The 288,358-nt window shown below is 38.8% G+C and overlaps 1 protein-coding gene across 9 annotated transcripts; it reads left to right on the top strand.

Moving 5' to 3' along the window:
• Positions 1-19,507: 19,507 nt before the first annotated feature.
• Positions 19,508-228,812, top strand: TUSC3 (tumor suppressor candidate 3). Of its 9 annotated transcripts, none has more exons than XM_055416507.2 (11): positions 19,509-19,872; positions 103,058-103,227; positions 122,779-122,896; positions 125,443-125,583; positions 128,464-128,604; positions 142,529-142,618; positions 196,011-196,074; positions 207,480-207,578; positions 211,830-211,920; positions 222,853-222,915; positions 227,260-228,812. In XM_055416507.2, exons 1-10 carry the CDS (start codon positions 19,735-19,737, stop codon positions 222,869-222,871), a joined length of 1,071 nt encoding a protein of 356 aa, XP_055272482.1. In that variant the 5' UTR covers positions 19,509-19,734; the 3' UTR covers positions 222,872-222,915; positions 227,260-228,812. The 9 variants fall into 9 exon arrangements, 7 of the variants coding, with proteins under 7 accessions (XP_055272489.1, XP_055272482.1, XP_055272485.1 ...); XM_055416510.2 differs by having other exon boundaries at positions 207,480-207,566; XM_055416512.2 differs by having other exon boundaries at positions 207,480-207,554.
• Positions 228,813-288,358: the final 59,546 nt, after the last annotated feature.

Consider the following 288,358-nt stretch of genomic DNA (forward strand, 5'->3'; position numbering starts at 1 on the left):
GAAATGATTTCAGGTACCAGGAGAGAGAGGCAGTGGGAGTGAAAAGGGAAAGAGAAAAAAACAATACAGAGATGTGTCCCCCGAGGAGACTGGTGCTCAATCCTCAATCCTTATGAATTTTATGATTCAGAACTATGTGCCAGGATGATGAAATAGGGAAACCATTTCTCTATTGGTTCTCATCTCCAAGTTGTCGAGGGTTACTCCATAGTATTAAGCCCCTGCATCTGTGGGTATCTCTACTGCAGTATCAGGCAGATGCTGAGGCAGGAAGTGCGAAGTATGTGAGACAGGATGAGTTGAGGCATTGCCCAATGCATCCGTGTAAAGCCTGGGGGAAGTAGTCACTGCACGTGTGGCTGAAGTGGGGGAGAATGTGAAGAGTGGAGTGGCACGCCGAGATGTCTGTCTCGTAATAAAGGTGTGGGTTCATACTGACCATTTCCCTCTACATGATATATATTTGGCAGTATCACTTGTATTATTACTTACTCCTTATGTAACTTTCACGAGTGCTTCTTTCATCTTCCAAAACACCTGTAAACTCTTTGAGACCCAAGACTTATTTAAAATTTTAAGATCAGCCATCAATGTGCCACGTTTCCTAGAGCTACATGCTAAATAATTATTGATTACATAGTAAATGTACTTCCAACTTCTCTAATATTGTTCTTCCCAGATAATTGACTTTTAAAAGCTGTGTTTTTAAAGTATACTTCTTAACAGAGGAGTAAACTAACCCATAAGCCTAACACTTCAATAAAAATACTCTTTTCTTTGCCTATGTTAACTACGGTGATCATACCACAATACTTAGTTTTATACTCTTGAAAGTAGAAACAATTAAATAGTGGTTGATTTGCATTTTTAAAAATATTAAGCCTATTTACTATAAATGATCCCTTTTAATAAATCTACAACCATTCAGCCTTAATAATAGTGAACAGTTTGGGGTAATAGACTTAAATCTCAGTGACCATATCTAACAGAAAGGAATAAGTTGTGACTTAATTCTTAAGATGTACGTTTGAATTTAAATTATACTGTGGACTTATAACAAAAATAATGTCTTACATTCAGGTAAACTCAGTGGTGTTTGTTTAACCCAATATTAAAATATTTTTTTCCTTAAATTAAGAATAGACTTTGTGGAAGTGATATCCAGCATTAGTATTGGGAGGAAGTTTACTTGAGATTTAAAGTCACAGAGCAGGTAATCTGTGTTTAAATAATTGTGAGCATATATGACTCTCTCTTGAGAGACCCTTGGACTGCAAGGAGATCAAACTGTCAATCCTTAAGGAAATCAGTCCTGAATATTCACTGGAAGGACTGATGCTGAAGCTGAAACTCCAATACTTTGGCTACCTGATGCAAAGAGCAGACTCATTAGAAAAGCCCCTGATGCTGGGAAAGACTGAAGGCAGAAGGAGAAGGGGAATGACAGAGGATGAGATGGTTGGATGGCATCACCGACTTGATGGACGTGAGTTTGAGCAAACTCCAGGAGCTGGTGACAGACATTGAAGCAGGCGTGCTGCAGTTCTTGGGGTCGGAAAGAGTTGGACATGGCTGAGTGACTGAACTGAACTGATGACTTTTCTGTTTCTTTTAATTTTTTGAAAGTAGATATAGATATGAAATGATTAGAGAACATCACTGCATCAATGGACATGAGTTTGAGCAAACTCCGGGAGATAGTGAAAGATAGGGAAGCTTGGCATGCTACAGTTCATGGGGTCACAGTTCATCAGACACGACTTAGCAACTGAACAATAGATATTGACAGGCCTAAGGAAGGGCTCATTTTTGGATACCCAGATCTACGGCTAATTCTGAAACTGATAGAATGTGTCTTTGGACTTAGTAGAGTGTAGGTTCTTCTGTTTGAGCACGAAAAGAATTCAGGGAAAGGCAGAGTGACAGATAAGAAGAGAGTTTATTACAATATGATGTTTGTGAGAGATACAAGCAAGGGTAGACAAGGGTGGAATGCCGCCCCAAGAACTTAGTGGGTAACAGTTTTATAATCAGAGGAGAAGTGTAGGGGAGGAGAAGACCCCTTCTTCCTCATCCTAGCATAGATGTCAAACTTGCATCATCAGTTCTTCCTCCACATCAAGAGAAATTTCCTTGTCCTACATGGCCAAGCTGGGACTCACGGCACAGTGGAAATGAACAAAAACGTGGTATCATATACTAAGGTATGGTAAATCAACTCAGGTTTGGGCGCAATGTCACCTTTTGTTGTATTTTTGTTTTTCGCGTGCACAGTGGAATATCCTGGGAATCACTGGGCAGGACATGGGTCTCATGCCATCACTGTTTTATTGTTTGGGACATGTCTCATATTTCTGTTGCGTGGTTTTGCTGCTAAGCGAGCCTGCTTGGTTTTATGGTTAAGCAAACATACTTCCTTAAGTGATCTCTAACTTACAGAGTCTTCAGTACTTTTTTCTCTACTGATAATCCCCTAGTAGGATTAACTATTTAATCACCTATTCTCTCCCTTTCCTCTGTCCCTATCTTTCCAAAGTGAAACTCTTTTCTCTATCATTCTCTCATGAGTGTACAGTGAAGTTTTCCAGAAGTTATAAATCACATCATATATGTGATACCATGACAGATTAAATGAAGAAACAATATGGGAATATAGTTATCATTTATAAAGCCAGACGGCAATATTGGCAAAACTGTAATAAAAGAGTTATTCTTTTCACTGCTATTTTTTAAAATAAAAATGTTATTTATGTTAAGCAATTCACTTACTATTATTTTTAAATAAATTAATTTTTTTCTCAGTTTTAATTTAGAACATGGCAAAGATTGATCAATACAGCCCACATAAGCAAAAGCTCTTTGAGCTTGCAGTAGTTTTTGAGAAGTTTACCCTTTATGGTATTCTGAGTTCAAAATGTTTGGGAACTGTTACTATGTATTAATAATTGTCCAAAGATGGGACTAGGCAAAGAATTCAGAAAAAGAGTTCAAGGTGAACTAGAAGAGTCTGTGAAGATTTTAGGTGGAAATACGTACTTGAATTAAGTCTTAAATGATAAAGGGGGATTCGAGCTTTGTAGAATATAAAGCGCCTTAAAGTCAGGGAACCAAAGGCAGAGGTGCAAACCATGGAATGGGTGGGGGTGGAGAGACTGGATGTGTTTTGCCAACAGGTGAAAGCAAGTAGTAGCAAAACAAAGAGAAAGTAACAAGAGATAAGAAGAAAGGACTAAGGGTGGAACACAGGACATGGGGAATTTAAATTTAATCATATTGGCTTTAGGGAGTCAGTGAAGGTTTTCAAGCACATTGTTTGTTGTTCAGTTGCCAAGTCCTGTTCTACTCTTTGAGACCCTAAGGACTGCAGCACACCAGGCCTCCCTGTCCCTCTCCATTTCTCGGAGTTTGCCCAAGTTCATGTCCATCAAATTGGTGATGCCATCCAACCATCTCAGCCTCTGCTACTGTCTTCTTTTGCCGTCAGTCTTTCCCAGTATCAGTGACTTTTTCAAGCATGAGGGTGACATAAATGTTATTTTGCTTGGGGGAGATTCATTTTCAAAGTGGATTAGATTCTACATGGAGGGAAACGAGTTGAAATGCTATCTTAAGAGTAGATGTATAAAATGATAAGGACCAGTGATGGAGTTTCAGGGCTTGAAGCCTGAGTCATGAGTGAGAATGGAGTAGCATTAAGGAAAACAGAGCACACTGCAGGGATTAGAAGAAAAAAAGGAAACATGATAATGACGATAAATCACCATTGAAGAGGTTGCTGGATTTTTTGGATCATAACTACTAAATGGTGTTTGATATAATTTAAATATTGTATATTTTTATCATTAGAATTTTTAACTGTGCAAATTCATAAACAAAGCATATGAAACATTTAAAAACTACTTTGAATAACTGATGAATTTGTTTCAATCATGCCAGGTCACTAAAAGTTTGCTATAATTTGCACAGTGATATCAACTGTTGATCTGTTTTACTTCATAATCAAGAAAATACATTTCTTGTTGATTTAAAATGGTTTGTTCATGCATTATTACCCCCTTTTGTAGGTGAAGCTTGAATATTCCTGAAGTTTCCTTTATTCTCAGTCAGAAAGGCACTATATGCCGTTACTAATTTACCTCCCTTCAGCAACATCTTCAATATCACTGGACAAAATAAATCCCGATTTAAAATGCCTTTGGTCTCATTCTTTAAAAGCGCCAAGTGCGTTCCCCTCATTCTACTCTATGTTTTGTTGTTCAGTCACTAAGTCCTGTGGGACTCTTTGAGACCCCCTTAGGACTCTTTGAGACCCCCTGGACTGTAGCCCTCCAGGTTTCTCTGTCCATGGGATTTCCCAGGCAAGAATAATGGAGTGGGTTGCTATTTCCTTTTCCAGGAGATCTTTCTGGATCAGTACTGAACTCGAGTCTCTTGCATTGGCAGGTGGATTCTTTACCACTAAGCCACCAAGGAAGCCCCCATCCTACCCTATACTCATTTATATATAATTTTAATGAATAAAATGATTTTTAGTAATAGTCAATGTGGATTAAACCTTGTTAACTAATCAATTGAGGTACTTACATTTTGAGCTTCTTGGTTAGTCCTGGTTTTAGTCCAAAAAATATCGTTGGACATATTGCTTAATTACTAATTTAGTCCCTAGAATATGACGAACTCTTGCAGGCAATCAACTGAATCTGCCATAATATTCTACCAATAAAACTTAATGACTGATTATAATTTAGTTAAATACTTGATTTTGTTAATATGAAGAAAATTAAACTTAGCATATGCGGTGTTTAAAAAAAAAGCAAACTATTCCTTATTTCTTTCCTTGAAAATGATAGGTTAAAATGAACATTTATTCAGTGAAATAAAATTATTGGCATGTGGATATTAGCATGTGGATATAAGGCACCTTATTTGGTGAGTTTAGGAAATAAATTAGGAAGAAAGCCATGTATTAATATCTGAAGATTCAGCGTATAGTATACTTATTACATTTTGAACTTCAATTTAACCTTTTACATATAATTAAAAAGAGGAGATAATTGAAGTAAAAATAAGCTAAATTGGCCACTTGTATACTAACAAATTACAGCATTTTTAAACCCTGAGAACTACAAATCAGAATAACCCTGTTAAGTATTCTGCAGCAAACTCTCTTCTGTCCAGGCTCAGGCGATTTGTTTGGCATAATAAGGAGAGTGAAATTATCTCTTCTGCTCACCTGGCTTCATAGTTTCCTTTCCAATGTTTTCTTGGCTCTGCGGAATAGTTCTTCAATTATTTCAGAATCTCTAAGATACTCTCTATGCACTCCTGTGAACCTCTTGGATTCGTTGCTTCTTTAAATGAATTGCTACCGATTGCATGAATTAAAGAGCTTCAATCATTGGTCCATATCTCTATCTTCCTTCTATAAAATTTCATTAAGATGAACTGCATTCTTTTAGTGAGTCTGGAATATTCTGGAAGCATTCTGCCAAAAAGCAGAAAGATTCTGGACTTGGACTTCAGGGCATCTGGTATACAAGAATTCAAGAAAATAACACCCTTCCTGTTGGTCCCCACAGCGGACCCACCAGTGACTAACCAAAGCACAGCTCTTCAAATGATATTTCTTGACCCCATCTTATGCTCCACTGGCTGCTCCAGATACATAAAACATGCTGAACAAATAAGTGAAATGCTATTTGAGATAACCAAACATTCTCCATTATCAATTCATTTGCTGGAGGATATTTCTAAAACATCCCAAAGACAAACATTAGATTCTCAAATATAATTATACAAGTGCTTCCCTGGTGGCTCAGTGGTAAAGAATCCGCCTGCCAATGCAGGAGACGCAGGAGACATGGGTTCGATCCCTGGGTTGAGGAGATCCCCTGGAGGAGGAAATGGCAACCCACTCTGGTAGTCTTGCCTGTAAAATTCCCTGGACAGAGGTGTCTGGTGGGCTACAGTCCAAAGGGTCAAAAAGAGCTGGACACAACTTAGCGTCTGAGCATGTGCGCACATGCTCTTTAATACTGTAACTCCATTTGGTGGATCTTTTACTAGACTATTTAATATTTGTGTCTTAAATATGAATTTATATTGAGTTTGATGGATATTCTAGGGCAGATATTTGACAATAAGGAAAAGATCATATGTAAAGGATTTTTATAAATGTTACTGAATTACATGAATAAAAGGGAATGTTTTAATGCTACGGGAAGTATCACTAAGTTGAAGTTTAATAATACTTATAGAAATAATCTAATTCCTGTGATTACATGGAAACAGTACTTCAAATAAAATTTTCAGTTACTAAGATACACTTTAAAAATAACTTGAGTATAATTTATGATCACATAAAAATCATTTTTACTCTAGAATACTTCTAAGAAACACTTATCATAGAAAACTTGTTTTAAATGGCCAAGTGTTTGAAAAATACTAAAATGACTTAGATATACTATCTGAAGTGAATATGTTTAGGAAAATGAGAAAAAGCTGCTAGAATTAAATACTGATACTTAATGTTTCCAGTCATTGGTTTTCAAACTGTTTCCTACAGTTCTGTGTTTTCTCTTTACACTTTCCTCAATGTCAGGAATCCCCAACCTCTGGGATCTAATGGTTGATGATTCAAGGTGGAACTGATGTAATAATATAAAAATAAAATGCACAATAAATGTAATGCACGGGAGTCATCCTGAAACCATTTCCCACTCTCCGTCCATGGAAAAATGGTCTTCCATTAATCGGTCCCCGGTATCAAAAAAGTTAGGGACCACTGTCTAACACAGAGGGGCATCTGTGTAACACTTCTGGGGAAACAACTTTCTAGTCCCCTGTATTGCAGCATGGACAGTATTAGGAACGTGGGCCTGAAGTCTCTGTTCATAGCCTTGTTCCCTGGTAATCTGTTCTCCACCTAGCAGCTAGAAGGATGTTTTTTCGCAGCACTGATCGGCTCCTCTCTCCAGTGGAAACATGCTGGATATCTACCATGTTTCTTAGGCAAGGGTGATGCCTGTCAGTGTCTGTAGATACTAAATATCTGGATTCTATTAAATATTTATTGAGCAACTACGACCACAGTGGGAGATAAGATACGGGATTTACAATGTTTTCAAGTACCCTTCTAAATTCTTGGCATGCAGTCACTTCTTTCATCTCCATTGTACCATTCTTATCCTCCTTTTACAAATGAAGAAACAGCGGCACAGAGAAGTGGTATAATCTACCTAAAGTCACACAGCTAACTAAGAAGTACAGGAAGTACTGTACTAGCTCCAGCACCCATGTGCCCAAACACTCCACTGTATTTGGAGGTGGGAGTACAAAGATAAATTAAACACAGTCTGAGTGTTTGCTCTTCAGCAGAGGGCAACGTATTTTCAATGTAATGGTAAAAGATAATCATAGAGCTTAATAATCATTTATTAAGAATTTATAAATTCTGAGCTTTGTAATAATTCACTTATATGCATTGTTTGGGCTTCTCCAGTGGCTCAGCAGTAAAGAATCTGTCTGCAATGCAGGAGATGCAGGAAATGTGGGTTTGATTCTTGGGCCTGAAATATCCTCTGGAATGGGAAATGGCAACACACTTCAGTATTCTGGTCTAGAGAATCCCATGGATAGAGGAGCCTGGTGGGCTATAGTCCATGGGGTTGCAAAGACTCAGACATGGCTGAGCAGGCATACACATGCATTGTTTAACTTCATAAGAATCCTAGACTTTTTCAATTAGAAAATTAAGATAATTTTGCTCAAGATGAGAAAGAACAAATTAGATCCTGATTCCAGTTAGCTTGGATTCCTCTGGCTTTAACAGGCCTTAGTTTTCCTCTGTTGAATATTAGAAAACTTCTTAGACTACACCGACCTTGGACAAGGTCGCTTTGTGACTTGACTGAACAAGACAAAAATGAGTCCCTTTCATAATCTTGTCAGAACACAGACAAAAAAAAAAAAAGAACACAGTTCAAACCGCAAAAATGACCAAACATTCCCCATCTAAGCTAACTGCAGTGACTGCCCCCTTTGCTGATCAATTTTATCTTGAGCTCTACTTTGTTCCTGTAACATTCTAGACAAAATTTTTCAGACACGATCTTTTCCCTGTTATCTGCTCCTAATCCAGAGCAAAATCATTGTTTTAAAAATCCTTCAAAAAAATTAAAAACAAGCCTAAATCCTAGAGCAAGTTTTTTCTAACACCCTCCTGCTGACATCCCCCCAGTTCCTCATGGTAATCTATCTTCTCTGTTTGCAATGAGCCAATAAACTCAACTTGGTTCCACTTCAGGTGTGTTCTTTAGCTGGAGGATATTATCAGTTAGGTCCCACTGAGATTGGGCTGAGACCCTCACCCAGGACAGGACACTAGATTCAGTAATAAGATGTACATTGGGGTCACTTTGAAATCTCTTCCCGCTCAAGTGTTTAAGGTGTCACCCTGGCCACATATGAGAAGCTAATTTCACTCTGAACTAAGCTGTGAATATTATTTCACTGTGATTCTTTGGCATTGGATTTTCGAATGTTTTTTGACTTAGGAATAAGTTCCCTGGTGGCTCAGACAGTAAAGAACCTGCCTGCAATGCAGGAGACAAAAGGTCCCTGGGTCGAGAAGATCCCCTGGAGAAGGGAATGGGAACCCACTCCAATATTCTTGCCTGGAAAATGCCATGGACAGAGAAACCTGGTGGGCTACAGTCTATGGGGTCACAAAGAGTCTGAGTGATTAACACTTCTTTCATTCTCTTGGGACTTATTGGTTATATGAGCAGATTTATGTTGTTTCTTAGTGAATTGTTTTCTGGCCTTGTTGCATTCATTTTTATGGTCTGCTTGTTTATTCTCTAAGAAGAGAAGTCTATAAGGAGGGGATGGACATAGACCTGATAAGTCTATCTTTCACCCAGTGCTGGGGAAGGAGTTCAGAAAGTGTCATCAGACTAGCGTTCTTTGAGTAAAAATGCTGTAGGTCAGCATTTCAAAAACTTATAAGAAGTTTCCCCTCAATCTTGTGAGAAATAATTTATTTAGTTTCATCTGTCCCAGGTTGTTTGGTTCCTGATCAGGGCAAGTTTCAGAGGTACAGGTTGCACAAACACCAATGTTACTGACCACTGGAATTCTCATGGGGCCATCTCCTGATCTAAACCTGCAACTCTTTCAAGCCAAACCCCATTTTCTTTATGTTTTCTAAATATAAAGTAAAATATCTATATATATGTCTGTATATAGATATAAATATGAATATATAAATATAAATATGTAATGTAGATATACCCTCTGACTGGTGAAAATTACTAGAGGCAGTGTGAAACCATGATGACAGCTGGGAGAATTGTGACATCAGCAAGATATTCATTTGATAGTTTCCTTAGAACAAAAGAGTAAGAAACATTCATAGGGAGATTGTCTTGTCTACAACAAAGAGATTATTTTATTCAATGTAGAAGTCTCCTTTTTCATTTCTTCAGGGTTAAATAATCCCTGGCTTTTAAAATGAGTTGCATGATAAAATTGTCAACCACTCTTTCTTTCTTTTGTATGTAAATATGTCAAAATGGGTTTTCTTGCATCTAAACTTTGTCACCTCTCCTCACAAGAAACAGGTTTTTATAATGATATTAATTTGATATTTGTTGGAAATTGGCCCCTTTTTTCTTATGCTTGGGAAATCTTAAAGAGAAACAGATTACAAAAATAATTTTGCTGGTACAAATGCACTCTGGGGATATCTAGTGTAGACAAACACTAAAAGTTGTTTTATAATAATTATTGTGTTATATTTGCTTTAAAAATTGTAGAGTTTGAAAACGTGCATTTACTTAACAGCCTTCAGTACTACAATTATGAGATAAAAATATATTAGTTCTAATATATGAAATAGCTTTTGGCATCATTTAAAGAAGTCTGTTAAATTTAGTTTATCATATAAAAATATTAGCACAATATTTAGATTTATGTAAACCAGATTTTAATTTCATAGCTTAAATTCCCTAAAATGACCTATGGTTTAAGAATATTATTACTGTTTTCTTAAAAAATTAGACATATAAAAACATATATGTGATATGTGTGCATTTATTTATATTCCTTTTTGATTGTTTTCCATTCTAAGTTAGTACAAGATGTTGAATATAGTTTCCTGTGCTATGCAGTATGACCTTGTTTATCTATTTTATAGTGTGTATACGTTAATCCCAAACTCCAAATTTATCCCTCCCTCAATTGTTCCCCCCTGGTAACCATACACGTGTGTTCTCTGGTCTGAGTCTGTTTCTATTTTGTAAGTAAATTCATTCGTACCTTTAAAAAAAATAATAAATAAATAAAATAAAAACATGTATGTGTGTGTATATACATATATGTGTATAATATGTACTGATAATAGTGGATATCTTTTTAAATGTTTAATTTTATGAAATTTTTACAATGTTGCAATCATGAGGATTTAATATATTGACTAAGATTACAGTCCAGCTTTTCTTAAACTTTAAGATCTTGGACTATTCAAGACAGTAGTGACTATTATAATAGCCACTGTACCTATTGAAATTTAAATTCTTTAAAATTAAATAAATATTCAGTTCCTTAGTTGCACTAACCACAAGTCAAGTGCTCAGTAGTCACATATAGCCAGTGGCTACCATACTGGACAGTACACATATAGGACATTTCCATAATTAGAGTTCCATTATAGCACTGCCTTAGACACGATTAAGCTAATAAGAAAATAATCTTTGGGTGCTGGGTAGTTTTTAAGTAAGAAAGATAAAGAAATACTGATTACTGAAAATGTTCTGCACTCAAGTCTGATGTGTGGCAGGATTTCCCACAACACCAAGTAATTCTCAAATACTAGCTGGGTGTCCTACAGTTGAACTAAAAATAAAAGTTCTGGCACTATTAACCACATAGATAGGAGATGGCCTCAGATCCCACAGGTTAAGTCCTCATCCCTGCATGACTACACACCTCCCTTCCTCTGTCCTTACCCCTCCCCCCATACCTTCCCAGACTCCAGACACAAACCCAGGTTAACATCTGTGTTTCTAAGTGAGTGAAAGTCACTCAGTCGTGTCTGACTCTTTGCGACCCCATGGACTATACAGTCATGGAATTCTCCAGGCCAGAATACTGGAGTGGGTAGCCTTTCCCTTCTCCAGAGGATCTTCCCAATCCAGGGATCTAACCCATGTTTCCCACATTGCAGGCAGATTCTTTACCAGCTGAGCCACAGGGGAAGCCCAAGAGTACTGGAGTGGGTAGCCTATCCCTTCTCCAGTGGATCTTCCCAACCCAGGAATTGAACCGGGTGTTCTGCATTGCAGGTGGATTCTTTACTAAGTGATAGTCCATAAATTGTAAGTTCCAATGATCTGAATTCTGTTGATTTGCTAGAGTGTCTCATAGAATCAGGGAAGCATTTTACTTATTAGTCTATTAAGCATTACTTACTACTTATTAAGCATTTTACTTATTAGATTTATTAGAAAAGGATGTAACTTGGGAACAGTCACATGGAGGAGATGCATAGGGATAGGAATGAGCTAACGTGAGTAGAGCTCCCATGTCATCTCCAAGTGCATCCTTCTGCCCAAATCTCCACGTGTTCACCAACCCAGAAGCTCGTTGAACTCTGGCTTTTATTAGGTAGGCATGGTTGTTTAAATTACTGTCCTCCAGGATTGATTTAACCTCCAGTCCCTTTCTCCCCTCCCCCACCAGGGGTCAGATGGAGAGACTGAAAGTTTCAACGAAGTTCAACAAAGTTTCTTCAATCACCTGGTGGGTTCTCCTGGCAACTAGCCCCATTCTTAGGTGCTTTCCAGGTCTCACCTTATCAATGTAATTAACAAAAAGGACACTTCTCCCACTCTCATCACTTAGGAAGTTCCCAGGGTCTTAGGAACCCTGTGCCATTTACAGGAGGAAGGCCTAATATATATTTCTTATAAATCATAATATCACAATCAGTAAACATAATTCTAATTTACCCTTACTTCTTAGAATAGCTGAGATAGGCCAAATATGCAAATATCTGTGAATTATATAAATGCATGTGTGCATGTATTCAGAGCGGTTTTTGCTGCTTTACTATAAAACTAGTGCCTTAAGAAATAAGTGCTTTTGAAGAAAAGATACCTAAACACTTCTTACTTTTCCATCTTCTAGTTTTCTCTTGTGTCTGGAGGAAAGAAAAGTAGCTACTTTAGTTGAAGAGGTATTTAATATAAATGGTCGACTATTCCAGGCACTCTGATTATAGAGATAGACAAATATGTATACCAAAATAATGCATGCAATTTTCTGTTTATTAGGAAAGTTATCATAGTTTTTCAATATAGTACATTTATATGATATATACATTGTTTTATTTAATATACTGATAGGTTATATTTTAAACCTACAGTTAAAAGGTTGAATTTACAGATTTATGCATTTTATACCTTAAGTACATGTGTAGAAAGATATGTTAGTAAATCATTTAGCATATACATATTTCTTCCAGAATAATGTACAGAAGGGTTAAATTATAACTTTAAACTCTTTTGTAAAATCACCTGTTATTTTATGCCTAGATTAACAGTTCATTTTCATCACACTTTTTGCTTGTCTTTTCAAATCATTTTTTAAAAGATTTCTTATTTTGAAAGAACCGTTAAGATCCCAGTAATCATAATTGTTTATTTTAGTGTATTTTGACAAGACTATAATCTTTTTATCCGTAGTTAATTATGACATGATTAATATTAATGTATATCTTGTATTTTCTGACAACTATATCAAATGCTAAATATGTGTTTTTATATAAGCAACTTACAAATATCTATGGAAGCAAAAGGAGACATTGACTATTGCTGGCTAGGAATCAGGTATCACAAAGAGGTGATATCTGAGTTGTTCACTGAAAGATGGGCAAGATTTTGAAGGGCAAGGAATACAGACAAGGTTATTATTGTAAAAGGATGCAACAGTGACAGAGGCAGGAATGTCCAGAATTTAGTCTTCAAAAATACTTTGATAACATCTCTCTAAATATGGAAGACCAGCTATCCTTTTGTGCATTTTAAAGCAAATATCTAAACATTATCATCCTAAGTTTAAATAGTTGCAAAGAAACCATTTAACAAGTTTTAAGTACTGACATCTAAAAAATAAAAGTCACAGCATTCTTTTAAATATTTTAAAGTACAGATGGAGAAGACTCTTGAGAGTCCCTTATACTGCAAGGAGATCCAACCAGTCCATTCTAAAGGAGATCAATCCTGGATGTTCATTGGAGGGACTGATGCTAAAGCTGAAACTCCAATACTTTGGCCACCTCATGAGACGAGTTGACTCACTGGAAAAGACTCTGATGCTGGGAAAGGTTGGGGGCGGGAGGAGAAGGGGACGACGGAGAATGAGATGGCTGGATGGCATCACCGATTCTGTGGACATGAGTTTGAGTGAACTCCGGGAGTTGGTGATGGACAGGGAGGCCTGGCGTGCTGTGATTCATGGGGTCGCGGAGAGTCGGACACGACTGAGCGACTGAACTGAACTGAACTGAACTGAACTGAAAGTACAGACATGATGGTCATCATTATCCATTTAAAATTAACAAACAAAAAGGAGCTCTTCTTTTTAATAGTTGAATACTTTATATTACATTTTTATCATTCTGCACTTGTATTTTCAGCCTGTTGCCTCCAAGGTATTTTAAATATAAGCTTTTCATAAAATTCTTCATTAAAAAGTAACTTTTGTATTGAGATATAATACACATAAATATATCATAAGTTTCTGGCTCAATAGATTTTTATGAAGAGCATGCATTCATGTAATAACCGCATTCAGATCAAGAAATAGGTCATAGAATATTTTTAGCATTGCAGAGTTTTCTCTTGAGCCCTCTTTCACTGTCCTGACTTCTAATCTGGGATAATAAATATAATAACCAACAACAGCCAGATCATATATAAAAATAGAGGTTGGATCCACAACCTGAAGCAGCTTGCTCAGGAAACCAACGTCTTATCTATCATAACCCAATAAAGCAGGTTGCTTTAAGTTGGACTAGACTGCTTAGTTCTAATAACTATTGTGTTGTCTATTTAACAGTTGCTAAATGTTAGATCTTTCAGTGTCATATCTTTTTTTGCCTTATCATACTGTTCATGGGGTTCTCATGGCAAGAATACTGAAGTGGTTTGCCATTCCCTTCTCCAGTGGACCACATTTGTCAGAATTCTCCGCAATGACCCATCCATCTTGGGTGGCCCTACATGGCATGGCTCATAGTTTCATTGAGTTAGACAAGGCTGTGGTCCATGTGATCAGTTTGATTAGTTTTCTGTGATTGTGGTTTTCATTCTGTCTACCCTCTGATGCTAAAGCTGAAACTGCAATACTTTGGCCACCTCATGCGACAAGTTGACTCACTGGAAAAGACTCTGATGCTGGGAAAGGTTGGGGGCGGGAGGAGAAAGGGACGACCGAGAATGAGATGGCTGGATGGCATCACCAACTCTGTGGACATTGAGTGAACTCCGGGAGTTGGTGATGGACAGGGAGGCCTGGCGTGCTGTGATTCATGGGGTCACAAAGAGTCGGACATGACTGAGTGACTGAACTGAACTGAACTGAACTGACCCTCTGAGGGATAAGGATAAGAGGCTTATGGAAGCTTATCACAGTATTCCAAATCTATGCCCCAACCAGTAATGCTGAAGAAACTCAAGTTGAATGATTCTATGAATCTACAAGACCTTCTAGAACACACACCCCAAAAGATGTCCTTTTCATTATAGGGGACTGGATGCAAAAGTAGGAAGATAAGAGATATCTGGAGTAACAGGCAAAATTGGCTTTGGAGTACAAAACGAAGCAGGGCAAAGGCTAACAGAGTTTTGCCAAGAGAACGCACTGGTCATAGCAAACACCCTCTTCCAACAACACAAGAGAAGACTCTACACATGGACATCACCAGATGGTGAATACTGAAATCAGATTGATTATATTCTTTGCAGCCAAAGATGGAGAAGCTCTATACATTCAGAAAAAACAAGACTGGGAGCTGACTGTGGCTAAGATCATGAACTCAGACTTAAATTGAAGAAAGTAGGGAAAACCATGAGACCATTCAGGTATGACTTAAATGAAATCCCTTACACGTTTACAGTAGAAGTGACATATAGATTCAAGGGATTAGATCTGATAGAGTGCCTGAAGAACTATGGATGGAGGTTCATGACATTGTATAGGAGGCAGTGATCAAGACCATGACTAAGAAAAAGAAATGCAAAAAAGGCAAAATGGTTGTCTGAGGAGGCCTTATAAATAGCTGAGAGAACAGAAGCAAAAGGCAAAGAAGGAAAGGAAAGCTATATCCATTTGAATGCAGAGTTCCAAAGAATAGCATGTAGAAATAAGAAAGCCTTCCTCACAGTACAAAGGATTAGAGAAAAACAATAGAATGGGAAAGACTAGAGATCTCTTCAAGAAAATTAGTGATACCAAGGGAACTTTTCATGCAAAGATGGGCACAAAAAGGTCAGAAATGGTATGGACCTAATGGAGCAGAAGATATTAAGAAGAGGTGGCAACAAAACACAGAAGAACTATACAAAAGAAATCTTAATGACCCAGACAACCACAATGGTGTGATCACTCACCAAAGTCAGACATCCTGGAATGTGAAGTCAAGTGGGTCTTAGGAAGCATCATTAGGAGCAAAGCTAGTGGAGGTGATGGAATTCCATTTGAGCTATTTGAAATCCGAAAAGATGATGCTGTGAAAGTGCTGCACTCAATATGCCAGCAAATTTGGAAGACTAGCAGTGGCCACAGGACTGAAAAGGTCAGTTTTCATTCCAATCCCAAAGAAAGGCAACACCAAAGAATGTTCGAACTACCACACAGTTCCACTCTCTCACATGCTAGCAAAGTAGTGCTCAAAATTCTCCAAGCCAGTCTTCAACAGTACATGAACCATGAACTTCCAGCTGTTCAAGCTGGATTTAGAAACAGCGGAGGAACCAGAGATCAAATTGCCAACATCCACTGGATCATCAAAAAAGCAAGAGAGTTCCAGGGAAACAATTACTCCTGCTTTATTGACTACACCAAAGTCTTTGACTGTGTGGATCACAACAAACTGGAAAATTCTTCAAGAGATGGGAATACCAGACCACCTGACCTGCTTCCTGAGAAATCTGTATGCAGGTCAGGAAGCAACAATTAGAACTGGGCATGAAATAACAGACTGGTTCAAAATTGGGAAAGGAGTATGTCAAGGCTGTATATTGTCACCCTGCTTATTTGACTTACATGCAGAGTGTATCATGTGAAATGCCAGGCTGGTTGAAGCACAAGCTGGAATCAAGATTACCTGAAGAAATATCAATAACGTAAGATAAGCAGATGACACCACCCTTATGGCAGAAAGCTAAGAGGAACTAAAGAGCCTCTTGATGGAAGTGAAAGAGGAGAGTGAAAAAGCTGGCTTAAAACTCCACATTCAAAAAATGAAGATCATCGCATCTGGTCCCATCACTTCATGGCAAATAGGTGGAAAAACAATGGAAACAGTGAAAGACTATTTTCTTGGGCTCCAAAATCACTGCAGATGGTTGACTGCAGCCATGAAATTAAAAGACGCTTGCTTCTTGGAAGAAAAGGTATGACCAATCTAGACAGCATGTTAAAAAGCAGAGACACTACTTTGCCAACAAAGGACCGTCTAGTGAAAGCTATGGTTTTTCCAGTAGTTGTGTATGCGTTTGGAAGTTGGATCATAAAGAAAGCTGAGCACTGAAGAATTTATGCTTTTGAATTGTGGTGTTGGAGAATAGTCTTGAGAGTCCCTTGGATTGCAAGGAGATCCAACCAGTCAATCCTAAAGGAAATCAGTCCTGAATAGTCATTGGAAGGACTGATGCTGAAGCTGAAACTCCAATCCTTTGGCCACCTGATGCGAAGAACTGACTCATTGGAAAAGACCCTGATGCTGGGAAAGATTGAAGGCATAAGGAGAAGGGGATTACAGAGGATGAGCTGATTGGATGGCATCACCAACTCTATGGACATGAGTTTGAGCAAGCTTCAGGAGTTGGTGAGGACAAGGAAGCCTGGTGTGCTCCATTCCATCGGGTCGCAAAGAGTCGCACATGACTGAATAACTGAACTGAACTATTAGGTCTTTTTTTAAAATATATATTTATTTATTTTCTGTCCAGGTTTTACTGGCAGCATCCAGGATCTTAGTTGCAGCATGTGGGATCTAGTTCCCTGACCAGTGATCAACCCGAAGCTTGAAACCCCCTGCATTCAGAGCATAGAGTCTTAGCCTCTGGACCACCTCTTTTTAAAATGTATATTTATTTATTTGGCTGTCCAGGTTTTAGTTGCAGCATGTGGGATCTTGTTCCTTGCCCAGGGATCAAACCCAAGCCCCAAGCCCCCTGCGTTGGGAGCACAGAGTGTTAGCCTCTGGACCACCAGGAAAGTTAACACTTTATTATTTGTTAATGGCCTTCCCTTCTGGCTCAGCTGGTAAAGAATTCACCTGCACTGCGGGAGACCTGAGTTAGATCCCTGGGTTGGGAAGATTCCCTGGAGAAAGGAAAGGCTACCCACTCCAGTATTCTGGCCTGGAGAATTCCATGGACTGTATAGTCCATGGCATCACAAAGAGTTGGACATGACTGAGCGACTTTCACTTTTCAAGAACAAACCATAACTTCTCTAACAATTGATCCCAAATGGCCAGTACTTGATTAATAACTGACAGTCTCCCTAATTTTTGTCCATGTCTCCAACTTAAGACTAACTACAGAAAGCCAAATATGCATCCCTAAGCAGTCACATAAGGAGTTCCCCTTTCTAGTTAGCCCACCTACAGCTTTTGTTATGTCTACAGCCTCCAGTCATAGCACACCTGAAGCCTTCCTCTCTTTCCATTGCTGTTTCCTACTTTTCTGCCTGCCTTTGAGTCTGTGCAGAAGCTCAAGTGATGTCAGCTAAGTCACTTGATGTTGCAAGCACTGAATAAGCAGCCTTTGCCTATTCTCATTTGGTTGATCTTGATCTTTACTTCTACAAACCCTAATATATTACTTTTGTGTGTGGATCTTTATGTTGTAAAATTAATACCATATATTAAAATGCAAAAATGTCATTAGTTTGTTTACTGTTATATGGTGTTCAGTTCAGTTCAGTTCAGTCGCTCAGTCGTGACCAATTCTTTGCGACCCCATGAATCACAGCACACCAGGCCTCCCTGTCCATCACCAAATCCCGGAGTTCACTCAAACTCATGTCCATCCAGTCGGTGATGCCATGCAGCCATCTCATTCTCTGTCGTCCCCTTCTCCTCCCGCCCCCAATCCTTCCCAGCATCAGACTCTTTTCTAGTGAGTCAACTTGTCGCATGAGGTGGCCAAAGTATTGGAGTTTCAGGTTTAGCATCAGTCCTTCCTACTGTAGCACAAATTATTTCTCTATTTTACTGTTGATGGATATTTGGTCTCTTTGCAGCGTGGGCCTTTTTCTGAATAAAGCAGCTGTCCAAATTTGTACATGTCACTCAGTGAATACATGCTCATGTGGAACTTTGGGATCTCGGTTAGGTGTATTTAGCTTTAGCAGATGCTACCAAACAGTTCTTCAAGGTGGTTGAATCCACTCTCCCACAGGCAGCATAAACTGATAGAATTTTATCCTAATAATACCCTTTATGCTTGGAAGTCTTTTATTGATTTTTTTTTATTCTGGAAAGTCATTCTTCCCTGCAAAAAGAGTTGTATAAATTGAAATTTGATTTACAAACTTCTGTGACCATAAGGCTATATTAAAATTTATGTTTTGTACTGAGTTATTATTAGTAATACCCAATTTATCAAAATAACATGATGAATTTGAGAAAACTAATAAACATGAAAAGCAAAATTGTATCGAGAAACTATTACCTGTAGAGATAATGCATTTAAAAATTAGTTTATGTAACTGTGGATAAATAATAATTTTTAGAAGGAGATAATATGCAGCATCATTTTATTCTTACTTTAAATTTTTGTTCATGCTACGTGCTAAGAAACTATGTTCACAACAATTAGGAATAGATACTGTTATAGGATACTCTGATCACAATATCATTCAATTCTCTGAACTGCTGTTGAGTAAAAACGTCCCAAGGAGATCAGAGGGTTGCCATGAGCTAGAAGGACCAGATCCTTACTAAATCCTCAGAGATCTTCTCCATCACCGAGGAAGGCAATTTTTTTATGTGTGTCTCTGGTTCCAGGTGGAGCGCTGGATACACAGGACCCTTGCATACCCCGGGGAGCGGCTGCGGGTTTCCGCAGCAGGGCAGCCAGGGTTGGGGTCGGCGGGCCGCATAGAGGGCCACGCCCTCCGCCGCCGCGCGGGTCTCGCGCACATCGCGCGCTGCATGCGCCGCTCAGCCCGGCTCGCCGCGGCCCCGCCCCGCCCCCTGGCCACGCCCACTTCCTGCTGCTTCCCGGGGCTTTCCCGGTCTCCTCTCCCGCTGAAGCGGATGCGCCGGCGGTTTCCTCCTGGGCGTCCTCCGCAGGTTCCCCGCACACCGGCGAGGCCGCAGGCGTCCGCGGGGGCACGGGCAGCGCGCTCCCGGAGGCTGGCCTGGCAGGTGTGAGGCGCCGGTAGGAGCTGGGCGCGCACGGTTACCGCGCGTGGAGGAGACACTGCCCTGCGGCGATGGGTGCCAGGGCCGCTCCTTCACGCCGGAGGCAGGCGGGCCGGCGGCCGCGCTATCTCCCCACCGGGAGCTTCCCCTTCCTCCTCCTCCTGCTGCTACTGTGCATCCAGCTCGGCGGAGGGCAGAAGAAAAAGGAGGTAGGACGAGCCCCGTGGGCATCCGGGAGGGCCGGGGCGGGCCGCGGTGCTCGGCAGGTGGGCCGCCGGGCGCGGGCGATGGCTGCTTTTGGGGGCGCTGGCGGAGCCTGCGGGCGGGCCTCGGCGCGTGTCCGTTGAGCCCCACAGTTTCAAAAGTGGGGTTGCCACGTCCTCTCTCAGAAAACAACGCCAAGCCCCTCGGTCTTAGCTCACGCCGCGCTGTTGACCCTTAGTTGATGGCTGAGCTTCGGGGCCCCTGAGTCGGTAAAAAGGGGTGTGAACGGTTTGTTCCTTGTGTTCATTTTCCTGCGCCCTTCGTTATCCGTTTAGGAGGCAACAGAGCATATTGAGACTGTGTTTAAAGTTATTCTGTGTTTTATTAAACCTTTGTAAAGCTGTGTATTTTTCCTTAAGGTAAATTCACGGTATAATTGTGCCAGTAACCTCACGTTATTTGGGTTGCACACATTTGTTCGTGAAATTCAGCTCACCTGACCTCAGTCTTAGCCCTCTAATAACTTTGATGAGGGGCTTCTCTGGTGGCTCAGTGGTAAAGCATTCGCCTGTCAGTGCAGGAGCCAGAGGAGGCTCGGTTCGATCCCTGGGTCGGGAAGATTCTCTGGAGGAGGAAATGGCAATTCACTCCCGAATCTTGCTTGGGAAATCTCAGGGACGGAGGAGCCTGGTGGGCTTCAGTCGTGGGGTGGCGACCAGACTGATGAACACAGCACACACGCAGATCTTTGATGAGGGCGAGGATTGAAGTTACTGACCGTATTTAAAGTAACTGTCGAGTTATTTGTGAATTTCAGTTGTCCTTGGATAACTTTTACCTTGGATGCTCCATCTGTAAGGATTAGAAAAAAAATTATTCGGAAATGTAACATTTCTAATTGTACGTCATTTTAGTGAGAGCCATCTCCTCGTATTAATGAGGTTTTTTTCGAAATGGTTTTTCCCGGTGAAGTTTTATTTACATACACCTGGCTCTAATTCAGGTTTCAAATGTTTCCGCAACTTTCTTGATAACTGGGTTGACAGCGTGAAAAAACATCCTAACACACAAAATAATTCTGGTTCTCTTTACTCTCTGCTTGAAACAACTTTGGATTAAAATATTTTCTTCCCTTTAACTTTTAAATTTTAACATGAAAATAGGCCTTAGCGAAATTCTTGGTGGAGTTCTGGTAAGATTTTTGGTGAAGAACCACTGTTAAGACTTTACTTACAAATTTAATGATTTTTTTTCTCCCTGCCGCTTGGTATTTATATACATTCCTAGAGTTTTAGATTTCATAGTTTTTCTTGAGAAAAGGAGGAGATTTGAAAAGTAGTTTTTGTGTGGGATTACAAGAGCAGAGGGCAATTAAAACGATGAGGAACTCCAGGAAAATTCTTATGATTTGTCTCCTAGAAAGAGTTCTGTGACTATGGTTACTTTCAATTGAAAGAAAAAAAAAACCCCAAAAGAAGTCTGAAAAGTGTACATCTTCAAAGCGTCTTAGCATCTCTAAATATGACTACTTTAACATGTGATAACATGCTTTAATTTAGTCCAAATGGTTACCCTGGTGGCTCAGTCGGTAAAGAGTCTGCCTGCAATGTGGGAGACCTGGGTTCGATCCCTGGGTTGGGAAGATCCCCTGGAGAAGGAAACGGGCAACTCACTCTGGTATTCTTGTGGGGAGAATTCCATGGACAGAAGAGCCTGGTGGCCTACAGTCCATGGGGGTCACAAAGAGTTGGACACGGCTGAGTGACTAACTTTCATAAATTATGATAATGTCTGTTTCCATTAAATTCTTTTTATAAAAGGTATTTTAAAAATGCAATATTTTGGAGAAACTTAAGCATTATAAAAGGATGTCTTCCAAAACTTTTTCTTTCTCTTAAATAGGAGAGTCTAATACCGCTACATGGTGATATTGTAGAATATACATATTTAAGGAAAAGAGCAAAATAGCAAATAGCTGAAATTTTAATGCTTTACCAGATGAGCATGCATATTTCTGAAACGTAGTCTAGTTCTCTTTCTGATGCTCAGTTACAAAACTATGGTCCTAAACAGACATTTCTCCAAAGAAGACATACAGATGGCTAACAAATACATGAAAAGATGCTTAATATTGCTCATTAGAGAAATGCAAGTCAAAACTACAATGACATATCACCTCACACCGGTCAGAATGTCCACCATCAAAGTCTACAAACAATAAATGCTGGAGAGGGTGTGGAGAGAAGGGAACCCTTTTGCACTGTTGGTGGGAATGTAAATTGATACAGCCACTCGGGAAGACAGTATGGAGAATTCTTAAAAAACTAGGAATAGAACCACCATATGACCAACCAGTCCCACGCCTAGGCATGCATATACCCTGACGAAACCGAAGTTGAAAAAGACACATGAACCCCAATGTTCATTGCAGCACTATTTACAAAGCTACAACATGGAAGCAACCTAGATGTCCATTGACAGATGAATGGATAAAGAAGTTGTGGTACATATACACAGTGGAGTATTCAGTTCAGTTCAGTGGCTCAGTCGTGTCTGACTCTTTGCGACCCCATGAATCACAGCACGCCAGGCCTCCCTGTCCATCACCAACTCCTGGAGTTCACGCAGACTCATGTCCATCGAGTCGGTGATGCCATCCAGCCATCTCATTCTCTGTCGTCCCTTCTCCTCCTGCCCCTAATCCCTCCCAGCATCAGAGTCTTTTCCAATGAGTCAACTCGTTGCATACTCAGCCATAAAAAGGAACAACTTTGAGTCGGTTCTAGTGAGGTGGATTAACCTAGAGCCTGTCTACAGAGTGAAGTAAGTCAGAAAGAGAAAGATAAATATTATATACTAATGCATATATATGGAATCTAGAAAGATGGTACCGAAGAATTTATTTGCAGGGCAGCAATGGAGAAACAGCCATAGAGAACGGACTTATGGACACAGGGAGAGGGGAGGAGAGGGTGAGGTGTATGGAAAGAGTAACAGGGAAACTTACATTACCGTATATAAAACAGATAGCCAACAGGAATTTGCTGTATGGCTCAGGAAACTCAAAGAGGGGCTCTGTATCAACCTAGAGGGGTGGGATGGGGAGGGAGATGCGAGGGAGGTTCAAGAGGGAAGGGCCATATGTATACCTATGGCTGATCATGTTCAGGTTTGAGAGAAAACAAAATTCTGTAAAGCAATTATCCTTCAATTAAAAAAAAAAACAACACACCAAACTATGGTCTCCTCAAATACTGAGAGAAAAACATTCTTTATTGGAATTACTGGAAAGTGATTAGTCTCAAGTGTTTTATTTTTCTAGGACTATTACAGTGTTGTTTTGACCATATGTGGTTGGTTGGTTGGTTTTTTGCCTAGATTCGAACCTGATGCCCAGTATGAGATTTGACACCATTGAACCAGAAAAATATAACAGTTGGAACTTAATTTACTACAATAAATACTACTAACATAAGTGCTAGAATATCTGACTTGGCATGGATGGTATTTTCTTTTGTGCTGGGGAATCCAAATGGAAACCTACAGTTGAACCTAGAATCAGAAACTGGACACTGGGTGCTTTTAAGGAAGTTACATTTATGACAGTAATAGTTACCATTATATGTTTTTTAATAGAACCGATGGTGTGGTTACAATTTATACCCTGTCTAATTATTTGACATTAAATCACTTAACTTCCTGAATTTCAGTTATGTTTCTTAAAAATACAGACATAATACCTACATTTCAGAGTTGTTGGGATTAAATAAGACTATATTTAAAGTGTTTAGTACAATGCACATAGCAAATGATCAGTAATTTGGGTGCTATAATTGTGTGTCCTGATTTAAATGAAAGAGGATAGACATAATGAAATCCTAAAATATGTAATTTTTTTTTGCTAAGTTAACTGACTTTGTAATAACTAAATTATGGTTTATGGAATAAACTGTTGCTGCTGTTACTTATTTTGAAACACTGGGAATTCCAAACTCTTACGTTGTTTGAGAACTTCCCAAAAGGAGGTTTTTATATCATGGAACAGTTGGTGATATTCATGGCTATGTGTGTGTCTGTCTATATTTGTATGTACGTATTTCTTCATGAAGACATTTTCACTCACTAAATATAGTTAGCTTTCCTGTATTCTTTATTTAAGAACATAGTCATGAGATAAGTGAATAGGGAAAGAAAATCAACTAGAGATTTTTATAGTTCACTTCCTTAGTTACATTGAATACAGTCTTGTTAATTGATTTTTAAATCCTTATGTTAAGTGGTATGGATTTGCTGGAGACTTTATAGTTTCTTAGTAGTATATCATTTGCATTTCTGGTGTCTCATGGGTTTCCATTATTTTGACAGTTTCTCTGTTGATTACGTTGTTTAATCAGCTTCATTTAGAATTGTTTCAATCTGTAAAGACTTCTTCTAATAGTATAAAAAGAGCTCAAATTCTGTAATGATTTCCAGTGGACTTAGTGACTTTGCCACCATCAAAAGTAGCTGCTGTCAGCCCTCCATATCAGTGGATCCTGCATCTGCAGACACAGGGCCAGCTGTTCCCCCACCATTTGGTAGGATAAAGAGCTTGAGTAGTTTCAGATTTTGTTATCTGCTGGATCCTGGAACTAATTTCCATCAGATCAGTTCAGTCGCTCAGTCGTTTCTGACTCTTTGCGACCCCTTGGACTGCCACACGCCAGGCTTCCTTGTCCATCACCAACTCCCAGAGTTTGCTCAAACTCATGTCCATCGAGTCGGTGATGCCATCCAACCATCTCATGCTCTGTCGTTCCCTTCTCCTGCCCTCAATCTTTCCCAGAATCAGGGTCTTTCCATCAGATACTGAAGGACAACTATAATATATATTATACTTTCTGCAAAGAAAATGGTTAGCTAACAGGCTAGAACATGTAGATAACAATGAACATGCAGTATGAAATATTGGGTGTCTCATACTTTTTAAGAGAAGTAACATTATTAGTTGCCTCTGAGATAACTTCTGTAAGCACATTTTAAACTAAGATGTATGTATCCAGTATCCAGTTACTTTTTAGTGGTACAGCCCTGAAATACTTGACTGTCTCAGCAGATGGTAAGAAAAGAATGAAACTAAGCAGTGGATTTCGATTTTACCTTTAAGCAGAGAACTTAGGTGGAAGAAATAGCTTGTAAACATATGAGCACAACTTTAAGAAACGCATAGTAATTATACATTGATATGTATCCACATGTCCAGCAGTCATGGTGATGTCAGATTGTTGTGTCATGTAGATTAGATTTTGTGTACGGTAACTCCTTGAAGAGTAATTGGAAATGACAGGTCTTACTTAGTATGGCCAAAACTGCTTGTCAGTAACTGAGTGTTTAGCCTGCTGCAGTTTCATGGGTAATGGCAGAAGGCACAGGACTCCTGGGACACAGCTGGACAGTTTATTGCAGCAGTAGAATTGCCAGAATATCAGCGTTTGTGCGGGTGACACAGGCCAGCTGACACCAGGAATGTAGATTTTGGAGCAGAAGAGAACCTTGAGCTTGTGGAACCAGGTCTTTCACAATGGGCAGTAAACTTATTTGGCTTCAGCTCTAGAGGAAGACACCATCTTTATTAAATTAGAAAGTGAACAAACCTGCTGTTTGTTCTGGAAGGGACCCTGTGTCACAGTTGTGTGCTGTACAGACATCCTTGAAAAAATTCTGTAGAACAAAGTCAGTCGGAACCTGTGCTTGCAAGTTATGTAGAAACCTGTGAAGAACTGTCTGCTGACATAAAGGACCGTTAACTTTGTCAGCATGAGCATTTCAGGATAGTTTGCTGTACATAGACACAGCACCTGCATGTTCAGTCCCTGTAGGTGTTCTCTTCACATGGAAGACATGGAGACAGAATGGACAGCAGCGTGAAACTTGACTCACAGATTAATCAGTTGTTTGTTGGTACTGCTACTGCTAAGTCACTTCAGTCGTGTCCGACTCTGTGTGACCCCATAGACGGCAGTCCACCAGGCTCCCCCGTCCCTGGGATTCTCCAGGCAAGAACACTGGAATGGGTTGCCATTTCCTTTTCCAATGTGTGAAAGTGAAAAGTGAAAGTGAAGTTGCTCAGTCGTGTCTGACTCCTAGCGACCCCATGGACTGCAGCCTACCAGTACCAACATGATTTGACTCAACTTTTGGAAAAATTGTGTCCTCTCTGCCCAGAAAGAAGGCACACCATTGGAAAGTTAGTTCATAGGATTTTTGTGGTAAAACTTTAAGAACAAAATTGATTACAAATTGTGAACTCTGCTTACTCCTCATATTAAATATTAAATTGAATGAAAAGCTTTCCTGTAATTTAGTAAATTTAACAAACTTGGGAGTTAGAATTAAGGTTTAAATTGTATCAGGAAATGAAAAAATCGTCAGTGTAGATAGAAGATGTAATGCCAGGCATTTCACCTAAATTGTTTGTAATCTTCACAATATCTTGGTGGCTGTGACAGTTTTGTTTGCCTTACCTTTGTCTTTGTTAACAGTATTCCTTGTTTTGATTTAAGTAATGGGAGAAATTGGGACTATCCCAAGCCCCAAGCAGTCATTTTCATTCGTCGAAAATTATCACGATTATCCAGTACCTTTCTAATTATTGGTGTCAGTTCAGTCGCTCAGTCGTGTCCGACTCTCCGTGACCCCATAAATCACGTCATGCCAGGCCTCCCTGTCCATCTCCCGGAGTTCACTCAAACTCATGTCCATCGAGTCGGTGATGCCATCCAGCCATCTCATTTTTGGTCATCCCCTTCTCCTCCTGCCCCCAACCTTTCCTAGCATCAGAGTCTTTTCCAATGAGTCAACTCGTCGCATGAGGTGGCCAAAGTATTGCAGTTTCAGCTTTAGCATCAGTCCTTCCAATGAACACCCAGGAGTGATCTCCTTTAGAATGGACTGGTTGGATCTCCTTGCAGTCCAAGGGACTCTCAAGGAGTGAGCATATGATACAATTATGTAGGGTTTTTGGAAGTTTCCTCCTCCTTCTTTATAAAGGACCCAAGATCGGGGTGGGGTTAATTCTCTTTTCCCGTCTTTGAATGTGTGTATCAGGATGTGATGCTTGAGTTGCTGAACTCATCTTGAACCACGAAAATACAAGCCTGCGGTCAAAACCAGTAAGTTCATGATGGCAGTAGGAAAGAGGGAAGAGTCGGGGTACTTGATGGCATGACTTAACTAGCCTTGGAATTGCTCTAACTGTGGACTCCTTGTTGAGTTAACAAGCTTTCTTATTTGTGCTAAGTCACTTCAGTTGTGTCTGACTCTTTGCAACCCTATGGACTGTAGCCTGCCAGGCTCTTCTGTCCATGGGATTCTTCAGGCAAAAGTACTGGAGTGGGTTGCCATGCCCTCCTCCAGGGGATCTTTTCTGGAGGGATTGAAGCAGCTTCTCTTATGTCTCCTGCATTGACAGGTAGGTTCTTTACCACTGGCGTGCCTGGGAAGCCCTTCTTATTGTTTACATTTCAAATTGAATTTTCTGATTTTTTGTATTTGAAAGCATTCTACCGAGGAAGGTCATCTTGCATTAAGAAATTTATAAGTGACTGTACAACTTGTAAGTTTACAGCCTTGCTCCAAAGAACTCTTTCTTCACTATGTTTTAGTCACCTAACAATTACTTAGCTATATGAGTTAGTTATTAAATATTAGTGGAGGACCATTAAGTATATACAGTCATTGCCAATCTTTGAATATCAGTGGTCAGTATTAAAGTTTGTGTTTGTCTTTGAAGTGAATATTCATGTGTTCCTTTTATTGAAATAATTTCATTTTTATTGTATGAAATGAAATTCTCTTTCCAAAAATTACGTCCAAAAGATGGTAGGAAAGAAATTAGGCATAAATTCGTTATGTGCCTTTAAAGCTATTAGCCCAAGAAGAGTAGAAGAGGGTAAGTATACCTGAGATACATTTGCTGTATGCTGCTATCTGTGTGAATATTTAAAAAAAATTACTTATCCCTTTTGCTTTTGCATATGTAATAGGTTGATATGTAACTTAAACATATGTGAAATAAAATTCAGGAAGTTATTTTAAAAAAGATCTTATTTTAATAAACTTTCAGTTAACGTTTGAGTTAAGATTAAGCGGAAAAACAGGGACCTTTCTCAAAGAGCTGGTTTTGTGCAGTGTTGATTGTTTCATTTTTTTATTTTAACAGTGAAATCTTTCAAAGGGAATAAAAGATTTTTCTCATACTCATGAAAGTGGAGTGGCTTTGCTGTGTTCTGCTCTTATTTCCTGTACATTTTTTTCCCCCTTTTTGAGCCTTTATGGGGAGAAAGAGTGACAGAGTCAAGGTGTAACAGAATCATAATGGCCCTGTCATTCAGCTTGGCTTCCTACTGAGAGCTGCCCGAGTCATGGGCTTTGATGCCCAGTGGGCTCCACATCATCCCGAGGATAGTAACTGGATGTGTGTGGGGGAGCGCGGGGGCGAGGAGGGTATAAACACTGCGCTGTAGAATGATAACGCAGGAACAGCCGATTCCAGGCTCAATAACAAAGCTGGGACTGGAAAGGAGTTTTCCTGCCCCCAGGGTTGGATTTCCCTATCCCCATGCTCAGTTGTTCTGCCTTGTTTCTGCCTCTCCCCTCTTTCTTATTTTGATTACACTATTATCTCTTCTGTCTTTTCCTAACTGATCTTTTATGAACTTTAATAATACTTAGAGTTGACCCCTTTGAACACATAATTTATAAACTTAGGCCATCATTTTCTTTAACAAGTTGTTTTAAATAATTGCACTTAGGCTGAGGGGAGCCTAAAGACACAAAAGACAGAACTCTGTAACCTACATGAATTCAGAAAGTATGAAAGTTTCTATTCCATCTTTCTTTCCCAAGTGGTGCCTCCTACAATCTCTAACAGTAAGTAAAGCATTTTCACACATCTGTTTGCCAGAGTCCGAAATCAGGTCACATTTTACTCGGTTTCAAACCTTTACTCCTGATTTTTTTTGCCACCTCTTCCTTCACCCCAGCCAAAGATGTCCCCTGGACTTTTCTAACCGATGCTGTCTTGGAGGAGTACTGTTTTAAATGCCAGTAAAATGGACTCAATGTTCTTTTCATGCTTTTGAGTGCTTTTCCTAAGTGAGACTTTGTCTAACTCTCCTGTTTTAGATCTCGCCACTGGTACATGCTTCTCTCTAGGGTTAACTTAAACAGGTTATTCCTTCGTCTCCATTTAGAATCAGGACTTCCTACCCTGTGCTCCCAGGTGGCTCAGCGGATAAAGAATCTGCCTGCAACGCAGGAGACACGGGCTTGATCTCTGGGGCGGAAAGATTCCCTGCAGAAGGGCATGGCAACCCATTACAATGTTCTTGCCTGGAGAATCCCATGGACAGAGGAGCCTGGCGGGCTGCAGTCCATGGGGTTGTATAGTGTCTCAGAGTTGGACACGACTTAAGTGACTGAGCACGCATGCACCCTGTGCTCACATCAGTGGTCTGTGTGCTGCTTCTGTATGGCTCTTGGGTGAATTATTGCCTGTTGTCCTTTTATTCTACAAGCCCTTTGAGAAGAAGGGTTGTCGGTTTATTTTTATATTTCTATCTTCCATATTCAGGCATAGTGCCTTGTACTTGGTAAATGCTTAGTAAGGCTGCTGCTGCTAAGTCACTTCAGTCGTGTCCGACTCTGTGTGACCCCATAGACGGAAGCCCACCAGGCTCCCCCGTCCCTGGGATTCTCCAGGCAAGAACACTGGAGTGGGTTGCCATTTCCTTCTCCAATGTGTGAAAGTGAAAAGTGAAAGTGAAGTCGCTCAGTCGTGTCCGACCGCTAGCGACCCCAAGGACTGCAGCCTACCAGGCTCCTCCATCCATGGGATTTTCTAGGCAAGAGTACTGGAGTGGCTTGCCATTGCCTTCTCCAAGGCTACTTTGGTCAAATGACTTAATCTCTCTAAGCTTCAACTTCTTTATGTGAAAAGTAGAGATAGTCTGTTAGTCCCTGCTATACAGTTGTGACCCTTCATGCGATAATCCTCTAAAGTGTTTAGCATAGTGCCTGGAACGTAAGTGCTTAATGAATTGCTAGCTTTGGTGCCTATGTTAGTGAATGAATTCCCGGGATGTTCTGTGGTTGGTTTTATGTTTCCAAAGTGAATTTTCATGAGTAGCATAAATTGATTTGGCATTTCAAAAGAAACTTTTAAAGACATTTGATGTGCATAATTTTTCATGAATGTTTTCTTATGTGACAGATTCTGCTACTAAATTGGGTGTTGAGAATGTCATCATTACTTTCTTCAAGTGATTAAAGATATGGCAGTAACCATTTTATCATGGTTACTTTTCCTGTTTGACTTGTTACAGCATTTGGTAAGTGTCTCAGTGTAGCCCTGTGTAAGTGTGTCTGTGTACACACTCCGTTGTGTACAACTCTTGGCAAACCTATGGGCTGTAGCCTGCCAGGCTCCTCTGTCCATGAAATTGTCTAGGCAAGAGTACTGAATGAGTTGCCATTTCCTACATCAGGGGATCTTCCTGACCCAGGGATCGAACTTGCATCTCCTGCCTTGGCAATTGGATTCTTTACTACTGCGCCACTTGGGAAGCCCTGTTTGGGTGTAACATATTTAGCGTGCTTTGTACGTCTTAGAATTGGAGGTCTGTTTCCCTTTACAGGTTTTCTTCTGTTGTTGCATTAAATATACTTTCTGTCCCCTTTTCTTTCTCTTCTTCTGGAATTCCTATAATGCAAGCATTGTTCCTTTGATTGTATCCCATAATTCCTGTAGGCTTTCTTCAATCTTTTGTTTCTCTGACTGGATGATTTCAGTTGTCCTGATTCTTTCTTTTCTGTGGTTGAGTCTGGTTTTGAACCTCTGTTGAATTCTTCTGATCAGGTATTGTATTTTTGTACTCTGGGATTTCTGTTTTTTTTATTTCTATTTTTTTTTTTTGTTGTTGATCTTCTTGTTTTGTTGAAGCATTGTGTTCCTAATTTCATTTGTCTGCATGTGCTTGTAGGTCAATAAAATTCTTTAAGAAATTTGTCTGACAGTTCTTAGATCTGCACGTTTTTAGTATCTGTTACCAAAGCATCATTAGTCTTCTTTGGTGGTGTCACATTTACCTGAATTTTTGTGATCCTTGGTTCCTTACATTGATATCTGCACATGTGAGTAAGTGCTCTCCTTTTCCAGACTTTGAATTGCTCTGGCAGAGATAGTGCTCCACCAGTCAGCTCAGTTTGGGTTTCTGGATTCCGCAGCTCTTACAGAGGTACTTTTATTTTTCAGTGGATGCTGAATTTTTGTTGTTGAGGGGAGGGAAGGATAAAAACGAAGGTCGTCTCAGTGCTGACATGATGCTGATGTCACTCTTCTTTCCTTCTTTTTTGAATGTTCCTCAGCCTTGACTTGTGCGACTTGAGTTTACACATGGCTTTGTAGCAGAATGATGGATAGCAGAGATTATTTGAATGCCACTATCACCTCTTTTTTTTTTGCTATTGATTTTAATTGTCATCTTTCTTTGGCCTTTAATTGAAAATCTGTGACACCGTGTATAATTTGGTTTGGTCATTTCCTTTTGCACTGTCTTCTTATTTTACTGTTTGGTAGTCTTATAGAGAGGAATGAAAATGTGAAAAGCCCGTAATGTGAATTCTAGCCACATTGTTTATCTTTGCAAATTATTTAGACCACAGTTTCCTTCTTTATAAATTAGAGATAATTCCCAACTTGAAGTTGATTTGAAGAGGAAATGAAATGTGAACTTTACGAAAGGTTAAGGGTTTAATAAAAGTTAGTTCTAGAAAATGAATTGTGGGTTCCAGTTTCTTTGATATAAACTCTGTGCTCTTGGGCAAGGCACTTAACCTTTTGAAACATCAGTTCAGTTGTAAAATGAGAACTTTGAAAAAGATCAGGATGTCTGAATATAGATTAAATAGGAAAAGCTTCCCATTGGCCCTCTGAAATTATAAACATTTTTCATTTATATCATAAATGGATTTTTCTGGCATGAGCATCTGTCCTGTTTATTAGATTTTTAAAAAGTTAAAAGCTATTGGATTAAACATTTGCTTAGATCCATTTTAGATGGTAAAATTATATGAAATATGATATTTGAATGGTTTATGGTAGTTTTGCTAAATATCAAAGGTAATTTTGTCTTAGAGGTTGAATCTTAGTAATAGTTCTGCACTGATTTGAATACAATGTCCTTATCATAAAGAACCTTTACTAATACTAGTTTTTAACAGTTTGAGTTATGTAATCCATAGAGGATAATTAAAACTAATGGTGGCAGAGCTATGTAAGTTCTTTTTATTTGACTGTCAAATAGCAATTAGATTTACACTTGCCTTATCTTTTCCCATTTCAAATATATAATCTAGAAAGCCACAAATTAAAATAATAAGCTGTTTCTGTACAGCGCTCTAGTTTTCAATATGGCATACTTACTCTTTCTGTAGTAACTCATGATAGATAAGAAACCTTAAAGAAGTAGTCAGTTTTCTGAGTACCGTCATTAGCACCAGTCTCTAGGGTTCGAGATATATATTAGCAGAACAGAAAGAACATACTTCATTATCTAAAAAGGAATTGGTGAGGGAAACAGTGGTGTATTCCTTTGTAAAGTTAGGTTAGCTAACTGGACATTTTTACATAGATTACAGCCCGTTTTTTTTTTGTTTTTGCATTTTCACAGGATTCCTTCATGTCATAGTAGATGATCCCAGGGAGCCTTTCTGTATTATTTTACTCATATCTTACCAAAATCTAAACTTCTTTATTGTAGGGAGTTGCTAGTCTTACTTTTCTGTAAGTAATCATAATCATAACAGAAGTCCTAAGTAGAGGAGTCTTTTAAATTTTGTGATTGTTCTTCTGGCTATTGATTTCTTAAATAATGTAATCTTTTTTCACATTATGTTCCTTTGGATTATTTTAAATAAATATAATTGAAGTAAGTGATAGAAAATAAAAGATGGTACACATTACTGAGTAAAGGGCCATGTCACTGACATTTCTCTAAAATGCAGCCTATTGTTCCTTTTTTTCCAACAATCATCTGTTGATGAATACTGCATGTCAGATATCATGTCTTTTGGAGGTAAAGTAGCAAATAAGACAGCCACTGTTCTGACATATTCTATTGCTCCTAGCCTAGAAGGAGATTCAGAAAGGAAAACAGTTGTTTATAATGTGGTGTGAGAAATGAATAAACTGGAAATTGATGGGTGCCATGGTGTTAGGTTAGCACTTTGGGGTCAGCTGAAAACTGAAGGTACATATTTGTTGTTGTTCAGTCACTGAGTCACATCCAAGTCTTTGTGACCCCATGGACTGCGGCACACCAGGCTCTTCTCTCCTCCACAGTCTCCCCGAGTTTGCTCAAAGTCATATGCATTGAGTCGGTAATGCTATCCAACCTCCTCATCCTCTGCTGCTCCCTTCTCCTTTTGCCCTCATTCTGTCCCAGCATCACGGTCTTTTACAGTAAATTGGCACTTTGCATCAGGTGGCCAAAGTACTGAAGCTTCAACTTCAGTCTTTCCAATGGATATTCAGGGTTGATTTCCTTTAGGATGGAAGGTACACATAGGAAATGATTTAATGAAGGAAGGAGTGTTCTAAGAAGAAGAACTAGTACTGTGAAGGTCCAGAAGAATGAAAAGGCACAACAAATTCAGGGAACTCAAAGTAGGTCAACATGGCTTGGCTTAGAATGCACACAGTGGATGGGGTGACAGGGCTTGAGGCTGGAATGGAAGCTGGAATGGAAGTTACAAGCTGGAAGTGACCCTCACAGTCCCAAGGGTCACTGTGAGCCTTGACCTTGAAGTCAGTGGGAGGAATTGAAAGGTTTTATCCTGGAGGTGAGGATGAGGCTCCCATTTAGGAGTATTGCTCTGGCAATGCTGTGGCAATCAGCTTAGGTGGGAATGTGAAATTGGAGGAACAGCTGCAGTCTGCCCAAGAGGCTCTGGGAGGAATGGACATGAGAGTTGATGATGACTCTTCCAGGTTGTGGCAGTGAGAATACAGAATGGTTACTGGATTTTTGAACTCTGTGAGCCAGACTTGGCAGCTGTTGGTGATCGATTGTGTATGGGATGAAGAAAAAGGAGGCAAGAATAAGGACTCCATTTCTTGGTAAAACAGAAATTCTATTTACTGAAATGGGAAACAAGAGAAAGAAGAGATTTTGGAAGGAATATAGTGTTCCCTTCTAAGACTGTGTGCGATCCATGGGCGAAATCTGAGGTGTTTGAGAGGTGGTAGAATGGATGAATACATTTTGATTTGGGCTGAAGATGAAATGGCTTTGGAAATCATTAACATCAGTGGGAATTGAATTTTTGGTGGTGGTTAAAAATCACCCTGCCAGAGTACATAGTGTGAAAACAGCAAAGGCAGACCCTCAGGGATACCGGTGTGTCACTGTCCTCCAGAAGTCAGGCTTGCAGAAGAGACCAAGGCTGCGCCACCGGAGAGCTGGGAAGAAACCCAACAGAGGGGATGGCACAGAAGAAGAATGTTCCAGCAAGAGAGAGGTCAGCGGAGACGAATGGTGACAGGCTGAACAGAAACTCGGAAGAGCCCTTTGGATTTAGCCAGAGCCATTTGGCTGCAGTGCTGGGCCGGCAAATGGAAGGGAGTGAGTGAGTGCCTGAGTGGGCCGAGGGGAAGGGGGGACAGCCAGCAGCTCTTCTCAGGCACTTCCTCCTATCACTCATCAGGAAGGATGGAGAGTTGAGTGGGTGGGAGCTGGAGAAGAGGGTGACGGGGAAGAGAGAAGGTAACCCAAGCAGAGCTTGGTGGTGAGATGGCAGGAGCGGGGAGTGGGAGCTGGAGACAGACATCGGGTGGGGTTAGCTTCATACAGCACTCTGGTAGCTCTCAGAGCTACAGATAGTGTTGGGTTTTCTTCCATGCCCATGGTAGGATTGCAGTTTCCCACTCCTGTGAACTTGGGCTTGGTCCCGTGACTGACTCCGGCTCATGAGATGTGAGCAGAGATGTCGTGTGTCCGTGACAGGCAGAGGCTCCGAGAGTCACTACATTGTCCACCACTGTCTTTCCTTCTGGCAGGGGACTGGGGATCTTTGACGAGGTGGATACTCTTATCATCTGGGTCCTCATGTGAGGAGGGTGAGCACAGTCTCCCTGCCAGCCCATGAGCTGGCGAAATCCACCTTTATTTTTTAAATGCTGAGATTGGAGCTGGTCGTGCTCTGTAGTACAAGCTGTTTGGATTGTTACAAGGAGTACTGACCTCTCTTACCTTTTGGTGAAAGAAGGGGTACAGTTGCAGGCACACTTGTTTCTTTGGTGGCCGAGGCTGTTTCCTCTCTGAAATGGAAGGTGAGCTGAAAAGGAGGAATAAGTCGTCCAGGACAGAGACTAGTCTTAAGTAGCTAGAATAGGCATCAGGTAATTTGCCTAGAATTACCCACTTTACAGAATAGGAAAACAAGGAAGCACTGTTAAAACACTGGAAGGGTCAGATAATTTGAGAAATCATGAGTTTTGTATAATCCTTATTTGATTTTCTTTTCCTCTAGCTGACCCAGAAGGGAAACTGCAGGGGCAAGAAGTGTAGGCAGTTGAATTGCTTCAGGGTTGGAGGTTTCAGGTGGGAGATGGAAAGAGTGGCAAGGGGAGTTAACAGACATGCTGTGGGGTGAGTGACTTGGAAGATAAAAGACTGTCCGTGCTGAGAGGGGAAAGAAGCAAGGCCCCAGTGATAGTGGAGGGTCAGAATGTCATAGGGGAAACCAGAGTGAGGGAACTGGGAGAGCTGGCTTTTGTCATTACTGGGTTACTTCAGTTTATCATTGCAGAGGTGAAACAGTACCAGATAAGACCCTGCTCGTAAGGGCTGGAGTTGACGTTATTTATTTGAAGTTATGAGGATAAGGAGCTGAAAGGCTAGGAGGTAAGATTGTTTATGTGGGCTTTACTCAATACTCAGAGTAAAAGAAAGATGAAGGATAGTGACTAAGAGTTTCGTAGATGATAGTGACTGAACAAGATTGAGGACTTAGGTTCTGAAGGTCTGATTCATACAAGAGCAGAGGTTTTTATGTGAGCCCACTGCTTCCTTGGTGGCTCAGACAGTAAGGAATCTGCCTGCAATAAGGTTTGAGTCATGGGTGGGAAGATCATTCTCCCCCCTGGAGGAGGGCATGGCAACCCATATCAGTATTCTTGCAGGGAGAATCCCCAAGGACAGAAGAGCCTGGCAGGCTACAGTCCATGGGGTCGTAAAGTCAAGGACAGTGAAAAGTTTCCATTTTAGTAGCTCTAGAGGATCTAGCTAAGAGATTAGGGGAATACTCACTGTAGATACAAAAACTGTAAGGAATCAGTTGTGATCCTGAAAATTTTATATAAGCTTTCTCTTTGATTAGGCGGCAGTATTGCAGTTTTAAAATGAGAAATTGTTAGGCAGTTAACAGTAACCTTCATTTCCTCCATATCGTACTTCTAAGGTCTCAAACCAATTTCCTGATGTTAGAGCATTTTTATGTAGCAGATAAATTTTTTCATGTCTGCAGTATTTCATGGATGTATGGAATATTGCTTCTGCTTAAATGATCTTATAGAAATTTGGCAACATCTGATCTTTTACAAATTGCAGCCTTTTGTGTAACAGTATTAAATCTAGCTAAATTTCTTACAGACTGTTTCAGCTCTGGATCATTTTATGAGATATAAGCCAATATGAATTCATAATCATTCATTGGTCTCTGATTTAAAGTGCATCAATAATAATTGATTTCTGGATATAGATGATCAAAATGATTAATAAAAACAGGAAAGAATTGATTTTAAGTCAGCTTTCAGACCTAAGAAAGAAATGGAAAAACAGCTGCAATGACAACTAAGCAGGAGTCTCTGTCTTCAGAGATTTTGGAGATAAAAACCATCCCCAGCATTTTGTTACAACCAGTGTGTTGTTACAGAATTATCACAGGGGGTTGAGTCGTGTGATGATACAGCAGTCACTGTTTTCTCATGGTTTTCTTCTGAGACGTTATCATTTGTGGTTTGTATATAATGTGTCTTGTTCTATTACTGAAATAACCTTAGGAAGTGTGCTGTAATAATAGAGCTGCTTTGCAGTGTATCTTTCCATCACACTTATCTCCTCCTCTTAAGATGAATAGTCCCTAGGAGCATTCAGAAATAGGCTATAAATACAAAGGTGGTTTGTGACTGTATTAGTTTTCTATTGATGCATAGCAGATGACCACAGATTTTGTGACTAAAAAATGATACCTTTTTTTTTTTTTAATCTCCCTCACAGTTTCTATAAGTAAGAGATCTGGATTCTCTGCTGAGAGGCTGCCAGGCTGATGTTCAGGTGTGGCCAGGCTGTGTTCTCATCAGGAGCTCTAGAGCCTCTTAACTCGCTCAAGTTGTTGGTAGATTTCAGTTCCTGGAGTTGTAGAACCTGGTTGTGTATTTTCTTGCTGGCTGTGTTCTCTCCACTGCTGGAGGCCACCCTCTGGTTCTTAGCCACGTGGCTCTCTCCGTGGGCACTTTAAAACATGGCCAATTGCTTCTTCCAGGCCAGTAGGCTCGCCTCTCTGACGCTTCACCTTCTTCAACAGTGCTCATCTAATTTGGTCAGGACCACTCAGTATAATCCCTCTTGTGATAACTCAAAATTAACTGACTTTACATCAGCACATGTTTGCTGTATGCTGCTGCTGCTAAGTCGCTTCAGTCGTGTCCGACTCTGTGTGACCCCATAGATGGCAGCCCACCAGGCTCGTCCGTCCATGGGATTTTCTAGGCAAGAGCACTGGAGTGGGGTGCCATTGCCTCCTCCGGTTTGCTGTATAAGGTAACACAATTACAGAAGTACTAGTCCATCACAGTCACAAGTCTTGTCCATACCCATGGGGAGGGAATTATATAAGGTTGTGGGTCTCTGGGGATCATTTTAGAATTCTGCCTACTAAACTAGGTGAGCTTGCACTTTTAGATTTTTCTGTACTTAAAGCAGTGGCTTACAAAATCAACATAGACAGTTATGATAGTCAGTGTGTAGAACAACATTATTTAATAAAAGATTTTTAGTAAGGCTATATAGTTGAAGTGATAAAATTGAAATGATAGTAAAATTGAAGTATCAGTTCAGTCAGATGAGCAGGAGTGCAAGAAGGTGAACATGCATGTGTGCGTGTGTGCACGTATCCGTCCTTGTTAGGGGATTTGACCTCGTGCAGTGGTGGGGGCTGTTTGGTGGGAAGAACAGTAACGGCTGAAGCCTCTGAGGAAGGGGTGAAACCATCCCCCTAGTGATTTTACAACTTGGTTCTGAAGTTGCACTGTGTGGAGGGCGCAGTTATTCCCGGAAACAGTATTTGGAGATGATGAGAATCATTTTCAGCAGATCATGTATCTTGCAACCTCAGGATGCCAGTTAAACTGGAAAATAAGTTTAAAGAGTAGTAGACATTTTATTTTCTTTTTCACTTGGGAAACTTCCAATTAAAATTAAACATTAAAATTCAAAAGAAATTTTAAATCTGTCTGACATAATTGTTGAGTGGAGTGTATTTTAAAATAAAATTTCTTCCCATTTAGTGTTGTATAGAAATGTTTCCCTCCCACCCACCCTGTTATAGGATAATCACCATTCCTCTACTTACTTGCGATCTCAAAATAGAAAAATTAAGTTCATATTTTTTTCAGTTTTTATGACTGATTCTTTATGTATCTTGGCAAGCCTCATAGCAAGGGACCCTGCATTTCTAAATTGCACTTATTAATATTATAGAGAACTTTGGGGTAATAACCTGAGTTAGGATAGCCATGTTGTTTTTTGAATTAACATTTCTCTATCAGCTAAAATAAAAAATAAAAAAGTGATTTCTCATCTTGTTTGAAATATTCATACTAGCTGCTAACTGGTATTATCAAAAAGTAAACTATGGAATAATCCATGTCTACTTTATTATTACTAAGTCTGACGAGTGTAGAATTTCAAGATAATGCCTTAATAAAGTTGACAGTTTATATGGTATTATCTTATACTGTAAAGATATGTGTGTCTCTGTGATAGCAGCTCTTATTTTTGCATGTATCTGAGCATTGTTGTCAACAGCTTTTAGAGAACTACTTCTCCTCTTGGTTTCCTGCCTGTGGCTTTCATATTTTTATCATATTTTATTACATTAAAAAAATTCTTTGGTATGCCAGAGCTGTTTACCATATCAGTTTTTTCTTCTTCATAGACAAAAGCTGGACTGCATTTCCCAGCCTCCTCTACATTTATTTAGGGCCATGTGACCAAGTCATGATTAATGGAAAGTGAATGGAAGTGATATTTGCCATCTCTAGCCTGCCCATAAAGATGGCCCTTCAGCTTGTGCTGATCATCCTCTACCCTGTTTGGAAGACTCATCAGGATTGTATCACAAGCTTCTTTTGAGAGTCTGTGTTAGTTTTCCTCTCTGATTTGGAAGGTAGAAAGGGGGCAAGACCACTGTTCTTCAGAAGTTATTGAGGCAGGTTCGGGGACAAATGTAAGGTTTGAAGTATTGTCCAGCAAAGTCCAGGATGACTGTGTGTGTTCATTTCCTATTTTACTGTATCAAATTATCACAAACTTACTGGCTTATTTTATTATCTTAGAGTTCTGGAGGTCAGAAATCCAAAATCAGTCTCATTGGACTCAAGTCACGGTGTGGTAAGAATTGTGTTCCTTTGGGAAGCTGAGGGGAGAATCAGTTTCCTTGTGTTTTTCACCTTATGAAGGCGATTTGAATACTTTATGATTCTTTAGTTGCATCACTCCAACCTCATTCATGCTTGCATCTTCACATCTTATACTGAGTGATCCTCTTGCCTCCTTCTCATAAAACCCTAATGATTATATTGGACCCACTCAGCTAATGTAGGATATCTCTGCATTTCAAGATTTTTTTTTTTTGAATAATTGAAGTGTAGTTGATTTACAATGTTGTGTTAATTTCTGCTGTAGAACAGTGATTCTGTTAAATATATACATATATATAATATACGCATTATTATATTATTTTCCATTATGATTTATCTCAGGAAATTGAATATAGTTCCCAGTGCTATACAGTGGGACCTTATTTATTTCAAGATTCTAAATCACATCTGCTCAGTTCCATTTACTACATGCGTCAAGTTTCTGGGACTTAGGGTGTGAGCATCTTGCAGGGGTGGGAGGGGAGCACATTGTTTAGCCTGTCACTGGTCACTTAGCTCTTACAGAACAAGATATTTGGTGGAAGCCTCCAAGAAGTTTAAGAGCTTCCAGGTGAGCTCTTGAGAATCCCATGCTCTGAATTTATTGGTGGCTGCTTTTCTTAACCTTAATTTCTTATGTACTTCTCAGTGACATTCTAAGCTGCTTTTAATTCCTGTGTTAAATACCTTTATATTTGGAGGACATGGAGTGATTTTTTTTTTTTCCCCTGACTGAACCCTGACTGATCCAAAGTTCTTTCTGTGTTACTGGCTATGTAAAGAGTGATCTGGAAAACACAATGTAAAATGTGTTGATAGGGCAGAGCAGCCATCAGCCTACATGGTCATGACTGTGTGGAGGAGAGGCCCCCTGCTGCCCTGAATTATGCATTGTTATATGGATGTGAGTCACTCAAACCTGGGCTCTATTTGACACTATAGTCTACAGCCTAGTTTACTCTTAATAATAGAGGTGTTTGTTGTTGTTGTTGAAAACTAAGTATAAAACGTGTCCCATCTCTTTCTTTGTGTTTAAACACACTTGATTTACAGTAGAACATTTTTCCATATAAGAATGAATCATACAAGGACAACAGACTTAAAACATTTGTGTCTGTCATTTATTAAAACGTTACTGTCTCAGCATCTGAAGTAACTCACAGTCAGTTTCTTCTCTTCATTTTTGGGTGAGGGGGCTACTTGCATATTTGGATGGGGCTACTTGCATATTTGGGCAGTGTCCTCATGTAATATACTTCTTTAATGTCTAGACTAAAGCATAGGACTCAATAGCTGTTCTTTGATAATATACTCTCACGTGGAATGCAGCAGTTTCATCATCAGGTTTAAAGTGTGCTTTGGGAGCTCAGAAGCAAATCTCAGTGGCTGTTTTTTTTTTTTTTTGAGGAACACAGCTTTGAAGGCATATCATTTATTCTTCGTAGTATTATTTTGAACAGGTGGTATTGTTACACTGTAAGATGAGAGAACATATGTTAGTTCAGGAATTTTGGTACCAAGGTAACAAAGCTGGCAAGGGAAAGTCATGGGCCTCAAACATGATCTTCCTGCTGTCAGTTCATGACTTTTCCCCAAGCTTCCCTGGTGGCTCAGTCGGTAAAGAATCTGCCTGCAATGTGGGAGATCTGAGTTCAAAGCCTGGGTTGGGAAGATCCCCTGGAGGAGGGCATGGCAACCCATTCCAGTATCTTTGCCTGGAGAATCACCATGGACCGAGGAGTCTGGTGGGCTACAGTCCATGGGGTCACAAAGAGTTGGACACGACTGAGTGACTAAGCACTGGCCTCACAGCAGGCATGTGTACTATTTACCTCTCCTCCCAGAAAACACATAGTCAAGAAGTATAGTTGGATTACAATATTGTGTTGGTTTCAGATGTACAGCATAGTGATTCAGTTAAAAAGTACATTTTTTTCAGAATGTTTTCCATTAGAGGTATTCAGTTCAGTTCAGTCGCTCAGTCGTGTCCGACTCTTCGCGACCCCATGAATCACAGCACACCAGGCCTCCCTGTCCATCACCAACTCCCGGAGTACACTCAAACTCATGTCCATCGAGTCGGTGATGCCATCCAGCCATCTCATTCTCCGTCGTCCCCTTCTCCTCCCGCCTCCAACCTTTCCCAGCATCAGAGTCTTTTCCAGTGAGTCAACTCGTCGCATGAGGTGGCCAAAGTATTGCAGTTTCAGCTTTAGCATCAGTCCTTCCAGTGAACACCCAGGATTGATCTCCTTTAGAATGGACTGGTTGGACCTCCTTGCAGTATAAGGGACTCTCAAGAGTCTTCTCCAACACCACAGTTCAAAAGCATCGATTCTTTGGCGATCAGCTTTCTTCACAGTCCAACTCTCACATCCATACATGACCACGGGAAAAACCATAGCCTTGACTAGACGGACCTTGGTTGGCAAAGTAATGTCTCTGCTTTTTAATATACTATCAAGGTTGGTCATAACTTTCCTTCCAAGGAGCAAGCGTCTTTTAATTTCATGGCTGCAATCACCATCTGCAGTGATTTTGGAGCCCCAAAAAATAAAGTCTGACACTGTTTCCACTGTTTTTCCATCTATTTCCCATGAAGTGATGGGACCAGATGCCATGATCTTAGTTTTCTGAATGTTGAGCTTCAAGCCAACCTTTTCACTCTCCTCTTTCACTTTCATCAAGAGGCTTTTGAGTTCCTCTTCACTTTCTGCCATAAGGGTAGTGTCATCTGCATATCTGAGGTTATTGATATTTCTCCCAGCACAGGATACTAAATATTGTTCTGGGTGTCATCCAGTAAATTCTTGTTGCTTATCTGTTTTGTATTTTTGTTGTTGTTCGGTAAGTCTCTAAGTCATGTCCAACTCTTTGTGACCCGTGGACTGCAGCACTCCAGGTTTCCCTGTCCTTCACTGCCTCCTGGAGTTTGCTCAGACTTACGTCCGTTGAGTCGGTGATGCCACCCAGTCACCTCATCCTCTGCCACCCACCTCTCCGCAGGTCCTCAGTCTTTCCCAGCATCAGAGTCTTTCCCAGTGGGTGGCTGTTCACATCAAGTGGCCAAAGTATTGGAACTTCAGCTTCAGCATTAGTCTTTCCATTGAATATTCAGAGTTGATTTCCTTTAGGATTCACTGGTTTGATCTCTGGGCTGTGCAAGGGCCTCTAAAGAGTCTTCGCCAACACAGTTCAAAAGCATCAATTCTTCAGCGCTCAGCCTTCTTTATGGTCCAGCTCTTATATCCGTAGATGATTCCTGGAAAAACCATAGTTGTGACTCTACAGACCTTTGTTGGCAAAGTGATGTCTCTGTTTTTAATGTGCTGTCTAGGTTTGTCATGACTTTTCTGCCAAGGAGCAGGCATCTTTTAATTTCATGGCTGCAGTCACCATCCACAGTGATTTTGGAGCCCCAAAAAATAAAGTCTGACACTGCTTTCACTGTTTTTCCATCTATTTCCCAAGAAGTGATGGGACCAGATGCCGTGATCTTTGTTTTCTGAGTGTTGAGCTTCAAGCCAACCTTTTCACTCTCCTCTTTCACTTTCCTCAAGAGGCTTTTGAGTTCCTCTTCACTTTCTGCCATAAGGGTGTTCTCATCTGCATATCTGAGGTTATTAATATTTCTCCCAGCAATCTTGATTCCAACTTGTGCTTCATAGAGCCTGGCATTTCTCATAATGTATTCTGCATAGAAGTTAAATAAACACGGTGACAATATACAGCCTTGATGTACTCTTTACCCAGTTTTGAACCAGTCTGTTATTCCATGTTCTGTTCTAACTGTTGATTCTTGTCACACACAGAGATTTCTCAGAGGCAGATCAGGTGGTCTGGTATTCCCATCTCTAAGAATTTTACACAGTTTGTTGTGATCCACACAGTCAAAGGCTTTAACATAGTTAATGAAGCAGATTTTTTTTGGAATTCCCTTTTTCTGTGATCTAACAGATGTTGGCAATTTGATCTCTGGTTCCTCTGCCTTTTCTAAATCCAGCTTGTACACCTGGAAGTTCTCAGTTCACATCCTATTGGAGCCTAGCTTGAAAAAAGTTGAATATAATCATACTAGCATGTGAAATGAATGCAGTTTTATGTATAGTTTGTGTATCTGTCAATAGCCTCTCCTAGTTGCCATTTCTAAATGAAGATCAATAGAGAACACAAAACAAAATTTGTAATAAGAAAAATGGGATTAATAGATTTATATTTTTATTGAAGGTGCTCTTGGCTAAGACAGTGGTGTGGCCATTGGAAATCTATAGCAAGGGTTCTAGTTATAATTCTCTCTCTCTTCTCTCCCCGCCCCCCCAACCCCATTCATAGCTCTTTAAACTCATGACTGTTCTTTTGATAAGTCACTATGACTTTTTGGGTCACAAAATTTTGTTAGTTAAAAAAATATATAGTTAAGCTAGATGCAAGATGCCTTTCAGCTTTCACATCTTATCATTCCTCTTAATGAAAGAATTGAAAATACTTCAGGGCAGTCGGGGAACCGTTATTTTCAAAGAAGTTGATATTTTTCAGTTAAAAATATTTTTTAATTAAAAAAAAAATTCCCTTACTTAGAGTTTATTTGGTTAGCCACCATTGATTACTCTCATACAGCCCATATTTAAAATCTTCTTTCAAATATTAGCATAATGTCCTTTATCTTATTCATCCTCATATCTCCCATAGAACTCTGTCGAGTATCTTTCTCAGATTAGGTGCTTACTTAAGCAGCTGTTTCAGTGGTAGCAAACTCTGAGCAGTAGCAAGCATTTCTTAGGTATGCAAGGCCTCTTAACTGAAATAAAATAGTAATTGGAGGAGGCTACTTACCCTATGGCAGAAAGCAAAGAGGAACTAGGAGAGCCTCTTGATGAAAGTGAAAGAGGAGAGTGAAAAATTTGGCTTAAAGCTCAACATTGAAAAAATTAAGATCGTGGCATCCAGTGCCATCACTTCATGGCAAATAGATGGGGAAACAATGAAAACAGTGAAAGGCTTTATTTTTGGGGGCTCCAAAATCACTGCAGATGGTGACTGCAGCCATGAAATTAAAAGATGCTTGCTCCTTGGAAGAAAAGCTATGACCAACCTAGACAGCATATTAAAAAGCAGAGACATTACTTTGCCAACAAAGTTCTGGCTAGTCAAAGCTATGGTTTTTCCCGTAGTCATGTATGTAAGTGAGGGTTGGACTCTAAAGAAAGCTGAGCACCAAAGAATTGATGCTTTTGAACTGTGGTGTTGGAGAAGACTCTTGAGAGTCCCTTGGACTGCATGAAGATCCAACCAGTCCATCCTGAAGGAGATCAGTCCTGAATAGTCATTAGAGGGACTGATGCTGAAGCTGAAACTCCAGTCCTTTGGCCACCTGATGCGAAGAGCTGACTCATTGGAAAAGACCCTGATGCTGGGAAAGATTGAAGGCAGGAGGAGAAGGGGACGACAGAGGATGAGCTGATTGGTGGATGGCATCACCAGCTGTAGGGACATGAGTTTGAGCAAGCTCTGGGAGTTGGTGATGGACAGGTAGGCCCAGCATGCTAGTCCATGGTGTTACAAAGAGTCGGACAAGCCAGAGCAACTGAACTGAAAGAGGCTATCTTATGAATCTAGTTAAGGATTAACAATATTTTATAGATGTGTAATTATCTAAATTTAAAACTGTAAAAATTTATTCATTTGATCATATGCTTAACATTTAGCTCTTCAATTGAAATTAATCATTATCTGTTAGAATGAACAGTGAATGAATAAGTTCTCATATTTTTTGGTGTGATTTTTTTTCCCAATAAAATTATACGATAGCATAGTCAGACATCTTTAGTTAATGCTTGACATTTGGAGCATGGTTCCGGAGGTCAGTTTCATAAAAATATTTTCATGTTTACCACTTTTCTCAAGGGTGAGTCTCAGTTCTTTGATATTCATATCAGTCTTTTTTGAAGCACCTAATGTCATCCTCCGAAGAATTGATGCTTTTGAACTGTGGTGTTGGAGAAGACTCTTGAGAGTCCCTTGTACTGCAAGGAGATCCAACCAGTCCATTCTAAAGGAGATCACTCCTGGGTGTTCATTGGAAGGACTGATGCTAAAGCTGAAACTGCAATACTTTGGCCACCTCATGCGACGAGTTGACTCACTGGAAAAGACTCTGATGCTGGGAAAGGTTGGGGGCGGGAGGAGAAGGGGACGGCAGAGAATGAGATGGCTGGATGGCATCACCGACTCTGTGGACATGAGTTTGAGTGAACTCCGGGAGTTGGTGATGGACAGGGAGGCCTGGCGTGCTGTGATTCATGGGGTTGCGGAGAGTCGGACATGACTGAGCGACTGAACTGAACTGAACTGAATGTCATCCTCCTAGTTGGTTTTCTCTTCTCATATGTTAATCGTTATAATTCTGACAGATACTCATTTGTTAGTGATTTTACATATAATTTGAGTAGTTCTGCTGCATCAGTTTTAACTTAATGAAATCCTTTGACGTTTATAAGATTGCAGCCAAGTGTAATAATGGCCATAAAGCAATGTAGCACGGTGTGTTGGGATCAGTGCTTGGTTGAAATCAGGAAGGATGTCTGCATAGGGATTACATTTTTAAATGGTTGATTCATCAGTGAATATACCTTAGTAGGTTGCTTTTGCTTTATGATGCACCTTGGTATTTTTGTGTGCACATATTGAGTAGTTAGGCAGGAAGAAACCCTTGTGGCATATTCAGGACAGAAAACTGCTGTGAGATTGCTGACATGGAGGATTTGCTTGTGTTTGGATTGCTGGTGAGGAAGGACCTAGTAAAGAAGATGAGGTCACTTTTACTTTTGTCCTCTGCCAGCTGTCACTCCTCTCCCTTCTCTCTGTTTTCATCTCAATTCCCTCTTTAAGGACCACTGAGGTACATGTGTTACCACGCTACCATAGTCATACCACTGACTCACTTGTCATATTTGGCACGGTGTTGGGCAGGTGCCCTGGAGCCATCCGCTGAGATTTTCTAAATGGAGCTAGTAGGTTGTCTTGCTGATTGGCATATGAAGTGGAAGGATGGGATTTTTAGGTTGTCTGTCACTTCTGGCATGAAGAACCCTGATGTACAGAAGCTAAGCAGATAAAGAGATTTTCACAGATCAGTAAATACTAAAATGCTAACTCAGCGCCAGTCTTTGTTCTAGGTGCCACCAATACAGAAACAAACAGAACACATACAAATCGTCGCCCTTCTGTGGCTGGAGGGAGTACTGGCGATGCATTCAAGTTCTTGGATGTAGCCGTGCCTGAAACCGGAGTTATCGCCATCCTTCTTTGTTATGTGTGCTTACACAGCCTCTTTTTGCTCAAGCTAGACTGATTAGGCTTACGTCATTTTAAAGTTCATTTTCCTTTAGTTGAGTTATGCAGCATGCGGGATCTTAGATCAAACCCATACCCCCTGCATTGGAAGCGCAGAGTGTTAACCAGCTGACTGCCAAGGAAGTCCCTACCCTTATGTCAGTTTTAATAAAAGTCATTTTTGTAAATATGAAAGCCATGTATAATTTCAGCTTTCATTAAGAAGATGGCAAATTTTAAAATATATGAATAAATTCCAGTTTGTGAATTTGGGTAAAACTTTCGCCACATATTTTTACACTTTTTCCCCAGTTTTCAATAAATGAAGATTACCTTATCCTTTCTTTTTCTTCTGTTCTGTTCCAGACTTTAACCTCATGGTTTTCTGGTAAAGCTCCCTGGCTGACTGCTTTCTTTAGTCATTCAGAAACATATGACTGTTCAGTAATTATTTTCAATAGACCTGTTTTAAGCAGCACAGGTTATTTTGGTAAATTATTTTTAAAGAGTACTGTATGATTACTTGCATATTGGATGTGCAGATATTGAGAACTAGAAATAAAGCTTCAATTTGTTCATTTCTTTTATTGCTATTATATATGATGAAGAATATGTGAGATGGGAGTTTGCACCCTTAAAACTGCTGAAATACTTTTGTCTTAGATGTTTCTGTATTTCACACAAGTACTGTATGATGGGTAAGCAACTTAATTCTTTTAGTAATTAATTCTTTTAGGTAAGAATACCTTCTTTATATAGTTTTTCTTGGTACCTATTGGAAAATGTATAGGCAATTAATTTTTCTACAAAATATATGCTCTGTAAGATTAATTGAGGTGAGAATCAGGAAGTTTTACCGTATGAATTTGAGATAAATTATAGCGTAATGGTAATGAAGTAACATTATACATATGCATAATGTTAAGTTTACCTCCCTTAGAATGTCTGTGTCATTATCCTGACATCTGGACCAGGGCAAAGATGGTCACTTGTGGCCAGAGGAGCCAGGTACCTAGAAGTTGGATGATCATATAATTTGCTGTCCAAACCATAATGCTTGAGAGTGAAAAAAGGTGCAATTGATAATTCTGGTGAGATAGCAGAAGTAGCCTGGGACTGTCCCTGGGCTAACTAGGACATACGGTCACTCTCTCGAACTAGGATAGAAGGGTTTTAAAATGGATACACAGTTAATGTTTACTACATTTTCATTGATTAGAATTATTTTGTAGGAATTTTGATCAAAAAGTTCGTTCTGTCTGTATTTAAGCACTGTGTTTACACCCTTGTGTATGATTCATTATCCATTTTGTGCTGCACAAGAGTTTTGTGTGTTGCGCTGGTTCCTTTAGTGCTGCTTATTTCTCTAATTTTTAAACTCAAATTTAAAATTTTACTCTGCTGTTTGTCTTTTTCTTCAATTAAGCAATTAATTTTCATTAAAAATAGCGGTTAGTGTCCATGCATTTATAAATAATGAACTTTAAATTGTATGTACAAAATACTGGTGAAATTTTTTTCTTGAAAAGGCCCATAGAGGTAAAAATATACTCACATTATCATTCCTCATTTATTGTTTATAGCTTGTCAATAACATTGTAAAGTTGGTAATTTTCTCAGTACGATGAAACTGATTTTGCATGTTATATGTCTTCTCTGTAACTTAGTTATTTCACAAAACGTGGTAGCACATGGTTTAGTCTTTTCCTAGTGTTAAAACAGTATTACACACACACACACACACACACAACGTGGTAGCACATGGTTTAGTCTTTTCCTAGTGTTAAAATAGTATTTCACACACACACCTATATTTATAACACACACACACCCCTATATTTATAACATATGAAACTATCAACACATCAATTCAAATACAGAATTTTTTTTTCTCCTTCCTTTATTAATCTAAAGAAAACTCAGACTTTTCATTGAGCAGCCACTACTAGTAGTTTTGAACTCAGAAGAAGAAATTTGAAAATTATTTTAAGAACATAGTTTAAATTTTTTTAAAAGAGACACTAATATTTACATTGTGTTTCCACAAAAATTTAATAAACCAATAACTATGACTGTGACTGCCATTTATTAAATACTGTGTGCCATGTTCTAAGTGTTTTGTATATATATTACCTCATTTAAGCACAATAACAATGCAATACAACCTTATTTTATAGATGAACTTAAGAGAGTTGAAATAATTTGCCCCCAGTAATGCAGCTGGCAGTTGTATCAATATTCAGATAAAGAATTGACTTCTAAGCTGTTTCTTTTGATTAACTATTGCTCTATCTCTGCTTTTCATACAGAGGCAGAATGAATACATACCTCCAGGGATCTGTAGGTGCAGCATGAAGGCATCTGACTATTCAGATTGTCTTTGAGATCTTATGTGTTGTATTAAAACATGCAGACTTTGCTTTCTGTCACATTATCTATTAGTTTTTTTTAAACTTTAAAAATATAATTGTCTCTTTTGTGTACTTTCGGTTGTTGAATATGAGTTACTTCAGGATGGTATTATTATGTTTTTCTTGGCAAACTATCAAGTCACCTCTGGGGTGCTTAGGGCTATTCTGTTCAAGAACCAAGAGAATCAGAACTGTATTGCCTTTCATAGAAGCCACATCCAAAGCTATTACAGCTTCAGTCATACAGGCTTGTGTATGTCAAGCAGTTAAATGGTGTCTAGACAACAGTGTAGTGGTAGCTGCTAGGTTGCCCCAGCTGCTTGCCACACTTCATAGATTGTTCTGGAAGGAGACAGGAAGCCCAAATGGGTTTAGGTAGTTTATTACTCCAGGCACAGCAGACAGTATGACTTTCAGGTTTGAGTGGGCTGTCCTTCTCCTTTACATCCCATGGGGTGATGCAGAGTTGGGCCCTGGTGGATGCTGTGTGCTCAGCTCAGTAGCGCTGTGTCACAGTTGAGGATCCTAGAGTTTAGGAAACTTCCCATCTTTTAATGGGGGATCTAGCAAACCTTCCATCCTTTGCCCTGGAGAGATATATCTTTATCATTTTGGTTAGGAAGCAAATCTCTCCCTTGACCCGGAGGGAAACTTGGTGTCTAGCTTCCCAGATTTTTTGTTTAACAATCAAAGGATGTCGTTGAAAAGATCATCTGGAAGAACAGCTTTCACAGGACAGGACATGTAGAAATTAGAGATTTGTTTCCCAAGTACATTCCATCTTGCAGCTTCTTAGAAATCTTGAATATAATGGATTAAAAAAAAAATCAAAACACTTATCTTCACAAGAGAGTTGAAGAATCTGGTTAAACGAATTCTTTCTCTAGGTAATTTTAGCTATTTCTGTTGCCATCTTGGGGTGATATTTTGTTCCTGGAAGTTTTTCCAGCCTTAAAAAATTTTTTTTTGACAGATGGATCTGGCTTAGATGGACTTGGAAAGTTCAGTGTTCTGCGGTGAAGAGAGCCTCACTGGCAGCCTGGCTCTTCATCTGCTTCGTGGTCGCGGGTTCATTTTTTGTGCCCTCACCTGATAGCTCTCCTGCGCATTCCACTGTCACCATCAGGGTCTGCAGAAATTTAACTTGCTGTACTCCTCATTGTTGCTACCGCAAGTAACAATTATGATTCTAAGTGTAAATGAATTTTGTGAGCCTGGGAAATTGTGATGGTTGGGAAATTGTCAGGAGGCATTGCCCTTCCTCTAGTACTCAGCTTCCTTCTTCTATGTTTTGTTGCCATCCTGCTCTCATTTCTTCCCCAGGGTAGTCAGTGTTCATCAGCTCTCTGGCTCAGGCACATTCTTAAAATTGGTGGTTCTTTTCCACTTTGAGCAGGTAGGTTAAGGTGGGCCTGGATAATCAATATGATTTAGTAGAACATTCAGCTGCCACTTAACTCCTCTTGAGTGATTTACATGGTAATAATTTTTCTGGTAACTCTGCCTCACAGTTTATTTTAGAGTTTTCATTCACAGTTTCGTTAGGTTTTTCTTTTCTTTTTTTTTTTAATAAGAGCTAGAGATCACTTTTTTTTTTTAATGTTTTTCTTTTACTTTAATTACTGCACAATATGTGGGATCTTAGTTTCCTAACCAGGGACTGAACCTCAGTGTTAACCACTGGACCTCCAGAGAAATCCCTAGATCTCATTTTGTAACTAACATTATCTCGTTCATCCTGAGAATTTGGGTGGGTTTATACCATCGAATTTGGAGAAGGCAATGGCAAGCCACTCCAGTACTCTTGCCTAGAAAAATCCCATGGATGGAGGAGCCTGATAGGCTGCAGTCCATGGGGTCACTCAGTTGGAGACGACTGAGCAACCTCACTTTCACTTTTCACTTTCACTCATTGGAGAAGGAAATGGCAACCCACTCCAGTGTTCTTGCCTGGAGAATCCCAGGGACGGGGGAGCCTGGTGGGCTGCCGTCTATGGGGTCGCATAGAGTCGGACATGACTGAAGTGGCTTAGCAGCAGCAGCAGCAGCAGCATACCATCGAATTAGTCATTTTAGGATGCTGTAACTAAGTAGCGTAGACTAGGTGGATTTTAAACAACAGAAATTTGTCAGTTCTGGAGGCTGGAAGTCAGATCAAGGTGTGACTGGGTTTCAGAAAACTGACTTGTCATTGTATTTTCCGTGGGAGAAAGAGGGTAAGAGTGTTCTCTGAGGTCCCTTGTGTTAGGACACTAGTCCAGCTCATGAAGGCTCCACCCTCATGACCTAATTACTTCCCAAAGACTCCATCTCCTAATACTACCACACTGGGGATTAGAAATTCAATATGTGAATTTGTGTGTGTTTGTGGAGGGGGTACAGATATTCAGGCCTTTGAAACCACCTTAGAGAAATAGATCAGTCAAATATTATTTTCAGCTAGATGTTATACTTTGTATCCAAATGGGTTTTCATCTAGGTGTAAATGACTTGGGAAACATTTAGAGGGATCAGCCAGTTGGAACATAATAAGCATGGTTGGTTTCATCAGACAGTCCCTGAGAGTCAATGATTTGACTTAAACAATTTTTTAACTTTACAATGCTGCGAAAGTGGTATGCACTGAGTAGAAACTGGACCGAATTTTGAGGTTTGATCCTGGTCTAATGTTATGCAGTAGTTATACTCTCTGATGCTGGGCACTGCTGTGAGCCTCAGCCCTAAGGAAGCTGCCTGTGATCTCAGGGTAGGCAACTGGTACTCTTAGAACCATTCTGTACCCAAACATTATTTTTTTTTCACTTTTAGTACAGTTTTCAATAAATTGCTTGAGACATTCATCAATTTATTGTAAAACTGACTCCGTGTTAGATAATTTTGCCCAACTGGAGGCTAGTGTAAGTATTCTGAACACACTTAAGGTCGAAGAGGGTAAGCTATGATACTTGGTAGTTTGGGTGTATTAAATGCATTTTTGACTTGTGATATTTTAAATCTGGGTTTGTTTATTGAAACACAGTCTCATCATAAGTTGAGAAAGATCTGTGCTTCCTGTTAAAAGTGTTCTTTTTTCCTGTGGAACTAACTGTCCTAGTGTTACTACATTTTAAGATTATTTTGAGGTAGAAAAAAATAGGTTAGCTTTTTTTCTTCCCCAGCAGAATGTTTCAGTTCAGTTCAGTTCAGTCGCTCAGTCGTGTCCGACTCTTAGCGACCCCATGAACCATAGCACGCCAGGCCTCCCTGTCCATCACCAACTCCCGGAGTTCACTCAAACTCATGTCCATCGAGTCGGTGATGCCATCCAGCCACCTCATTCTCTGTCTTCCCCGTCTCCTCCTACCCCCAGTCGCTCCCAGCATCAGAGTCTTTTCCAGTGAGTCAACTCGTCGCATGAGGTGGCCAAAGTATTGGAGCTTCAGCTTTAGCATCAGTCCTTCCAATGAACACCCAGGATTTATTTCCTCCAGAATGGACTGGTTGGATCTTCTTGCAGTCCAAGGGACTCTCAAGAGTCTTCTCCAGCACCACAGTTCAAAAGCATCAATTCTTCGGCTATCAGCCTTCCTCACAGTCCAACTCTCACATCCATACATGACCACGGGAAAAACCATAGCCTTGACTAGACGGACCTTGGTTGGCAAGGTAATGTCCCTGCTCTTTAATATGCTATCTAGGCTGGTCATAACTTTCCTTCCAAGGAGCAAGCGTCTTTTAATTTCATGGCTGCAATCAGCATCCGCAGTGATTTTGGAGCCCCAAAAAATAAAGTCTGACACGGTTTCCACTGTTTCCCCATCTATTTCCCAAGAAGTGATGGGACCAGATGCCATGATCTTCGTTTTCTGAATGTTGAGCTTCAAGCCAACCTTTTCACTCTTCTCTTTCACTTTCATCAAAGCAGAATGTTTAGTTTTAATTTAATTTTTAAAAAAATTAATTGTTTTAGAAAATTTTTGTATTTACCGTAAGTTTACTCATCAAAAACAATGAGTGATTTTTAAAATATACTATGTTGTCTTTTAAAATGTGATTAATTCTGTAGGACATATTGCATCAGTTGGATAATTTTTGTGGTTTACATATATTTCATATATAAACATATACTCTATATTGGGAAATAGGAATTTTTAACATTTGTTTTCTTTGCATTTGATACTTAACACTTTGTTTTAAAAAGGACTAAGGAGAATTCCTTGTTGGTCCAGTGGTTAGGACTTTGTACTACTTTCACTGCCAAGCGGCGTGGCTTCCATCCCTGGTTGGGAAACTAAGAGCCCTTGTGCTGGATGGAGCAGCCAGAAAAACAAGTAAATAAAAAGAACCAAGATTTCCTCATAAGTGGCCAGTGCAGTATTAAAAAACACCTCCTGGAACTGGAATAATATGATTTTATTTTGCAATGATTATTCAAACTTGTTTTTTTTTAAATGGCAACCATCATTTCATGGCAACTAATTGAAACATTAAGAAGTTAAATATCTAACATAATTGAGGGAATAATGTATTTTATCTAAAAAATTCCTTTGAGATATACTTTTTTTACAAATATATAATTTATATTTTTGGTGGAAATGATACATATTTTAGACTTTTTAAAGATACTTTTATACTTTTATTTATATTTTATAAGTATACTTTTATATTTTATACTTTAAAAGTTAATCAGAAATTTGATTTATATATTAAAAATGTATATTGTAATGGATATAACTGACTGTTAACTCCAGGATTCACTGTGTAAGATGGCAAATTTGCTTTTAAAAATGTCTAAACCAAAACTGAATGTGGTCCTCAGGAAATAACGCCATTAACACCATCCAGGGTATTTGCATCAGATATGCTTGGGACAGCCCTGGTTTACTCCTGCTGCCATGGTGTAACTACCATGAGCATCTCCTTTCTTTCCCAAATATGTTACAGTTTTGATGCTCAGCTATGTGGGCACCGAGCCATTATGTACCTTTACAAGTTATTTACGGTGCCTTTAACTTTACTCTCCTCGTTGTTGCTGTTCAGTCGCTAAGTCATGTCTGACTCTTTGAGACCCCATGGACTGTAGCTTTGCCAGGCAACTGAATGAAATTACCAGTTTCAGATTTTGAGACTTGAGTTTAGCTTTTTTTTCCTGTTGAAATTTACAGATTATGATTATAGTTTGGTTCTTTATTTGAACTTAGCACAAAGTTAATCATTTTAATGGTTCTAAAAAATGTGTTTTATTTTTTTAATTAAAGCAACAAATCAGAGTTTTTGAGTTATATATGCAGGACTCTTGCTTGCTTAGCTTTTGGAAACAAGTATAAGTTAATCTGTTGATGAACCAGCATCCTTTTACTAGGTGAGAAACCACTGCTTTTTCTTTCAGGGTGTGAAAATGGAGCTAAATAAACTATCCTTTTTCTTGAATCATGAGACTTAAGCCATTTCCTTTATATTCTTTTGTTGTTCTAACACCTTTCTTTTTTGTTATTTGTGTACCCACATTGGTTGAGGATATCTTCCTGCTCTAAGGAAGAGCATTTTTGACCACTTTAAGTATCCACAACTCTATCATGAGTTTTCTAAAAATTTTTGTTAATGTTTTAAATTGCAGTTGAATAATGAGAGATTAAAGAGAGTAAGGGCTCCCTTGGTGGCTCAACAGTAAAGAATCTGCCTGCCAACCCCAACACAAGAAGACATGGGTTTGATCCCTGGGTCAGGAAGATCCCCTGGAAAAGGAAATGACAACCCCACTCCATTATTCTTGCCTGGGAAGTCCCATGGGCAGACAAGCCTGACAGGCTTGGTTTAGACATTTTAAAAGCAAATTTGCCATCTTACACAGTGGATCCTGGAGTTAACAAACTGCTATATTGTGTGATGTTAATCATGTCAGGGAAGCTTGTTCCTGCTTAGATTTTTAGGGGTAGAAAACATGTTTTGAACTCTCTAATATTCATTTGGTTATGTTTAACAGTTTGTTCCAACAACACAAGAGAAGACTCTACACATGGACATCACCAGATGGTCAAAACTGAAATCAGATTGATTCTGTTCTTTGCAGCCGAAGATGGAGAAGCTCTGTGCAGTCATCAAAAATAGGACCCGGAGCTGATTGTGGCTCAGATCATGAACTCCTTATTGCCACATTCAGACTTAAATTGAAGAAAGTAGGGAAAATCGCTAGACAACTCAGGTATAACCTAAATCAGATTCCTTAACGATTATACAGTGGAAGTGAGAAATAGATTTAAGGGCTTAGATCTGATAGAGTGCCTGATGAACTATGGACGGAGGTTTGTGACACTGTATAGGAGGCAGGGACCAAGACCATACCCATGAAAAAGAAATGCAAAAAGGCAAAATGGTTGTCTGAGGAGGCCTTACAAATAGCTGAGAAAAGAAGAGAAGCTAAAGGCAAAGGAGAAAAGGAAAGGTATACCCATTTGAATGCAGAGTTCCAAAGAATAGAGAGGAGAGATAAGAAAGCCTTCCTCAGTGATCAGTGCAAAGAAATAGAGGAAAACAATAGAATGGGAAAGACTAGAGATCGCTTCAGGAAAATTAGAGATACTAAGGCAACATTTCATGCAAAGATGGGCTCAATAAAGGACAGAAATGGTATGGACCTAACAGAAGCAGAAGATATTAAGAAGAGGTGGCAAGAATACACAGAAGAACTATACCAAAAAGATCTTCATGACCCAGATAATCATGATGCTGTGATCACTCAGCTAGAGCCAGACATCCTGGACTGTGAAGTCAAGTGGGCCTTAGGAAGCATCACTATGAACAAAGCTAGTGGAGGTGATGGAATTCCAGTTGAGCTATTTCAAATTCTGAAAGACAATGCTGTGAAAGTGCTGCACTCAATATGTCAGCAAATTTGGAAAACTCAGCAGTGGCCAAGGGAATGGGAAAGGTCAGTTTTCATTCTAATCCCAAAGAACGGAATGCCACAGAATGCTTAAACTATTGCACAGTTGCACTTATCTCACACACTAGTAAAGTAATGCTCAAAATTCTCCAAGCCAGACTTCAACAATCCATGAACTGTGAACTTCCAGATGTTCAAGCTGGTTTTAGAAAAGGCGGAGGAACCAGAGATCAAATTGCCAACATCCACTGGATCTTCAAAAACGCACAAGAGTTCCAGAAAAAAATCTATCCCTGCTTTATTGACTATGCCAAAACCTTTGACTGTGTGGATCACAATAAACTGGAAAATTCTGAAAGAGATGGGAATACCAGACCACCTGACATGCCTCTTGAGAAATCTGTGTGCAGGTCAGGAAGCAACAGTTAGAATTGGACATGGAACAACAGACTGGTTCCAAATAGGAAAAGGAATATGTCAAGGCTGTATATTGTCACCCTGCTTATTTAACTTATATACAGAGTACATCATGAGAAACGCTGGGCTGGAGGAAGCCCAAGCTGGAATCAAGATTGCCGGGAGGACTATCAATAACCTCAGATATGCAGATAACACCACCCTAATGGCAGAAAGTGAAGAAGAACTAAAGAGCCTTTTGATGAAAGTGAAAGAGGAGAGTTTGAAAAAGTTGGCTTAAAATGCAACATTCAGAAAACTAAGATCATGGCATCTGGTTCTATCACTTCATGGGAAATAGATGAGGAAACAGTGGAAACTGTGACTGACATTATAATTTTGGGCTCCAAAATCAGTGCAGATGGTGACTGCAGCCATGAAATTAAAAGACACTTACTTGGAAGGAAAGTTAAGACCAACCTAGACAGCATATTAAAAAGCAGAGACATTACTTTGCCAACCAAGGTCCATCTAGTCAAGGCTATGGTTTTTCCAGTGGTCATGTATGGATATGAGAGTTGGACTGTGAAGAAAGCTGATCGCCGAAGAATTGATGCTTTTGAACTGTGGTGCTGGAGAAGACTCTTGAGAGTCCCTTGGACTGCAGGGAGATCCAACCAGTCCATTCTAAAGGAGATCAATCCTGGGTGTTCATTGGAAGGACTGATGCTAAAGCTGAAACTGCAATACATTGGCCACCTCATGTGACAAGTTGACTCACTGGAAAAGACTCTGATGCTGGGAGGTATTGGGGGTGGGAGGAGAAGGGGACGACTGAGAATGAGATGGCTGGATGGCATCACTGACTCTGTGGACATGAGTTTGAGTGAACTCCGGGAGCTGGTGATGGACAGGGAGGCCTGGCGTGCTGTGATTCATGGGGTCGCGGAGAGTCGGACACGACTGAGCGACTGAACTGAACTGTGGTGTTGGAGAAGACTCTTGAGAGTCCCTTGGACCTCAAGGAGATCCAAGCAATCCATCCTAAAGGAAATCAGTCCTTTGTTTTCATTGGAAGGACTGATGTTGAAGCTGAAACTCCAATACTTTGGCCACCTGATGCGAAGAGGTGAGTCATTGGAAAAGACCCTGACACTGGGAAAGATTGAAGGCAGGAGGAGAAGGGGACGACAGAGGAAGAGATGGTTGGTTGGCATCACTGACTCAAAGGCCATGAGTTTGGGTAAACTCTGGGAGTTTGTGATTGATAGGGAGGCCTGTCATACTGTGGTGCATGGGGTTGCAAATAGTCAGACATGACTGAGCAACTGAACTGAATAGTTTGTTTCCTTATTTGATGAATTATCATCATTCTCCTTCTAATTATTCAGATTTTTTCCCTTGGATCATATTTTTGATACCTATTTTGACATCTTTGTCTGTTAAGCCCAATATGTGGACCCACCAGAGGTGGTTTTTTCCACCCGCTTTTGATTTTTCTATGCAAGGGTTACAGTTTTCTGTTTCTCTACATATTTTCTTTTTGAAAACTGTATATTTTAGATATTTTAGCAGCTCTGGATTCTGACTACTGCCATTTTCCCCAGCTTATTCTGTTTCTTTTATTTACTTATTTTGCTTATTTGTTTGGCTTGCCTGGATTAATTCCCCCTGCAGTGTTCAAATTCTGATTTTAATGCTTGGTTTTGTTCCTCCTTATTTTTACTATTACGCCTGACTACGTAATAGAGGTTAGAGGTTGAGATTAAGAGATCAGACCCAGTAAGTCTTCCATCCTGTTCCAGTGTATTTGTGTGTGGTTTGAGGAATGTTTTCAAAATTAAGAAAGTTTTCATGTCTTCTTTGCATTTAGCCAGGGGTTAGCAGCTGGCAGGTTATTTTTCTAATAGTTCTTGACCATGTGCAGTATAGCATGCAAGCTTACCTTCCTTGTTTTATTGTGCTTCCCCAATACTGCATTTTTTATAAATTAAAGGTTTGTGGCAGTGCTCTGTCAGGTAGGTCTGTTAGTGTGATTTTTCCAGAAGCATTTGCTTGCTCTATATTGCTGTGTCACATTTTGGTTAATTTTTGCACTATTTCAAACCCTCTGCCAGCAGAAAGAGTATGACCTACTGAAGGCTCAGATGATGGTTACCATTATTAAAATTTCATTTATTTATTCAATTTATTTTTGCCAGTGCTGAGTCTGCATTGCTGCTCAGGCCTTTCTCTAGTTGTGGCAAGAGAGGGCTACTCGTTGCATTGTGTGGGCTTTTCATTGTAGTGGCTTCTCGTGTCGCTGAGCACGGGCTGTCGGGTGTGTGGGTTTCAGTAGTTGTGGACCTTGTACCCAGTACTTGTGGCTTCTTGACTGTAGAGCCCAGGCTTAATAGTTGTGGCGCACAGGCTTAGTTGAAATATTCCTGGAGCAGGGATCGAACCTGTGTCTCCTGCATTTGCAGGCAGATTCTTCACTACTGAGCAGCAGGGAAACCCAATGGTTAGAATTTTTAGCAATAACATATTTTTAAATTTAGTTGTGTATATTGTTATTTTTAGATATAATCCTGTTGCACACTGAATATAGTGTAAACATAAATGTTATATGAACTGGGAAACCAAAAAACCTGTGGGACTCATTTTATTGTGAAACTCACTTCATCGCAATGGTCTGGAACCAAATGCACACTATTCCTGAGCTCTGCCTGTATACATGCAGCTTTCCAGATTGTTCATAGGTGAGTATAAACTTAGCAGGACTCTTTGGGTGAGGGGGCTACTTTGAATCGCTCTGTTAAATTTATGTACAGTGTATTGTTTTTCTCTAATTGCTTGCTGACATAATCTCTGTCGTTTTACATAATACCTCCAGCTGTGTTGTGTAGCTGCCTGTTTTCACCTAGCACTTCTCTTCCTGATGGGGTCTCTGTTATGAGGTCTAGAAGCTGGGTATGGGGGGATGGAGCCTGTTTCTCCCTGAGTAACAGCTCCACCCACAAGGAGGAGCTGGAAGGGGAGGGATAGTCCCTGTTGTCCTCAGTTTTTCCCTCCAGTGTAGAATCTTCACCTTGTGCCCTGTGATCAGGGCTGGGCAAGGGAAAGGGGCCTTTTCCTTTTTTCTTCTTGGGTTTGTTTGCCCAGAGTAGAACGTCTGTAAACAGCTGGGGTGGGAATGGGGGCATGTCTAGCTCAGGTACCATAAACTCTGCTGTTATTACCAGGGCTCAGTAGATAATCTTGAATAAACCTTACTCAGTTTCCAGAGACTACTGATGGTTTTTGATCATTTTTATGAGTTTCCTTTTTTTTTTTTAATGCTAAGGAATGAGTGTGCCAAGCTCTTTTCACAGCTGTTCTGGAAATCCTGATTCTAGAAAGCATCCCAAGATACTTTTTGAATCTGTCAGATGGTGAAATTAATTCATGGGAGGCTTAGTGGCCAAATGGGGCTTGCTTGGTGGCTCATTGGTAAAGAATCTTCCTTCCAGTGCAGGAGACACAGGTTCAATCCCTAGATTGGGAAGGTGCCCTGTAGAAGGAAATGGCAGCCCACTCCAGTATTCTTGTCTGGGAAATGCCATGGACAGAGGAGCTTGGCAGGCTACAGTCCATGGGGTTGCAAAGGAATCGGACATGAACTTGACTTAGTGATTAATAACATGTGACTAAATAATGCCATCTGATGCATCTGACCTTGTTTCCCCTTGATTTTAGGTTCTACTCATTCTGTAATTCCCATGATTTTCAAACTATTGTTAACATAATATCAAAATTCAACTTTCAGGTAGAGTGGAATATCCTGAAAACAAGCTAGCCAGAGTATGGTTTATGGAGCTGTGAAATCATTCTCTGCAGTGAACACCAGGGTTGATCTGAGAGCCTGATTGATGTGTCCATCTCTCTTACTGTTCCATGTGTATCTGTATTTTCTCCCAGGTGAGAGAAGTCAGGTCTTTTGTTAAAAATATGTATTTATGGCAGTTGTGCAGCCCATTAAAATGGCCCAATTGAAGCTGGTAGTACCTATTAAAATTACTTTGTTTATTAATAAATGGCAGGACAATATTAAACAAATAAGACCTAGAAAACTAACATCCACAACTGGTATCCTCTTACAGTTGTCCATTTTTTACATTTTCTTTCTTGAGTTTATAGCATACACAGTTACGTGGAAGTTATGATTTTTACCTTTTCTTGTAATTAGATATAGTAATATTTGAAAGACATTCAAGATGATTCTTTCTCAGGATTGATTTGACTCTAGTTTTCTGTGGCTCCACATGAATTGTGGAGTTGTTTTTTCCGTTTCTATCAAAAAAATGCCTTTGGGATTTCGATAGGCACTGAATCCATACATCCCTTTGAGTAGTATGGACATTTTAGCAATATTGTCCTCCAGTCCAAGAACATGAGATATCTTTTTGTTCGTTTGTTCTTTAATTTCTTTCGTCAGTGCTTTATAGTTTTTATTATACAAATTTTTCACCTCCTTAGATAAGTTTGTTTGTAAGTATTTTGGTTTTTTTTGTTATTATTGTAAATGGTATTGGCTTACTAATTTCCTTTTCATATGGTTTCTTGTTAGTAGTGTATGCTGCTGCTAAGTCACCTCAGTCGTGTCCGACTCTGTGTAACCCCATAGACGGCAGTCCACCAGGCTCCCCTGTCCCTGGGATTCTCCAGGCAAGAACACTGGAGTGGATTGCCATTTCCTTCTCCAATGTGTGAAAGTGAAGTCGCTCAGTCATGTCCGACTCATAGCCATCCCACGGACTGCAGCCTACCAGGCTCCTCCATCCAGGTGATTTTCTAGGCAAGAGTACTGGAGTGGCTTGCCATTGCCTTCTCCGTGTTAGTAGTGTATAGAAATGCTTATTGTTGATGAGAAAGCAAATTGGTGCAGACACTATGAAAAAACAGTATGGAGGTTCCTCAAGAAATTAAGAATATAACTGGCATGATCCAGCAATCCCACTTTTGGAATTTTCAAATCAGTTGAAATCATAATTGTATAAGAGAGATCCACACTCCCTGTTCATTGCCACTCAGTTACCAACAGTCAGGGTGTAGAATCAGCCTAAATATTCATTGACAAATGAATGGATAAAGTGTGGTCCATATTGCCAGCCTAAAGGAAGAATATGTGACATTGTGGATGAACCTTAAGGACATTATGCTAAGTGAAATTCTAGTCATCAAAAGACAAATACTCCATGATTCCTCTTACATGAGATATCCAAAATAGTCAAATTCATAGACTCAAAGAGAGAAATGGTACTTGTCTGACCTGGGGAGTGGGGGAAAATGGCGAGTTACATTAGCCCTGAAGTTTCATTTAAGCGAGATGGATAAGCTCTAGAGATCTGCTATATGTTGTGCCTGTGGTCAATAATAATAGAATTAAAATTTTGTTCAGAGGGTAGATCTTAAATGTTCAAACTGTAATAAAATTAAAAAAATTACCCCCCAAAAGATTATTCTAAGCACCAGTCTCTGTAAAGCAATTATCCTTCAATTAAAAATAAAGAAATTAAAAAACAAAACAAAACACCAGTCTCAAACAACTATGAATGAAACAAAGTAGTGCACTAAGGTCCATCCTGGGCTTTGCTTTCTCACATCCTTAAAATAGGTTTTATGATTTCCTAGTCGGAAATCAATAAGTAATTGACTTGGTGAATAGCAGTTACCATTTCTGGTGTGAGAAAATCATTGCTGATGAGTCATCTGCATTCCATTCCATTCTGGGAAGTTGAGCAACTTTTTTCTTTTCTAAATATGATTTAGAATTTCTCTAGAATCTCTCTCTCTTTTTCCTTTTTTAAATCTTGGCTTATCTATTTATTGAACTATAGTTGACTTACAGTATTGTGTTAGTTTTGGGTATATAGCAAAGTAACTCAGTTACATACATATGTATATATATTTCATATTATTTCCCATTATAGGTTATTCAAGATATTGAATATATTACCCTGTGCTATACAGTAAGTCCTTTTTGCTCATCTGTTTTACGTACAGTTGTTTGTTAATCTCATACTCCTAATTTATCCCTCCCCCGTCATTTTCCCTTCTGGGAACCATAAGTTTGTTTTCTGAGTCTGTTTTATATATGGATTCATTTGTATTATTCTTTAGATTTCATTCCCTTGTGGCTCAGTTGGTAAAGAATCCGCCTGCAATGTGGGAGGCCTGGGTTTGGTCCCTGGGTTGGGAAGATCCCGTGGAGAAGGGAAAGGCTACCCACTTCAGTATTCTGGCCTAGAGAATTCCATGGACTGTATAGTTCATGGGTTACAAAGAGTCACAAAGAGTTGGACATGACTGAGCGACTTTCACTTTCAAGTGATATATAATGTTTGTCTTTGACTTCACTTAGTATGATATTCTCTAGGTTCATCCATGTTGTTGCAAATGACAATATTGCATCCTTTTTCTCTATATTTCTCTTGATTCTAATGATTTTGTGGTCCTAGAGTACTCTATAATTTTTGGCGGGTTTCTAACTTCAATTTTTAGTGATTTGGTATTTAAGAAAGTAGAAGTGTAATTTTTTTTTAATTTAGTGTTAGAGTAACTGTTCCTTCATGTGATTATACACACATATGAGATATATTAATAGTTCTTTATCACTATGAAGATAATAAACCATGATGGGTTAATTTTATTTGTCAAACATTTAACATAGTACAGCTAGGTGACAGACACTTTTTAAAGGACTTAAAAATATAAACATAGTCCTCTGATTTTCTACTAATTGTAGTCCAGTAAATATTTAATATTTAGTCACAATAATTATAAGATTCAGTACTATTTTGGATTATTTTCTGTTATTTTTGTTTGTTTGTTTGTTTAAGTCATAGTCCCTTTGTAGTAACATGAAGAACTAATAAAACTCACTTTAGATTTGAAAGCTAGAGCCAGGGCAGAGAAGATTGATAATGATAGTAAAGAGTGAGAGCCGTGTAACGTGGGGGGGGGAGTATTGAAAGTGATTTGGCAAGTCTAGCTTAGAGAGAGAAAGGCTGATAGTTACTCCCTTTGACTTTTTTAAAGTGCATCTTCTGTGGGTGAGACTTACTCTGTGTAGCTAGCTCCAGAGGGCACACTAGGTCCAGTGGATGGATAAACCCGGGTACAGTATATGCACCTAGCGTCAGGGAAAGTTTGAAACATTATCACTGTTTAAAATGAAATTGACTGCCTGGTAAGATAGCAAGCTCTTTTTTACTAAAAGTGTTCACCTGTGGTGATCAACTGTCTGGATACTGTATATGCCATATTGTGTGGGAGTTTTAATGAAATTACAACTACTCCAGTGCCAGTACTATTCTAAGTAAAGGAGAATGCTGATGGGTTTTAAGAAAAGGCATTAAAAAAACTTTTTATTGATGTAAAAGATCTTAATAACCCAAATAATCATGATGGTGTGATCACTCACCTAGAGCCAGACATCCTACAGTGCAAAGTCAAGTGGTCCTTAGGAAGCATCACTTCAAACAAAGCTAGTCGAAGGGATAGAATTCCAGCTGAGCTATATCAAACCCTAGAAGATGATGTTGTTAAAGTGCTACACTCAGTATGCCAGTAAATTTGGAAGACTCAGCAGTGGCTGCAGGACTGGAGAAGGTCAGTTTTCATTCCAGTCCCAAAGAAGGGCAGTGCCAAAGAATTCTCAAACTTCCGCACGATTGCACTCATTTTACATGCTAGCAAAGTCACGTTCAAAATCCTTCAAGCTAAGCTTCACAGTATGTGAACCGTGAACTTCCAGATGTTCAAGCTGGATTTAGAAGACGCAGAGGAACCAGAGATCAAGTTACCAACATCCAGTGGATCATAGAAAAAGCAAGAGAATTCCAGAAAAACATCTACTTCATCGACTACACTAAAGCCTTTGACTGTGTGGATCAAAACAGACTGAAAAACTCTTAAAGAGGTGGAAATATCAGACCATCTTATCTGCCTCCTGAGAAACCTGTGTGCAGGTCAGGAAGCAGCAACTGGAACCAGACTTGGAAGAATGGACTGGTTTCAAATCAGGAAAGGAGTACGTCAAGGCTGTATATTGTTACCCTACTTCTTTAACTTACATGCAGAGTACATCCTGTGAAATGCTGGGCTGGATGAAGCAAAAGCTGGATTCAGGATTCCCAGTAGAATTATCAGTAACCTCAGATACTGAGATGACACCACCCTTATGGCACAAAGCAAAGAGGAACTAAAGAACCTCTTGATGATAAGTGGAAGAGGAGAGTGAAAAAGTTGGCTTAAAGCTCAACATTCAAAAACTGAAGATCATGGCATCTGGTCCCATCACTTCATGGCAGATAGATGGGGAAACAATGGAAACTGAGAGATACTTTATTTTCTTGGGCTCCAAAATCACCGCAGATGGTGACTGCAGCCATGAAATTGAAAGACGCTTGCTCCCTAGAAGTAAAGCTATAATACACCTAGACAGCGAATAAAAAAGCAGTGACATCACTTTGCCGACAAAGGTCTGTATATAGTCAGTGCTTTTTCCAGTAGTCATGTATGGATGTGAGGGTTGGGCCATAAAGAAGCCTGAGCACTGAAGAATTGATGCTTTTGAATTGGGGTGTTGGAGAAGACTCCAGAGAGTCCCTTGGACTACACGGAGGTTGAAAGAGTCAATCCTAAAGGAAATCAGTCCTGAATATTCATTAGAAGGGCTGATACTGAAGCTGAAACTCCAATCCTTTGACCACCTTATGCAAAGAACTGACTCATTGGAAAAGATCCTGATGCTGGGAAAGATTTAAGGCAGGAGGAGAAGGGGACGACAGACGATGAGATGGTTGTATGGCATCACTGCCTCAATGGACGTGAGTTTGAGCAAACTCTGGGAGGTGGTAAAGGACAGGGTAGCCTGGTGTGCTACATGGGCTCGCAAAGAGTCCAAGAGGACTGAGCAACTGAACAACAGCATACATCCAGAAAAGTACACCTGTCATAAAAGAACATTGGCTGAATCATCACAATTTATCATTTCCATGTAACTGTTGGAGGAAAGAGAATGTGGGGCATGAGAGCATGGTCACATCTGAAGTCACTTCTGATTCCTTGGGACATCCTCCAAGTGTGAGTTCTTGGATTTGTGTAGGACAGAATTCAAGACTAGACACAGTGAAGTGAGAGATGGGTTATTCATGGAGGAGATGGAACTCCGTACACAGAGTGTACTGTGGGCCGTCTCAGAAGGCAGGAGAGACCCAAGAGGCCAAATTGGAATTTTAAAAATTATCTTTATTGGACAACTCTTTTTAATTTTTAACTGAAGGATAATTGCTTTACAGAATCTCGTTTTCTCTCAAACCTCAAAATGAATCAGACATAGGTATACATATATCCCTTCCCTTTTGAACCCCCTCCCATCTCCCTCCCATCCCACCTCTAGGTTGATACACAGCCCCTGTGTGAGTTTCCTGAGACATACAGCAAATTCCCATTGGCTGTCTATGTTACACATGGTCATCCAAGTTTCCATGTGACTCTCTGAGTACACCTCACCCCCTCCTCCCCTCTCCCCACGTCCTAAAGTCTGTTCTCTGTGTCTGTTTCTGCATCGCTGCCCTGTAAGTAAATTCTTCAGTACCAGTTATCTGGATTCCGTGTATATGCATTAGAATATGATATTTATCTTTCTCTTTCTGACTCACTTCACTCTGTATAATAGGCTCTAGCTTCATCCACCTCGTTAGAACTGACTCAAATGTGTTCCTTTTTATGGCTGAATAATATTCCACTGTGTATATGTACCACAACTTCTTTATCCATTCATCTCTCGATGGGAATCTAGGTTGCTTCCATGTTCTAGCCATTATAAATATTGCTGCAATGAACAATGGGATACACATGTCTTTCAGTTTTGGGGTATATGCCTAGGAGTGGGATTGCTGGGTCATATGATGATTTTATTCCTAGTTTTATAAAGAATCTCCATACCGTCTCCCATAGTGGCTGTATCAATTTACATTCCCAGCAACAGTGCAAGAGGGTTCCCTTTTCTCCACACCCTCTCCAGCATTTATTGTTTGTAGACTTTTTGATGATGGCCATTCTGACTGGTGTGAGGTGATACCTCATTGTAGTTTTGATTGGCATTTCTCTAATAATGAGCAATGTTGAGCATCTTTTCATGTGTTTGTTAGCCATCTGTATGTCTTCTTTGGAGAAATGTCTGTTTAGGTTTTTTCCCACTTTTTGATTGGGTTGTTCATTTTTCTGGTATTGAATTGTATCACCTGATAATATATTTTGCGGATTAATCCTTTGTCAGTTGTTTCGTTTGCTACTATTTTCTCCCATTCTGAGGGTTGTCTTTTCACCTTGCCTATAGTTTCTTTCTGAGAAGGCAGTGGCAAGCCACTCCAGTACTCTTGCCTAGAAAATCCCATGGACAGAGGAGCCTAGTGGGCTACAGTCCATGGGGTCGCTACTAGTCAGACGCGACTGAGCGATTTCACTTTCACTTTTCACTTTCATGCATTGGAGAAGGAAATGGCAACCCACTCCAGTGTTCTTGTCTGGAGAATCCCAGGGACGGGGAAGCCTGGTGGGCTGCTGTCTATGGGGTCGCACAGAGTCGGGACTGAAGCGACTTAGCAGCAGCAGCAGCATAGTTTCTTTTGCTATGCAAAAGCTTTTAAGTTTAATCAGGTTCCGCTTGTTTACTTTTGTTTTTATTTTCATTACTCGAGGAGGTGGGTCATAGATGATCTTGCTTTGATTTGTCATTGAGTGTTCTGCCTATGTGTTCCTCTAAGAGTTTTATAGTTTCTGGTTTTACATTTAGGTCTTTAATCCATTTTGAGTTTATCCTTGTGTATGGTGTTAGGAAGTGTTCTAATTTCATTCTTTTACATATAGATGTCCAGTTTTCCAGCACCATTTATTGAAGAGGCTGTCTTTGCCCCATTGTATATTTTTGCCTTCTTTGTCAAAATAAGGTACCCATGGGTGCATGGGTTTATTTCTGGGCATTCTATCTTGTTCCATTGGTCTATATTTCTGTTTTTTTGCCAGTACCATACTGTCTTGATGACTGTAGCTTTGTTGTATAATCTGAAGTCAGGAAGATTGCTTCCTCGAGCTCTATTCTTCTTTCTCAGGACTGCTTTGGCTGTTGGGGGTCTTTTGTGTTTCCATATGAATTGTGAAATTTTTTATTCTAGTTCTGTCAAAAATGCCATTGCTAATTTGATAGGGATCACATAGAATCTGTAGATTGCATTTGGTAGTATAGTGATTTTCACAATATTGATTCTTCTTACCCAGGAACATGGAGTATCTCTCCAACTGTTTATGTCATACTTGATTTCTTTCATCAGTGTTTTATAATTTTCTGTGTACAGTTCTTTTGTCTCCCTAGATTAAGTTTATTCCTAGATATTTAATTCTTTTGGTTGTGATGGTGAATGGGATTGTTTCCTTAATTTCTCTGATTTTTCAGTTAGCATATAGAAATGCAAGTGATTTCTGTGGGTTGGTTTTGTATCCTGCAACTTTGCTAAATTCACTGATTCAGTTCAGTTCAGTCGCTCAGTCACTTCTGACTCTTTGCGACCCCATGAATCACAGCACGCCAGGCCTCCCTGTCCATCACCAATTCCCGGAGTTCACTCAAACTCTCATACATCGAGTCAGTGATGCCATCCAGCCGTCTCATTCTCTGTCGTCCCCTTCTCCTCCTGCCCCCAATCCCTCCCAGCATCAGAGTCTTTTCCAGTGAGTCAACTCTTCTCATGAGGTGGCCAAAGTATTGGAGTTTCAACTTTAGCGCAGTCCTTCCCATGAACACCCAGGAGTGATCTCCTTTAGAATGGACTGGTTGGATCTCCTTGCAGTCCAAGGAACTCTCAAGAGTCTTCTCCAGCACCACAGTTCAAAAGCATCAATTCTTCGGCGCTCAGCTTTCTTCACAGTCCAACTCTCACATCCATACATGACCACTGGAAAAACCATAGCCTTGACTAGATGGACCTTTTTGGCAAAGTAATGTCTCTGCTTTTTAATATGCTATCTAGCTTGGTCATAACTTTCCTTCCAAGGAGTAAGCGTCTTTTGATTTCATGGCTGCAATCACCATCTGCAGTGATTTTGGAGCCCCCCAAAATAAAATCTGACAGTTTCCACTGTTTCCCCATCTGTTTCCCGTGAAGTGATGGGACCAGATGCCATGATCTTAGTTTTCTGAATGTTGAGCTTTAAGTCAACTTTTTCACTCTCCTCTTTCACTTTCATCAAGAGGCTTTTTAGTTCCTCTTCACTTTCTGCCATATGGGTGGTGTTATCTGCATATCTGAGGTTATTGATATTTCTCCCAGCAATCTTGATTCCAGCTTGTGCTTCTTCCAGCCCAGCGTTCCTCATGATGTACTCTGCATACAAGTTAAATAATGCATACAAGTTAAATAAGCAGGGTGACAATACACAGCCTTGAAGTACTCCTTTTCCTATTTGGAACCAGTCTGTTGTTCCATGTCCAGTTCTAACTGTTGCTTCCTGACCTGTACACAGGTTTCTTAAGAGGCAGGTCAGGTGGTCTGGTATTACCATGTCTTTCAGAATTTTCCACAGTTTGTTGTGATCCACACAACCAAAGGCTTTGGCATAGTCAATGAAGCAGAAATAGATGTTTTTCTGGAACTCTCTTGCTTTTTCCATGATCCAGAGGATGTTGGCAATTTGATCTGGTTCCTCTGCCTTTTCTAAAACCTGCTTGAACATTTGTAAGTTCATGGTTCACGTATTGTTGAAGCCTGGCTTGGAGAATTTTGAGCATGACTTTACTGGCGTGTGAGATGAGAGCAATTGTGCGGTAGTTTGAGCATTCTTTGGCATTTCGTTTCTCTGGGATTGGAATGAAGACTGACCTTTTCCTAAGTTCAGTGAATATCAAATGGTGGGGCCTTTTGCATGTACACAATTAGAGATCTGTAGGAATTAACATGAAGTGCGTCTGGAATGGTATGAATGGAAACCAAGGCTTTAAGGTCCTGAAATGCTATTCAAAACAATTGTAATTTCTATTGTAGGAGATGAGACGTTGAATGGGGAATATCCAGATATGAGAGACACTGCATATCTACCGTTAGAAAGATAACACAGTAATGTAGAAGGGATTTTAAGTTGGAGATATTTTTTTGTCTTTTTTTTTTTTAAACTTATTTATTTATTTATTTTCTGAAGGCTAATTACTTTACAATTTTGTATTGGTTTTGCCATACATTGTCATGAATCTGCCACGGGTGTACATGTGTTCCCCATCTTGTTCCCCCCTCCCGCTTCCCTCCCCATCCCATCCCTCTGAGTCATCCCCGTGCACCAGCCCTGAGCACCCTGTATCATGCATTGAACCTGGACTGGCGATTCGTTTCACATATGATAATATACATGTTTCAATGCCATTCTCCCAGATCATCCCACCCTTGCCCTCTCCCACAGAGTTCAAAAGACTGTTCTATACATCTCTGTCTCTTTTGCTGTCTTGCATACAGGGTTATTGCTACCATCTTTCTAAATTCCATATATATGCGTTAGTATACTGTATTGGTGGTTTTCTTTCTGGCTTATTTCACTCTGTATAATAGGCTCCAGTTTGATCCACCTCATTAAAACTAATTCAGATGTATTCTTTTTAATGGCTGAGTAATACTCCATTGTGTATATTTACCACAGCTTTCTATCCATTTGTCTGTAGATGGACATCTAGGTTGCTTCCATGTCCTGGCTATTATAAACAGAGCTGTGATGAACATTGGGGTACACGTGTCTCTTTTATTCTGGTTTCCTCAGTGTGTATGCCCAGCAGTGGGATTTCTGGATCATATGGCCGTTCTATTTCCAGTTTTTTGAGGAATCTCCACACTGTTCTCCATAGTGGCTGTACTAGTTTGCATTCCCACTAACAGTGTAAGAGGGTTCCCTTTCCTCTGCACCCTCTCCAGCATTTATTGCACGTAGACTTTTGGATAGCAGCCATTCTGACTGGTGTGAAATGGTACCTCATTGTGGTTTTGATTTACATTTCTCTGATAATGAGTGATGTTGAGCATTTTTTCATGTGTTTGTTAGCCATCTGTATGTCTTCTTTGGAGAAATGTCTGTTTAGTTCTTTGGCCCAATTTTTGATTGGGTCGTTTATTTTTCTGGAATTGAGCTGCAGGAGTTGCTTGTATATTTTTGAGATTAATTCTTTGTCAGTTTGCTTCATTTGCTATTGTTTTCTCCCATTCTGTAGGCTGTCTTTTCAAGTTGCTTAAAGTTTCCTTTGTTGTGCAAAAGCTTTTAATTTTAATTAGGTCCCATTTGTTTATTTTTGCTTCTATTTCCAATATTCTGGGAGGTGGGTCATAGACGATCCTGCTGTGATTTATGTCAGATAGTGTTTTGCCTATGTTCTCCTCTAGGAGTTTTATAGTTTCTGGTCTTACATTTGGATCTTTAATCCATTTTGAGTTTATTTTTGTGTATGGTGTTAGAAAGTGTTCTAGTTTAATCTTTTTACAAGTTGTTGACCAGTTTTCCCAGCACCACTTGTTAAAGAGATTGACTTTTCTCCATTGTATATTCTTTCCTCCTTTGTCAAAGATAAGGTGACCATAGGTGCTTGGATTTATCTCTGGGCTTTCTATTTTGTTCCATTGCTCTATATTTCTGTCTTTGTGCCAGTACCATACTGTCTTGATGACTGTCGCTTTGTAGTATAGTCTGAAGTCAGGCAGGTTGATTCCTCCAGTTCCATTCTTCTTTCTCAAGATTGCTTTGGCTATTCGAGGTTTTTTGTATTTCCATACAAATTGTGAAATTATTTGTTCTAACTCTGTGAAAAATACTGTTGGTAGTTTGATAGGGATTGCATTAAATCTATAGATTGCTTGGGTAGTATATTCATTTTCACTATATTGATTCTTCTGATCCATGAACACGGTATTTTTCTCCATCTATTTGTGTCCTCTTTGATTTCTTTCACCAGTGTTTTGTAGTTTTCCATATGTAGGTCTTTTGTTTCTTTAGGTAGATATATTCCTAAGTATTTTATTCTTTTCTATGCAATGGTGAATAGAATTGTTTCCTTAATTTCTCTTTCTGTTTTCTCATTGTTAGTGTATAGGAACGCAAGGGATTTCCGTGTGTTGATTATGTATCTGCAACTTTACTATATTCATTAATTAGCTCTAGTAATTTTCTGGTGGAGTCTTTAGGGTTTTCTGCATAGAGGATCATGTCATCTGCAAACAGGAGAGTTTTACTTCTTCTTTTCCAATCTAGATTCCTTTTATTTCGTTTTCTGCTCTGATTGCTGTGGCTAATACTTCCAAAGCTATGTTGAATATTAGTGGTGAGAGTGGGCACCTTTGTCTTGTTTCTGACTTTAGGGGAAATGCTTTCAATTTTTCATCATTGAGGATAATGTTTGTTGTGGGTTTGTCATATATAGCTTTTATTATATTGAGGTATGTTCTTTCTATTCCTGCTTTCTGAGGGTTTTTTTTTTTTATCATAAATGGATGTTGAAGTTTGTCAAAGGCCTTATCTGCATCTTTTGAGATAATCATGGTTTTTATTTTTCAATTTGTTAATGTGGTTTATTACATTGATTGATTTGCAGATATTGAAGAATCCTTGCATCCCTGGGATAAAGCCCACTTGATCATGATGTATGATCTTTTTAATATGTTGTTGGATTCTGTTTGCTGGAATTTTGTTAAGGATTTTTGCATCTGTGTTCATCGGTGATACTGGCCTGTAGTTTTCTTTTTTAGTGGCATCTTTGTCAGATTATGGTATTAGGGTGATGGTGGCCTCATAGAATGAGTTTGGAAGTTTACCTTCCTTTGCAATTTTCTGGAAGAGTTTGAGTAGGATAGGTGTTAGCTCTTCTCTGAATTTTTGGTAGAATTCAGCTGTGAAGCCATCTGGTCCTGGGCTTTTACAGTTTCCATTTCTGTGCTTGTGATGGGTCTGTTAAGATTTTCAATTTCTTCCTGGTTCAGCTTTGGAAAGTTGTACTTTTCTAAGAATTTGTCCATTTCTTCTAAGTCTGTTTTTAAGATTTTCTCTCTAATACTGGCTTTAAACAATTTTAGCTGAGTTTTGGTGTAGTTTTCTTTGTCTTTTTCTGCTTGGGATTTATTTCATTATCTAGATCTGCATGTGGAGAAAGCAATGGCAACCCATTCCAATACTCTGCCTGGAAAATCCCATGGATGGAGGAACCTGGTAGGCTGTGGTCCAGAGGGTTGCAAGAGTCAGACACGACTGAACGATTTCACTTTCCCTTTTCACTTTCCTGCATTGGAAAAGGAAATGGCAACCTACTCCAGTGTTCTTGCCTGGAAAATCCCAGGGATGGGGGAGCCTGGTGGGCTGCCGTCTATGAGGTGGCACAGAGTCGGACATGACTGAAGCGACTTAGCAGCAATAACAGCAGCAGATCTTCATGATTTCATCAGATCATGGGAAATTTCAGCCATTTTTTCCTTCAGAAAATTTTTTTATCCTCAAAACTATAATTATACAGTTATTAGGCCACTTAGAGTTGCCCAACATCTCATTGATTTTCTGTGCAATCTTTGTTTCCTTTTGTCTTTTATATAGTTTTATTGTTTCATCTTTAAATTCAGTAATCTTGTGCATGTCTAATCCACCCATCAATCCAACGCATTTTTTTCATCTTATTGTAACCACTTATATTGTAGTTCTCATCTCTAGAAGTTCAATTTGTATCTTTTTTAATATTTTCATGTCTAACATTTTGAACATACTGAATACATTATGAAGTGCTTTTGTGCTTATTTTAACATTTGTGTCAGTTATGGGTCAGTTTGGACTAATTTATCTCCTTGTTATAGAATATATTTCCCTGCTTTTCTGCATGCCTAATAATACTCAATTGGATTCTAGACATTGAAAATTTTATCTTATTGGGTGTTGGTTATTTTTGTATGCTTATCAGTATCATTGAGCTTTGTTTTGGGATGTAGGTGTTTTTGATCCTTCTGGGTTTTTACTGTAAGATTTATTAGGTGTGCTTGAATGGCATTCAGCTCAGGGGTAATTGTTCCTCACTTCTAAGGCAGGAGCCTCTGTGCACCCACTTGGTACCTTGTGCATTAGGACTCGTTCAGTCTGGCTGGTGAAAAGAGGCACTATTCTGAGGCCTGTGTGAGTGCTCCATACTGTTTTCATTTTCCTATTAGATGCAAGTTTTGATCAGCAGTTTGCTGAATACTTAAGGGGGGGCCATCTGTGGGTCTCCACGGTTTCCCTTTGGGAGTCATATGAACTCTGCCTGTGTTCCTCCTCCTCTGTGTCTCAGCCCTGGATCTCCTTCAGGGCAGTGCAGTAGAATAGTCACAGGCCTTACCTTGTTTGCTTGCTGTCTCTTAAGCATCACTGTCTTATTTCTTGTTGTCAAGTATCTTAAACATTGTTTCTTTCATGTATGTGTTTGCCTTTGTTTCAGGTAGGTGAGTCAATCTAGTCCTTGTTGACTTATCTTGGCCAGAGATGGAAGTATCTGTTGTTGCTTTTTGAAAAGCATTGTGAGGTTGATAAGAGAAATTTTTAAAAGCTAGTAAATTTTAAGCTGAGTGCAATTCAATGTTGTACAGAAACAAGCTTTGTATTTCCCTAAAAGTATCTGAAAAATAACTAAAGGTCTTTTCTAGTATGTGTGTTGAAATAAAAGTAGACTTAATTCTTTTATCCTCACAAGTTTTACTTTGCCTGTCTTTCCTTTAAGAATTAAAATGATGCTGTTAATAAGTTCACGGTATGCTTTAAGGGGCTAGTGATTTTAGTGAATGACTGTAATTTAACCAGTTAAATATTAAAGGTTTCAGAGTATATCTTTAATATATTTCTCCAGGTCTTCAGAATTTAGGTTCTGTGTAAAATAGTTCTAGGAAGATAGTATTCCCTAGACTTAGTTTGACAGTTTTCTTATCTCTCAGCAAAAATAATATAACATTTATTTTCTCAGAGTTTACAAAAGGCATTCAAAACCTAAGTATTCCTTTTCATTTTACAGTCGCATGTTTTATTGAGGGCATATAATCTATCTGTGAATAATGAGATGGTTTATGGAATGAATGCCTTTTTAAAAGTTGACTTTATTTGCATAATTGCTTACAGAAAGAACAATAATATACCATGTTTTTAAGAGTGTTTTGCCAAAGAAGTATTGACACTTCCGTATGTCTTACAACAGTAATTGTAGGCTAATTATGGCGTATACTCTTTATAAATTGTAACCTTTAACTTTATGCACTCTACTATGGCAATGTCTTCGTACATTAGTTATAGTTACATTTCCCCTGTAAATTTCATTGACTTGTAAAGAGATTTTTGAAAGTGGGCTATAGAGTGTGGGCATTGGGAGCATTTACATTACTTTACATGAGTAGATACAGTTTGCCGATTGGGATTCAATATAGTTTTATTGTTCATAGCTCTTTTTCTTCCTTCACTGAATGTTTCATGAAATGAATATTTTCTAATTATACTTACCACTTCAAGTAATCGAAAGTATTTTTAAATTTAACAGTGATTTGGCCTACAGTTTGTGATGGAGACTGTGTGGTAGGTGACAGTGCTGATAGTTAAAAGCTTGCTCTATTAGCAGCAGTTGAAAGTTAATAATTAGTTGTGGAAGGCTAGGAGAAACCGGATCAGTTCAGCAGAAGTAAGAATTGTTGCCTGAGAATTACCACCAGAGGTAGATAAGAAGAAGTAAGAAGAAAAAGCCTGAAATATAACAAAAAGTGACATATTGAGTTGAGGTAGCATCTTGCTCAAGGTCAGAATTATGAGTGAGAAGAGGCGCTAACTTAATAAGAGAGATTTGCTGCAGGTTGTAGTGGTGTTAAGTCTCTCTCATCTAGCCCAGGAGTTGTCTGTATTGATATCGAGGGCTCAGTGGCCCTTGGAACCTAAAAGATCTGAACCAATATCATTTGGTTTTTCTGAGTGTAATCTGGAAAATTCTTTTTTTTAAGGTAAACTTTGTACTGTTCTTGGGCCAGTTAGGTGCTAGATTCATCAAACATTAGTTACTAGTTTCAGTTTGTCAGTATGTTTTGTAATTTATTGAGTAAATTTATGTGTTTCTTTTCTTCTTTCTTTGTCTTCAAATTATTATCTTAGCACAGTGAATTTTGAGTTAAATAAAATTCTTAGCTAATTATTTCTTTAAATGATCAAGCTTTATAAAATTCTGACAACCTATCATGTTAAAAAATTCATTTCAGAAGCCTAGCACATAGGAATCGGAGAAGGCAATGGCAAGCCACTCCAGTACTCTTGCCTGGAAAATCCCATGGATGGAGGAGCCTGGTAGGCTGCAGTCCGTGGGGTCGCTAAGGGTCGGACACGACTGAGCGACTTCACTTTCACTTTTCACTTTCACACGTTGGAGAAGGAAATGGCAACCCACTCCAGTGTTCTTGCCTGGAGAATCCCAGGGAAGGGGGAGCCTGGTGGGCTTCTGTCTATGGGGTCACACAGAGTCGGTCACGACTGAAGTGACTTAGCAGCAGCAGCAGCAGCAGCAGCACATAGGAATATATATAAATAATATACATTTAAATTAGACTGATACTAGTTACAAAAACCTTCATGAATGTGTTTTTGGGAAATGATGACCAGATATCTGTCATTGGAATTAAGGACACACACTGAGAGCATATGTGTAAATCCTAACTTACTGCTCTCCAACTGTTTCTTTCATACTTAATCATTTGCCAGAAATACCTATGACCTAGATTTTTTAAGTAATTGACATTCTAATTTGATAATGTGGTGGGGACCTTTTGTTGCTACTGAGGATTGTTTTTTGGTAATAGTGTATAATTTTAGTAATGCTTATTGATCAGCATTTATATATGTGTTATGTACACACACATAAAGTGTGTGCATGAAACGATGCGGCTCATCATTGGTGGTTAGGAAGTGCTTTTCACGTCAGGTTGGTTTTACTAGGTTTAAGTTATATAATTGCTGAGAATCTACCTATTTACAAATTTCAGGAGTTTCTCATTGAATAACTGTGATTGAAAAGGGGATTTGGAGAGTATAATATAGGTTGGAATTTCATATAATTCTTGTTGTTATAATCTTGCACCTCATTCCCTCCCCTCAACACTCCACCCAGATGTTTACTGAAAGTTTTTCTTTTGGCTTTTCTTGCTTTTATGTACTTAGGTTCATGATAATATCCCTTTTTACTGAAATTTTGATTTGAGTTAGATCACCTTTAAGTTTATTACAACCTAAAGATAGGATATTTTGTTAAAAGTTTTGCTATATTTTATACTTAATCAAAACTCTCATGTTATGTTTTCCTTGCACATTGGACCATAAATAAAAGTACTGCAGTAAATTATTCCATCTTCTTTTATTTCTCTATTTTAAAATAAGTTTGCAGCAGGGTTTATAAAGTCACTTAATTTAGAATTAAATAATCTTTTAGTCAGTATAGAAATATAATTCAGAATCTTACTATTGATTTGGTATTTATGCTGTATGATTTAGGGCATATTTTCTTGTTATATGAAGTAAGTAGTAGTTTCCAATATTTTAGTATGACTTTCCTCTTAAGTGTATGATTTTGTGTCGTAGGACAAGATTTCACATTTCTATATAGGATATGTCTATTTTGCAAAAGTTTTTATTTTAAAATTTCTTTTGTAAGCATTTGAAGTATAAGATTCTAACTAGTTGTCTCAGTATGTTTGCTATTAGAAAACTACAGTTAGCCCACGGAAGAACATTTAACTGGCAGTGTGGGAGGGGAATACTGACATTTGCAATGAAAGTAAAAGATGATATTTCTCTCATAATAGTATTTAAGAAAAAGTAAAGTAATGCTTAAAATTATCCAAGCCAGGCTTCAGCAATCTGTGAACCATGAACTTCCAGACATTCAAGCTAGTTTTAGAAAAGGCAGAGGAACCAAATTGCCAACATCCGCTGGATCATCGAAAAAGCAAGAGAATTCCAGGAAAACATCTGTTTCTGCTTTATTGACTATGCCAAAGCCTTTGACAGTGTGGGTCACAATAAACTGTGGAAAATTCTGACAGAGATGGCAATACCAGATCACCTGACCTGCCTCTTGAGAAACCTGTATGCAGGTCAGTAAGCAACAGTTAGAACTGGACATGGAACAACAGACTGATTCCAAATTGGAAAAGGAGTGTGTCAAGGCTGTATGTTGTCACCCTGCTTATTTAACTTCTATGCAGAGTACATCATGAGAAACGCTGGGCTGGTGGAAGCATAAACTGGAATCACGATTGCTGGGAGAAATATCAATAACCTCAGACATGCAGATGACACCACTCTTATGGCAGAAAGTGAAGAGGAACTAAAGAGCCTCTTGATGAAGGTGAAAGGAGAGTCAAAAAGTTGGCTTAAAATGCAACATTCAGAAAACTAAGATCATGGCATCTGGTCCCATCACTTCATGGCAAATAGATGGGGAAACAGTGGAAACAGTGGCTGACTTTATTTTTCTGGACTCCAAAATCACTGCAGATGTGATTGCAGCCATGAAATTAAAAGACGCTTAGTCCTTGGAAGGAAAGTTATGACCAACCTAGACAGCACATGGAAAAGCAGAGACATTACTTTGCCAACCAAGGTCCATCTTGTCAAGGCTATGGTTTTTCCAGTGGTCATGTATGAATATGCGACTTGGACTGTGAAGAAGGCTGATCGCCGAAGAATTGATGCTTTTGAACTGTGGTGCTGGAGAAGACTCTTGAGAGTCCCTTGGACTGTAAGGAGATCCAGCAAGTCCATTCTAAAGGAGATCAATCCTGGGTGTTCATTGGAAGGACTGATATTGAAGCTCCAATACTTTGGCCACCTGATGCGAAGAGCTGACTCACTGAAAAGACCCTGATGCTGGGAAAGATTGAGGGCAGGAGAAGAAGGGGACTACAGAGGATATGACGGTTGGATGGCATCACTGACTCGATGGACATGGTTTGGGTGGTCTCCGGGAGTTGGTGATGAACAAGGAGGCCTGGCGTGCTGTGGTTCATGAGGTCACAAAGAGTCAGACACGACTGAGTGACTGAACTGAACTGATTGAATGATTAAATTAGGGAAAATTCTTGTATTTAAGGATAAGCTACAAGTTTGATTAGAATTTAGGTAACCTTAGAGAACATAGACGGAGAAGGCAATGGCAAGCCACTCCAGTACTATTGCCTAGAAAATCCCATGGATGGAGGAGCCTGGTAGGCTGCAGTCTGTGGGGTCGCTAAGGGTCGGACACGACTGAGCGACTTCACTTTGACTTTTCACTTTCACACATTGGAAAAGGAAATGACAACCCACTCCAGTGTTCTTGCCTGGGGAATCCCAGGGACAGGGGAGCCTGGTGGGCTTCCGTCTATGTGGTCACACAGAGTCAGACACGACTGAAGTGACTTTGCAGCAGCAGAGAACAGAGAATGAACCCAGGTCTCCGGCATTGTAGGCAGACGCTTTACTGTCTGAGCCCCCAGGGAAGTCCAGTGTTAATTTGGAGAAGGAGAATTAGAGATAGCTAACCCTTATGGCAGATAGTGAAGAGGAACTCAAAAGCCTGTTGATGAAAGTGAAAGAGGAGAGTGAAAAGGTTGGCTTGAAGCTCAACATTCAGAAAACAAAGATCATGGCATCTGGTCCCATCACTTCATGGGAAATAGATGGGGAAACAGTGGAAACAGTGTCAGACTTTATTTTTTTGGGCTCCACAATCACTGCGGATGCTGATTGCAGCCATGAAATTAAAAGACGCTTACTCCTTGGAAGGAAAGTTATGACCAACCTAGATAGTATATTGAAAAGCAGAGACATTACTTTGCCAACCAAGGTCCGTCTAGTCAAGGCTATGGTTTTTCCCGTGGTCATGTATGGATGTGAGAGTTGGACTGTGAAGAAAGCTGATCGCCAAAGAATCGATGCTTTTGAACTGTGGTGTTGGAGAAGACTCTTGAGAGTCCCTTATACTGCAAGGAGGTCCAACCAGTCCATTCTAAAGGAGATCAATCCTGGGTGTTCATTGGAAGGACTGATGCTAAAGCTGAAACTGCAATACTTTGGCTACCTCATGCAACGAGTTGACTCACTAGAAAAGACTCTGATGCTGGGAGGGATTGGGGGCAGGAGGAGAAGGGGACGACAGAGAATGAGATGGCTGGATGGCATCACCGACTCGATGGACATGAGTTTGAGTGAACTCCGGGAGTTGGTGATGGACAGGGAGGCCTGGCATGCTGTGATTCATGGGGTCGCGAAGAGTCGGACACGACTGAGCGACTGAACTGAATTATTCTTTTAGTTTATTTTGTATATAACTTTGTTTCCTTTAATTAACTTTTTTTTCATTTTTCTTCTTAAGTTTGTTAGATATATAGAAGATATTATTTTATTTTATTTTGTCTTAATGGGTTGCACAAGTTGGAGGGGCAGTTAGGTGAGAGGGATAAAAACATACGTGAATACTTAAAATGACTCAGCAGCCATGAGATACAGTTCAGTTACTCAGTTGTGTCCAACTCTCTGCGACCCCATGAACCGCAGCACGCCAGGCCTTCCTGTTCATCACCAACTGCCATAGTCTACCCAGACCCATGTCCATTGAGTCGGTGATGCCATCCAACCATTTCATCCTCTGTTGCCCCCTTCTCCTCCTACCCTCAATCTTTCCCATCATCAGGGTCTTTTCAAATGAGTCAGCTCTTCGCATCAGGTGGCCAAAGATACAAGGTATGGTGTATTGTTTTGCCGTTTAAGAACTGAAATCACTTTCTTCAACCCTTTTAATGAATAGTTTCAGCTGCTTTCTATATAGATTCTAGAATTTTTTTTTGAGTTTGTTGACATTGTTGATTTTGCTAATAAAGGAATTGTAGTTCTGGTAGGTAGGATAAATGGAATATCAATATGAAATTGTTTCATAATAACAAATGACTAATCTGAATTTTTAAATAATTATCCATATTGAGAGTTTATGTGTGCGGACACTGTGTTAAATACCTTATGTGTTAGTGGAAATATCTTTTTTCCTCATTTCAGCAGGGAAACCACAGGTTCACTGAATTCAAGAGAAGTACTTCCTCCAAGCCCCTAACACTGCAGAATTCTGAATTACAAGTTAACTTTGTAAAATATTGTCAGTGGATTTGTTCTCATGCTATCCATGGGTAGCAGGTCTATAGTGGGTTGATAAACTGAAATGAGAAAGAGGTCTTAATCTATTTCAGAGAATGGTTATTTTAATAAGTTGTATCTATTTTTCATTAATCATATAGAGGCTATCTACTTTATATTTGTAAGGATATAAAATGCATTACCACCTAAAAACAACACACAAACATTTCCCCAAACTATTCTGTGAGCAGTGTACTCTCGTAGTAGGGATGGAAGATCTAAGTGCTAAGGTGTGTAGATTGAAGCCTTATGGGGGAGAGGCAAGCCCACTGAGCCAGAAGACCATGGTGGTGATACTCCCACCTAGTGGTGAAACCTGGTAACCCAACATGTAGAGCAAGGCAGAGATCCCATTCTGTGGAGATTGTTTTTTTTAAAGAAGCCACAGGCCACAGAATTCATCAGAGCCAGAATTTGGGTTGTTTCTGTAACAATTTGATTTAATTCAGTACTTTCTCTTTAAATTTATTGTTATTCAGTCACCCAGTCGTGACTGAGTCTTTGACCCCAGGGACTGCAGCATGCCGGGCCTCCCTGTCCCTTACCATCTCCCAAAGTTTGCCCAAGTTCATGTTCAGTGCATTGGTGAGGCATCCAGCCATCTCATTATCCACTTTATAGAACCTGTGGCACTGTATCCACTGCATGCACACACATGCGCACACACACGCGTGCACACACACACTATATATATCCACTATAAACCTATATAAAACCTGTAGCAGTGGGAGGGCATTGCTTTAACGTTAGCCTCAACCTAAATGAGGAGATTTTTCTGAAGGAAGTAGGGAGGTGGTATTTTTTTAAAGATAGTGGTGATGGTTCTCATGGAGTAGAAGCTTCTGATGAAGAGATTGCCTGAAGTTTGGAATGATGGTTTTTGAGACCTTGGGAATGATTTTTCTAGAGTTGAAGATAAAGACATATTCATATTTCTGCTTTCAAGTCATATAAGTATGAATTTCTTTTAGGATTCATTTATGTTGTTCTCAGTTGTGATACACATTACACTAACTGAAACATTTGATTTTAATACATGTATGAGCATAATGTTGGGAGTTCTTACCGTTTATTGAATAGATGTAGGCTTTGGGCCATATAGCTCAGGTGGTAAAGAATCCGCATGCAATACAGGAGACCCTGGTTTGATTCTTGGGTCAGGAATATCCCCTGGAGAAGGGAAAGGCTACCCTCTCCAGTATTCTGTCTAGTCTGGAGAATTCCATGGACTGTATAGTCCATGGGGCCGCAAAGAGTTGGGCATGACTGAATGACTTTCATGCTTTGGGCCACTTTTTCTCTCTGAAAAATTTGTTTTTTTCAACACACTCTGTGACTACCTATAGCCTAGTAGGAATTGTTATACATTTACTGTATTCTGTGGCTTGTTTCATACCAATGTTTATGAATACGTTTGCTTTGTTTGCAGATCATATAAGAATTTATTCAGATGCTGTTGTTATTTTTATTGTGGTTTTTTAGTTTCCAGAATTAACTGAAATGCAGTATCAATATTGGATTATTTAGAACTTCATTTAGTAGTAAATAATTTTTTTATTGCCTGCTATTTACACATAACTACTTATTTTCTGTGGAGTCTGTATAGAGTAAATGATAAAATCTGATTTCCCTGGCAAAAAATCTCCATTAAATGAACTTTAATACAGCTATGATGAAAAATATTTAATAGGTTTTATTTCCTTACAATTTTTCAAATGATTGCATTTTTTACAGCTTCACACTTTACATTCACTTGTTAAAAGTATCATTGGGCTCATTAGAGGCCGTTTCTAATGGTAGAATGAGGGGGTGATGCCGTGTCTGTGATACGCAGCGTAGAGTTTGTGCTCAGTCAGCACAGGTGTCTTGAGCAAATCTCTGTGTCTTGAGCAAATTGCAGCATCTTTGCAACAGTATGTGAACACACACACGAACACACACACTCACTCTCTCTCTCTCTCAACTATAGTGCCTAGAATGTAGCATGCATTCAATCTCTGTTAGCTATTTCTTTGTTGTTTTATACAAAGAAAAAAGACAGTGAAAGTGATCTGTAGAAAAATAATAGTATTACCGCATACCATAAATAAAAATAGCAAAAATAAAGATTTAATGTTATCAGTTTATGAGAACATTTTATGATGTCAAAGGAGAGAGAAGGTCTTTTAAAATAAGTTACAAAGAAGTGCAGATTATAAAGGAAAAGATTGATTTTGACCATACTACGGAACAGAAGGGTCTGACAGAAGACATCATAAATAACATTTTATGCCAAGTCCTAGATGATAGAAGATAGTTGTCACTCATGGAAATGATTAATATTAATGACTAATACATTGCTAGTTAATTACTAGTAAGGAACTACTACAATTTGATAAGAAATGACAACTCAATTGAAAAATAGGTAAGTGATCTGAACAGGCAGTTCACAGAGGAAATCTGAGTGGTTAGTAAACATATTAAAATGCATGTGGTATCATTGATCATCAGGGATATGGAAATTACAAGAAGATTGAGATGCTGTTGGTTCATTGGACTGAAATTTTTTTTTTTTAAATCTGCTAGTTTTAGTGTTGATAAAGATGTAGGAAAATAGGAACTCATACATTGTTGATGAGAATCTAAATTAGCATAATTAGTTTGGATATACCATTTGGCAATATCTTATAATTGGTTACTAACTTTTTTATGTGCTGTGGGCAGATTTAATAGTCTGGCAAAGTCTATGCACTTCTTTGCAGAATAATTTTTAAATGAATAATGTATGTAGAAGTACAAAGGATGATAACCTCATTGAAATATTGTTATCAAAATATAAATGTGATGCAATAATGTTTGTTTCTTTTTGAAGTCATAACAACAATCTAATGACAGGTCTGATAACTGTTGTGAGTTCTAAGTTTTTTATGGAAAAACCCAAATAAACCTTTTGGCCAACCGTGTACTTAGACTGTAAAAGTAAGCCTTTAAATAGTATGGTAGCAGAATGAAAACTCAATTAACATGGGTAGGACTGTGTTCCTCTGCAGTAACTTAATAGCCCTAAATTTGTCAATTTCTGGCATGTTTATCACCAGAAAAGCTCAAAAGTGTATTTTACTAGACTCAGGAAAATGGTTTTATTTGTTGGGTTTATATTGGTTTCTTGTATCTCTTCTTTCTAATGGTTCACTAAATTAGATCTGAAATATCTGGGATTACTTTCTTCAGTTTCTTAGTAAAGAGATACATAAAATCTTGGTTATGGAAGAAGAACTTTTGATACTTACTCCAGGTCATTTTTACTGAAATGATCTAAGTTGTTTATCAATAAAAATGAATGTAGTGGTAACTGTTCAAGTTGGAATATATTGTAATGTCTTCATTTTCTCAGTTACCTGTTGACTAGGAAATAAAGATTAGATTGAAGTGAAATGAACAGAGCTTCAAAGAGAGCTGAGTCAGTCCACAGATAGGAAGATTATATAGGAACAGCAAAGACCCATGGAGTATCTGAGGCAGTCCCTGGCTGTGTTACACATTTCTTCCTAGAAAAATCAGAATGTCTTGCCTTTTAACTATTCTTTTTTCCAGTTGGCAGTAACCATTGATTATAAAGTAACACAGGTGAGTATTTCAGATAACACAGAAATTTATAAAGCAGAATACAGTAAAGAATCTATCTGCAATGTAGGAGACCCGGGTTTGATCCCTGGGTGGGGAAAATTCCCTGGAGAAGGGAGTGGCAACCCACTCCAGTATTCTTGCTTGAAGAATCCCATGGGCAGAGGAGCTTACAGACCATGGGCTGCAGACCACGGGATTGCAAAGAGTCGGACACAACTGAGTGACTAACACCTCACTTTACTTGACAGTGTATAAAATAAGTTGATGAGTGAGTAGGCGCACGTGTTTATTTTTAAAACGTGAAGTGGTTCTGTACATAGTGTTGTGATAAGTAATCCTTTTGTATTTACTTAAAGGTAAGTGACTGTCCTTTTAGGTAAGTTTGTCTCATCTTGTTAATGGCTATGATAGTGTTTCATTTCATACTGTTTTATGATCTAACTAATCTCCTTTTTATGGACACACATCTTATCTCCAAATATAACATGCATATGTGAAATGGAAAAAATGTTTGTTTTTGTAATATTGTTACCAAATGAATATTACCACTAAACATATGGGACCTTACGCACTCCTTCCAAGTTTTAATGATCAACTTTCATCTTGGGCTGCTGTCTCTTACATAATAGCAAATGTTTTTGAAAGAGTAATTCTCCTGCCACAAGGGGATGGAAAACGATGTCTTGACCATGGACTATGTTACTTATGAGAGAGCTGTTTTATTCTATTTCTGCATTTCCAGTAAGTGTTCCATTAGTTACTTGGCTATACATGTATTCATCTAGGAGTCAAGTACCAGTCTGGTCACTGGGGACATAATGAAAATAATTTAATGGCAGAAACTGATAAGTAACTGATGTTGTTGTTGTTCAGTTGCTAAGCTGTGTCCAACTCTTTGCAACCCCATGAACAGTAGTATGCCAGGCTCCTCTGTCTTCCATTCTCTCCTGGAGTTTGCTCAAATTCATGTCCATTGAGTTGGTATGCTATTGAACCATCTCGTCCTCTGCTGCCCCCTACTCCTTTTGCCTTCAATCTTTCCCAGCGTCTCAGGGTGTTTACCAGTGAGTCGGCTCTTCGCATTAAGGGGCCAAAGTATTGGAGCTTCAGCTTTGGCATCATTCCTTCCAGTGAATATTCAGGGTTGATTTCCTTTAGCATTGACTGGTTTGATTTTCTTGCACTTCAAGGGACTCTCAAGAATCTTCTTCAGCTCCGCAATTTGAAAAAAATAAAATTTTTGGGTCCTCAGCCTTCTTTATGGTCCAACTGTACATCTGTACAGACTACTGGAAAAATCATAGCTTTGACTATATGGACTTTCGTTGGCAAAGTGATGCAGCCAGTAACAGGCAAATATTTAAGAAACTAGCATTATGGTTATAAAATGACATTTGTAAAATAATACCCTATCACAAAAGGCCAAATAGAAATGTTCACAGATGAGAGCAAAAAAAAAAAAAAATCACTAAATTTAATCACCTAGAAACAACTGTCATTAATATTAGGTGAATTTCATTTTCCTACAATATTTTGAGTGTTTCAAACTGCACATAGACGTTGAGAGAATTTTACAGTGAATACGCAGAAGCACCGCCACCCAGATGCTTTGAATGCAGTCAGCATTATCCTGCACTTGCCTTATTATGTGTCTGTCCTGTCATCACTGTTCACCTTTTGTAACATAAGTTGCAGACATAAGTATTCTTCTTTCCTTCAAATGCGCCAGTTACCTATTGCCTTAAATAATACTGTGTTTTACTTAAAGTCTAATTTAACTATATACTGTAGAAAATGTAAAAAAAAAAATTTTGTACTCTTACATTCCCTCCCTGTCTCCAAATGCTTGATAAATTACTTTCTCTAATTTTGGAACATAATGTACGTGTTATAAATCTTGAGCAACCATATAACCTTATCCAGACAAGGGTATTTGTGAGAGGAAAAGGAGGTCATATTAGTGAATATAGTTTGGGTCCTCTTAGGCAAACAGAGATGATCAGACTACCTGTTGCTGGAGTTATTATTCTCAATTTTATACCTAAATGTATTTGTATTTAATAACACTATAGTCAACATTTAGTCTTTTACTGTAGATTCTTTCTCAAGTTCTTGATTTTGATTCACCTCTTGATTTTATCCATAGCTTCTCTTTTCCTGAGATCTTTATTTTCATTTTATGACCCTTGGATTTTATCCTTAAGTGGTTACCCCACCTCCTTGACTGGGTCTAATTGGTACTGAATTCATTAATAATTTTTTGCTTGGTTTGTTGTCCTATGTTATTTTTGTACTTTTAATAAATATTATATTTCAATATGATATTGTTCTTTTATTATCCCTATAATACAGGGATAAGTGAAGCAGTAGTAGAGGTGTCGCTTATCCAGAAGTGGGGGCACAGTGTGAGGTTAGAATATTGTCTCTAATATTATTCAGCGTTACCTACATGAAGTCTCAGGTAGGAAGTTTCTTTTGAGGTTTTAATGCCCCCAATTTTGAGGTCTCTGTCAGTAATACAGATTTCAGATTTCAGTTAGGAGGTAGCTGTGATAAGTTTTTAAATTAAATTTTTTATTTCTTTTAACACCAAAAAAGTTTTGTATTGGAGTGTAGCTGAGTAACAGTGTTCTGATAGTTTCTGGTGAATGGTGAAGGGACTCAGTCATAATATGTGTGTATCCATTATCCCCCAAAGCCGCCTCCCATCCAGGCTGGCACATAACACTGAGCAGAGTTCCATGTGCTATACAATAGGTTTTTGGTGGTTATCCATTTTAAATATAGCAGGGTGTACATGATCTTCTCAGTGTCCTTAACTACCCCTTCCCCTCTGACAACCATGGGTTGGTTATCTAAGTCTGCGAGTCTCTTTGTGTTTTGTAAGTTCATTTGTATCATTTGTTTTTTTAGATTCCACATATAAGGGATGTCATGTGATACTTCTCCTTCTCTGTCTGACTTAACTTCTCTCAAGTTGACCCTCAGTAGGTCCATCCATGTTGTTGTAAATGGCCTTACTGGCCTTATTTAATTCTTCTTAATGGCTGAGTAATATAACATTGTGTAATATAACACATTACATTGTAGCAGTATAGCATTACACAACCCCCCCCCCCCCACATCTTCTTTATCCATTCCTCTGTCCATAGGCACTTAGGTTGTTTCCATGTCTTATAAACAGTGCTGCAGTGAACATTGGGGTGCATGTATCTTTTCGGGCCATATTTTTCTCTGGATGTATGCCCAGGAATGGGATTGCAGGGTCTTATGGTAGCTCTATTTTTAGTTTTTTCTGGAACCTTCATCCTGTTCTCCATAGTGGGTGTACCAGTTTACATTCCCACCAACAATGCAGGAGGGTTCCCTTCTCCCCTGACCCTCTCCAGCATTTGTTGTTTGTGGATTTTTGGATCATAGCCATTCTGACCAGTGTGAGGTAATATCTCATTGTAGTTCTGATTGACTTGCATTTCTCAAATAACTAGTGATGCTGAAGATCTTTTAGGGTGCCTATTGGCGATCTGTATGTTCTCTTTAGAGAAATGTCTGTTCAGGTCTTCTGCCCATTTCTTTGAGTGGGTTGTTTGTTTTGATCATGTTAAGTGTCATAGGCTGTTTGTAAATTTTGGAGACTAGTCCCTTATCTGGAGAAGGAAATGGCAACCCACTCCAGTGTTCTTGCCTGGAGAATCCCAGGGACGGGGGACCCTGGTGGGCTTCTGTCTATGGGGTCACACAGAGTCGGACACGACTGAAGTGACACAGCAGCAGCAGCAGCAGCAGTCCCTTATCAGGACATCATTTGCAAATATTTTCTCCCTGTCTTTTTGTTTTATTTATTGTTTCCTTTGCTGTGCAAAAGCTTTTGAGTTTAAGTAGGTCCCATTTGTTTATTTTTGGTTTTATTTACATTATTCTGGCAGATGAATTAAGAAAAATGTTGCTGTGATTTATATCAGAGAGCGTTCTGCATATGTTTTCCTAAGAGTTTCATAGTATCCAGTTTAATGTTTAGGTCTTTATCCATTTTGAGCTTATTTTTGTGTATGGAGGAGTTAAGAAAAGATCTAATTTCATCTTTTTACATGTGGCTGTCCAGTTTTCCCAGCACCATTTGTTGAAGACACTGTCTTTCCAACATTGTGTAGTCTTGCCTCCTTTGTTATAGATTAATTGACTATAGGTACATGGGCTTATTTCTGGGTTTTCTATCCTGCTGCACTGACCTATATTTCTGGGTTTTTTTTTTTTTTTTGGTGACAGTACCATACTGTTTTGATGACTGTAGCTTTGTAGTATACTCTGAAGTCAGGGAGCCTGATTCCTCCAGCTCCGTTTTTCTTTCTCAAGATTGCTTTGGCTATTTGCGGTCTTTTGTGCCTCTATACAAATTTTGAGAATTTTTTGTTCTGGTTCTGTGAAAATTGCCATTGGTAATTTGATAGGGATTGTGCTGAATCTATATATTGCTTTGGGTAGTATAGGCATTCTAACAATATTGATTCTTCCACAAACATGGTATATCCTTGGATAAACATGGTACATACATCTGTTTATGTCTCCTTCGATTTCTTTCATCATCTTACAGTTTTTGAAGTATAGGTCTTTTGTCTCCTTAGGTAGGTTTATCCCTAAGTATTTTATTCTTTTTGATGCAATGTTAAAGGGAATTTTTTCTTGAATTTCTCTTTCTGGTCATTCATTGTTAATGTATAGAAATGCAACAGACTTCTGTGTATTAATTTTGCAACCTGCAAATTTCCCATATTCATTGCTGTGCTCTAGTAGTTTTCTGGTGCATGTAGAATCTTCAATGTATAGTATCATGTCATCTGGAAACAGTGACAGTTTAACTTCCTTCTTTTCTGGTTTGGATTCCCTGTACTTCCTTTTGTTCTCTGATTGCTGTAGCTAAGACTTCCAAAACTATGTTGAATAAAAGTGGTGAGAGTGGACATCCTTGATTGTTTCTGATCTTAGAGGAATGCTTTCAGCTTTTCACCGTTGAGTCTGATGCCAGCTGTAGGTTTGTTATATATGACCTTTATTATGTTGAGATATGTACCCTCTTGGAGAAGGAAATGGCAACCCACTCCAGTATTCTTGCCTGGAAAGTCCGAGGGACAGGGGAGCCTGGCAGGCTGCCGTCTATGGAGTTGGGTATTACTGAAGCAACTTTGCATGCATGCATGCATTGGAGATGGAAATGGCAACTCACTCCAGTATTCTTGCCTGGAGAATTCCAGTTGACAGAGGAGCCTGGTGGGCTGCCGTTGATGGGGTCGCACAGAGTCGGACACGACTGAAGCAACTTAGCAGCAGCAGCAGCATGTACCCTCTTAGGCCCACTTTCTGGAGACTTTTTATCATAAATAGGTTGCTGCATTTTGTCAGAAGCCTTTTCTGCATCTACTGAGATGATCATATGGTTTTTATTCTCAATTTGTTGATAGAGTGTATCACATTGATTGGCGGATATTGAAAGATCCTTGCATCCCTGGGGTAAATCCCACTTAATCATGCTGTATGACCTTTTTAATGTATTGTTGGACATGGATTGCTAGTATTTTGTTGAGTATTTTTGCATCTATGTTCATTAATGATACTGGCCTATAATTTTCTTTTTCGTGGTATCTTTGTCTGGTTTTGATATCACGGTGATGATGATCACATTCATAAAAGGAGTTTGGAAGTTTTCCTTCCTTTGCAGTTTTTTGGAAAAGTTTCAGTAGGATAGGTGTTAACTCTTAGCTATCTGATCAATAAAATTTGCCTGTGAAGCGTTAGGTCCTGGGCTTTCGTTTGTTGGGAGTTTTTTAATCACAGTTTCAATTTCAGCACTTGTAATCGATCTGTTCATAGTTTCTATTCCTGATTCAGACTAGATAGACTGTACCTTTCTAAGAAATTTTACATTTCTTCCAGGTTGTCCATTTTATTGGCATACAGTTGTTCATAGTAGTCTGTTAGGATTCTTGGTATTTCTGTTGAGTCAGTTGTAACTTCTTTTTCACTATTAATTTTACTGATTTGAGTTCTCTCCCTTTCTTCTTGATGAATAAGTTTTATCAGTCTTGTTTATCTTTTCACAGAGTCGACTTTTAGTTTCATTGATCTTTGCTCTTGGTTTTTTTTTTGTCTCTGTTTCGTTTATCTCTACTCTGATCTTTATGATTTCTTTCCTTCTACTAACTTTAGGTTTTGTTTGTTCTTTCTCTAGTTGTTTTAGGTGTCAAGTTAGATTGTTTATTTGAGATTTTTCTTGTTTATTGAGGTTAGATTGTGTTGCTACAAACTTCCCTCTTAGAACTGCATCCCATAACTTTTGGACCTTTTATGTTTTCTTTTGTCTCTAGGTAAGTTTTGATTTCTTCAGTGATCCAGTGGCTATTAGCATATTGTTTAGCTGCCACATGTTTGTGTTTCTTAGAGTTTTTTCTTGTAGTTTATTTCTAATCTTGTTTCTGATAGTGTGATCAGAAAAGATGCTTGATATGATTTCAGTTTTCTTAAACGTATCAATGCTTGCCTTGTGGCCCAGCATGTGATCAATCCTGGAGAATGTTCCATGTGCACTTGAGGAAAAGGTGTAGTCTGCTGCTTTTGGATGAAGTGCTCTATAAATATCAGTTAAATCCAACTCATCTAAAGTGTCATTTAAGGCCTGTGTTTCCTCATTGATTTTTCTGTCTGGATGATCTGTCCATTGATGAAAGTAGGGTATTAAAATCCCCCACTGTTATTGCGTTACTGTCAATTTCTGCCTTTATGTTTGTTAGTTTTTACCTTACATATTGAGGTGCTCCTATTTTGGGTGCGTATGTATTTATAATTGTTATATCATCCTCTTTGACTGAACTCTTGATCATTATGTAGTCTTTCTTTGTCTCTTATAACAGTCTTTGTTTTAAAGTTTATTTTGTCTGATATGAGTATTGCTACTCCAGCTTTCTTCTGATTTCCATTTGTGTGAAATACCTTCTCCCACCCCCTTGCTTTCAGTCTGAGGCGTCCATAGGTATGAAGTGGGTCTCTTGCAGACAACATATAACAGTCTTGTTTTTGTATCTACCCAGCCAGTCCGTGTCTTTTGGTTGATACATTTAATCCATTTACATTTGAGGTAATTATTGATATGTATGATTCTATCACCACTTTGTTAATTGTTTTGGGTTTATTTTTTTGTAGATCTTTTCTTTCTCATGTGTTTTGTGTCTGGAGAAGTTCCTTTAGTATTTGCTGTAAAGTTGATTTAGTGGTGCTGAATTCTGTGTACTTTTGCTTGCGTGGAAAGCTTTTGATTTCTCCATCAAATCTGAATGAGAGTCTTGCTAGATAGAGTATTCTTGTTCATAGGTTCTTCCCTTTCATCACTTGGAATATATCATGTCATTCCCTTCAGGCTTGTAGATTTTCTGTTTAGAAATCAGCCGATAACCTTACAGGCTGTCCCTTATATGTTATTGGTCTTTTTTCTCTTGTTGCTTTTAATAATTTATCTTTGTGTTTAATTTTTGTCAGTTCAATTACAACGTATTTTGGTGTGTTCCTCCTTGGGTTTATCCTGCCTGGCACTTTTCTGTACTTCCTGGATATGTTTGACTATTTCCTTTTCCACATTGGGGAAGTTTTCAGCTGTTACCTCTTCAGATATGTTCTCAAGTCCTTTCTCTCTCTTTTCTCCTTCTGGGATCCCTATAATGCAAATATTGATGCATTTCATGTTGTCCTAGAGGTCTGTTAGGATATCTTCATTTCTTTTCATTCTTCTTCTGTATTCTTTCTTGCAGCATTAATTTCCACCATTCTGTCTTCCAGGACACTTACCTGTTCTGCCTCAATTACTGTGCTATTGATTCCTTCTAGTATATTGTTCATCTCTGTCCTTACAGTTCTTCAGGTCCTTTATAAACATTTCTTGCATCTTCTCAATCTTTACCTCCATTTTTTCCCCAAGATCCTGAATTATCTTCACTGTCGTTCTAAATTCTTTTTCTGGGTAGTTGCCTATGTCGCTTTAATTTGGTTGTTAGGCCAGTCCCTACTGTCAGGAAGCTTCTACAAGCCTCTTATCCATCAGAGGGCAGACAGAAAGAAAACCACAGTCACAGAAAACTAACCAAACTGGTCACATGGACCACAGCCTTGTCTAACTCAGTGAAACTATGAGCTGTGCCGTGTAGGGCCACTCAATATGGACATGTCATGATGGAGAGTTCTGACAAACTGTCATCCAGTGGATAAGGAAATGGCAAACCACGTTAGTATTGTTGCCTTGAGAATCTAATGAACAGTATGAAAAAACAAAGAGATACGACACTGAAAGATGAACTCCACAGGTTGGTAGAAGCCCAGTATACTACTGGAGACGAGTGGAGAAATGGCTCCAGAAAGAATGAAGAGACTGAGCCAGTGTGAAAGCAATACCCAGTTGTGGATGTGACTGGTGATGGAAGTAAAGCCCGATGCTATAAAGAACAGCATTGCATAGGAACCTGGAATGTTAGGTCCATGAATCAAGATCAATTGGAAGTGGTCAAAATGTTGATGTTCATTTTAGGAATTGTGATCTAAATTGACAGTTTAGGAATCAGTGAACTGTGAGTCAGAATGGGCGAATTCAATTCAGATGACCATTATGATCTACTACTGTGGGCAAGAATCCCTTAGAAGAAATGGAGTAGCCCTCATAGTCAACACAAGAGTTTGAAAAGCAGTACCTGGGTGCAATCTCAAAAATGACAGAATGATCTCTGTTTGTTCCCAAAGCAAACCATTCAGTATCACAGTAATCCAAGTCTGTGTCCTAACCACTAATGCTAAAGAAGCTGAAGTTGAATGGTTCTATGAATACCTACAAGACTTTCTAGAACTAACACCAAAAAGATGTCCTTTTCATCATAGGGGACTGGAATGGAAAAGTAGGAAGTCAAGACAACTTGGAGTAACAGGCAAGTTTGGCCTTGGAGTACAAAATGAAGGAGGGCAAAGACTAACAGAGTTTTGCCAACAGAATGCTCTGGTCATAGCAAACACCCTCTTCCAACAACACAAGAGACGACTCTACACGTGGACATCACCAGCTGGTCAATACCAGAATCAGATTGATTATATTCTTTGCTGCTAAAGATGGGGAAGCTCTATATAGTCAGCAAAGACAAAACCAGGAGCTGATGGTGGCTCAGATCATGAACTCGTTATTGCAAAATTCACTTAAATTGAAGAAAGTAGGAAAAACCACTAGACCATTCAGGTATGACATAAATCCCTTACGATTATACAGTGGAAATGAAAAGTAGATTCAAGGGATTAGATCTGATAGATCAAGTGCCTGAAGAACTGTGGACGGAGGTTCATAACATTGTACAGGAGGCAGTGATCAAAACCATAACCAAGAAGAAGAAATGCAAAAAGGCAAAGTGGTTGTCTGAGGAGGCTTTACAAATAGCTGAGAAAAGAAGAGAAGCAAAAGGCAGAGGACAAAAGGAAAGCTATATCCATCTGAATGCAGAGTTCCAAAGAATAGCACAGAGAGATAAGAAAGCCTTCCTAAGTGATAAGTTCAGTCGCTCAGTCACGTCTGACTCTTTGTGATGCCATGAACCTCAGCACACCAGGCTTCCCTGTCCATCACCAACTCCTAGAGTCCACCCAAACCCATGTCCATTGAGTCGGATATGCCGTTCAACCATCTCATCCTCTGTCGTCCCCTTCTCCTCCTGCCCCCAATCCCTCCCAGCATTAGGGTCTTTTCCAATGAGTCAACTCTTCGCATGAGGTGGCCAAAGTATTGGAGTTTCAGCTTTAGAATCAGTCCTTCCAGTGAACACCCAGGACTGATCTCCTTTAAAATGGACTGGTTGAATCTCCTCGCAGTCCAAGGGGCTCTCAAGAGTCTTCTCCAAAACCACAGTTCAAAAGCATCAATGCGTCGGTGATCAACTTTCTTCACAGTCCAACTCTCACATCCATACATGACCACTGGAAAAACCATAGCCTTGACTAGATGTACCTTTGTTGGCAAAGTAATGTCTCTGCTTTTTAATATGCTGTCTAGGTTGGTCATTACTTTCCTTCAAAGGAGTAAATGTCTTTTAATTTCATGGCTTCTGTCACCATCTGCAGTGATTTTGGAGCCCCCCAAATTAAAGTCTGACTGTTTGCACTGTTTCCCCATCTATTTGCCATGAAGTGATGGGACCGGATGCCATGATCTTAGTTTTCTGAGTGTTGAGCTTTAAGCCAACTTTTTCACACTCCTCTTTCACTTTCATCAAGAGGCTCTTTAGTTCCTCTTCACTTTCTGCAATAAGGGTGGTGTCATCTGCATGTCTGAGGTTATTGATATTTCTCCCGGCAATCTTGATTCCAGCTTGTGCTTCTTCCAACCCAGTGTTCCTCACGATGTACTCTGACGTACTCCTTTTCCAATTTGGAATCAGTCTGTTGTTCCATGTCCAGTTTTAACTGTTGCTTCTTGACCTGTGTACAGATTTCTCAGGAAGCAGGTAAGGAGGTCTGTATTCCCATCTCTTTTAAGAATTTTCCACAGTTTGTTGTGATCTACAGTCAAAGGCTTTAGCGTAGTCAATGAAGCGGAAGTAGATGTTTTTTCTGGAATTCTCTTGCTTTTTCTATAATCCAACAGATTATGTTACGTTATGTGTTGTGCCATCCTTTCCTAACTTGGGACTGAGACATTTATTTAACAGCAAAGCCACAACCAGAGTACATCGATATATTTTTTAATGCCGTCTAGTCAAGGCTATCGGAGAAGGCAGTGGCAAGCCACTCCAGTACTCTTGCCAAGAAAATCCCATGGATGGAGGAGCCTGGTAGGCTGTAGTCCATGGGGTCGCTAAGGGTCGGACACGACTGAGCGACTTCACTTTCACTTTTCACTTTCACACATTGGAGAAGGAAATGGCAACCCACTCCAGTGTTCTTGCCTGGAGAATCCCGGGGACGGGGGAGCCTGGTGGGCTTCCGTCTATGGGGTCACACAGAGTCGGACACGACTGAAGTGACTTAGCAGCAGCAGCAGCAGTCAAGGCTATCGGAGAAGGCAGTGGCAAGCCACTCCAGTACTCTTGCCAAGAAAATCCCATGGATGGAGGAGCCTGGTAGGCTGCAGTCCATGGTATCGCTAAGGGTCGGACACGACTTAGTGACTTCACTTTCACTTTTCACTTTCACACATTGGAGAAGGAAATGGCAACCCACTCCAGTGTTCTTGCCTGGAGAATCCCAGGGACGGGGGAGCCTGGTGGGCTTCTGTCTATGGGGTCACATAGAGTCGGACACGACTGAAGTGACTTAGCAGCAGCAGCAGCAGTCAAGGCTATGGTTTTTCCTGTGGTCATGTATGGATGTGAGAGTTGGACTGTGAAGAAAGCTGATTGCCGAAGAATTGATGCTTTTGAACTGTGGTGCTGGAGAAGACTCTTGAGGGTCCCTTGGACTGCAAGGAGATCCAACCAGTCCATTCTAAAGGAGATCAGTCCTGGATGTTCATTGGAAGGACTGATGCTAAAGCTGAAACTCCAGTACTTTGGCCACCTCATGCAACGAGTTGACTCACTGGAAAAGACTCTGATGCTGGGAAGGATTGGGGGCGGGAGGAGAAGGGGACGACAGAGAATGAGATGGCTGGATGGCATCACCGACTCGATGGACATGAGTTTGAGTGAACTCTGGGAGTTGGTGATGGACAGGGGGGCCTGGCGTGCTGTGATTCATGGGGTCGCAAAGAGTTGGACATGACTGAGCAACTGAACTGAACTGAAAGCTTATTTGCTGCAAAGCCTTGAGAGTAGAATCTGTTGTACTTACCTTTCATTCTCTGTGAGTTGAGCATGGTGCTTGTCATGTAAGTGGTAATCCATAGTGCATGTTTATAAACTTCAGCACTGTGTTTGTTATGTAGTGAGTACTCAGAAAACATTCGGTAACTCTGTGCTGTGCTGTACGCACTCAGGCGTAACTTTGCGACCCTATGTAGCCCACCAGGCCCCTCTGTCTATGGAATTTCCCAGGCAAGAATGCCAGAGTGGGTTGCCGTTTCCTTCTCCAGGGGATCTTCCAACCCAGGGATCAAACCCATGTCTCTTGCATCTGCTACATTGACAGGTGGATTCTTAACCAATGTGCCACTATTAATAAGATAAAAAAAAAAAATTCCCATGGTAGGTATTCCTTCAGAAACCTAATCAGTGTTGCTGATAGAAATTAACCCGAGGAGAAAGGGGACAACATTTGAGTGCCAGTACTTTGCAGGATGCTGTGCTAGGAGTTTTCCATACAGTAACTCAAAATTTTATCGATATCATTATAAGATTATTTTGTAGATGAAGAAACTGAGATTCATAGAAACAATTTGGTCAAGTCACATTGCATGTAAACACAGAATCATCATTTAAACTTGAGCCATCAAATTCTTTTTCTGTTTTTAAAATGAACATATGGTGCCTTCTCAGTTTTTAAAGGTTGCGTTATAGTTCATGTTAGGGATTTTTTTTTTGCTCCCTTCACCACACAGAATTCCCTTGGGCCTGATTTTGCTTTCGGTTTCATCCTCCAGTGGGAATACGGAGTTAGATTCATGAGCATCAGAGACCCAAAGGGACACACAATCAGAGAAGGTGGTGAAGTCTTTGGAGTACTCCTGGATAAGAGAAACTACATCATGAAGAAAAAGAACTAACAAAGAGAGTACAAATGTCCCTGAAAAGGGAAATGCTTCGAAGGAACAGATGTACCTAACCTTCTGCTTCAGTAAGGCCATAGTCCTGTCACAGAGAGATGTAACGGTAGATTAATCTCTGTGATCTTTCTCAGATTTTAAAAGCTTGAATTCACATTACTCAGGTGTCTTTTCCTTACTGAATATTTCTGCTCTGTCACCTTGCAACATTTTCCTCTGGGAATTAGCTTAGCCTACTTTATAACACATGCTCTTGAAAGTTTCAGTCAACCATGATGCCCCAAAAGCCTGCCTTTCTAAACCATTTCTTTTTCTGTGCAAAGTTTACTAGATGAAGATGCGAAGAGGCCTCTCTTTTTTTTGGGTAGTAGTGTTATCCCCTCTTCATTTCGTGGACTCTCCTACTTAGCAATTTTGTTTTGAATTCAGTATGTGCTTTTTGAATATTAGGCTTCTGGTTGCACAGGCTTTTCTGTAATCTCTAAAACCTTTAAGATTCTGCCATGTATGTAAAGGTTTTATAAAAATTGTTTTTGGAGTGTGGTTGATTTACAATGTTGTATTAGTTTTTGCTGTACAGCAGAGTGAGTCAGCTATATTAATACATATCCATATATCCACTCTTTTTTAGATTATATTCCCATATAGGTCATTACAGAGTATTGAGTAGAGTTCCCTGTCCTATACAGGAGATCTTATTAGTTATCTCTTTTATATATTGTAGTGTGATTATGTCAATACCAATCTCACAATTTATCCTCCTGTTTTCCCCTGTGGTACAGCATAAGTTTGTTTTCCATACCTGTGACTGTTTCTGTTTTGTGAGTTCATTTGTATCTTTTTTTTTTTTGATTCCACATGTAAGTGATATCGTGTGACAGTTGTCTTTCTCTGACTTACTCAGTATGGCATCTGTGTCACTGCCATGGCATTATTTCATTCTGTTTATTGTATGTTTGTATCACATTGGGCTTACTTGGTGGCTCAGCTGCTAAAGAATCTGCCTGCAGAGCTGGAGACCCCATACACACTCCAGTATTCTTGGGTTTGCCTGGTGGCTCAGTCGGTGAAGAATCTGCCAGCCATGCAGGAGACCTGGGTTCGATCCTCGTTTGGAGAGGGCATGGCAAGCCACTCCAGTATTTTTGCCTGGAGAATTCCCATGGACAGAGGAGCCTAGTGGGTTCAGTTCAGGGGTTGCAAAGAGTCAGACACGACTGAGAGACTAAGCACGCGCACACGAGCGCACACACGTATCACATCCTCGTTATCCTTTCCTCTGTCCACAGACGTTGAGATTGTTTCCATGTTTTGGCTGTTACAAGTAGTGCTGCAGTGAACACTGGGCCTACATGTATGTTTTTTTTTTTTTAATTTTTTGAGTCTCTCGTTGAATTTTTAAGAGTATTGCTTCTGTTTTTATGTTTTGGTTTTTTGACCACAAAGCATGTGGGATCTTAGCTCCCTGGGCCAGGAATGGAGTCTGTGCGCCCCATGCACTGAAAGGCGGAGTCTTAGCCATTGGCCTGGCAGGGAAGTCCCTACATGTATCTTTCTGAATTATGGTTTTCTTTGGGTATGTGCCCAGAAGTGGGATTGCTGGATCATGCGGTAGCTCTGTTCTTACTTTTTAAAGGAATTTACGTACTGTTCATACTGACTGCGCCAATTTACGTTCCCACCAACTTTGTAGGAGGATTCCTTTTTCTCCACACCCTCTCCAGCATTTATTGTTTGCAGATTTTTCTGATGATGGCTGTTCTGATGGGTGTGAGTTGATACCTCAATGTAGTTTCTCTAATGATTACTGATATTGAGCATCTTTTCATGCATCTCTTGTCCATCGGTAAGTCCTCTTTGGAGAAATGTCTGTGTAGATCTTCCACCCATTTTGATTGGGTCTTTTATATATATATATACACATATATATATAAAATTGAGCTCTATGAGCCATTTCTATGTGTACAGAAGTTTAGAGTATGTCCTTTGGATTAAGACTTGGAGTCTCAGCTCTCCTGTTTTCTAGTTGTTTAATCTCGTAGAGGTTACTTCAGTCTCAGCGCCTCAGTTCACTTGTCTCTGAGCTGGAAACAGCAGGGATAACCCCCATAGGACTGTCATGAGGATTGATGACTTTATTACCTAATGAAAGCATCTTGTACAGTGTAGGTACCCAGAGTAAGCACCCAGTAAATGTGTGCTGGTTTTGTTAATACTACAGATTTTTAAGGTGCATATCTTCTGTGTTTTACGTCTTTCCTTTTTTTTTTTTTTTGTTTTGTTACCGGACTTAATTTGTTAATATAGTTGAGTATCTTCACATGATAAGAATTATTTCTCCATGTATAGAAATTATTGACTTAATTTATTGACTTGTCTTTTAAAAATTGAAATGTTTCCTTAAAAAAAAAAAAACCAAATAACTCTCTTATCACTTACCATGCTGATGTGTTTTATCTCAAACAATGATAGGTCAGCATTACCTTTTCCTCTAATAATGAGGAATTTGAAGCTTGTCATATGAATAAAACTGAGCACTCATTAGAGGTGTTGGTTGTTGGTTTAAGGTAACTGGTGTAGTTTTTAGAGTCGATTGCAAATAAAACCTTTCAGGGTAGAGCAGTGGTGAGAGCTGCAGTTCTTTAGACTTCAGTTTCTCATTTGTGGAGTAAGCATGTTATCTGTCTGCTGCCTGATTGCTGTGTGGGTTTAATAAGGTGGGATGTGTGATGTCCACAGTATGGCACTTAGCATATATGAAGCACTTAATGTTCTGAGACAGTAATTAGAGAAAGATAGATTTTATTTTAAAAATATCTCATTTTTTGTCATTTAATATTTAATCTGAATATATAAAGTTCTCTGGTAATAGCCAGAATTAAAACTGTGGTTCTCACTTGTGTGTTTTTTTAATGTATTTCAGAAGAGGTGGGAATTTGACAGGAGAGGAATTACAGACTATGTATAGGATGATAGTGATCACCTTTCATTATTTAACAACAGTAAAAACAATACTTGTACTAATATCACCTTATGTTTTATAGTACTTTATAATTTACAAAGATTTTTTGTCTATCACCTCTCAATAAATCATCTTGGTAATTACTGGAATGCTGTGTGCCTGCTAAGTTGCTTCAGTCATGTCTGTTTCTTTGTGACCCCGTGGACTGTAGCCTGCCAGGCTCCTCTGTCCATGGAACTCTCCAGGCAAGAGTACTGGAGTGGGTTTTCATGTCCTCCTCCAGGGGATCTTCTCCACCTGGGGATCAGTCTCTTGGGTCTCCTGCATTGGCAGGCAGGTTCTTTACCACTAGCACCACCTGGGAAGCTCATTTATTGGAAGGTCAGATGTTAACAGATGAGTCCCTAGGTTCTGAGAGGAGAAGTGTCTTGTCCAAGTTTTCCTGTTGAGGAACCAGAACATAGCCCTTTTTCTTTGCATACAGTACTCTTGGACTGTGGCTTGGTGGGCTCAGGTGTGACTCTTGATAATCATGTTGTTTAGTCACTAAGTTGTGCCTACTCTTTTGCAACCCCATGGATGGTAGCCCACCAGGTTCCTGTCTCCATGGGATTTCCCAGGCAAGAATGCTGGAGTGGGTTGCCATTTCCTTCTCCAGGGAATCTTCCCAGACCAGAGATTGAACCCATGTCTCTTGTGTTGACAGGCAGATCCTTTACAGCTGAGTAATCTGGGAAGTCGTCTAGCTTTCACTGCTGTTGTTCAGTTGCCTAGCCATGTCTGACTCTTTGCAACCCCATGGACTACAGCACGCCAGACCTCCCTGTCCCTCTCCATTTCTCGGAGTTTGCCCAGGTTCATGTCCACTGAATTATTGATAGCATCCAACCATCTCATCCTCTGTTGCCCTCTTCTGCCGCCTTCAGTCTCTCCCAGAATCACGGTCTTTTCCAGTGAGTCGGCTCTTCACATCAGGTAGCCAGAGTACTGGAGCTTCAGCCTCAGCATCAGTCCTTCCAATTCAGAGTTGATTTCTTGTAGGATTGACTGGTTTGATCTCCTTGCTGTCCAAGGGACTCTCAAGCATCTTCTCCAGCACTTCAGTTGAAAAGCATCAGTTCTTTGGTGCTCAGCCTTCTCTGTGGTCCAGCTGTCACACCCACGCATGGCTGCTGGAGAGACCACAGCCTCACTGTGTAGGTCTCTGTTGGCGTAGTGATGGCTTTGCCTTTTAATACTGTCTAGGTTTGTCACAGTTTTGCTTCCAGGAAGCAATCTCCTTCTAATTTCATGGCTTCAGTTACTGTCGGCAGTGATGGAAGTCCCCTAGGTATCTTACATCTCATCAATTAAGATTATCTCTCTCCCTAAGTCCTTCCGTTCCATTCCGTTCAGTCGCTCAGTCGTGTCCGACTCTTTGCGACCCCGTGGACTGTAGCCTACCGGGTTTCTCCGTCCATGGGATTCTCCAGGCAAGAATACTGGAGTGGGTTACCATTTCCTTCTCCAGGGGATCTTCCCGACCCAGGGATCGAACCCGGGTCTCCCGCATTGGAGGCAGACGCTTTAACCTCTGAGCCACCAGGGAAGCCCTCCCTAAGTCCTTAGTCTTTCTTAAATGGCGTAATTGAAGCCTTTCTTCCCTGCCCACTCATGCTTTCTTGGTTTTCCAAGGCTAACAGATTTCTGATAGGAATACAACCCCATAGTTTTTTACTTCTCAGAGTTTTTCATGTGAAAGGGGGAATGTAAAGATTAAGAGCATACTATACAGAGGCTAGAGAGTTACCTCACTCCCACCCAGATCCTGGAAGAGAGCCTTCCTGGTTCCCAGGCTCCATGGAACCACCTCGCCTCACCACGCCTCCCACCATTGCAGTGCCTGCTGCATTTAGCCGCTGTCCTGACTTCTAGCACAGTAGGGTTTTTCCCGTTTTTGACCTTACTATAGATATTAACAGAATCATGCAGCGGTGCTGTTTTGTACATTGTCTTTCACTCAGCCTTATCTTCACGAGCTCCCTCCATACTGCTGTGTGTTAAAGCTCAGCGGGGATTTAACTCTAATTGGGTTGAGGCATCTCATTCATTCCACCCTTTGTACTGAGGGAGGCAGAGTAAGGGCAGCGTTTCTTCTGTGGCAGTCGCTAGACTAGAGCAGTTACTTCTTGGCTTACTAGGTTGTCCCTCTTTGTCCTTTGGGTAAAGAGAGCAGGCTTCTCTTGGGGCTTTTTGTGTGTGTTTGTGTCCATTGGTGGTGTTGGATTGCCAACGCCTCTAGCTACCAGTCTGGGATGGATGAGGCTGAAACAAAACTTAGGGTACTCACTGCTTTGGCACTCTTCATTTTGGGTTTCCCCTGCCATCCTTCCTCTTCTTTCTACTTTTCAGAGCCTTCTTAGGGTTGTATTTTTATACAGTGACCAGAGTTCTTAGCTGTGTTTAGTGGAGGATTAGGGAAAAGCACCCTGGCATCCCAGGTGACACTGGTGATAAAGAACCCACCTGCCAGTGCAGGAGCCATAAGAGATGTAGGCTTGATCTCTGGGTCAGGAAGATCCCCTGGAGAAAGAAATGGCAACTCACTCCAGTATTCTTGCCTGGAGAATCCCATGGACAGAAGAGACTGGCAGGTATAGTCCACGGGGTTGCACAGTCAGACACACCTGAAGCGACTTAGCACTCGCTAGGGAAAAGCACATCTATTTCATTTTTCTGGAAGTGAAAGTCTGTTTTATTTTGATACCTTTTTAATAAACATTTACAGTCATTAGGAAAAATAAATGAAGTATTTCTTGCATGCATGGTCAGCTCACTATGTATTCACCAAAACAAATTTTTGGTAAAATATAACCCCGTGTAATTTTTTTTATATAAAATACAAACCAAAGGATTTGGACCCTGTGTAAATTTAAATCCTTATGTTTACTGCAGAATCTTTTAGCCGAGAAAGTAGAACAGCTGATGGAGTGGAGTTCGAGGCGCTCGGTCTTCCGAATGAATGGTGACAAATTCCGAAAATTTATAAAGGCACCACCGCGAAACTATTCTATGATTGTGATGTTCACTGCTCTTCAACCCCAGCGCCAGTGTTCTGTGTGCAGGTAACTTATGTATTTTAAAAATTAACTATTATTGCATTATTATGTACTTATTACAGTTAAGATAAACGTGTATAATAGAATTAAGCATCTGTTCAAACTTCTCTGGCGGTACAGTGGTTAACATTCCCCGCTTCCAATGCAGAGCGTGCCGCGGGTTCTGTCCCTGGTTGAAGAATTAAGATCCCACATGCTGCAGGGGGCATTAAAAAAAAAAAAAGAATTAAACATTTGTTCAATGTTGTAGTCAGCTGTAATTAAGTGCATTTAAATGTAAGCTCAAACTTAGTGTTTTCTGGGAAATGATTTTGATAGGCTAATATTTTTATATTGTGTAGACCAATCCACAAGTAATCATAAAACAGATTTTTGGCTTTATGTCTTGTGTAAAGTTATGTATGTTATGGAATTCAGTTTGAATATTGCCTTGTAGGTCACCAACTTATATCTCAGGGGCAGTGAAGTAGCCCCATTATATACACTCTAGTTAAATTGTTTAATAGATTTTAATGGACTTAAGGAAGTCCATTTACCTTTTAGTACCTCTAATGTTGAGAATTTTGTTCCTGTGATATAGAAGTAGACTATTTAAAATGAATGACATATTTTTCAGTGGGAACATACCAAAGAAGGTTTTGGAGGAGTATAAATACAATATATATACAGCAGTGCTTATTTTGAATTAGATCTTTTAATTTTGAGATAATTGTAGTCTTACATGCAGTTCAAAGACACAATACAGAGAAATCCTATTTACTTTTTCTCAGTGACCTCCAGTGCTAACGTCTTGTGAAGTTATAGCACGGTTTCATAAGCAGGATATTGGTATTGATTCACTCAAGATGCAGAGCAGCTCTTCACAATAAGCATCCCCTCTGATGCCCTTTAGTGCCACCCCCACCCCATCTCCCCACCTCACGAATTTATTCTCCATTTCTATAATTTCATCATTTCAAGACTGTTACGTAAATGGAATCATACAACACATGACCTTTTGGATTTGACTTTTTGTTTTTTTACTTTTAACTCCTTCAAAATCTATCCAAGTTGTTGCATTTGTCAGTACTTCATTGTTTTTATTACTGAGTAATATCCTATGGTGGGCTTCCCTGGTGGCTCAGTGGTAAAGAATTTGTCTGCCAGTGCGGGAGACACAGGTTTGATCCCTGGGTTAGGGAGATCCCCTGGAGAAGCAAATGGCAACTCACTCCAGTATTCTTGCCTGGGAAACCCTGTGGACAGAGGAGCTTTGTGGGCTGCAGTCCGTGGAGTCTCAAAAGAGTCGGACACTACTTAGCGACTAAACAACAACAGTATCCTGTGGTATGGAGGTACTGCAGTTTGTTTAACCATCCATCTGCTAAAAGAATCCTGGGTTGTTCCCAGTTTTTGGCTATTAGAAATACAACTGTTATGAACACTCTTGTACAGGTTTGTGTGCACTGAAGTTTTCATTTCTCTGAGATAAATTGCCAGAGTGTGTGATGGCTGAGTTGCATGGTAGTCACATGCCAAAATATTTTCCAGCATGGCTGTGTCATTTTACATTCTTGCCAGCAGTGTGTGGAGGGCCTAGTTTTTCCATATCCTTACTAGCATCAGTGTTGTCATTGTTTTATTTTAGCCATTCCATGGGGATGTGGTTTTATTTTGTGGTTTTGTTCTGCATCTCACTGATGGAATGCTGCTGAACATCTCATTTACTTTTCTGTCGTCCCGTGTCACCTCTTTCCTGAAATACCTGTCCATGTCTTCTGTGCTGTGCTTCGTGGCTCAGTCATGTCTGACTCTTTGTGACCCCATGGACTGTAGTCCTCCAGGCTCCTCGTCCATGGGCATTCTCCAGGCAAGATGAGGTCCTTAAATATTTCCTCCTAGTCTATGGCTTGTCTTCATCCTCATAACAAGATCTTTTGCAGATTTCAATTTAGTGAGTCCAGTTGTTCACTTTATCTTTTACAGATCTTGTCTTGTCAAACTGAACTCTTTGCCTAGCCCTCAATCACCAGTTTTATTTTTTTTTCCTCCTATGTGTTTTTCTAAAAGTTTTACGTTTTACATTTTCATCTGATCTCCGGGAGAAAGCATTCAGTCACTTGTGTTATTAGCTGTTAGATTTTTACTAATATTCTTTATAATTGAGAGTTTTCTTTACTAGTTTATTGAGAGCTTTTGTCATGAATGGGTATTGAATTTTGCCTAATTTTGGAAAGTTGATTGATAGGATTTTTCTTCTTTAGGTCATTCATATGATAGATTACATGGGTTTCCCTAGTGGCGCAGATGGTAAAAAATCTGCCTGTAACGCAGGATCCCTGGATTTGATCCCTGGGTTGGGAAGATGCCCTGTAGAAGGGAATAGGTAGTCATTTCAGTATTCTTTCCTGGAGAATTACATGGACAGAGGAGCCTGGCGGGCTACACTCCATGGGGTTGCAAAGAGTCATACACGACTGAGTGACTAACGGTATGGTAGATTACACTGATTGATTTTCAGCTGTTGAATCAACTTTGCATTTTGGAATATATCCTGCTTGATTGTTATATTCTTTTTTAGTATTGCTGAATTGAATTTGCTGATATTTTGTTGAAGACTTTTATATTTTAAGTTATGTCAGATACTGGTTTATATTTTTCATTACTTACACTGTCTTTGTCTAGTTTTGTTATTGTAATATTTCATAAAATATATTGGGAAATGTTCCCTCATTTATTTTTTGAAAGTGATTTGGGAAATTAGTTTTAGAAATTGTGTTAATTCTTCTTTAAATGTTTGATCAAATTCTCCAGTAAAATTGTCTTGACCTGGAGTTCTTAAATTACATATTCCATTTCCTCAGTTGTTAAGGATAATTCAGTTTTTCTGTTTCTTCTTGGATGAATGTTTTTCTTTTCAAGAACAAACACTTTTTATGTGGTGACTCCGCATTCAGACTGTTCACATTGTGTATTTATCTGTAGACTTTATTTAGATTTCTAAACCATTTTGAACCTTAGTGGAAAACAAAATCATTAGTAACATGAGCCAGTGGAAAAAAACTAATCAGTTTCTGTCAGACTAGCTTGCAGAAAGGGAGTTTCAGTTTTCTGAAATTTTTATGAAAGATTTCATCACAATCTAGTAATGAGTGTATGTTGAGACAGGTCAAGGTAGGTAATTAAAGATGATGAGCAAACTATTTTGAAAAACAGCATTTCAGATGATTCAGAGTCCCCTTCGATCAATTTGAAGACCCGTACTTAAGTGGACACTAACATTTGTCAGCATTGGGCTAGCACTTAACAGGGTATGTTTATGTTCATCTACGGGATGCTGAATAGCCCTTGTGAAGCACAAATACATCTTAATCGGCACTTGGTGTAACAGTTCAAATTCGACAAGAATTCGGACTATCCTCTGGCATCCTACAATGCCATATATAATTTAGGGAAATAATTTCTTTGTTTCTAAAAACTGAATATATTGATTTTCTGTATTCATTATTATGAAGAGATATATTTAATTATTATATTTTTGCGACTGTAATCTAGAAATGGCTTACCAATTGACTCAGTGGGAAAGAATCCATCTGCAGTGCAGGAGACCAGGGTTCGATCCCTGGGTTAGGAAGATCCCCTGGAGAAAGAAATGGCAACCCACTCCCATTCTTGCCTGGAGAGTTCCATGGATAGAGGAGCCTGGTTGGCTACAGTCCATGGTGTCATAAAGAGTTGGACATAGTGACTAAATAACAATAATCTAGAAAGATTTTATTATCCAAGTATTTATTTCACAGTTACATATAATTGTATGTTATTTGATAACCCACAACATGATGTAAATGGTATATAGTAGTTGACTTAATGCATTATGTTGTTAAATTGTTAAATATGGACCCTTAATTTTTTAATAATGCTTAACTCAAAATAACCTGTATTTGCTTGTTTATTACAGCCTGTTTTGTAATAAACTTTTAAATTTTAGAGTAGTTCTAGATTTATGAGAGAAAAAGATTGAAGTTATTAGGAAAAGTCATTTCACAGGTTAGAAAGAGGGTGAAAGTTGTTAGAGAAGAAAGAACAGGTGAAGCTTTAGAGGGAAATAAAAAGTATAGAGTAGATATGTGGTTCCCATGCCCAGATATTTTGATTTGTTTTTTGGCGGGGAGGACATTTAGAAATGCTCTCAATAACCCTAGTATGCAGCTAGGATAGAGAAAGGGAAGGTGAGAAGCAGTTTAATGATTCATAGCTTTTACAAATTTAATTTCATTGAGGAAAAATGGGAGTAGGAAGCTTAACTAATTGGAATGACCATATGGGATTGACAAGGATCCTTGATGAAACTAGAATACTCAGATTTTTAGTGAAGAATCTCCAGAATTAAATGATTTTCTTCCCTGGTACTCAGCAATTTAGGAACAAGAGCATCCTCTGTAGGGACTAAGCTGTTTGCTTTCTTCTGTGAAGTAGACTAGGCAGATATTCTGACAGTGCTAACAAGAGTATATTTGAAATGTATAAATGTGAGTTAGAAGTTGAATAGGGCATCAGAGAAGCCGTGGGACGGTTGATAAACTAGGTGTGATGCAGTTAAGCTGGATTTCCTTTCCTTTCTTCAATTAGTGCTTAGTTACTTTACATGTGTTAGTTCCTGCTGTACAGCACAGTGAATCAGCTGTACATGTATATATATGTTCCTTCTTTGTCACCACAGAGCATGCGTAGTTTGCTGTGCTAGACAGTTCTCATCAGTTATCTATTTTATAGATTTTCATATGGAGTTTTGTGTGAAAGGGGGATGGAGTTGAAAACCAGGAAGTTGTAAATGTTGATTTAATAAATAAGTAAATTGCTGATGTATAGTGTAGATGATTGTTGATGTAATAGAGAAGCCTTAGGAGTAGTAAGGCTGGGGTCATTTGTACACTATAAACATGCATGTCGAAATAACTCAGGATTTTAATGGAACTGAAGGGGAAAACAGTAAATGAGCTGAAAGAGGGATGCCTTGGGGTATGTTGGATGAGGATGTTAGATTTATAGAATACAGGAAATTTAAAAGGATTTGTTAAATAGTTTTGATAGAACAGTGGTTTGAGATCTACTGTCACCAAGACATTACCAGCTGTGGCCTATGTGGACAAAGTGCATCAGAGAGATCTCAAGGGGACAACTAAGATGAAACAATAAAGAGGCGTTTCAAGGAAAACATGTCAAGAACAAGTATTCAGATTACATTTTGTATTATAAATTAAACCTCAAAGGGAGTTGTAGATTCATTGAAAACAGCACCCCGTCAACAGTAATCTTTTTTTTTTTTTTTAATTAAAAATACATGAATTGAATTCTCCTGGGTAGTTCTGTGTGTCAGTGTAATTTGGGGCCGTCTTGTAATACTGCTATAATTTTTTTATAATCTATAGAATCATTGAAATGTTAATAACTATAATTTTAAAAGATTAGTGCTTTTCCTTTGTGAGACTTCTCTGCTTTTTTTGTTTTCTTTAAGAAAAAGTGAAATTTTCTTCTAGAGCTAACACACTGAGATTCTCCAGTTGCTTTTCTTTGCTGAAAGGCTGGTGAGTGAGCTGTTGGCTTCCTTGTAAGCCCTCTTAGCAAACCACTCTGCTCTTCTTTCACACAGTCAGTTTATTCACATATCTCAAAATTCAGTTCTCACCTTCCTCAGTGGGAACATCAACCTCCTTGGCCAAATAAAGTTGTTAATTTAAGACTACTCAGTACAATTCTCACCTCCCGTAAGTGTTAACTCCAAACTTCATTTATCAGATTGTACTATGAGGAATATTTTCCATAATTGCTAAATCTTTTAGATGTATTCTACCACACAGTTACTCATCTTTTCCAGAATTCACTAAAAATTCTAAGAACAAAATATCTTCTTCCAGAGTTATTACTATGGTTCAGTAGAGGTAAGGAAAGACATCCTGGGATGGAAAATCAAAAAGTACATATGGAATCAGTTTGGGTGCACATATCATCAAAGGCTGGTAATACTGGAAATTAATATACTGTTGAATGTCAAATAAAAGAAGATATAATTAGTAATTGCAAAGATACTTTAAAGATGAGGGAGAATAAATTATTGCATTGATAGATATTAACTGGTTAATGTCTTTCCTTCTCTGAATAAATAAAATTATTATTTACTATGTATAAATTATTTGGGCAGTCCTAGGTTAAGTCGTCTATATATGTAATATCTCATGGCATTCTCACTACTCTACATGGTAAGAGTTAAAAAAAAAAATCATTTCTTTAGATGAGCCTATCTAGGCTGAGAGGTTATACAATTTCCCCAAAGTCACAGAGCTAATACCTGTCAGGGTTGGGATTTGTGACTCCTGAGCTAGTAAATTTAATGCTTTCCTAAGTGTACATATTCATCATTGCTTTTAGCCTGTGAACTGTAATTTGCATTTGGCTTTTGTATTCCCAACTAAGATTATTAGTCTTTTAGGGCAGGGATCCATCAGCCAGCATTTTTTAAGCTCATTAGATCGTGAAAAGCTTTCATTCATTTTATCATTTCAAACAAGGGTTGGTGAGTTGAAGCCAGCTAGCCCACATCATGTGGAATAGCTCATCAGCCTTTTGTTTCACTGCAGTGAAGTCACATCTCTTAGGAAATTCTATTCTAAGGGCAAGTGCATAAGGTGAGAATTGTGTTTATCAATAGATAAAATCATCTTTTGCATCACTTAATACAGTTGTAAGTGCTTTCTAAATGACTTTGGGTCTGCAACCCTTGTTGTTCCTTCTAGTCCTTGGATAATATTTTTCTATGGCCTTAATTCTTAGGTTTTTCAAATATGCGTGGCTACCTGGACAAAGTATTTCACTTTGTCAAAGACCATCAAACTCTCATGCCATTCATACATCCTTTGCCTGGCTTGTCTAATAACGTGAGGACTGTTTCAGACTTGATTGAATCCATAAGCAGTTTAATATAAATTGATGTTCTAGGGTTATTATTGAGCTTTGTCTAATTTGTTTATTTTTTAATGTCTAAGGCATAACTTCATTGTGCTAAATTTCTTGTAGGTGTCTCTTCCCCAGGTTGGCTAATTCCGACTCTTTTACAATGAACAGATGAATGTTTTCATGAACTTTGATTGTCTGTGTGACATTGTAGCATTCTCTGAGCTCTGTTTTCTGAGTTATTTGTATATAAAGCCCAGTTTTAGTCATCCATCTTCTAATTTGAAAGCTACAGAAAGTCGAAACAGTCGTATTAATCCAAAGACACCAGTCTACCCTTTACTACGATTCATAATTTTAAATATTTTGTCACATTTGATTTTGCTCATCGACTTTAGGAAGACACCCAGGAGTTGTATGAGTTTAAGTTTTATACCCTGGGAGACAGCCACTCAGTCCTGAGAAGCTGCTCTGAAAAGATAGGGGAGGAGCCAGTGCATGTATGTTTTAGCGAGGAAACGCATGCAGTGAGGCACACATCTTGGTAAAGGGTTTCTGCTCATCCCAAAGAACAGATATCTCAAGTTAATCAGTTAGTGCTTTTCTGCTTTTGGGAAGATGCAAGAAACTGGTAATTGAAATTCTTCCTGAATTGCAATGGTCTTAACTACCTAAGGGCCTGTTTATCCAAAACATGGGCTCCTGGGCATTTTTCATCCTGAATTCCTCTGGGTGACGGCAGTGGTTACACCTTAACCCTTGTAGAACAGGGTGATGAGAGATGTTCTTTGTGTTTCTCTGTTCAGTCTTTTAAGTATAAGTAAAAATTCAGTCAGTCAGTCAGTTCAGTCGTATCCAACTCAGTGACCCCATGGACTGCAGCACGCCAGGCTTCCTTGTCCATCACCAACTCCCAGAGCCTACTCAAACTCATGTGCATCGCTTTGATGATGACATCCAGCCATTTCATCTTCTGTTGTCCCCTTCTCCTGCCTTCAATCTTTCCCAGCATCAGGGTCTTTTCAAATGAATCAGCTCTTCACATGAGGTGGCCAAAGTATTGGAGTTTCAGCTTCAACATCAGTCCTTCCAATGAATGTTCAGGACTTATTTCCTTTAGGATGGACTGGTTGGATCTCCTTGCAGTCCAAGGGACTCTTGAGAGTCTTCTCCAACACCACAGTTCAGAAGCATCAGTTCTTTGGCGCTCAGCTTTCTTTATAGTCCAATTCTCACATCCGTACATGACTACTGGAAAAACCAAAGCCTTGACTAGATGGACCTTTGTTGGCAAAGTACTGTCTTTGCTTTTTAATATGCTGTCTACGTTGGTCAGCTTTTCTTCCACGGAGCAAGTGTCTTTTAATTTCATGGCTGCAGTCACCATCTGCAGTGATTTTGGAGCCCCCCAAATAAAGTTGGTCACTGTTTCCATTGTTTCTCCATCTATTTGCCGTGAAGTGATGGGACCAGATGCCATGATCTTAGTTTTCTGAATGTTGATTTTTAACCCAACTTCTTCACTCTCCTTTCACTTTCATCAAGAGGCTCTTTAGTTCTTCTTCAGTTTTTGCCATAAGCATGGTATCATCTGCATATCTGAGATTGTTGATATTTCTCCTGGCAGTCTTGATTCCAGCTTGTGCTTCATCCAGCCCTGCATTTTGCACTGATGTACTCTGCATATAAGTTAAATAATCAGGGTGACAATATACAGCCTTGACATTTTCCTTTCCCAATTTGGAACCAGTTTGTTGTTCCATGTCCAGTTCTAACTGTTGCTTCTTGACCTGCATACAGATATCTCAGGAGGCAGGTCAGGTGGTCTGGTATTCCCATCTCTTGCAGAATTTTCCAGGTTGTTGCAAGACATAGTCAAAGGCTTTGGCATAGTCAATAAAGCAAAAGTAGATGGTTTCACGGAACTCTCTTGATTATTCGATGATCCAGCGGATGTTGACAGTTTGATCTCTGGTTCCTCCGCCTTTTCTAAATCCAGCTTGAACATCTAGAGGTTCATGGTTCATGTGCTGTTGAAGCCTGGCGTGGAGAATTTTGAGCATTATTTTGCTAGCGTGTGAGATGAGTGTGATTGTGTGGAACTTTGAACATTCTTCGGCATTGCCTTTCTTTGGAATTGGAACACTGACCTTTTCCTGTCCTGTGGTTACTGCTGAGTTTTCCAGATTTGCTGGCTTATTGACTGCATTTATTAGGCTGCATATTGCTGGCATATTGGGCTTCCCTGATAGCTGAGTTGGTAAAGAATCCACCTGCAATGCAGGAGACTGTGGTTCAATTCCTGGGTCAGGAAGATCTGCTGGAGAAGGGAAAGGCTACCCACTCCAGTATTCTGGCCTGTAGAATTCCATGGGGTTGCAAAGAGTCAGACACGACTGAGCAACTTTCACCTTCTTTCACTTTGAAAGCACTTTCACAGCATCATCTGATTTGACATAGATCAATTGGAATTCAATTGAAACAGATGAGTCATGTACCAGCAAATATAGACATCATGAAATATCACCACTAAATATTTAAGTTTGCATATTTTAATATGACATTCTTACATAATCAGAATAATATCATTTTTAAATGAGTTGACATTAGTTCAGTGATATAGTCTGCCTTTTTTTTTTTTTTTTTTAAGGAATTCAGACAACTTGCCTTGTAGATTGTTCCATGATCTGGATTTACTCAATTGTTTCATCATGATTAAATTCAGTGACTAATTTTTACATGAGTAATATAGCAGTTATCTGTGTACTCCTTACTGCATTGTATCAGGAGGCGTATATAACGTTCACTTCAATTTAGTCGCTCAGTTGTGTCCGACTCTTTGCAAACCCATGGACTGCAGCACGCCAGGCCTCCCTGTCCATTGCTGACTCCCAGAGCTTGCTCACACTCTTGTCCATTGAGTTGGTGATGCCATCCAACCATCTCATCCTCTGTCGTCCCCTTCTCCTCCTTCCTTCAATCTTTCCCATCATCAGGGTGTTTTCCAGTGAGTCAGTTCTTCACATCAGGTAGCCAAAAGTATTGGAGTTTCAGCTTCAGCATCAGTCCTTCCGATGAACACCCAGGATTGATCTCCTTTAGAATGGACTGGTTGGATCTCCTTGCAGTCCAAGGGACTCTCAAGAGTCTTCTCCAACACCACAGTTCAAAAGCCTCAATTCTTCAGCGCTCAGCTTTCTTTATAGTCGAACTCTCACATCCATACATGACTACTGGAAAAATGATAGCGTTCACTAGATATGTTAGTTCTTTCAGATACCAAAGGTGAAATCGATTACTTGATCGTGATGGGGATCCCTGTATCTTTCTGTTGTACAAGTATATCCTTCCCTGGTAATAAGTGTTAGCGGGAGGTGAATAGGTTAAGAAGGAGGAATACTTCGAAATTATGTAAATTATCCTATTTCTTGGCACTTTTACTCAGCGATCTCTGCCTGAATTTGGTGTTTCATTGATGATTGTGAAGGGGTGATTTTGAACATTCTGTCTTTGCATCTACGCTAATTAGTTAATGTTCGTCTATAAAGGAGAGCTCTTCCTTCCTCCATTTTCCCCTTGGATTATCTCTACTCAAAGATTCTTGTTTATTCATTAACCCATTACTGTGATTATTCTTCTTCACTCTTCAGGTTGCTCTAAATTTCCAGTGGAAACCAACTCCCATGTCATTGAATGCCCCTGTTAGTCTTTGTTTTCTGGCTCAGTAAAATATTCTAAGCCTACTTTATACTTACTCGTGGTTGAAAGAAGCATTTCTGTTTTTGAGGAGTCCTTCCTCCTTTTGTAGGAAACTGTTCAGAAAGCAACACCTGGGTAACTGACACTCTACTGTTGAGATAGTGTCATTGTTTCAGACCTTTTAAGATGTATGTACATGTGTGTGTATGTACATATGTGTGTATGTGTGTGTCATATAAATTAATAAAGACATATGACTTAGGACTTTAATTGGATGTCTCCTCTTCCATGCTAATACCGTAGGGTTTTTCCTCTATTTTCCTCATTCTGAGTTTTATCTGCTTTCTACAGATTGAAACCCAGGATCCCACGAATATTATGTATTTGGTCATTTGGTCTCTCTTTCCATATTTGAAGACTAGTTGCCGAATTTCAATGCCAGTATGCTCTCTGGAAACAAACTATGGACTGGACTTAATCTCTGTGCCATTCCTTTCTTCTTTTACCTACACTGTGTGTCAGTTTTCTTAGCATACAAGCTTTAAGCTTTCTTGTGTGTTTGTGTTACCATTTTTCCTGAGAACAGAAATTCTGCTGACTCATAAACTGAGTTGTATGTGCATGTTATATACAGTTTAGTATCTCTTGTGTTCATATACATTTTTGCTGTAAGATGTGTGTAGGAATCATATATTCATGTTAGAATGGTTTTGTAAGGAAAAAACAGATGCACAGAAAGCGTAGTGTAATGGACACAACATTTTTATCATAGAAGTAGTGAACTGTACAGAGCCAGTTACAAAATGGTAGTGAATCTTCAGCCCTTCAGAGGCACTGAGTCTATTTAATATATTTCCATATATTAAGTAGTATCCTGAATACGTATGGCACAGCCAGAGAGAAGTCACTGTTGAAATCTTTGTGCAGCATATTGTTTACCAACTTTTTTCTCTTCAGGATACCAGAACCATAGGTGGTTCTGATCACCCCAGATCTCTCTGTCTATATATTGTCATCTGTAGAGATTAATTGGGGCTTCCCTGATAGCCCAGTTAATGAAAAATCCACCTGCAATGCGGGAGACCCTGGTTTTATTCCTGGGTTGGGAAGATCTGCTGAAGAATGGATAGGCTACCAACTCCAGTATTCTTGGGCTTCCCTTGTGGCTCAGCAGGTAAAGAATCCACCTGCAATGCGGAAGACCTGGGTTGGGAAGATCCCTCGAGAAGGGAAAGGCTACTCACTCCAGTATTAATTAATTTGAGGTTTTATGAAGACATACTCTGATGTATCTATGCAATATATAAGTAGCTGTTCAGCTACTTAAGTCATGTCCGACTCTTTTTGACCCCGTGGACTGCAGCACGCCAGACTTCCCTGTCCTTCACTGCCTTCCGGAGTTTGCTCAAAGTCATGTTCATTGAGTCAGTGATGCTATCTAACCATCTCATCCTCTGCTGCCTCTTGTCCTTTTGAATTCAATCTTTATAATTTTATAATTTAGTCTTTATAATTCATCATAAACATATAACTGTAAAAAACATACATTGGGATTTTGATATGAATCTGTTTCTTTATAGGAAATTTGATTAACCTTAAAAAGAGAAACCATGTTTCTTTAAAAATCCCTTCAAGGGATAACACGGTAAAATGTACATTCATCATGGGAGCTGTGTTAAGTATATACGACTAGATGAGCTAATAATACTTGATGATAATATAAAATGTTACAGCATTTGGATTAAGTGAGTTTTTTTCTTGTTTTCATGATGAAAGATTGGAAAGATTTAATAGAAGAGCTCTACCAGATCTGTGCCCTGCAGTTGCTGCTTAAGCCTTTCTGGATGCTTGGCCGCACCTTGACTGCCCTCTTCAGGCTGCATGTGAATGGATTAGAAACATTTACAGTGTACCCTCCATTCATGATGTTGCGTCTCTAATGTTCCTATGAACTGTTAAAAAAGAAAATACTTTCTAGCTAACAGTCTCGGAAATGTGCTTATTTAAGTGCTTGGAGCATTTGCGGTCTTCAGCTTTCAATTTCAGGAAACAGTGAAGTTGGTAGGGTTCTAGTGATGCCTTTGCTCATTAGAATAAGCTGACACAAATCTTTGTAAGAAGCCAGTGACTTCCTTTGTCATTAGTTAGGCTTAAGCATGAAGAAGTTGGAAAATGGAGGGATAAGTGGTAGTGGAGTTAGGTTTAGAGAACAGGGTTTATGTTATTGGACATATGTTAATATTTGCACATTCCCTCTACCAAGTCTTTTATATTCTAAATAGATATTATCAACATTGAAATATGTATTTATTAGGCTTATTGAATTACTTTTCGTGACAGGTCTGGTTTCTAGTCCTATTGCTATTAAATTATATTCAACAGAAGAAAGCCCCATTTACCTTGTCAGTATTAAATTTTCACTAAGTATTTGTATTGAAAAAAATGTAATTTTCTCAGCTCCCCTGGAATTCTTTATTCCAGCCAGATGGATTCCTAACTAGAAGCAAAATGTGTAGAAAATTTTGCTGGTTGTTTTGGCGTGGTAGATGCTAAAGGACTATGTGTAAGAAATAGGTCATATCTTCATTTATATACTATTTTAATAGCTTTGTAGATTTTCCCAACTAGACGATTATAGTAACATTCTAAGTGGTTTGCAAATATTTATTTCCTCCTCCTCTAATATATTACGCCCTCTGCTGCCAATTACAGCTTTGTTAATCAGTATTTTACATAATCTACTGCTTTGAAAACACTCAGTAGCTGTTCACTATTTACAGAATAAAGTTAAGATCTTATTTATCTTTCTGTTGGAAAAGAGGTATCAGTTTCTTCTTTTCTATTTTCTGACATGAAACTTAACCTATTATTTAACTACATCATACACAGTTCAGACGGGGTAGTCTTTGTTTATACTCTTCTCTTACCTTAATATCCTCTTCCCGTCCTTCCATGCTTACTATAATTCTAGCCCTTCCATTCTTTCCTGAATATTTTCACAGTCACACTCTTGTCCAGCTGCTTGTCCCACTGTGATTTCCTTCTTGATACGCTGTATAGCACCTGCAGTCTGCAGCGTTTTTCAGTATATGTGTCTCATTTGTATGTTAGTGTGTGTCTTTCTATTCTCTACAAGCATCTTAGAGGTGGAGACTGTGATGTATCTTTTTTATTATTTGCAGAACATTTAAAAACACTGAATAGATATCACTGATGATTAAGATGTGCATTCTGTATTGCATGTGAAATTGATATTAGGAACATATTAGCAGATGTTTTAGTCATTATAATCTTTCAAGTCAAGACCACTATTCCTTTGACAAATAGCATATATTTGTGATGGTATATTGTGTAAGGTATTTCTTTTTTTCATCCTAAAGTACAGCGAAGCGGATTGATCTTAAAAGGGATATTGATCTGTGACACAAATCTGACTAAGCAGGCTTTTAGTCAGACTGTCCAGATTTCACAATCTCTAATTTATAGAGTTACTTAGGGTGTGTGTGGTTGTGTGTATATTGTATATATACACAGACTCTTTAGGAAATTATATTATTCATCATCAAACCTTAAATGTCTATTCTGGAGTAGGTCTTAGCCACCGAACAATCAATGCTTAAACAGAACAATATGTACATAAATAGTGCTGCATGGTAGCTGAGAAACTGCAGATTTGAAGGGGGGGCACTTTGGAGCAAGCTTTTTGAAAGAACAGAGGACATTTTAAGCAAAGGATTTAATACTTGAAAGCTTAAAGAATGAACACGGGTGTCATACAACAGAGAGGCCCTTTGAGTGCGTGGTATGGTTATGTGGACACAGATTGCAGATGGAAATTGTGGCCTGGGGGTGGAAGCTGTTGTGTTCTGTTCTGCCCAAGGTCTTCGTTATGTAGGCAGTTATCCAGGACTTTGGAGCAGAGGATAGAACCCACGGTTGATTATTGGAAATTAAACTGAGAACATGGACAGTGTGGAAACAGTTTGAAGGCGAAATGAATCCATCTTCTTTGGCTTCTCAATACCACTTATCACATCTTGTTTTATTTTTTTCAGAGTATTTCTAATTATCTGACATTTTGTGTGTACTTGGATGAGGCATCTTTTTTTCATGGAATGTATTCTTCTTGAGGTCAGGACCCTTCCATTTATTATTCAGTCCTTCATCAACTAACACATTGTTGGCACTAAAATACATTTGTGGAGTGAATGAACGTATACCTAATAGATCTAATAGGTCTGCAGTAGGTTGTCACATGATGAGGGAAAAGTTCAAGATTATCCTAGTCATATCATTCCTTAAGATATTATACACAGATGTTGAATACTAAAATTTGATTGTTCTCTTCCTGTTTTTCAAAATGAAGCATTTTCATTTCTTAGAATATCATCATTGTAAGAATGCCAGTTTTTGAAGATTTGCCATTTCCCTGTTTTGTTTTAAAATTTAAAATGTATTTTTGTGTAAAATGTACCTTTGTATAAAAACAACCTGTTTTCTTAATTGTAATGACTTCCTTTTAATGATTTATTTATTTTTTTAATGGGAGCACTGTTCTCTTAAGGTTTATCAGTCTGCAGAAATGTTCAGGCCCACTTAATCATCAGTGCCAATTCACTGTATGATGTTACTATACATATTTTCTTTGAAAATAACTGGTGAATTTGTTGTTGTTTGATTCTCTGTCATGTCTGACTCTTTGCAACCCCATGGACTGCAGCCCACCAGGCTCCTCTGTCCATGGGATCCTCTAGGCAAGAATACTTGAGTGAGTTGCCATTTCCTTCTCCAGGGGGTCTTCCTGACCCAGGGATTAAACCCTCGTCTTCTGCACTGGTAGGGGGCTTCTTTACCACTTAGCCTCCAGGGAAGCCCCCGATATTATATTCCATATGATAAAAATCATATCAGATTTTAGAGCTCATATTCGTCCTAACTCTGTTTTCATATAGGATTGGAAGAGGAGCTGTGAGGCAGTGTTTAAACAGAGAGCATGTCCTCGCTTACATCACAACTTCAGTTCATCAGCATCTTAAATTCTTTCTTTCTCTAGGGTCTCATGCCTGCTTCTCCTGCTCCCTGAGATGTTCTTTCTTGAGCTCTTTGCAGCGATGGATTTTTCTCTTCCTTGGAATTTGAGCATTAATATCCCTTCATCTGAGAAGCCTTTTATGACCGTGTCATCTAAGTAGATTTTCCATTGTTTTCTGTAATACAGTTCTGTGTAATTTTTCTTTCAGTATATATTTTGGCTTTGAATGATTTTCTCTCATTTGGTTGGTTGTTTATTATGTCTCCTCAGCTCCGTGAAAGCAGACCTTGGAACCTTGGAGATTAGCTCACTTTTTGCTTTTAGGTGCTCATGTTAAATGTTATTTAAGCACCAAAGCTTTACAAGCTTCTATTTCATTGAACAGATTCAAAATATATATAATACAGCTTTCTGCCTACTGAGCATATTGCAGTTTCAGGCTGATGTTTACAATGGTAGGTTTTTTGCACTCTTTTACCATAAAACGTGCCCTTAAGGTCTTTATGCTAAATGATCTCAGATAGGTCTTTATGCTAAATGACCGAAGAGCAGAGCTTTGTTCGTTTTGAGCTCTCTTAAATAGATATATTTCAATCATAGCAATAATATGTGGCTCCTTATTAATAAAAAAGGGCCTAGACCATCCCTAGCCCTTGCATTCACCTATTTGCACAGTTAGCCATAGGCAATCTGTTATTCCTTTGTGTTTTCTTTCTTTTTTTTTTAATCTCTAAAGGTTACTTTTGTATATTTCATACAGCACACCTAATCTTTACATTTCTGGCTCTAACAAGTGAGGGTCTAACTCATCTCACCTCTTATCATTTTTATAGCTTTTTTCTTTTATTATTATAAAAGTAAATAGCATCCTTCTGTTACTTACTCATAACTATAAGTGATATCTGTTGATTCTGTAAGTTGAAGGTTAGCACGCACAGCCTCTCCTCCTCTCTTACCTACCACATCGCGTTACCTCTATTTCTATATTGTCATCGTTGATAGCACTGTCATCGTTGATAGACCATAGTTATATCTGTCTGTCGGTTGGCTTATTGTTTCCATATAAATAACATCAGTTGCAAAGTAGTAAGTTTTTATTATGGTTCCTTTTCTACAGTGTGGTGCTGTTACTAATAACTCTGCTGCTGCTGCTGCTAAGTCGCTTCAGTCGTGTCCGACTCTGTGCGACCCCATAGACAGCAGCCCACCAGGCTCCCCCATCGCTGGGATTCTCCAGGCAAGAACACTGGAGTGGGTTGCCATTTCCTTCTCCAGTGCATGAAAGTGAAAAGTGAAAGTGAAGTCGCTCAGTTGTGTCCAACTCTTAGCGACCCCATGGACTGCAGCCCACCAGGCTCCTCCATCCAAGGGATTTTCCAGGCAAGAGTACTGGAGAGCGGTGCCAGTGCCTTCTCCCGCTTATAACTCTACTTCTGTGTAAAAGAAAATGTTCAAAATAATTCATTTTTTCCCATCACCTATTAATCTAGATAATGATATATTTTAATTTTCTTCTTACTTAGACCTTGCCTTTTATATTCATTTTGTTGTCATCATTCTTACTGTTGTGGGACCAAATATGTCTCCCTACAGTCTTTGATATCATCCAACGCTTTCTAATTATAATGGTTGCTTTGAATCTATTCTCTTCATCTTGCGGTCCAATTAAATTCGTGTTCTGATTTGTATTTCACAGCTTTGTAGTCGGATCACAGCTTTCTTATGCATCTTCTGCCTTTGCTCCTGCACCGTATCCTGCCTAGGCACCCCCTTTTTTTTTCCTTACAGTTCCTTTATTTATATTCTCAGGTTTTCTCATTTTTTGCATTCCTAGTACCTTTATTAATTATATCTTAAGTTAATTTCACATAACTTACATTTCTTCAAACATGTTTATTTCAAACTACTTCAGTAGTTTGGCTTGATGTACAATTCTAGATGGAAAATAACACGCCCTCAAAACTCTGAAGGCGTGTTCTGAAGGCACCGAATGCTGCCAATAACCGGTCCAGTCCCCATCTCACTGTTTGCTTTTGTTAAATACTTTTTTCCTCTGAAAGTTTTTAGGACCTTCTTTTTATCCATAACGTTCTAAAATATCACAACATGTTGGTCTTTTCTTATTCCGCTTATTCAGAACCTGGGAAGTAATTTAATTTGAATACTTAGTCCCTTTAATTGTATTATGTTTCCAGAAATACTCCTTTGTCTCTTCTCTTTCTGGAGCTCTTTCTGTTTGAAAGTTGGATTTATTGGATTAAATATCTAGGTCCCCGTCTCCTTCTTCCCCCCAATATAGTCTACCTGTGTCCTTTTTGTTCTGTGAATTTTATTTAACTCTGTCCGTATTTAATTTGAGAAATGATACTTCCTCTTTAAAGTGCCCTCTCACTTTATTTGCTCTTTTTTATATGGCATTTTTATTTTGTTATGACTACTGTTGGGAAAAGCAGTCAACCATGGGCTCTGATCATCCTGCCTGTTCTTGCTGGGCACGCCAAGAAGGCAAAGGATTGTGTGTGCAGTGACAAGCCTTAAGGAGTGGCGTTATGTCTTTCCCCAAAGCATGGAGTTCGTCATCTTGTACTAGAAAAGTAGTAAGTCCCCCAAATTGGTAGTGCCGTCCTGTAACCCAGTCAGCTGTGTGTGTGGACATTCAGGAAGGGCCTTTTGTGTCATGCTGTGAACCTGGGGGCACAGGGAACTGGTGCATACAAACATGAGGAATAAAGTCCTCTGGGTCTCTGGCCTGAGTCTTGTGGCTTCTGCCAGGACCTGAGACAGTAACAGACGGGCTTGTTAGCAAGACGAAACCTCCAACCCAGAAGCTTGGCGCTTCTCATCCAGTATTTTCCTAGGTTCTTCTGCACTTCCATCTTCTTGGAGATTGTAATTTTGTCCATCAAAACTTTTCCACTAGCCTTACGTTTTCCAGATATACCTTGAAATCTCTTTATCTGCTGCTGACTCCTCTCCAAGTTTTTTTGTGATTGTAGGATTAGACCTTTTTCTGTCTATACTTCTTTGGGAGAGGGACTCACCATATCTCCTGTTGAAAGTCAACTACATGGAAGAAGCTCCCTCTCCTTTAAGTTTTAGCAATCACTGTTGCTTCATTTTCCATGACTGTGCCTACATCCTTTTGCAACCAGCCTTTCCTTATTTCTCCTCCATGCCGACATCAAAAAATAGAGCTTCTGTATCTGGTGTATCAACAAAATGTCCAATAGAAGTGAATTCAAAATAAGAGTAAATATGCTTTTAGAGGAGGGCTTGTTTGTGGCATTCGGTTTAGCTACTCAAATCTTTGCTTACTTTTAGGTGCAAGTGTAAATGCATTTTTAGATAGATGGAATACATAAAGGTGGAGTATATCTGATACTTACAGTTTTAAAACATATCCATGATATTTATTTCTGTTAAAGTGAATTGCAGAATTCTTCAAAATTGCTCTGTGCTTTTTACTAAAAATCATCAGAAGCTTTAAGCTATATGTATAGGAAGTGGCACATAATGATTTTATCCCCTAGAATAAGAGTTGTCGCGCTTCTTCTACAAAAGGCCAGGATGAGCTTTTTGCCCTCACACTTTCTACTAGAATTCCTCAACTCTGCCCTTATGTAGCTTAATAGCAGCCGCAGCAATAAGTAAATGAATCGGTGTGGCTGTGTTGCAGGAAACCTTTATTCATGAATGATAAAAATTTGAATTTTAGATAATTTTTATATGTCATGGAATATTTTTTTTTTCACATCCATTTAAAATATAAAATCTACTCTTAGCTTGCAGTCCTTACTAAAGCCAGGGTAACTCTTGCCCCAGAATTCCTGTTTTATTAATAGCTTTGTTAACGTTTGAATACTGATAATGTTTCCACTCTGTCCCATTATCCTTATCAGACTAGCTAACGAAGAATATCAAATATTGGCTAACTCGTGGCGCTATTCATCTGCCTTTTGTAACAAACTCTTCTTCAGTAAAGTGGACTATGATGAGGGAACAGACATTTTTCAACAGGTAAGAGAGTTATATTTTGTTTTAATAGTATATTTATTGGAGTTGGTTATGGTTGATATGTCTTTGTGTGCCAGATAAAAACACAGTTCAGTGACTCCAATGAGTAGTTACTAAATTCTGTGATATGATTAAAATAATTACAGTTAATGTGATTTTCATCAGTTTTTGCCATTAGTGAATAAACACATCTTAGCTTTTCCATCAGAGAGGAAATGTTTTTTCCTCCATCATACAGTAGCAGTTTACATACATTAAGTTTATTTTGATATTTAATTGTATGTGCTTTGGGTGGTATTTTGCATAAATTTGTTAAATTTTATGTAAGATTCAAGGTGAGTTTTACATGGGGCTTCCCTGGTAGCTTGATGGTAAAGAATCTACCAGCAATACAGCAGACAAAGGTTCAGTCCCTCGGTCAGGAAGATCCACTGGAGGATGAATGGCAACTCACTCCAGTATTTTTGCCTGGAGAATCCCATGGACAGAGGGGACTGGTGGGCTACAATCCACAGGGTTGCAAAACAGTCCGGTTCGACTTAGCAACTAAAGAGCAACAATACTTAACCTTTAAGCTGTTTTAGGGGGATAAAAGGCCTTTAAGGGAGGGTAAGTGTGAGTGAAAGTTGCTGTCATGTTCGACTCTTTGCGACCCCATGGACCATACAGTCCATGGAATTCTCCAGGCCATAATCCTGGAGTGGGTAGCCGTTCCCTCCTCCAGGGGATCCTCCCAACCCAGGGATCAAACCCAGGTCTCCCACATTGAAGGCGGATTCTTTACCAGCTGAGCCACAAGGGAGCCCTTTAAGGGGGGTAATTAAGGTTAAATGATGTCATAAGGATGAAACTAGAAATCAGCAAAGAAGAATGAATTATCAGTCTGAAAGCAAACAAGCAAAAATATTCACTAATGGTCAACTTAAAATTAGCTTGAGTCTAAATGCTTTTTCCATGACCTGGTAAAAAACTGGGTCAGACACTGTGAGAAAAATAAGAGACAGGGATACCCAAACTAATCCATGCTGGGTACTGCAATGAATTATACATTTGAAAGGCGTGATCAAGTACTGATAAACACAAAAAATTGATAACTACAGTTTAACAGCAGGGATCAGGGAGCCAGACAGTTGAGCTCAGATTTTATCTACATATTTTATCATCTCCATATACTAACTAACTTTGTATTCTTGGACAAGGACATAACCTCTCTATACCTTAATGTCTTCATGTATGAAACAGATAAAAATGATATATTTATCTTTGGATTGTTGTAAAGCTAAATGAAAGAAAACACATGAACAACTTAGAAGTGTCCCTGGAATATAAAGACTCAATGTTAGCAGTGATGATGATATAATCTTGACAAATTTCAGTAGGACTGGTATCCTTATAAGAAGTAGGACCTGAGTCCGTTTGGATTAGCGTCTCATCCTTATGACATCATTTAAGGGGGGTATATAAGGTTAAATGATGTCATGTAAATTGCATGTGACTCCCGTGTGATGGCTGAGGCTAAGTGTCTGACAACAGACCAGCAGGTCAGTGATGTGTTAGAGGGAGCTCTGCACGAGCAATCATGTTGGCTGTAACTGTCTCGTGTGCACCTATCAGGAAAACACACATGAACAAAGTGTGGAGTGGGAGAAAGGAATTGGTGAATGTGTTTTGTTCAATTTAATAAAAATTACTAAATGTCCATAACATGTACGCCCCAGCTGGTACTGCTGTATCTTTACCTTGAACCGTGACCTAATGTTTGTTGTTACTTGAATTTTTTTTTTATTCTCATTGTTGGGTAATGTTGAACTATATATTGGAAGCCAGGGCCAAAAAGCTCCTTGCCTTTCATTTGAAGCATTTTTCATAATTCTTGGGCAGCAAGAATTTAATCTGTATCTATGCTTTGCAGTTTACTCCCCAATGCAAATTAACCTCATGTTTGTTTTTAGATTATTGTTAATAAACACCATTTATACTAGGTGTACTAGGGTAGTGTGTATTCAGTATACTTTTCAAATGAAGCTTGCCTTTAGAAAATAATTAATGAGATGTAACCATTTTGAGACAGTTGAAATAACAGGAGTTGAACAGAAAAAGTTTTTAAAATTAATAGAGAAGTCAATATACTGAAAATTAATTACATAATATATTTATATCTTTCATCAAATGCCAGCCTTTTTCTTTAACAACTGCTTAAGAGGTGAAAATCATCCATATACCCCGAAATTACAGTATTTCTGTTTTGCACTTTGAATCATTTCATTCTTTAGTTGTAGAATTCTAGAAAATAAAGAAGGAAATGAGCAATGAAATAGATGAATGCAGCTGAGAGTATATGAATGATGTATGTGAAATGTGAAGGTTCAGCAAACTTGGCCTAATTCATAAGTTCTTTTCTATTCAGCAGTATATCAAGATGAATAAAAACAGTAGTTAAACTCTGGAAACCCACTTGGATTTTTCATAATAAATGCTGTCTTTCCAAAATTCATGCAGGAAAAAAAGCTGGGATGTTAGATTTAGTCTTTTTATCTCATGTTTTACAGCTCAACATTAACTCCGCTCCTACGTTCATGCATTTTCCTCCAAAAGGCAGACCCAAGAGAGCTGATACTTTTGACCTTCAAAGAATTGGATTTGCTGCTGAACAACTAGCAAAGTGGATTGCTGACAGAACGGATGTTCATGTATGTTTTTATTCCCCACAGTTTTAATAATAGGCTAATTAGCTTGGTTTGGTATAACATTATAATAAGGCCACAGGATTTTTTTTCAATTTCTCCTCCTTTAGGAAAACTGCATCTGATAGCTGTAAGCTGAACTTTGAGTTAGGTGAATTTAAATGGTTTTTAGAATAATGGTTCTTAAAATATCAATGAACCATAAAAGAATACATGTTAGGCACAAAGTAATTTCAGAGGCTAAAAAATATACTGAATATTGCTCAGTGGTCTTAGTAATCAAAGACACTCTAATTAAAAAACCAGGTGTATAATTTTTATCTATCCTTTGGGCAGACAACAATGGGATAATAGCCACTTTTCATGAACCATATGAGAAAATGTCACTGACATATGCTGTTCTCAGGACTATAAATTCTAACAGTATAATTCTTTCTTTCCTTCCTTCTCCCCCAACCGTTAACTATGGGGAAAATAAATTATTTTAATTTATAGAAGAAAATCACTCAGAAATCAGATATCTAAAAATGAGAATTGAATTAAATGTGCACAGTCTAGACAAACAGTGGTTTGCAACACTATTTGACATAGAAAGAAGCTCAAAGGATAACAAGGGAAAAAGTAGGATAGAACAGTATTTATAGTAGATTTAGGAAAGCAAAATATTGCTGAGATATGTAAAATGTTGATGGTAGTTAATGTCTGTGTGGAGGACTAGGGCTATTTTGTTCCTTAATGTCACTAGAATTTTTTACAGTGAGCAGTTCTAACCAGCTATTTTAAAATTACATTTCGCTTAGATATAGTACAGAGATATTAATTTGGTGTAAGCATATTTCTCATTTGAGACACATGTCTCTCATACTACTATCTTTGTACATAAAATAATATAGGTATTAATGATATTTTGGTGCCTACCTCTTATCTTTTTTGGTGGAAATATTTAGGCAGATATTCAGCTCTACGATGTGTCATTTATTTGGTACAAAATATTAAATATAACATTGGAAAGTACTATTAGTTCTTTATAAGAAATACTCAGTTTTAATCAGAAATGTTTCTATTTATCACACTTATATGTTGTTGACAGATCCACATTTGTAAAAAAAAATACATATTTGGAAATAATTTAAAACTTTAGGAAGTGCCACAAATGAAAATAGTCTAATCTCAGTGTATACCCTATATCAGGATTCACATACTCTTAACTTGTTATGGCTTTTGCCTTGGCATTCTTACTCTTACGCATCCCTCACCCTGTCTCTGCACACATACTTACATACCCACACACATGTTTTTCTGAATCATTTTAAGGTGAATTGTCTTTCCTAAGAAATATAGGACCATGCAGTTATCACGTTCACAGACTCACATTAATGTACTACTTCTATTTGAGCTTCTGTACATATTCTAGTTTTGTCAGTTGACCTGCCCTCTCCTTCCTAAATAGTAAGCTCCCTTTGTGGAGACATTTAGGATCATGCAGATATCCCACTCCTCATCAAAATTTTGTCAGTATTTTGCATCCATTGATGACTCTTACCTTATCCAGATTTCATCATGCTGGTTGCAGATGATGATGTTCCAGTTCTAGCACTTTGTCCATATTTCAGATTGATCCTTGGCGTTTTACTGTAAGCAAGAGTCCTCCCCTCTTGGTATTTCGTTCATTCATTGGTACACAATCTTATATTGTTTTTTCCCTCCAGTGATTGTGAGTACTACGCTTAGTTTGGTACCAGAATTGTTTTAGGTATGACTAGTGGTAGTCCCTTCATGCTGGCTTCTTTGTTCTTGTGAAGTATCTCACCTTGTAAAGTAAGTTGGGGAAATAGGAATCCGCATACACCACTTGTGGGAATGCAAAATAGTGCAACCACTGTGGTAAACAGTTTGACAGTTCTTCAAACCATTAAGCATAGAGTTTCTATGTGACCCAGCAATTCTACTCCTAGGTATACATATGTAAGAGAAAAGAAAACATACACTACACAAAAACTTGTGCAAAATGTTTACAGCAGCATTATTCTTAAGAGACATAAGGTGCAAACCACCCAAATATCCAACTGATGATTTGGCTAATGGATGAGCAAAGTGTGATATCCATACAAGGAAATACTCAGCCATGAAAAGGAATGAAGCAACGGCACATTTTACAACAAGGATGAGCCTTGATAAGGTCATACGGAATGAAAGAAGCCAGTTACAAAAGACTGCATATTGCATGAAATTGCAGAATAAATGTGTGGAGTCAGAAAGTGGACTGATTAATGGTTGCTTAAGGCTGGAGGGTGAGAGGAATAAGGGAGTGGATGCCGAAAGGGAATGGGATTTCCTTTTGTAGTGATTCAGATGTTCTGATACTGACTGTGGTGATGGCTGCACCTATCTGAATATGCTTAAAAAAAAAATCACTGGATTGTACACTTTCAGTGGGTGGATTATATGGTATATGGATTAAAGCTCAATTAAGTTGTTTAAAAGAAAATGTTTTAAAAAATTCCAATTTGAAATAATACAACTAGTAGTACCACCATGTCACCTCCTTTTTACCAGATGATCCCATGTTTGGGATCATCCATCATGATCATCTGCTTCATCAACATGAACCAGAACAGCTCTGGGTTGAATGTAAGTAGATTTTGCATATATTTAACTGTATTCACCTAAAAGCACCAGAAGAGCACGTTTTGTTACATAGCCATGATGTTTTAGGGCATACATTTTTGACTCATAAAGAACAAACGGAATGTTAGTGCCTGGTTTGAAAAGTAAGGTGGTACCTTTCTGAATTATATGTGTTAAAGATCAGAAGGACGAGAATATCAGAGGAAAAAAATTAATATTTTTCTTTAACTTTAAAACATTTTCATTGTGTTGTTGCAGATTCGTGTCTTCAGGCCACCCAACTACTCTGGCACCATTGCTTTGGCTTTGTTGGTGTCGCTTGTGGGTGGTTTGCTCTATTTAAGAAGGAACAACTTGGAGTTCATCTATAACAAGACTGGTTGGGCCATGGTGTCTCTGGTATGTTAACACATTTACCCTATTTCTTTGGGTAATGGTCCAAGTTGTATAATATTAACAAAGTGATCCAGATTATAACTGTAATGAAAATCAAGTCTGGATGAGAAGAATTAACTTTTAGGACTTAGGTGATATAACTTAAGTTCACCGTTAATGTAGATTGTGCTATCTTCCTTCAGTTTTCACAACTAAAATGTAATGTCTTTCCATGTGTACTTGGCATATTACAAATGTTAGATAAATGTATGTTGAATACATTTAGAAATACACTAGGGGTTAGTGTATTTTTACTAATTACACTAAAAATACTTACAGGTTCTTAGAGTCTGAAGCACTTGGAAATGTACTCATTCAGCTATTTTTTCCCCAGCAACTCTTTTGTCTCTACTATGTGCCTGATATTTATTAGGTACCAGATATACAAAGGTAAGACATAGACCCCACCTAATCGTAATTCATCATGGGACACTAATCAAGAGATAAATCATGTACTATTCTGCATGTTGTGATGGAAGTAAGCACACAGGATTAGAGGATTACATACTACATAGGAAGGACACCTAATTTTGAGTAACGAAAAGTCATAACAGGCTTCCTAGAGTGTGTGACATCATTTATGTTTTTTAGGTTAACAGTATCTTAAAATCTCTAGCAAGTATCTTAATAATGATGCCTACAGTCCCCTGCTCTTCATCATTTTACTTGTGGTCTTGGTCAAAGCATAAGAACGGAGAAAGAAATACGGGGAATAAAGTGTAAAGAAAGAGATGTTACTATTTACTTAATTTATGATTTGCCTATATGACTGTCTACATGAAAATTTTAGTGCAATTTACAGAGAAAAATAAAATTAATACTAGAGTTGAACAGTGTTCTGAATTCAGGATCGCCAATAATCATTAGGATTTTTACACAGTAAACAATCTAGATGACTAAAAATAAAATCTCTTTCCCAAAAGGAAGAAGAAAATAATGGTCCTTAAATGATACTTAAAAGTAACAAAAGATGTATAAAACATTTATAAACAGAATATAAAAAATGAAGCTATTTAATATATATATGTGTATATATATAACATATATATTTAAACAAATATATATATTTACAGCTAAGTGTCAGTTTGTTGGTTTTACCTTCGTGCAGTAGCCCTTCATCCTTCTATCTTTCAGCAAACAGTGGTGTTTATGACTGAGTAGGATACAGTAGGACAGACTGATAAGTGAGCATCCCAGGCAACTCACCTTAAAGCACCCATCATGTGCAATAATAGCTAATGTCTTGAAATTCAAGCAGATCCTCTATGGCTTTGTGGTAGAGAAGATTTTGAAGTTTGGATTTTTTTTAGCATAAGGAAGATTTTTCAAGGAAAGTTTCTTAATATTTTCTCTTTTTTGATAACCGAGTTAAAGACATTGGTTATATTCCAGTTACTGTAATTGGATGCAGTGGGTGATCTCAGTCACTGTAGTCATTATGTTTGAAAGTGTTTTGGACGTTGCTCAGTCTGGTTTTCAGGTTGCTTCATTCATTTAAGTCACCGTCTTGGTGAAAAAAAATATACCCCTTCTTTCAAAGTGTCGTTGGAAAGTTAAAATTCCTTTAGTATTTCAGCATTATTAAACCAGATTTTGTCACTGTTTCAGTCTACTGAAAAACTAAGTCTATTCACGATGTGACCGTGTGTCTGAAGTATACCCAGACGATAAGCCTGCCTACACGATTCTCCCTCCTCAAGAAGAGGTGGCTTCCCTGGTGGCTCAGTCAGTAGAGTCTGCCCGCAGTGCGGGAGACCCGGGTTCAGTCTCTGGGTTGGGAAGATCTCCTGGAGAAGGAAATGGCAACCCACTCCAGTATTCTTGCCTGGAGAATTCCATGGATGAGCCTGGTGGGCTACAGTCCATGGGGTCGCAAAAGAGTTGGACACAACTAAGTGACTAACTTTCACTCCTTTACCATTTGCTGTCACCATTACCACCACCAAACTTGATTCTATGTCTGTAAAGAAAAACTATTTTACATGAAAAACTGGATTTGCCCAATTCCAGTCCTTTTTAATCCAATTTTTGTGATATCCTTACAAAGTTAAGAGACCAACCAAAATGCTGAACCATTTACTCAGATTGCTAGACATTTGTTTATTTAAGACAACCAATATCTCGTTCTTTGGAAATGATATATTTTGAAATCTGATTTGCAGAAATGCTGAAATCCTTGGCTTGCACAGTAAAATGAAGCTTTTAAAATAAAAACAGTAATGGATGCTATACAGTAGCACAGCATTTTTGTAATGTAAAAACTGTATGCACGACGAAAATAGTGAGAAAAACAGTTTGGTGGAGAATTTCTATGCACATGCTCACTTCTTAGTAAAGAACTAGTATACATACAAGTAGCAGCTGTGTCTTACCTTTGAACATGTGCCAGAGTACCTCTGAGTCCTTAGTTCTGAGCACTGTATTCTATGGCTGGCAATTTTTTTTTCTTTTTCATTATTATTTCATATTATTGTATATGACTCATGGGATTAAGAACCAAGTGTATGTTGGGGAGAGATCTATTCATAGTTTTTTAAGGTGTAGGATAGAGACAAAGCTTGCAATTTCCTGGCATAGAGGAAGCAACATATGCAAACGTTGAAACATACATAGATATTATAGCTTCCTGGGTTTGAGCTTAAAAAAAAAATAGGTGAAGGAATAGTCATAAGTTGTTCCTGGTCTCATGCTTCCTAGGGGGAGAAAAGCTTGTTAACGTATGTATTAGGTATATATGTATGTATTTATGGAGCTAAATAAAGTATTGGTTCTGGTTTGGTTTCACTCTGCTTTCCAGATTTCGTCCACCCCCTTAAGATGGAGCATGATGAAAAAGCCTACAGAGTACCTGTTTCATGATGAGTTTAAAGTAGAATGGTTGTGTAAAATGTTATGTTTTGTAGCCCTTAATGCAGAGCTTTATGGCAGGTTGCTGCTAAGGCGCTTCAGTCGTGTCCGACTCTGTGCCACTCCATAGATGGCAGCCCACCAGGCTCCTCCGTCCCTGGGATTCTCCAGGCAAGAACACTGGAGTGGGTTGCCATTTCCTTCTCCAATGCATAAAAGTGAAAAGTGAAAGTGAAGTCGCTCAGTCATGTCCGACTCTTCATGACCCCATGGACTGCAGCCCACCAGGCTCCTCCGCCCATAGATTTTCCAGGCAAGAGTACTGGAGTGGGGTGCATTGCCTTCTCCTGTGGCAAAGATGACTGTCATTTCAAACCAGGAATATGAATGTGATGAGTAGTTGCATCCATTTCAAACACAAATAAAAACCTCCTAAAAATCCAGTTAAAGTCGTGAAAGATAAACATCATTTAAAAAGATCTAATAACCCAAGCCTTATTATCACAGTAAATCTCAGTAGGATAGAAGCTGTTCTCTGCCTTTTAACACCAGTGCTTTGTATTGTGGGATGATTCATATGCCATAATATTTCTTCTGTCTCAAACACGTTATATCGGTTTAATTATATTCTATGAAAAATGTAAGCTCCAGATTAATATATTATTATACAATTTTCATAATTTATGGAAGTTTCTTTGGCATCTACACATTATGGTATATCTGTAGAAATGTGTTTTTTGTGACCATTTCTGAACTACAGGGCAGTCTGACTTCAAACAGAGAAGTTTTTTTTTTCAGATTTTTCTTGAATAAAATTATATATTAATACTTTGTAATATCATATAGGTATTATCCCTGTGGTATATTTACAAGTGAGAAGCAAATAATTGCTGATAATATTTGTTTCCAGTGAAATAACTTCTAACAAACAGCTTTTCCCATCTGATAGTTGAATCATTTGCCATTTGAAGATAGGTATGTCTGTTTATGGACGTCCCTGGTGGCTCAGACGGTAAACTGTCTGCCTACAATGCAGGAGACCTGGGTTCAATCCCTAGGTCGGGAAGATCTCCTGGAGAAGGAAATGGCAACCCATTCCAGTATTCTTGCCTGTAAAAGCCCATGGACAGAGGAGCCTGGTAGGCTACAGTCCATGGGGTTGCAAAGAGTTGGACACGACTGAGCAATTTCACTCACTCATGTCTGTTTATAGGTAATTTTTGTACATAGCCAAATGTATAATTGTGTTCATGTTGGGAGTATGACAACAATATAATGAAATGAGTTAATATCTTATTAGGGTATACGTTTCTTAATACATTTAGCATTTAACATTCTTTAATGAGGAGCAGTAATGACCTATATAAACTCAGACATTTAAAAGTTACTCAGATGAACTTACCTTTTTTTTTTTTTTTTTGCATTTGAATGTGCTTGTCTTGAGTTTTTTGCTTATTATAAAGTTACTAATAAGCCTCAGTGTGAATATCCAGTGCATGGAGTGATCCCCTAGCTTCTGTTCTCCATTCATCATAAAATTTCTCAATAGAGGAAACATACCTCAACATAATAAAGGCCTTAGATGATAAACCCACAGCTAACATGGCACTCAGTGGTACAAACCTGAAAGCTTTTCCTCTAAGATCAGTAAGAAAGCAAGGATGTCCACTTTCAGCACTTTTGACATATTTGGTGTCCGAGTGAGAGCAGTTACGCAAGAAAAAGGACATCTAAATCAGAAAGGAAGAAGTAAGACTGTCAGTTGTTCAGATAACATAATACTGTGTATGAAAGTGAAAGTGTTAGTCGCTCAGTGTTGTCTGACTTTTTGCAACCCTATGGAACCCACCAGGCTGCTCTGCCTGGAATTCTCCAGGGAAGAATACTGGAGGGGGTTGCCATTTCCTCTTCTAGGGCTGAAAGTGTTAGTTGCTCAATTGTGTCTGACTCCTACTCCTAGATTTAATAAATGAATCCAGTAAAGTTGCAGGATAAAAAAAAAATCAATATACAGAACATTGTGTCACTTTCATACTAATATCAAACTATCAGTGAGACTGAAAACCAGTTTCCCTTACAAGTCATCAAAAAGAATGAAATAACTAGGAATAAGTTTAACCAAGGAGTTTAAAGACCTGTACACAGTGACTACTAAGACACTGATGGAAAAAATTGAAAACGACACCAGCAAAGGGAAAGTTACACCTTGCACATAGATTGGAAGCATTAGTATTGTTAAAATGTTTACTACCAAATATTGTACTACCCAAAGCAGTCTACAAATTCAGTGCAATCACTGTCAAAATTCCAAAGGCACTTTTCACAGAAATAGAAGAAACCATAGTAAAGTCTGTATCGATCCACAGAAGATGCTGAATGGACAGAGCAGTCTTAAAAGCAAAGTTGGAGGCATCACGCACCCTGAATTCAAACTTTATTACAAAACTGTAGTAATCAAAATATAAGGGTACTGGACTTACAAATAGACATACAGATCAATGTAGCTGAATAGACAGCACAAAAATAAGCACACATATATGGTCAATTGATTTGTGACAAAGGAGCCAAGAATAGGTGTTGGGGAGAGGACAATCTCATCAATAATGGTGTTGGGAAAGCTGGACAGCCACATGCAGAGGAATAAAACCAGACCCCTACCTTAGCCACACACAAAAAGTTAACCCAAAATGGAGAAAAGATTTGAATGCAAGACTTGAAACTGTAAAACTCCCAGAAGAAAACAGGTAGTAAGCTCTTTGACGTTGTTCTTGGTGATAATTTTTTGTATTTGACATAAAATGCCAATGCAAAACAAGCAAAAATAAGTGGGTCTACATTCAAACCAAGAAGCTTCAGCACAACAAAGGAAACCATCAACAAAATGAAAAGATCATCTGAATGGGAGAAAATATTTGCAAACCATGTATCTGTTAAGGCGTTAATACCCAGAATAAGGTATTGGCGCGCTGAGGTCCATGGGGTCGCAAAGAGTTGGACATGCCTGGGTGACTGAACAACAACCCAGAATAGATGAAGAACTCATCCAGCTCAATAGCAAAAACAAATAAATGAATTTGAAAAACAGGCAGAGAGAAATGGGTATAAATGGTTTGAACAGACACTTCATAAAAGAAGATACAGAAATGGTCCCAAGAAACATTTAAAGATGCTTACATCTTCAGTCATTTAGGTCATGTAAATTAAAACCAAAGTAGTTACCAATAGAAACCCATTAAATATTCTCAAATTTCAAAGAAAGGCAACATTAGGGTTAGGATGAATATTCAGGAAAATGAGTCTTCATATATTACTGGTGGAAGGGTTAAATAGTATCTTCCTTCAATTTCACTTCTGGTTATTGATCAAAAAGAAATGAAAACGTGTGTACATACAAAGGCTTGTCCAGGAATATTCATAGAAGTTTTATTCACAAATATACCTCTTTGAAAGAAACAATATGTTGTCCATAAACAGGTGAATGTATAAACAAACTGTGAAATATGCATACAAAAAAAAAAAAACAGGCAGAGGCTCAGAAGAGACATTGTTCTAAAGAGAGATACAGGTGGTAGTTAAGTTACTAACGCCTGGTATACCATAGTGTATGATGCAGAATTTTCAAGAAAAGTTTCTTACCCCTTCAGAGGTCTATGGAGGTGAATAATTAGGAAAAGGCACCAGTGGACTGTTTTTTAATAGTATTCTACTTGATCTCAGTGTTACTTATAACAGTGTGTTCATGTTAAAATTCATTAAGCTGTACCCTTTAAATCATGTCCTTTTTTGCATGAATATTTTAGTAAATAAGATAAAAGAGTAAACTTGTAGTTTAATTATAAAAATTTAAATTTCCAAATTAGAGTGGTAAAGTGCTGGACATTTCAATTATTAAAGTAAAAAAATAAATACCATTTATACTTAGAGAAGGAATTTTAATAAATCTAGGCCATTTTGCACTGTCAAAGTTTATTTAGTATTTTGTTATGTTGTGAGAAATGCCTACAGCTCTGTGTGTAATTATAAATACTGTAAATACATCTGTCACTACTTCAGATGATTAAGTAAGTATATCATGTTTAAGCCTGCTTTTCTTTTCTTGAACCATTTCTTAGAATCTTGAATAAATCATGTATTAAGATGGATTTTTAAAAACTTCTATAACAAGCCATACATAATATAGCTGCTGCTGCTGCTGCTGAGTCACTTCAGTCGTGTCCAACTCTGTATGACCCCATAGACGGAAGCCCACCAGGCTCCCCCTTCCCTGGGATTCTCCAGGCAAGAACACTGGAGTGGGTTGCCATTTCCTTCTCCAATAGCTACTGCTATTTAATTTTAACTTCTCATTTTAAAATTTGAGCATTTTCTCATGTGTATGTAACATTTGTAATACTGTAGTTTATACCTTTCCTTATTAATGTATTAAGTCACCAAACCTAGTGTGAATCTAGTAACTACCACAGTTTTGAAGTAGTTAAGAGTGTAAAGAAATGTTTTGCGATTATCCACTGTAACTGCTGTAATGTGAAAATGTTAGCGTATGAAACAGGTGCTGTTAAAACTATTGTGATCTGTCAACTGCACACTTACAAGACAGTGAAAAGGAAGACTTCTTTTTATCTCGTTTAAGTACCCAGGTCTCCTTCCACCCCCGCATTCTATGCACGGCCCCTTGGAGCCTGTGCTCGGTTACTTGAACCATTTCTCCTCTTTTCTCAGAGGAGCGCCGTGGGTGCTCAGTCTCACTCCTGCCCTGCTGTTCAGTGTCAGTGCGCAGACAGTCTGCCCTCTTTCTTTGTCATGCTTATTTTTTCTTTCATTACTGAACCTTTCTGATTAGCAAGGCACACAGCTGCTCATTCATCCTGAAGGGCCATACTGCTGTTTTCCCTTCCAGAAACTGTCCTACTTACCTGATCCCTTTTATAGCAAAACTCCTTGAAACAATTGTCTATATTGTTTCCTTCTTTTCTCATAAGGCTTTTGTCTCACTGTTCCATTGAAAATGCTCTAGTCTACTCCAATATTTTCACCACCTCATGCAAAGAGTTGACTCACTGGAAAAGACTCTGATGCTGGGAGGGATTGGGGGCGGGAGGAGACGGGGACGACAGAGAATGAGATGGCTGGATGGCATCACCGACTCTGTGGACATGAGTTTGAGTGAACTCCGGGAGTTGGTGATGGACAGGGAGGCCTGGCGTGCTGTGATTCATGGGGTCGCAGAGAGTCGGACACGACTGAGCAACTGAACTGAACTGAGGGCACAAATATTTTCCAGGGACATAAATTCAGATGTTAGTTCTGAGTTTAGTTCACTTCACTGGTCTTGCGTGAGTATCTACACAACTTATCTCTTCGTCCACAGCCACTTTCTTGTGTTCCAGGAGGCCACACTTCTCTCACTGCTGCTTCTTAATCATCTTTGCTCATTCAGTGTTATCTCTTTCACTTCCTCCTTTGGAGTGTCTTCTGGACCTTGGCCATCCTCTCTATCTATATTTACTTAATTGGTGTCCAGCTTTAAAGACTGTCTATTGTGTGCATGTTAAGTTGCTTCAGTTGTGTCTGACTTTTTGTGACCCCATGGACTGTAGCCCACCAGGCTCTCTGTACATGGGATTCTCCAGCTAGGCAAGAATAATGGAGTGAGTTGCCATGCTCTCCTTCAGGAAATACTGTCTGTTGTTGAGTCCTGAATTTTATCTTGGGGCCAGATCTCCCTGTAAACTGCAGACAAGTAAATCTAACTTGCTCATCCTGCATCTCTACCTGGAAGCCTACCAGGTGTCTCAAAACAGACTCCTAACCTCAGTCCCCAAACCTAACTGTCCCACACCTTTGATTTCTCCATTAATGGCAACTTTATTTTTTCAGTTGTTCAAGTCAAAAACCTCAGTCTTTTCTCACCACTTCTTTCCTCCTATACCCCACATCTAATCTCAGAAAATCCTCTTGGTTCTTTCTCCAAAATACATCTAGATTCCAACAACTTCTCACTATACTTACCACCTTTAAGGTCTAATTATTTCACAGTCCACTTCTTGCAATAGCTTTTGAACTGTACCCCAGCCTCCACCTTTACACACCATATGGTTAATTTTCCAACCCAGGGGCTCTAGGATCTGGCCTTGCACTACTCACCAACCTTATCCGTTTCTCCTCTCCTCAGCAACTGTCCTTCAGTCCTCTTGGCTTCTTTACTGTTTCTTAATACGCCAGATAATCTTCTTCAACACAGCCCTGCTCACTGGCTCTTCCCTCTTTTCCCAAGTATTTTCCTGGCTTGCCGATGTCTTCAGATGTCTGCTGAAAGTTCCACTGTCTTGGAGAGGCCCCTGCTGACCACTCATAAGTACTGCAATCCTTCTCTCGTGACTTCTTTTCTCCTTCCCTACTCTTCTTTTATCATTGTCTCTAATTATTTTGGGTTTCCCTAGTAGCTTAAATGGTAAAGAATCTGCCTGCAATGCAGGAGGCTTGGGTTCAGTCCCTCGGTCAGGGAAAACCCCCCCAGAGAAGGGAATGGCTCCCCACTCCAGTATTCTTGCCCGGAGAATCCCATCAACAGAGGAGCCTGGCGGGCTACAGTCCATGGGGTCGCAAAGAGTCAGATATGACTGAGTGACTAACACTCTCATCATGTAATTTAATTACTTAATTTTTTTTTTTTTTTTTACTATTTTCTCCCTGTAGAATGCAAGCTCCATGAATATAGTGTCTCCCTTGTATTTTTGTTGTTATAGTCTCAGCTTCTTAAACAGACCTAGGGATCAGAGCATATTACAGATATTGCAGGCATATTCTTTACCATCTGAGCCACCAGGGATGCCCTCTCGAATATAAAGTCGGTTCTTGGTATATAAACGTTGAATGAGTGAAGGAGGAACACCTACTTATTTTTTATGACTCAGGGCACATGTCACTTACTGAGGATCTTCACCTAAGGGCAGGGATTATTTTTACCTTATTCATTGCTGTATTCCTACTGTCCAGTACATAACTGTCAAATGAGTAAATTAGGCTGGAAAGGCTTCATAGAAAACCATATATAGGCCCCAAATATAAAGAGGCTGGCTCCCTAGGAATCTTAGGCAGGTGTGGCATTAACACGATGTAGATGTCTCCACTGCCTACAACGTGGATGGGCCTGATCATTAGCATGCTAATCGAAGACAGAGAAATATATGGTATCATTTACATTCAGAATCTTAAAAAAAGGACACAGATGAGCTTATTTTTGAAACAGATGTTGAAAAAAACAGTTACCAGGGAGAAGGGCTTGTGGGGAGGGATAGATTGGCAATTGAGAATTGACATGTACACACTGCTATATTTAAAATAAATTCCCAACAAAGACCTATTGTTAAAAAATAATAATTTTAAAAACTCAACTCCAAATCTGTGTAACCTTCTTCCTTTTTACCCTCACAAGCTTCTTCCTTATTCTTTATCTCATTGGGTGGCACTGCTGACTGTACATTGTTCTTCCGATCAGCAACCAGGAGGTTAATATTGACTATTTTCTATCACGTCAATCAATCAATGAAGTCTGTGGATTCCATCCCTTAAATATTTCTGTTTATTTAAATCTCTCAATTCTGTCATTACTATGGAATTGTTCCCTTGGTACCACTGTTCTGCATGGTATCCATGGAGATACCAAGGGAACATTTCATGTAGAGATGGGCATGATAAAGGACAGAAATGGCAAGGACCTAACAGAAGCAGAAGAGGTTAAGAATATGTGGCAAGAATACACAAAAGAGCTGTACAAAAGAGATCTTAATGACCTGGATAACCGTGATGGTGTGATCACAAACCTAGAGCCAGACATCCTGGGGTGTGAAGTCAAGTGGGTCTTCAGAAGAATCACTATGAACAAAGCTAGTGGAGGTGATGATAGAATTCCAGCTGAGCTATTTCAGATCCTAAAAGATGATGCTGTTAAATTGCTGCACTCAATATCCCAGCAAATTTGGAAAACTCAGTACAGAAACAGGACTAGAAAAGGTCAGTTTTCATTCCAATCCCAAATGGCAAAGAATGCTCAAACTACTGCACAGTTGCACTCATCTCACATGCTAGCAAATTAATGCTCAAAGTCCTTCATGCTAGGCTTCAGCAGTATGTGAACTGAGAACTTCCAGATGTACAAGCTGGATTTAGGAAAGGCAGAGGAACCAGAAATCATATTGCTAGCATTCATTTGATCATAGAAAAAGCAAGGGATTTCCAGAAAAATATCTACTACTGCTTCATTAACTACACTAAAGCTTTTGTGTGGATCACAACAAACTGTGGAAAATCCTTACAGAGATGGGAATACCAGACCACCTGACCTGTCTCCTGAGAAGCCTGTATATAGGACAAGAAGCAATAATTAGAACTGGACGTGGAACAACAGACTGATTCCAAATAGGAGAAGGAGTACGTCAAGGCTGTATATTGTCACCTTGCATATTTAACTTATATGCAGAGTATATCACGCAAAATGCCAGTCCGGATGACTTAAGCTGGAATCAAGATGGCAGGAGAAATATCAATAACGTCAGATATACAGATGATATCACTTTAATGGCAGAAAGCGAAGAGGACCTAAAGAGCCTCTTGATGAAGGTGAAAGAGGAGAGTGAAAAAGCTGCCTTAAAATTGTTCATAAAACAAAGATCATGGTGTCCGGTCCCATCACTTCATGACAAATAGATGAATGAAAAGTGGACGGACTTTGGATGAAAAGGACTTTATTTTCTGTGCTCTAAAATCACTGTGAATGGTGACTGCAGCCACGAAATTAAAAGGTGCTTGCTTCTTGGAAGAAAAGTCCCAACACACCTAGACAGTGTACTAAAAAGCAGAGACACCACTTTGCCCACAAAGGTCCATATAAAGCTATGGTTTTCCCAGTAGTCATGTACGGATATGAGAGTTGGACCATAAGGAAAGCTGAGTGCCAAAGAATTGATGCTTCTGAACTGTGATGCTGGAAAAACTCTCGAGAGTCACTTGGCCAGCACGGAGATTAAATCAGTCAATCCTAGGAAATCACCCCTGAGTATTGATTGGAAGGGCTGATGCTGAAGCCCCAATACTTTGGCCACCTGATACAAAGAGCTGACTCATTGGAAAGGACCCTGATGCTGGGAAAGATTGAGGGCAAGAGGAAAAGGGAATGACAGGATGACATGACAATGGACTTGAATTTGAGCAAACTCTGGGAGATAGTGAAAGACAGGGAAGCCTAGTGTGTTAGAGTTCATAGGGTCGCAAAGAGTTGGACAGGACTTAGCGACTGATCAAGGAACAACAACAGGCATGGAATTGGCCGCTTTAGTCTCACAAACGGTTTTGTGTATCAGCCTCCAAACTCACTTCTGTGCCTCGAGTTACTTTTTACCCCAGTCTGTTCTCCACAGTGTGGCTAGTACCATCTTTCTAAAATACAGACTTGATCACGCATTTTTCCACCACAGTTAGAAATAGGAATATCAATTGAAGCAGTAAAAGAGAAGGAATATAGGTGGGTAAAAGTAAAACTAGAAATACGTATAGTTTTAGTGCTGATTTAGTGACTATGAGGATTTGATCCTCAAAAATTCAGAACTCTAATAAGAGTGTCTACTAAAAACAAAAATGTCATTTGCTTATACTATAAATGTGTTTATTCACTAGGTACATCTTTCCCTGGATTTTAAAATATACTCTGCCTTTCACACTACTATATTATAATCTACAGAACATTGGACTTTCATATATTCTTTAAATCACTGACATGATCCTCTGTAAATGAGATAAAATTTATTTTCTCATATAACAATTTCCCACTTTTATATAATGTTTTAGATGGTACATCATTCTCTATGTCACTCTGGGCCCAGTATTCTAGTGCACCTTCTAAGTGTAAAGTGCAAGTATTGTGTAAAATCTTGGCTTTCAGAAAATATGTCAATCCAGGCAAAGTCTGGAGGTCAGATATGGCTTTTAGGAAGTTTGTGTTAAGTTCAGAATTATTATCAAGAAAATAGGGAAGGGATTCATATTAATCTCTATAATCTTGCTATATCATTTTCATTTTCTTCTGAAATGCAGTGGTTGCCAGGAAGTTATGAAACGGAATCTGGATTTATCCTCTGGGTTTAAAAACTCTCCATAATTTTCCCCATCCTACTGCTTCCCTTTTGTGTCCTCTTATCTCCTTTACAAATTGTGCAGATCTAACATGTTTAGATCCCTAGTCACATTGCTTAGTCTGACCTTGAATCTTTGTTGATACATCTCAGCTACCTGCCAGAGGCAGGCAGCTCAAAAAGAGTGAGCTTGGCGAGTTCTGAGACATTTGGAAGTGTTTTAACCTGAAGACACATTTTAGTCTAAAGATGCCCAAGTTTGTAAATTTAAGCATAGATGATTTAAACAAAACATGCTTACATTTGAGTTATAGAGATTGACTGTGACTTCTGGTTTATACTCTCTCCTGTACCCTCTCTGTAATGCCTCAGATTTTTAAGATTAGTTTTCCAGATACAGCCTTTCTTGCTGGATCTAGCAGTAATGTGGTTTCTGTGAATTATTCCTGGCTCTATCTAAAAGCATCATGTTTTATCTATGCTTTACCTCTGGTTAGGACATATGAGATTATCAGTCACCATGCCAGATGCTTTATATATGTTACCCAATGTAGTCATTAATATATGTCTTAAGCATAGTTGGTTTCACCATTTTATAGATACCAAGTCTGACAGCGGAAGAGTAAGTTACTTACCAAAGGTCCCATAATTAGTAAATGAAAATGCTTTTAACAGATGAGCTGATACATGGTATTTGAAAGTAGTTTCATGACTGTTTTGTAAAGAATGCGGTGTCCCCCGTTTCGTAGTTTCATGACCGTTTTGTAAAGAATGCGGTGTCCCCCGTTTCGTAGTTTCATGACCGTTTTGTAAAGAATGCGGTGTCCCCTGTTTCGTAGTTTCATGACCGTTTCGTAAAGAATGCGGTGTCCCCCGTCTCTTAGTTTGCGTAACACTGTGCCCTATCTTTTCAGTGTATAGTCTTTGCTATGACTTCCGGCCAGATGTGGAATCACATCCGCGGACCACCATATGCTCATAAAAACCCACACAATGGACAAGTGGTAAGTGCATGTTCTAAGCATCAATATCATGAACTGGAATCCTGTTTACACGGCAGTCAGAAATTTAATATTTAGTAAGAAAGAGTTTATTTGTAAATCTAAATATGTGTTCCCTTTTTTCTCATGTTCCTCCACTATGTACATACACACATGCACATATATATATGTGCATATATATTTTACGGTGAGGACTGCTTTAGCATGGATTTAAAAAAAATTCAGTGTACCTACCATACCAAATATACACACATAAATTATTTTTCAACTTTGTAAACTGCTATGGCAGTAATATGTAATGCCCAAAGAGGAAATAGAAACAGTTTTAACGAGCATCCCAGCATTGGTAAATTTAATTTAGTTCAGAAGAGATTAAATGGTAAATTTAATGTAGTTCAGAAGATCATTAAAAACTCTGGAAAACATTGTATTAGAATGCCAGGAACAGTCTGCCCCAAAATTGAAAGTGAAATTGGCGTGCAGTTCTGTCAGTAGCACAGTTGACTTTGGTAACTGCCACTGTCTCACTGCCTTCCCTTTCCACTGAAAATGGCCAGTGGCACATATTGTCATAGATGGACTTTACAAAATATCTTCTCTGAGGCTTAGTATTAGAGGTTACTGAAGATTATTAGCTATTTTAAAATGTGCCTCTTTTCTCTAGCTTTTTCTTTATACAGATTTTTGAGGGAAGAATATAATGATACCCCTTATGCCTTGTGTACTCATCACCAAGCTTAATTGCCACTTCATAACCCGTCGTGTTCCATCTATTCTCCTGCCCAGTACTCTTTACCTGCTGTAGGATTCTTTTGAAATAACTTACAAATATCATTTCATTTACAGATAAATATTTCAACAGGTATTTATAAAAAATAAGATTATCTTTAAAAATCTAATGATAGTACCACACAATCACACATAAAATGGTAATAAATTCTTAATTTCTGAAATTCGGTTCTGAATGGAATACTGTTATTCTGTGGCAAATAATGTTATGATTCCTCTATAATGGTATAATGTGAGCTTGTGAGGTTTATTCTTCATTGCTTACAGTACTTCATGTATCTTTAATATTAAAGAGAGCTGGCAAGTTATTTGTTTCTTCTTCCTAAATTGATTGTGCCTTTCTTTGAGCTTCTTTGTGGGACTGTGATTTAGGGATATCATTCATTTTATTGACTGTATGCTCCCTGGTGACTCAGTTAGGCTCTAAGGACTGGTTGCAAACAAGTAGAGTTGCAGTCGCTGACACTGCATATTATAATAACCAGTTTGGTCTCATATTGTTGTCACATTTTCAGATATACTCTGTAGGTGTCTAGGATATACAGTCAAAGTTAGACTCCAAACCAGATATGCTTTTTGTTAGATGTACTATGAATTTTCGAAATCTGTCACTACTTAGAGAAGTAATTTGAGTATCTGAACTATTCAGAATTAGATTTTACAAAAAAAAATAATGGAAGTAATTATCAAGCAATAAATTGTCCCCTTTTCTTCAAGTTTTCCTGACTTCCTGCTTTTAGGGAGATGGGAGAAGGCAGAGAACTTTTCTTGTATCTGCTTCATCTCATCTCTGCTTTATCTCAGTGCCTTCAGCTTAAAATAAATTCTTAGGCCAAAGTGGCATATTAGAGTGTCATATTCTGTCATCCTTCATTCTCACTGTCATCTTCTTACCATTTCAACCTTTCCTTTGATAAGTCATGGACTCTCATCCCTTCACATGTAGTTTATTGGAGTAAGCTCCAAAAAAGTTGGCACTAACAGTGACAACCGCGTGGATGCCGTCTGTTGCTAACAGGATATATGCTGGGCACTAGACTTCTCAAATGAGTACTTTCGGCCACTAGATGAACACTGCTAAAGCACACTGATTATAGTTAAAATATCAATATAATGGACCTAAGCTAACTCCAGTCAAGTGGGAAATCCTAAGTAGCTCTCCATTAATACTCCCATTGTAATCTTCATTTGCATCCTGAGACTACTGCTTTGCAGAGAAACTCCATGTTAGTGTATTTGTACTGTCCCTTGTCCCCTAAATACGTGCTGCTTTTTGGTGCTTCCATTCCCACCCGGCATTTCTGTCAAAACATGCTCATCGTCAATTTGCCATCCCTCTGAAATGCATTATTTAATTACATTAGAAATTCTTTGTTCCTTTACCTACTTAGAAGCATGTAGTTATCCCATTTATGTATCTTACATTAGTCAAATTCTTACCATTGAGTTTCTTTTGTTTTTCATCTTTACGCTTACACACAGCTGGTCCTCAATAAATGTTTTCTTAAAAGATTATAAAGACACTAGGAGATGTTTTCTTAAATTGGATTGTCTTAATTCTTTCTTTTTTCTCACTAGTCAGAAGAGTAATAGGATCAACATGTCCCTGTTAATTTAGCATAAACCAGTTAGTAACGTTAACATGACAGGAACATTTATTTTAAGGTTCAGATTAGATCGGAAAGACATTTTCTCCATTGATTTAGAGAAGTTTCTATCCTGTTGCACATTGTTGTATTACTGTTTTGTAGGTAGAGAATGGCGTGGCCAGTAGATGAAGGTCCTGTGAGGGCCCAGAGGGACTCATAAAGGAAACAGTATTTTCTGTATTTTTAAAAGAAAAAACTTTACCTTTGTATGTTAATGAAAAATACATACGTTGAAAGTGCATATAACTTTTAATGTGTGTATTTTAGCTATTTAGGACCTTATCTTTTCAGCACCTTAACAAACGTTACAGAAATGATGAGATATTAAAAAAGATGAATTTTGTCCCAAACTCTCCACCCTCTTCTGTTTTTACAAAGATAGAATTTTTTTCTTATATTTGAATAAAGTATTAGGATTGAAGGGAAAAAATCATGAAAGTCTTGGAAATATAGGAGGCTTCTTGGTACAGAATGCATTGCTTGAATGTGCTCTTGGCCAGAGATGTGGATCCAGCTTTAGACTGATGAGAGATGTTAATTACTACGCAGTGTAGACAAAGGCAGGTTAAAGGGGCACGTTAAAGTTGTCCCTTGGTATATAGCTCTCTTCTTGTTTTAAATTTTAACATATTTTAGAAAAACATCCCTTCCTGCGTTCTTGTATGCATAATGTCAACGTATACTGAAACAGAAAACTGTGATTTAAGTTTTGTTTTAATGAATTGATCTGCATAATAATGTGTTTTCCTAATCCTGAACAAACTAGAAGATTAACTTTGCTGTATAACATCAAGTGGTTACTGGCAAAGAATTATACTTTAAACAATGCTTGTCCATTAGAATAATAATAGTGAATAGGTTATTTTTTTTTTAATAATAGATGTGCTTAAATTTCAAGATACAACTTGAAAATTAGCACTCTCCTTCTTTGGTAATTTCTTCATATTTTAACCTATATTTCTGAAAAGAAATCACCATGTAGTATTTGTGTTTTTGAGAATAGCTATAATTAGGCTATTTATCTCTTTCAGTGGTATGGAATAAAATGACAGAATGAGTATCTTATGAATATTTATATAGGAATTTTGTAATTTGGCATTAATTCTTGATGACCAGGGCACATTTAGTGGAGTAAGGTATATGAAACAGTATTTTTATTGTGTTTTTCATACTTGTAACATAATTGAATAACCATTTATATTTTAAAGATTTATTTTTAGGTAGGTATTACACATAAGTAACAACTAATTGAATTCTAAGTTTTGTTCATTTTTCCTGAATTAGTTTTAAAAATGTTTTGCTTCCACTATTTGATTTGTCTTAGATGGTTTGAGAAACTGTATTAAAATTGTTTATAAAGAATTATTTCAATGTTAAAGTGAATTAGCTTTGTTAATACTTTAAAATTATATTCAGAATGTCTCTATGGTTTCTAGAAATAGTTGGGGGATTTTTTTCCCCCTTTTTCTGAAGTTGGTTTCTAAACAGAATTCTGAATGATGGTGAGTTCTTTCATGCTGGACTTTTAAAATTTGCTGTTTTTCCTGTACCATGGGAGTTTTTAATGGGTTTTGGCTTTGTTATATCTAGTTTTATACCTTTTAGGCATAATGCTGTGAGATCAGAGAGCAGATATTTTACAAATGAGGAAAAAAAATAGTCTAAGTAGTAGAAGCCAGAATTAGAATGGTCAATCTCATATGTGATTGAGATTCATTCAGAGACTTAAGTTGATAATAATTACACTAAATATTTTAAAATACATATTTATAAAGTTTAGGCATAAATATTATTAATAGTAATGGGGTAGTGTTTGGTTCTTGATGCTAAAATCTATTTTAAATTTTTGACAGAAATTCCAGGAAATCTTAGGGCCCTGATTAGTCTATGAATTCAAATTGGTACCTACTATTTTCTGCATAGAGATTGACTAATTAATTAAGGGTGAAGTGTCATGAAAGCTCCATAACCTTGACGAACATAATCCTTTTAAATAAAATGACTAATGCCTAATAAGACCCTAGAGGTTTAAAGATACTGTTTTTCTCTATTATCTGATTCCTCTCATTATTTTTTGAAATATGAATCTTTTTCTTTCAGCTTTTGCTTTTGAAGTTTCTGATCTTAAAATTATTAATAAGTTCTCATTATGAAAATCTAGAGTATTATTAAAAAAAATAGATATCAATAAATACTACCCCTTTGTAGTTTTCATGTCAGAGAGAAAGCATATATTTAAGCAAACTGTCTTCTTATAGGTAACAGATTAAAGAGAATGCTGTTGAAATAGGCTGTAAAGTTACGACAAATAGGAGATGTAGAACATTCAATGCCAGACTGGTCATTCATACTATAAGCAGAGAGATTGAAAGGCCACTGAGAACTGAATGGCCTTTTCTTGCATCAATAAAATACCATATAAATACCATACAAAACCTACGTACATACACACAGTTTAACACAGAGAATGGGTCTATGTACATTCCTGAGACCACCTTGCCTGTCTCTTGTGAAACCTGTGTGCAGGTCAAGAAGCAATAGTTAGATCCAGACATGAAACAATGGACTGGATCAAAACTGTGAAAGGAGTACGTCAAGGTTGTATATTGTCACCCTGCTTATTTAACTTATATACAGAGTACATCATGCAAAATGCCCTGCTGGATGAAGCACAAGCTGGAATCAAGATTGCCAGGAGAAATATCAGTAACCTCAGATATGCAGATGACACCACCCCTATGGCAGCAAGCGAAGAGAAATTAAATAGCCTCTTGATGAAGGTTAAAGAGGAGAATGAAAAATCAGGCTTAAAACTCAGCATTCAAAAACAAAGATAATGGCATCTGGTCCCATCACTTCATCGCACATAGATAGGGAAACAGTGGAAACAGGGACAGACTTTATTTTCTTGGGCTCCAAAATCACTGTCGATGGTGACTGCAGCCATGAAATTAAAAGATGCCTGCTCCTTGGAAGAAAAACTATGACAAACCTAGGCAGTATATTAAGAAGTAGAGACATTACTTTGCCCACAAAGTTTGGTATAGTCAAGGCTATGGTTTTTCCAGTAGTCATGTATGGATGTGAGAGCTGGACAATAGAAAAGGCTGAGTGCCAAAGAATTGATTCCTTCGAACTGTGGTGCTGAAGAAGACTCTTGAGAGTCCCTTAGACGGCACGGAGATCAAACCAGTCAATCCTAAAGGAAACCAACCCTGAATATTCACTGGAAGGACTGATGCTGAAGCTGAAACTCCAATACTTTGGCCACCTGATGCGAAGAGCCAACTCTTTGGAAAAGACTGTGATGCTGGGAAAGATTGAAGGTGGGAGGAGAAGGGGACAACAGTGGATGAGATGGCTGGATAGCATCACTAATTCAGTGGACATGAGTTTGAGCAAACTCTGGGAGATTGTGAAGGACAGGGAAGCCTGGCATGCTGCAGTTCGTGGGGTCTCAAAGGGTCAGACACGATTGAGCAACTGAACAGCAACGTTCCTGAGATGAGCCCATAACGATGACAATGAAACAGAAGTAAAGAGAGAGTTTCAGGGTTAAGATGATGGCCTGATATTCATCTGCCTTCCTTCGTGTTAAATACTCATAGAGATTCATCAAAATGCAAAGCTAGCAGCAGAATTACAAAGTAAAGCTAACTAAGCCCAAATCATCCCAAAGCACAGGAGATTGTTAACTATTATTATTCATATAATATTAACATCTGAATTTATTGAAATGGACATTGGTATATAGTTTCTTTGTGCTTCTGAACTTCCTCAGAGTTTTAAGTTTCCATCAATATGCGTACATCTATTTTACTTCGCATGTCCTATGTCTCATCTTAACCAGAAGTCTCCTGTTCTTCCTCATGCTATCAGGATTGTATAGAGCTACTAGTGGGATGAGTGATGATGAGTGATAGTCACTCAGTCGTGTCTGACTCTTTGCAATCCCGTGGACAGTAGCCCACAAGGCTCCTCTCTCCATGGATTCTCCAGGCAAGAATACTGGAGTGCGTTGCCATTTCCTTCTCCAGGAGATCTTCCCGACCCAGGGATCAAACATGGGTTTCCGGTATTGCAGGCAGATTCTTTACCATGAGTCACTGTGGAAGCCTGGGAAAGACAAGCTCAATGATAACAGGTTCCATTGTTGGTCCCAAACATGAAAAACAATGGTTTTTTCTGTAAAACAGCATTAAGTCATGTTTCCGAAGCATTAGCTTCATGCCCATTGTTACTTCTTCCACTTCCACAAAGTTATAAAGTTGTTGTTGTTTTTTTTTTTAATAACTTTGGAACCCTGTAACGTTAGATGAATGTTACCAGGACTTGAGCTTTTCCTCATTTGTAAAATTTCAGGCTAGGTTTAAATGGTTTCTGTTCCAACGCCGCATTAAACTCTGCTGCCCTTATAGCTGTCTGGTGAAATAGTCGGGGGATGTTTGGGCTGTGGAACTATGCGTCATACCAGAGGGGATGAATTCCCACTCCCACCCCCTACCTCGGGACCCTTGGTAGTTTCTGGATTCCTTTTGGTTGTCACACGGTGGGGGCATGTGCTCTCTACTGGCACCTAGTGTTCAAGGCCGGGCGAGGCGCGCAGCCTCCCTCAGTGCAGCGCCTATGGCTCACAAGGAGGAAGCACCTGGTCAGCGTTGAGGAGAAACCCTGTTTCAGAGCTGTGAGAACCTTAAATATAATTTTGTTTCCTTATTTTGCATCCCAGAAAACCATCCCATGTAGCATTTATACCTAAAAGATGACTTTCTTTAAAAAATTATTTTTTTAGAAATTGAAGTAACCCACGAGTGCATAGGATCACACTGACCTATGGTTTAATGTTTGGGATGGCTGTGCGTATTGAATGCTGTCACTAAATATGATTTTTATGTCAGTGTTCAGGCTACAGTTGTTCCCTTTAATCTGTCTTAGTAAATAAACATGGTTTAACACCACCCTTATGGCAGAAAGTGAAGAGGAACTCAAAGGCCTCTTGATGAAAGTGAAAGAGGAGAGTGAAAAGGTTGGCTTGAAGCTCAACATTCAGAAAACAAAGATCATGGCATCTGGTCCCATCACTTCATGGGAAATAGATGGAAAAACAGTGGAAACAGTGTCAGACTTTGTTTTTTTGGGCTCCAAAATCACTGCAGATGCTGATTGCAGCCATGAAATTAAAAAACGCTTGCTCCTTGGAAGGAAAGTTATGACCAACCTTGATAGTATATTAAAAAGCAGAGACATTACTTTGCCAACCAAGGTCCGTCTAGTCAAGGCAATGGTTTTTCCTGTGGTCATGTATGGATGTGAGAGTTGGACTGTGAAGAAGGCTGATCGCCGAAGAATCGATGCTTTTGAACTGTGGTGTTGGAGAAGACTCTTGAGAGTCCCTTATACTGCAAGGAGATCCAACCAGTCCATTCTAAAGGAGATCAATCCTGGATGTTCATTGGAGGGACTGATGCTAAAGCTGAAGCTGCAATACTTTGGCCACCTCATGCGACGAGTTGACTCACTGGAAAAGACTCTGATGCTGGGAAAGGTTGGGGGCGGGAGGAGAAGGGGACGACAGAGAATGAGATGGCTGGATGGCATCACCGACTCTGTGGACATGAGTTTGAGTGTACTCCGGGAGTTGGTGATGGACAGGGAGGCCTGGCGTGCTGTGATTCATGGGGTCGCGGAGAGTCGGACACGACTGAGCGACTGAACTGAACTGAACCTCGAGCATTTTGTATATGCTTAAAAAGGGGTGCTTACATAAGAGAGTAAAATTGATCCTCAGGCCCACAGAGTCATTTTTATGTCTTTGTCCTGAAGTGTACAGCGAAGAGAAACAGAAGGAAAGGAAACGGGGTTGGTGTCTTCCCAGGTTCTGCCTCTTGCCAGCTGTGTCCTGGGGGACGTTGCTTGGTGCCTCTTCTCCTGCCTTGTGTCTGTGAGATGAAATGTGACAGTGGATGTATGAGCGCTTTTGAGAGTCGGAAACACTCCAGTCTTGGTTTGGGTTCCTCCCAAAACAGACTCCAAGACGACAGTGAGTTGAAAGTAGTTCACAGGGAGGTGAAGGAAACGGGAGAGGGGCGGGAAGCTGAGTTCAGGAGGGGAGGGAGTCAAAGACGCTTTATCCCTCCAGTGAACGCTGTGGGTCCTGAAGCCTAATACTGCTTGGGGGTCTCTGGGAGCCAGTGCAGAACACACCCAGTGATTTTCCCGTCCAAGTGGCGAGGGGACCTAAGCTCTACACCAGCTCTTATCAGTCACTCGTTGAGTGCTGTTTCCTGGAGAAGGCATTCCTTGCCTGCACTGGTGGACCTCAACTTTTAAAGCCCCTCAGACACAGAAACGCAGGTGCTGCTGGGGGAAGCCAGGCTGGGTTGCCAGGTGGTGCCCTTGAAGATGGCTCGCACCACCACCTTCAGTAATGTGCCAAGTTTATTCTTTGTTAGTAGTAGATTCCAAAGCAGAGGAGAAAATCATGAAGAGGCCTAGTTTTCAATTGGTCTTTTTAATATACCATTCTTTGACAAAAAAAAAAATAACGACAAATAATAAAAATGTCTCACCAATTATGGATAATTTTTAAAGTCAATGTAGTGTTTGTCTTGTAGACAGTCCTCTAGGGAAAAGTGTAAAAATATATACACACTTACAAATACCTATCAGAAATGGTTTTAGCCTATTATTTGTTCCCTTACAGAAGACTGGTTACTGATGCTGTTAAGCGGCCCTGTGTTTTGCGTTGTCTTGTCCGGAAGGGGGCTGCATTGCAGTCTTCTCGGCCTTGTACCCACAGTGCTCATTTGCCCTGGGGTCAGCATATGTATACTCCTTTGGGAAACACTGGGCAGCTGGTGCAGAGTTCATGGCCATCAACAGAATCAACATATAATGGGCCTGTGTCGGCTCTGAACTTCTGATTTAACTTTAATAGTCCCGTTTTCTAACTGAACTGAGATAATTGGATCAGACAAGCTTAAAAGACCGAGGCATATGCTGTTGGGTCTGCATTTAGCTATCAGCTTAGCAAATATGTATTTGTAAGGCTGGTGACCGTTCCCATTTTCATATATTAATTGTAAAATAAAACATGTCTGCAGGATCTAAAAACGTTATCAGAGTTTCACTGCATTGAACTGATGTGTAAATGAATACAAAGAATGGAAAGAAAATAGTATAGGCAGTGTGATACTGTGCTGATTTGCCAGTTTGTTTTCTTTGTCATTATTAAGCTGCTATATAATGGCCAAGTCAAGTACTAATGGCCTACTTAACAGCATGAAAGTCATCACAAAAACAGTCATTACTGTGTAGCTAAAGGGAATCTATATAAGTGTATGGTTACATGGAACATTAAGACATTTGCTGTTAAAAAAAAAACAACAATAATCGCAGTGACACGCATTCAGGAAAATAAAGCTTGTGCCTAGATGATAACTCTCACCATAAACAAATGTACTGGCCTCTTATTTTTAGGATTTGGTATTTAGCTGCTGCCTGAGGATTGCTATGGATTTGCCATATATATTCCCAATATTGCACTGTGTTAGACTTCAGTTGTGAATGTAACTGAGAGCTGTATTCTACTTGCGCATGCAAAAGCATCTTGTTGCCAAAATGCATGCTGTTGTTAATGCTAATGTAGCGCTTTTTCTGTGTCTCAGGTAGTCCTGTAGTCTCATACCTTCCCCAGTGCTGCACACACACACACTCATGCCTTAGAAATTCTGCATATGCCACCTCTTTGAGGAACACATGTTTAGTCCTAAATTGAAAACTATATAGGCTTATTTAAACTAACAGTTAATTTGATCTAGGATATTCAGTAGTTTTATTCCCATCTCTATACCACCAGCAAAGAGGATGTCAACTTGTAATGACAAATTTTAAATAAAAATATCAGAAAGATAATGTAAAGGTATGCAGAAAACTTACAGTAGAGTTTGGAATTGCAGTTCTGCCTTTTCATGTATTTACTCCTTTATTTTTCCATCCAATAAATGTTTGTTGAGGGCCCATTAAGTGGCAGGTACTGTATTTGCCCTCGTAGTACAGCTGCATCACAGGACTGATAGACCAGTGGAGAGATACAGTGAACCTAGTTTACCCAGTGTGTCAGTCAATAAAGCTTTGCACTGTATTAGAAACCGAATTGTTTTAAACTGTTGCCTCAGTTCCCTGATTGCTGTGATCTTGCATCTTTTTTCCTGACAAGCTTTGCCTTTTTCTTTTGATTTTTAACATTTTTTGTGTCTAGTTGGCCATTGGAAAAGGTCTTTGCCTTTGTCTCTAGCATCTATTGCTTCTCTCTGCTGTATCTACACCTGGCTTTGACTTTCACCATCAAGTATGCATTCTTGATACTAAATTCACTGATCTACACCAGCTTCTGAAGCCAGTCCAAACTGTTCCTTTACTTTCTTTAACTGTTGCTGCTAACAATCCTGAGAATTAATTAAGAAGGGCCATGTGAGTGATTTGTGGAGAAGGGAATGGCAGCCCACTCCAGTATTCTTACCTGGAGAATCCCATGGACAGAGGAGCCTGGCGGGCTATAGACCATGGGATCACAAGAGTCAGACACGGCTTAGCGACTAAACCACCACCACCACCATGTGATTTGTACCCTCACCATCTGTCAAAACATTTCACACATGATATATATTAAATAAAAATAAATCTGAATAGATAAATCTTTCTTTGCAAACAGAAACTCACATTTATTTTCAGGCTTTCAAAAACATTAACTGTGTCTGGAAAAAAAGTAGTTTCCCTCCTAAGGTTTGTTTGTACTTTGTAATTAAAACCTTTAAAACATATACCCAAAGGGATTATAGAAGTACAAAATGAGAGTGTTTTACAGTGTCAGACTTCATCTAACACTGAGAATCCAGAATAAATGTGATTTCAGAGAAAGGAGTAAAAAAACAAAAGCAAGGAGAATTGACTCACACACAAAGAAAGGGATAAGTTATTTGCTAACTGGTTGGTATTATTTAAATTTTTTCCAGTTTTGGTAAATTATTTAGTATATTGTAAAGAATAATGTACTAAATAAATAGACCCCTGTGGTCATTAAAAACCAAGGAAATTATTCTCATACTATCAATAAAATTGAATTAAAATAATTATATTAAACATAACTCATAATAAGCATATATATTCTAATTTGAAAAAAAGCATTTAGAATTGTATCTCTCCAACCTCAAAATAAGGCCATGTAAATTTCAGTAAGTCAGAATGTCTTATTCATTGTGTATTTTCCAGTATCATCATATTTTGATTCTCTAAAATGCCAATCAATGATTTAAAAACAATTTTTATAAGCTTGCATGAAATTTAGTAGTCCAAAATTATTTCAGTATTCATATTCATACCATCTTTCCATATAAAGATTAGGAGCCATGAGAAAATTTGTGTAAAATTTAAGTGTTCAGTTCAGTCGCTCAGTCGTGTCCGACTCTCCGCGACCCCATGAATCACAGCACGCCAGGCCTCCCTGTCCATCACCAACTCCCGGAGTACACTCAAACTCATATCCACAGAGTCGGTGATGCCATCCAGCCATCTCATTCTTCGTCGTCCCCTTCTCCTCCCGCCCCCAACCTTTCCCAGCATCAGAGTCTTTTCCAGTGAGTCAACTCGTCGCATGAGGTGGCCAAAGTATTGCAGCTTCAGCTTTAGCATCAGTCCCTCCAATGAACATCCAGGATTGATCTCCTTTAGAATGGACTGGTTGGATCTCCTTGCAGTATAAGGGACTCTCAAGAGTCTTCTCCAACACCACAGTTCAAAAGCATCGATTCTTCGGCGATCAGCTTTCTTCACAGTCCAACTCTCACATCCATACATGACCACAGGAAAAACCATTGCCTTGACTAGACGGACCTTGGTTGGCAAAGTAATGTCTCTGCTTTTTAATATACTATCTAGGTTGGTCATAACTTTCCTTCCAAGGAGCAAGCGTCTTTTAATTTCATGGCTGCAATCAGCATCTGCAGTGATTTTGGAGCCCCAAAAAATAAAGTCTGACACTGTTTCCACTGTTTTTCCATCTATTTCCCATGAAGTGATGGGACCAGATGCCATGATATTTGTTTTCTGAATGTTGAGCTTCAAGCCAACCTTTTCACTCTCCTCTTTCACTTTCATCAAGAGGCTTTTGAGTTCCTCTTCACTTTCTGCCATAAGGGTAGTATCATCTGCATATCTGAGATTATTGATATTTCTCCCAGCAATCTTGATTCCAGCTTGTGCTTCTTCCAGTCCAGCGTTCCTTATGATGTACTCTGCGTATAAGTTAAATAAGCAAGGTGACAATATACAACCTTGACGTACACCTTTTCCTATTTGGAACCAGTCTGTTGTTCCATGTCCAGTTCTAAATTTAAGTATTAGGTTACATTAAAAGAAGTTTTAGTGTTTCTATATATTTAATGTTTCTTCCCCATAAAATCTTAAGCACTACATCAAATGTGTCACATATACTTACCAAAATAGAGAATCAAAATATACTTTGCCCGTCTTATATTAAAAAATATGGCACAGGGTGATTTGGTCACATAGGCTAAAATTTGTGAATGATTAAAAACCCTAAGAGAAGGAAACAATAAGTCTGCATTGGAGAAAGGTCCCATTATTTTGGAGACATCATGCTAACTATTTTGAAGTAGCAATAAAATCATTGTCTCTGTGTGTGTCCCACTTCCTGCATTCTTTCTTATTTCTTCCCTCCCCCTAAATATTATTATTAAACTTTTGGTGTCATTTTAGCTAAATAGTAAAATAGCCCAAAGAAGAGGACTCACGTAGAAAAACCAGTCTGATGTATTTTGTTAAATTCTTGTTAACAATGAAGCCACGGCACATTTTCTTTTACTGTAAATATTATCATTGTGGAATGGCATTCCTCCTTTTCTATGCTTGTAAAATGAAGTCGTTTTTTTGAATGAATGAAGTCATTTTTTTTTAATGAAATCATTTCCTTTTATCTTGGATGAATATAGAGTTTTCCAATTCTGAATGGCCATGGTAGTTATTTGTCATATTCATTTTTTTCAATCTTAAATATTTTTGCATAATATGTCCACTCATAAAATGAAATTACCTTGGACACAGAATTGGAATGTTACTTATCTTTGTAGTTCTTTTTTTTAAATAAGATTTATACAGACTTGAATGAATGAATAGGATGAGCCAAAGAACATTCACATAAAATGATCAAACCTGATGGATTCTGTACATTTTATTCTGTATTTGGGCTGATAAGGCTGTCTGTGTTCTAGCTATTTATAACATGTCAAAGTTGTTTTTTTTTCGGCCTGTTCTTAGGTTAATATGAGAAAATAATGTTTTAATTTTGTTCTGCTCACTCACTAGGAGACCACTGACTACATATAGTATACAAACAATTATGTATGAAATTATTTCTAGACATATAATTATATCTAATAGTCTACTGGTAATTTACTTATATGGGTTGTAATTGTTTATTCCTTACCTTGCTAAAATTTAATCTGTTTGAAAAACTTGGACTTGTCTGACTTGGATTTATTGTGTATTAAAATACAAAGTATACAGTGAAATATTACTCAGCCATAATGAAGAAAATTGAATCAGTTGTACAGAGGTACATGAACCTAGAGTCTGTCATAGTGTAGTAAGTCAGAAAGAGAAAGACAAATATCGTATATTAACACATATACATGAAACCTAGAAAAATGGTATTGATGAACCTGTTTGCAGGGCAGAATACACATACGTAGGGAATAGACCTGTGGACACAGTGGGGGAACAGGAAGGTAGGACAAATTGAAAGAGTAGCATTGTCGTACACACATTAGCGTGTGTCAGACAGACAGCTAGAGGGGAGCTGCTGTAGACACAGGGAGCTCATCTTGCTGCTCTGTGATCACCTAGAGGTGTGGGAGGAACACTCAAGGGGGAAGGGATGTATGTATACTTCCAGCTGATTCATGTTGTTTTACAGCAGAAACCAACACGACATTGTTAAGCAGTTATCCTCCAATTAAATAAAAAAAGAACAAAAGGACTCTCACAAAAAAGTATATACCATAAAATGTTTTAAAGCAATTTTTAAATATTGCTTGCCTCTACTATAACTTCTGATCTTTTATCTCTGAGTGTAACTTTTAAAAGACTGTGTAATTTATAATACTCTAAATAAGCCTCATGCCTAAAATGAATTCTATAATAGATGTACTAGCAGAGTTGCTATGTTAATAATGCAAAGGTACTGAAGAAACGCTTACTGTGAAAAGCAACATCTTATTTCCGCCAAGAAACAGAATTATTGTGTCCTACATCAAATCTTACAAGAATCCTTGAAAAGCTTTGAAAGTTAGGTAACATTATAGTTTTTTCTCATTCAAAGATAAAATAGTTTTTTTTTTTTTTACATAAAGGGAACATTATGAAATAAGCAGTCACTAACTATATTTTGTCTGAAATTTAATTTACAATCTATAAACTTGTTAAATCTTTAAGTAACAATTTCAGGTTTAAAATGTAAACTGTAAATCATCAGGAATGCTTTTCCCATTATATGAAATTGTAACACACCATTGTGTTCTTTTTTTGAGGTACATACCTGTCAGGTTCAGTTTAATTGGATATGCAGACTAAATACCTAAGGTTTCTTCTCATTTCCTCAAAATTATATGGTACATGTTTTAAAATTTAAATAATACTTAAAATGTGTAAGATAGAATATAGAATGCAATACCATTTTATTGTTCTTTAGAAGTCCTGCAACTGGTAACTTCATACAAACTATCTCAAACCTCATATGAAAATGAAAAAGAAATGTCTCCATTATTATATATGTGATAATGTCAATTTAGTCGCTCAGTTGTGTCCAACTCTTTCCGACCCCATGGACTGTGGCATGTCAGGCTTCCCTGTCCATCACCAACTCTCAGAGCCTCCTTAAACTCATGTCCATCGCGTCAGTGATGCCATCCAACCATCTCATCCTCATCCTCTGTCATTCCCTTCTCCTCCCACCTTCAGTCTTTCCCAGCATCAGGTCTTTTCCAATGAGTAGGTTCTTCTCATCAGGTGGCCAGAGTATTGGAGTTTCAGCTTCAACATCAGTCCTTCCAAAGAATATTCAGGGCTGATTTCCTTTAGAATTGACTGGTTGATCTCCTTGCAGTCCAAGGGACTCTCAAAGAGTCTTCTCCAACACCGCAGTTCAAAAGCATCAATTCTTCAGCGCTCAGGTTTCTTTACAGTCCAACTCTCACATCCATACATGACTACTGGAAAAACCATAGTTTTGACTAGACAGACCACTGTTGGCAAAGCAATGTCTATTAATAAGCTGTTAAGGTTGGTCATAGCTTTTCTTTCAAGGAGCAAGCATCTTTTAATTTCATGGCTGCAGTCACCATCTGCAGTGATTTTGGAGCCCCCCCCAAAATAAAATCTCTCACTGATTCCATTGTTTGCCCATCTCTTTGCCATGAAGTGATGGGACCGGATGCCATGTTCTTAGTTTTCTGAATGTTGAGTTTTAAGCCAGCTTTGTCACTCTTCTCTCTCACTTTCATCAAGAGGCTCTTTAAAACTTCTTCGTTTTCTGCCATAAGGGTGGTATCATATGCATATCTGAGATTATTGCTGTTTCTCCCTGCAGTCTTGATTCCAGCTTGTGCTTCATCCAGCCCAGTGTTTTGCATGATGTACTCTGCATATAAGTTAAATAAGCAGGGTGACAATATACGGCCTTGACGTACTCCTTTCCCGATTTGGAACCACTCTGTTGTTCCATCTCCGGTTCTAACTGTTGCTTCTTGGCCTGCATATAGATTTCTCAGAAGCAGGTAAGGTAGTCTGGTGGTTCACACAGTCAAAGGCTTTGGTGTAGTCAATAAGGCAAAAGTAGATGTTTTTCTGGAACTCTCTTGCTTTTTCGATGATCCAGTGGTAATGTATGGTACCTAAATTGTTTGAAACTTACATTTCAAAATAACATTTGCTATTAGGTTGTTATAGTATCTAACACTATTTTCGTATTTAAGATATTTTTTCAGTAACTTTCCATTTTTATATAAAAATGAAGTGGTTTTCAAATATTTTACTGTGATAGCCTTCATGATATTTCTAGACTGCTTATATTTAAGTTTTGATGACCAGAAACCATTCTTTTTCTTTAGTTTGCCTGTTGGTTAATATATTGAGTTCTGAAAGCATGGATCATCTTCAATATATTTTATAATAATACATTGTAAATATAACTAACAATTCTTTAACTATACTTTCTCATTGAGCTATAATCTGTACTTCATTAACTCATTATCAAGTCATGACTAAAGACATTCTTGTTTTAGATAAAGTTTTTTGTCTTTTTCCAAACACTTATATTTGCTGTGGTTCTAGAAAATTTCAAACTTTCATAGTTCTCTTTATCTCTTTCTCTCATTTTTTTTTTGCTATTTCATTAATGCTAATAAAATTCTAGACAACCTGGATTTGTTTAAGTCTCCAACTATCAAAATCTAGCATTAGCAGGAGTAGTAGTATGATCCAACATAATTAATGACTTAGAAGTGCTCATGGCAACGTAGCAAAACCTGGTACCCCAATCCCTCATGTGCCCTCATAAAAATCAATGACTGGACTGCTATCCATAAATAAAAATTGCTCTGGAAGACCTAGAAAGTCCACTTGGCAAGTTTTAGCAACACAGTCGGAGAAGGCAATGGCAAGCCACTCCAGTTCTATTGCCTAGAAAATCCCATGGATGGAGGAGCCTGGTAGGCTGCAGTCCGTGGGGTCGCTAAGGGTCGGACACGACTGAGCGACTTCACTTTCACTTTTCACTTTCCACTTTCACACATTGGAGAAGGAAATGGCAACCCACTCCAGTGTTCTTGCCTGGAGAATCCCAGGGACGGGGGAGCCTGGTGGGCTTCCGTCTATGGGGTCACACAGAGTCGGACACGACTGAAGTGACTTAGCAGCAGCAGCAGCAGCAGCAGCAACACAGTAGAACAAAAAACCTGCGAAAATCTCACTAGAAGGGAAATAGTTTCATTTTGCCTGTATCACTCCATCCCTCATGCTGGCATTGTTCAGCACCAGGAAGCAACTTTCCAGCTAGAAAGAATTCCTTTAGCCTAAAAAGGAAAAGCAAATAGCTACTTCATCCTTTTGAGACCCTGTATAATGGTCTGCTTCAGCTTTACCTCACCCATAACAACAAAGCTGAGATTTACAGAGCCAACAAAATCAAGGAGGAAAAGCAGAGGCTGTTACCAGCACAAATGCAGTGCTAATGACTGCGTTTCACAGAGACCTGCTCTGAAGACCAACTCGGCAGATTTTGCCACTGACAGAGCCAATAGCCAGCACAGCCGCCAGGGACTCCTTGAACATTCTGCCATCTTCCACTCCAGGGGTGTTTCTGTTTGCTGACACCAGCCACCTGAACCCCTCCCTACCCCTGCTGCAGCCCTGAAACTGCAACAGCAGTCATCATGGTCCTCTGCATCTCGCGAGGGTGAGACATCAGCGGTCTTGAGTCCTTCCCCAGCTTCCGAGGAACTTGAGAGCCATGTGGGCAGTTAGTTCAGGGGTCTGCCGTGCAAGTGCAAGCCTAGATTCCCTGTTAATTACCCCTACCACCAGGTCCAGCAGCCTGAGTAGAAGCAGCACTGGGTCTGGTCCCCACCACAAACACAGACACATGCGCACACATACGTACCTGGTGCTCTGGACCACAAGACCCAGAGTAACAGCAGATGCCACTACGCCCCATCCATGATAACTTTTTCTGTATCAAAATTAGTTCACGAAATCTGGAACGGTGGCTTCTTCTTAAAAATACTTAGACATCTATGCAAGTCGCCAGGAATCACAGAGAATCAGGGAAACATGACTCCACCAAATAATACAATAAACCTCCAGTAATTGGTCCCAAAGAAGTAGGGATCCAGGAACTGCCAACAAAGAATTCAAAGCAATTGCTGTAAAGATGCTCAAAGAGCTGTAAGAGAACACAGGAAGAGATACCAGGAAAATGATATAAGAACAGAATAAATTCAATAGTGAGATAGGAAACATTAAGTAAAACCAAACAAATGTTGGAGCTGAGGAATTCCGTAGAGACCTTATAAAGTAGACTTGACCAGACAGAAAAGTCAGTGAGCTAGAAGATAGATCAATTTTAGTCATCAGAGGAATAAAATGAATGAAAAGAAATAAAGAACTTACGGGACTGACAGAACCCTATCAAGGGAAATGATGTATGCATGAGTGGAGTCCCAGAAGGAGAAGAAAGGGATAGAAAGCTTGATTATAGAAATAATAGGGAATTCCCTAGCAGTCCAGTGGTTAGGACTCTATACTTTCACTGCCGGGGTCCGGGTTCAGTCCCTGATTGAGCAACTAATATCCCACAAGCCACATGGCATGGCCAAAAGAAAAAAGAAATAATGACTTAGAACTTCCCAAGTATGAAGCGATTTGGACATTCCAAGTTCTGCAGTTAATAGGTAAACCCAAAATTTCAGTTAAAAATATCTTCTCTAAGATGCATTGTAACAAAATTACTGAAATCAAAGAAACATAATTTTATAAGTAGTAAGAGAAAAGTTTTCTTATACATGGTAATCCTCAGAAGACTATCAGAGATTTGTTAGCAAAGACCTTTTGGTCCAGGAGAGAAAGGGGTGTTACATTCAACATGCAGAAGAAAGAAACCACCAACCAATAATACTTTACCCACCAAAGTCATCCTTCATAAATAAAGGCAAGATGAAGACTTCTTTTAACAACTAAGGGAATTCATCATCACTAGACCTATCTTACAGAAATACTGAGAGGAGTTCTTCAAACTTTACCAAAACAACATTAATTAGTAACAAGAAAGCATATGAAAATGTGCAACACACTGAAAAAAATCAACATATAGTCAGACTCAGAATACTCTGAATATTGTAACATGATGATGTGATAAATACTTAACTCTAGTATGAAAGTTAAGGGCAAAAGTATTAAAATAGCTACAGCTTCAACAATTTATTAAGGTATAAACAATATAAAAGATGCAAATGGCGTTATCAAAAACATAAAAGGAGGAGTAAAATATTAGAGTTTTTGTCTGTGATCAGAGTAAAATTGCCATCATTGTAAAATGTACCTTTATATATTTTTATACAAGCTTCTTGGTAAACAAAAAGAAAAAATATACAGTAGATTTATGAAAGCTAAAGAGAAGGAAGTCAGAACTTATCACAATGGAAAATCATCAATTCACAAAGGAAGGCAGTTCCCAAGAGAAAAGAGGAAACAGCAAAACAGCCATAAAACAACTGATAAGATGGCCTTAGTGAGTTCTTACCTATCAGTGATTACTTTTAATTTCACTGTATTGAACTCTCTAAAAGCTTATTGTGCCTGAGTGGATAAAATTAAACACCACCTACATGCTGCCTACAAAAGACGCACTTCAGCTTTAAGGACAGAGGCTAAAAAAAAACAAAGGGATGGAAAAAGATACAACATGAAATTAGAAAGCAAAAGAGAACAGAGGTAGTTACAGGTGTTTCAGACAAAATAGATTTGAGGCCAAAAGCAGTATCAAGAGAAAAGGATCATTTTATAATGATAAAGGGGATCGTTAAGTTTACTATTATCTTAAACAATGTATTAGTAAACAGATCTAAAGAAAGAAACAGAGAAAAATACAATAATAGTAGGGGAATTGAGTGCCCCACTTTCAACAGTGGATAGATCATGCAGACAGAAAATCAGTAAGGGAACATTGGACCTGAGCCTAATCCATTTAGGCAAAAGGATCTAACAGTGGCATATATTATAGAACATTCCACCCAAAAGCAGTAGAATACACAGTCTTCTCAAGCACACATAAAACTTTCTCCAACAGAGACTATATGTCATGAAACTAATCTCTGCAATTTAAGAATATTGAAATCACACCAAGGATCTTTTCTGACTATAGTGCTATGAAACTGTTAATCAATAACAAGGATAAACCTGGAAAAGTACAAATATAGGTTTCCTTCACTCTCTGAAAGTAGGGCATTCCTATCAAAACTTCTGTAGGCCAGAATGGTGCAAAGAAAGGGCAGAAGCAATTATTACTATTATTTTTCTTCATAAAAGCAAAAATCCTCTTCAGAGTTCTTCATAGAGTGAAACTTTATACTAGCAGCATGTGCCTCCTGTAACAGTGAAGTGGCACAGAGAGAACTCTGGAACAGTGAAGTGGCACAGAGAGAACTCTGGAAAAGTAAGGGATTCTTGTATATGGAAATGCACTGCTGAACAATCAGTGGGTCAAAGAAGAAATGATAAAGGAAATCAAGAACTATCATGAAACAGAAGAAGAGGGAAACACAACATATCAAAACCTGTGGGCTGATACACAGGCGCTTCTAAGCAGGAAGTTTATAGCAATAAACTCCCATATTAATTGAAAAGAAAAATCCCCAGCAAATCAACTTTTCACCTTAAGGAAGGAGAAAAAGAACAAACTAAGGACAAACTCAGCAGAAGAAGGGAAATAACAAAGAGCAAAAATAAATAAAATAGAAAATGGACAAACAAAAAAATTCAGCAAAAATAAGTGATCGTTTTGGAAACCATAAACAAAGTAATACCTTAGCTGGACTAATTCAGAAAAAGTAGACTCAAATAGAATTAGAAAGAGAAAATTTTAAAACTGATAACATAGCTATACAAAGGGTCATAAGATGCTACCATGAACAAAAATAAATCAATAAACTAGAAGAAACTGATAAATTCTTAGAACCATACAGTTAGCTGAGCCTAATCATGAAGATAAAGGAAATTTGAATAGACTCAGTAACAAGTGAGGAGATTGAATTACTAACCAAAAGCCTTCCAACACAGAAAAAGCCCTGGACCAGATGGTTTCACTCCTGAATTCTACCAAACAATTCAAGAAGTATTCAATTAATAAATATCAATCCTTCTCAAACCCCTACAAAAAACTGAAGAGGAGGGAATACTCGCCAACTTACTGTACAAAGCCACCCTGACACCAAAGCCATATATGGACACTATAGAAAATTATAGATCAGTATTGCTAGTGAACATAGATGCACTATTTCTTGACAAAATGTTAGCAAACTAACTTCAACAGCACATTAAAGGATCATATACCATGATCAAGTGGGATTTATCTCTGAGGTGCAAAAATGGTTAAATGTATATAAATTGGTAACCATATTACACCATATTAATAGAATGAAAGATAAAAACCGTATTATCATCCCCATAAGTGAAGACAACAAATGTGACAAATTACAGCATTGTTTCATGAAAAAAAAAAAAAACTCAACAGATTGGGTGTAGGAGGAACATACCTCAACACAATGAAAGCCACGTGTGACCACCAGCCAATATGGTACTCAACAGTGTGATATTAAAAAGTTTCTCTCTACAATGAGGAATAAGACAAAGGTGCCCACTCTTATCATTCCCATTCAACATAGTATTGGAAGGCCTGGCCAGGGCAGTCAGGCAAGAAAGGGAAATAACAGTCATCCAAATCAGAAAGGAAGAAGTAAAATTCTTTGTAAATGTTATGATCTAATGTATAGAAAATACTAATGACTCCACCGAAAAACCATTAGAACTAATCAACTAATTCAGCATAACTGCAGGATGCAGAAGTAACATACAAAAATCAGTGGCATTTCTATACACTGACGGTAAAATATCTTAGAAAATAATCTTACTTACAGATATATTTTTAAAATTGCAAATTTAAGATTCACTGTACAGTAAAAACTGAAGACATTGGTGAAAAAAAATTGAAGAGAGTATAATTAGTGCAAAGATATTCCATGGTCACAGGCCAGAAGAATTAATATTGTTACAATGTCCATGCCATCCAAAGGCATCTATAGTATAGATTCAGTGCAATCATTTTCAAAATTCCAGGAGTATTTTTAACCAAATAGAAAAATCCTAAAATTTATATGGAACTACAAAAGACCCTGAATAGCCAGTGATTCTGGGAAATGAGAACAAAACGGGTGATATGACACTTCCTGATCAAACTGTATCACGGAGCTATAGCAATTTTATGCCAGTATGATACTGGGATGAAAACAGACACACTGATCCACAGAATAGAATTTGAGAGTCTATTAATAAACCCCTGCATATACAATCAAATAATACATGGCAGGGTAACCAAGAATACTCAAAGGGGAAAGGATATTCTCTTCAATAAATGGTGTTGGAAAAACTAGATAAGCACAAGCAGAAAAATGAAATTGGACCCCTTTCTTGAGGTCACTCACAAAAGTTCAAGTGAATTAAAGACTTAAACCTAAGGCCCCAAACCATAAAACTCCTAGAATAAACTCTGGGAAAAAGATCCTTGACAGTGATCTTTGCATTGATTTTCTGGATGTGATACCAAAGTCACAAGAAATAAAAGCAAGATAAGTGGGGCTAACTACATCAAACTAAAAAAATCTCTGGACAACAAAAGAAGTCATCAACAAAATGGAAAGGCAACCTACAGTATGGGGAAAATATTTGCAAATTATATATCCAGTAAGAGATTAACATCCAAAACATAAAGTATTTCAGTTCAGTTCAGTCGCTCAGTCGTATCCAACTCTTTGCAACCCCATGAATCACAGCACGCCAGGCCTCCCTATCCATCACCAACTCCCGGAGTTCACTCAAATTCATATCCATTGAGTCGGTGATGCCATCCAGTCATCTCATTCACTGTCGTCCCCTTCTCCTCCCGCCCCCAATCTCTCCCAGCATCAGAGTCTTTTCCAATGAGTCAACTCTTCGCATGAGGTGGCCAAAGTATTGGAGTTTCAGCTTTAGCATCAGTCCCTCCAATGAACACCCAGGACTGATCTCCTTTAGAATGGACTGGTTGGATCTCCTTGCAGTCCAAGGGACTCTCAAGAGTCTTCTCCAGCACCACAGTTCAAAAGCATCAATTCTTTGGCGATCAGCTTTCTTCACAGTCCAACTCTCACATCCATACATGACCACTGGAAAAACCATAGCCTTGACTAGACGGACCTTGGTTGGCAAAGTAATGTCTCTGCTTTTTAATATGCTATCAAGGTTGGTCATAACTTTCCTTCCAGGGAGTAAACGTCTTTTAATTTCATGGCTGCAGTTAGCATCCGCAGTGATTTTGGAGCCCCCAAAAATAAAGTCTGATACTGTTTCCACTGTTTCTCCATCTATTTCCCATGAAGTGATGGGACCAGATGCCATGATCTATAAAACTCAATAACAAAAATATAAACCTGATGAGAAAATGAGCGGAGGAACTGAGAAGACATTTTTCCAAAGAAGGCATATAAATGATCTAAAGGTACATGAAAAGATGCTCAGTATCACTGGTCGTCAGGGGAATGCATGTGAAAGCCACCATGAGACATTACTCACACCTATCAAAATAGCTATCATCACAGATAAGAGATATACGTTGTTGGGGAGGTATGTGGAGAAAAAGAAGTCCTTGTGAACTGTCCCTGGGGTGTAAATTGATACAGCCACTATGGAAACTAGTATGGGCTTACTCAAAAAATCAAAAATAGAAGTGATATGATCCAACAATTTCACTTCTAAGTAAGTATCTGCAAAAGCCTAGATAGGGAAACAACTTAAACGTATGTCAGTGGATGTAGGGAAACAACCTAAACGTATGTCAGTGGATGAATGGATAAATAAAGTCTGCGATACAGATACAGATCTCATGTTACACACACACACACACACACACACACACTATTCAGCCATGAGAACATCCAGCCATTTCTGAAAACACACACACACACACACACACACTATTCAGCCATGAGAACATCCAGCCATTTCTGAAAACTTTAATGAATATCGAGGTTACAATGCTTAGTGCAGTTAGCCAGACAGATAAAGACAAATACACTATGGTATAACTTATATGTGGAATCTAAAAAAGCCAGCTGTAGAGAAAAAGAGTAGAGTGGTGGTTACCAGGGGTTGAAGGTGGGAGAAATAGGGAATACTGGCCAAAGGTTATGAATTTCCAATTATAAAATATGTATCTTGAATATCTACCTTAAAAAAATGTAGCATATATGCTGGGTGTATAATTTATGGCAGAGTGAAATAAACACAGTTGACATGGACCATGTTTTGTCAGGTGGTCTTCTGAGTATGGCTTACAAATTGTTGAGAAGAGAAACAAAAGGCAAAGTAAAAGGGAAAGATATTCCCAACTAAATGCAAAGCTTCAGAGAATAGCAAGGAGAGGTAAGAAAGCCTTCTTAAGTGAACAATGTAAAGAAATACAAGAAGATAATAGAATGGGAAAGACTAGAGATTCTTCAAGAAAACTGGAGATATCAAGGGAACATTTCATGCAAAGATGGGCACAATAAAGGAGAGAAATGGCCAGGACCTAATCGAGGCAAAAGAGATTAAGAAGAGGTGGCAGGAATACACAGAACTATGCAAAAACGCTCTTGATGACCTGGACAACCACGGTGGTGTGGTCACTCCCCTAGAGCAAGACACCCTGGAATGTAATGACTGGTGGGCCTGAGGAAGCACTGCCACAAACACAGCTAGCGGAGGCGATGGGATTCCAGCCCGGCTGTTTCCAGCCCTAAAGATGATGCGGTGAAAGTGCTTCACTCACTTCAGTCGCTCAGTCATGTCCAACGCTTTGTGACCCCATGGACTGCAGCATGCCAGGCATCCCTGTCCATCTCCAACTCCGGGAGTTTACTCAAGCTCACATCCATTGAGTCGGTGATGCTAACCAACCGACTCATCCTCTGTTGTCCCTTTTTCCTGCAGCCTTTAATTTTTCCCAGCATCAGGGTTTTTTCAACTGAGTCAATTCTTGGCATCAGGTGGCCAAAGTATTGGAGTCTCAGCTTCAACATCAGTCCTTCTAAGAATATTCACGACTGGTTTCCTTTAAGATGGACTGGTTGGATCTGCTTGCAGTCCAAGGGACTCTAAAGAGTCTTCTCCAACACCACACTTCAAGAGCAACAATTCTTCAGTGCTCGACTTTCTTTATAGTCCAACTCTGACATCCATACATGACTACTGGAAAAACCATAGCCTTGACTAGACTGACATTTGTTGGCAAAGTAATGTCTCTGCTTTTTAATATGCTGTCTACGTTGGTCATAACTTTTCTTCCACGGAGCAAGTGTCTTTTAATTTCATGGCTGCAGTCACCATCTGCAGTGATTTGGAGCCCCCCAAAATAAAGTCTTTCACTGTATCCAGTGTTTGCCCATCTATTTGCCATGAAGTGATGGGACCAGATGGCATCTTAAGTTTTCGGAATGTTGAGCTTTAAGCCAACTTTTTCACTGTCCTCTCTCACTTTCATCAAGAGGCTCTTTAGTTCTTTGCTTTCTGCCATAAGGGTGGTGTCATCTGCATATCTGAGGTTATTGACATTTCTCCTGGCAATCTTGATTCCAGCTTGTGCTTCTCCAGTCCAGCATTTCTCATGATGTTCTCTGCATATAAGTTAAATAAGCAGGGTGCACTCAATATACCAGCAACTTTGGCAACTCAAAGGTGGCCACAGTACTGGAAAAAATCAGTTTTCATTCCAATCCCAAAGAAGGGCAATGCCAAAGAATGTTCAAACTATTGCACAGTTGTGCTCATTTCACATGATAGCAAGATCATGCTCATAATTCTTTAAGGTAGGCTTCAACAGTATGTGAACCGAGAAATTCCAGATGTATAAGCTAGATTTAGAAAAGGCAGAGGAACCAGAGATCAAATTGCCAAAATCCCTTGGATCATAGAAAAAGGAAGGAAAGTCTAAGAAAACATCTACTTCTGTTTCGTTGACTATGCTAAAGCCTTTGATTGTGTAGATCACAACAAACTCTGGAAAATTCTTCCAAGAGATGGGATTAACAGACCACCTTACCTGCCTCCAGGGAAACCTGTATGCAGGTCAAGAAGCAACGATTAGAACTGGACATGGAACAACGGACTGGTTCTAAATTGGGAAAGAAGTACGTCAAGGCTGTATATTGTCACCCTCCTTATTTTACTTCTATGCAGAATACATCATGTGGAATGCTCGGCTCTAAGACTTATAAGCTGGGATCAAGATTGCTAGGAGAAATATCAACAACCTCAGATATGCAGATGACACCACCCTAATGACAGAAAACAAAGAGGAACTAAAGAGCCTCTTGATGAAGGCGAGAGACGAGAGTGAAAAAACTAGCTTAAAACTCAACATTCAAAAAACAAAGATCAGGGCATGCCATCACATCACTTCACGGCAATCAGTCAGTTCAGTTGCTTAGTTGTGATCGACTCTTTGCGACCCCATGAACTGCAGCACGCCAGGCCTCCCTGTCCATCACCAACTCCCTGAGTTTACTCAAACTCATTTCCATTGAGTGGCTGATGCCATCCAACCATCCCATCCTCTGTCGTCTCCTTCTCCTCCTGCTCTCAATCTTTCCCAGGCATCAGGGTCTTTTCCAGTGAGTCAGTTCTTCACATCAGGTGGCCGAAGTATTGGAGTTTCAGCATCAGCATCAGTTCTTCCAATGAATATTCAGAACTGATTTCCCTTAGGATGGACTGGTTTGATCTCCTTGCAATCCCCAGGACTCTCAAGAGTCTTCTCCAACACCACAATTCAAAAGCATCAATTCTTCAGTGCTCAACTTTCTTTATAGTCCAACTCTCACATCCATACATGACTTACTGGAAAAACCACAGCTTTGACTAGACAGACCATTGTTGGCAAAGTGATGTCTCTGTTTTTTAATATGCTCTCTAGGTTGGTCCTAATTTTTCTTTTAAGGAGCAAGTGTCTTTTAATTTCATGGTTGCAGTCACTATCTGCAGTGATTTTGGAGACCCCCAAAATAAAATCAGTCACTGTTTTCCCATCTATTTGCCATGAAGTGATGGGACCAGATGCCATGATCTTAAGTTTTCTGAATGTTGAGTTTTAGCCAGTTTTTCCACTTTTTTAGACTTCCTTATCTGTTTTAGAAGCTGAATACCTTGTCCTTTGCATGTACCTGAGACCTCAGAAATGGACAAGATTGTGGAAACAGCAGTAAGCCTTGGTGATATTATAACTATCCAAATCCAGTCATATTCAGATAAACTCAGAGTCTAGGAAACCAGTGGCACTGACTCAGGAAATAATGAGGTTATCATTTTCTGTTATCAGAAAGTGAAATTATCATCTCTGTGATACCAGGGAAGTATTTACATTTTAAGTTTTTTCAATTCAGTTCAAGAACTAACTGCTGGGTGCTTTTCATTCTGTGTTGCTCCAGCACTGTAACAATATTCTGGGCTTACACAGTTCAGGTAAGGATGCAGGTCAGCATAGCATTCATTTCATATGCAGTGTGAGAAAAGCTCTAATCCTGATAAAAAGCAAAGTGATGTTTGCACACAGAGTAAGAAGGAATGAAAGATGTTTTCCTCCAGCTGGGTATCTTAGGAAAAACAAAATTTTATCAGGCAAAAGACAACTGGAAAATATATTCAAGATAGAAAAGACAGAATGAACAAAAGCCATATGCTTCATTCAGAGAACAGGAAGTAATTTGATGTGTGATTAGTGTCTGTGAATGTTGAAAACTGAGGCTATAAAGATAACTTGGTACTCAATTATGAAAGACCTTGAAAACCTTGTGGCAATTTTTTCTTAATCATAAGAGCAGTAGGAAATCGTGGGGTGATGTGAAAACAGAGTGGTGTGGTGTGACGTGAGAGAATGTGTAAACAATTTTGTATTGTGAGGTGCCTCTTTCCTGGTTTCTGTTTGTTCATTTTTGACTGGAAAAAGCAGGCTTTTGTTGGAGATTTTGTCTGTCTGTGCTGTTGTTTCTGGCCTTCCTACTTATCTAGTGTCATCCAGTCCAGGACATAAGTACAGAGAGACCCTGAAATGTATTGTTGTTTCATTCCTGAGGTCCCTGACCTATATGGGTTCTTCTCTCTACCTTTCAGAGTCTTCTTAGGTTTCATATATAAGTAATATTCAGGGTTTGGGGCAGTAGTTAGCTTGAGGGATGAGGAGAACGACATCCATTCCATCTTGTCCAGATCCACAAGGTGTTTGTTTTTTGTTTTATAACATAAAGGTGTTTTCATCCTGGCTGTGCGGGGTCTTCGTCGCTGCACGTGGGTTATCTCTGGCTGTGGAGAGCCCGGGCTCTCTCACTCGCGGTGCACGTGCTTCTCCGTCCAGCGCCTCCTCCTCCTGCGGACCACAGGCTCTAGGCGCAGGGGCTCAGTAGTTGTGGCTCAGAGGCTTAGTTGCTCCACAGCATGTGGAATCTTCCTGGGCCAGAGTTAGAATCCGTGTCCCCTGCATTGGCAGGCAGATTCTCACCCACTGTACCACCGGGGAAGTCCCAGAACCACAAGTTTTAAAATTGACTTTTACAAATTTTTTATGGAAGTAAAATGTATAGTCTAATGTACAAATCTTAACTTCCAACTTGCGAAGCTTTGATGCACGTATGTGTGTATGTATGTATGTGTGTGTGTGTATACATATATGCACACATACACCCATATATCCCTAAAGGAGGGTGTGGCAAACCACTTCATTATTCTTGCCTGGAGAATCCCATGGACTGGAGCTTGCTAGGCTCCATTCCACGTGGTCACAGAGTTGGACATGACTGAGTGTGCATGCATCACACACACACACACATATAATAATATGTATATTATATGCCTGTAACAATGAAGATGTACACTATTGGTATCCCCCCCGTGGATTTCTTCTGGCCCTCTTCCATTTGCAACCCCCTCTGTCATATGACATCAGTGTTCTGATTTCCATTGCCATAGATTAATTTGCCTGTGCTTGAAAACTTAAGAAAAAAATTGCATAGTATATATCTGGATATTTTTACTTAACAGTGTTTTTGAGATTTAAGATGATTTGTGAATGTATGTATTTACAGATACATACACACAAATATATAGTTTTACTATTAAAATTTTAAGCCATAGAACAATACATGAAAAGTAATGTTTTAAGAAGGGAGTTGGTTTTACAGTAGGTATAGTAGGTATTCGGAGAAGGCAATGGCAAGCCACTCCAGTACTCTTGCCTGGAAAACCCCATGGATGGAGGAGCCTGGTGGGCTGCAGTCCATGGGGTCGCTAGGGGTCGGACACGACTGAGCGACTTCACTTTCACTTTTCACTTTCACACCTTGGAGAAGGAAATGGCAACCCACTCCAGTGTTCTTGCCTGGAGAATCCCAGGGACAGGGGAGCCTGGTGGGCTTCCATCTATGGGGTCACACAGAGTCGGACACGACTGAAGTGACTTAGCATAGTAGGTATTTGGGGGTGAGGGGTGGTTGGTACATGGAGATGTGGAACTCCACACATTATCACCAGACAGTCATTAATAAAGCAAAACTAAATGTATTAGATCTTCCTGCAGTAAGAAAGCCTTAGCAATGTCTTGGAAGTAGGAAGCAGCAGTGGGGTATTTATAAGGGTCTTGGGATCTGAACTCAAATAGTTTAAGTTGGCCGTTTCAAAGCAGATGGCTGATCTGAATTGCCCACAATTTTCCTAGAATAGGTTTACTGAACACCTAGAGGTGAAAATCTTCAAGTAAGCTGTTCATCCAGGTGTGCAGGCTATTGTTTCTGATAAATTGATCTGTAAGAACTACTTGAAGCACAATGAGGTTGTTTTTTGGTTTATAGTCTTATCTTTGCCAGGCAAAGATTTCTTTGAACTAACTACTAAGTCATGTTGACATAGATGGTCTCAGTTCTCAGAGATAAGTTAAAAGGTTGTTGTTGAATTTCAAGTTATTAAGGCAGCAGCCAGGGTAACAGTGATGTGACGAGAATGGAAGAACCATTAGATAAGGAATCAGTATGGCATATTTCGAGTTTAAAAAAAAAGAGAGATTCTGTGTTCAGGGTCTGATGGGGCTTATTTTTTATTTTTTTTATAGAGTTTTTATTGTGGCATTTAATTTTCAGGCTTTTCTTATTGATCTTATAGATGGAAGGAATTCTAAAGTTATCAAGGCCAGAATTCTCTGAGTAAGGAGCCCTTTTATAACATCCATATTAAATCATATTTTTGAGCCTCTTAAACAATTTAGATAAGAGGGAACTTGCTTTCTCATGAACAGCCAATTTTAGCTTCATTTGTTGGGAAGGTATTTCTTATATTGGGTTGAAGACTGTTTCTTTGACATACCTAATACTGGTACCCTCCTCCCGAGGCACTGAAATCTCATAGAGTAAGTGCCTTCTAAGTTCTATGTGTCAGCTGAACAGATGTGAGGTGGGGTATCATTCTGGACTCTTTTTTAGGCAGCATGTTTCCATTTCTGTCCATGGTTACCACAGGGCAGACATGTAAGTCCTCACTGTCCTAAGTACTGTTCTCTGCTTTACTTTCCATCAGCGCCACTCTTCCTAACTGCAGTGTTCAAGCTTGAATATTATTCTTTAGATATGCCTGAATAGGGAGGAGAAATACCGATTTCTGGGTACCAGGCTTACACGTTTAAACAGCAACAGCAACAATGGAAACAGAACAGACTTTCTGGGAACTTGCTAATGATCTGATCAGACGGTCACACTCACAGCTCATTTGGTGTCATTGTTACTAGGTGTGGTTGAGAATGATAGGTAATGGGGTTCCAGAGAGGTGAGTTGAAACTGCTTGGACTGTCCCTAGTTACTAATTGAAAAGAGAGTATCCACTCTTTGCTTCATATCTGTACCATCAAATAGTGAATGGAGTTGGTGTAATGGAGTTTTGTAATGAGTTGGTGTAAGTAAAAACCATGCCTTTGCAAGTTTCAAGAGAAAAATTTCTGAAGGAACGCCTCTTGAAAGAGTTAGTGGTTAGAGAGAGATTACAAAATATTGTCAATAGAAGCCTGATGAATAGATGGTATTTGGATTTCTTATGTATTTAAATAAATCTCTGTCCTTTTGGTGAACTCTTAGGCACGGAGAGACACATACAACACATTTGTCTCTGCTAGGCCTTTGGAAACAGCTCTGCAAGGGTGGCAGCACTGATGCTCTTGTTATTTTTGCTCAATTCAGACCTTAGTACAGGGAAGAACTGCTGAGATTCTTGTTTGTCAATCCCCCAAATGATGGCAAACTCTCATTCTCCTTGCGTGGCTTGCTGTTATTAGGGAAGGAAGTATCTTTCCAAACTATTTGAATTCAAGGACTTTATAGAAGAAATAGCAGGGAACTCCAGCATAGCTGTAAACTTTAAAGAGCTATGTGACTTAATTACTGAATATAATGCAATATAATATGATAGAGATAAAATTCACAGGTGACTTGTACTAAACGTTTTGAGAAGAGTTAACACCCATCCTTCTGAAACTCTTCCCAAAAAGCTGCAGAGGAAGGAACACTCCAAAACTCATTCTCTGAGGCCACCCTCACCCTGATACCCAAACCAGACAAAGATACCACAAAAAAAAGTAAATTATAGGCCAGTATCAACACAGATGCAAAAATCTTCAACAAAATACTAGCAAACTGAATCCAACAATACATGAGAAGGATCATACACCACGATCAACCTGAATTTATCCCAGGGATGCAAGGAATTTTCAGTATCTGCAAATCAACAAGTGTGATATGTCACATTAACAAATTGAAAAGTAAAAATCATATTATCTCAGTAGATATAGAAAAAGGTTTTTAAAAAATTCATTTATGATAAAAAAAAAAAACTCTCCAGAAAGTGGGCATAGAGGGCATCTCAGCATAATAAAGGCCATTTATGACAAACCCACAACTAACATCATTGTGAATAGTGAAAAGCTGAAAGCATTTCTTCTAAGATCAAGGAAAAAGAGAAGGATGTCCATTCTTGCCACTTTTATTCAGCATAGTTTTGAAAGTTCTAGCCAAAGCAGTCAGAGAAGAAAAGAAAATGCATCCAAAAGGAAATAAAAAGCACTCAAAATGGAAAAGAAAAAGTAAAACTGTCACTGTTCGCAAATGACATGATACTATATGTAGAAAATCCTAAAGACACTACCAGAAAACTACTAGAGCTCATCAATGAAATCGGTTAGACAGTGTGGTATTGGCACAAAAACAGAAATGTAGATCAATGTAGCAGGATAAGAAGTCCAGAAATAAACTCACACTGTGGTCAGTAAATCAGTGATGGAGAGGCAGGACTGTATAATGGAGAAAAGGCAGTCCCTTCCATAAACAGTGCTGTGAAGATTGGACAGCTACATGTAAAAGAGTTAAATTAGAGTATTCTTTACCACCATATACAAAAATAAACTCTATACGGATTAAAGACCTAAATATAAGACCAGATACTGTGTTTTCCCTAGAGGAGAACATATGCAGAACACTCTTTGACATAAACTGCGGCAGTATCTTTTCAACCTATCTCTTAGGGTAATGGAAATAAAAACAAAAACAACTGTAACTTAAACTCAAAAGCCTTTATATAGCAAAGGGAACCATAAACAAAAAGATAACTCCCAGAATGGGAGGAAATATTTGCAAACAGTTTGACCAACAAGGGATTAATCTCCAAAATTTATAAACAGCCCATGTAGCTCAATGTGAAGAAACAGCCCAATCAAAATAGGCAAAAGACCTAAATAGACATTTCTCCCAAGGAGATAAATAGATGGCCAAAAGTCAAGTGAAAAGAGGCTCAACACTGCTAATTATTAGAGCAATGTAAATGAACTACAATGTGGTATCACCTCACACCAGTCAGAATAACCATCATTAAAAAAAGAAAAAAAAATCAGTAACAATAAATGCTGGACAGGATGTGGAGAAAAGGGAACCCTCCTACACTGGTGGTAAGAATGTAAACCAGTGCAGCTACTATGGAGAACAGTATGGAGTTTTCTTAAAAAACTAAAAATAGAGTTACTACATAATCCTACAATCCCACTCCTGGGCACATATCCAAAGAAAACGGTGGTTCAAAGGGATACACGCACCCCAGTGTTCACTGCAGTGCTGTTTACAGTAGCCGAGACGTGGAAGCAATGTAAATGTCCATTGGCAGATGAATGGATAAAGAATAGGTGATGTGTACACACACACACACACACTGGAACATTCCTCAGACATTAAAAACAATGAAACAGTGCCATTTGCAGTGCCATAGTAGGTTGGGAGATTATTATACTGAGTGAAATAAGTCAGAGAAAGACGTGATAGCACTTACGTGCAGAATCTAAAAAATGACACAGATGTGTCTATTTATCAGATAGAAGCAGACATCAGAAAAAACGGTTATCAAAGGTGAGAGGTGACGGGGAGGGATAGATTAGGAGTTTGGGATTGATGTATACATTTTTCTCTGTTTGAAATAGATAACCAACAAGAAATACTGTGTAGCACAGGAAACTTTGCTTAAAATTCTGTAATAACCTAAATGGGAAAAGAATTTGTTAAAGAATAGATACAGGTATATGTAAAACTTGCTGTATACAACGGAAGCTAACACATCATTCCTAATCAATTATACTCTCAAAAAATTAAAAAGGTACCGTACCATATACCACATATTTATGATATCTCGATGTATTATTTTATATCTGCCTCTTATTTTCATCTTAAACCTAGTTCTATGTATTTTTTTTTTAATCAAAAGGTCAGTTAAAGAAGGAAAGGAAAAGAAGAAAATGTTATTTCCTATGAACAGCATTCTATTTTGAGGTGCAATTTCCCCAGGAAATGGAACAAAGACCCATTAGATATAAATATAGCAAAGATATTTAACCAGGTACAAAAATACTGGTTCTTAAGTAAGCTTATTAAGATGGTTTTCTTCAAACTTTATTCATTATGTTGTACTTACCAGTCAAACAGATACAGAGTCATGATGAGAATACTTAAAAAGCATTTGAAATGTCAGTAGAAGAAGGTTCCAATCTGAAATTATGTTTGCAGGAGTGGAGAAAAGATAACACTATTATCAATGTTATTGTGGTGTACACGGTTTACATTGCTTATATTAAAATGTGGTTTGTAATATAAACCTGTTAAGACAATGGTAAATATTTCATAACAGGAACATAAAATCATAATTACTCCCTCTGTATGGATGACACATACATCACATTGAACTCTTGATTGTGCAGAGATCTGGTCATGAACATCTTCTTAACACCCTTCCACTGTACAACAATTTCAACACTTCACAAAACTAAAGTACTTCCAGAGAAGCATGTATTAAACTGTCAACTTTATTTTATTCTTTATTCCATTATTTTGAGCTTTTCAATTTGGGAAATTAAGCTGCAGGTGAAGTCACAAAATTGATTCAGCCATCCAGAGCAACATTAAACAGTGATAACTAGAAGAATGCTAATCCTGATCATTGACTCATATGAATTATACATCCTCTTCTGTTAGTGTCATTTTGGAAGTGGTACTGAATTTAATATTTGATAAGTCATATTTCAGTTGGTTCAAAAGAAAATAGAAAGCACTCCAGATGCTAAGTGACCATACATACACTGAGAAGTCAAAAACGAAAATGATGTGTTTTATAGGAAAGATAGCCTGACTAGAAAAGAGAGAGCAGCCAAATACGACCGTGTTACATTTGGAAACACTATACATAAAACTTGAGGATATGTAAAAACAGCATAATCTATCTTGGGAGGTCAGGTAGGCAGATTTATTTACCACTGAAAAAAAGTTTTCTTTTAGTTGTATTTCTTGACAGCAACACACAGTTCTGTTATTAGAGATATCAAAGCCAACCTTGAAGCTTTTACCCAAATCCAAGTATAACGCAATGAGAACACACTACTAGAAAAGTTACATTTTGTGTATTTTTGACTATTTCACATATGTCTTCGCTCTTCTTTAGCAAACCGCACTTCTTACATGTATCTTACACCTTCTTCACTTTTTCCCTGAAGTCTTAGGTTTTGTTTTCTTCATCAGGATTCAGCTTCAGGCAAACTCAGTGACGGAGAAGGCAATGGCAAGCCACTCCAGTACTCTTGCCTAGAAAATCCCATGGATGGAGGAGCCTGGTAGGCTGCAGTATATGGGATCACTATGAGTTGGACATGACTGAGCGACTTCACTTTCACTTTTCACTTTCACACATTGGAGAAGGAAATGGCAGCCCACTCCAGTGTTCTTGCCTGGAGAATCCCAGGGACAGGGGAGCCTGGTGGGCTGCCGTCTATGGGGTCTCACAGAGTCGGACACGACTGAAGTGACTTAGCAGCATCAGCAAACTCGGTGAACCATCTAAATATACCATATTCAGCATAGGAAAAACCTGAGCCATGTGAAACAGTGGATGCCAATGATGATCACAATGGCCACCTGCCTCTGAGATGCTAGGAGATTGACGTGTTGGCCTCCTTCAATGTCTGCAGTGCCCTTTTATGGAGTCATTTCTCTCCCATCCCCTAATTACAGGTGGTAGCTGTGACTCAGGTTAAGCAGCTCGATCAAGCAGAGTAGCAACAGAACCCAGATCTGTGTAGCTCTGATTCTCCGTCACGGTGATATGTAGCATGGTGACTTACCTTCATCTTGTCACGGTTCATTAAATTTGTGGCTTCCGGATTCACCTTCCTGAAGTGACTTACAATCGTGTCTCCTTTCTGTTCAAACGTCCTCTGTGACTTCCTTATTCCTGTAAAATTAAAATTAGGCTTACTTATTTCTGCGTTTTCTCCAAGACTCCTTCTGCAGGTAGTGACAGCCTGCATTTCTGGCCTCATCTCTGACTGCTTTCTTCCCAGCAGCGCCGTCTACAGCCTGTGCTGTCCTCAGCATAGTGCTCCCACCTACACTCTCAGGAGTGCCTCCTCTTTCTTCACTCATCTGTTGAAATTACACTTAAGGTTTATGTGGCTTTGATGCTGTCTTCCAAGAGGCCTTGTTTGCTTCCGCATCCTTCCTCTTTTATAGTGCTTTGTTTGCTGCCACTTATACCACTTAATTTTTCGCTTGCTTTGTATTTTAGGTACTATGGAATTATTTAAAGTAGATTATAAACTTTTTGAAGGCAGAAACTATGATTTTCTCATTTTTATGGTATCCAGTTAAGGGCCTGGTACATCCTAAGCCTAGGTAAGTAAAAAGTAAGGATGGAAATGATCTCTGATCCCGAATCTATAGTCAGTAATCCATCTGCTTTCTAAATGACTGGAGTAGAAGGGTTTCAAATCAGCACATTTGTTGAATATTCAGAAATGCCTGTGGTAGGAGAAAGCATTTGCTGAGAGGATGGAAAAATTACTTTTGATCCTCTCAACTATTGTTTTTCCATTTATGTCCTAGAATGGCTGTGTACACCCCCAGGGTACTTGTTAAAATGCAGATTCCAGAAACTAGTATTCAGAAATGTACCTTAGTAACACAATCCCCAGTTTATTTACTTACACATCTGATGAGATTTTTTAATAGAAACAGTACATAAATTTAAGAAAGTGCATAAATCATGTGTGGCTTAGTTCATTTTTTAAATTTTAATTATTTTTTAATTGAAGGATAATTGCTTTACAGAATTTTGCTGTTTCCTGTCCAACCTTATCATGAATCAGCCATAGGCATACATATATCCCCTCCCTCTTGAACCTCCCTCCCATCTCCCTCCCCATCCCACCCTCCTAGGTTGATACAGAGCCCCTGTTTGAATGTCCTGAGCCATACAGCAAATTCCCGTTGACTATCTATTCTACATATGGTAATGTAAGTTTCCATGTTACTCTTTCCTTACATCTCACCCTCTCCTCCGAAACAGACATAGAGAAAGAGAATAGGCTTAGTTCATTTTAATGGAGAGAACTCTCCTGTATAACCAGCACCAGATCAAGAAACAGAAGGTAGCCTGCATTCCAGCAGCCACGCCACACTCCCCTTATTCACTAGTTAATCTACCCCTCAGGGGTTTCCTGTGTTTTGTATAGGGGAAGTTTAAGGACTTCTGCCTCAGTGCAGGCCTGTTCCTGGTACTGCAGTGTAATAAGCATTACTCCCCAGACTACATCCCCCTTTTCTTTTTCCTCACTTAGTTTTCTTGTCATCTTCCCTCCATACCAGCTTTCTCCTTCATAATAAAAATTCATAACATTTTTCTTCTGAAAAAGTTTCTACCCAGTGTTGAACTCCTTATGCCCTAAAATCACATTTTGGGGTCTCCCCCTTCTGTTGTACAGTTCCAGCAATTAGTCTACTAGGCATAGAAGATTCTGCTTATTTTCCCCCCTCAGACATTACTTGGAAGATTGAAAGAATAAAAATTGCAAAGCATATGTGCTATCGATTGTTTCTAAACCAAAAGCTTATCTTTTGGTAGCCAAGCTGGTAAAGAATTCACCAGCAATGCAGGAGACCCTGGTTTGAGTCCTGGGTTGGGAAGTTCCCCTGGAGAAGGGATAGGTTACCTACTCCAGTATTCTTAGACTTCCCTGGTTGCTCTGACAGTAAAGAATCTGCTTGCAATTCAGGAGACCCAGGTTCAATTCCTGTATTGGGAAGATCCCCTCCCAGCATTTCTTGCCTGGAGAATCCCCATGGACAGAGGAGCCTGGTGGCTCCGTGGGGTTGCAAAGAGTTGGATGCAACTGAGCGACTAAGCACACATATTTTAAAGAAAAAGAAAGGTATATATATATATTTTAATTGCTCTAAGCATTAATTAAGGACTCAATATATATGGGGTTCATTTATTTAAACTACATAAAATAGATAAGCAACAAGTATTTACTGTATAGGGCAAGGAATTTTACCTAATATCTCGTAGTAACCTGTAATGGAATATAATCTGCAAAAACCCTCAATCAGTATGATGTCCACTTGAAACTAACACAATATTGTAAATCACCTCTCCTTCAACTAAAAAAGGACTCAGTTTTAGAGTTCGTGATAGTTTAACATTAGATACGTATATTGCACTGTGCAGGCCTGGTTTACTAAGCAAATTAAAGCTGGAAACAGTTTTGACTGAGTTTTGTTTAGTTTGCTCAAGAAAATATTTTTAGGTGCACAATATTACCTTGATTGTTGTATCCATAAAGATGATTCTAATTGCCAGTATATTTTATCTTTTACTGAACAAGTTTTCCACTTTCAAATTTTTACTTGACAATTCATTTTTCTATTTGAGAATTTGTTTTTAAAATTATACCTTCCTTCTCTCCCCAGTTTGATACAGTCAGGTTGTTACTATATTTTTAGGAACGAAAAGTAATCATAAATAAGAAAGTACGAATATATATTGCTGTGATTTGTTAAAGAAAACATTGCAGTATCCACAATATGATATATTAATTCCAATTAAGTAGGATAAATTAGAATTGTGCAGCCATTTAAAAAATATTTTCAAGAGGAAAAAAATCCCATTAAGTTGATTTGTAATGCTTATATAAATGATGCTGCTAGGACTGAATATTCTTTGTGTCATTTGTAGTCTTTTTGGAAAAGACCTATTTTTTACTATATCGAAGACAATCATGTAGTAACTTCCTTGAAAAATAAGATTAGAGGGATAAAAGACTTTTAAAGGTTATCTAATTCACTCTGTCTTCAAGCATGATATATATATTTATATATTTTAAACTAGTTTCTTCAGAATGCCCATGCTGTCTATTTGCTTAGCACATTGGCTTCATGTTTTCATTTTTTTCTCTTTAAATTCTATAACCTACTTGTTCATTTCACTTAAACTGTTCACTTGAGAACTACCTGAAACCTCACTGAAATTTGTAAGAGTTCCAAATCCAAGCTTTCAAACTTGTAATTAATATCACTGAATTCAATTTCTTCTATTCTTTTATTCCTGTTTATTCTGCTGTTCCATGTTTGTCCATTTTCTTTGATCTTTCATATTTTCTGTTCTTTCACCTGCTTCCAAGGGACTTAACTGGTCCCCAAGAACACTAAGATCAACCTTTCTTCAGAATCTCCATCCTCTTTTTCAACCATACGCTCCTTGTCAATTCCTTTTCCTGTTAAAGGTCTACTATCTGCTTGGTTTCCACTTGTAAGATATTTTGGAAAATCATAAATAAAGTTTAATGTATTCCACACGGTTTGTTGCTAAAGTTTTCAGTAGCACACCTCTCCTGGTCTTCGCAGTCATAAAATGACCTAATCGACTATGTGAGGGTTGTCTGTGCCCACGATCTCAGTTCATTTCTGGTCACTCCCAGGGTCCTTCCATCTGGCTTCTGTACCCATCACTCATCTGAAAATCACACTAGTTCACCAGGGATTTCCATGTTGTTAAATACCAGATGGACAACTACCATATGATCCAGCAATCCCACTCCTGGGCATATATCCAGAAGAAAACCATAATGTGAAAATATACATACACCCCAGTGTTCACTGCAGCACTGTTTACAATAGCCAAGACATGGGACCAACTGAAATGTCCATCAACAGAGAGTGTATAAAGAAGATGTGGTATATAAATACAGTTGAATATTACTCAGCCATAAAAAAATAATGAAATTATGCCATTTACAGTAACATGAATGGACCTAGAGATGGATGGTGTTAAAGGTTATCATAGTAAGTAGAGTAAGTCAGAGAAAGACGAATAGCATGTGATACCACTCATGTGAAATCTAATTTTAAAAAATGACAAATGAACATGTTTATGAAACAGACTCACAGACATAGACAACAAACTTACAGTTACCAAAGGGGAAACTTGGCCGAGTGGGGATAAATCAGGAGCTTGGGATGAACATATACACACTATTATATATAAAATAGATACTCAACAAGGGCCGACTATATAGCACAGGGAACTCTACTCATTATTCTGCGATAACCTATATGAGAAAAGAATTTTTAAAAAGGATGTGTGTGTGTACATATATGTGTGTGTATAATTGAATCACTTTGCTATACACCTGAAACTAACATTGTAGATCAACGATACTCTGATAAACTTAAAATTTTAAAAATAATGTAAAAGATACTCTGATGGAAAAATATAGACTCAGTAAAATGTCATTTCAAATTTCTCCCAGTAGCATTGGCTTTTAGAAAAAAAAGTGCTTTCTTCCTGATTATAATGAAAAACTCATGGAAGGATTTTATTATAGATACGATGGAAAGACTCGACTCTTGTTTCTGATTATTTTTTCCAGACAGTATTTCTTTGAAAATATACCTCTTCAGAACGGACATATAATTTGCATACAGAAAACTGCAAAAGTCTTAAATCTATAGATTGAGTTTTGACTGGGCCTAACTATCCCAGTATAAAATCTGTGAGTGCCTGGTTCCCCCCTATTGTGTATTTTGATTAAGAACAAATCTGAGTAATTTATTATGAATTAACCAGTTTTTAAAAAAGAGAAAAAGCACAGTTAAAAGAAGCTTTTAGACTTTAAATCAATCGTGTATACTTGCAGTGTCACAAACTCTCAATATGTGAGGTTAAGTTCACATTTTGATATTTGCAATCTCTCAGGTAAGATTTTTAAAATCTATAAAGAAAAAATGCATGTTTTTAAAATGGAATTATATAAAAAAACAATTTATGTGTAAAAAGTTAAGTACATATAAATACTCCCTTGCACAAGAACATTTGTAATACATTACTAACGATGGAGGGCTTCCCTGATAGCTCGGTTGGTAAAGAATCTGCCTGCAATGCAGGAGACCGTGGTTGTGGTTTGATTCCTGGGTTGGGAAGATCTGCTTGAGAAGGGATAGGCTACCCACTCCAGTATTCTTGGGCTTCCCTTGTAGCTCAGCTGGTAAAGAATCTACCTGCAATGCAGGAGACCTTGGTTCGATCCCTAGATTGGGAATACACTTTTGAAATCTCTGGAGAAATATGATTTTTTAAATTATGTGCTTATAGTACATACTAATAACCACCAAATATCAATGTTTACTTGTTAAAATTTTTATTGGCAAAGTTTCTTACTAAAAAAAATAATGAACTGAGTCTAAATTTGAAAAGAGTACACTGTGATTTTATTAATTTTAAATAATATTCACTCTACATAGTTTAAAACATCACTTTTTCTCTAAGATATATATATATATAATATTTCCTGAGCTTAACTGTTCTTTATGCTGTTTTGAGGAATTTAACTTCATTTGTTAGCTTCATCTAAGATGTTAAAAATAGTTATTAATAAATGCTCTAGATTTTTAAAAAATTCCTAAATTACACTAACTATACAGAGTTTTACAATCATTTCACATTTTACTTTAGGGTTTAAATATATTTTGTATTTAATTATTTTAAAATATGTTGAAGCAAGTATTTGAAGTCTGTTCTCTTTTTTAAAAAATTGAAATATTCTGTATTCTACAAGTAATATATCCTTTTTTCTGAGGACAGTGTTAGTCATGTGAGTTTTAAGTCTAGAATCCTAACATTATAGATCCATATGTGACTAAGATACAGATGAAATGTTATAAATAGTATTATAATATTATAATAGTTTAAGGGCATTGACTATTCATTACCCTGAGGCAGTTATCTAGCAAAGTTTTATTAAAAGAGGTAGAATTAGAGTTGGCATTAAATCATGCTAAATTTTGGTTACCCAGTAAGAATAAAGATTGCTCCTTGATATGGATCAGAAAGAAAAAAAATGGAAAAGCCTTAAGAAAACCCATCAGTTCAGTTCAGTTCAGTTGCTCAGTCGTGTCCGACTCTCCGCGACACCATGAATCACAGCACGCCAGGCCTCCTTGTCCATCACCAACTCCCGGAGTTCACTCAAACTCATGTCCACAGAGTCGGTGATGCCATCCAGCCATCTAATTCTCGGTCATCCCCTTCTCCTCCCGCCCCCAACCCTTCCCAGCATCAGAGGCTTTTTCCAGTGAGTCAACTCGTCGCATGAGGTGGCCAAAGTATTGCAGTTTCAGCTTTAGCATCAGTCCTTCCAATGAACACCCAGGATCGATCTCCCTTAGAATGGACTGGTTGGATCTCCTTGTGGTACAAGGGACTCTCAAGAGTCTTCTCCAACACCACAGTTCAAAAGCATCAATTCTTCGGCGATCAGCTTTCTTCACAGCCCAACTCTCACATCCATACATGACCACGGGAAAAACCATAGCCTTGACTAGACGGAAACCCATACAGAGGTGAAAATGAGGATAGGATGTTTGGGGACCATAATTTTTTTGAGATATAATTTTTAATGGAAATAGTGTTAGAAAAACTGTACTCACTGTGGCATCCCAATCATGTCTACCTTCAAACACGTTCCCATCCTCTGTTAATTTCTTGTCACTATCCACCTGTTTAAAGTTCCCTCTGAGTATTCCTAATGTATCTCAACATAATCTCTATTGAAATACCCTGTTTATAGTTAATCATCTTTGGAGCCTTTTCCTTCCATTTCACCCTACAGTAATTTCATCTTTTATATTTCTCTAGAACTCACTGAACACATAGCTAAATTATAGATTCCTTACTAACTACCGTGTAATTTAGTAGCTAATTAACTTCTGATCTGTTCACTCCAGTAGCAGTTTTCAGTAAGAAAGATAAAATTATTATCCCCATTTACAAAGAGGCAACTCAAGCACAGACTCAAATGTTGGTCTCCTATTTCTAGAATGTTAAGCACACTGCCCTTATTTTGTCTGTATGTTTAGAGATCTTTGTGTGCATGTTCCCATGTTTCTTTTTCAGCCAAACACCATGTTTTTCACATGTACTTGTTTTCTCATTTTATGGAATATAGCATCTCTCACTGTTAAGTACTGACTAGATAGTTGGCTTGATTGATTAATTGATTGATTCAAAAGTGTTTGACTTTACTGCCAAGAGCTGTGGCCTCTAAGCAGTTTTAAATTTTCAAAGGTTTGTGAGCAGTAGACTGATGAAAGTGGAGATTTTGAAAGATTTAGCTAGAAATGAGAGATTGGAGACTAAAGATTAGAGTGCCCATAATCCAAGCATGATATGCTAAACATCCATACACAGTCAGTTGTGTCAAAGTAATAGAAAAAAGGCAAATATAGGATAGAAAGTGTTCACTGGCATTATGATTGATGTAGGCAGAAATGGTAAAGTTGAAACTTGGATCATTAGAAGAATGGTTGCATTATTGACAGAAGCACAGAAGTCTGGCCAAGGTAAATAATTTTGTGCAGAGAATAATGACATGTTTGAAAAAAATTTGGTTTTAGAGTGTTAGGACATTCAAGTGGGATATTCAAGTAGATATATCCAATTAGTAGTTGCTCCATAAGATGTAACACTGTAGACCTGGCTAAGAGCTGTTGAATTGAAGAGTACGAATCATCTAAAGGAGAAAATGTGAGAAGAGAAAGGAACGTCAGGGACAAGTGATGTAACTTACCTTTTGATATTTCAGTTATAGAGCCCTTACTAATTAAAGTACGTTACCATTTATAGTGACCTCTTTAATAGCCCAGATATATAAACGAGTATGTAGATTTTGTTTTAAATTGATGTAGTGTCAATTTAACGTTCCATATATTAGTATTTTATGTTATTTATATATACATATATTTTATTTCTGTTTATATTCATTGGGCTTTTCTCCTCCTCTGGTTCCCTGCCCCAAACACACATGCACATGTACACAAACACTAGGCTATAAACCCCATGTGTGTGTGTGTTAGTCACTCAGTCATGTCCGACTCTTTGCAACCCCATGGACTGTAGCCCTCCAGGCTCCTCTGTCCATGGGATTCTCCAGGCTAAAGTACTGGAGTGGGTTACCATTTCCTTCTCCAATAAACCCCACGAGGCCAGGGATTTTTGTTCTGTTCACTCTTATCTCAAGTGCCTAGAAATGTGCCTATCACGTATTAGACATTCAATAAATATCAGTTGAATAAATAGAAATAACAGTAGCCAACACTTAAGGAAGGCTCACTTCATGTCATACTTTTCTGAATGCTGTAAATTATTATAACGTCCTTGATCTGCTGATGCAGAAACTGACCCACAGGTTGGTTAACACACCCCACCCCACACAGCAGCCTGGTCTATAACCAGAGTCTCCAGATGTCAGTGTGGTGCTTCTGTTAGCTGTCAGTGTGGTGCTTCTGTTGAAAACATTTGCTGTGTTTGGTTCCGTGCAGTCTTTATGGAAGAACCAGAAGCTGTATATTAGCCTCTAGATACAAAATAACTAGTTATATACCTGGATTCACATTGTTAGTATACTGATTAAGTGTAAAGGTAAATGCTACTGATTTGAAGCTTTCAAAGTAGTAAGCTTAAAGAAATAGAAAATCACACCCAAGAATTTGATGTCTCATTTGGCAGAGTAGCAGGCTCAATCAGGCCCATCCATCATGAGTTAAATCCATTCTCAAGGCCTGCAGATCCAGAGAACTGTCAGCAGTGTTATATGGGTCTAATATCTGAGTCCTTATCAGCGTCATTTTCATTTCTGAGACAGGTTTCATTTATCATCCCATTGTGCTATATTTCACATCAAATGTCAAGATAAAGTCTCTAATGTCAAGATTTAGAGGAAGTGATTTTCCAGACTTATTCATCAGAATGCAGTGATCCTGGACATCCAGAGAAAACGGATGACACTGGACTTTTAAAGCAGTTGGCATTAGGTGAACTTGAGAGAGAGTATCACTCTAAGACAATTTGCGAGAAGTTTCAAGGATATGAACTAAAGGCATCCGAAGAAACTGGACTAGAAAACCCATCACAGCAGGTAGTTCACTTGATACAACGGGATCCGGACTAAGCTACATTTCACTCAGGTCGTAATCAGTGAGGAAGTGACAGGGGAAAATACCAAGTACAAACAGTGATCAGGGAATTATCTAACAGACACACTACAAGACTCATCATTAAGGAATAATTGCCTAGCATCTCAGGGTGCTTTCATCCACATGAGTATGCGTTCATATAGAGGATTATCAAAGACTTATCATGTGAGCACTGAGAGGGAAGATGTGAATATCCATTTTCACAGATAATCCAAAAAAGAAGAAAAATATGAAAAATTTTGCTTATTTTTTGTTTAAATCCATTTTATAGACTTCTCTTGATAACAACATCTTTTTTTATCACCTAATAGGCCCATAAGTAACAGCAACAACAAAAAATGATCTGTACTGGGAAAATGAATTAGAGAGGTTAAATGGCTTTCCTGGGGGAAATCATTCAATTTATTTGCAAAGTTAGAGTAAGGCAGAAAAATTATCTTCCTAGTGCATTTCTTATGCCAGTCACAGATACAAAATATTTAGTGATATGAAATGAGTGGTTTAACTTTTTAACGTAGAATAATGGGACTTTTTTTGCTTCATGTTACATTAGTTGTATTTTGTTGTTGTTCTTATACTTTATAACAACATGAGAATAGTAATATTCCTTGATGGTGATTTTTTTCTGAAAGATAAAAAGGAAAAAAGCCCATACATATTTTTACTCTATTATACTTTTCATGTATATGTAATATGACAGAGCTCCCAAAATATTTGCATTGTAAATTTACATATTCAGTGTATCTCATATCAAAAGCTATTCAGCTGGATTTTAAAATGAAGAATCTAACAAGTAACTTTTCATTTCGAACTTACTATTTTACCAAAAAAAATTCCATCAGAGTAATTCTACTAAGCATTCCAGGTTTTCTTTCATTGATGAATAGAAGAATTTATAAATCTAGAAATGAGCTGTCAAGAAAATATTAATTATTAAAATGCACTTAGAAGCTGAGTCATAGGACCTTTTAAGTCAACCTCTGCTATACACTTGAAAGAAACAGTCATACTATGTTGTCATATATTTAACCTCTCAACATTCTGAGAGCACAGTGAATATGAGAAGCTCTCTCATCAGTCATAATATTGGTTTTGTTCAAAAACTAGAAGGTGCTTCTACAAGCACAGTTTATCCCCAGTAGCTGTCTCACTAGTGTCGGGGCTTTAGGGTACTTTTATAGTCTCCTCAGAATTTTTCAGGCCTGCCTGCACTTTGGCTTCTCATTGCCTGACATTCCAGGGAGGAGCGGTTATGATGAACTATTTCAGCATAGTCTGCTTAGAATTTCCTTCGAATTGATTGGAGCTTTTTTGTTTGGTTGTTCTTTGTTGCTCCTTGTTCTCTCCGTACCCTCCCCCCCCCCCCCCGCCATTTACAGTACCTGAACTACCATCTTACTGCCACTGTGAATTCCGGGGAAGCTCATAAGGAGAGGTGTGTCTCCACCATACTAGCGGGGCCAACGCTTTTTGTAGAGAAGAGTTTGAATAAGACCAGTCATACCCACCTAGCCTGGGGAAATCCAACACAGTGGCATTCTGTGCCATCTGGATGTAGGTAATCCCTGTTAATATCTCTCACTTCAAGCAAGTCTAGAAGGACTTGGCCAAGCTGTTGTCTGATCTATAGCACGCCTGCTGTTTGGTGTCACAGCCTTGTAAGTACCAGTGCTACCTCAGAGAAGTTTATCTAGTTTGATGTATAAGAAGACCTCAAAGAAAGGACTGGGAATATGGAACAGCGCCTCAAAGAAAGGACTAGGAATATGTAACTATCGAGAAATAGAGAAATCTCTTATTAGACTGTCAGAGTACTAAGTACCTTGGGATTTCCACTTGTTTTGCACCAACAGTGGTGATCCAGATACTCCCATTTGCCAACAGAAGCCTGCCCACCTGCTGCCTGCTCTCACACTGTTTTAACTAAAGACTCAAGTAATTGGTTCCAAAGATCATAGTATCATACAGTAGGAAGATCACAGAATGCCTCTGAATACTTCTGTTATACTTAACACTAAATAAAAGAGTATATTTTGTCTTTACAGTTCAAAAAAATCTCTTCCTAGATGTTCATCTTCTCACAAAGAAACTGAGAAAGAAATAATAAAGATTACTTCCTTTTAGTATTCTGGGTGCCTGAGCACAAAAAGCAGACTCAGGACTATGGTGTCATTACTGCATTCCTACAAACTTGTATATTTTAAAATTGCATCTTCTTTATTTAGAGTTACGTGGTTTAAAAAAAAAAGATTGACTATCATATATGAAAAATGGATCCCTCACTGTATGTAGGCTTTGATCAGGAAAGCAGTTGCTCTTCTCCTGGCAGATCTTAAATAGCAAAGATTAAATGAAGACACAAGTTTATTTAAGAGCAATGAGGAAACTTGTTTGACTTCTTGGAAGTCCTGCCAAAAGAAATATAAGATTTTTCTCTTACATTCTGTCTTCATGTTGATAATAAATCATCATGTTTTCTTTTTTTGCTGTTACAGTACTTCTGTTGCAGAGTGAGAATCATATGCTAGACAGTTGAGAGATTATCACTTAAATATTTTCTTAAATTTCATGTGTCTGCTGTCCTTGTACTGGAGGATAGTAAACAAGGTACAGAAAAAAGCTGAAAGGATTCATACAGGTAATTTTTTCTGACATATACAAGAAGGGAAAGAAAATGAACAGAAATAAAGTTTACTTTTCGAACTGATTAGTCCAGCTGCATGAAAATATGGGACAGAAAGAATCCACGTGATAGTAAAGGATAATCACAGTAGTGTTTTTCTAGCTATTGACAAGCTCTTAGTTCATTCTACAGTCGTGTATTTTAAAATGAAAGAAGGGACCAAAGGTGCTTTTGTGGGTTTGATGTTAAGCTGAAAGAGGCATTTGGATAACACGAGACAATATCAAATCTTTTCATTTGCCATTTTCTTGGTGTCATAAAATGTTGTTTTTTAGTCAGTCATGTCCAACTCTTTTGCAACCCCATGGCCTATAGCCCACCAGGCTCCTCTGTCCATGGGATTTCCCAGATAAGAATACTGGAGTGGGTTGCCATTTCCTTCTCCAGAGGATCTTCGCAATGCAGGGATCAAGTCCTCGTCTCCTGGATTGGCAGGCAGATTCTTTACCATGGAGCCACCAGGTGTCATAAATGCTTCTTTTAAAAATAAGTTACATTTTTTCAGTGATCAAAATTCAAACTCACATCTCTCTGGGATTGGTGTGAGCACACTTTTTTTTTTTTTCTTGTAAGGAACTTATACCAAAGCAAATGGAGACCAGTATATATTTTATCAGTGAGTAGGGGAAAGTAACACTTTGGGCTTCCCTGGTGGCTCAGATGGTAAAGAATCTGCCTGCAAAGCAGAAGACCTGGGTTCGATCTCTGCCTCGAGACATTTCCCTGGAGAAGGGAATGGCTACCCACTCCAGTATTTTTGCCTGGAGAATTCCATGGACAGAGCTTGGGGTTGCAAAGAGTTGGGCATTACTGAACGACTAACACTTTTCAGGGAAAAATAACTAGTTTGAATCCTATTATTAATGTCTTCACAAGAGTGATTCCCTGCCTTTGTATATTATGTGAACAACTTTTTGTACTCTGCTTATGTTAGTATCTTTAGTTTTGCTCCAAAGTCCATTTAAATGAGAGTCAGGTTCTGTCCCTGAGTAGGGAAGATCCACTGAAGAAGGTCATGGTAACCCACTACATCGTTCTTACCTGGAGAATTCCATGGACAGAGGAACATGGTGGGCTGTAGTCCATGGGATCACAAAGAGTTAGACACAACTGAAGCAACTTAGCACATATGCACACATTTTACAAAAGTTAATCAAACACTTTGGTTTTTTTTATCTTGCTTCTGCCCCAAGGCTTATAAAGTTAATATTGGTTTATTAGAAACTTAAATAAGTTTTAAAAGAAAATTATTCACTGGCAGGAGAATCCAGATTTTATGCCTAGTCCTAAGCATTTTACATGCATTAGTGAAGTCGCTCAGTCACATCTGACTCTTTGCAACCCCATGGACTGTAGCCTACCACGCTCCTCCATCCGTGGGATTTTCCAGGCAAGAGTATGGAGTGGGTTGCCATTTCCTTCTCCAGGGGATCTTTCCAACCCAGGGATCGAACTTGCATCTCCTGCAAGTCTCCTGCATTGCAGGCAGACGCTTTACCATTTGAGCCACCAGAGAAGCTGGCTCAGAATGCTTACATGCATTACCTATTAATAATTCATTTCTCACATTTTGTTTTTTCATTATACAGTTGAACAATTTGAAGTTTAGAGCAATTTTCAAGGTCACACTTGAGGCAGATCCAGGATAAAGATACCGACTCAGACATTTTAATTGAAACCTAACAGCAATGTTGGTCTATACTGGTCATTAATATTTTCAGAACATTATGTTTATAAAAGGACTCCTTAATGATCACTCAACTACCAACACAGTTTTAAATAATATTGAAAAAGCAAAGCAATATGACTGATACCATCTTCCCAAGAAGTCAGGAATGATGTGGATGGACCTAAAGACTGTCATACACAGTGAAGTAAGAAAGAGAAGAACAGATACTATATATTAATGCATATATGTGGAATCCAAAAAAAACTGGTGAAGTCGATCTTATTTCCTAGGCAGAAATAGAGACATAGAAAACAAATGTATTGAGATGAAGAGGAGAAAGGGGGCGGATGAAGCGGGAGATTGGGATGACACATACACACTGTTAATCTCCTGGAGCAGGAAATGGCAACCCACTCCAGTATTCTTGCCTGGGAAATCCCACAGACACAGGAGCCCGGCCCATGGGATTGCAAAGAGTTGGTCATTACTGAGCACACACGCACGCCCGTATACCTACAGCTGATACACTTTACAGTGGATACTAACACATGGTAAAGCAATTATACTCTGATAAAAATAAAAATTCTACATTATAAAAAGGAAAGAGCTACATGGAATGAGGTTTCTTTCCTCATTGACATATACTGTATTTAGCTTAATTTCCATTTTCTTTTCTGATACTATTGTGTAAGAGAACTATTATATTTAAGTGTACTAATTTTTATTGTCAAGTATGTTACTAAAATTAAGCATATTATTCAGATATATTATTTATATCATTATGCTATGCAAGTTTCAAATAAGATACAATTAATTTTCTGATAATTTTTAAGACTCATTCTTTTTGGTTCATATGCTCTATGAAGTAAGTGTTCAATTGACTGGACAAGAAAAAATGTTTATATTAATGGTTTGTCAAAATAGATCTCCATGGGAAAAAAAGAGATATATATCCTATATCAAAAAGCATTCAGATTTTCTCCATTGCACTTGTAAGTGAAGTGAACTGAAGTGGCGTGGCTCAATCCTGTCCGACTCTTTGCGACCCCATGGACTGTAGCCTACCAGGCTCCTCTGTCCATGGAGTTTTCCAGGCAAGAGTACTGGAGTGGGGTGCCATTTCCAAGTTAAATAAATATTTAGGATTAAATTTCCTTGCTGCTGCTGCTAAGTTGCTTCAGTCGTGTCCGACTCTGTGCGACCCCATAGACAGCAGCCGACCAGGCTCCGCCGTCCCTGGGATTCTCCAGGCAATAACACTGGAGTGGGTTGCCATTTCCTTCTCCAATGTGTGAAAGTGAAAAGTGAAAGTGAAGTCGCTCAGTCGTGTCCGACTAGTAGCGACCCCATGGACTGCAGCCCACCAGGCTCCTCTGTCCATGTGATTTTCTAGGCAAGAGTACTGGAGTGGCTTGCCATTGCCTTCTCCATAAATTTCCTTGAGTTACTGACATTTCCCTTGTCAGAATTAGTAAAAATCACAGGTGGAAAGAATATAAATGAACGTCATGCTTGCTCAAGCTGTAAAGGGATTACTCAGTGTTCCTCCTTCCAAAGTGTTTTCAAAGTACATGCATCAGTTAAATACATATATTAAAGACTAGCTTAAAATGGTGAGCTTAGTTAGATTTTAATTGTGTTAAGCATTGCTTTAGGTAACCCTGTAAATGAAACATACCCTCCACGGTCAGTACTTAAGACCTCTAGAAGGCTTGCTTGTTCTTTGATTCTTGCGTTTGCTCTTCTGACTTTTATATGTGCCAGCAGTGTCTCTGTCGCACTTTGGTAGACAAGATGTGTTCTCACAGTTTGAATGTGTAAGCCTGTGAAAGCATTTTTTTTGGTTTTGTTTGTTTCATTTTGTTTGCTGTTTTGTTACACTTGATATCCCCATTGCCTAAATCAGTGCATAGTATCTGCACTGTGGTTCTAATCCAGGCAAACCTCCTCGCAGTTGTCTCATACATCTGGGCATCTTATTCTGTGTTGTTACAGTCAGATATTTTAATCAGTCACATAAATGTTGGTTTTTCATTACTTTAATGGTCAAAATTTAACTGTGATAACCAGTAAAAACTTTTATAAAACTTTCCACTAGGTTTTCTTACTGTCTTTTTGTAAGTTATTTTATGATGGAAAAGGCATGGACCTTGGAGGTCAAACCCAAGTTGTTCTCCAAATTTCACCACTTACTAGTTGTGAATATTGATTTAGTTCATTTCTCTAAATCTCAGTTTCCTCGTTTGGAAGATAGAATGATAATATCTATTTATTAAGAAGATATGATAGGATAATCTATATGAAGCCTCCTGTCAAATGTCCAGCAAATAACTAAGTGTTGATAGTATAGTGAATATGAGCTCAGGATCTGAAATCACACAGACCTAATTTCAAATCTCAGATTTTACACACAGCAGATGTGAAAACCTACGCAATATTTCACCTCTGTTTAGCCTCAGTTACCTTATTGATTAAGTGGCTGTAATAAGAATACCTTTGTTACGACTATTAGAATTAAATGTGATATTGCATGTAGAACTTGTGTTAAACACAAAATGAGTGCTTAATAAATAGCAGTTGTTATTAGTACTTGGTATCATTGTATTTGGTATTATCTATGCTGCTATAGTTATTAGAATAATAAAACCTTCATTTCTGTGATATGAGAGTCTTAGTTTCTAATCAGACTTAAAGTAATACCAAACACATTGCTTATAGTATTTGTATTGCTACAGTTGTCAATATAGCAATATTTAATAAAATAGGAAATATATGTGACAGTATTCCTCAGAAGCTGTAATGTAAATAAACCACACATGGCTATTTTTTAGTTGGTTTGCTTGAAGGTGCTCTTTAAAAATATATCCAAATACACCTTTGAATGAGGCCGCTGCGCTATGAGTGATTGAAAAATTAGAGATGGAAACAAAGGGAGCTCAGACTGAAGTACCAGGAACAGTCTCTACATGAAAATACCAAGACAGAATTGATAACAATACTCACAAAACTATACATGCTTCAAAAAGATCATAGGACTCAGTTAATCCAGTTCCTAGTTTTACAGATGAGGGGATAATGAATGTCTGAGAGATTGGGTGACATACCCAGGGTTAAGGACAAGAAGGAATAATGTCCTGACTCCTAGTTAAGTACTCTTTCCATTAAAGCCAAACTACTGTGGGAATCAGATTTTGAGAAGCAAAATAATTCTGCATGGAGATTTTTGTCAAATTTCTATAATTGACCGGTATCAACTAATATAGTTCTTACCAGGTATTTGAAACTATACCTTTCTCAACAGGATGAAACAATTTTAATAATTATGATTTGAAAAAAATCAGTTTAAATGTGTTTATAAAGCTATCTCCTTAATTTAAAAACTTTGATAGTATAGAAGAGTCATATTAACTTTTGATTGGTCATTTTTTATTTACTTTAAAGGATGTAGAGTCATTAACCTTAGTTCCTCTAATCTGTGCCTTACACTGTATTAAGTACATTTTACGGAGGCTCTGGAAGAATCGTTACAGTTTGTGTATGTTTTTGTGGTAAACCTTTTAATAAATCATACTAAGTTTACTTCTGAGAGTAGGTTGCTTTCTACAGTTGACAGTGACATCAGCCACCAGCACTTCATCTGTCACTTCTAGTTAACTAATAGTTATTTTATTCAAAAATAACTAATTATTTCATTCCAAAACCATAAACAGGAGCTTAATTCATAGCTTCATTCATTGTTAATCTTCAAGGTATAGAATTATACAAAGAAAAAGCTACCAAAACCCTGCTTTTCCCCAGATTGTAATTTTTGCTTCTCTGTCTTGTTTTATAGAGCTACATTCATGGGAGCAGCCAGGTCCAATTCGTGGCAGAGTCACACATTATTCTGGTACTAAGTATCCTTTAAAATACTGATGGGTTGAGAAGAACAAAGCAGAGCTGCATGCTATCAAATTGATTTTTTTCCTAACAAATAATCAAGACTTTTGAGACATTAAATTTTAAACTTTACCATGTGACTAATTTTCCAATTCCTATGCTAACTATTTTCTCTTACCATGTAATTTTTAAAACTCTAAATCATTAATAGGTTATAATTTTCTTTTTTACTGACTATTGAATTTTTAAGTATAGCTTTTGATTATCTCTGGCTAGAGTTTTTTGTTATGTCTGTATGGTTTTCCCCTTTAGAATCTTAATGGGGAAGGAAAAAAAAAGTGTTTTATTATATAAAAAAGCAGGATTAAAAAAATCTTAGTTCCCTTAAATGTTATAGTAAGTGAGAAGAAGAAGATTTAGGATGATTAGACATCTTTTTGGAACATGGAAGACTAAATGTTATGAATCAGATAATACAGTACAATTTATGGTTTAGAGGTAGAAGGGTAAAGAAGACAGCAGAATAGCAAAGAGGTGTGATTCATTTTTCAAAAAACAAATTACATATTACTAGAATGAAGTAAGGTTAATTCTGGGGCTAACAGCTGTACTTTGGGGGAACACTGACATTTTTGTGAGTCCTGTGGAAACGTTTGTATGTTAAGTTTATAATGTTGAATGTACTGAGTCATTGTCAGGATCTAAAGTGTACCTTATAGTGTCATTTATAAAATTTGATTACTCTTCTGGTTACCAAGGTTCATCTTCAAATAAAGCAGTCTAGACCCGGCTTTCTAGTATCTGATATAACCATCTAAACCTTTAAGGATTCTTAGAACTCTCTTAGAGCAAAACCTCATTTTATAGCTAGGAAAACTAAAACCCACAAAATTTAATTGCCTTGCCTTAGTTTGGAGAAAGAACTGTATTTTTTCCTAGACATACATACCTTTGGTACAGGTTAATTTACACACTAGGTATAGTAAGAGAATATCCAAACTGTCAGCATCACTACTCTTGTGCTTTGGGGCCGCTATGAAGTAAACAGCGTCACCTGAACACAGCCCTGCAACCCCACGACAGGTGATCTGGTAACAGGATGGCTGCTGAGTGAGTACTGAACAGGTAGTGAACAGTGTGGACACTCTGGACAGAGGGACAGTTCACATCCAGATGGAACAGGGCGGAAAGATGTGAGATTTCATCATGCTGCTAGAATGGTATTTGAATCTTACTTTGAAACTTACAAATTATTTCTGCAATTTTCCATTTAATGTTTTTGGACTGTGGGTAACTGAAACCATAGAAAGTAAACCTGCAGAAAAGGGGAAATATGTATTGCAGGAAACTTTTTAGTTCTTATTTGTATAGTTTTTCTTTTCTGTTTTCAATCCATGATGTAGCATTTTAGCAATATACTTCTTTCAAAGCAGCTATTAAATCAGAAATACCTACCAAAAGGAATAAAAAGGTGTGTTGAGACCATCATTCCATTGTATGGCAGAAATTCCCCAAGGTTTCATTTCATGGCTCATTGACCTCAAGCCGAGATTTAGGACGCAAAGAAATTTTATAAACAGTATGAAGTCTTCCATGCAGATTTTTAACAGTAAAATGTATTTTCTTTCTGCTGTTAGTAACTATTTGTTGCTTTATTGGTGCTGTTCTTTTTATTTGCCTATATCTATGAAAAGAGAAAATGTCTTAAAATGGTGGGCTCATTAAAATCATCAATAAAAGTTTAGAAGAAGCCATTATATAATAATTTCTGATTTTACTTTTACTTGGAAGAATCTACTAATTTTTTAAACTTATTTTATATATATTTTTTGTAATTTGCATGTATGTTTTTATGTGGTGGTTTAGTCGCTGAGTCATGTCCAACTCTTGCAACCCTATGGACTGTAGCTTGCCAGGCTCCTCTGTCCACGGGATTCTCCAGGCAAGAATACTGGAGTGGGTTGAAAAATGCAAATTCCAGGTGGTAACTTCTTGTTTATCTTTGGAGAATATTTCTGCCTTTTGGTTTTCTCTTCCTAATTTAGTAAGCCGGATCATTAGATGCAGTTGCTACATACAAAATTTTATTTAAAGAAATCTAAGAACAAACAGATGGAGTCATTTGATGTCATAGGTTATAGAATGACATTTAGTAAAAAATAAGATTTTTCTCCCTGTTAGTAGTATTTTATTTCAGTACCCTATTTAGGAGGGAAAAAAAATCCTAAGTAGTTTTTGAGAGAAAGCTGTTTTTAAAAATAATTTTAAAATGTTATGATATTTTAACAAGGAATATGTGAACTAAGGCTAATATATAAATCTCTATATTTTTCCAAGTAAAATATTTTTAAAATTTTTCATTCAGTTATGTTTTAACACCTGTTGTAAATATATTTGCTGTTTGCAAGAAGGTAGGCTGATAGGAAAATAATTTTAATTAGTATGAGGCATCAAGAGGCAACTTGACGCATGGAAAAGTTGAATTGAGTTTTTAGCCGGATTTTTATACAGTAGAAAAGGAGTTCTCCCCAGGTGCAGTATGAGTGAGCGAGAATGTTCCAGTGGAAGGTATAACAGGCAGAAAAACATGCTGTGCAGGGCAGACTGATGAAACGTTAGTTGGCTGGATAGTATCTTTCCATACGTTGCTAAGAAATTTGAATCTGATCTAAATTCACCAAGACATGTTCTACATGCTAGTGGAAACCAGACACACAAGTTCTCGGATTGGCTTTACTGTCGAGTATACAAATTCTGACCTGTCCCTTAATTCTGCACATCTCTAAATTCTGGGATGTCAAGATGACATGAGATAAATATTAATTAGAAGTAAAGGTTCTCATATCAAAGGCAAAGATTATACTAGCAGTAATAACTTTCTAAATATTTAAAAATATGTGTTCTAATCAGAGAGATGCAAATCAAAACCACAATGAGATACCATTTCACACCAGTCAGAATGGCTGCTATCCAAAAGTCTACATGCAATAAATGCTGGAGAGGATGTGGAGAGAAAGGAACCCTCTTACACTGTTGGTGGGAATGCAAACTAGTACAGCCACTATGGAGAACAGTGTGGAGATTCCTCAAAAAATTGGAAATAGAACTGCCATATGATCCAGCAATTGCACTCCTGGGCATACACACCGAGGAAACCAGAATTGAAAGAGACACGTGTACTCCAATGTTCATTGCAGCACTGTTTATAATAGCCAGGACATGGAAGCAACCTAGATGTCCATCTGCAGACGAATGGATAAGAAAGCTTTGGTACATATACACAATGGAGTATTATTCAGCCATTAAAAAGAATGCATTTGAATCAGTTCTAATGAGGTGGATGAAACTGGAGCCTATTATACAGAGGTGAAGTAAGCCAGAAAGAAAAACACCAATACAGTATACTAACACATATATATGGAATTTAGAAAGATGCAAATGATAACCCTGTATACGAGACAGCAAAAGAGACACAGATGTATAGAACAGTCTTTGGGACTCTATGGGAGAGGGTGAGGGTGGGATGATTTGGGAGAATGACATTGAAACACGTATGTTGTTATACGTGAAACGAATCACTAGTTCAGGGTCAATGCATGTTATAGGATGCTCGGGGCTGGCATGCGGGGATGACCCAGAGGGAGGATAAAGGGAGGAGGGAGGTGGGAGGGGGGTTCAGGAGGGGGAACTTATGTAAATCCGGGGCAAATTCATATCAATGTATGGCAAAACCAACCAATATAATATTGTAAAATAATTTGCCTCCAATAAAAAATAAATTAACTACAAAAAAATAAAAAAATAAAAATCACTGCAACCCTGAAAAAAAAAAAAAGTATGTGTTCTCATAAAGATCACATTTGCTTTTCCTATGAGAAAAACATTTGTTTTCCATCTATTACGAGAGTATAGTTTGACTTATTTTCAATCTATGATAGCAAATATTTCTTTTAATGTGTTATATCCAAGGAGAAACATATTATATAAAAAAATTAGTGATGGATACAAGTTGAAGATATTTTAGATAAAGTCTTCTATAACGTGCTGACTTTTTCCCAACATTTGTTCACATTTATCTTTAAGCTGACAATCCTGGGTCTCTTAAGAGCCACAGTAAACCTAACATCATTTGTGATTGAGAATGGATTATAATGTAATGCAAATGTATGTGCATTTCTGTGCACATACATTTCTAGGATATTCATTTTCTGTGGATTTTGTTATTTACACAAATAGCAGCTCCTGTTTTATGTAGGATCATGTCAGTATTTTGACTTTTTTAGCAGTAAGTGATGAACAGTATAAGCAGGGGACTGGAGAGTGCATAGTAGCTGAAGTGTATAATGTTACGATAGTCATCAAGACAGATGTGCAAAGTTATACATGAAGTAGAGCAAAGGTGTGTGTGTGTTTGTGTCTATGTAGACATAGTCATTAATCTCAGGACAACAGAAAAAGTTTCAGGAACATTACCATTTAGCTGGTATATATTTATATCTCTTATTCTCTTAATGTCAAGATTCTTTAATAAGTCTTGGTCAGATGGTTACACCCATCAGTTTAATGACAGAAAAGTATCTGTTATTCCAGAGTTTGACACAGAATCTCTCAGAGATTTGTAGGAGCTTTCATTAATCAGTCAGCCTTCCACCCAATAAAGGAAGACCTACACGTTAACTCTGACAGATGTTAAAATCAAAGCTTCTTCCTTTGTTTATAAATCAGTGCTGCTGCTGCTGCTAAGTCACTTCAGTCGTGTCCGACTCTGTGTGACCCCATAGACGGAAGCCCACCAGGCTCCCCCGTCCCTGGGATTCTCCAGGCAAGAACACTGGAGTGGGTTGCCATTTCCTTCTCCAATGTGTGAAAGTGAAAAGGGAAAGTGAAGTCGCTCAGTCGTGTCCGACCCTTAGCGACCCCATGGACTGCAGCCAACCAGGCTCCTCCATCCATGGGATTTTCTAGGCAATAGTACTGGAGTGGCTTGCCATTATAAATCAGTTCATTATCTAAAAATGTTTACATTACAAATGTGATTTTTCCCCCAAATAATAAGTATTATGTAGGCTCTCTTTTACCAAAAATTATTTTCATTGACAGAATAGAACTTGACCTAAATAATTCTCAACACTCAAAGTTTTTATGTTCAAAAGTGTTTTTAGATAAAAGAGGTTTGGCCAGTTTAAAGCCATTTAGTGTAATTCAGGTTTCTCAGTTACAGCCATCAGGTTTAAAGTAGGTTTACAGCCCTTTCCTTGTTAATAACTAGAAAACTCTTTTGCAGGAAACATTCTAAGTAGAAAACTCACACTTAGTCCCTGACCCTGCTGCTCTCTAATAAAGTATTTTACTTTGGGGTTGTATGTAACACCTGTATCTAGTAATCTCTGTGCTTTAAAGTTCCTATTTTGAGATCATGTGCACAAGGATTTTTGCATTTCTTTATTTTCACGTAAGAGCAAAGCTAACTTCCTCTCAGACGTAATAGTGTAGAGTATCATTGGCTCTGTCTCAGATCCTCTATAGCAGGGGTTGGCAAACTAGGACCAGCGAGGTTCAGTTCCAGCCTGACTGCTATTTTTATAAATTAAGTTTTATTGGAACACAGCCACACCTGTTCATTTGTGAATTGTCTGTGATTACTCTGCACTGCAGTAGCAGAACTGAGTAGTAACAATACGCCGTACAGCGTGCATAGCCCCAAATGTTTATATTCTGGGCCTTCACAGAAACAGTTTGCAAACTACTATTATGTAGCGTATAAATAATAGAAAACAAAACCCCACATCCTTATTACCCCAAGACAGTTGCTTTTAACTCTTTATTATCTTTCTTTCCCTGAATTTCTCTTATTATTTGTAAAGAGATGCAATTATATTGCTAAGTGCATTTTCACTTGATGCAAAATTTTATGCTTTGCATAAAGATATACATTGTTAAACAGATTTAACTATTTTGTTCCTTTGCTGTTGCCTCATCATTTTCTTCTAACCCTGTTACCATCCTGCTTCTATGTTCTTTTTGTTTGCACCTTTTACTCACTAGCTTTGTGGCTTTGCACAAGTTACTTGGATCTCTCTGATGGCTTCAGTTTCCCTATGTGTAAACTGAGGATTACAATCATGTATATCAGAGCCTGGTTGGTACTGGGTAAGACAGTGAACAAAATAAAGTGCCTACCCTTTGGGGACTAACATTGTAGTGACAGGAGAGAGACAGTAAATAAATAAGAAGGATACAAGTCCTTAATTTCTTTTAAAAAAGAATGTTAATAGAGAAAAATAAAGCAGGATAAGAAGTACAGTGTTCAAAGTTCTCTACTGTCATTTGATCAAAAACCCAGAGGAAGTGAGGGAGTAGGTTATGGACATTGAGGGCAATAGCATTCAGACAGAGAAATAGCAAGTGCAGAGATCCTGAGGCAGAGGGTTCTTGTTGAAAAAATACCAAGGACACGAGTAAGAGCCAACAAGGGCAGAGCAATAGGAAGTGGATCAGGGTACAAATGAGGTGCCACCTGGAGGTCATTTAGAGGTCTTTAGATTATTAACTTTCCATCTCACTGTGAGGAAAGAGTACTCTGAGGAAAAGAAGGACATTACCTGCCTTATGTTAAAGATACTAGAAAGTCCATACTGCCCAAAGCAATCTGCAGATTCAGTGCAATTCTTTTCAAAATACTAGTGCCATTTTTCACAAAATTAGAATAATTAAAATTTGCATGGAACTGCATAAGACCCTGTTTAGCCAAAGCAATCATGAGAAAGAAGAACAAAGCTGTAGGTATCATAGACCCTGATTTCAAACTATATTAAAAAGCTGTGTGGCTTCCTTGGTGGTCCAGTGGTTAAGAATTCACCTTGCAATGCAGGGGACACCAGTTCAGTCCCTAGTCTGTGAAGATCCCACATGCCACACGGCAACTAAGCCCTGGTGCCATAGCTACTAAGCCTACAATCTGGAGACCGTGAGCCACAAATACGGAGCCCATGTACCGTAATTGCTGAAGCCTGCATGGCCTAGAAAACATGCTCCGCAACAAGAGAAGCCCACGCACGACAGCTAGAGAGTAGCCCCTGCTCTCCACAACCAGAGAAAAGCCCACATAGCAACGAAGACCCCGCACAGCCCAACATAAATAAATATTAAAGTTGGTTTAAAAACAAACTAACACTATGGTAATAACAGCAGTATAGAATCAGCGCAAAAATGGAGACACAGATCAGCAGAACAGACTAGAGAGCCCAGATATAAACCCATGCCCTTATGGTTGATTAAGCTACAAAAAAGAAAGACTATACAGTGGGAAAAATATAGCCCCTTTAATAAATGGCGTTGAGAAAACTGGACCACTTTCTCACACCATATACAAAATAAACTCAAAATGAATTAAAGACTTAAAGGTAAGACCCGAAACCATGAAATTCCTCAAAAAAGACACACAGGCAGGATGCTCTTTGACATGGGTCTTGGCAATAATTTTTTGGCTGTCTCTTTAGGCAAGGCAAACAAAAGCAAATATAAACAAGTGAGACTACGTCAAACTAAGAAGCTTTTTGCACATTGGAAAAAAGCCATCAACAAAATGAAAAGGTAGCTTACTGCATGGGAGAAGATATTTGCAGTTTATATATCCAATAAGCAGTTAATATCCAGATACACAACTCATACAACTCAGTGTCAAGAAACAAACAACACAGCTTAGAAATAGAGGACTTGAGCAGACTAAACTCTTTTCTAAGGAAGACATAATTCCAACAGTCACGTGGAAAGATGGCCTAAATCACTAATCATCAAGGAACTGCAAATAAAATCCAAGGAAGGTACCACCTTACACCTGTCAGAATGGCTGTCATCAAGAAGACAACAAATAAACCTTGATGAGGATTGGAGGAATCTAATTTGGTACAGCCACTATGGAAACAGTGTGAAAGTTTCTAAAAAATAAATTAAAAATAGAACCAGCATATGATTCAGTAATTTTCTGAATATTTACCTGAAGAAAATGAAAACTAATTCAGAAGAATATATACACCTCGCTGCTCAGTGCAGCGTTATTTACAGTAGCCAAGATATGGACACAACCAAAATGTCCATCAGTGGATGAACGGGTGAAGAAGATACGATGTACAGATACACATAAACACTTAACCATTAAAAGAAAAATCTTTCCATTTGCAACATGGATGAATCCAAAAGCTCATGCTTTGACCCTGAACTGGTGATTCGTTTCACATATGACAACATACATGTTTCAATGCCATTCTCCCAAATCATCCCACCCTCACCCTCTCCCACAGAGTCCCAAAGACTATTCTATACATCTGTGTCTCTTCAGGAGGGGGAACTCATGTACACCCGGGGCGGATTCATGTCAATGTATGGCAAAACCAACCAATATAATATTTTAAAATAATTAGTCTCCAATAAAAAATAAATTATAAAAAAAAAAGAAAATCAAAACCAAACAAAAAAAAATAAAAGCTCATGCTAAGTGAAGTAAGTAGAGAAAGACAGGTACTTTATGATCTCACTTGTATGTGGAATCTAAAAAAACAAATGAACAAACAACAAACCGAAAACAGATTCATAGATAGAGAAAACAGGGTGGTTGCAAAGGGCAGCTGGGTGAGGGCTTGAGCAAAATAGGAGATGAGAAGGTACAGACTTAAACAGTTTTAAAGTAGTCATGGGGATGTAATATACATCATAAGGAATGTGGTTGATAATATTTAATAACTTTGTATGGGACATGTGGTTACTAGACATCTGGTGATTATTAGTTCCTAACGTATTTAAATGTCCGGACACTTAATACTGTATATCTAAAACTAACAGTATTTCTAGGACTTAGGGGTAGGAATTAATTTCATAAGTAAGAAACAGTAACCAAAGCTCATAAAGGAAAAGAATAACAATTTTGACCATACTGAAATGACAACCTTCTGCATAAGGAAACAATATAAAAAGACAAGTACAAGAATCTGTATATAACACTTCAAAGCATTCATATTCAGAAAAAACTGAAGCATCTTCTAAGATAATAAGAAAAGGCAAATATAGGAAAATGGGCAAAAATAAAAGCACAATACAATACAAAAAATGAAGCAAAAAGAATTAACATATCAAAAGATAAAACTCTGACTCACTAGTGAGACAGATCCCTACTCAATAGTTTGATAAAATCAATAGTTCAGCAATACTGTGTTAGTGCAGTGTAAAAAAATAACTTTTAACACTACTTGTTTTACAGAATATGATCATATCTAGTAAATTTGAAACTACATTTATCAGCCTCTCAAAAAACTCTACCTCTAGGTGTAGGCTCTAGAAAAAATATTTCACATGTATATATAAGAAGATATTCTTTGTAGGAGTATTTGTAATAGCAAACACTTGGAAACAAATGCCCATGAGTAAGATAAGCAATAACAATCATTATACTCTGATGAAAATCTTACAGTTTTGTAATAACACTGTTTGAATTTGTGTGACGTTCAAAAGCAATCAAATGAGAAACTCGTTGGTCACGTAGTTTTCAAATATACAGAGGGACAAAGTGACAAAGCAATTTTTGACAAAGTGAAAGTCACTCAGTCACATCTGACTCTTTGCTACCCCATGGACTACAAAGTCCATGAAATTCTCTAGGCCAAAATACTGGAGTGGGTAACCTTTCCCTTCTCCAGGGGATCTTTCCAGCCCAGGGATCGAACCCAATTCTCCCACATTGCAGGTAGATTCTTTACCAGCTGAGCTACAAGGGAAGCCCAAGATGACTAGAGTGGGTAGCCTTATCCGTTCTCCAGTGGATCTTCCTGACATAGGTATCGAACTGGGGTCTCCTGCATGGCAGGCGGATTCTTTAGCAACTGAGCTATCAGGGAAGCCCTACAGAGGGAATAGTATTAAAAAAAAAAAAAAAGTATATATATATATATATACACGTTACAAAGATATTAACAGGGGTATGTTACACTTGAGTGACCATAGTTAATATCCAATAAAATGTAATTTGCTTAAAAATGTCTCCTAAGTGAATATTTATGTCTCTGTGTGCTAATAACACTTACATACAATGTACACATGGGTGTTTATGTATCCAGTTTTATCCTGAGAATGTTTTAATATACAACTTTCATCTAGTTAAAATTTTAAAGCATTTAATTTCTAAACTTTATTTTCCCCCAGAAATAAAAAATAGTGCTATTTCCCCCAATGTTATATTTTGGAAAGAATTTTGGAAGTTACTTAGTAGATGGCATCATAAAATAAATATTTGTTTTGTTTGCAGTGTCCATATAAAATAATTTTAAAATGTGATTTATGTTTTGAATATTTACAGAAAATGTTTTTGAGATAAATTAATCCAGAAGTCTGTGTGAATTGTCAGTAGTTCAAGTCTGTACACTTAAATGGATAGATTACAATTATACATGAATATAAAAGGGTGTTGCCAGAAAAAAATGGAAGGGGAATCCTAATTGAATTCCTTTCTAAGGATCTACATCAGTCCCATCAATCTGCTTCAGAGAACTAAGTTAAGCAGTAAATTTTCTATCAGCAGTTTCAGTGAAACAAGCTTTTAATTTTTTTATCAGTTGATATTGGAAACATCCCCATCACTACACAATTGAAACACAAAAAACTTAAAATTATCTAAATTTCAGAAGTTTTCAAACTGTTATCATGAATTTCCTAAAAGTTTAGTGGTATGTATATTTGTGTGTCAGGTGGGCTTCCCTGGTGGCTCAGTGGTAAAGAACCTGCCTGCCAATGCAGGAGAGGCCTGGGTCAGGAAGATGCTCTGGAGAGGGAAATGGCAACCCACTCCAGTATTCTTGCCTGGAGGATCTCATGGACAGAGGAGCCCAGCGGACTACAGTCCATGGGGTTGCAAAGAGGCACATATGACTTTGGACCTGAACAACAGAAACATTTTTGTCAGGCCAAGGGGATGGTATTTAATAGCTTTCTCTCTTGTACATATTAGGCATCCAGCAAGGCTGGCTGGTTGGTTCCATGCTGAGTATATTCTACTTTTCTGTGTTTACCCAATGAAATGTCATTCTAAGTGTAACTAGTGTATGTATATCTTTATGTATAAGGTGAAATATCATTATTGATTTTGAGAGTATGTAATTCATGTGCAGTATTAAAGTCCTGGAATTTAAGAGCATTTAGAATTAGACCTTAAAAATCTCACAAAGCAAAGTTTGAGGTTATGCAGTCTAAAAATCAAGGCATATTTATTTAAATACATTGAAAGCAGTAATTTTATATCAGGAGAGTAAGTTGCATTCACCTCTGTGTGCGTGTGTAATTCAGTCATTCTGGTACAGAACACATGGTGTTCAGGTCCAGAACAATTAATAGATTTTATTTGCATCTATTTCTAATGTTTCCTTGACAACTGCTATAGATGCTGCTATCACCATGGGGATGGTTCTTCTAAATGAAGCGGCAACATCCAAGGGAGATGTTGGAAAACGACGGAGTAAGTCTCTGTGTTGGTATCCTTGTAAGTTTCTTAGTCAAGCTGCATTCAAATCAAATGGGAAATAGATAAAAGTCGTTTGTAAACGAACTTCTAAAGAAAGGTTCTGGTTTGAAGACAGCCGCGGTGTTTCTTCTTACTTTTTTCTCTTTCTTGGATGTGTGGTGTGTGCGCAAATATTTAAAAATACATTTCTTCCAAAATGGGGTTGGTGATTTTCTGTGGAATTGGATATAAAGAAAAGCTGTTATTCACCCTTGTCGGGGGTGGTTTAATTTATCTCTGCTGAAGTTATGGTCTCTTTGGTCATGTCCCCCGTACAGGAAGAGGGGGAAAGTTCTAGGGACAGCGTCTTCAGAGGTTTTACAGGCTAATGATATGTCCCCTGTGCCACAAGAGTCATCGGTGCATTCAAGGATTGATGCAGACAGAGCAGTTTGTGCATGAGTGTTGTACCCCGAAGTATTACAGTGCCTTCCAGCTACCTCCTAAACCTCTTTTGAGCTACATTTTGAAAGGGGGCATTTTGTGGTTCCATCTTTTTCATGGTTTTTGCCTTTTCCAGTGATTTTCCAAATTCCACAACTCTACCGAGTTTCAGCTTTGTGTCTTAACAAGGTGACTATTTTATCCTTTGACAGAACTGTTCCCCTCAGGGAGTTCCAATAAGAGATTACACATTTTTATGAAGTGTTTTTGGCAGGAAAAGGGAAAAACACATAGGAAAAATCTTCTGCTCTCAGGAGCACGGGTCAAGGAAGGTCAGAGAGCCTTAAATTCAGTATTCCCTGCCACAAATCTTTCCATAATTGATATAAAGTCCCTATGTGAGTTTATGATTATGCCTCCACAAACCTGTAGTTAATTTTTTTATCAATATGCTTTGCATTTCTGAACCCTATTAAAATCCAGAATGTATGTATGAGGAACATAGGCATCTGGAGAAGAGTCTTAATTTATTAAAAAGTTTAAAAATCCAGACTTACTTTCTTTTTGGGAAGTTTAGCTGTGGCGACGTGAATTGAGTCAGTCATGGTGATTTCTCAGTGCAGACTTAGGGATCTTTAGTGTTGAAACATTTTGGATGTAAGAGATCCTTTACCCTAGTTTCCCCTGATGCCATTTACATACTGTTATAAAGAAACCACAGAAGCATTGGATGCAGTAATTTGTTTAGTTAATCATTGTTCAGAGCATCATTTTATGATTTATCATTTGCATAAAGAATGTGATGTTCTTGGGACCAACAAGTAGTATTTATATAAGGACAAAGTCTTACATGTTCATATATTTATCATGCGTCCTATCACATTAAGATAGTGTGTAATATATATAAAATCACTTCAACCCCCACCTACTGTATTTGTGTGTGTGCGAGAGAGGGCACAAGCGAGTGCCTGGGAGAGAGAGGAGTGGGGAATGGGAAACATATTTTGAAATTAGCCCTTTTGATTCCAGTGTGGTTTTTATTTTGGATATAATGCAAGTGCTGTGATTTACTGTTGCCCAGGTCAGAATCCGTCTGTGCCCTCATAGCTCTTTCTTCTCACAAGTATGTTATCTGGGAACGGCTGCAGTGCATGGTTTGTTGGGTCACCACTGACTCCTCTCCGAGTCCTCTTCCTTCCCCATGTGCCTGTACCTCAGTTCCATTACTTTGCTCCACCACATAGAATCAAGTAAATAGAATCAAGTAAGCTTCTGTTTTACTTGATCACATTTTGAGACACATTTCCCACGGTGCATATCAAGTGTTCAGTTCACTTGCTCAGTCGTGTCCAACTCTTTGCGACCCCATGAATCACAGCACACCAGGCCTCCCTGTCCATCACCAACTCCCGGAGTTCACTCAAACTCATGTCCACAAAGTCGGTGATGCCATCCAGCCATCTCATTCTCTGTCGTCCCCTTCTCCTCCTGCCTTCAATCTTCCACAGCATCAGGGTCTTTTCAAATGAGTCGATTTTTTGCATCAGGTGGCCAAAGTATTGGAGTTTCAGCTTCAGCATCAGTCCTTTCCAATGAACATCCAGGACTGATCTCCTTTAGGATGGACTGGTTTGATCTCCTTGCAGTCCAAGGGACTCTCAAGAGTCTTCTCCAGCACCACAGTTCAAAAGCCTCAATTCTTCAGCACTCAGCTTTCTTGACAGTCGAACTCTCACATCCATACATGACTACTGGAAAAACCATAGCTTTGACTAGACGGACCTTTGTTGGCAAAGTAATGTCTCTGCTTTTTAATATGCTAAGTTCTTCATAGCTTTTCATTCAAGGAACAAGGGTCTTTTAATTTCATGGCTGTAGTCACCATCATGGTTATCTGGGTCATGATCTTTTTGGTATAGTTCTTCTGTGTATTCTTTTCACCTCTTCTTAATATTTTCTGCTTCTGTTAGGTCCATACCATTTCTGTCCTTTATCGAGCCCATCTCTGCACGAAATGTTTCCTTGGTATCTCTTATTTTCTTGAAGAGATCTCTGGTCTTTCCCATTCTATTGTTTTCCTCTATTCTTTGCCTTGATCACTTGATTCTTATCTCTCCTCGCTATTCTTTGGAACTCTGCATTCAGATGGGTGTATCTTTCCTTTTCTCCTTTATCTTTAGCTTCTCTTCTTCTCTCAGCTATTTGTAAGGCCTCCTCAGACAACCATTTTGCCTTTTTACATTTCTTTTTCTTAGGGATGGTCTTGATCCCTGCCTCCTGTACAATGTCCATAGTTCTTCAGGCACTCTGTCTATCAGATCTAATCAGCAAAAACAAGACCGAGAGCTGACTATAGCTCAGATCATGAACTCCTTATTGCCAAATTCAGACTTAGAAAGTAGAGAATACCACTAGGCCATTCAGGTATGACCTAAATCACCTGCATGTGTATTACATATGAAATGTCACAGAGGCTGCACCTGAATGCTGTTAAGTGCTTAGGATTTTTCACAATTTGTTCTCAAAACTGAGAGAGTGATATTCCTACAGAGTTGAAGGAAAACTGACTAACAGGCTTCTGGATCATGTTTTGACAATTTCCTAAAGTCTCCACTGATTGCCAGGATTGTAATTAAACCTGGTCTAATTTATATGCTAGAATAATTTAAAAATTATAGTTCATCACTATAGAAGCATATAGAATTATTTCATCTCTCTTGTTTTCTTCTGTTTTGGAGTTGTTTAATCTCTTTTATCTCCCCCTTTCTTTTAAAATTAATCATATTAGATAGTCCAGTGTTTCTAAAGAATTCCCTGAAACTAATGAAAGGATACAAGTATCACGCATGTTTTATTCTTAAGAAATATTTAGGTATTTCTTATTAAAAGAACTTATTTACAGAGCAGATTTAGGTAAATTTCCATTTCTCTAAATATATTTTTTCTTTTATTCTACACATACCTGCATTTAATTGGCTCAGATTTTTAAGCATTTAAAGATTTTACTAATAGCAAATTTAAGTAAAAATCTAGTAGATGTATCTGCATATATTTCATAATATATATTATATTTGGTTAGAGTAAATTAGAGTAAAATCTTCCTAACCGTAACAGAAAGGAAAAGAAATGTCCCAGTTGTCAACTTGTGAGGGATAAAGTGACGCTTGGAACCTAAATCACAGCCTAGCGTATTCTGCTGTAACATACACCTCTTATTCCTTTGTAAAATGAACAGTAGTACCTTGACACTATCACTGGCTCTTTAGGGTTGGTTTTCCCTCTTTGACTATCACACAGTCTGTATTTTCTCACACCCCAAGCCTTTGTTACTGGCTTTCGGTATGCTGGGATGAACTATCACTTGTAAGTAACAGGCGTTTACTGAAGCAATAATCTAGCCAATCACCTAAAATTACATTTCTCTGTAAATATTGCATGGCATCTGAAAATAAAATTATATTGCACATTCCAGTACTGTAGATGTCTCTGCTAATATAGCCAGTACTTCACAGTGCAGGGGCCAGTAATCTCATTTGTGGTTTATCACGTTTTCTTGTGTTTTGTTTTGGTCCTTCTGGGGGCATTTTAGTTCTTGTAGGAATTCGGTAAGAGAATATAACCCAAAAACTCAGATCAGTCACTTTTTTGTTTTGTTTTGTTTTCATACTCCAAGTAGTAAATTGTCATTGAGAAGAATGTGGAAAATAATGATTATCTGGTTTGTGGTACCTGTATGTGCCATGAGCTGTTACATGTAAGTATGTGTAATTAACTGAATGCTTTCTAAAAATATAAACATTTGGGTTGTGTGTGTCTAGACTAATGGAATTTTCTCTTTCTTTCTAGTTATTTGTCTCGTGGGATTAGGCCTGGTGGTCTTCTTCTTCAGTTTTTTACTTTCAATATTTCGTTCCAAGTACCACGGCTACCCTTACAGGTAATATCATTATACTAATATGAATGTTTTCATTTTAAACTAATAGAATAAACCAAATTTCATGTTTTTATGTTTCTTACATGTATTTAAGGATTAATATAAAGTAGTTACATTATTTGCCAAGTAATCTTAAACTCCGTTAAGCAAATTTTGGAGCGCCTACTATGTGTTCAGCACAGATTATATGAAGGAGATGCATATATAAGGCGTGGTACCTGCCCTCTCTCATATATCATAGTTTCATTTTAGATATGTGTTGCATGCATATGTATGTATGTGTGTGTGGATATATGTATGTATACATTACATATATAAACAGACATACACACATAACAAAATGAGTTTTCAACTTTGTGGAATTTATCAAAATTTCTTCTTGTTTTGGTTTTTCTATTCATGATTTTTACTTCATTTACAAATGTTTTCTCATATAATCTTGTGTTCAGTGTCCAGTAAACTCAACTCCATCATATTTTGAATTCTTCAAAGTTTTAGCTTTTTCAAGTAAGGAATGGCAACATGAATGGAAAATGAAATGATAAAAGAATCTCTGGTCACTACAAGCTGTCATAAAAGAACATCTCCTAAGATTTTCTTCAACATCGTTTGATAATTGGGGATGGGAAGATATTGAAAATTCATTCTGAAACAACGTTATTATAACCAAACTATTATTGTTACTAAAGCAAAATACAACTGATGTGCCAGATTACAGTTATCCAGGTCAGGAAGTAGGCACAGATTCATTTCTTGACCATTCCTCCCTTAGCTTGTCTCAAAGGAAAAAATATTCCACTTTCTCTAGGGAGCATCCTCCTTCCCAGTGAAGAATTAAAGGTCCCTTTTCTCCGAGATTTTGAGAACTTTCTGTTGAGATAGTAGAGCTCATGATATATTGACAGAAAATAAAATCTCATAATTTACATCCCTCTTGCAGGTGAGTGAGTGTGTGATAATCGCTCTGTAGTATCCGACTCTTTGTGACCCCATGGACTAGTAGCCTGCCAGGTTCCTGTGTCCATGGAATTCTCCAGAATACTGGAGTGGGTTGCCATTGTGAACTGAGCAATTACTTCAAGAAAATGTTTCTCTTTGAGAGAGGGATAACTTAGGTATGGTATTGGGTTTTTTTTCTTTATGCAGCCTGAGGCAGTTGTAAAATAACTTAATGTAGCTTTTTACAACTGTGTATTCTATAGTATTTTTTCATTTGGTGAAATTTTAACAGTTAATGTTTTTGGCATTGTGCTTTGTACCATTTATTAAATAAAAATTTTTAAATTTTTTATTTATTAAATAAAAAAAATTAATGAAAAAAAAAAAAGAAAATGTTTCTGCATAGGTGATAGCAGCCATGTATAGCTATATCTGGGGCACAGAACTATTCCCATGACATAGAGATCTGATTAAGGGCTTATCATGAAGAGTAAAACACTTCAACCCTGCCTCTGTATCTTCTCATATGGGCAGAGGCACATTTCCAAGACTTCTCACATCCATTAAAAATAAATGTACTCAAGGAGTAGAAGAAATCTGAATATAAGATGTGAGCTGTGGGACCATCTGCTTTTAATCTGGTCTGCAGTATAAGAGAATTTTTAAAAAACATGAGGGCAAGAAGTTTAATAAGAAAGGCCAAGTAAAGTCTCCAGTTTCTTGGTTTTTATTCTTGACATTGTCTGGCTATCTCATTTTTGTTTTGAAAATATGAAATCAGAAGAATCAAATCCAAGATGAAGTAGGCCCAAGAAAGATGAAGTTTCTGTTCTTTTTATCCCCTACCCTAAGATTGAGGATCATGGTTCTGTATGATTAGAATCTCAGTTTGACTTGCATGTATTCCATTAACAGAATCTGTAGAAGAATATTTCTATTTCTCAAGTTTTTATTTACTTAAAAAACACTTATTCATTTCAACCTGTAGCATTTACGGTGTCAGTGAAAGGTATCTAAATTATAAAAAGGAAAGTGTGGTAAGTTATGTGATTCTTAAAACCTATTTAGTTGACGGAAAACGGAAGAAAGGTAAAGAGCAAGTTCCAGCTCTCCTTACATATCAGAGCACCTAATCCAACAAGAATCAGTTGAATTCAGTTCGGTCGCTCAGTCCTGTCTAACTGTTTGCAACCCCATGGACTGCAGCACGTCAGGCCTCCCTATCCATCACCAACTCTCAGAGTTCACTCAGACTCACGTCCATCGAGTCAGTAATGCCATCCAACCATCTCATCATCCTCTGTCGTTCCCTTCTCCTTCTGCCTTCAATCTTTCCCAGCATCAGGGCCTTTTCAAATGAATCAGTTATTTGTCAGGTGGCCAAAGTATGGAGTTTCAGCTTCAGCAGCAGTCCTTCCAGTGAATATTCAGGACTGATCTTTAGGATGGACTAGTTTGATCTCCTTGCAGTCCAAGGGACTCTCAAGAGTCTTCAACACCACAGTTCAAAAGCATCAATTCTTTGGCGATCAGCTTTCTTCACAGTCCAACTGTCACATCCATACATGACTACTGGAAAAACCATAGCTTTGACTAGACGGACCTTTGTTGGCAAAGTAATGTCTCTGCTTTTTAATATACTGTCTAGGTTGGTCATAACTTTTCTTCCAAGGACCAAGCATCTTTTAATATCATGGCTATGGTCACCATCTGCAGTGATTTTGGAGTCCAAGAAAATAAAGTCTGTCACTGTTTCCATTGTTTACCCATCTATTTCCCATGAAGTGATGGGACTGGATGCCATGATCTTAGTTTTCTGAATGTTGAGCTTTAAACCAACTTTTTCACTCTCCTCTTTCACTTTCATCAAGAGGCTCTTTAGTTCCTCTTCATTTTCTGCCATAAGGGTGGTATTATCTGCATATCTGAGGTTACTGATATTTCTCCCAGCAATCTTGATTGCAGCTTGTGCTTCATCCAGCCCAGCATTTTGCATGATGCACTCTTCATATAAGTTAAATAAGCAGGCTGACAATATACAGCCTTGACATATTCCTTTCATGATTGGAACCAGTCTGTCTGTTGTTCCATGTCCCATTCTAATTGTTGCTTCTTGACCTGAATACAGATTTCTCAGGAAGAAGTTCAGGGTGGTCTGGTATTCCCATCTCTTTCAGAATTTTCCATAGTTTCTTGTGATCCACACAATAAAGGGTTTGGCATAATCAATGAAGCAGAAGTAGATGTTTTTCTGGTATTCTCTTGCTTTTTTGATGGTCCAACGGATGTTGGCAATTTGATCTCTGGTTCTTCTGAGCCTTTTCTAAATCCAGCTTGAACATCTGGGAGTTCACAGTTCATGTATTGTTGGAGCTTGGCTTGGAGAATTTTGAGCATTGTTTTGCTAACGTGTAAGATGAGTGCAATTGTGTGGTTGAGCATTCTTTGGCAATGCCTTTCTTTGGGATTGGAATGAAAACATCTTTTCCAGTCCTATGGCCACTGCTGAGTTTTCCAAATTTGGTAGCATATTGAGTGAAACGCTTTTAATTTTTGGGATTTGAAACAGCTCAACTGGAATTCCGTCAAGTCCGCTAGCTTTTGTTCATAGTTATGCTTCCTAAGGCCCACTTGATTTTGCTTTCCAGGATGTCTGGCTCTACGTCAGTGATCATAGCATCATGATCATCTGAGTTGTGAAGGTCTTTTTTGTGCAGTTTTTCTGGATATTCTTGCCACCTCTTCTTAATATCTTCTGCTTCTGTTAGGTTCATACCATTTCTGTCTTTTATTGTGCCCATCTTTGCATGGAAAGCTCCCTTGGTATCTCTAATTTTCTTGAAGAAAATGCCCTGATCAGTAATGCTGAAGAAGCTGAAGTTGAATGGTTCTATGAAGACCTACAAGACCTTCTAGAACTAACACCCCAAACTGATGTCCTTTTCATTATAGGGGAATGGAATGCAAAAGTAGGAAGTCAAGAGATACCTGAAGTAACAGACAAATTTGGCCTTGGAGTACAGAATGGAGCAGGTCAAAGGCTAATAGAGTTTTGCCAAGAGAACGCACTGGACATAGCAAACACCCTCTTCCAACAACACAAGAGACGACTCTACACATGGACATCACCAGATGGTCAATACCAAAATCAGATTGATTGTATTCTTTGCAGCCAAAGATGGAGAAGCTCTATACAGTCAGCAAAAACAAGACCAGGAGCTGACTGTGGCTCAGATCATGAACCCCTTACTGCCAAATTAAGACTTAAAGTGAAGAAAGTAGGGAAAACCACTAGACCATTTAGATATGATCTAAGTCAAATTCCTATCGATTATACAGTGGAAGTGACAAATAGATTCAATGGATTAGATCTGATAGAATGCCTGAAGAACTATGGACGGAGGTTCATGACATTGTACAGGAGGCAGGGAGCAAGACCATCTCCTAGATTGAGAAGTGCAAAAAGGCAAAATGCTTGTCTGAGGAGGTCTGACAAATAGCTGTGAAAAGAACAGAAGCAAAAGGCTATGGAGAAAAGGAAAGATACACCCATCGGAATGCAGAGTTCCAAAGAATAGCAGGAAGAGATAAGAAAGCCTTCATCAGTGATCAGTGCAAAGAAATAGAAGAAAACAGTAGAATGGGAAAGACTAGAGATCTCTTCAAGAAAGTTAGAGATACCAAGGGAACATTTCCTGCAAAGAGGGGCACAATCCAACAAGAATAGCGTTTCCTATCTAGATGTTCCTGGTCACGATACTGCTCTGATAGAACAAGTAAAATTAAGTTTTACTAGTTCCAAGAATCATGTTATTTGACAGCATTGTATTTTGTCATGATGTGAAGAGTTTAAGTTGTACTTTTCCCAAGGAGTAGCTGTCACTTAATATTGATTGTATAAAACTAATCCTTTGATCTTTACAAAAGTGGACATGTAAATTACCTGAGAAGCTTTTTAAAATACATATTCTAGGCCTCACCCCAGCTTTTCATTGTGAGCATTTCTGAACCAGAGTATATGCTCCTATGAATGTAACCCCCACCATGCTTGCTGCTGCTGCTAAGTCACTTCAGTCGTGTCCGACTTTGTGTGACCCCATAGATGGAAGCCCACCAGGCTCCCCCGTCCCTGGGATTCTCCAGGCAAGAACACTGGAGTGGGTTGCCATTTCCTTCTCCAATGTGTGAAAAGTGAAAGTGAAGTCGCTCAGTCGTGTCCGACCCTTAGCGACCCCACGGACTGCAGCCTACCAGGCTCCTCCATCCATGGGATTTTCTAGGCAACAGTACTGAAGTGGCTTGCCATTGCCTTCTCTGCCACCATGCTTACTGGGTCCCAATCCCACCCCCTTGTCAGGGTCCCACCAGGCTAAATGAGGAGGGGGTTTGCTGTCAGCTGGCCTCACGGGACTGGAAGTAAGATGAAATGTCCCGTAGGAAGGCAGATGGAACTTACGCCCCAGGGTGGCTTATGAATATGAAATTTGACATAGTTTAGATGAAAACCCCTAAAAGTGCTGCCAAGAAACAGCATCAGAACAGAACCCAGCATTAAAAAAAAGGAGAAGTAGTAGTAGCCTGGTAAGACAGGTGCGCTGAAAGAGTGGGACATGGCATTAGAGACGTGAAGGTAGGGACCCAGCTGTGGCCCAGCTCTCGCGAGCTCTGTGATTTGCTGGGCTGTTGCAGGACTCAGCCATCCAGCCCTCCTGTGACCCTACTTAAATCGTTCTTTTAGTTTCACTGTCTCTTCTCATATCACTTTAAAGCTTCCTAGTATTCCTCTTCAGATTCTTAAGAACTTCTGCTTGTTTCTGCATTGTGTCTTTTCCATGGATACAGTGATGCATCATTCATCAAGCTTCCATAAATCCATCCAGCCCTCCTAGACCATCCCTCTCCAGTCATTCATCTTCTTGCTTTGTAAGGTTGGTAGGACAGGTTATATATGTTCCTTTCATCACATTTATAGCAACCCTTTGAGCTAACAAAATATGGCAGATGGGAGCACTGTGAACAAAACATGGGCTTTGCATTAGAATGTTTTTATGCTCTTATTAATCTAAACCATGATTATAAGCCAGGGTTACCCTAGTAACGTTATATTCTGCTTTGGGATATGTTTTCAATTCATTGCATCATTTTCCTTCAGAGTAAAGTTTTTCTCAGAAATTTTATCAGTTTTATGATTAACGATTATGATAATAAATATATTGTTCATATCAAGAGTTAAGGCTGGATTTAGAAAAGGCAGAGGAACCAGAGATCAAATTGCCAGCAAATTTTTTTGTGTTGGATCATAGAAAAAGCAAGATAGTTCCAGAAAAACATCTACTTTTGTTTCACTGACTGAGCCAAAGCCTTTGATTGTATGGATCACAGCAAACTGTGGAAGGTTCTTCAAGAGATGGGTATACCAGACCACCTTACCTGCCTCCTGAGGACGTGTATGCAAGTCAAGAAACAACAGTTAAAACTGGACATGGAACAACAGACTGGTTCCAAACTGGGAAAGGAGTTCATCAAGGCTGTATATCGTCACCCTGCTTATTTAACTTCTGTGCAGAGTACATCATGCAAAATGCCAGGCTGGATGAAGCACAGGCTTGAATAAAGATTGCCAGGAGAAATAGCAATAACCTCAGATACACAGATGACACCACGCTTATGGCAGAAAGTGAAGAAGAACTAAAGAGCCTCTTGATGAAAGAGGAGAGTGAAAAAGCTGGCTTAAAACTCAACATTCAAAAGCTAAGATCATGGCCTCCAGTCCCATCACTTCATAGCAAATAGATGGGGAGACAATGGAAACAGTGACAGGCTTTATTTTCCTGGACTCCAAAATCAGGGCAGAGAGTGACCACAGCCATGAAAATAAAAGACTCGACCTCCTTGGAAGAAAAGCTGTGACAAACCTAGACAGTGTATTAAAAAGCAGAGATATTACTTTGCCATCAAAGGTCCATCTAGTCAAAGCTATGGTTTTTCCAGTAGTCATGTATGGATGTGAGAGCTGGACCATTACGAAAGCTGACCACCGAAGAATTGATGCTTTCGAACCATGGTGTTGGAGAAGACTCTCAAGAGTCCCTTGGACTGCAAGGAGATCAAACCAGCCTAAAGAAAATCAATCCTGAATATTCATTGGAAGGACTGATGCTGCAGCTCCAATACTTTGGCCACCAAATGCAAAGAGCCAACTCATTAGAAAAGACCCTGATGCTGGGAAGATTGAAGGCAGGAGAAGGGGATGACAGAGGACAAGATCATTGGATGGCATTAGCGACTCAATGGACATGAGTTTGAACAAGCTCCAGTAGATGTTGAAGGACAGGGAAGCCTGGTGTGCTGCAGTCCATGGTGTTGCAAAGAGTCAGACAGGACTGAGCATCTGAACAGTAATAACAACAAATCAAGAGCAGATATTGCCCAGAGGACTAGAGGGGGAATATACACCAGAGAATTGGAATAACCCTGAGCTAAATTCTAGAAACCAGGCAGCATGGTGGGGAAGAAAGTATCTATCCAGCTAGTTCACTGGAAAAAAGCAAACGTGATGCAGAAGCCAGAGAGAGAGGAGGAGTAAATGAAAGACGGGAAGAGAGAAGTCATTCTGCGAAGAGCTGAAAGTGAAAGTCGCTCAGTCGTGTCTGACTCTTTGCGACCTGATGGAATATACAGTCCATGGGATTCTGCAGTCCAGAATACTGGAGTGGGTAGCCTTTTCCTTTTCCAGGAGTTAAAAGATGAGATGTTAGTACAAAAGGAAAAAGAAACCTTTTCCTCCTCAGCTATTCTGTGAGAGAGGCTCAGTCCTCAGTCAGTGATGAACATAGTACCATATTCTGGAGGGACACTGCAATCCAAGCAGCATGTTTCTGTGGCACCAGCATAATATGATTTGATTAAAAGAAAAACCTTGTTCCTATTGGAAAATGACAGTTCATAGGGAAGGAGAAAATAAGATTCTGGACACCATCATTATAACAAGAGAAAGGCTATTCCATACAGAAGATATGCCCTGGCCTCGTATTACTGAAAAAACTGTGTGGATGTACATATTCAAAGGGAGTTAGTGCTTATTATCATGAATCATAAACCCTGGTGACCCAGCGCTAAGTCAACCCCCAATCATTTTTACCAATATACACTGAAGTAGGCTTGTAGGGGAAAAAAAAGACTTTCTTAAACAAGACCATGCCCTTGAGATGAGCTGCCAGGACAGAAAACAGTTTTCTTCTGAAAGAATGGAAAAACCTCCTTCTTCTACCTACTCTGGTTGATCCTGGATAAGATGCGAGATATCCTTTACTGAAAATACACATTTGCACATAACTCCATCTGCTAATTGAAAAACACCTTTAGCAAGGGCTTTAGCTTCAATGCCACAGTCTACTCTTGGGTGTAATGCCATAGCCCTCTGGTGGCCTTTGATGTCTGTGTTTTAGGTTTGTGATTTTTAACTTTTATACTCGGAAATGCCACTGATGTCTGTAAACTAATATTTTATTTCCTCACAATTTTTAATTGATCGACAGTCTTTAATTTCTTCAGTACGGAATGGTCTTTCTGCTTTTCCATTTTTCTTTTAAACTTCACAGAACCTTAAACACTCGTGTGTTTCTTATTTTCTCAGTACTTCACACTGATATTTTTGTTGTTGAACTGTGTGCTTGCTGAAAGGAATAAAAGTCTATTACATATTTACCCTATTTCCTTAAATCTTCCCCACATTTTGGCCTTAAGGGTTTTTTCCCTACAGTATATCAGCAACTTTCATACCATCACTAAATTCTCCCAGATCATCTTTTAAGTTTCAGTAAGCAGACTTCCATCATTTAAATCCTTAATCTACCTATTACTAACTCAGAGACTTTGGGAAAGTTAAATAACTTTTCTAAAACTTGGTTTTCTCATTTCTAAGTGGGAAATGTTTACATACTTTGACATCATGGATGTAAGTCACTTAGCACATTGCCTAGTACTTAGTACGTGGCACATAGTATTACTTACTCAAAAACTACTTTATGCTAATTATTATCATTAGTTCTGATGTAAAGATTTTACCCATTTATATTTAATTTTTCCTGAGCAGGACTTTTTTTATGTTAAAAATTAAGCAAGTGTTATTTTTTATTTGCATGATTCAGTGGGGTGAAGATTAGATTTTCCCTGAACCTTCTGAGGAACTTAATTGGGCTCTCAAATCCTTTGAAATTAGTGAATAACAAAGATATTAACAATCTGATCTAATTACCATCTGACCCATAGTTCAGAAAAAGAAATTGTAGTGGTAGCAAAAATTCATTTTGTATATTAAATAAAGTTTAGCTTTAGGGCTTGTTCCATTTTCAAGAGCAAAATGCTCATGTTCATACATGAATGTCATCTCTTACAGGTAATTACTTTCCCACTGGTTGCCCCTGACACACTTTGATTCAGAAGTTTTCTTCAGAAAGATTTCTGTAAAACTATTTGAAAGATCAAGTCTCTATCTGAGCAGGAAAATAGCATAGAACATTCTGTACTAATTCTCTCTCTTTGCTACCTGTTTATGATTCTTTAGTTGTCTTAGAGAGATGGTGTGGTATAATGGGAAAATATTTAGAATCCAAGACATGAGTCCAAATTCAGTATATCATTTTGTATGTCAGTTAAGAACTCTGGCCCAGCAGGCATAGATACAGGTTTGAATCTTACACTCCCTCGTCACTAACTTTGGGACTTGGAGTTACTTAACTTCTCAGTCTCATTTTTCCTCACCTGTAAAAGTATGATAACAACTTCGTTAAGCTTATTTCTTCATTTGTAAACTTGGCATAATAATTAATATGTATATGAGAATTTTGAGGGGATAAATTACATCATCAATTTATAGTTCATGAAATGTTGCAGGCTCTCAGAAGAAATTACTTCACCTACCTCTCGCCTGTCCTTAGCCATTTCAGCGCTTGGTTATTCAAGAGCACTTTACCACGTTACCTTTTTCATTAATTATCCATACGTAACTTTCGTGTGTTGAAGTTCTTTTCTTTCTAGAGTACTGTAAGGTACTTTACAGAAGGTCATGGTTATGCCATTTTATATCTCCAGAGTGCTGCACACCTAGCAGGCGCTCATCGTGTACTTACTCATTGACTATGTTTACTCAGAAGCATGTTTTTATTTATTCCTTATCTAAATGCAACAGGAACCATTAAGATAGAAACATAGTGGACAGAAGAGCGTTGGTTTGCCACATTGCACAACTCCAGAAGGTGGATGCACATCACATGGCACCCCCATGGATGTCCCACCACACTGCAGGGGCGCAGCGTGTGCAGTGTTTCAGAAACCTGGGCTTTAAAGATACTTACTGCAACCTCAGATCGACCCTGAGCTGGCCGGCATCAAAAAATATACACTGATTAAGCTTACAATAGACATAGAAACTATTAACAAGATACCTGTAATTCATGATGTCTTTGGTTCCTTTGAGTTACTTTGAGAAATAATGAGTTTTAAAAAAAAATTGATCAACATTCCATAATGGAAAGTACAGAATAATAGCTAGACATGAAAGACACTCCTGATGAATTTTGAGGCACGTATACTAATGAACCAGCACAGCAAGGCAAAAAAATCCCAGGACATGCAGTATGTAACAATATCCCATTCATTTCTATATCTTACTTAGATTAGATCTTTCCTCTATAGGGAAAATATAAAAAACAGTCTTAAGCTATACAAATAGAAAACACAGCAATGGTGTGGCGATCAACCCACGGTATGTGCCATTGATAAGAATTTCGCTGGGATTGCCTTTCTGATGCTGAGTTCCAGCTTTGAAGAATATCATGAAGGACCAAAGACTTAGAGATGAGTCAGTGAGGTCTGGAGAGTGTCTACATAAAGAATACAGTGCTAAGTCTTTGTAATACTATTTTACAAGTGGAAATCGAATCTCAAGGACTATTTTTTCCATATTGTTGTATTTCACTGTGGTGTATTGGAAAGTGATCTGGACTTTGAGTGAGAAGATCAGATTTGGACCATGGCACTTTAAAACTGTAACCTCAGGCAAGTCTTTTCATCTTCTCTGAGCCTCAGTTTTCCTCATCTTTCAGATAACAACCATAATCTTTATCTCATAAGTAAGACAAGTTGTGGCAGACTATTGTTTTACAAATGAAAGATAACTTTGAACTGTGAGATCTCATATTCCAGTCTCATGCTGTTGTACTTAGCTGCTACAGGAACAAGTCCTTGGATAAAATTCCCAGTGACAGACTTTGGCCCACAGAACTAACCACTGACAAGCACAGTATTTTTTTTTAAACAATAATATTTATATGCATGCGTATGCCCTCCACTTCAAACAAAATATGATTGCATTTGGTTATTTCTGTTTTATTACTTTAGGGAAGAAAACAGAACTATACAGCTGACAGAAATATATTGAATTCTGCCGAGGAAAAATGTAGTCAGATGCCTTTTCCCACTAACAATATAAGTCTTAATGTTCAGAATAATAAAATATAAGTCTTCTAAACATGGACTAATTTTTTAATGAACATTTGGTAATTCAAAACTAGATATTAGGAACCTCTATATAAATCCAACGTGATTTTAATAGACAACTCAGAATCTAGGCTTTTTGATTTTGCAGCGCACATTCCCACCCCTCAGATCTCAGAAGACATGGTCTAAGCAGAGACACACAGCAAAGGAAGCCCTGGAGGCTTATTTCCATTGTGTAAATACAATTTTCTTACTCCAGCAGAAACTCCACCATTCAGCAATCCCTGAAAGCAGGGAACAAGGAGGAAGCTCCTGTGATCCCAAAGTTCTGTTTTTCATCTGACCGCCAACCTCTTCCCACATACAAGCTCTGTTGGTCTTTTTCCCCAGACCCAGCATCCATGTTTCTGACCACACAGAGTTATGAACGATAATGTTACCAGCCTCTTCCAAAACGTCCCCCTCTGTGTAGGCTGTAGAGACGTGCCCTTAGCAGTTGTAAGACTTGACAACTCTCACCCTGTGTAGCTACAGATACAGAAAGCTTGCTGCTCCCAAAGATCTGTTTTCCACCTCCTAATAAAATCCTGAATTTCTTTAGGCCTTAATTTTAGATCATATACTTCAGACTTGAAGACATTTTAGGGTTTGGTAAGTTTCTGTCACAAAGAAGAGAGCCCCCAAGGCTTCTGGCCAAAGAGGCCTGGTTGGCAGCCTTCATGTACTTCTCCCTGACATCCCCTTAGAACTCTTGTGAAGATGAAGGTTAGAAAATCCCAAGAACAGGGAATCATTAAGTTCTACTAACGCCAAGGCCAGGGGAACAGGTGTGAACTCGCTAGTGGCCTATCCTTGTTCTGAGTAAAGAACCAAGGCTTTTCCTCCCTTCTACACTTTTTGGCTCCAAGATGACATCAGTAGCTGCCCCTTATCCATGTAAGCTATCTCTGTGTGACACGAGTGCCAGGACATGACCAGAAGTCTCTGACTTCTTTCCCAGTTTGAGAACAGGAAGTGAGAACCTTAGACAAGAAAATTCTGGCCAGCTAAAGATCTCGGTAGAGAATTTAACCTGATCTCAATTGGACAGAATTCATTCATTCAAGAGCACTGCATCCATTCTGATGTTTTAAAACACTGGGGAACAGGTGAATTAATTACTCTAAGAGAAGTCTAAACAAAATGCCAACCACTGTTTGGTGCCTCCTTCATAATTCACAGGAGGAGAAAAGGAACATGTTTTACACGTAATATGGTCTCCAGTGGCCACCCAGTAATCAAACCCAGATGCCTTTTCTCATGTGGCAACCTACATAACCCTTCTAGGATTCTAGTTAACCATCTCCTCTTGAATATCTTATGCCCTGGATTTTGTAACATGACACTTCTTAGTCAGTTCAGTCGCTCAGTCGTGTCCGACTCTCTGCGACCCCATGAATCACAGCACACCAGGCCTCCCTGCCCATCACCAACTCCCGGAGTTCACTCAAACTCATGTCCATAGAGTTGGTGATGCCATCCAGCCATCTCATTCTCCGTCGTCCCCTTCTCCTCCCGCCCCCAATCCCTCCCAGCATCAGAGTCTTTTCCAGTGAGTCAACTCGTCACATGAGGTGGCCAAAGTATTGGAGCTTCAGCTTTAGCATCAGTCCTTCCAGTGAACACCCAGGATTGATCTCCTCTAGAATGGACTGGTTGGATCTCCTTGCAGTCCAAGGGACTCTCAAGAGTCTTCCTTTTTCCTTTGAGATGACTTCTCAGCCCCAACAGACATGCCAAATTCTGACCTAAGGCCTAGAACCAGACCTCAGACCACACTGTCACCTCAGCCTCAGCTCCAAAGCCAGGCTCATCCCTGCTCCAAACCCGTGTTCCCTAATACACTGTTATTGTTATAATCATGCTGCTGCTGCTAAGTCACTTCAGTTGTGTCCGACTCTGTGTGACCCCATAGATGGAAGCCCACCAGGCTCATCCGTCCATGGAATTTTCTAGGCAAGAACACTGGGTTGGGTTGCCATTTCCTTTTCCAATGCATGAAAATGAAAAGTGAAAGTGAAGTCACTCAGTCGTGTCTGACTCTTAGCGACCCCACGGACTGCAGCCTACCAGGCTCCTCCATCCATGGGATTTTCTAGGCAAGAGTACTGGAGTGGCTTGCCATTGCCTTCATATAAAATTAGAACCTTTTTAATCCTTCCAGAACCAAAAAGTTAGCAAGCATAAAATGATCATAATGGGTCATATTCTTGCTTTTATGATAGTAGTATTATAAAAGGTGATCTTTCGTATTCCATAGCTTGAAATGTTCAGACTATTTTTATTAAAAAAAAAAAACCTGTAAATTGTCAGGTGTTTTTTAAGTTATAAGTTTTGCAGCTTTCATTACAGTTTTAAATATTTTATGGTGACGTTTTCTTTTTTAACTGTCAGTTAGCTTTATTTTCAGGGCAACCTTATATCTGAGGACAGAGAAAGCCAAAGTGTTCATCTACATGTTTTTTTATATATATATATATATATACCTGCTTTGCCACCACTGTTGTTAAAAGATTAGCTGGATGGAACAGCAGCAGTATCTTAATGCTCTGAGGAATGTTACTTCTGATCATGGCAGTGTTACCCTTGCAGTACTTAAGTCATAACTTGTTATCTCAAAATATAGAAGCAATGTCTTGTTGCCTCTAGACATCAGCACTTGGTTTTTATCTTGTAATTTAGTAATTCCTCAGAATTGCTTTATTATATATTATCAACTAATAGAGATAATATATATTTAAATATATAATGCTTTGTATTTACTATTTATATAGTATATGCAGTATATTATATTTATATTCACTATATAATGTATATGTTATATAATGTGTATTTTTTTTTTTTTACTGTTATATAGTATCACAGGATTAAAATAAACATTAGCACTGGAAAGAACTTTGGAGATCATCCAAAACAAGCATTCTTCTCACTAATGAGGAAACCGAGGTTCAGAAAGACGAAGTAACATATGCCTAGGATATTATAATTTAAGTGTTCAAGTATTAAACTTATTAGTTTGAACAATTTCCCAACTACATGGTTTTTCAACTATAATATTATATTAATATTTTTAATATTAATGTTTTAATATTAGTTAACAATTGGTTCATCTCTGGTTGTCCTAAAGTTACATTGTCAAGACTATAAAAAGCAAACTTGCTACACGTTAGCAGAAAGGTACAAATAGCCAAAAAAACTTAATGATGTTATTCAAATTGACTTCACGATATTACAAACTTACATTTCTTTTCATAGATAAAAGTGTTGCCTAGGGAAATCAAGAAAGGCAAAATAGTTACTTTTTACTTTTTTTTCTATATGTATAAACATCTATTTGTATTGTTTCATCGGAACCTGATGATACTTTTATTATGATTTATAATAAATTTTTTTGACTGTTCAATATAGTGAAATTATAAAATTCTTAAAAGTCTTTAGTTATTTTAAGTAAATGCATATTGATTAAATAACCAGAAAAAAGCACTTTGTCTAAGATATTGAAATGACCGGATCGGAGTATATGTTTCCGCTCATTCCCTTTCTTCCCCTGTGTTGTCAGTTTAAATGCCAATTTAACTAGTAGTCTTGCTAACATTGAGAGTGGCTCACAGAAGTTAACCAGACTTAACCAGCACAAGTTCAAGTTCTTATCAGCGTCTGCTTTCACCCCTGACCTAGTCTCACCTGATCCCAGTACAGGATCTAGTTCACAGAAACTGCCCTGATATAAAATTACAGTGAAGTGAATTAATGTAACTGTGTATGACATTACATTTTTATTTTATATTTACCTGTACTAAGTTAATACAGAATAAAAAGCACACTGTGTTTTATTTTCAGCAAAGAATTTTCTTTCTTTTTCAGCTTTTTAATTAAGTGAAGCCGAGTGGGATTTGCATAAAGTGACTGTTTACCATGAAGACAAAGTGTCCCAGACATCCTAGTTCCAATTCTTGAGTCCATTTCCTTGCTGATTGTGATAATCCAGCTGTTTCTTGTACAATTTTTTTTAATGTGTGTTTTCCTAGTAAACTTAATTTATAGACATGGATGGTTAAATTTAACATGGAATGAACCAAGGCAACAGTGAAGAGATTTTCCAGCAAATTATAGTCTGTGTATGCTATAGATCGAAATACACAACAGTGTAAATATGAATTCATACTTTTAAGCTGTTCACTCATTAGCAAAGAAAACTATAATGTTAGTAAAGGAGAAACTATGAAATGTATCCTCAGCAATTCTTGGGATTGTACAGAGATAGGTGTATGCATGAAAATATGTCATGTACTGAAAAATTATACTTTCCTCAGTCTCAGTATAAAGGATGTGTATGGTTACAAATAGCGTTTGTTCTTATTAATCATAACTAGATGAAGGAGACGGGGCAGGGAGCTGGACAAATAGTACATGGATGCCTACCCTGGGAAATGGAGGTCCTTCCCGGGATAGAAATTGAAAGCAAACCGGACTCAATCAGCATGCCTCAGGGCACAGGCAGGGGGAGCAGCTCACCAGAACTAGGAACGAATTCTTCCCCAGCTCAGAAGTGTGGCCCAAGCATTCAAACTTACAAGCACAGAACTAACCCACTGGGGATATTATCCCCTTGTGTCATGTGGAAGGGGCTAGTCATCCAAACCTTATTCCCAGACCTGTACAGAGACTGTGTGCGTGGGTGCTAAGTCGCTTCAGTCATGTCCGACTCTTTGTGACCCCATGGACTGTAGCCCACCAGGCTCCTTTGTCCCTGGGATTCTCCAAGCAAGAATACGGGAGCAGGTTGCCATTCCTTCTCTTCCAGGAGATTCTTCCTGACCCAGGGATTGAACCCATATCTTTTATATCTCCTGCACTGGCAGGCAGTTTCTTTACCACTGGGGCCACTTGGTAAGCCCTGATAGAGAGTAGTTATCCTAATATGAGTGAGTGACTCAATGAAACTTTCTTGAAAATCAAATATAGGAGAGTAACCATTATTATGTTTGCATATTGCATTTTAGCTTATAAAGCGCCTTCCTATTTGTTAGGGTATTTTTTTCTTCACAGCAACTCTGTAAATTAGGCATTTTGACAGGAAATGTATATTTTATGACTTATTTAAGTACTGGAAGCTGAAAGCCACAAGGAAAAAACAGCTCGTAACTGGGCTTTCAGACTCTCAAACCTGAATTTCCATTTTCTGTGGTGCAATCTAAAGGATTTAGAAGCACAGTTAATTTTAGTCAGCTCAATAAACTTTTTTAGGCTTTGTTATCTGATTTTCCTTAAGATCTGAGTAACAGACCATGGAAATCTTGGTTAGTTGGGAGTTCCAGCTATGTAGTCTCAAACCAGGACTCATGTGCGTGTCCAGTGAACTACACATTTTGTACCTATAAAATTCAGTAAAGAATGGGAAATATAAAAACCTACAAGGATGTATGAAGTTAAATCCCAGTATAGTATGTGTGCTAGCAGGAAGAAACACAATGATACTCAGCAAAAATCATGATGTAAATTCTCAACTATGTTAACCTTAACACATGCTCCCAAAATCTGTTACTAAAAAACCACATTACCTTTCCCAGCTCCTGTACACAGAATGATCAATTCAGTATTGGAATGGTATTTATGGGAAACCAGTAAGTGATCATAATAATTTGTTTAATGTCTACACCTAGGTAGCATTTGACCTGTCAGTCTCAATCCATCAGACTACTCTTCTGTTTTCTAAAGTTTATTCAGGACAAGCATCAAAATTGGGAGTTTGAGGCCAGATTTTACATTGAGTAAAAGCTTCTTTATTTTACACAATTATTTTTGCTTGTTCCTTTAAAGCTCAAAATTCTTATTAACAGCACACATCTTATCTCTTTATAAAGCCTAATAATGTTTAACTATGACCAAAGTCAGCTAGTTCTCAGACACTGTGACTGAAGTAAAGAGAACTTCCCTATTCCAGATTAGTAAAATATTTCTAGCCCATATTCTGTAATTTTCTCCAAATATTAAATATATGCCACCTATGATTTCCCTCCCCCCGCCCCACCCCAGAGTTTCAGTTTGAAAAGCTGTTGCTTCTCTATAGGCAATTACTGCATTCAGTTCAGTCGCTCAGTTGTGTCCGACTCTGTGACCCCATGAATCGCAGCACACCAGGCCTCCCTGTCCATCACCAACTCCTAGAGTTTACCCAAACTCATGTCCATCAAGTCAGTGAGGCCATCCAGCCATCTCATCCTCTGTCGTCCCTGTCTCCTCCTGCCCCCAATCCCTCCCAGCATCAGGGTCTTTTCCAGTGAGTCAGCTCATCGCATGAGGTGGCCAAAGTATTGGAGTTTCAGCCTCAGAATCAGTCCTTCCAATGAACACCCAGGACTGATCTCCTTTAGGATGGACTGGATGGATCTCCTTGCGGTCCAAGGCACTCTCAAGAGTCTTCTCCAACACCACAGTTCAAAAGCATCAATTCTTCGGCGATCAGCTTTTTTCACAGTCCAACTCACATCCATACATGACCACGGGAAAAACCATAGCCTTGACTAGACGGACCTTGGTTGGCAAAGTAATGTCTCTGCTTTTTAATATGCTATCTAGGCTGGTCATAACTTTCCTTCCAAGGAGTAAGCGTCTTTTAATTTCATAGCTGCAGTCAGCATCTGCAGTGATTTTGGAGCCCCAAAAAATAAAGTCTGACACTGTTTCCACTGTTTCCCCATCAATTTCCCATGAAGTGATGGGACCAGAATTATTGCATTAGGGAAAAAAGTCTGCCTCAAAATAAGTCATTCCTGGAAAGTGCTAGAGACAAAACTACAGAAGTAGCTCAAATGTAGTCTGTTTTCAGACTGTAACGTGGAATATCACATACAAAACATAAGATATCTTCACTTTTGTCATAATTTAAATTGAAAAATGAATCTGTATGTGGTGTATTCTATCCTTCAATGTCACTTCAGCTAGATTCACTGCATGGAAGTCTCCCTTAAAAACAGATTTTATGTTTAACCATCTCCAGTTAGAATAAAAGGAATTAACTCGCCTACTCAGTTGGAGAGAAAAATCTTAATATAAAATTCCATCTAAAGGAGTAAAATTCCATTTAAATCTTAATATGAATATTTCATCTATTAATATCTATTGAATAAAGTGTACCATTTTCCTCAGCACATTGTTCCTTACATTAGATACTCACATGAGTAAGTCTAATAGTATTGTGTGTTTACTGTAATTTTTTTTTCTGCCATGTGAAAGAATATCCTTGTCAATTATAATTCAGCAAGCGTGGTGATTTGGGGAAATGAGATCTTATAACCAAAGAGCTTGCGGAGTATTCCCTTTCTTGCTATTAGGAGAACCTCCCACAAAGGTACACGAAGAGAGTGGTTACTCTACACCAAGATCAAAGACACTAAACATTGTGCTTCAAGAAGGACTGGTTTATGGGGCAAACACATGAGCTCTGGCCTCTAGGGTCAAAACATTTGAAGGACCTCTTAGAGACTTAATGTTCCTCAGAGTCCACAGAATTCATTACGTTTAAAACATTAAAACAAGATGTTTTAGTACTCCAGCAGGAAGCCAAACTGACTTAAATTTCTAATAGTGGAAAATGGGTGAGCTTAGTAGCTAGTTATACTCAAAGAGTATAAGTATGTACATGAATCCACCCCTAAATTTCCTTATATGATTCATAAGCACATCTGTCATTTTCCATGGAACATTTTCCATGTTCCTTCTTTACCTACTTATTTTTCTGAAATATATGCAGATGTTTATGTCATACCTAGAGTACAAGTACACAAGGTTTTAATAAAGGATCACATATTCAGACTAATAGGAAAGCCATGTCACATTCACCCAAATGTTGGTGCATCCACTTCCATTAAAAATATGTATATACACCAGCAAAAGTAGCATAATGAGGAACTCTAGGGACCTATCCCCTCCATAGACTCACTAGAAAAACTGACAAAAACTGGCATATGTTAATTTTGTTGAAAATTTGTAAAGTAGTTTAAATCTTATAGGAGCCAAGTAAATGCTTAAAAAATAAAAACCGAAACCCAGGAGGATAGTTTAGTGGCATTTCATCTTACTTTTCCTCAACCTTCTGCCCCAGTCAGCCTCAAAAAATAGCAGCCTGTCTTCCTGGCGTGGTTCTGAGGAAGCAGAATGGACCCTGTTCCCAAGGAACAGTGTTTGTTCTCACTTTTCTGGAGGCTCCTAGGAAAACTGAGGCAAGGGGCTTGCCTTTGTTTCACCTAACTCAGAAGTCACTCAGGGTAGTGAAAAGGCTATACCAAAGGGTGTTTCTCTAAAGACTCTGAAGGTAAATGAGCATGCTGCTGCTGCGTAGGCAAAAAACAGCTGCAACAACACGCACAGAGTTGAAAGCCTGGCCGGAAAACTGGGTGACATACTCTGGGGAATAAGGGCTTCAAAAAGCACCCTTACATTCTAAGCAATCTAGAAGGACCTGCCAGTAACCCAAGGCAGGATACATCCTCGTAAAACATGTGCAAAGACCTTCAGCTTTTAAACTCCTGCCAGTCTACACTGAAGCCCAAGCAGGAAGTGGAGGCCAAAGCGGAGCTGTGAACCCTAGGTAAGCGTTGAAGGGGCAACAAACACAGTCAGTCTGCTAAGACCAGGAGAGTATTTTCTCTCATTTCCTTTTCTTTCTGGCTTTAAGCATTTAAGAATAAGCTCTGTCACACCACTAGCAGACCACTCAACTAATGAAAGAGAAATTTCACATACAATTTTTACAAAAAAAAATTTTGGAAAGTCACTAAAGAAGTACAACCTACAATAAGCAGCAGAAACTCTGGAGAGGGAGCAGAATTTAATTTCCAGAGTTGCCATACTATAGTATTTAAAATGAGCAATTTCAAAAAATAAAAGCATTACAACAAGAAAACAGTCTATTCACAGGAAAGAAAAAGATTAGCCGAAAACTATCCTTGAGAAAGCATAGACATTGGACTTACTAGATAAAGACTCCACCTGTCTGTAACATATTCAGAGCGCTAAATGAAACCATTAGCTAAAGGAAACAAGGTTATCAATGTCTCAGACTATGAATTAAGAAATAGAAATTATTAAAGTAATCAAATACATATGAAATTAAAAAATATCATGATTGAATTGAAAAATTCATTAGAGGGACTCAACAGCAGAACAGAGAGAGGTACTGAAATGATCCAGTCTGAGGAATAAAACCAAAAAGAGTGAAGGACAAATGAGCAAAGTCTATGAGACCTAAGAGACTCCAGCAAAAACACCACTAAAAATAATAAATGAATACAAAGTTGCTTGGTATAAAAATCAGTATACAAAAAGATGTGGCTTCTCTTCTAACAAAGAACTCACTTAAAGAGAAATTAAGAAAACAATCTCATTTAAAATCACAGCAAAAAAGATTAAAATACCTAGGAAAAGTCAAACAAAGGCTGTACACTAAACACTGTAGAAAGATATTTTGTGCTCATGGATTGGAAGAATTAATGTTACAAAATTTCCATATTACCTGAAGCAATCTACAAATTCTGTGAAATCCCTATCAAAATCCCAATGACAATTTTTATAGAAATCCAAAAATTTGTACGGAACCACCAAAGACCTTGGAAAAAGGAATTCTGGGGGAAAAAAAGATATCAGACTCCCTGATTACAAATTATACTAAAAAGTTATAGCAAACAATACAGCACAGAACTGTCAAGAAACAGATGTAAAGATCAATGGAAGAGAACTTAGAGTTCAGAAATAAGCCCAGACACACAAGGACATTTTATTTACAGCAAAGGAACAAGAACATACAATGTAGAAAGGATTATCTTTTCAATAAATGGTGTTGAAAAACTGGACAGCCACATGAAAAATTACTATTTTTTTGTACCATACATAAAAACTAACTCAAAATAGATTAAAGCTGAATATAAGATTAAAACCATATAAAGTTGTTTGAAGAAAACAGGCAGTGTGCTCCTTGACTTAGGTCTTAGCAATATCTCTCTCAATATGGCTCTTCAGGCAAGGGAAACAAAAGCAAAAATAAACATCAAATTAAAAAGCTTCTGTACAATAAAGGAAATCATCAACCAAAAAATGTAGCAAATAAGATATTTGCAGGTCATATCTGATAAGGTGTTATATCCCAAATTTAGAAATAACTCAAAAAAACAGTCAAAAACCTAGGCAGAAGATCTGAATACACATTTTTCTAAATAAGACACAGATGGCTAACAGGCACATGAAAAGATGTTGAGCATCACTACTTATTAGGGAAATGCAAATCAAAACCCCAAAGAGATATCACCTCACACCCGTCACGACAGCTATTATCAAAAAGGTAAGAAATGTTGGAGAGAATGTGGAGAAAAAGGAACCCTCGTGTATTGTTAGTCAAATGTAAATTGGTGTAGCCACTTGAAAACAGTATGGAAGTTCCTCAAAAAAGTAAGAATAGAACTACTATACAATCCAGTATTCACCTTTGGGGTATTCACTCACAGATACTAAACCAGAAACTTGAAAACATATATGCCCCTCTATATTCATTTTAGCATTATTTACAACAGACAAGCTATGGAAACAACCCAAGTACCCAGTGATGGATGAATGGATAAAGATGTCATGGGTGTGTGTAACACACACACATATATAAAACAATACAGATAAGCCTTAAAAAGGATAAAATCTTGACATTTATGACATGGAACTTGAGAGTATTATGCTAAGTGAAACAATAGCATAAGGCAAATACCATATAATTTCATTCATATGTGGGATATAAAAAAATAAATGAATAAACAGAATGAACACAGATACAGAGAACAGATTAGTATTTACCAGAGGAAAAGAGGGAGTGAGGTGGGGGAGGATGAAATGGGTAAATGGGGTAAAGGGAATGGTGATGGATGGAAACTAAACTTTTGGTGATAAACACACTGCAGTGTATACTGAAATTGAAATATAAAAAATGTACACATGAAACACGTTACAGATAAATGTTGCCTTGTATTTTTAAAAAAATTGTACATGTAGAAAAGTACTTTTCTGAGATTGGATATCTAATATTCTTCTACTTAGAGTCACCAAGTTTGACCCTATATATTCAGAAAGATTTGAGGGACATAAAATATTGTTCATTATACCTTTGTCTGTAATTTTTTAAATTAAATATATATGTGTGTGTATATATATATATGATCTAAAAACTATATGCTGATTATAAAAAACTCACTTTATATCCAAAGATACAAATATGTTAAAATGAATAGGTGGAAAACAATATTCCATGCAAATGGTAACCAAAGATACAAAGGTGAGTGGAAAACAAAAACACTGCTATAAGCCAGTAAGTTCTAACATATACACAGCACTCAATACCAGCGTGATACACATTCTTCCCCAATTCCCAGGCAATATTCTCCTGTATAGACTATGGACAACAGAGGATGAGATGGAAATTGTTGGTTGGCATCACCAACTCGATGAACATGAGTTTGAGCAAGTTCTAGAAACTGGTGATGGACAGGGAGGCCTGTGTGCTGCAGTCCATGGGGTCACAAAGAGTGGGACACAACTGAGCAACAAACTGAACTGATAGACTGTCTTAGAAAGGTCTTGGTAATTTTTAAAATATTGAAATAATACAAAATACCTTCTCCAACCACAATGGAATAAAGTCAACCAAAAAATCAGTAAAAGAAAACTAGAAAACTCACAAATACAGTTAGTTGACACTTGAACAAGGCAGGGATTAATCGGCATATAAATTATAGTCGGCCCTCTGTATCCAGGGATCCAGCCAACCACAGGCCATGCAGTACTGTTGACTATTTATTATTGAAAAATCTGTGTATCAGCAGATTTATGCAGCTGACACTCCAATACTTTGGCCACCTGATGCAAAGAGCTGACTCATTTGAAAAGACCCTGATGCTGGGAAAGATTGAGGGCAGGATGAGAAGGGGACAACAGAGGGTGAGATGACTGGATGGCATCACCGACTCGATGGACAAGGGTTTGGGTGGACCCTGGGAGTTGGTGATGGACAGGGAGGCCTGGCGTGCTGCGATTCATGGGGTCACAGAGTTGGACATGACTGAGGGACTGAACTGAACTGAACTGAAAGTGATGTCTCCCAAAAAGATTCTATCTCTGTAACATTAAACCTTTATTATGTGAAAAAAAAATCAAGGTATCATGATTACCTTCACATCCTTATTGGTGACTGAGAAGTGTTAGCAAGCTGTTCCTGAACATGAAAAAAGCATAGCCTGCCTCTCTGGCTTGCCCATAGTCCATATAGTCTTACTTTATTCCTCATTAGTTATGAAAGGAGATTTAATTTTATCCCACCTGGGTGACGGGGCACAAAAATTTAATGGGTAGAACATCTCACATCTCTATGTATGCTGCTTAAATATACGATGGAAACTATAATTCAGTTTTGCCTGTGCTAGATGTTAGTGGGTCAAGAAGGAAAGATAAGAGTCCCACAGCTCAAGCAGATGCAAGTATATAAATACTAATATTTTATAAGGTACTTCTAACATTGAAATTTTTGCCTAGAGCTCATTTGAGCCTTAGAGCTTCATATGGTCGATAAGGCCAGCGTAACTACAGACCTTGTCTGTGGCACAAGGAAAGTGAATGCTCCAAGGCTGAGTGGCCATGATGTCTATCGATAACTGTTCCTGCTGGTGGTGGTTTTAGTTGCTAAGTCATGTCCGACTCTTACAACCCCATGGACTGTAGCCCTCCAGGCTCCTCTGTCCATGGGATTCTCCAGGCAAGAATACTAGAGTTGGTTGCCGTTTCCTTCTCCAGCTGCTCCTAACTCACCCTCTTTTCCTCTCTTTTAAATTCCCTTTTAAAATATCATATATACATGGACACAGAAAGTATAAATTCATGAAAGTTCTTGAAAATGAAGGCTACTGATGTACAATTTTGTCAGTTTCTTGAAGGAATTAGCATAACTTCTGGTTAGATGGACCAGATTAGAAATGATCAACACAGAGCCTGTGCTTACATCTCAAACCAAAAGAGCACTTGAAGAACATTTTCATTTCCTTCTCCATCACCCACCAATCCCAATGTACCCTCACTCCAAAGACTCAGAGCCCCATCACATCACACACACACACAAAAAAAGAGGCTAACAACAGTCTTGCTGCCAAACAATTAGGAGTCACTTCTCAGGTACCAAAGCTACTGATTTCCATAACAACTTGATTTCCTGTATTCATTCTGAAAACTACAATTAGCACTAAGGTAAAAAGCCAAAGTAAGAAAGTGAAAGTGTTACCAGTACTAAACCATTTCATTAATAATGTCTTTTAAGGGTCCTGGGAATGACACACAAAAAGACACTGTAGAAACCTTTGAGGTCTAATATTAGATATTATTAATTAATCATCTACTACACCAGGGGACTAAATTCAAGCCTGACTCAAAGAAGAAAATTATGAACAAATATTTTATAAATGCAACCATATTTTTTCTTTTATTCTGCTGCCAACATTTATCATTACCACACTGAGCGCAGTATAGAAGGTGCCTTATGCCATTCCTCTAAAAAGCACTACTCATCTCGATTTCTATACTAAATAAAAGGCGTGTATATTTCCCAAAGTACTTTTCCCAAAATGTATCTTTGCCTTACAGAAAAGGAACTATAAGTGGCCGCAAAAAGGAGATCATCATACGGTTTGATTATACAATGGGAATATATAATGGGATTAAAAGTTACAGCAAGAAATTTTTATGCATGACATTCTGCTTTGGATTGTTAGATATCGAACAATGAATACATAATGAAACATTTAAAAGTTTTGTCTGAGTTTACACTACTTCTATTTCAATATTCAACCCCAAAGGCTCTTTTGTTCACTAGAATATTACCTCTCCATGAAGCTAACTTTAATAACGTTTCAGCATTAGGACTGGGGTTGTGATATTGTTTCAGTTATGTTCGTACACATCCTGGAAAGTTACTAGGTTTAGGCCACGCTTTATCTTCTTTCCATAATATCTGTAGAAAAAGCATAATAGGATTTTGAGATTTTCTGTTTGAGATTTTTCCATAAAGAAATACCATGATCCATGGGATCAAGGAAAAAAACCCCATATACCTACAGCATAAGAAACCAGCACCTGGGACAAAAGCTCTGTCACTGGCGTGTGAAAAGGATGGAGAAGAATAGGGAACAATGCCAGCAAAACCCTGGGGTCAGAAAATGTACTGCAAATAAAGAACCTTGACTTCTGTTATTAAATCAGTAGAATCCTAGGTGTTCATTGGAAGGACTGATGCTAAAGCTGAAACTCCAATACTTTGGCCACCTCATGCAACGAGTTGACTCACTGGAAAAGACTCTGATGCTGGGAGGGATTGGGGGCAGGAGGAGACGGGGACGACAGAGAATGAGATGGCTGGATGGCATCACCAACTCAATGGACATGAGTTTAAGTGAACTCCGGGACTTGGTGATGGACAGGGAGGTCTGGCGTGCTGTGATTCATGGGGTCACAAAGAGTCGGACACGACTGAGCGACTGAACTGAACAATAATGTGAAGCCTATAAATAGTTTGTTACACAAAAAGAAATAGTGCACCAAATTTACAAAGAAAAACCATCCATTAGGAAGTGTATTATCACAAGTAAAAAAAAAAAATACATTGGAACTTTGGGAGTAATAGTTTATATAAAGTGTTATTCCTCAACTTTAGATAAGCAATGCCAAAACACATAAAACTATCATCTATTTTTAAAGGTATTCAGAAGGCAAGAGATGTAACAAGAGCTACACATAAAAATGTATGTTGTAATATTTGAACAAAAGATTTTTTTCCTCTAGGCCAAGTTCTTTTATCCTTGTTCTCAAAGGCAAGTAGGAATAATTTCTTTCAAATTATTAACCCTTCCAGTCTTTTCTTATCCATATGAAATAATCAATTTTCCTTAATAAAATTTGCTTTCCAGATTGTAAAAGCTGTTAGAATGTTCTACCTTTTGTCTCCTATTTCTATCTGTACTTGAATGCAAGTGCTTAGTGAGCACCAACTTGGCTTTGGAATTCATAGTCTCTTATCAGTCCAAGAATTTATCTCAGGTGTCGGGAGGGAAACTTTCTGCAAAAGTTTCAACATGCAGAAGAATTACCTTTGTCTTCCATATATTTCCATCTACCTTGGCCTTTTGTCACCTTTTTTTTTCTTTTTGTACACCGACAGGTATAAGCCACTCTGAACCTGGAATCTCAGCATTCCCTAGAAAGATTGTGAGACAGAGAGACTAGAGGCATAAAGAATGGAAGTAGTGGTGCAAATTCTTGAATAGGGAATCCTTTATTTCAATGACATGTTGCTGGATCTTCTGGAAATTAAGAGTGGTAGTAAAAATTTCATGATATTGCTGTAGTATTATACTATGACACTGGCAAGATCCTTGACGTATTCAAGGAATTTGTCTGAAGAGCTACGCAAATGCCCCAGGTTTCAATTGATTAGTTATCAACTTATTGAATTTTGATGCTATACTATCCATTATAATTCACTAGAAAAGTGAGTAAAAATAGAAAAATTAAAGCTGATCTGTGCTTTCAAGATGTTGACAACAAAAATCATCATGCCCATAGCAGTGTAAAGATGAAAGAGGGCATGATTAAGACAGAGTACAGGATCAAAAGGAGATAGCAGGGGTCAGATTATGTACGGAAAAAATTTTAAAAAAAAGCTATAAACTAAAGAGATTAATAAAGAGAGGCCAATCTGTAGAAAACTATATTAGTGTGGTAGAGAAAAACTTGATATTAAGAATTCCCAGGAAGGGATGAAGACATGAAAACGCTGAGCAAAGACATAAAAGCAGCAAATATTCAGTCAAAAAATAATAGGTGTTCTTAAGGAAGACTATCATTACTGAAACTGAAGTAAAAATCCTAGTATATCATTGCTTTCCTGGACTAGACAAATAATCTGAGTCTGAAGGCTAAAAGACTTAACGTGTTACAGAATAAGCTAATAGAAGAAACTAATCCCAAGTATATCCTCAAGAAATCATTAATTTCAAGACAAAGTGTTGGGGGAATTCTATAGCCTAAAAAGAAAATTCAATTAAAGTGATTAGATATCAGAGGTATTAAAATTCTTTGCAGCTAATATCAAGTAAAAGAAGAAATAAGGAACATGTAGTTACCTATCTAATGTATGACAGCTTTAACTTCTCTGTGAGTGCAAAATATATCACCTATTTCTTTTCAAGGAAAAAAATTACTCAAAAATATTCTTTATCCAACCATATGATTAATCAAATATAAGAAACTCTACAAACAATGTTTTAGACACAAGAAAAGATCAATAAGAATTGTTTTCTTATTGAAGAGGAGTAAAAATGTGCTAAACTCCTGGGATTAGACAGGATGGTACTAAAAATTTTTTTTTAATTCAGTACTTTTTTAAAGTATTAATAATAATAACACTATTTTTGAAAAGGAAAATTCACTGTATATTTTAACATCTGTAGATTCAAGATCACTGTGGGTAAAAAATCACATCTACTTCTGATTAGAACTCTCACCAAACTAATCTGAAGAGAACTTCAACCGGCTCGAGAGTATCTGTGAAAACTATATAGCCAATGTCTTACAGCAAAAGCTTTAATGATTTTCTGATAAGATCAGAAAACAAGAATGGCCTTTCCAATTCTTTATATTCCACAATACACTAGGGTATTCAGATTAGAGAGGATTAAATAAAACTATCTCTATTCAAAGATCACATAATTGTCTAGGTAGAAATTCTAAGGATTTACCCCCAAAAGTTATTAGAACTAATGAACTTAATAGAACTGTAGAATGCAAGACCAATACACCAAAATCAGTGGTACTTCTACATATAAGCAATGAAAAAAAATATCAGAAGTGAGGCAAAAAAGCCATTTACAATACTATCAATACATGAAATACTTATGAACATATCTTATGAAAGGAATACAAGATCTTGACACTAAAACAACATGAAAGGTTGCTGAGAGAAGTTAAAGAAAATCTAAAGACAAAGAGATACACTGTGTCCCTGGATTGGAAGAACTCAATATTGTTAACATGTCATTTCTCCCCAGATATCTATAAATTCAAGGCATTTGGAATCAAAACTCCAGGAAGCTATTTTTTTTGGTAGAAATTGACAAGCTAATTCTGAAATTGATATGGAACTGCAAACTACGAAAACAAATTTAAGAAAAATGAGGAATGACATAATTGATTCTAAAAATTAAAAGTAAAATTAGTGACATATTTGCAGAGAGCTAAAAATATACATCAGTAGAACAGAATGGAGTCTATAATTAGGGCCAAAGATAAGGAGAGCTGACTCAGCAAATGTTGCTCAAACAACTGATATCCATATGCTTGAAAATTAATTTTAATATATGGTGCGAGGTATGGATCAAAGTTAACTCAAAATGGATCACAGGCCTAAGTTTAAAACAGAAAAATACAACCCTTTTGGGAGAAAATCTTTGCAATTTTGGGTTAAACAGCAATTTCATAGATATGGCAAACAATACAACCAACAAAGGCGTAATTTCCAAAACATACAAACAGCTCATACAACTCAATAACAAGAAAAAAATCTAATTTAAAAAATGGCAGAAGACCTACATAGACATTTCTCCAGAGAAATTACATAGATGGTCAATAGGCACATGAAAAGATGCTCAGCATCACCAGAGAAATGAAAATCAAAACTACAATGAGGTATCACCTCACACTGGTCAGAATGGCCATCACTAAAAAACCTACAAATAAGAAATGCTGGAGAGGATGTGGAGACCACAGTTAGTGGGAATGTAAATTGGTGGGAATGCAAATATGGAGAACAGCATGAAGGTTCCTCACAAAACTAAAAATGGAGTTACAATGATCTAGCAATCCCACGGAGAAGGCAATGGCAAGCCACTCCAGTACTCTTGCCTAGAAAATCCCATGGATAGAGGAGCCTGGTAGGCTGCAGTCTGTGGGGTCGCTAAGGGTGGGACACGACTGAGTGACCTCACTTTCACTTTTCACTTTCACACATTGGAGAAGGAAATGGCAACCCACTCCAGTTCTTGCCTGGAGAATCCCAAGGACGGGGGAGCCTGGTGGGCTTCCGTCTGTGGGGTCACACAGAGTTGGACATGACTGAAGTGACTTAGCAGCAGCAGCAGCAGCAGCAATCCCACTCCTGGGTATATATGCAGAAAAAACTCTAATTCAAAAAAATCCATGCAACCCAATGTTCATAGAAATACTACTTACAATAATGAAGACATGAAAGCAAGTTAAATGCCCATCAATAGATGAATGGATAAAGAAGATGTGGTGTATGTATGTGTGTGTATATATACATACATATGCTGTGCTGTGCTTAGTCACTCAGTCATTTCCAACTCTTTGGGATACCAACGACTGCAGCCCTCCAGGCTCCTCTATCCATGGGATCCTCCAGGCAAGAGTACTAGAGTACGTTGCCATGCCCTCCTCCAGGGAATCTCCCTAACCCAGGGATCAAACCCAGGTCTCCCGCGTTGCAGGCGGATTCTTTATCAGCTGAGCCACAAGGGAAGCCCAAGAATACTGGAGTGGGTAGCCTATCCCTTCTCCTGGGGATCTTCCCCACCCAGGAATTGAACTGGGATCTCCTGCATTGCAGACAGATTCTTTCCCAGCTGAGCTACCAGGGAAGCATAAAGACAGACAGACAGACACACACACACACACACTGGAACACACACTGGAATACTACTCAGCCATACACACACACACACACTGGAATACTACTCAGCCATACACACACACACACACACACACACACACACTGGAATACTACTCAGCCATACACACACACACACACACACTGGAATACTACTCAGCCATACACACACACACACACACACACACACACACACACACTGGAATACTACTCAGCCATAAAAAGAATGAAATAGTAGCATCTGCAGCAACATGATCAAGTGAAGTCAGACAGAGAAAGACAAATATCATATGATTATCACTAACGTGTGGAATTGTAAAGATGATACAAATGAATTGATTTTCAAAAACAGGAACAGAATCACAAAGTCCTACTGTATAGCACAGGGAACTATATTCCGTATCTTGTAATAACCTTTAATGGAAAAGAATATGAAATTATACATATGTGTGTGTATGTGTATATAAACTGAATCACTTTGCTGTATACCAGAAACTAACACATTGTAAATCAACTATACTTAAAGAAAATTTAAAAACTTTCTCTTAATATTAATAAATACATATAAAACTTCACAATATCTTTTCTTCCAAAGATACTGTTTATAAAGTCAAAAGCCATGGACCAGGAGAAAATCTTTGCAAAGCATGTATCTGATAAAGGATTTATCCTAGGATACATGAAAAACTCTTAAAACTTATTAAGAGGGGCAGAATAAAGACGGTGATGTGGAAGACCCTCAGTTTACTTCTCTCAAGAAGCATCAAAACTGCAGCTATATATAGAGTGACTCTCACTGAAATCAGCATAAAGAGTAGGTCGCAATAAGTTACTGAAGAAGTCACAACAAATTTAAGAAAATTAAAATCATATCAAGCATCGTCTTCAGATAAATCACAAGAGAAAAGTGGGAAGAAAACACAGAAACACAAAGATTAAACATGTGACTTAACAACCAATGAGTCTAAGAAACCAAAGAAGTAAAAACACAACACAGAAAACCCCAGGATCAAATGGTTTCATAGATGAATTCTACCAAGTTTTAAGGTAAACTATGCCAATTCTTCTCAAGCTTCTCCAAAAAAGGAAGAGGAGGGAACACTTCAAAACTCATTTTATTAGACCACCATTCTCCTCATACGAAAACCATATAAGGAAATTTTAAAAATTATAGGCCAACATCCCTAATGGATATATAAGCAAAAATTCTCGACAAAATACTAGTAAACTGAATTCAACAGCACATTAAAAGGACCATACACCATCAAGTGGGATTCATCTCTGAGATGCAAGGATAGTTCAGAATATGCAAATTAACTGATAGACATTAAAGACAAAAGTCACATAATCATTTCAATAGATGCAGAAAAAGTATTTAACAAAATACAACATACTTCCATTTTGAAAACTCTCTACAAATTAGATATGAAGAGAACATACCTCAACATATAAGCTCCTTAGAAAACAAATTCACAACTAACATTATACTTAGTAGTGAAAAGTTGAAAGCTTTTCCTCTAGGATCAGGATCAAGATAAAGATGTATACTCTCATCACTCTTATTTAACATAGTACTGGAAGTTTTAGCTGGAGATACCCAGCAAGAAAAAAATAGGCATTCACATCAGGAGGGAAGAAATAAAATTTTATTTGAAGATGAAATGACTTTTTTATATACAAAATCTCAAAGACTCAACCAAAAAACCTGTTGAACTAAATCAACAATTCAATAAAGTTGCAGGATATAAAAGTCAACATGCAGAAATTATTTTTATTTCTATATTCTATAACACATCCAAAGAGGAAGTAAAGAAAGCTATCTCATATCACAATAGCATCAAAATAATAAAACTACCTAGAAATACATTTAACCAAGGAACTGAATGATCTGTATAGTAATAGAAACAAGGCTATGCTAAAAAGAATACTGAAGAAGACACATTCAAATTAAAAGACATTTTGTGTTCATGGATTGGAAGAATTAATATTGTTATAATGTTCATATTATCCCAAGCCATCCACAGAGTGGGATCATGTTCAGTCCAAATTCCAATGGCATTCATCACAGAACAAAGAAAACCAATTCTAAGATTCGTATGAAACCACAAAAGCCTCTGAAGAGACAAAGTAATCGTGACAAAAAAGAACAAAGCTGGAGGCATCATACTTCCCAATTTCAAAACTATGTATATTACAAAACTATGGTTTTATATATATATATATATATAGGGAAGGAGAGAGAAGCCTGGCTTGCTGCAGTTTGTGGGGTTGGGAGGAGTCAGATATGACTTAGCAGCTAAACAACAACAAACAGTAATTAAGACAGCGAAGTACTGGCATAAAAACAGACTCACAGAACAACAGAACAAAAAAATCCCAGAATTTGAATTCAAATAGTATTTGACAAGGGATCCAAGAACATCCAATAGAAAAAAACGTAGTCTCTTCAACAAATGGTGCTAAGAAAACGCAATAAACACACACAGAAGAATGAAATTAGACCCTTGCCTTACATCACCTATAAACTTAACACAAAATGGATCAAAGATTTAACCATATAAACATGATATCAAAAACTCTCAGATGAAAACATTGGGGATTGACACTGGTCTTGGCAATGCTTTTTTGGTTAAGACACCAAAAGCACAAACAACAAAAGCAAAAAAAAAAAAATCAGTAAGTGAGACTAAACCACAGTTAAAAGCTTCTGCACAGCAAAAGAAGCAATCAACAAGATGAAAAGCAACGAGTTGACTCACTGGAAAAGACTCTGATGCTGGGAAAAGCAAGTTACAGAACAGGAAAAAACATTTGCAAACCATATACTGAGTAAGGGGTTAAAATAACCAAATTAAATATAAAGAACTCATAAAACTCAATAATAACAAAAATAAGCAATCTGATTAAAAACTGGGCAAAGCAACTGTATACACATTTTTTCCAAATAAGAGATACAGATGGCCAATGGGTACATAAATAGATGTTCAACATCAGGGAAATATATATCAAAACCACAAGATATCTCCTCACACCTGTTAGAATAGCTGTCATCAAAAACACAAAAGCTAACAAGTATTGGCAAGTATACAGAGCAGAGGGAACACTTGCGCACTGTTGGTAGGAATGTAAATTGTTACAGCCACTATGAAAAACAATATGGAGATTCCTTAAAACATTAAAAAATAGAACTACCATATGACACGGCAGTTCCACTTCTGGATATGTACACAAAGGAGATAGACTCAGGATCTCAAGAAACACCTGAACTCCCACGTGAATCAGCATTCTCACAATAGCCAAGATACAGAAGCAACCTGTGTCCATGTATAGACAATGGATAAAAATGTGACATATGAAGGAAATCTGCCATTTGGGCCCACATGGATGGATCCTGAGCATATGTTAAGAGAAACGACAGACAGAAAAAACGCAAAAACTATACGATCTCACTTCTATGTGGAATCTTCAAAAACCAAACTTGTGAAAACAGAGTAAAGCTGTGTTACTAGGGGGTCTTCAGGGTTGGGAAATATGAGAGATGTTTAAAGGCACAAAACTGCAACAAGTCCTGGGGATCTAATGCACAGTGAATATAGACAAATTGCAGTGAAAATCAAACTTGTAAGGTGACTAGCTTTTTATACTCACCACAAAAAATAATAACTCTGTGACATGATAGAGGTGCTAACTATTGCTTCAAAGACACTCATATTACAATAAATAATCAAATCAACATCTGTACACCTTAAATTATATGATGTTATATGTAAAATGTACTTCAACAGAACACATGCAAAAAATAAGTTGAGAAATATTAAAGACGTAATAAATTTATTATACGTGTGGGAGAGCCTACCAGTCCATCCTAAAGGAAATCAGTCCTGAATATTCATTGGAAGGGCTGATGCTGAAGCTGAAACTCCAATACTTTGGCCACCTGATGTGAAGAGCTGACTCATTGGAAAAGACCCTGATGCTGGGAAAGATTGAAGGCGGGAGGAGAAGGGGACGACAGAGGATGAGATGGTTGGATGGCATCACTGACTCAATGGACATGAGTTTAAGCAAGCTGCAGGAGTTGGTTATGGACAGGGGAGCCCGGTGTGCTGCAGTCTCAGTTCAGTTCAGTTCAGTTCAGTCGCTCAGTCGTGTCCGACTCTCCGCGACCCCATGAATCACAGCATGCCAGGCCTCCCTGTCCATCACCAACTCTTGGAGTTCACTCAAACTCATGTCCACAGAGTCGGCGATGCCATCCAGCCATCTCATTCTCGGTCGTCCCCTTCTTCTCCCACCCCCAACCTTTCAGTCTATGGGGTCGGAAACAACTGAGAGACTAAACTGATGAAAATTTGAGAATCCCAAATTGCTACAATCAGTGAAAATTTACCACTTAAAAATGAAATTTTGCCATTTGTAGTATGCTAAATGAAACAAGTCAGACGGAAAAACAAATACTGTATCATGTCAATTATATGTGGGACTGAAAAACACAACAGATTAGTGAATACAACAAGACAGAAACAGACTCACAGATGCAGAGAAACTAGTGGTTACCAGTGGGAGGAGGGGAGCTGCATTACAGGTAAAAGGGAGGAAGAAATACAAGCTTTTAGGTATAAAATAAACTATACTGTACAAATAGGGAAAACGGCCAATATTTTATAATACATAGAAGTGGAGTATAACCTTTAAAATTGTGAATCACTATACTGTATTCCAGCAACTTACATAATATTGTACATCAAATGTACTTCAATAAAAGAAATATACCCATGCCCAAATAAAATTTAAAAGAACACTTCGAATTGATCCTAAACAGAATTATGTGGGTCTTTTGCAAGGAGAAATTACAGAAGAATTAATGGAGATTCCTTTTTCATGGACAAGAATTCAGTTATTCCTAACTCCAACTAAAATAACAATTAGATTTTTTTTGATATCAGAGGGTTATTAGAACATTTATTTTGATTAATATTTAAGAATTTCTTTAAAATATTTAATAAGAAAGCTGTCCATATGTTCATATAAAAAAGGGGGAGGGGGAACAGAAAAATATTAAGTAATTGTCACAGAGTAATAGAATGTTGGCTCAGAGGGTAAAGAATCTGCCTGCAATGACAGAGAGCTGGGTTTGATCTCTGGGTCGGGAAGATCCCCTGGATAAAGAAATGGCAACCCACTCCAGTATTCTTGCCAGGAAAATACCACGGACAGAGGAGCCTGGCGGGCTGCAGTCCATGGGGTCATAAAGAGTCTGACACGGCTGAGTGATGACACAGCCACACAACAGGGTTAGTGTGAGCTTTTGTTTCCTTTCACACTGTCACTTCTTTTTTGAGATGCTCAAGGTCACTAATGATAACAGGATCACCTTAATCATACCACAAAATAACCTACTTTTATAGAACTGCTTTTTGGACCACAGTCTGTCAAAATCGGTCCTTGAATTATGCTGTGCTCAGTCACATCCAACTCTTTACAACCCCATGGACTGTAGCCCACCAGGCTCAACTGTCCATGGAATTTTTCAGGCAAGAATACTGGAACAGGTTGCAATTTCCTCCTTAAGGGGATCTTCCTGACCCAGGGATTGAACCCACATCTCTTGTGTGTCTCCTGCATCGGCAGGAGAATTCCCATGAATTATGTTGGCTCACATGCATTGGGGACTAAAGGAGACAAGTGTCAAAGGCACAGATGCATAGAGCTAAAGTAAGCTGTACTCTGGAAGTTTTCTGTTGATCCTACTTCAAGTTGATCAAACAAGAACTAGAAAATAAACTTGCTTAGAAACACGGTGGTAATCAGGAAAACAATTCAACAAGCAATGATTAAAATATTTATCTGTGGGAATGATACCAGGACATAGGGTGAAGGTTTATAAGGGAAGATTTTATATTTTTAATACTATTCAGTGTCTGAATGTTTTTGCCAAATTCTTCTGCTACTCTAAAGTAATAAATGAGAAAAAATAATAACAGAGAAAACCTCATAAAGATATAAAGATGTGAAATAGGGTCATGAACCTCTACTAGGTGAAAAAGGATTAAAGTAGAAAATTATACGTGCATTATTATTACAATGAAGTAAACAGAATAACAAAGCCTCTATGCAAAGAGAAACTCCAAAGTGCTTTACTGGACAGTATCTTTAAAATAGCTATAATAAGAAAAACCAACACCACCAATTCAGCTCTAGATGAGAGGTCAAAATTTTTTTAATCATATTTCTACCATAACCAGGCACACATGACTGAGGGGAAAAAATCAATCACAGAGACCTTTGAGAAGCCACTGATCTAATCTGTAAAAGGAAAGATTTCAGTGAGTAATAGTGAAGGTCCCTTCTAGCTTTAAAGTTGCTTTCTCATATGGTTCAGAATAAGCCTCCAAGAAATTTTAATGCATTATTACATGGTACATAAAGGCAGCCACAGTCTAGCTCTATGTTGGACTCCTGAAACTTTTGGAAAAATGATACTATTTTATTTGAAAACTCCTAACTTGTCAGACACAACTGAGCGACTGAACTGAACTGAACTTGTTTTAACACAGTATTTATCTAGTACTTGAAGTTATTCTCAAACTATTTATAATGTCTCATTTGTATCTTGAATTGAAAAATATCTCTATCTTCATACCATGTCTGAAATGTTTCTTCATGAATATCAGGTATTTCTGGGCCAGGTTTTATCAAGGTCCATGCTCGGCACTGATAAAAGTGAACTATCTTCGGAAACAAAATTTACTCTGACCTTATGACACTATCTTAATGGAACAGTTAGTTATTAAATGTTAATTGGAAATGTTTATGAATTGGAAACACTTCTCTTAAAGGCATATTATGTTCATGCACAGATCACGTTTAGGAAAAAATATTTTAATGTGTCTTTGCCACCTCATGTGACGAGTTGACTCACTGGAAAAGACTCTGATGCTGGGAGGGATTGGGGGCGGGAGGAGAAGGGGATGACAGAGAAAGAGATGGCTGGATGGCATCACTGACTCGATGGACATGAGTTTGAGTGAACTCCGGGAGTTGGTGATGGACAGGGAGGCCTGGAATACTGTGATTCATGGGGTCGCAAAGAGTCGGACACGACTGAGCGACTGAACTGAACTGAAGATGAAAGAAAATAGGATGTAGACGTGAAAAATTGAGGGAAGATATTCAGGAGGGTAAGAAAATAAGTGATTTCTGTTTCATCACAGGGATTCCCAACAGCAACAATTTCTTCATTATTTTGTTAATTTATAAATAGAGAAAAAAGCATGATATATTTCTAATTTCCTTAGTCTTCACACACACATAAACATGTAAATACACTGAAAACATACGAGAAACTAGTCAGAGGTTAGACTTAGTCTTCATACACACCAACACTCAGAACTAGAAACCAGTCAGAGGATAGACTAGGAGACGATCTGGGATTCAGAGAAGGTACAAGAGGAGTCATGAATCTTAATGGGTTTTGGTCTAGTATTTATTTGCTACATTCTTATTTTTTGCTTGTCTTTTTATCAATTCACCACCACCATACTGCATCTCAAAATTCAGAACTTTGGCATTCTCCAGATATTTCAGATTTCATGTAATTTTTATTTCATCCTTCTGTGGCTTAATTATTTTCCTGAGGCTAAAATTAGGCTATCAATTGTGTCTCAGAAAAATAAATTACCTTCAAAATTGTTGTTTTATTCAGGCAATGTTAAATTCTTGAGCTATTTCTTCAACATGGTTTCAAAAGTAAGCAATTTGTTTTCACTATCAGCATCAGACACACTAATTATGGAATAATGAAAATATCAACGCACTGGCTAATAATGGCTTAGAACCAATCCTAGAAAATGAAACTAGGCAAGAAATAAAAATGGCAATGGACAAAATAGACGGTGATTTGGTCTCTGTGAAATCCTGCCAGATTATGTATCTATCATTGATTACATTTCATGTTGTATTTGGGTCAAAGTCTTGTAAAAACTGTCAAGAAAATACATTGAAGGATTTTATATTGCCAATGAAATCCTTCCTTCGAAAAATGAGACCAGTATCAGTGACTGCCGTGTATTTTCTCACTACAACGAATCACTTTTCTCTACTGATATGTATTTCCAACATATTAGAATTTGATGCTTTCACCTTGTAAGAGCTGTTTCCTGATATTGGATCTTAATACACAACAACAGAAACAAAATCAATCTGACCAGAAGAAGTTGATTGCTACTGCTGATTCCCCTTTATTCCGGATTGAGAGTGTCTGAAAATAGAACCCACTTCCCAGGCTTAAGACTGAAAACATAGCTCATATAATACCTTCTCATTCTCCTAAGAATTAATGCTTGCTAGGTTCAACTTAACCCTTAAGCCCTAGTATTTGTTAAGGAAGGTCACCATTTACCATTTGGAGAGATGAATAGAATTACATCGTCACAACAGATAGACTGCTGTTGCTCAAATGTTCCTTTTTTACAAAGAGTCAGGAGGGGTGTGTACCTTCAGGGAGAACACGTCCAAGCTCCCCTGAACTGTCTGGCCGGTCCCCTTCTGCCTCCCCTACCTACTTTCACAGTGATCAGGACATGAACAGACAATGGCTGCAGGGACCTTTGAAAACCAGCCAAGAGTGTGTGGGAGAAAATTCTGGTTTGAAAGAACTTAGTCTAAACTAACTCCACAAAATCTAAATAAATCAGACACTAATCTAAATCATGGTAACTTTTACATTAGAATACAAACATTCTTTCATTCTTGTGAGAGAGGCAAATGCTTACCTAGGAATTAAGTTTTAAAGCTGGTTAAAAGAAAATCCAGTCTTACCCAGGCTGCCAATTCAAGAACTGGTAGTAATTTTCACTGACGTTTCTACTGGGTGAAAGGTTTATTTCTCTCAGAAGCCTGTTATTTAATTAGTCTGATTTCCAAGAGTGCCAAGAATGCTGCAGGCACTCAGGAGATGCTCAGAGACCAACATCCTCATCATTTTAAAGCAAACAGGTAAGCTGGAAAGTCAGTCTCCTACTAAAGAGCGTGAGGGGCTTGAGAGAAGTTATTATTGGTATTTCTACAATTTTCAGCCATTTGGGGAGACAAGATGACTCTCACTGGCAGGTGTTGGATTATTAGGAAAATTAAGCAGATGGCATTGGCAAACCATGCCTCCCCTTTTCCTCAGCTGCCAGGAATTCCTACCCTCAGGCTTAGCTCCACATATGCTTGTTTAATAAAGCTCCTGCCATTTCAAGGAAACAGAACCTGCATCATTCAAGCTCACTCAGAACTATGAATGAGTAGCATCATCCACATGGTCCCAGGGTGTTAGGCAAACACCTCGCTATGTCACTCGTACCCCCCACCACAGGTTCCAATGAGATGACTCACAGGAGGAAAGTGCCTGTGTCTCAGTGGCAATCTCCAGGGTGCAGCATACTGTAAGATGGATCTGGTACCCTATTTGATCACGTGACCTAAAACAGCCAAGTCCCACGTCTCTGCATGGAGCTAACAGATAACACCACTCCATGCCTAGTGTTTTCCATCATCTAAACGTTCACTTCAGTAACATCATGTCTGCCTCTTAACTGTAGGTTCGTTTATCAGCCAGTCTTAAGAGACAGCTCACAAGTTATTGACAGAGAAGCCCATACAGATGCCTAATTAAGGTCATTAACATAATGAAGCCATGAAATTTTATGAATTAAAAGCAATCTGAAAATGCAAATCATCCTAACAAAAAACCAAAATAAAGATCACCTGTGACAGTATCATATATTAGATATGCAGATACATAATTAAAATGTAATCAATTTCAAAGCTATTACAATGAACAAAAATGTATTCTTTCAAAGATATATGACATATTTACCACGAGCCTACACTATGACATACATTGGGGCTATGAAATAGAAAGTGACAAATATAGTTCCTGCTCTTGAGGAGCTTACAAATGACAAGGAAAAAGAAAAGCAGATGGCAATGAAACTGAAAACTATGGGCCTATGTGAGTACACAGGAAGGACACCCAACGTCTAGAAGGGCAGAGGTGGTAGTGAAATGCCTTGTGATTCCTGAAACATGGTGGGAGCTTTCCAGGCAAAGCATGCTAATGAGAACTCCTGGCAGAAGCCCAAGCTTGATGAGCAAGTACATGTAAGGATATGAAGTTACTGGAACAAGACTAAGATGTCATGGGTGAGAAGAGGAAGGGCCGGGGATATGACTGGAGAGGTCAACAGTGTTCATATCATGAGGGAGCCTAACAGCTTTCTGAAAGACTTGACATTGAGTCTGTTGGCACATCATTGGCGGTTCTTAAACAGTGGGGAGGCACAGTTAGATCTGTATTTTAGCAACAGCTCCTTGACTATCGTGTGGAAAATTGATCAAGTTGGGGCAAGTGTGGAGGAAGCTACAACACTCAAGGCAAAACTATGAACTAAAATCAGGGTCATAGACGTGGGGAGGCGAAGAGTGATTTTATCTTAGAAAAAAGATCCACAACCTTCCCCCACAATCCAGTATTTTATGAGAATCACCAGCAGAATTATCTTCACCAAATCCATCTTCTCTTTTCTTTGTCCATTTGCTGGTACAGATGCTAATTTAATGATAAAAACATGCAAACTGGGTAACTAGTCCTTTTTCAGTCCATGGCATGTGGTTACACACACATACACAGAAACACATTTGCCCTTCAGTGTATGGTCACTGTACTGGTAAGTAGTGGTGATGATGTCATTCATGTACAAAGAAGCAGAACATACTCTGAGTTGTTTTTACATTAATACATACACACAGATCTTCCCACCTGAACACCTGGCAACAGTTTAACTGTCAGCCTAGACAAGATCACCTAATCTGGATTGTGTCTGGATATCAGTACTGGGGAGCCCAGTATTTTGTTCCATTGTTGACCAGCTCTGTTGAATTTTCTCCCAATAAGTTCAGTTCAGTTCAGTTGTCGCTCAGTCGTGTCCGACTCTTTGCGACCCTGTGAATCACAGCACGCCAGGCCTCCCTGTCCATCACCAACTTTTAGGCATGAGCAAAGAGGGGTGGCCTAGATGAAAATGATTCAAGATGATCTCCAAACCCCACCCCAGACACCTCCCAGTGTGGCCCAGGAGAGCTCAGACATAAGCTACAAAACAACCAGACATTTTTCCAACTTGAGCGCATGCACCCTAGGTGCACAGTGTATGCAAACTAACCACAGGACCTCTCCAACTACCACATGCACCCTTCATGCAAAACTGTGTCCTCAAGTGACTTTAGACAGCTGGGAGATTTCTAAGCATTCATAAATATCTTATACATACATATATCTGAGTATAACAGACGGAATTATGGCAAAGACATGTGCAATACAGACTGTTATGTAACTTGCAAATGTCAATCAAAACTGTCAGTCCATGCCCACCTAAATGAAAATGTAAAAAAGCCTTGTCTTGAAAACTCCATACCTTACCATTCTGGCGCCTGAGCCCCTCTTGGCTTGGCCCATCTCTTCTTGAGGTTTGTTCTTTCTGTTCTTCAATAAATTTGTTTTTCCACAAGTAAGACCTCAGATTCTTCTTTGCATCCTTACCAAGAACCGAGGCCCACAAGGAAGGGTCTTATTTGACGCTCCCTATCTGGTAACGACACCATTGCTAATGCTTAAACATTTCCTCTTGAGAAATCTGTATGCAGCCTCTTGAGAAATCTGTATGCAGATAAAGAAGCAAGTTAGAACTGGACATGGAACAACAGACTGGTTCCAAATAGGGAAAGGAGTACATCAAGGCTGTATATTGTCAGCCTGCTTATTTAATTTATATGCAGAGTACATCATGCGAAATGCCAGGCTGGATGAAGCACAAGCTGGAATCAAGATTGCCAGGAGAAAGAGCAATAACCTCAGATATGCAGATGACACTACCCTTATGGCAGAAAGCGAAGAACTAAAGAGCCTCTTGATGAAAGTGAAAGAGAAGAGTGAAAAAGTTGACTTAAAACTCAATATTCAGAATACTAAGATCATGGATCTGGTCCCATCACTTCATGGCAAGTGGATGGGGAAACAGTGAAAACAGTGACAGACTTTATCTTCTTGGGCTCCAAAATCACTGCAGGTGGTGACTGCAGCCATGAAATTAAAAGACGCTTATTCCTTGGAAGGAAAGTTATGACCAACCTAGACAGCATATTGAAAAGCAGAGACATTAATTTGCCAACAAAGTTCCATCTAGTCAAGGCTATGATTTTTACAGTAGTCATGTATGGATGTGAGAGTTGGACTATAAAGAAAGCTGAGCACTGAAGAATTGATGCTTTTGAACTGTGGTGTTGAAGACTCTTGAGAGTCCCTTGGACTGCAAGGAGATCCAACCAGTCCATCCTAAAGGAGATCAGTCCTGGGTGTTCATTGGAAGGACTGATGCTGAAGCTGAAACTCCAATCCGTTGACTGCCTGATGCGAAGAGCTGACTCACTTGGAAAGACCCTGATGCTGGGAGGGATTGGTGGCAGGAGAAGAAGGAGACGACAGAGAATGAGATGATTGGATGGCATCACCAACTCAGTGGACATGAGTGTGAGTAAACTCTGGGAGTTGGTGATGGACAGGGAGGCCTGGTGTGCTGCAGTCCATGGTGTTGCAGAGAGTCGGACACGACTGAGCGACTGAACTGAACTGAACATGGTAAGATTGACCCATGCTGTTATACCTCTCCATAAACTACCTTAAACAACAAATCTGGTTTTCTGACATCACCTATGTGGCCAAGCTTCATTAACTCTTACTTTCTAGGATAAAAAGAAACCTACTCAAAATATTAAATTCTGAACTGTCTTCTCCAAGACTCTCCTTTCTTGAAAGCTAGAGGAGAGTGAAAAGGTTGGCTTGAAGCTCAACATTCAGAAAACAAAGATCATGGCCTCTGGTCCCATCACTTCATGGGAAATAGATGGAAAAACAGTGGAAACAGTGTCAGACTTTATTTTTTGGGGCTCCAAAATCACTGCAGATGCTTATTGCAGCCATGAAATTAAAAGACGCTTGCTCCTTGGAAGGAAAGTTATAACCAACCTTGATAATATATTAAAAAGCAGAGACATTACTTTGCCAACCAAGGTCCGTCTAGTCAAGGCAATGGTTTTTCCCGTGGTCATGTATGGATGTGAGAGTTGGACTGTGAAGAAGGCTGATCGCCGAAGAATCGATGCTTTTGAACTGTGGTGTTGGAGAAGACTCTTGAGAGTCCCTTATACTGCAAGGAGATCCAACCAGTCCATTCTAGAGGAGATCAATCCTGGATGTTCATTGGAGGGACTGATGCTAAAGCTGAAACTGCAATACTTTGGCCACCTCATGCGACGAGTTGACTCATTGGAAAAGACTCTGATGCTGGGAAAAGTTGGGGGCGGGAGGAGAAGGGGACGACGGAGAATGAGATGGCTGGATGGCATCGCCGACTGTATGGACATGAGTTTGAGTGTACTCCGGGAGTTGGTGATGGACAGGGAGGCCTGGCGTGCTATGATTCATGGGGTCGCGGAGAGTCGGACATGACTGAGCGACTGAACTGAACTGAACTGAATAGTGATTTCCATTTTTGTTATCAATTCTGTTTGGATGAGGAGAGTTGTGGTTCATGGGCTAGGTGTCTGCTTTCCAGGTTGTACTTACAATTCACAAAACAAACGGCTCTGCTATTAACCAACCTCTAGTGCACACACATGCACATATACACACTTTAAAAGGGAGTGGCCATTAATCCACATTGATGGAACACAATGTGTACCAAGTACTGTTCAAAATTTGGCAGTGAATGAGGTAGAAAATATGTCTGCTCTCATTTCCATGTGAGAAATTGGTAACATCCAAGCAATTCAATCAACAAGGGGAAGACACAGTGATGCATGCTACACAGAGAATTCAAATAAGCTGTCATCACTGGGTGGCTGCCATCAAGTTGGGAAGAGAGACTTCTCTGAGGAAGTATTGGTAACACTGAGGTTCAGGTATGAACAATAATTAGATTACTCCACATCCGCACATACAGCTGAATTTAGCCTGGAGCCAGTTACGACCATGTATAGGAGTCTTATTTGAAATTCCTGATCATGGCCCTCTCTGGGACCCTTGCCACTGCTACAATCCTATAACCTTTCCCTATTCCATTTCATTCCTACTATGACTATTTCTTCAACCCCCAAATACTTTCTTTTCTTCCTCTCTGCCAAGGCCTCTGCTTCTTTTCTCACCGAGAAAGCAGAAGTGATCACGGGGGATGCTCCCCAGGCTCCACCGCCATGCCCAGCTGTAGGCACTGCCATCTCTGCTGGTGCTCCAGATGAACGTTTGGACTTCTCCACAAGGCAACTTGCTCCCCTCTGTGGCAGATCGGCTGTCCTCGGCTTTACCCTACGTTCTGGCTTCAGCCCCACACCCATCTCTCCTCCATCTTCCACTTTTCCTTCTCTCCCTCATCAGCTGTCACCCCAATCTGCCTGCACGTGGGAACGCTGTGTTCCCCCCGCCCCACCCCTGCATGGAGGGGTGACCCCACCTTATGCTGATGGTAAAGCACACCAAGATCAGGCCTCGGTGCTTGTATGGCTTTCTCTGCCTCCCCCATCACCCCTCATGCTGCTGCAGCCACACTGGTCTCCCTGCTCCTCCTTGCACCTGGCATGGCACACGTCTACCTCAGGGCCTTTGCACTTCTGTTATTTTTTTTTCTGCCTTGACCTAGCCTTCTTCAAATCTCTAGGTGACTCACTCTCTCACCTTTTGAGTTCTTCGTTCCCATGTGTCTTGTGAGATGCTCCCTACACCTTATTAAAAAACCCTCACCTGTCATTCACTATCTCTTGGCTACTTTAATTTTCTCTTTCAGATTTGTCACCTGAAGTACCAAATATTTGTATATTGTATTATTTACATATTTTATTGTCTGCCCTCATACTCCACTAGAATACAGCTTCTGCAAGGGCAGGATTTTGTTTTAAACACTTAGTTTCCTGTTTTGTTTGGTTTTCCTTTATGATTGCATTAACATCACAATGTAGGAGAGAAAGCCTGGTGCATACATAGGGTGTCACTAAATGTTAGTTGAAAGAATTGAATGCAGGTGAGAAGGAACTAGTCTTACAAAGATCACTGGAAGGAATATTCCAAGCCAAAGGAATGGGTCATACAAAGGCCCCTCTAAAGAAGAAAAGCTTGGTGTGGTGGAGGAAACCAAAGAACAGTGTGGTTTCAGCCAAGGTGGGAGGGGACAGTGGTCCAGGATTCTTCCTCCTAAGGAAGTAAGAAGGGACAATGGTCTTTCCCAGCTCCTAAGTGATGCCTGCCGTATCTGATGCTTCTCTCTTTCTGCTAGATACTTCTCTCCTTCTGCTAGATACTCGTGAACTACCTGTTTCCACTTCACTTCTGGAACATTCTTCATTTTGCTACATAAAGGCTCTTACAGAATCTGTGTGGGACCTCAACACTGCCTTGGTCCTAAAGAATTACACTCTCCCTCAACTTTGCACATCACAGTTTTCTGAGGACCCAGCCCTTTTTTTTTTTTTGATAGTAAACTTTTTCTACTTGATAATTTTAACCAATATGAAAGCTTTTCTCTTCTTCTAATAAAGTTAGTTCTAGAGAGGCAACTATCAGGTCTTCCATTTGTCCTAACTGGAAAATCAGGTTACATCTTTATTATATAAAATTGACGATTGCTCTCAACTAGAGGAATAAGGTCTAACATAATTCAAGTTTGCTAGAATGTATGGTCAGAACTGTGAAGGATTTGAGATTTTAATCCTACTTTGCAAGCTAACAAGTTAGCCTGCCACAGTGTCATGGACGTAGAAGAAGAAATCAGATTTTTCATCATAGATAAAGGACAGTTGATTACTCAAAGCTATAGTGGTAGCCAGAAAAACTGGCTTTTGCTGCTGGTTTCCTGAGCTTCAGTTCCCAGAAACCAAGTAGCCTGTAGTGGGTTACAGGCATTGTTATAGGAGAAGAACCCTACGCTTTGGAAAATGATTTCTAAAAAAAGCAAAAGAAAGAAAGAAAATAAGTTTAAGTAAGTATGTTCGCCCTTTGTTCCAAATGAGAGAATTGCCTTTATTATACTGGTAAGTAAATACGCCTCCCCTTTCCTCCAGAGAGACAAACGGTATCTTCTATAGCTGCTTTCTGTACAAGCATCCTTTAGAAGAATCTAGAATGAAGGCAAGTCAGTGCCTTAGTCACAAAATATACAGAAATGAGAAAGACTGATCAGGAGACATCTCCTAATGACACCTGCCCCTCATTTCTTAAGATTTTTTTTAATGTGGACCATTAAGTCTTTATTGACTTTGTTACAATTTCACTTCTGTTTTTATGTTTTGTTTGTTTTTTTGACTGCAAGGCATGGGGGATCTTAGCTCCCCTGCCAGGGATCGAACTCAAACTCCCTGCACTGGAAGGCAAAGTTTAACCACTGGACTGCCAGGGAAGTCATCCTGCCCTTCATTTCTATCCCATCCTGGCTTCTGATGAATTTCCCGTATGCCACTATGGCAACCACTCTGCTACGTGACTGACAGGCTAGGACCAACCTCTGTCATGTGTCTTGGGTAACATTTCACTGAGACTATTAGCAACAGAACTCTAAGTGGCAGGAATGACCTTGGCCATGGCCTCCAGAATCCCAGACCCAACCATCTGAACAAATCCCACAGACCATCAGGGTTTACATTAGAGCATCGGAGAGCATTTGAAGTTTCTGTATCAACCTTTCTCCTTAGCCCAAAACATTCAGCCAAGTACAGTGGGAGGCATTAACACTGGCACACACTCAGCCTTGGTCTGCGAGGAGAAAGAACAGGGCAATTGGTCCTTTGTAACAACCCAGACCAGTGAGCTGAAACTGAACTGTGGTCCTCCAGGGTCAAGCCTATATCACTGGTCTCTTCAGCTAAAATCAGGGACAGATTTTACCATTTCTAAATGGAAGTTCCCCAATGCACAGCTCACTTCCTGCAGGTTGCATATAAACCACGTGTCAGTTACCCCTCCAGGAAGCTCCTTTGATTAACTAAGAGCAGGAAAGATGTGAGAGCTCATGTGAGATGTGAGGTCATGTGAGAGCTCTCTCGACCACATGTAAGGTGTGTCTTCAGGAGGGAGCCAAGAACTTCTTGTCTTTACCCAAGAAACACAGACCTGGGAGGACATGGTACTTTTGGAAAGGAGGTGTGTTTACATCACTCAGAATGTTTCTGAGGGTACCTACTCCAGTTCTTTGGACAAAGGTTACCAGGGTCTGAAATGGTGCCTCCAAGCTGGCTGGTGGACACTAGAGTTTCCAGTCCCATTTGAATAATGTAAACAATCCTTGTTTTGGAGGAATTACTTGAGGTTATGAAACAAACAGGACTCTCTGGGGCCCACCCAGGTACAAAAACCTTTCCATGTTCCCCATTTCTTGTTTGTAGAAAAAAGGTTTAGTCTCCTAGGCCTTCTCTGAGTTGCAAAGGGCAGATTCAAGCAGTTACCAATTAGGGAAGTGAGAGAACGCGAAAACAAATGGAAAGCAGTCAAGAAGCAACAGTTTGGCTACACAACAGAGTTCCAGCTCCGCCTCAAAGGACATACATGGCAATCTTGGCATTCTGCAGGAACTAAGACCCTGATCCAAATGGAGGATGGTGACTATATGCTGACCACAAGCACTAGATCCCCAACTGGTTGGAACCAGAAGGTTGACGATGTCGATTGCAGAGCATAAGTCTCACCATGCACTAATCAGAACTGTGCACGAGCTGATCGGGTATCCTGAGACCCACCCCTTTTACCGTTTTATACCTTACACCCCGGTCAGCCAGCAAGATGGATCTGAGACAAACCTACATCTCCCATATTCCTGGTCCAGTGCCCTCGTGATTAATAAACCTTTCTCTACTCCAAACTCAGATGTTTCAGTTTGTTGTACCTTACTATTCTCCAGACATACATGAACTTGGGTTTGACGACAGCGAGTTCAACCTGTGAATGGAAAATGCTGCCTGACTCCAGTACTCCTATCTGGAAAAATCCCACGGACAGATGAGCCTGGTGGGCTAAAGTCCATGGGGCTGCAGATGAGTCAGACATGACTGAGCACACGTGCTTATCCTATCAGTCAAAAAAGGACGTTGCAGCCACCAAGGCATTACAAATACAGCTGCCCCAACTGTGAGCCCTGAGGGAACTTGGGATAAAATAAAACACCCGCCATCAAGGCATCAACCACTGCAGCACTGCCCCCCAACCACACACACACACACACACACACACACATACACACACCCCACCCCCGGGGAGACTCAGGATGAAAAAAAACCATGATTCTGGCCCCTGAATGCTGAGGTGCCTCTCAGCATATATTAGTGGGTTTCAGTTCAGCCAAACCATCAGTGAACCAGGCCTAGCCGTTCAGAACATGAAGCATACCAAGAGCTCTCAAGTCTATGCAGTGGATTCAATTACTCTCCCAAAGCCTGCGAACTGCTGAGGCAAAGGGAGGAACAGCTGAATCCAACTGGTGATCACTGGCTGTAAACCTCTAGCTCCTGTTCACTTTCTGTTTACAGTGAAAGCCTCTTGTATGGAGCCACTGGATCTCTCACTGCTCTTCTTAGTTTTAAGGCTATAACCAAGCCTGCAATTTTCCATTCTCCTGAGACGATATCTTATTTCCAGGCCAGCCAGGGCAGGACCAGGATGAAGGCCACGGGCCAGTGGGGCACAGGAAGTACAATGTTCACCCACCAATGACTAGAAATTCAGACACAGAATCACCAACAGAACACGGCAGGCTCCCAAGGTCTCATGAGCTTCCCTTCCCCACCCTGAACCCTTTCCAAACACAACTAACTGTTTTTCAGCAACTTTTCCTTCCATGAGCCTGGAGACGATAGGACCTGAGGCACCTTCGTCGAGAAAAATCATTCAAGTTTGATTTCCTCCCCTTTCAACAACCCCCAAGCACCCACAGGTGGGTGGACAGAGTCTCTACTTCCCCTTTTCAGACAGGGAGACCTCAGAGCTACCTCTAATCTTCTTTCTACTTCAAGTAGCTGAGGTCGGCAGGGAGGAAGTGGGGGAAGGAGACCAGAGAAAGATAGGCCCTGGGCTGCTGCTCAAGGCCTCGTTCGTTCTTCCCTTCGCTTTCCAGCAGTGCAGCAGCTGCTCTGGTTCAACAACACGAACTCCCAAGGTTCTCAGCCCACCGGGTGCTCTGTTTCGGGGCGTGAGACACTCTTGCTCCTACCCTGGGAGCCGCTCCTACCACGGACCCAGCAGCGCAGTCAGGCTGCCATCTAGCCAGGACCACCAACCAGGCCGCGAGGTCTGGCCGACTTCTGCTTGGCTCCCTACTTCTGCTTGGCAGCAGCTTTAAAGGGCATCCTCTTTGAAGGGTGGTATCCCGGCCCTGCTGCCAAGCTAACATCTCTTTATCTCGTGCCTCATTTCGAAGTGAGGGCAAGGTTAAGTTTTCCGTGGTGGTAAATTTACATCTCCTGGAGAAGGCAATGGCAACCCACTCCAGTACTCTTGCCTGGAAAATTCCATGGATGGAGGAGCCTGGTAGGCTACAGTCCGTGGGGTTGCAAAGAGTCGGACACCACTGAGCGATTTCACTTTCACTTTCTTGGGAGAAAGTTTCTCATTCTCCAGCGGGTGTCTTTTATCCGTCTTCTAAATCCAATCCAGGGCAGTAAGATCCAGAATACTAGTCAGCAAATCTGCTATGGTTTCCCCCAAGAGTTTCACTGTCTCAGAGAAATCTGCCTGGGAGAGCTAAAGTTTCCTTACCAAAGCGAGAATCCACTGCAAGCAAACAAATAAAACCTCAGACCTTGCGCTGTTGCCTTCCAACAGATCTAGAACTGCCACCCCGGGTTTCTGAGGTTGAGCTTCTATGAGGCTGAGTGGCTGCCTTTCTACCTTAACAAGCTCTGCCCCTTCGCGTTCCAAGGGAACCAGCTCAGGTTTTAACAATTAGCTCTTTCTCTGCAGGCATGGATGCTAAGTCACTTCGGTCCTGTCCGATCTTTGTGTCCCCATGGACTGTAGCCCGCCAGGCTCCTCTGTCCATGGGAGTCTCCAGGCAAGAATACTGGAGTGGATTGCCTTGCCCTCCTGCAGAGGATCTTCCTGACCCAGGAAACGAACCTGTGTCTCTTGTATCTCCTGCACTGGCAGGCAGGTTCTTTCCTACTAATGCCACCTCTTCCTTTTCTCTTTCTCACTCAACATAGTCATACTTCTCTATAACTATTTTCTGAAAGGGTCTGGAAAGTTTTGCCTGCCAGGGTGAACCCTAGCTCCCATTGTTACAATACAGTGGACCTGAACTGACCATCAGATCCTCAAGGAAGTTCCTCTGCCTCCAGGAAAGTTAACTACAACAACGCAACACTTAGGCAGCAGTTTTTGAACCTGTTTCCCGGGACTCATCCTGTGATCACCTCCCTTACTAATGGACAAAGGGGAAGGGTCATTTATCGTCCAGCCGCTCATATCATTTGTCAACAATTTCACTACCAATTCCCATGGACTCCCTTGAATCTTGTTAGTTAGCCCATGAAGTCCTCACTCTTATTTTCTAGAACGGCATCTCTGTCTCCCTACCCTACCCTCATCACCCAAACTATCAAGGACTGTGAAGGGTCTTAAATGTTACCCTACTTGCAAACTAACAATTTACCCTCCCAGAATGGCAGAGATATTGGTGGGTGATGTGAAACTCCAGGCCAGAGATGAAAGACAATATATTACCTAAAGCAACAGTAGCAGCCACACTGTCTGTATTTTCATGCCACTTCCCTGAGCTCCAGTTCCCAAGGGGAACCACAAAGAAGGCCACCTCCAAGTGCTGTGGGTTGGATTACAGGAGAGGACTCCAGAACCCCAATTTTGTATAATGGGCAATAAGCATGTCTGCCCTTGGCTCCAAGGGGACAGACTCCTCTCTCTGCCAAGGCTGTAAGCAAACTTGTCCTTAGCTGCATAGAGACCCTCCCTCTATCACTAAGGCTGTTATCTGAATATATAGTACAGAACAATCCAGGCCTTGCTCAGAAGACTTATAGAAACACAAGAGTCGTGGCACATTAGCTCTTTGTGGCTTTTCCCTGACAATACCACTTGGAAACTACATAAATAATGCTTTCTCCTGAGGATGAGCGTACTTCAGAGCAGTGCTGCTTTTATGACTACATATCCCCAGCCTTCGGAGAAGGCAATGGCAAGCCACTCCAGTACTCTTACCTAGAAAATCCCATGGATGGAGGAGCCTGGTAGGCTGCAGTCCATGGGGTCACTAAGGGTCGGACACAACTGAGCGAATTCACTTTCACTTTTCACTTTCACACATTGGAGAAGGAAATGGCAACCCACTCCAGTGTTCTTGCCTGGAGAATCCCAGGGATGGGGGAGCCTGGTGGGCTTCCGTCTATGGGGTCACACAGAGTCGGACACGACTGAAGTGACTTAGCAGCAGCAGCAGCAGCAGCAGCATGGAAAATCTTTTTACTTTGATACAGTTTTCCTTAGCTTCTATCAGCCTCCCAATAGAAAAAGGAGGTCCAGTGTCCTTCTTGAACTAGCTGTTTCTCAAGTACATTTAATTCAAAATAATCAATACGCCCAAATGGCATTATTTCAGAATGCAAGACCTGCTGAGAATCAAATTTAGGAGCTGTCAGTTTACGTATATACTGAAAGCCGTGAAAGCGGAAGACAGCACCTAGGAGAGTTGAGTAGATGTTTGCAGAGACCGCCAAGGACATTTAATCCTGAGTCTTCAGGAAATAAGGAACCATTCGTCAGCCACGGAGACTCAGGATGGGGCTGGGTGATGAAGCACGAAAACCAAAGAGATGATGCTCTGGAAGCCACATGCAAGGGGTGTTTTAAAAAGGAGAGACTCACAATCTGAATCAAAGGCTGCTCTTGTCAAGGCAACAAGGAATCAGAACTGCTCACTGGGCTTGCCAATGTGATGGTTCTTGGTCACCTGCACAAAACCAAGTTCAGTCAGGCGGCTTTGGGGAAAGCTTGACTGAAATCAGTTCCAAAGACATGGCGAGAGTATCTGGAAACAGAGACATTGGACAACTCTTGGACATAGTTTTCTGTTAAAAGATACAAAGAAACAGGTAGAACCTAGAAGAGGACATTCAGTATTGTATCCTGTTTGGTCGCTAAGTCCTGTCTGACTCCTTTGTGACCTGCCAGGTACCGTAGCCCGCCAGGCCCCTCTGACCATGGGATTCCCCAGCAAGAATACTGGAGGGGGTTGCCATTTCCTTCTCCAGGGGATCTTCCCAACCCAGGGATTGATGTCACGTCTCCTGCATTGGCAGGTGGATTCTTTACCACTGAGCCACCTGGGAAGCCCATATAATATCTTGCTGCTGCTGCTAAGTCGCTTCAGTCGTGTCCGACTCTGTGTGGCCCCATAGACAGAAGCCCACCAGGCTCCCCCGTCCCTGGGATTCTCTAGGCAAGAACACTGGAGTGGGTTGCCATTTCCTTCTCCAATATCATATCTTAGGTGAATATTAAAAATGATACAAGAGAGACCTTAGGCACTGGTGAAAAAGGAGAGATAGATCATAGGATAATGTGCTGAGTGGGTGAGAGCGTGGGGTCAGATGGAGTGGTTGGTCTGGGAGAGGAGCAGAGAGGGACAGTTCTCCCGAGAGGGAGGGCACTGAAGATGGGACAAGTTTAGTGGTAGGAGCCAGTGTGGGGGTTCTCTTCTGATTCGTATAATTTTCTCCATGAAATAGGGAGTATGGATAGAATGAGAGTGTTTAAGATTTGAGGAGAAAAGAGAAGTAGTGAAATAGTCATGAAGGGGGTGGAACAATCATGGCATGAGGCAAATAGGCTGTGATTTTGGGGCAGCACTGAGGGCCCCTTGGGGCTCAGCTGGTAAAGAATCTGCCTGCAATGCGGGAGACCTGGGTTCGCTCCCTGGGTTGGGAAGATCCCCTGGAGAAGGGAAAGGCTACCCACTCAGGATTCTGGCCTGGAGAATGCAATGGACTATTCAGTCTGTGGGGTCGCAAAGAGTCGAACACGACTGAGCGCCTTTCACTTTTCAAGTGTGCAGGTGACACACTGGATTGACATCATTCAGAACAGCCTCGAGTGTGTTTCCTCAGCCAATTCCAGCTGCGTGGGCGCAGTGGAGTAAGCAAAGGATTTCTAATTGGGCATTTCGACTTGATGTATTTCAGGACATGTTTTCAAACGAGCATGGAATCTAGAGTGTTGGGAGGAAAGAGAAGACTCGAGGGAGGCAGTCCAGCAGGACCTCGGGCTAAGATGAGAGAAAACAAGCCCTACAGCGTGGGTTTCCACGCACTTCGTCTCTTCCTTTCTAGGGAATGAGTAATTCCCACTCCATTACCTTCACAGCCATGCTAATGACCTTCTCAGACCGAATTCAGCCTCTCTTGAAGGGAGCGTTCTCCCTGCTGCCTTCTCCTAGGTCAGGGAGACTGCTCCCCAGTGTGAGCCTGTGCTCAGCGCTCTGCATCCTTCATCATTTCAATTCCCACAAAGCCTGGCAGGTAGACGTGTTTATTGCTATTTCCATTTAGCAGATAAACAACCGCCAAAGCGAGATGGAGAAACGGGAGGTCACTCACCGTGGGTCACACCTGTTTCTGCATCTGAGTGCAACCAATTTTCTCTTTTTCAAAATTTGTGGCTATAAACCCAACACATTTTAAAAAAAAATTCAATTTGAGTTAAGTTTTAAAGCTCTTACTGTCTTTGTTCAATGATTCACAAATTAGGAAGCCTTCAGTCTAGTGGAGCTCTGAAGAGCTACACTAGGCCAAGATTGTATAGGCAGATAGGAACAGGCAACAAGGCATGTCAGTTATTGCAAGGCGACTCTCTTTCGAGATGGGCTTCCCTTGTAGCTCAGTCATTAAAGAATCTGCCTGCAGTGCAGGAGACCCGGGTTTGATCCCCAGGTTGGGAAGATCCCCTGGAGAAGGAAATGGCAACCCACTCCAGTATCCTTGCCTGGAAAATCTCTCGGACAGGGGAGCCTGGTGAGCTGAAGTCCATGGGGTCGCAAAGAGTCGGGCACGACTGAGCGATTAACACTTACTTACTTACTAACACTTCTCTTTCGAGATGGCAGTGGTCTCTCAGGTAGATAATCTCATCAGAGCTGATCAGGTCAGCAGCATAGCTCAGTCCTAATTGACTGGTTTAAGATTCCATTTCTCAGAGATCTGAAACGTAATTAAGTCTCAGTTTGGTGACACAGGGCTTCCCTGGTGGCTCAGACGATAACAAATCTGCCTGTAATGCGGGGGACCCAGGTTCAATCCCTGGGTTGAGAAGATCCCCTGGAGAAGGAAATGGCAACCCACTCCATTATCCTTGCCTAAGAAATCCCATGAACAGAGGAGCCTGGTGGGCCACAGTCCATAGTGTCACAAAGAGTCGGACACAACTGAGCTACTAAAACTATCACTGCACTATATATTGGTGACATGGGGTTTAGCATACATTACTCCATTTGGGGCCTATTTTCTTAACAATTTTGAGTCCTTCCAAAATACTGATGTCAATAACAAGTTCGACTTAGGCCACAGCTTATTTTTAGAAGCCTCTGTCTCCTCCTTCTAATACACAGCTAGTTTGATTTCAACACTGGTTCATAGGTTTCCTGATAATAAAGATAAGGTTGTATTTGCATGTCACAGACAAGACATGCTTTGCTTCTGTTCTGCCAGGAAACACCATTCCCCCTGAAAAACTTTACTTCCATTTCTCATAAGGCTTTGATGTCTTTTAAAAAAATCCTAGTATTTGGGAGATGTTGAAGATATGCCATTCCTGTGTTCACCATCTAACCTGGAGGGTCAGAGGATGGAGGAGGAAGACCACAAGTAAGAAAAGAGAAGAGACAGAGGGAGTTAACGACAACAAAGACACACTTGCCAAATTCAGAAATTTGAAATGCACAGCTTTGCAAGGGTTCAAGCAAGAATGTTTCTGCCTTTCCACGTTATGTTCCCTGTGTGAAGGGGACTTAAAAATCTTAAATAAATATAAATATTTATATTAAAGGGTATGGCTAAAAAAGTTTTAAATCTAGCACATAAGTTCTTAAAAGCACAGAACAAGAATCAAGCACTTCCTGTAAGTAATGCCTAACAGATTAACATGTACCATAAATGCAGGACAGCAAGGATGTGCTCTCAGCTCATTTCTTAGATTAAGATGCAGCAAAGTCTGTGGCAAAGTTGTCTGAAAAAGATGATGGGAGGAAATAGAGCTCTAACCCCCGGCTACTAATAAAATTGTAGCTACAATTATTCCCGATGGTTCACAAAGCAGTCCTAGACTCCCAGATTGCTGCAGAGAGGCATTTAGTGAGGATAGCACATCAATCTGTCTGTCCATTAAACCCTTCAGTAAGTCTGATGCCTGTTGTGTTTCTTAATTTTGCAGGGATAAATTTTTACGACGTTGCTCAGTGCTCTCAGCCCTGGTGGTAGGGAGCTTGGGGGAGTGAGAAGGACAGTTTAAAGAAGAATGCCGCGGAGCGCTTGGTTGCCAAAAGCGTGTTCACTGAAAAAAACATACTGTGTGTTGAAAGAGTTTTACAAATGTTACGGTAGGAATTGCTGAGCTCTGCTATGATTTCTTACGAAAACTTTTTAACTCGCATTCATCAGGAGATCAAATAAAATGACTTGTCCATTTCAGGATCTAGTAGCTTTTAGTAAATATGACAGCTCAGGATCTGCAGATGGTACCGTAAATTGGAGGCGGGCCGATTGGTCACAAACCCAGAGAAAGTCAAGTACATAAAACGACAACGAGAGCCCCCAGAGAGTGGTGGAAGGCTGGGTGCAGTGGTCCATGAAGGGCGAAACCTCTTTGTGCCTCGCAGGGTTCAAGAACTACGAGAGAACCTCTGGATGAAGAGTAGGATGGCTCCACGAGGAGCTTCCAGACACTGTGGGAGAGCCTCCTCTCTGCCGGATGCTCTTATAGCAATGGAGTGTAATGGACAACCTGTTGAAGGGATTGCTTAACCAAGGACCATGAGGCAGGTTACAGTGGAGTTTAGAGTAAGAGAGAGGACCCAGGAGAAAAGACATTGCCAACTGAAGTTAAGACATTTGCTTTCAGTCTCTTAGCAATTCCCATCTGTCCCCTAAGCCTTCAGCTCTGATCAAATGTCCTCCCTAGAGAAAAATCGTGCATTATGTTTGCATGACAAGGTATTAATAGCCTAAAAACTATGGTGCTATTAAATGTAATTTTGTGCTCAACCATATCTTTTTTTTGAAGATGTATCACATAAGAGTGGAATGAGGAATGCTTGTGACCTCGGATGAACTTTAAGCACAGTATTCATTAAATACGTTATAATCTACAACAGAAGGAGGGAAGCTGTGGTAAGAGACACTGGGTAAAATCCCGCTCTGTATTCATAAAGAGCCCCAGAAATCACCAGGCATTTCACATGTTTCTTTTGTATCAAAACACATGGGATTAATAAATGGTATTGGTTGTCTGTGTTTCTCAAGCCAATTCCACTAAGATTCAGGTGTCCCCTCTCATAGATGAATTATACATATTGTATTACGGAAAACAATATGAATAACATGAGATCCTATAAAACATTTTTCTTCCCCAGAAATTATACTTGTTTATTGAATACTTTGGCTTCCCTGGTGCCTCAGATGGTAAAGAATCCACCTGCAATGCAGGATACCTGGGCTCGATCCCTGGGTCAGGAATATCCCTCAGAGAAGGGAACGGCTACTCACTGCAATATTCTTGCCTGGGGAATCCCATGGACAGAGAAGCCTGGTGGGCTACAGTCCATGGGGTCACGAAGAGTTGGACAGGAGTTACTGTTTCTACTAGATTATAGAGAGGAACTGATCCTTCATGCTTTGAGTGAAGTTAAAAGAAAGTGTTTGGAACTGGGTATCTTCACTGGATTTCAAATTTTTTAAGAGAGTTGGGATTGGATAGTGTCTTAGTCTGCTTGGACTGCATAACAAAATTCCACAGAACGAAAGACTTAAACAAAAGACATTTCGTTTCTCACAGTTCTGGATGGCAACCCACTCCAGCCTGGAGAATCCCACGGACAGAGGAGCCTGGCGGGCTACAGTTCATAAGGTCACAGAGTCTGACATGACTGAAGCTACTTAGCACACGCAGTTCCAGAGGCTGGAGGGCTGAGACCAGGGAGCTGGCCTGCGCGGCCCTGGTGAGAGCTCCCTCCCTCACTTGTGGATGGCTGCCTCCTTGCTGTGTCCTCTCCTCACTTACAATTATTTAAAGGAATGGTGATCTTTTTACAGAGGGTGAACTTTTTACAGAGCAGAAGCCCCGAGCTGATGAGCTGGACATCTAGGATGCTAGGAGGAGAAGAAAAGAAGATCATGACCCTGTGGCAGGCAGCACGCTGGTTTTCCTGCACCTGGTGGACTAAAATCTGTGGTTCCCTGAGTGAGAAGAGAGAGATAGGACATTCATGCAAGTGGTGTTCCCTTTATTTGGAGACCTTTGTGGAAGCTCCTGTTTCTCCTCATTTGAAGCATGACTATCATTGTATCCATTGACTAAACACAGGGTTAGTCCCCCCCCTTTTTTTTTCTGGATCCAGAAATATATCTCCACTGGTCACTTAATCCACCATATGGTCAGTCTGAGAAACACTAATCAGATAGCAAACAGAATTCTTAGGAAACTCAAATGAAGCGTAGCTTCTCTGAAGAAAAGCTATTTACAGAACCACCGACCCAAGATTTGGCTAAATGTTGCAGAAAATTGCTAATTACAGTCATGCTTGGTAGTCATTCAGCATTACAATTTTTTAAAATTAATAAGCATAAGCAGCTATTATGTGTGTACTATGTCACCTGTGAATAATTGCTGGATTGAAAACAATATTCACTTTATCTTTAAGTAAATATGTGATCCTTATAAACAACTCATGGAAATATTGGCTGGGAAAAGACAGAGAAAAATTAGATAAAGGATCAAGGTCAATGTTAATGTTCACTCCTTTCTTCCAAAAGTTTACCCTCATTAGATCCTCATAATCATGGCAGGAAGTGAACAATGAGGGTTTAGTCATTTTCACATTGTTTAAAAAGTGCTTTATTTTTGAAACTAAGATTTTGCTTTCAGGCCAGGCACCTTTGTGACTATTTTTAATCATTATTTTCCTGGAAAGAGAAGTAAAGCTGAATAAGAAATATTTCATTGAAATGATTTATGTCTTAGTAAACTGAATATTGCTAAATTAAACTCCAATACTTTGGCCACCTCATGCGATGAGTTGACTCATTGGAAAAGACTCTGATGCTGGGAAGGATTGGGAGCAGGAGGAGACGGGGACGACAGAGAATGAGATGGCTGGATGGCATCACTGACTCAATGGACATGAGTTTGAGTGAACTCCAGGAGTTGGTGATGGACAGGGAAGCCTGGCGTGCTGTGATTCATGGGGTCGCAAAGAGTCGGACACAACTGAGCGACTGAACTGAACTGAACTGAACTGAAACTGAATATTAGCATCCTAATCTATAGGCACATACAAAGCAGTTTAAAACACTATGAAATCTGCTATTGTTATTAGGCTATTAAATAACTTTATAAGCCTATATAAGACTGTAAAAATCTGTAACTTCTTTCAACATACATTGTAATTACTGAAATCAAGTAAAACATTTCTTATTAAAGAAAGGTCACGTTTAGCAATGAGAACTGAAGAATTTAATATGACAAAAACATAGTTTTCCCTTTATTTATAATGAAATTTTTGACCTCAGTTTGCCAAGGTTTGCCAAGACTGATCATTCCAACTACACTTTTTCCCCACCAGATGCTAAAAACTTAAACCAAGCAGCTTAAAAATAAACAAATAATAAAAACTGAAATAAAAATTGGCAGGAAATTTCAGTAGCATAAAAGTTAAATAGATAAGTTTAAAAAATGTTTAGAGTAATATCATTTTGAAGCCTCCTACATATCCCAGCTCACCCACATACTATTTCAGTGCTAGTCCATATCATTTTACTGTAGAGATTAAGGATGCTTTATTTTCTGCCCTGCATTAGAAATGATTGCATCACAATTATCTACTGTCTTTAACGCAAACTTCCTCTACCTAGTAAACCAAGTCCCCTAAAAAACCTAACAGCTTTGCATACTTCTTGTCATGAATTTTATCCCATTATCATTTTAATACCGAATTTTATTTTAAAATATTAAACATAAAAAGAACATAATCATTTGGAAAAAATGCTGTATCGTGAGCAGTAGGGGGTCAAATGGATACATTTACTCAGATATTTAAGCCTTTCTTGATAGTCTTCTATGGTTTATTCCTATAAATGAGAACTTTTCCCATTGAACAATGAAAATTCAAGGGAATGTGTGTATGCATGTGTGCATGCTAAGTCCTTCAGTCATATCCAACTCTGTGTCATATCTGACCCTGTGGATGTAGCTTGCCAGGTTCCTCTGTCCATTGAATTCTAGAGGCAAGAATACTGGAGTGGGTTACCATGCCCTCCTACAGAGGGCATTTCTTAGTCTCCTGCAATGGCAGATGGGTTCTTTACCTACCACTATCACCACCTGGGAAGTCCCTTCAAGGGGAAAGAAAATGTCTTTATACATGTACCTTTCCTTGGCCATTTCTGGGCTTCCCTTGTGGCTCAGCTGGTAAAGAATCTGCCCGCAATGTGGGAGACCTGGGTTCAATCCCTGGATTGGGAAGATCCCCTGGAGAAGGAAAAGGCTACCCACTCCAGTTTTCTAGCCTGGAGAATTATAGTCCATGGGGGTCACAGAGTCAGACATGAATGAACAACTTTCACTTTGGTCATTTCTACTCCTTGCTTGAGTTCAGATTGTTCATAAGTATTAACTTACCATCTTCAGACTTGTCATTATACTTCTTTCATGCAACTAAGAACAGGCAAAACAGAAGCAGTCCATGCAGAAGATTTTTCTATCCCCCAAGAGTTTGAATGTCAGAGACAGGAGAGGGAAATTTGCCTGAGCCTCTCATTTGTAACAACTTCTAGTCATGTGGGTGTTAGAATTGGCTGGTGGCTGCCCCTAAAATCCCTGCCTTGATTCTGGTTTTCCTGTTCCCTGGGTGGCTGGTTGCTCTCTCACTGAATCTAAAGCTCCTCAGTTCAGTTAAGTTCAGTCTCAGTCATGACCAACTCTTCGTGACCCCATGGACTGCAGCACGCCAGGTTTCCCTGTCCATCACCAACTCCCGGAGCTGGCTCAAACTCATGTCTATCGAGTCAGTGATGCCATCCAATCATCTCACCCTCTGTCATCCATTCTCCTCCTCCCTTCAATCTTTCTCAGCATCAGGCTCTTTTCCAGTGAGCTGGTTCTTTGCATTAGATGGCCTAATTATTGGAGTTTCAGCTTCAGCATCAGTCTTTCCAATGAATATTCAGGACTTTTATTTCCTTCAGGATGGAATGGTTTGATCTCCTGGTGGTCCAAGGGACTCTCAAGAGTCTTCTCCAACACCACAGTTCAAAAGCATCAATTCTTCAGTGCTTAGCTTTTTTTATAGTCCAACTCTCACACCCATACATGACTACGGGGAAAACCTAGCTTTGACTAGATGGACCTTTGTTGGCAAAGTAATGTCTCTGCTTTTTAATATGATGTATAGGTTGGTCATAGCTTTTCTTCTAAGGGGCAAATGTCTTTTAATTTCATGGCTGCAGTCAGCATCTGCAGTGATTTTGGAGCCCAAGAAGATAAAGTCTGTCACTGTTCCCATTGTTTCCCCATCTATTTGCCATGAAGTGATGGGACCGGATGCCATGATCCTAGTTTTCTGAATGTTGCACTTTAAGGCAACTTTTTCACTCTTCTGTTTTACTTGCATCAAAAGGCTGTTTAGTTCCTCTTTGCTTTCTGCCATAAGGGTGGTATCATCTGCATATCTGAGGTTATTGATATTTCTCCCAGCAGTCTTGATTCTAGCTTGTGCTTCATCCAGCCCAGCATTTCACATGATGTTCTCTGTGTATAAGTTAATAAGCAGGGTGACAATATACAGCCTTGATGTACTCCTTTCATGATTTGGAACCAGTCCGTTGTTCCATGTCCAGTTCTAACTGTTGCTTCTTGACCTGCACACAGATTTCTTAGGTGGCAGGTAAGATGGTCTGGTATTCTCAACTCTTTAAGAATTTTCCAAAGTTTGTTGTGATCCACAAAGTCCAAGGCTTTGGCATAGCCAATAAAGCAGAAGTAGATATTTTTCTGGGACTCTCTTGCTCTTTTGATGATGTTGGCAATTTGATCTCTGGTTCTTCTGCCTTTTCTAAATCCAGTTTGAACAAATGGTAGTTCATGGTTCTTTGCTAGTGTGTGAGATGAGTGCAATCATGTGATAGTTTAAACATTCTTTAGCCTTGTCTTTCTTTGGGATTGGAATGAAAACTGACCTTTTCTAGTTCTGTGGCCACTGCTGAGTTTTCCAAATTTGCTGGCATATTGAGTGCAGCACTTTCACAGCATCATCTTTGAGGATTTGAAATAGCTCAACTGGCATAGCTAGTCACCTCCACTAGCTTTGTTGATAGTGATGCTTCCTAAGGCCCACTTAACTTCACATTCCAGGATGTGTGACTCTAGGTGAGTGATCACACCGTCGTGATTATCAGGGTCATGAAGATCTTTTTTGTATAGTTCTTCTGTGTATTCTCGTCACCTCTTAATATCTTCTGCTTCTGTTAGGTCCATGCCATTTCTGTCCTTTATTGAGCCCATCTTTACATGAAATGTTCCCTTGGTATCTCTAATTTTCTTGAAGAGATCTCTAGACTTTCCCATTCTATTGTTTTCCTCTGTTTCTTTCCATTGATCACTGAGCTCCTCAACCTGCAACAAACTTTTTTTTAAAGGATGATTTTATAGACTACAGACAAATGTGTGTGTGTGTGTGTGCACTTATACATAAATGTAAAACTTAGAGATTTGCACCATGTGTTTCTTTAGTGGTGGACTTTGCCCAGCCTTTGGAAGAACATTTAATCCTGTACTTCTCCTATTCTTTTGAACGTTAATGTTTCTCCAGACTCTAATATGAATAGGGATCACACAGAGATGCATCTGGTTAAGTCATCTAGTTAAAATGCAAAGTCTAATGAAATGGTACTGAGATACATACAGGCTGGGCTTCTGAATTTTGAACAGGTTCTGGGTATTGCTGATGCTGCTGGACCATGGACCATGCTTCCAGTAGTGAGGTTTAGAACGGTGTTCTCCAGGTGTGATCTCTGGAGCAGCAGCAATAGCATCACCTGAGAACTTGTTAGAAATGCAGATTGTCAGGTCATGCCTCACAATCAGAGGCGTGAATCAGAAATTCTGGGAAAGGAGCCCTGAAATCTGTTTTATTATTTATATTTTAATTGAAGGATACTCGCTTTACAGAATTTTGTTGTTTTCTGTCAAACATCAACATGAATCAGCCATTGGTATACATATGTCCCCTCCCTCTTGAACCTCCCTCCCATTTCCCTCCCCATCCCACCCGTCTAGGTTGATACAGAGCCCCTATTTGATTTCCCTGAGTCATACAGCAAATTCCCATTGTTTTTCTATTTAACATATGATGATGTAAGTTTCCATGTTACTCTCTCCGTACATCTAACTCTCTCCCACCCCGACCCCATGTCCATAAGTCTGCTCTTTATGTCCATTGCTGCCCTGTAAATAAATTCATCGGTACCATCTTTCTAGATTCTACATATATGCATTAGTACATGATATTTATCTTTATCTTTCTGATTTACTTCACTCTGTATAATAGGCTCTAGGTTCATCCACCTCATTAGAGCTGACTCAAATGTATTCCTTTTATGGCTGAGTAATATTCCATTGTGTATATATCTACAGCTTCTTTACCCATTCATCTGTCGATGGACATCTAGGTTGCTTCCATGTTCTACCCATTGTAAATATTGCTGCAATGAACAACGGGATCCATGTGTCTTTTTCAATTTTGATTTCCTCAGGGTATATGCCTACGGGTGGAATTGCTGGGTCATATGGTAGTTTTATTCTTAGTTTTTAAAGCAGTCTCCATACCATCTTCCACAGTGGCTATATCAGTTTACATTCCCACCAACAGCGCAAGAGGGTTCCCTTCTCTCCACACCCTCTCCAGCACTTATTGTTTGTAGACTTTTTGATGATGGCCATTCTGACCTGTGTGAGGTGATATCTCATTGTGGTTTTGATTTACATTTCTCTAATAATGAGTGATACTGAGCATCTTTTCGTGTGCTCATTAGCCATCTGTATGTCTTCTTTGGAGAAATGTCTGTTTAGGTTTTTTTCCCACTTTTTGCTTGTGTTGTTTTTCTGGTATCGAGTTGTACAAGTTGCTTGTATATTTTGGAAATTAATCCTTTGTCAGTTGTTTCCTTTGCTATTATTTTCTCCCATTCTGAGGGTTGTCTTTTCATCTTGTTTCTAGTTTCCTTTGATGTGCAAAAGCTTTTAAGTTTAATTAGGTCCCACTTGTTTACTTTTTTTTTTTTATTTCTATTGCTCTAGGAGGTGGGTCATAGAGGATCTTGCTTTGATTTATGTCATCAAGTGTTCTGTCTATGTTTTCCTCTAAGACATTTATAGTTTCTGGTCTTACACTTAGGTCTTTAATCCATTTTGAGTTTATCCTTGTGTATGGTGTTAGGAAGTGTTTTAATTTCATTCTTTTACATGGAGCTGTCCAGTTTTCCCAGCGCCACTTATTGAAGAGGCTAACTTTGCCTCATTGTATATTCTTGCCTCCTTTGTCAAAAATGAGGTACCCATAGGTGCATGGGTTTATTTCTGGGCACTCTAATTGTTCAGTTGGTCTATATTTCTGTTTTTGTGCCAGTACTACACTGTCTTGATGACTGTAGCTTTGTAGTATAATTTGAAGTCAGGAAGTTTGATTACTCCAGCTCCATTCTTCCTTCTCAAGACCATTTTGGCTATTTGGGGTCTTTTGTGTTTCCATATGAATTGTGAAATTTTTGTTCTAGTTCTGTGGAAAATGCTACTGGTAATTTGATAGGGATTGCATTGAATCTCTAGATTGCATTTGCTAGTATAGTCATTTTCACAATATTGATTCTTCCTACCCAGGAACATGGGCTATCTCTCCATCTGTTTGTGTCATCTTTGATTTCTTTCATCAGTGTCATATAATTTCCTGTATACAGTTCTTTTGTCTCCTTAGGTAGGTTTATTCCTAGATATTTTATTCTTTTTGTTGCAGTGGTGAGTGGGATTGATTCCTTAATTTCTATTTCTGATTTTTCATTGTTAATATATAGGAGTGCAAGTGATTTCTGTGTATTGATTTTGTATCCTCCAACTTAGCTAGATTCACTGATTAGCTCTAATAATTTTCTGATAGTATCTTTAGGGTTTTCTACATATAGTATCATGTCATCTGCAAACAGTGAGAGCTTTACTTATTTTCCCATCTGGATTCCTTTTATTTCTTTTGCTTCTCTGATTGCCATAGCTAGGACTTCCCAAACTATGTTGAATAATAGTGGTGAGAATGGACACCCTTGTCTTGTTCCTGATATTAGAGGGAATGCTTTCTTCTTTTTAACCATTGAGAACAATGTAAAACCTGGGTTTTAATAAGTTATCAAGATGATTCTGATGCTCACTGTAGTTTGAGAGCCTCTGACTTATGGTATCATTTTTCAAAATATTTCTTCCACACAAAGTTATTGCATAGAAGATGTTGAATGTCATGGCAAAAACTTACTCTGAACAAAATAAAACCACACTGTACCTGATATTCAACCACTAAGCTGCAATATGGAATAAAGGTAATTTGCAATCTTCATTTTCTCTATGGAGAATTGATACATTAATACTGGCTATGCTCCAATGTCATGAAAATAGATCAGCATATTGTGGAGTATCTCACTCAACACAAACAAGTTTTATAGTAGGCCCTTGAATAATGTGGGGATTAGAGGCACCAACCCTATGCATAGTTGAAAGTGTGCCTATAACTTATAGTCAGCCTCTGAATCTGCGGTTTTGCATCCATGGATTCAACTCGGTACAGACTATGTGGCCCTGCAGTATTTACTATTGAAAAAAATCCACATGTAAATGGACCCATGCAGCTCAAAACTGTGTTGTTCAACTTAATTGTAAAAGGTACCTAAGAAAAGGCATATTCAGATAACCCAAGAAACCTTTTTCCATCCACGGGGTATGATGGTAGCCAAGACAGACAAAAATGCCTCCTCATGACCATCATCTTGTAGAGAATGTAGACATAAATAATGTCAGGTGACATATATAATTTATGCACATATGCCATATATGGTTGGTCCTGAGTTAGAAGCAGGTGGGTGAGAAAGAAAGAAATTCTCAGTCCAGGACCATGTCCTGACTACTCTGATCCAATTGCTCCAGAGGTTGTGGTGTGGCTTCCTGGATGGATTACTGAAGCATCTGGGGTTTGTGCTCCCTGGGCAATTGCTACAGAGGTTTTAGGTCAGAGTTCTACTGTCATCTATGGTCTTTCTATTGTCCTTTTATACATTCAGCATCTCTCTCTGAGAGAAATGGAGAGCCATCATAGGATTTTGCACCCTACAATGAAGGGTTTGGTGAAGGGAATTTGGTAATTTAATGTATACATTAAAATGGTCACTCTGGCTCTTATTTGAAGACTAGATGGTAGGGAGGTAAGGATAAAAGGGAAGCCTGCTCTGATATTATTAAAAGAACCCAGGAAGATGTGATTCTTACTGGTATCAGAGTCTGAAGAATGTACAAAGAAGTTGACCTGACCAGCTCTCAGGGTTTGTGGAACAAGCACAAGGAAGCAAGTAAGAGGTGAGGAAGGAGAGGGTGTGAGCCACCAGGTGAGTATCATTATTTTCCCCTAAATTTAAGCAGATAAAGATGGTATTGACAAGTGAGGGGGTGGACGAAGTGAAAGGGTAACTCAATGAACATTTTTTTAAGCATATAGTTCTTTGATGCTGCTGTGCTGCTGCTGCTGCTAAGTCACTCCAGTCGTGTCTGACTCTGTGCGATCCCACTGATGGCAGCCCACCAGGCTCCCCTGTCCCTGGGATTCTCCAGGCAAGAACACTGGAGTGGGTTGCCATTTCCTTCTCCAATGCAGGAAAGTGAAAAGTGAAAGTGAAGTCTCTCAGTCGTGTCCGACCCTCAGAGACCCCATGGACTGCAGCCTTCCAGGCTCCTCCATCCATGGGATTTTCCAGGCAAGAGTACTGGAGTGGGGTGCCATTGCCTTCTCTGGATGCTGCTTTAAAAGTTGTTAAAAAAATATCTGGGGTAAATTATGTTTCTGAGTTTCAGTGAGGGGTATCACATTTGTCGAGACTAACAGAAGCCTGCATAAAATGGCCAGGCCCATTCTCCAGTTACTGATTTCAGCAAGATTAAAAATAAAGAGAAAAAAAAAAAAAAACAGCAATAGGTACTTGGAAGAACAGAGGATTTTATGTTCTTTTTGATGATGATCCATTAAAATATTTTGCCCATGGTTTCTCATTGACTTAATTAGCAAATTCTTTTATTCTCCAAAGAAATAGGACGTAAGATGCAAGAGTACTTTTATTGGTTTTCTTGTCAAGGTTTTGGGGATCCAACTTAGATGAGAAGTTTTAATTGTATTGTCAGCAGTCATTAAAGTGCATCTTAAGCTGAAATGTATTTGCTGCCATGAGTATAAATCTTGTAAACAAATAAATACTCAGTATAAAATTGTCGGGGTTCCTTCAGCTAGAGGATTGTAGGAGAACAGTTTCAAAGGAGTTGCAAATGGCCAACACAGAGAGGGCTTAGTAGGAAGTAGCAATATTCAGAAGACTTTTTAATGTATGTTTTACAAGTTCTATAGAATAAAAATGTGAAGGAAATAGGAATGCACACATTGACATAACTACCAGGGGCACAATTTTGTAAAAATAGGTTTTCATTCTAATATATCCATTTTTTGTTCAAGAAATAGACCTAGAGATAGCAATAGGTAGATTTATGACTGCTGACATATCCATAAAGTCCTTAGAACAGTGCCTGGACATAGAAGCCTTTTGTATTATTGTGGCCCTATAATTATAAAACTATGTGCACACTATCTGTATCTTTGGTATTTCTTTTAGAAAACTAACTCTTCATTGTTGTTTAGTCTAATATAGTATTAGTAGGTTTCTTTTGCCAGAATTAAGATGAAGAACTCAATTTCCTTTTTGACTGTCTTGTATGCTTAATCTTTTTGTGGCAGAGTATGTGTGTGCTACTTTGAAGTTTTATGGGAATAATATCTTTCTTTTATTAGCTGACCCTTTTCAGGAGCACATCCACATTTCAATATGAGTGGCAAACTGGAGAAATGAGAAGATGCAATTTTAGCTAACTAAGATTTAAATATAGATGCCTCTTGAGAGTCCCTTGGACTGCAAGGAGATCAAACCAATCAATACTAGAGGAAATCAATCCTGAATATTGTATGGAAGGGCTGATGGTGAAGCTGAAGCTCCAATACTTTGGCCACCTGATGCAAAGAACTGACTCATTAGAAAAGACCCTGATGCTGGGAAAGACGGAAGGCAGAAGGAGAAGGGGACAGAGGATGAGATGGTTGGATGGCATCACTGACTCAATGGTCTGGGAGTTGGTGATGGACAGGGAAGCCTGGCATGCTGCAGTAGCAAAGAGTCGGACATGACTGAGCAACTGAACTGAACTCACAGATGCCTCATTTTTAACCACCCCCATGCAATCCATTGCTAATAAATACACTTTTTAATTCAAAAATTAGTTGATTTTCAGGGGATTTTGATGCTGACAGACTTAGTTATTAAATTTATTCAAACCCACAAATATCCATTTGCCCAGAAGTTGAATGAAAATTTCATAATCATGTTCACACATGAACACCCACAAAATTTGTCTTATCTTTTAGCTTCTTTCAGTTATCTAAAGAGTTGCATTAGCCATTTTTCCCCTTGAACAAACCCATGATTTTAGGTGAACTCTGGACTTAGGGTTTCATCAGTGTTAAATATGAAGAGTGGGAAATTTTGTAAAAGTTCATGAATACCTAGAAATATTTAAAAAACCCAGTGGCCTAAAATTTGAGTATATATTGCATACCTACTATAAACCTAATGATAAAGGTAAAGTCAGGGCTGAGCTAAGTATTACTGAGTCGGAGAGAAATATAAAACATATTGGTTACCTACAAATTGTTTACCACTTAGTTGATAAGTGCATCATGGGGACTTCCCTGGTGGTCCAGTTAAGAATCTGCTTTGCAATGCAGGAGATCTGGGTTTGATCCTTGGTCAGGGTACTAAGATCCCACATGCTGAGGAAGGCCCAATGCAGCCAAATAAACAACTAAATATTGTTTAAAAAAATAAAGTACATCATGAAACAAGATATATACAAACACAAATTAAAGGATGCTATAACTAAAGAAACTAAAAAGAATAACTGAAGAAAGTATAACTAGAGGAACTAAAGAAAGTATAACTAAAGAAACAGCCCCCCTGGTAGCTCAGTTGGTAAAGAATCCACTTGCAATGCAGGAGGCCCCAGTTCAATTCCTGGGTTGGGAAGATCCACTGAAGAAGGGATTGGCTCACCCACTCCATTATTCTTGGCTTTCCCTAGTGGCTCAGATGGTGAAGAGTCCACCTGCAATGTGGGAGACCTGGGTTCAGTCCCTGGGTTGGGAAGATCTCCTGGAGAAGGGAAAGGCTACCCACTCCAGTATTCTGGCCTGAAGAATTCCATGGACTGCATAGTCCATGGGGTCGCAAAGAGTTGGACACAACTGAGCGACTTTACCTTCACTTCATAACTAAAGAACTATTGATATAAATAATTAGATATGTGGTATATTTAAAAAGCATTGATTGAATAATAAGCTGTCAACAAATGCTTGGTACATAAAAATCTCAGGAGGAGAGTGCTTGTGAAACTTCAAGGAAGATGCCATTAGGAGGTGGATCTGAAGAATGGAGAGAGTATTAATAAATCCAGAGATGACAGAGAGGATTCTCATTGATGGAAAGAGCAGGAGCAAATCCAGACACATAATAATGGGGGGTCCCTGGAGCTGAGGTGGGGAGAGACAGTAAGAATCAGTATCCTGAGTCAGATGGGGTTTCTGGAGGGAATAATAAGAAATAGTATTGATATTTAGTATTAAAGATTGACTCCTAGTCCAGAGAGCTTTAAAATAAGTAGATGTGCTTTCATTGAGTACAGTAGACTATTAGGAGGTATTATAAACATTTTAATGGAACAATAATGTAAAAACCTTGTGTCTGAAGCTTAAACCAATAGCAAAATGTACGAGGAATTCAAGCAGGGAAAGCAGGACTATAGGAAACACGATTAGAACTGGAAACAAATGTATCTGTCAGCTATCTCTGAAGGATCATCTTTATCCCCAGAGCAAACCTTAGACAGAATTGTCTTTCTAACGTTCAGCAAATTCCACTTCCTCTGGCATTCTGCCTCTCTTTTCCTTGTCCTTTGAACAATGAATTAAAATCTCTTGATAGAGATAAATTACATTTCAGCCCCTTATTAAGAAACTTGCAGACAGCATAGCTAAATGTTTTTTAAAGGTGAGCAGTACAAGTTATAGAATAGCAAACTTGGCATTGTTTTCAGGGAAAATATCAGAGTAAATGGTCGTAGAGAGTGCTTAATGCAAAAGAAGTGCTCTTTAAGTGCCAACACGGGCCCATAAATATCAAGTCATGGGACAAACCTCATTGCCTCTCCTGGCACAGTTGTCGCAATAAAGAGAAAGAACTAGATATACTGAACCCAAACTTCAGTGAGGCAGTTCACCCAGGGTATCTGGTGAGTTTTCAACACGAATAGCAGTTAGGATGAACGACAGTGTTTCCTGTTAGCCTCCGTCTTTGGATAAATATATCCTAGAGGGAAGTCTCTGGGAGTTGCTATAAAGTTCAGTCTCTGACTGTGCCCTAGTTTATGCATCAGATACCAAAATTATCTCAACAGGTTTAGAGAACGGAGAGGATTGAAGATGAATTTTAAGAGATATAATGGGGGACTTCCCTAGTGGTACAAGGGCTAAGACTTTGCCTTCCAATGTAAGGGGTGCAGGGGGATCCCTGGTCTAGGAGCTAGGATCCTGCATGCCCCGTGGCAAAAAATCCAAAACATAGAACAGAAGCAATATTGAAACAAACTTAATAAAGACTTTTAAAAACAATGGTCCATATAAAAAGATCTTTAGGAAAAAAAAAGAGCATAATGCAAAGTTCCATTCTGTGATATGGGCTGACCATTGCTCAAATACAGGCTGAGAATACTTGAATTATGAGACTGTCATGGAAAAGGTCCCATATTCTTAACTATTGTCCTGAGAACAAATCCTCAATTTATGTCATCCAATATGCTTACTGTTCTCACACTGAATACTCAGATTCTAAATTCAGAAGGGAGATATTATGGGACAAGCTGGACCTGGGGAGCATCCTGGCATAGGTAGCTACCAGCAGAGACCACTGGAAGGGCTGACTCTTCCATTCCAAGGGTGATTTTCCCCAAACAGTTCACTCAGTACAACTCTTTTAGGTGAAGGATTTTATCTACATTCTAACCTCTCGTGTCTGAAAAATGACATACTTATTCACGCACTTGCAATTCCCAGTAACTAAAAGCCCTCACTGAACAGCTGCATGTTTTGATGCTCAGCGTGTAATTCAGTGCCGTTCAAATGACACACAAGTAATTTACAGCCGTAGTTGAGACAGTTTGTGCTTCTAGCAGAATTGGAGCTGTACAGTACCTAGCGGCACTAGCTGTCTAATGTTACACATGAAAAAATTACACAGGAAAGGAAATGAAAAATTAAAGGAAAGGGAAAGGAAAGATTAAAATTTTTATTTCTCTTTTTGCTACTCCAAAATGTTATACTCTTTTATTTTGTTGGAGAATAAAATCCAAGGGGTGAAAGCCAGAAACTGAAATTACTAGTCCTTTGAAACTTGTTATAAGAAACATATTAACTCCAGTGATAATTCCATATAATCTTATTATCTGAGAGCGACCCGCAGTCGTTACAGACTACTGCTGTTAATGAAGGCACCTATGGAGTTTCTCTCTTTTAAAAACTCAGTCAGGCTTTTCTCTGTTTGTTTGGAAGCATGACGTAGTGAAATAAGCGCAACTGTGAAAACGTGAGTCAGGATTTGGATTGTTCATAGTTTTGGGTGATTGTCTCACCTACTTGTTCCACCACATTAGCACTTTGGCTTCTGCACAGCCAGAGAACAAATAAACCAAGTCTTGAAATGTACATGCTCACAGATAACAAGATGATACATTTTGCAAACATATAAAATGAGCAGAAAGATAATTCAAGCAGAAAATAATACCCCTTTTATATTTCAAATGGCTTGTAGGTAATTAGTCAACTGAGTCCTGTCACATGGAAAAAACATTTTATTAAGCATGACTAAATACCTATGCTCACAAAACATAAATACAGACTAAAATATAGAAAATGAACGTTATGAAAAATCATATCTCTTTTTATGTCATCAAGAAACGTTCTTTATTTTTTAGCTTATCGATACAGGTTCATATTTGGGAGTAAATCACTTTCATCTATTTTATTTGAATGTGCTAAAGCTGAAACTCCAATACTTTGGCCACCTCATGCGACGAGTTGACTCACTGGAAAAGACTCTGATGCTGGGAAGGATTGGGGGTTGGAGGAGACGGGGATGACATTGAATGAGATGGCTGGATGGCATCACTGACTCGATGGACATGAGTTTGAGTGAACTCCAGGAGTTGGTGATGGACAGGGAGCCCTGGCCTGCTGTGATTCATGGGGTCGCAAAGAGTCGGACACGACTGAGCGACTGAACCAAACTGAACTGATCATATTTTTTGAAGTCCTGATAAGATGAATTTTCTATTCACTTACTGAACATTTACTGAATCCCTTCTGTTGGTATTGTTTATGAATAATAACAATGCCAATTATTTTACAGATACTTTCTAAATTTCAGACCTTGGCTAAGTACTTTATACACACTGCTTCATCTATTTCATACAAGATCCTCTATGAGGAAGGTATTGTCTGCATTTTACTGTTGGAGAAACGGAAGCTGAGAGAGGTGAAATAACTTGCTTACCATTTCATAGCTAGAAACGGCTGTGATAACAGACTTTTGGTTCAGTTGTCTCAGAGACCAAAGCTGTGGTTTCTAACCCAAACACTCTGCTTTCTTCTATTAATTGTCCTGATAGGTGTGTGTGTGTGTATAAAATATGTGTGTATATGTTTTGAGATAATCAAGTTCATGTAGAACACATGTATACTATTCCCCGACAATGGAAAATGTTGCTATTTTAAATTATGAATAGAAGTAAATAATATTTGTTTTTTCTCACTTACATATCAAATGTTAAACTTTAAAAAATATATTTACCAAAATCATAATTATTTTAAAGTATTATAAGAAACTGTTCATTTATTTATTTGAACATGTTGACTACCAATAATGTATAGCCTTAATCCCATCGCTTGAAAAGCACAGGATATAAGCAAACAAAGAGAATAGCAAGCTTTCAACTGGTTGTAGTGAACAGGCTGCAGAGAGTCCTAATATTAATAGATGCAGATGTTTAATACAGAAGAGCAATGTCCTATCTTGAAGACGCGTTCTACTTCTAGCGGTTTTGCTTTGGCATTTTCCCTGAATTTCTTTATGACACCCTTCAATGAAAAAGAATTTGGTCCTCTATCTGGATTTCTCATTTCCTAGATCGCTGGTTCTTAAAGAGTGGTCCCAGGCGTGAGCAGCTGCAGCACCGTCTGTGAAGTTGTCAGACTTGTGGGTTCTCAAACTCCACCCCAGACCTAATGAATATGAAATTCTTAGATGGGACCCAGCAATCTGTGTTTCATCAAAGCTTCCAAGTGATTCTAAATCACTTTTTAATACTTTAAAATAATTGTGATTTTGGTAAATATGCTTTTTAAAGTTTAACATTTGACATATAGAGTGTTGAAAAAAAACAAATATTATTCACTTCAATCATAATTTAAAATAGCAACATTCTCCTCTGTAGGGGATTACTATACATGTGTTCTACATGTATTTTATTATCTCAAAACATATACACGCATATTTTATGCACACACACACACCTATCAGGACAATTAATAGAAGAAAGCAGAGTGGGTTAGAAACCACAGCTTTGGTCTCTGAGAGAACTGAACCAGAAGTCCACTATCATAGCCCTTGAGCTTGTTAATGTGTGAGAACCACTGTCTTACATAAAGAGCAAAGTCTTGAATAGAAGGAACATATTAAATAGGAAAGGGCTTCCCAGGTGGTGGGGTGGTAAAGAATCCACCTGCCAATGCAGGAGACACAAATTCGATCCCTGGGTTGGGGCGATGCCATGGAGGAGGAAATGGCAACCCTCTCCAGTACTCTTACCTGGAGATTGCCATGAACAGAGGAGCCTGGAGGGCTACAGTCCATGGGGTCGCAAAGAGTCAGACACAACTGATCACGCACGTGAACACACACACACACACACACCAAACAGGAAACTTTATGCTACTTCCCAAAAATACAAACTGTTTAACTAATGCTCAACACATAAAAATATACTGTCTTAGTTTTTCCTATTCCTTCAAGTTTTGTGTTGGCTCTTTGCATTTCTAACAATGGTTACCTCCTCAGGTTTTGACTCGCTGTATGTGGGAGACAGATACCTTCTGTCAGCCCTGCGGGATTCTGGGGCTATCATAGACCTGCCATGGATACATCTGCTCTATGCCCCTTGCTCCTTCATGGGAAGGAATCTTAAGCTAGTAGGACTTTTCTGGATCCTAAAACACATCAGGTAGAGTGTTGAGAGCTTCTCTTTCATTTTCCTAAAGTTGGTGTGAAGGCTCAAGTTTTGGCTTCTCCCTGGCCTACAGATTATGCTCACCCTCTGCGTGGCCATCTGACAAAGCCCGCTGCCACTGCCGCCACTGGGAGCAGGCACAGGGAGCTGGCTCAAGACAGGGTGTGTGTGTTTGAGGCCCGGGGACCTCTAGAGTGCCTGGGAGCCAGGTGGGCTGGTCCACGTGGGCTGACCTTCTGTTGGCTCACTCCTAGAAGCTTAAAGGTGGGCTTCTTCATGGACTCTGTGATGCAGCTAGTAGGACCCATGTCCTTTTAAATCCTCTTAGAGTCCTTTCTGCAGCTATCCCAGCCTGTCCTGACCTCCAGTCACATCGCTCACAATTCAATACTCTGGTTGTGGTGAGCGAGAAGCGAGTGTCTCTGACTGCGTCCAGTATAGCTGGAGTAGCCGGGCTCCATCTCATCAATTCTTTCTCTAAGCTTTCCTTATTTTCATACCGTGGTCAGAATTTTGGGTCAGTCTTACTTATTCATTATGGTAGATTCTTCCAGATAACAGATACCATTGTGTATTTGAGGCATATGTTTTATACAAATCTGAATTTACGGAATTCTTAGGCAAATATCTAGAGTATAAAAGAAGTCTTTGATGAAGTGAGATTTTGCCAACATAAACTGTTTGGAACACTTCTATTATTTAGAGAAGATAATAACTCCTATGTAAATGCTTCTATTATTTAGAGATAATTAACAATCAGATCTGAAATAACAGTGAGGAAATCAGGTTTTTAATCCTACAGCCAAATCAAACTGATACTGGAAAGTTCAACTCATTAAAGAATAACCATCCCCATGTTATTGGTATATGAGCAGTAAATAACCACAATCTATTACAAACTTTTTCTGTACAGTGTTACTGTTCTGGTTTCCATTAAGGGACAATATGACACCACCCTTATGGCAGAAAGGGAAGAAGAATTAAAGAGCCTCTTGGTGGAAGTGAAAGAGAAGAGTGAAAAAGTTGGCTAAAGCTCAACATTCAGAAAACTAAGATCGTGGCATCTGGTCCCATCACTTCATGGCAAATAGACGGGGAAACAGTGACAGACTTTATTTTTGGGGGGCTCCAAAATCACTGCAGATGGCATGAAAGGCATGAAATTAAAAGACGCTTACTCTTTGGAAGGAAAGTTATGATCAACCTAGATAGCAAATTAAAAAGTAGAGACATTATTACTTTGCCAACAAAGGTCTGTCTAGTCAAGGCTATGGTTTTTCCAGTAGTCATGAATGGATGTGAGAGTTGGACTATAAAGAAAGCTGAGCACCGAAGAATTGATGCTTTTGAACTGTGGTGTCGGAGAAGACACTTGAGAGTCCCTTGGACAGCAAAGAGATCCAACCAGTCCATCCTAAAGGAGACCAGTCCTCAGTGTTCATTGGAAGGACTGATTTTGAAGCTAAAATTCCAATACTTTGGCCACATGATGCGAAGAGCTGACTCATTTGAAATGACCCTGATGCTGGGAAAGATTGAGGGCAGGAGGAGACGGGGAACAAAAGAGGATGAGATGGTTGGAAGTCATCACCGACTCAAGGGACACGAGTGTGAGTGAACTCCAGGAGTTGGTGATGGACAGGGAGACCTGGCGTGCTGCAGTCCATGTGGTCATAAAGAGTCAGGCACGACTGAACGACTGAACTGACAGTCTAGAGTTGAATGTGATGCCTGTCTTATATTGGCTCAGCATTAAGGAAAAGTAAATACAAAAAGCAAGATTTTATAAAGTTATAATTTTGGTTATCAAAGAATTAATAGAGCAAGAAAAAGGTTTTAGACACCAACTCACGTTACCCTTGTATTTTAGAAGGAGGAGAAAAATGAGGTTCAATAGTGCATGGTTGGAGAAGGCCATGGCAGCCCACTCCAGTGCTCTTGCCTGGAGAATCCCAGGGATGCGGGAGCCTGGTGGGCTGCCGTCTATGGGGTCACACAGAGTCAGACACGACTGAAGCGACTTAGCAGCAGCAGCAGCAGCAGCAGTGCATGGTGGCCCTAAGTCATGGCAGAACCAAATTGAGAATGGCTCTGTTGTTTCACAGATCTAAATTAATCATAGAAGCTAATGATATCTAGTTACTATTAGTGTTCAACTATTACTTGGTACATGGATCACCCCACAG

Source organism: Moschus berezovskii, chromosome 26 (assembly GCF_049115385.1).
Source record: "Moschus berezovskii isolate FMDL1 chromosome 26, NW_MosBer_1.0, whole genome shotgun sequence".
Lineage (NCBI taxonomy): Eukaryota > Metazoa > Chordata > Mammalia > Artiodactyla > Moschidae > Moschus > Moschus berezovskii.

Coding starts and splice junctions, on each gene's coding strand:
- TUSC3 (XM_055416507.2), top strand. CDS start 19,735: ATGGGTGCCAGGGCCGCTCCTTCACGCCGGAGGCAGGCGGGCCGGCGG. Junction 19,873..103,057: donor GAGGGCAGAAGAAAAAGGAG/GTAGGACGAGCC, acceptor TGTTTACTGCAG/AATCTTTTAGCCGAGAAAGT. Junction 142,619..196,010: donor ACCCACACAATGGACAAGTG/GTAAGTGCATGT, acceptor CTTGTTTTATAG/AGCTACATTCATGGGAGCAG.